The 263,264-nt window shown below is 39.8% G+C and overlaps 6 protein-coding genes and 1 long non-coding RNA gene across 11 annotated transcripts; 3 read left to right on the top strand and 4 right to left on the bottom strand.

Moving 5' to 3' along the window:
* The first annotated feature begins 5,668 nt into the window (after positions 1 to 5,668).
* LOC308406277 (uncharacterized protein) lies at positions 5,669 to 10,450 on the top strand. 2 transcript variants are annotated; one of them, XM_080897185.1, is made up of 13 exons: positions 5,670 to 5,799; positions 6,313 to 6,338; positions 6,648 to 6,732; positions 6,881 to 6,913; positions 7,008 to 7,097; positions 7,509 to 7,580; positions 7,689 to 7,777; positions 7,890 to 7,992; positions 8,269 to 8,371; positions 8,451 to 8,503; positions 8,610 to 8,688; positions 9,582 to 9,775; positions 9,884 to 10,450. In XM_080897185.1, the coding sequence occupies exons 6-12, from the start codon at positions 7,524 to 7,526 to the stop codon at positions 9,587 to 9,589; spliced, it is 492 nt and encodes a 163-aa protein (XP_080753311.1). In that variant the 5' UTR covers positions 5,670 to 5,799; positions 6,313 to 6,338; positions 6,648 to 6,732; positions 6,881 to 6,913; positions 7,008 to 7,097; positions 7,509 to 7,523; the 3' UTR covers positions 9,590 to 9,775; positions 9,884 to 10,450. The 2 variants fall into 2 exon arrangements, with proteins under 2 accessions (XP_080753310.1, XP_080753311.1); XM_080897184.1 differs by lacking the exons at positions 9,582 to 9,775; positions 9,884 to 10,450 and having other exon boundaries at positions 5,669 to 5,799; positions 8,610 to 9,574.
* A 1,367-nt stretch (positions 10,451 to 11,817) lies between these two features.
* Positions 11,818 to 16,644, bottom strand: LOC308405788 (uncharacterized protein). The gene is made up of 6 exons (XM_080896533.1): positions 16,522 to 16,644; positions 14,931 to 15,840; positions 14,566 to 14,662; positions 14,082 to 14,192; positions 13,466 to 13,632; positions 11,818 to 13,133 (listed from the first exon to the last, which is right to left on the bottom strand). The coding sequence occupies exons 2-6, from the start codon at positions 15,836 to 15,838 to the stop codon at positions 12,479 to 12,481; spliced, it is 1,938 nt and encodes a 645-aa protein (XP_080752659.1). The 5' UTR covers positions 15,839 to 15,840; positions 16,522 to 16,644; the 3' UTR covers positions 11,818 to 12,478.
* A 45-nt stretch (positions 16,645 to 16,689) lies between these two features.
* On the top strand, positions 16,690 to 18,841 carry LOC308405789 (uncharacterized protein). Its single transcript, XM_080896534.1, has 2 exons — positions 16,690 to 17,410; positions 17,921 to 18,841. The coding sequence occupies exons 1-2, from the start codon at positions 16,817 to 16,819 to the stop codon at positions 18,254 to 18,256; spliced, it is 930 nt and encodes a 309-aa protein (XP_080752660.1). The 5' UTR covers positions 16,690 to 16,816; the 3' UTR covers positions 18,257 to 18,841.
* A 1,962-nt stretch (positions 18,842 to 20,803) lies between these two features.
* LOC308406058 (uncharacterized protein) lies at positions 20,804 to 23,438 on the bottom strand (the record flags this gene model as incomplete). Its single annotated transcript, XM_080896860.1, has 3 exons — positions 23,280 to 23,438; positions 22,754 to 22,829; positions 20,804 to 22,630 (listed from the first exon to the last, which is right to left on the bottom strand). Exons 2-3 carry the CDS (start codon positions 22,826 to 22,828, stop codon positions 20,804 to 20,806), a joined length of 1,902 nt encoding a protein of 633 aa, XP_080752986.1. The 5' UTR covers position 22,829; positions 23,280 to 23,438.
* Positions 23,439 to 32,393: 8,955 nt separating this feature from the next.
* On the bottom strand, positions 32,394 to 48,738 carry LOC308405132 (neurexophilin-1). Its single transcript, XM_080895570.1, has 2 exons — positions 48,432 to 48,738; positions 32,394 to 33,969 (listed from the first exon to the last, which is right to left on the bottom strand). The coding sequence occupies exons 1-2, from the start codon at positions 48,510 to 48,512 to the stop codon at positions 33,187 to 33,189; spliced, it is 864 nt and encodes a 287-aa protein (XP_080751696.1). The 5' UTR covers positions 48,513 to 48,738; the 3' UTR covers positions 32,394 to 33,186.
* Positions 48,739 to 55,142: 6,404 nt separating this feature from the next.
* Positions 55,143 to 260,647, bottom strand: thsd7ab (thrombospondin, type I, domain containing 7Ab; the record flags this gene model as incomplete). 4 transcript variants are annotated; one of them, XM_080895569.1, is made up of 28 exons in its annotated part: positions 55,143 to 56,100; positions 60,932 to 61,019; positions 64,202 to 64,415; positions 74,298 to 74,380; positions 76,034 to 76,132; positions 79,670 to 79,843; positions 92,245 to 92,419; positions 94,081 to 94,226; positions 98,544 to 98,661; positions 99,225 to 99,340; positions 105,999 to 106,140; positions 107,466 to 107,619; positions 108,492 to 108,631; positions 109,703 to 109,881; positions 119,339 to 119,605; positions 120,814 to 121,008; positions 124,659 to 124,762; positions 130,109 to 130,244; positions 132,131 to 132,246; positions 149,643 to 149,889; positions 154,295 to 154,489; positions 159,608 to 159,811; positions 162,421 to 162,576; positions 166,691 to 166,759; positions 176,661 to 176,845; positions 178,036 to 178,284; positions 185,418 to 186,252; positions 260,497 to 260,647. In XM_080895569.1, the coding sequence occupies 28 exons, from the start codon at positions 260,645 to 260,647 to the stop codon at positions 56,010 to 56,012; spliced, it is 5,028 nt and encodes a 1,675-aa protein (XP_080751695.1). In that variant the 3' UTR covers positions 55,143 to 56,009. The 4 variants fall into 4 exon arrangements, 3 of the variants coding, with proteins under 3 accessions (XP_080751695.1, XP_080751694.1, XP_080751693.1); XM_080895568.1 differs by lacking the exons at positions 55,143 to 56,100; positions 60,932 to 61,019; positions 74,298 to 74,380; ... (22 more) ...; positions 185,418 to 186,252; positions 260,497 to 260,647 and adding an exon at positions 67,548 to 73,936 and having other exon boundaries at positions 64,328 to 64,415; XR_013973277.1 differs by lacking the exons at positions 55,143 to 56,100; positions 60,932 to 61,019; positions 64,202 to 64,415; ... (23 more) ...; positions 185,418 to 186,252; positions 260,497 to 260,647 and adding exons at positions 66,865 to 66,999; positions 67,247 to 73,936.
* LOC308405133 lies at positions 78,778 to 82,052 on the top strand. Its single transcript, XR_013973278.1, has 3 exons — positions 78,778 to 78,953; positions 79,678 to 79,832; positions 81,878 to 82,052. It is a non-coding gene; the product is annotated as an uncharacterized lncRNA (long non-coding RNA).
* Positions 260,648 to 263,264: the final 2,617 nt, after the last annotated feature.

Genomic DNA, 263,264 nt, shown 5'->3' with positions numbered 1-263,264 from the left:
TACCTCCATTAATTACACTTGTGGAATTAAACCTGTGCGCTGCCTTTGGAGCATTCTTCGTTGAATTACCTGACAAATAATACGGCCTGCAGCACTCATGGTTCAAGAGGTCTTTGCTTTAGTTTTGGTGAGTAAAACGTTACTGTTTTTTAGTGTGTTAGCTTTAATTAGCTAATATGTGTGCTTTGCCCCTATACAGTCTATGGATGGAGCTGTTAATCACCTGATAACTCGGCACTAAACCCATTTACACATGGTAGTCTTAAGTCTGGCTCCGGAAAACCAATGTTAGATGAAATGCTAACACAGAGGCTTCCAAATTCAGAATCCAAAACCAGGGTGTGACGTCAGTGTGCCCGTGCAGTCTTTTGTCAACAGCAGGCGTGTGAAACAATGCCCGGGGGCCACAATCGGCTGGCAAAGAAGCCAATTTGTCCCCAACAGATGTGAAGGAAGGCGTAATTTTGGACCTTTTTCTGTATTTTCATAAGTTTTACCGCTTTATCTTTAATGATAAATATCTCCCATGTGGCCATTCATGCAACACTACAGTAATTAGGTAATAGATAAAAAAAAAAGTGAAATGACAGGAAAGTTCCTGTTTTGTTTTGAGGTTTTTCTCTTTTGGTTCTGCTATAGAAAATTCTGTGAATTAACTTTGTGTTTTATAATTACAGGACAGTCAATAAGCTGCAGCTAACAGATCTTTCTTTCATTTATTACAGCAGCATTTCTTTATCATGTATAGATGTCCTGTTGAAGTTGAACTTCTTATATTAAGATATCTCTTCGATTAAAGGTGCAAACGTCTTTAGCCTGGGCTTCACTGATCCAGCCCACAGCACGTGGTGATGATAGTTAGTTGAACATCATGTAGCAAGCTGGTTTCTAAGTCTGCACTGCAGGTGTAGTTTTTGTTTAAGGATTAGAGGAAAGCAAAAAAACCGAAAAGACAAATCCTCACCCAGGAAACTTTGAGCATCATTTATTTCATTACTGGAATCTGTTAAATCTTTCTGCACCAGTTTTATTATTTATGTAGAAGAAAATGCATCACATAACAGTTCAAAGCATGCTGGAGTACAATGCAGCGAGGCTCTCGAACATTCTGTGCCACTTTCAAATAATTAATCTCAGCTTTTCTCATTAGCATTATCACTGCTAAGTCAACACACATATAGACATAGTTTACTGTTCTGTTCTCTCCTGTGTTTGCCTGGTTTCAGAGGTGAGAATCAGACTATAACAAGCTGACAGGTTTGTCTGATATCATCCTGCTTTTGTGGGTTTTCTTTTGAGAAGTAACCTGCACAAATGTGCATGAAACATCTTTTCATCTCGCTGAAAATGACACTGATATGCTTTAATTTATCAGCTCCTGCACTTTATTAGCTCAGGCGTGTTTCAGCAAGATTTCAGTCTATGTACGAATATAAAATCTATCACACGTCCTTTTTTTGGGGAAGGATTTTAAAAGTCTCGCCCATCTTTACTGTGTTTTTGATATTTTTAGAAAACCAAAGGCAACATAATAATTAATATCTAGTGTAATCTCACATCACAACTTGAAATAATGGAAAGAAATCTCTGTTTACATTCATGGACAGGAATTGTCTTGTTGTTTCGTGTCAGTCAGCTGTATGTTATCAACAGTCTTCAGCAGAGACTTGCCACCCTGGCAACCGAGAAAACAAGCCTTGAAAAAAGTGGCCACTGTTTTATTTTAACCATAGACAATTGAAAATATGGACAAAGTCACTGAGACAGCGGCGACTGGTTTGTGAAGTACAGTTAAGTGGTGTTACCACAAGCCACTGACTGTGAACGCTCATTGGCTAAAAGCTTGTCAATTTCAAGTACTGGAAAATTCCAGATAATCCTCCTTTTTGATGCTTAGAATGACCATAATTTACAGAATGAACTTCATATTTTATTCTGTGTGATTCGAAATTAGCGACTGAGTTCAGAAACTTATCAGAAAAGTGTTTAGTGAGGTTCAAGATCAGGGGAATGAGGGGCTGCTTTCTCACAAATATCTAGATAATCAAAATCACAAGGGTCTGTGTAATGGCCCTCTGCTGGCCATTACACAGAATGTATATTTATGGCACTATAGTGTTGGCTTTACTTTTAAAGATGAGATACTTCATCAGTCTTATACAGGCTATGATTTTAACCCTAACTAAGATCATTATCTAAACCTAACTAAGTTGGTTTTAGTCCCTAAACCTTTTTTAAAAAAAGTGTTTTTAAATGCTTAAACCACATTGAGTAGTTTCTAATAAAACACAGTTGAAGTGTAAAAACCTTCCATTTGTTGGATTCAAACCATGCTAAATATGTTCTTCCATTGCTAACCCACCCAGGACTTTTTTTCTTGCTTTTAAAAAATATTCGGTTTCTGTTCGTGGACACAAATCAGCACGTGAAACCAGTTAGATGAAAATTTGTGTCCGGGAACACAAATTGATGGATTAAAAGGTGCAAGTGTTTCATGAAGTGGCATAAGACAGCGAAGCAATTTTGGACCTCATCTTCTTTCTTCCTTCCGGCTCCTCCATGCATCATAACCTGCCTGTGTGCTAGAGGAGAGGAGGAGATGCTGTGCAGCTGCTGAGTGAGATGCGTGTGTGTTTGACTGTGTTGGGGATTATTAAATTTAGCAGAAAAGATTCAGTGGCTGTAAGAAGCCTAAGGAATAATTCATATTTCAAGAGTGAAAAGGTCAATTTTTGGACATCGGCTGCTGAGGAATGTGGGCGTTCTTACTTCATATAGCGGGGTGGGCGTTTAATCGATTAATTGATGTTATTTATTTTCAGTCAACCTTTTGAAGGCAGTTTGCAAGGACATGCTTCAGACTCATTCGTTTTCCCATAACAGGTTGCTCCAACTTGGACAAAATGCCTGTGTAAATGCCCTTGGTCAGCAACCAGCCGGACTGCTACCCAGCACTACAGGCCTAACCTGTATCAGAGCGCTGCAGCCCTCTCTCTCTCTCTCTCTCTCCTCTCCCCGCTGTTTGGCATGCTCCGTGGCACGGCGTGCTGAGGGCAGATCGTGTCACCGAGCTGGCACCGGCCTGAACTCGTTCAAGGTTACTCTTTGATTTAATGGTGATGCATTTTTTAAAACAGCATCATCCCTCTCTCTCTTGCCACAGCTCCTAGTCCATCTCTGTCACAAACACTGGCTGTGCATCTCACCTTTAGCAGTGGAAGCACCGGGAGAGGTTGTTTAAGATATAAATCAATGGCAAACGAAGCCCGAGCTCCAGAGCAAGCTGGCCCCGGTTGTTGTACCTGCCAGCCTGTTTTAAAGACAGGACGGTGAAGGAAAATTCTTCTATATATTTAGTCTATGACATGGGAAAATGGTCACTCATCATGCAGACAGCTTTCTGTATGAGAACTTAAAATTAATGCTGTCTGCAAAGCCTTGACGGTTTGATACATAACCAGATGCTGTGTAATACCTTTATGGTTTTCTCTTCCCTTCTGGAGATGTAAATGATGGAGAAAATGATCGGTTTGTTCTTTTCATTGTGTCTTGCCTATTATAAATAGCGTTACCTATCTCTGTTCTTCAGTGATGTTTTTGACAGGGTGATATTCACCAATCATCACGTCTTCTTGCTGTTGTTTCAGTAAACGTTGTGTATCATAAAAATAGATTTTCAACCAGTTGCTCGTTTCCTCTGAGGGGTAGCTGTTTGTGAATTGTTGGGGGCACAGTCGTCACACAGACACACGCGAAAACGTTGACAAGATCAAATACACTTTTAACTTTTCTTCTCTTCTTAACTGAAATTGAATCTAAACTATTCAGGCACGAGAGCATCGGCCTTTGTGTGGTGTGGCAGGCTGTTATGGATGGAGATGAGCATTTCTGATAAAGAGAAAAAAGTGATAAATCAGAGGATAGAAACGGGGCATATTCATGAGCTCTGTAATCCTCTTATATCTTGTGTCATTTTGAAAAGCAAACACATCTTTGAGATCGGTACTTGACTGTGTCAGGTTCGATAAACCTCACCTCCACCATCTGAAAAATGTTAACATGATAAGAAACCTGATGAGCAGTAATGTCTGGAGCTCTAATAACTTCACTATAAGACTCTGTAGTCAGAGGAGCACTAATGCAATGCTTTTTAAAAATTTTGTAAATCAGTTTTTGATGTATTCCTACAAAGTTTTGCCCCATCAGTCACACTTGCCTACAGACTAGTTGGTGACCCCCTGTCAACCACTGGAGAAAATATTTTTTCCCTGAGTGGTTGCTGCCAAAGATGGCTACTGCACCATCCTTGCGGAGGTAATCTGCTACTGGCTCGTTCCCTGTAGCTTGCACAAAAGATGTGAAGTTGCCTGCCAACTTGAGCAGCAGTAAAACTGTGAAAAATGCGAGCGAAATCAGAAAGAGGAGACCATTCCCTTCAGGAAGACTTAACAGTGGTTGGTTGATAACTCTTAACACTGCAACCAGAACATTTCAAAAGAAGCAACTTTTATTATTAAGGTGATGGTTTTTCCTTTCCCAGTTTGCGTCACGCTTGCACATAATCACTACTGCTCGAGAAGCTGGCGAATGTCTGCAGACAAGTCAGTCTTTCATAAAAAATACGAGTAACCATCCCGATCTGCTGGTGAACAAAGTAATTGGTTTTCAGTTCTGTATATACCTTTGTGACCTTTTTCAGCTGTCAGCAATATTCAGCATTTACTCGCCAAACAGTTTTTGCATACACATTTTTCCTTAGTGGTCTATGTGTTACCAGGAGGTGCCAGCTGGTCTCCAGACCTGTGTGACTGGGCCCTAATAAAATAAATGGAGAAAGGGGAAAAAAATGAAACGCGTAAAATTTAGGTAAACGTATTAATTCATGCTAGTTTTACCTATTTATACTGAGTTATCTCTAAATTTGGGTGTTAGCCATAGACTGTATATAAAAGATAGACTTAGCTTTTGGCTCTGAAAATTGAAGCCAACACAGAAAAGCTTTGAACCTGCATTTCTTTTTTCTAATGGCCAGCAGAGGGCATCTTCTCTGGTTGCAAAAAGAAGTTAGATTTTGCAGAGGTCATTAGAAAAATGTTTGGAAGCCCGTTTCCGCCACTAAAAAAAAAAAAAAGGATACTTAACTCGAAATTTCGAGTTATCTTTCTCGAAATTTCGACTTATTTTCTCGAAATTTCAACTTAGCAACTCGAAATTTCGACTTAGCAACTCGAAATTTCGACTTAATAACTCGAAATTATGAGAAAAATAACTCGAAATTTTGAGTTATTTTCTCATAATTTCGAGTTAGCTCTGCCAATCAGTAATCTATGTGAATGACGTCATTTCCGTGTTACCCGGAAGCTGAAGCCCTCAGCTACAAATGCTACAGAAATGCTAATTATAGATACGGATCATGAATTCACAAATTGCTGAGTATTTTAAGCGTGGCTTCACAAATGAGGAGATTCTTGCGTTATTAGCTGAATCACATGGCATTACTATCAGCCTCCGTACACTTGAAAGGATTTTACACAACAACCGACTTTGGCGCAGAAAGAACAAAACAGAGGTGGGAGGGACGATCTGATTTCCTCGTGTCAGCATTGTTCCCACATCATCATAATTAATGTTGTTCCAGGTTCAACATTGCAAGTGACCAATCACCTTCTTGTGACGTCATTCCTTTGCGACTTCGAAATACCCGCCTTCGATTATTTCGAAATACAAGTGAAGAAGCGAAAAACCGCCGCCTGTCCGCCGAATTTGAAGTCAATTTAGGATACTTTCCTTTAATAAACGGTAAGCATTATACATATGTTCCTCACTTGGCTTGCTGTTTGTTTGCTAGCGATAGGCTACTTGACGACAGCATTAGCTAACCAGTGTTCTCTAGACCAGCGTTCCCCAACTTTTTGGGTGTTTCGTGGCCCGGGGGTTGGGTCAGGCAAAATTGCAGTAGCTTCTCTGATCATTTTACAAACATAAGTGAAGAGAATCTGGACTAAAAGGCCTAGACTTATGGTTGTGTGCTGAATCTATGAATCAAACTATCACCTGGAAACATAATTAACTGGTCCATAGCTGTGAAACTGGACATGAGTTCTTGATTCTATGGAGATTAACAGTAATCCAGAAATTTACAAATTTGTCCTGGTACATCGCGTAAATGTTGTCCCAGGGACATCGCGTAGATGTTGTCCCTGGGACATCGTGTGATAGCTTGTAAATAATGGAATGAAAATTATTGATTGTTATTAACTTGTGAAAAAGAAGTGTAACAAATCCACATGTTATGTTCTTACACCCTTACAGAAACTGTGACTCCTTCACAATGTCAGGTAAATGTCAACTCATGTTGAATAATCAACCAATCAAGCCTTTTATTGTCACATGCAATGTTACACGTACAACTGCAATGAAAATTTCACCCCCTTCTGACCATACATATATTGCTTAAACATCACATTGGGAAGACAGGTCGGAAACAGTTAGGAAGGTCAGAAAACAATTTAATTAATAGATGAGGGGAGAGGAGGAGAAAAAAGAACTACAACCAGACAAAGCTCCTAGAAGACTGAAATGGATGATGGTTGCAGCATGCAAAAAGAAAATGATATCTGTTGACTACAGCATATGCTTTCTCACAGATTACCTTGTGGGAGTAGCTGGACCAAACTCTATTGTATTTCAAGTTTGAAATCCCTGTTTGACCAGACTAACATTTCAGATGAGGTACCTCTTGACATAAAAATCCTTTTATGTTGTCATAAAACTAATGTTAAATTCTGCTTTAAATACACTTTATTGTACAATTTACTTAATGAATCGTATTCCTTAGTTCTGTTTTTATTTATATGTATTTATTTATTTGTTTTATAAGGTAATAGATGGCCTAATCTATTTGCAGTGTGAGGTATGTTGAAAAGCTTGTTTGATCATAATGACATAGCATGTTTACGTTTTTTGTAATGTATTTGAAAACATAGGTGTATTTGTTATTTTTATAGAATTTCCCTCACATTTATCCAATACCAAGTCAAATCACTGGAAAAATTTTGGATGGGTCCACAAGAGCACAAAGTGCATACTTTTTGAAGGTATGACTTGGACTGTGGTAACTATGTTCTTATCACAAAGGGTTTATAAGTTGCCACTATAAACAAACAGCATTTTCCAAAATTGAAGCCTTGTCAGAAGAACCTGAAAAATACCTTTCTGAAACCTTTTCTGTGTAAAGACTTGTTCAAAAGCAATGCACACAGATTAAAACATTTCTGTCTTGGCCAACTGATAAAGAACACCAAAAATTGAGTGGTGCGTGTTGAGTCTGTGGTCTTGATTTGTTTTGTACACACTATAGAAATTAATTAATGTAAACAAAAAATGACACTTTCTATATGTTTGTGTATCTGCAGAATTAATTACAAGTCTCACCTGACAAGCTTTTGCAGTTTTGCAGTGTCATTCTTGACAGAAAAACATACTTGTCACATTCTTTTTATTTCCAGAAAAACATCTTTCAGATGTATGAGAAATTGATTGGAGCCTGTCTGGAAAACGGCAGCCACTGGACCTTGTTTGTAAGTTGCAAAGATTTTGCACTCTCTCTAGTGCATGATACTTTTCAGTGTCCCTCATTAGGAAAGCTCAAGGCCCAAGCCTACCATATCCATCTTTTTACAAAACAGTTTTGTGACATACCCAAGAGGACCATAGTCTATATGAATTCATTTGGCGAGTCGGAGGTCAGAAAAAGTGCGGTGTTGAAAAACTGGAGGTAATTAATTAACATATTTAACATAACATATTTAATTTAATTGAAATCATTACCGAACGTGGTTATTGATTTCTCTATATGCTTTTTATTTGTAATAACTGCGATCTCTCAGCTCATTTGCTTCAGCAAGAGGCTGCGCTGGAGAGTGGACCTTGTCACATGTGAGCCACCCACATCAACAGGATGGGAACTCATGTGGAGTGCATGTCATAATGGTACTGAAAACTATAGCTTTAACCTATATAAGTAATGTTTACATTGTTGCCTATTCAGTTTTTAAAGCCTTAGAGGCAGGATGGTAAAATCTCAATTTTTTTTTGTAGATTGAACCATTTCAGCAGTAATGCTTTGCTTTGGTTGCTCTGTTTTTTTTTTTTTTTTTGTTTGTTTTTTTTCTCGGGGGGGTTAAAAACAAACAAACATTTCTTTGTTAATCTAATTCTTTTTGTTCTTTTTTTTTTTTTTTTTTTGTCTTCTTCGTCAATTATTAGTTTGCCCAATCTCTCATTGACGGTAAAACACAAGTGGAGGAGTACAACACTGAAATCACAAAGCTCAGGTCCCGACTTTGCCACTACTTATTTTCCTCAATAGGTAAAGATAAAATTAGCTGCCTTCTTTTTCTCTAACATTGGAAAATGTAACTTGTACTTAAACAAATTATATTTTGCAGATCGAACTAGGAAGTGCAGTCAGTGCTGGTGTGTGATTGCAGCCAAAGACCGGGTACACTATGACATGTCCTTAGCCATATAGATTGTTTATTTAATGGACTTTGTTCATTTGTTTTTTGTTTGTTTATTTCTTCTTCTTTTTTTTTTTTAATTCACAGGTGCAGTGCCAGAAATGTGGTGCATACAAGCACATGCGTTGTTCAAAGTCTGTTTGTGGCATCTGTATCTTCTGTGAGAGTAAGTCACAATATAACTAAACAATGTCCAAAAATGTTTAAAGTGAAATTTTTTTTCGTAATTTTGCCTTTGCACACCAGGACTGTGTAATTAAAGTGGACGTTTCAAGATCCAGTTTTTACACAAAACTATTTTAGACATAACTGTGTCGTATTGTGGGGATTTCTCTTCACAATAAAATTGATATAGTGCTGTTTATATCATTCTTCTTTATGTAACAGCACAGTGCAGCACAGCAGAGGGAAAGGAGTTGTGCAGCATAGTGGGTGGCTATACAGGAGGAGCAATAGAAGTAGCCAGTGAAGAATGTCATCAGGGAAAGCATCAGGCAGCGAATGACAAAGGAAAAGTTCCTAAGGGAGAGAACATCTGCAGTAAATCGACAAGTAACAGTGAGATAGGAAGACTGACAGTCAGAGATGAAGGTACACAGACTGAAGACAACGAAAAAGAAGCAGAAGTATACGGCACAAGTCTGAGTACAGATAATGCTGCTGCTGATGATGTTGACAGGATCGATGCAGATACAGAATTCCAAACTGATTCAGAAGGAACTAGTACAGTTTACAGAGTGCATGGTCGCTTATCTGTACCAAGCTCAAAAAAGAAAACCTACACAATAACAGAAGACGAGATCAAGCGCAGAATCAACGCAGAGAACATGTCAGTTCATGTTTTCAGAGGTTTGATTGGGGTAGGTATACATTTCGTGATTTTGATGTCACCTGAAATAAATCCGGGTTACTCGTATCAATGAAGTGACAATGTGGCTGGAAATTGTGCATTTGCTGCAACATATACACAATTACACCATGTAAAAAAAAGCATTTAACTTTGTGCGCGTGTGTGTGTCTCTCTCTGCTCTTTTGGTGTTTGCACTTTTTCTTTTTTAGGGCCGTAAAGCCAAACTGCCCGCAATTATTCTTGACAGGCCTAAGAAGGCCAAAACTAAAGTAACAGTGTTTAGTGTTCTGAGTGAAGAGGAGGCTGGGGAGCTAGCCCTCGGGTTTGCCGGAAGATTGGCCTGCGATGTCACAACAGACATGGTCTGTAAAGGCATCGACCATTCAAGTGCTGATATGACAAAGTAAGTTAGTAAAACAATATGAAAGTTGTATCTTTTTTGGTATTATTTGTCATTTCCCCGTATTTGGGTTATTGGTGTAACATTGTTAATCTTACTTTCTAATAACAGACAGACTCTTCTCAAAATCCAACACAATCTTAAACATGAGCTGACTGATTCCTCAACCTTCAGTTTGCTGACACACACCTTTGGCCCCGCTGCACTGGATTCTGTCATTTCATTCCTGTGTGAAAAACTTGATCTTGTCTCTTAAATAATGAAACCTTTTGTGACTTTTGTTTGTTCTGTAAATCAGAATCTTGAAAATTGTTCATTGTTGTTCTAAGTTTGTGTTAACTATTTGGCAAAAATGATTGGTTCCTAATCCAAACAGCATAATGACTGTTCTAACACATATCTTAAAAATGCTACAAAGAAAGAAAATTATCACATATGTTTCAATATGAATGTAATTGTGTCACACTCGGTTTGTAGTAGCTTTCCTGTTTTATTTTGAGTTTTGGTATGTTTACACTGTTATTTTTATTTCCCGTGTGTTCGTCTTCCCTTATTAGTTTTACTGTATTTAATTAGTCTGATTTAATAACTTATAATTATTTACTTTCCAGTGTGTATATATGCTCCTCGTTTGGATTATTGTTTGTTTGAGTTCTGCCTGTCTTTTCTATTAAAGATTTGGACTATTAGTGGACCTCGTAGGTTTTTATTCTGTTCAATTGGTAATTGACTGGGTTTAATTTAGTGGCCTGGAAAACAGGCCGGAGGGGTCTGGTCATTTTAACCCCCTAAGACCCGAAATCTTCCATGGCATGCATTTTTAATTTCTCTTTGATATTTGGGCCGATTGGAACCCGATGAATGTAAAAAGAAAGAATTACCAGGTTTTGTTTTTTTACCTAATTTTTGTTTCTGAGACAAATGAGAGCCACATATGAGGACATTAATTTGAAATTTCGATAGAACAGTTGCAGTATAATGTCCTCGTAACTGTATATCAGGCACTTGTTGATCAAGATTTAGTATTTTGGTCTAAATAACCCAAAATGTGATGTCCACATGTGTGGACGCCAGGCTGGAGTAAAGTGTTAGAGCTATTTATACCTATGTAAACTTTTATACACTGGTTTTTACCTGTCTTGTTTCAGAAAGGTTTAAAAGGGTAATGTCCACAGTTTATTTGTTTGTTTATTTGTTTTAATTCAACATATTTTATTAAAGTAATTGAGCTTGAACACAGAAAAAACTGAATCAAATAATCATAAAATCAAATCACTTGCACTATACTGAAGTCTAATCTACTCTGAGCTAATGCCGGTTTCCAACACTAATGATCGGGTGAAGGAGAGAGATGAGGGTGTGCACGGCCACTGGTGCTCTTATCCCTGTTCTTTGTGATACAATCCAACAGGAAAGCAGTCAAACCCTTGGACATTAGCCAAGTTAACGTTCACAAATATATACACACAGAGGAACTCTGAGCCCCAATGTCAGCATTAGCACAAACATGCCACTTCATACCAAATCTCAGTGTGAGGTCAGGTGTTAGTCTCATTCCATTATTCTGGCTATATTTTCTTACTCATTACTATTAAACTTATACTTAAGACTAACTATTAACAAAATCACACCCCAATAACTCTGTTATTACACTTTGTATTTAATCATAAAAAGGCTGGATGTTGAAACCTTTTACTTCTATTTTGTATGAGCCAGGATTCTCAACAGCTGATACTCTGTCTGTATCAGCTGGTGGTGGTCAGAGGGCCCGGTGGCGCCTGTGTCCGGCAGCCTCGCCTCTGTCAGTGCGCCCCAGGGCAGCTGTGGCTACAGTGTAGCTTGCTATCGCCAGTGTGTGAATGTGTGTGTGAATGGGTGAATGACTGAATGTAGTGTAAAGCACTTTGGGGTCCTATGGACTAGAAAAGCGCTATACAAATGCAGGCCATTTACCATGTCCAAAAAGTGACAGGTATCGTTTTATGGAGCAAAAAACTTAAGAGCGCATATTTTATAAATAATACCAACAATTACAAATGCAGACCTTTAATAGTAATAAGTAATCCTTTATTTATAATGCATAGCAATATAAAAATAGTAACATGTGAAAATATTACAATGGGCACAGATGAATTTGTATCAAAAACAGCAACCAAGCCAAAGTAATGAATAACACACATAAATAACAACTGCTTGAGAGAGCAAACAATTTCTTTTCATCTGTTCCTTGGCAGAAAGTTAAGACAGCTATTCAGCTTTAGGTTTCAATAAACAGAAGTAATGGATGCAGTCCCTTTGAAATGTCACACAAAAGTCTACTTGTGCATATACTTAGCTTTAACTCTTCTCTTTTTTGTTTTGTATTCCAAAAGGTTTTCATTTTCTCCAGAGGATGTCTCTCTTTCAGTGGTTATCGACTGTTCACATTCATTTTCACAGACTGTTGGAATGTCGATGCTGGCCGAATGTTTCTTGCTAGAATACAATGGCCTAATTTTGCGTGCATTATCTGTCGTCTTTATTTCGTACTGGCATATACTTTTGCCTACTTGTTTTGTTTTTAAGACATTTGTATGCAGTTCATCTATCATTGCAGTAATACCCTCTGGAATGAATGCCCACTGTTTAACTGTGTCTAAAACAGCATTTAGTTTTCCAACCGCATCTTCTGTGCATTTTTTGTCTGTGCTTTCAACTACAGGAGTGTCATTCAAAGTTGATAGAGGACTTTTCAGAGTTTTTCATTTGTTTAAAATGGCTACAAGCCACCTTCAGGCAAGCACATGTGTTATAGTGAGAGAACGTACAACAAGTGCACTGAAGTGTTTCAGCCGATGCAAAAAAACACAGATTTCCAAACAAACTTGGCATTTTTATCACTTTCAAGTCCTCACAGTGTACAAAGTAATGCCTTTCTTTCACTGCAATTCTTGCCAAGGTAGAAATGTCTGTTTCCATGTTTGGATAGATGTCATTGTCAGCCTCTGCTAATTTTGCAAGTAACACTAGATGCTTGCAAAGAAGTCCTCGTAAGCCATATGTACAGTTGCAGTAGGACTCAACAGGGCAGACATCATACACCATGTCTTCTCTTGACTCAGATGGGACTTGATATGCATTAACTCCATGGCTGTTCTTGACTGTAATTTTAAGAGCCCAACCACTTTCCATCAGTCTTGAAGCAGAGTCTGAAACTTGAGACAAGGTGTCAGCAAACCTGTTTTTCATGCGGCCCACATCTTGCAGGGTTTTTATGACTGAGAAGTAGTCGTCGGCCTTCCCTAGGAGCACTTCAATCAGATCATCCAGACGCCTATTCTTGTAGCCAGATAAAAACTGGTATTTCAGGCGGTGGAAAAATCTGAAAAACAGTTATTTGAAATGATTAGTAACTGTAATTGAAGGAATTTAAAGTTTTAATCAAGACTGTATTATTTTTTTAAAAATTGGAATACCTATTGCACACGTCTTTTATAAAGGAATGCTCTGTGCCGGTTTAGCTGATTTAGGCAAATCCACCTACTCTGTTTTTTGTTGTGATAACATAAAAAACGCTGCTAGAATTTAAAGGATTTGCCTAAAACCTGTTCTGGCAATGACATGAAGAACCTACTCAGTTTAGCCTCTTGGATTAAAGCATAATATCTTTTTTTCAGCAATACAATTGAATGAGGTCAAAATAATAAATCATACCTTTCAATCACATTGTTTGTTTCAGAACGAGCGTGACTGAAGCGACGGCCGTAGTCACACCACATGTGGCCAATGCCTTCCCAGTGCTTCTGAAAATACTGGCACACCAAAGGGTATTGCTTAAATGTCTGGCAGAACTCTGCTGATGTGGCTTTAAAGTCGTCCTCCTAAGAGAATTGGATGCAACAGAATATATTTCAATCCATTTAACAGACCTATTGAAATCTTTAATATTATGTATTGAAGCCCTTTTCCTTTTATTGAATAACATTAAGAATTTTAAGTTATTAATAATATGTCGTGTTTTTGTATTAAGAAGCAATTATTTCTTCCCTTACAATGGCTATGAAGGAACACTAAACCTATAAGCATATTTGGTTTCAGCATCTGTCTGTGAAAGAATCCCACTCACAAGTTCTACTGCACAGTGGGTGACACAATGATGTTCTGCACAGCTTAAGTACTTGTTTTGATAAGCAAGATAAGAAGCCAGTTTTAGAAATTGTTTCAAAAATCTATTTTGTATCTCTCTGTAACTTTTTTTTAGCAACTGAAAGTTATTATGCTCTTAGTGTAATCAAGAAATCAAAATGTGAAATAGACAAATTACACTTACAGATGTGCAAGCTTTCAGCTTACAAAAGAAAGAAATGATTTCATTTCTCTTTTGGGTGTTAGAAAGCCCATGGACCCCGGACTCTGATTTTGAAAGCCATCGATTAACAGCCTGTGAATGTAAGAGAAAAAAAGTTAATCTGGAGAGAGAGACAGAGGAGCAGCTGTACAAAAAGCATAAAAGAAAGCTGACGTCCAAAAATAACTTTGTCACTCACTGGACAAGAGGACCTGTGCATTACAGAAATCAACCAGGCAAACATATTTTTAAATGTCAAAAAGAGCTTTGGGAAGCAGCCACCAGAAGATGAGTGCACTGTGGTCTTAAATGGATGGACATAGTCACTCAACATTTTATCCCTTTATATTCATTAACCTGAGTAGGTGAATATCACAATGAGGCAAATCATGACAACAGGACCCTGTTGTAAAAATGTGTTTCAGGTGCATCTTAGACAACGTGAAAAGAAAACAATGTGGTTTACCTGCAAGACATGGTACCAGCATAGAAGGATAGCTGACTCTGGAAAAACCTTCTGCAAAGCATTTATTTCCGCAAAGTCTTTGTCAACCATAAATGCTCTACAGAAAAAAAGAAAACACTAAATGAGATTAAACAGTATGAAAATGTTTTTGCTATCTCAAAGCACCACTTCAATGCCAAATTAAACATTTCAACTCACAAGTAGATGTATAAAATACTGCATACAGCCTATAGGAATAACTTTAACAACTGGAAAGGAAAGTTTTTTGCAGCCCATGCTGCAGCTATAGCATTAGATTCTGGCATGTTATAACTTTTTTGAAAAGGAATTATTTCAAAATTAATAGCTGTCAATGTATTATTTACCTCAGGGAAGTTGGGAAATGCTCACAAACTATTCCAAGAACAGTTTCCAGGGTTTTCTGACTTTCGTTGCTGACAATAGCATAGGCCACAGGGACTCCATGCCCATGATCATCTCTTACAACAAGTGTGAATAAGGGAAATGAATACTGGTTAACGCAGTGCGTGGTGTCAACAAATACTAACTGTTTTGCATAGTTCTCCATGTTTGATTTCATTACAGGTGTCTGCAAAACAATCATTAGTTCTTGGTCAGATGTGTATGGTTGATAGAAGAGAACATGTTCTTGATGTTTTCCATTAAGTAAGGTATGTACACATTGACTGTCTCCACAGTTAAAGTGCTTCTTCCTCATCATGCAGGTTCTAACACTGTCAATGTCACGTGGTGTGACAAAATGCTCTCTGTTGTGAAGATCTCTGTGTCCATGTTCTTTGGCCCATTTATGACATTCGGTTAGTATGATGGCTGGCTTAGTTCCAAGGGAAAGCAGTTCCTCAATCTTCCTCCTCAAATCACTGGAAATATTGTTGAAATGTGCGTCTTTTGGGTCCGAAGGATCATGCCCATCATGCTTATCATATGTACGCTGCACGATGACTGTGTGGTCTTTCCAACATTTGAGTACTTTAAATGAAACATAGGCCTTACAGCCCACTGCTCTGTAGCTGTTTCGACTTTTTTTCCCAGCTCTGATGCAGTTGAATTTGTAATAGTCTCTTTTCCTGTCTTTACCTGAGGCAACATTTAAACATTTATAATGTCCATGAAGGGTTAATGAGTTCAATTTTTCTAACACAACACTGAATGGGTCCTCCTGGCATTGTGACACATGCACACAAAGTTGTGTGTCTTTTCCAGTTCTTTTTTTTTCGTCATTCAGAACACTTCTTCTAATTATATCGTCCATTTCTGGTGGAAAAATAACGAAGGTTTAATTAGTCAATATTCATTAATTCATTTTAACTTGTTTTGGGGTTTTTTGCAATACAATGTAAATATTAAATATAATATTAAAAAATATATATATATATAAAATAATATAAAACAAACAGGGGCTAAAAGAAGCTAAACTTTCATATGGTATGTCTCTGGCAACTTTAACATGATGTCCCAGGGACAACATCTACGTGATGTCCCAGGGACAACATTTACGCGATGTCCCAGGGACAACATTTACGCGATGTCCCAGGGACAACATTTACGCGATGTCTCAGGGACAACATTTACGCGATGTACCAGGACAAATTTGTAAATTTCTGGATTACTGTTAATCTCCATAGAATCAAGAACTCATGTCCAGTTTCACAGCTATGGACCAGTTAATTATGTTTCCAGGTGATAGTTTGATTCATAGATTCAGCACACAACCATAAGTCTAGGCCTTTTAGTCCAGATTCTCTTCACTTATGTTTGTAAAATGATCAGGGAAGCTACTGCAATTTTGCCTGACCCAACCCCCGGGCCACGAAACACCCAAAAAGTTGGGGAACGCTGGTCTAGAGAACACTGGTTAGCTAATGCTGTCGTCAAGTAGCCTATCGCTAGCAAACAAACAGCAAGCCAAGTGAGGAACATATGTATAATGCTTACCGTTTATTAAAGGAAAGTATCCTAAATTGACTTCAAATTCGGCGGACAGGCGGCGGTTTCTCGCTTCTTCACTTGTATTTCGAAATACTCGAAGGCGGGTATTTCGAAGTCGCAAAGGAATGACGTCACAAGAAGGTGATTGGTCACTTGCAATGTTGAACCTGGAACAACATTAATTATGATGATGTGGGAACAATGCTGACACGAGGAAATCAGATCGTCCGAGGTGGGAGAGGTGGCAGCTTTTATACAAGCACAATTGGCAACCTCAGGACAGTGTCATGGGTATCGTTGGATGCACCAGAAGTGTTGGATGAATGGCATTGTTACTGACAGAGAAACCGTTCGTCTTCTGCTCCGTTTATTCGATGGAGAAGGTGTGGATTTGAGGTCACGTAGACGACTGCGGAGGCGAGTGTATCATAGCAGAGGCCCCAACTATGTGTGGCATATCGACGGCTACGATAAACTGAAGCCATTTGGGATTGCAATCAGTGGATGCATTGACGGATTTTCAAGGAGTATAATATGGCTAGACGCTTACAAGACAAATAATGACCCGAGAGTAATTGCTGGCTACTTCATGGATGCCGTGATTCAACAAGGTGGTTGCCCTGATCGAGTGAGATTAGATCTAGGAACAGAAAACGTCCATGTGGCTCACATGCAACGATTTTTGCACTTTACAGACAATGAACCAGAAAGAGAGCACGTCATATTTGGAGCAAGTACAGGAAATCAACGCATTGAAAGATGGTGGCTAATCTTACGAAGCCAGTGTATCCAGTACTGGATTGAACTATTTGACAAACTAAGAGAGGATGGCCACTTCTCAGACTCTTTCTTGGACAAATCATTGGTCCAGTTCTGTTTTCTTCACATTATACAGGTGAGTTTACATAGGTGATTGTGTAAACGACATGTATTGTAACTGTTTAATTTGTAACAACTCACACGGCCTTTGTATATTATAGAAACATCAGATATATTAAAGTACACGTGAAAAGTAGTGCTTTTTTTTTTTTTTTTTTAAACTGTTTTGTTAAAAAAAAAATTCCACATATATATCAAGGAACACAATTATACATTATAACACATTGATTATTTATGTGTTTAGGCCTCTCTCTGTACTCGGTTAGCATTTTTGGTGGGTCAAAACTAAGTAAATAAGTATCTGTCTGTTCATGATGTGTGTGTGTGTGTGTGTGTGTGTGTGTGTGTGTGTATAGGTATGTGTGTGTATATATATACGGATATATATCATTAATGTAGCTCAAAGCTAAATTAATGGTGTGTAAGCTAAGAAAATCAATGTAGAAGTTAGTTGTGCTTTTGTACATTAACATTTTCATATTGTATGCCTGAAAATGTTTCTTTTGTTCATTTTGTTTTCATCTAGGAAGAATTAAGTGAAGTTGCTTTGGCCTGGAATGACCACAGAATGCGCCCAGTCCACAACTCCCGAAGTCCTCATGGCCGACCATCTTTTATGTATGCCCTCCCAGACATTTATGGCGCGAGGGACTGTCTCAAACATGTCAATATGGACAAAGTTGAAGCCTGCCTTGAAGAATGCGTGTTCAAAGACTTTCCATGTGAAGAGGATGTCTTTCATCTCTGTGTAGAACTCATGTCAGAACATAACCTGGACTTCTCAGATGATGTGTTTCATACAGTGGATCTGTATGTAAAGCTAAGGCAGTTGATGCTTACTGAGTTGGAGCTTTTGCCTTAAAGGTTAGACATCGTTATGCATTTTTAATTCTGTATTTTCATATTTAAATTGTAAACTTTTATGAGTTATTAATTTTTGGATGGTTGTCGTTTTTGGGGCACACATACATGGGTTTTGAGGGCCTGAAAATGTATTTCACGAACAGGGCCAATTGAAAAAGGCTATAAAAATTGTATTTAATTTTTGGAGGGTTGTTTTTTTTTTGGATGGTTTATTTCAATTAACAAACCAATTTTTTTTTTAAAAGCCTTATTATTAAAACATATGTAAACATAATGTCTGTTAGACCTGCTATTTGGAGGATATGCAGCGCATGTCACCTTGGAATTATGATTTCAACTTTTTGTAAATATGCTTTTTCATATTTCTTTTTATTTGAGTAATTATTGATGTTTTGAAATATCTGGTTATGTAGCAGTAAAAAAAATTTTCACTGTCATTTTTTTCACTGCTGAGACTTTTTATATATACTGACTGTTTTCCTGATTATGGGCAGTATAATTATATATTTTTTAGCATATGGATAACCTAACTGAGTGAGATTTATGGACCTTTTTTTTTTTTCGGATTGCGCCTCAGAATAATAAAAACCCAGAAATTACCAAAATTAAAGATGTAATTTGTCTCATTGAACACTTTATTATAAAACACAGATCTTTTGCCATCATCTTGTCTTAAAACAAAATAACTGTACTGTATTTACAGTAACACAAAAAACCTTAAAGTATTCTTATAAAAAGCTAATTGCAAGCACAAGACTTGGAAAAAGTACGATAATACACTCAACAAAAATATGCAATATGTTTTGCAAAAGTTCAATTATTATTAAAAATACAAAAAGAATGGGACAATAAAAAGAGATTGAGGATAATATGGCAAGATCTGATAACAATATCCTACAATTAAAGAATAAGAACGTGTGGTCTAAAACCACTATGAAGCAAATACATTAGGCTCAAACATGAAAACAGAAATATAGGAAAATATCTTTTAAATAACTACCCCATCGGCTATGTAGTTTTGAAAAAGGGGGCTATGATACACAGGGGTTTTTTTCCATTACAAAAATCAGGAAAAGCCAACCAAAAATCAACCTTCAGCTAAGCAATTGCTGATTTCACAGAAATCCAAAATAAAAGCATATAGGTGTGCCTTATGGCCATTCAATTTAGCAAAAGTCACCATAACCCAGATGGCTAAACAGAACTGTACAAACATAACTGTAATAAAATACAATGATAAAGTAAAACCTGACTTGTAAACTGTAAAATGTGTGCACGATGATAAAACATGTAGGAGATATTGCATATATCTCCTACATGTACTATACACTACATATTGCAGGGGTCTCAATCTCTAATTTTCTGGTGAACCACTACAATACATGTCATCTTTTGACATTACATTAACCCTCCTGCCATCCTTTAAAAAACTCACACCCATCACCCTAGGGACCATTCTCAGCCACGCCATAAAAAGACCATATATCCATATTTTATTCCACTTTAAATTAGCCAACCTTGTAAAACTACTTCTCCCTGAAATATTCATGTAAAGTTTTAATTATATTTTCGTTGTTTTAACCCTTCAAATCCCAGTGTTATTACATGAGCGCCCTGTGTTATAAGCCCCAAAAACCAAAAAACGAAACTAAATATTTCCACAAAAAACCAGTTGAAGTAATATGTGATTGTCATTATAAGTAGGCCTTTAGATGGACCAAAGATTGGCACCAACATACATTTTGACCTGCCATTATTTTTTTTGCATTTTTTTTGCAATTTAAAAATTAAAACTTCAAGGCCCTGAGTCTTCATTGACATCCAAGAAAAGAAGAAAAAATAAAATCATATGATGATAATTTGGGGTTGAAAAATAGCGTTTATAATGGAAGTCAATGGGCAGAAAATGGTCCCCAGGGTGATGGGTGTGGGGATTTCTGCTGCTCAGCCATTTTAGGCTGATTTAAGGAATTCACACTGGAATATTAACATTGCCAGGTAAAAACTATCCTGTGGCAAGTTTGGTTATATTCCACTGAACACAGTGGAAATGGCAGCCATTTAACACATAGCAGTGGCACAAAAAGGTCCCAAGAAGGCAGGAGGGTTAATAAAATTTGACAAATTAAAATTAACCTAATGCATTTTTTAAAGTTGATTTTGGATTCAAATAATAGAAAAAATGAATAAAAGGTGGAAAAACTGCTTTCATTGTTCACATGCACACATGCTGACTGAGGAAATGGGAATGCTTATAAATGGTCTCCAGACTGCCACTCTGAGACCTCTGCAGAAATGCATTTCACAAGTGTTTAGAAAAATATTGCCTCAGTTGTAATAGGAAAACACAGAAACACAAAGAAGTACCTCAAATTGCATTACAGTGGTATTTCACCAAATACTTTTTCTTGGAACTCAGTTTTTAAACACCTGAAACCTTTGCTGTGACATTCACATGGGAACACTTTAGTCTTAGTTCACAACTCAAATATAATCTGTTGTAAAACAACAATGGCTTTTAAGCCATTGTCCGTGAATCAAACCTTTAGATAATGTCCATAACCCACACATTTGATTCCAACACACTGTTCATCTCCGATCTGAAGTCAGGATAGCTGTCATAATTTATCGACAGCTCCAGTACACACCCACATGTGTGTGCCACAGGTCGTCTCTGGAAACCTTTCAGTTCGTTAAACCCAATGATGATGTTCTTTCCCAGATGTAAATCTGAACCTGTGCAAAACCTGAGGAACAAACACAAATGTTCCTTCTCAGCATTCTTCACATATGTAGTTAGATATTTCTGAATCAGCTTCTGGTGAGCCGTCATTGTTTCAGGGAAAGTGAGACACTTGAGAACTTTTCTCACAGTTGGTTGGAGGGTTTCATAAACTGAAGATAGATCACAAAGGCTTTCCCATGCAGTGCTGAGTGTTCTTGCCCACTGTTCAGTAACATAGGCAGGCTCTTGGACAAGTGTTTTGTGTGCAAGCTCCAATAGGACTTCAGTGGCATTGCAGGCTGTTGGTATCTTTCTGCAGCTGTGGTTATCAAGTATGTCTATAAGTTCTTCTTGGTCCACGGTGCTAAAGTCTGATCGCCACGCCTCTAACACTGTACGCTCAGAGTCAGGCATGAACTTAAGGAAATTCTCCACAATATCACTCTTTACATATCCAAAGGCAGCTTGTTCCAGAATGGCAGGTGCAATTTTCACAGGCAGATATTTCTCTCTAACCCATCCAAATGCAATGATTCTGCCCACACTCTCCCACTCCGGTTGCCCAAGATCATGCCTTAAGAAGGGCACTTTGTAAACGTTTCCAGTGGTGCACTGGTCATAGAATTCTTTCCAGAATTCTGAAAGACAGTCTCTCACAACTCCATCAGGCAGTAAGACCTGGATTTTGATGTCGACATCTTCAAGGTCCTTATCACTAAAATGTGAAATGAGCTCTGACATTACCTGCCCTCTGTGGACCACCACTACTCTCCTCACTCTCTCACTGGATGGACCAGGTTGTGGAGAAAAAATCAGGGTGTCATCCAAATTTATTGGCTCACTGTCAGAAAAGGGGCCAACAAAAATAATGTCACTGCTGTGAGAAGTGTTAGCGCTTAGAGACTGCGTGGAAGATTGTGGAAGGTTATCGTTTGGAGTGTCTTCAATGTATGTCACATCATGGCTGATTGTTTCAAATGGAGCAGATGTTTGGACTGTAGTGACAGTAAAAGAAGAGGTTTGGTTTTGAGGACTCGCTTCAATTTCTGAAGATGGATGCAAACCTGGGTTGGAGCTCTGAAGGCTGTCATTTTGTTTTTTCTTTGTGGTGAGGTAGAACCTGAGGATATTAAGTTTTGTGACATGATAAAGTTCTCCTACTGTCAATGCATCATCGACTATCATCTCTTGATAATCCTTCAGATCACAGTCAAAATCTGTTAAGGGCCCCTGAATGTTTCCTCCATCTGGAAAGAACAGGCCTGTTGCAACCTGTAATATGTCCCTTTTCTTGGCATCCTTGCAGATGTCTATTTTTCTTGTTCCTCCTCCTCGTCTAGCTCTAACCTGCTTGAAAACCTCAGTGTCTTCATCATAATGCATCCATCCTATTTCTATTTTTCTATTTCTCTTCAGAGCATTTCTTTTATGGGTTGTTTGGGAATGTTCTTCTTGCCGTGTGCTACTGCCATCCTCTTCAGATAATTTTCTTTTGGACAGTTTGGATTTCAGCCGTTCAAAAAGCGCTGACTTGCGGCTGCTGCCCCTCCGTCTGCAAAATCCAAATACTGCTAGACGATCACCGTATGATGGCAAATAAGTCTTCAGCTCCTCATCTGTCATTAGACTTATGACACTGGCATCAATCTAAAGATGGAAAAATAATTTAATTTATTGAAACAACCAGCCTTGAAAATACAATTCTGTTTTTAACTTAAGAACAATGAGGAAAAGTTGCATTTCAACCAGTATCTTGTTGGAATTAAGTACCTTCTCATTCTCCAAGGTCTGTATAATTTCCTCAGAGACTTCTCTTTGTTTCAAGAATTCAGTCAAGTCTCCCATGCTGTAAGGAAGGATGTAAATTAAAATTACAAAATTAAAATAAAGCCACCATATTATCGTCAAAGTATCTGTGCCTACCTACATTATGAGCTCTGACTATGGTGGAGAAGTGGGAACTGCATTTTTAAGTGTCCATTTGCACTGTAACTACAATCAGCATCACAATACAGTCAATCCCACATTTTCTCAGTTGTCTGGTTACAGTTTTATTGGTTTTGTTCCTTATTTATATAGTTGTCAGTCATATTCCCTGTTTTGGGTGATTTGTGATTTTGTTTTATACAGTGCTGTATACTTATTACGCATGCTTTCAGCAAAACGTCTGTTTCATCAGACGTAACAGGTGTCATTAGCGTGTAACAGAAACCTTATAGGTACCTTTGGTTAACCCTGATGTTGCATTCTATTCAACTTTGTATGTAACAATCGCTGTCACACTGTTTTTATATACCTTTTATCCAGTTATCATTTGTAGGAAGGCATTCAAAACTGAAGAACCTGGCGCCATTTGTTGTTAATACAGCAGCTCACGACACGATCCAGTTTTGAGTGCGCACCCCTTTGCGCCATATCCTTCCGGGTAACAAGGAAATGACATCAGCCACGTAGATTTCTTATTGGCAGCGCTAACTCGAAATTTCGAGTTATTTTCTCAAAATTTCGAGTTAATAAGTCCGAATTTTGAGAAAATAACTCGAAATTTCAAGAAAATAAGTCGAAATTTCGAGAAAGATAACTCGAAATTTCGAGTTATGGATCTTTTTTTTTTTTTTTTAGTGGCGGAAACGGGCTTCCATAAAAATGACATCTGGTGAGTTAAAATAACTTGGGAGTCTTATTTGAACACAAAATGAAACTCACTTTGTGAGGCCTAATTGACAGACAGACGAGAGAAGAGGGCAAGATTTAGGATTGGTGATAGGATTGACAAGTTACAAGTTTTAAAAATAATGCTAATTAAATTATTAATTTTGGACACAAAGCTCAATTTTACCTTGAAAGTGTCACAAAATTATTGTAATTTGAGAAGTGTTTAGAGTCTGACAGATCAAATCCTACTAACCTACTGTATGTTTTTTTTTTTTTTTTTTGTTTGTTTGTTTTTTTAAATGACCCGACAGTAAAATAATGAAATGGCAAAACCAACACTGTTGCCTTTGTTGGTAATCTGAGAAGTATAGTTGTGTGTACTTGTTTCATTTAATAAGCTATTGTTGACAAGCTGAAATGGGAAGTGTAAATATTCATGGGACTTTTAATATTTAACCTCAGAGCCTTCAGACAGTGTTGTGATAATTATTTCACTTATTTTGTGCTTAGACTTGGATTAGACTTTGATTATCGTGTCTGTAGTTTGTAATGTAAAGGTTTAGCTAGGTCAAAAAATGAACAATCACCGGGTTTGTGTTAATGTTAACATATTAATAAAATCAGCGTTTCTGTTATTGGAAGGTGCACAAGTAACAGGAAGGAGACTCGAACTGAGAGCTCTGTTTCTAAAGTACACAGATCATAAAATTGCATGAAATATATGGGCATAAAGTGCATGCCTTCGGTTGTGTTAATTACATTTTATCCTTTGCGTTGTTATACAATACTGAGTTCATGTAACTTATTCTCCTTACAGCATGCTTAAGATAAAAAAGTCCAACTTGTCACTCTTAATTAGACATTTTAAGTAAAACCAGCTAATCAAATTTCAGTCACCTTTAAAGGTTAAATGGGGAGAATAAGTCTTTTTTTTGTTTGTTTTTTTGTTTTTGTTTAATTAATCTACGTTTAAATAATTATTTTATGAATTGTGGATCTGTTTATAAAGCACGAAGCCCTTTTCTGCATATTTGATTGCACATATTTAAATAAATAAAATCTTGATTTTAGTCGCATCTGAACACTTACAGAAAGAGAATCAAGATTTCTGATTACCAAATCTTTTCTTCAGTGTTATAAATGTGTCAAAACGAGCACCTTGTAGACGCTGTTATCAGCTACAACATGGTATTTTATGCCCTGATTTTTCAGCTGAAACGAAATGAATATTTGGTTAATTAAATGTAACCCCCCAAAATAATTGCTACTTTCTGTCCTGCACGCAGATGAAATGATTAATTGATCCGATTCCTGCTCTCTCAGTTCAGAGGGTCGCTTGACTTGGTGTTGAAGTCAATAAGCACTAAAGGAAAACTGCTGCTCAGCTGATCTCAATAAACACTTTCTTAATGAGTCAACTTACTCGAAAGCTATTTTGAAGTCCTTTTAGTGCAGTATGATGTTCATTTTGTAAATTATGGCCTCGTTTAGACTCAAACAGACAATAAAACGATATTCTTTGTGACAAGCTCGTGCTTGAGTCACTTTCATATGAGTATGCAGCGCGCTTCTCAGTCTAATCCATCCCCTCTCTGTGATTTTCACTTTAAAAGGGAAAAAATTACTAACAGAAGAAATGTTATATATGGTTTCTGGCACACGTATAGAAATCTTTGGGACCCCAGTGGAGTGTTTTGATCCAGCTTTTTAATGTTACCATTCAAGCTGGTTATTTTCAATATATTTCATATGCATTAAACTCATACTGGCATTCACCATCCTATAATTTTAATATTAATAATAAAAAAAAAACCCTAATACTGGGCAAAACAGCTAGTTGTCTTTGATGCTAGTTGATTTTCAAACACAGGTAAACTAAACCCCACAGTGACTGAATCCAATATAAAGATTCATCAGGTGTTGTAATTCTGTAACTGATTTTATGTATCTTTTTGCATCCACTGTAACATAATGAGAACTTTCCCATCACTCTTTGTGCATGCGAGTGTGAAAATCATGACAATACATGAAAGGAGGGCTTAGCGTTCTGGTTAAGTGTGAAAATGACTCTTGTCTTATCTAATGGGATAAAAGGTTGGAGACTTGGGAGACATTTGGTGTTGAAAGCAGACACCCAGCAGACAGACATTTGAAAGCAGCCTAATTTCTTTCAGATTCATGATGAGCTCAGCGGCATTAGATTATAGATGCGCAAAGAGCAAAATGGGAGAATTAGACAGTCGCGGCTGCTGCTGCTGCTGTCAGCCATTATCCACTGAGGTAAGAACTGACAGGGCTATGATGCTAACATCCATTAGAGCAATTAACTGCGGCACATAGGTGTCCTACATTTTAGGTGTGTGAGGTGGTCTATTAAAAGTATTCTAAATTTTTATTCCTTTTCAAAGGAAAAAAAAAGAAACAATACAGCAAATGTATTATAAGCAGTGGGACAGAATTAAATAGAGCGTAAACTTAATTTCATGTTGCCACAATTCATTCGATTCATATGGGCTTAATAGTATTGTTCATTTTCCTGCATATTTAGGGGTGAAGTGTTCGTACCTGGTTATGTCTGGGGGGCATTAATTCTGACTAATGAAATGACTCTATCCTCTGTGGCGTTTTAATCTATTCACTGTGAAAATAATTGACAAGCCCACAGTATGTGCATTAGGATAGCTCCGGCACCAAAGGACAGCTGTTACTAAAGCAATTAAAATGACAAAGGTTAATTAATTCTCTGCAGTTTTTTACCTGATATGAGACATTCACAATGAGTGAGTTTTCATTTTCAGAGGAGTAATAGTGTTTTGAGGAGGGTAATTTATTTGTGGTTTAAAAAAGAAAAACACCAGTCATTGTCTGATGGAGCCTTTAATATGTCAATACCTCACACAAAACTGTGCCCCCAGGACAGCTTCAGCCCCAGATTTGAAATGCATTCTGCAGAAGGACATGATCTGAAATGACAATTGCTTGTTTTTGCCTCTTTTTTTTTTCAAAGCAAGCTCCTTATTCTTTGTCCTGTAGCAACGCAAACAGAATGTGATTTGTTTTTAAATGAGGCGCATGAGGATGTTTTACGCTTTAATTTGAGCAAACGTCTGTAAGTAAGTGGAAGCTCTACATTTTCGCTGCGGTTGGGGGTCAAGCGGAAGAAAAACCGAGACGCAAATAATTACTATGCCAACCACCTCTGACACCACGAGAGCAGAACCCAAGAACTTTCTAATCCACCTAAATGTCAAAGCAACGTTCACAGCCCTCCCTCCATGTGAATCTCCACAGGCTGCCAAAAGGCCAGTGGTTAGTCATCTGTTTACTCCTGCAGCTGCTGGGTGTCATTGGGACTCTGAAGGAGAAATCCCATGATTCTCTCTGCCATTTCTGACAGCTCCCGCCCAGACCACATTAATCAGGGATTGTGGGCGAGCTAGGGGATAGAAGGCAGGCATGGATGGCTCCGGCCCAGCATAGCTGAACCGAGGGAGAAGATCTGGGCCCAAAGATAACTTAGACGTCCAAACACTGCCGCTCTGCAACGCTGTCGGTTTCATTCATACGCACGGAATTCGTTAAATGGACAAAAGAAATGGCCAGATTTGCATTTCTTATAAAACAGAGCTTGGAAAAGGACTCAAACATCTCCTAGTTGTGCATATTGGTGTCTACAAGAGATTAATTCCTGAAAAGCTGCGTTCCTTACATTTTAATTATTTAACTCCGCTTTCTCCATCTTCTCTGTTAAATTATTTTTTCACTAAGCTGTAATGAAGGTGTAATCTGTGATCTGAAAATGTTTTTTTTAAAGCTGAAATACAAAGCAGGAAACGGCTTTCATTTCCAAAATGAGGAACATTTGTTACAAATATATATTTATTTAAATCTAAGGACCATTTTAAATCATTAATGTTCTTATATAAATGAGTAACACAACTCCCTATTTGCAATTACAGATAAGAAATCATCGACTGGTATATAAAAGAAGAATGTAGTCACCAGTACTGTACTAACACTGTTTTTTCTGTAATGCAACACACTGCTGGATGGAATTCAGTAATCAAATTACATTTAAAACTATACCATTACTTACATTACAAAGGTTCTTCATTTACCTGCACGATGGGCACAGAAAGGAAAAAACTCAAACATGCCCTCTTTCAGTCCTGAACAATTATACCACAATCAGCTGATTTCAGTTAGTATGCAGGGAAAACAGTGGAATGGTCTACAGCTAAAAAGTGGATACGTGGACATTACTTTTGCTTTTACTACATCCATGGACAGTAACGTGAAGGTACAGTGCAAACTGCATCCAGGACAGAAAACTGAAGCTATAAAATCTGCACAGACAGCATAGTGGCACAAAGGTAGTGTGGAAGAACCCAGAGTGATGTTAAAGCCGAGTATATGCCAAACCCAGCTAAGCAGACAGCCTGATCTTCTGCTGAAGCAGTGATGAGCAGTCAGGCTCGTAGCATTTCAGCCTCCATTTCTCCAGCCTGCACCTGTTAGTAGAATTACTGTGAAATGCCTTTTGAGCTAGTTTTTAGTTCAAACATTCTTTGCTGTTGTGTTGTTCATACTTGAACACTAAAAGGAAGATCTCGCATGTGTCCTCTTCAGAGGAGGGGATCTGTGTCAGTGTGCAGGATTGTAGTCTGGTAATTATGTACTTGCATTTATATAGCTCTCCATTCATCCATCCATCCATCGCCTGCAATCTCTCCAATGTGTCCTGGGTCTGCTCTGGGCCCTCCTTCAGGTAGTACATGTCTCAAATGCCTTACCCAGGAGCTGTACTCTAAACTCCACCTGAATGATTGAACTCCTCACCTTACTGCTAGGGTGATGACCTTTTGGAGGAAACTCATTTCTGCTCATTTGCTCAGCTTTCTGTCACTACCCCCAGCTTGTGGCCATAGATGATTGACAAATTTGCGCTCATACTTAATTCTTTCTTCACCACAACAGATTTGTGAAGCATCCAAAGCCCTGAGAATGCCTCCCCCAGTTGGTCTGTGAATCTCCTGGTCCACTCTCCCCTCACTCAAGAAATGGGACACTGAGATACTCCTCCTTTGACTCCAATAGGAACCTAGTAGGAGGAACTACAAACTGAGACCAGGAATGTGTTTACTGAGTTTATAAACTGAGTGAGCAGTAAGGTAATTAGATGTGAAACCAGAGGATTTGCCCCCTGCTGGCCATGAGAAAAAATGCAGGTTTATGCACTTTGCATTGCAGGGTTTGTTCGGTAAGAAAAATACAAAATGGAAATTTTTCATCAAATACTTAAACTTGCAATAATGAATTTGTTTTGGTAATTTTGGGGCAACAAAATAATTTGTAGGCAGAAGACTGAAAAAAAATCATCTCGTTGTGTTGATCTGGACTAATTTCTAAATAGAAGAAAATTAGTTTTCATTTGAATCCATTAGGGGTTTAATGGTTCCAAAACAGAGACGGAATTTGTCTTCCTGTCCCCCCAGCTCCTCCATCCGACCCACTGCTCATTAACTTACTAATAGAGGAGTTAATAGAACATAAAGTTCCTATAAAAGTTAAGTGCAGCAACTCAGTGCTTGAATGTAATCTCAAACAAACCAGGATGATTATGTGAAAGTTGTCAGAGAAATTTAAGGATCGCTGGTTAAAGCTGCAATGTTTAAAGGTATAACACATGAGCTTCTTTAAATGAAATAAGTTTAAAATAGTCATAAGCGATGATGTTATGTCCCACACCTATTGCAAAGATATCAGCAGATGTTATGAGCTATTGCTGGCACATCCCATCATGTCATGATCACTGAGTCAATACGGCATCTAGTTTGCCCGAAAGGAAATTTGTAGATGTTTTTGCACATATCAGTGGTGAAAACGTCTTTTGGAGGAAATAGCAGAAAATGGAAAGTCTGTTTGGATTGGTTATAACAACGAAATTCCAAAATAACCCGTTGTTAAAGGTTCTACACCTGCTTTGTTCTAGTGTGTGCTACTTTTGCTTTATTGGTGTGCATTCAAACACAAATCTGTGTGCTGCAACAGCCATGTGTCGTCTTGTTCCTTACTCTAGGTCTAGTCAATAAAACCTTCCTGTGAATCTCTTTATTCAAATGGTGAGAGGCTTGGTTATTTACTAAAAAACAGGCTAGGTAACTACCAGTTAAAACTAGGGACTGCAACATTGTCTATACAAATAGCTCCTGAGACCTGAACTCTTGTTAGGGATTCATCACGTCTGTGTTGAGCAGAATGAAATGTAAGGTTGTGATGTCTGCTTATGAAGATTTAGGGTCTCTGGAGGTTAAGAACCATTTAAACACTGTTTCGATTCTGATTTTTGTGGAACTTGTACCATGACTGACTTTTTTTTTGCCTTCTTTCTTTGGGACCTTCATTCTGTGACGCAGCAGCGCTAACCACTGCTTCACCATGCTCCCCTGGTTTGGAGAAACCAAATTAAATTTGTAATCTGTGCTCTATCAAAGCATAATTCTTTCAGACGGAAGCCCACTGTAGGATGGAAAGCTACAGGTGATTGTGTGCAACCTGGCCAATCACCTACGTTGTGTATGGTCACTCTGGTGCTTGTTGCGCTCGCCAGCTGAGAAGTCATCACAGTCTATTAATACTGGTTAAAACCATTGATCATTTATAGCGGTTTATGAATAGCACAGGAGTCACTGAAGTCTTCTTCTCAGCATGTGTTGTCTGTCTGTAGCCCTATCCAGTGGCATGTAGCATATGCACATTGCCCATAAATCATAATTTTAACCAACTAGGTTAGTTTTGCCTTCCTTTCATCTTTCCTGCTCACCCTGTAACGCCTGTGTTCTTCTCCCTGTTGAGGTTCTCCTTCTAATGTTGTTGGCACTTGTAGTATAGTGTAGTATAGAGTGTCATCACTAATAAATATTTCACCTGTATGTTGATGCTCGAACCTGCTTTAAAAAATACTTGAGCGAGCTGTGACTGTAAAGATGGGGGCAGTAAATTAAGAACAATACGATGAAAAAGCTAGAATGCTCCACGGAGCTGAACGGAAACTGTAGAGAAGAGCTGTCTCAAACACCATTTTATGGGCCATGAGCTTTGGGAGTAATCAACGGCAAATGATCACTGAAAGGAGTTTGGGAAGGAAGTTAGGCGGATAATGTGAGAAGGGGGAAAAAAACAGCCCAACACTTCCAAAGCAGCTGAATCCTAAACCCAAAAAACCAAGTACCTACCCAGTATGTCTCCAGTAGTGTTTGACCCCTTTCACATCGGGCACTTGACCGATGTCAAGTTTAGTTACTGATAAATACTAAATGGAGGATAAATTATAATACACGTGTAATTGAGGCTGAAACGGTAATTTCTTCAAAACAGTCAGCATCACAATACGTTGCATTTAGCCTCAGATGACATTAGTCAGGGAACAGATCCATCTCTCAGCAGCTCTCACACCGAACACTTTTGTGCCAGACTGTTTACACTTGTAAGATTATATGCATAATGAGGCTGCATTGTCTCGGGAAAGTGCTGCTTTAATTCCCTGAAGCTGAACAAACTGTCCCTGGCACATTTGGGTAGGGGTGGAGAGATATCAAAGTCACTTTATTGAGATGAAAGAACTGGCCCAAACAGCAATCTGACACATTAGTCATTCCTTCTTCTTAGTGACAGAAACATGCTCTCAATTTACGAGTCAGGTGCTTCCAGTGATTTCTGCCAGCCTTGTTCCTCCGCATCATAAATTCCTCTTTATGCTCACTCATCCCACAGGCAGACCCCTATTCTTCGACCTGCCTTGTCAGAAAATTCGCCCCATGTTGGCATATTGGATGTCATCCAGGCTGCCATTAGCAGTTACTGCGTTGCGTATACCATGGCATACACTGTGAAAGAGCACTGAATTTAAATAGACAGCAGTGATTGTGCCCCTAGGTGCACATTCATACTTTTTTACAGGTTTTCTATCGGCTCTTTAATTCATTCTTTCTGTGGTGTTGACTCTGCAGAGCTCCCACTTATACTGTGTTCATTTTCTCTAAATGCTTCACGTGGAGCCACTGGCTTCCAATCTATGTAATGAAGGTTTAATAGCCAATTGGAACATCCAATATCATTAGCAGCCAGCGTTAGGCTCATCTGAAATTTTTTTCTTTTTTTTTTTTTGATAACCAGAAGTGCGAGCGTTTGACACGCAGGATGTGTGATTAGCACCTGCTGTTTAATGTATGTCCTGCCTCTTCTGGAGCTGGAAAGCTCTTTTTACCAGTTCTCGCATTTTAATAGCGTTTTTGTTCTGCTTAAGCCTCAAATGCACTTCAGGAAATCTTCCTCTCAACAATTTCCATGTTCTCTTGCATTCTTGTTCTATGATCTATTTTTAAACAAACTTTTGACCTACCTTTTTTCCGATTATCAATCACTTTTCGATACAAATGATTATTCCAGTGTTTACAAATGGTTATTTTTGGTTTCTGCAGGGGCACTATGGCTCTAATTCTGTGGCTCACTACTGGCTGCTTGTCATGTCAGTGATGCAAAGAGTCACCAGAAATAAAAGCAATGCTTAAATGTCTAAAATGGATATGCAGTTCTGAGAAAAAAGAGCAGAGTAATGTTTGATTATTTTTAAAGAAAAGCACAAAAAATGATCTTCTGTTTCTCTGTCATCTTGTGCAACTTTTATTTATTCATTGTGACATTTACTTGCTTATGTTTGATCTGATGAGAGCCCTCAATTTGGTGTCATTTACCGAGCGCCGTCCATGGCCTTAAAACTGCTAAACACACAACACAGAATTAAAATAGAACATACTTTTTTTTTCCCTCTTTGTGTCGTGACTTGGTGAAGATTATTTTTGACAGCTGCAATAACAGGAAAATATAGATGGACGTTATTAAGTTGTTTACCACATTCGGGTTCATGCATGGGACATGGACGAGATTCCAACAACAATATCAGAGAGGTACATTCACTCTAACAATCACACTGCAGAAAACAACACCACTCAAAATATGTTTGATTTTTCCATTATGCCCTCTAATGCATACTGACAGATTCTTCTTATTTGCATTGACATTTACGTGTTCGCAGTGATTACCAGAGACTGATTGGAGGAGACAGAAAGCATGATTGAGACGGAAATACACCATCAACATAAACAACTAAATTAGCAGGAGAAAACACTGATAAAATTGTTCTCTGGTCTTTGTGTGGAATCCACGATATTTACATAAATACAATCAGCATATTTTTATGGTTGGCTTGAGAATTTCCTTTCGATGTAAGCAGCTATGCATATAAGATGAGTATTGCAAGCCTATAAATGCTTCCCTAAATGCTCTCTTAATGACCTCAGGCTAGGCTTGTTCATTGGAGCAAGATCAGTCTTGTGACAAGGATAGGTTATTTGTAATAATGCCTGTCAACATCTCAAGTTGGAAATGTCTTGACTCCATTTTCTTTCATATAATCTGAAATTGCTCAGGACCCTGTAGCCTATCTCTGTCTTTTTTTTTTCTTTCCCCCCCTTCGTCTGGTCTTGTGATCAACCCGTAGGGAGGTAGGGGGTGTCACTGTGGTAGTTGTAGTCTGGGCACACCTTCTGCACCAGCTTGTAGTCAGTGCTGTAGAAGGTGATGAAGATGCAGATCACTTTGAAGGGTTTGGAGCACAGCCAGGACACGTGGCTCTGGGTCTGCTCCTGAGGGCAGCTCTGCGAGGGGTCGTGGGCACACAGTGAGTTCCTGGTGCCTTTCTCCACCTTTTCGTACTCCACCCTACAGTTGAACAGCTTGGTTTCTTTGGTCTCCAGGGCCGTCTGCTGCTGCTGGTGATGGTGGTGGTACTGCTGGTGCGGCTGGTGGACCTGGAACTCCACAGCCTTGGTGGGAGGAACAAGTCCCACGGAAACGTTGCCCTGACCGGTTGAATTGTGTCGAAAGTAGACGCTGAAGGTGCCGTTACCGTGATCCACAATTTTGCCGGTGATGAGGAGGTTCAGCTTCACCGTCTTGATGTTAGAATGGAAATCACCCCAGCCGAACATCTTCTTAAACTTTCCAGTCTTGACGATGGGGCGTCTTTTCGTCCTTGATCGAGGGTCACGGGAGGCTGAGGTGTTGTAAAGCCATTTCCAATGCTCTTGCTTAGAGTAAGACTCTCCTTCGTCGTAGTTCAGATCCATAGAGGTGAAGTTCTCTTTGCCGTAGAGGCTTTGAGACAGCAGACGGCTAATGGACACGTCCTTGCTGCTTTCATCCCAGTAGGTCTTCACTTTGGATTTTGAGTTATATCTCAAGTCGGAACTTGGAGAGTCAGCACTCGCAACCTGGAAGATTAAATAAAATGAGTATTAGTTAAAATTTTACTCAATGTTACAAACATACTCTAAAGTATGTGAAGTTTTGCCTCATAATACTTTTGATGAATCATGTAGCTCTGCCTGCAAATGCCAACAATAGATTTGTTCTCCATATCAGATTTTCAGTGGCATCAGGTGAATCTACAGCCTGAGAAAACTCCCACCTGATAGGCTTTTGCGACACAGCATTAAGCAATTTTTTTTGCTGAAGTTAAAGTATGTATAACTTGCATGGATGCATATTAAGTTCTTGTAATGGGCCCTTGAGGCTGGCTCCAAAAGCAACTTATTTGCCATAGACTGTAAACCCAACATTAAAAAATTTAAAGCAGGTTTACAGTCTGGTCTAAAAGAAAGTTGTTTTCTATGGATAGTTTCCCCCTTTGTATGGATAATATAATAAAAGGTACTTTCGGCTGCTCTTATTTCCCAAGGGGTTGCTTCAGTGGATGGATCTGCATATTTGATTTGACACAGATTTTAGCTCTTCCTGACCACCCCTCCCATTTATTCGGGACTGGAATTCTGCTCTAGGAATACACCAGTTTGTATCCCTCTCAATATTGCACATGCAGGTGGATTAACCAAAAAATGATCTTGATAATTACCAAAACTGGTAATTTAAGGCAGATGTGGCATAAACCTTACACTGGATGGTGGTCTGATAAACTTGTATTTGTATGATTGTGTATACATGCTCTGAAACTGCACAGTTCTCTACATGTGTTTGTCTTTTAAACAACAGAAAATGACAGAAAACATCTGAATCTATATATCAGTGGGAATGTGATGAGTGGAGACTGGCCCATCTTAATTTTTCTGAGCATGCATTTTCCTGTGAATGAAAGGAAATGTGCAAAATTTCAAGCGAGTCAGACTCAGCCCATAGAGATATGTCCATTTAAATTAGACTTTCCTCCCAAAAAGGCACCAGTCATTTTCTGCAAATCCCCCAAAACAACATATTTTACATTCTAGAGACAAATCCCTCCAGTGGTGGTTGGAGTTATGAATTTCGTCTGTGAGGAGCAAGAGGGAAAATAGTTTGTTGCTATTTTAACCATGACGGCAAAAGTCTGAGACAGTCCCCACTTTAAACAAACCCAATCGAAATTGCAATTTTAATACAAATTAGAATGTTTTCCTAATCTTTCCAAAGCTGACTCTGTCCCTAAACCTTGAAAGATTTATTTTCTGCAGTGACTTGTCAAAGAGTTTTGAAAGGCACCACAAAAAGCATTTATGCATCTTGTTGGAGGGCATGAACAAATGTCAGGTTCGAGGGCTTGTTTAATTACAACTGTCATGTAGGTATAGCACCAGCTGAAGGTAAAATGCCATCTAATTTTACAGAACTGCTGTTGAAATGTGCATGTGTTAGTAAATCGTGTAAATATCAGGAATGGAATTTGTTAATAGGTGGGATATTTTGGGGGAGGTTATCTGACATTTTTATATTCAGAAGTTGGAGAAACCGGTGGAGAAATGATGAAAAAACTTGGTCAGGATGTAGATAAAAAGATTTTTTTTGTAATTATGTCTCTCTATAACCTGAATTGATACTCTGAGGGAGACATCTGCAGTTATGGTGGACCAGACCAACATCCCTCTACATATTACATTCATTGCCAGTGTTCAGTTGGAATACAGCAATCAGTCGCTGCTGCATATGCACATTTCTTTTAATTATGATTGAAGATTTGTGGTCAGCTGTTTATATAGGCTGCTATTTAATATGGTCTGGTATTTGCACAAGCAGTGATGCAGTTATGCAGTGGTGTGGAATTGATTATTGTAATTATTTATCACTGAATTGACTGCATTTCTATGTTACTGCAGCCAAAAGGACAAACACAATTACTAAGAAAATAAAAATAATAAAGGTAGAGTAGGAAAAAAATAATATAAACAGAAAACTGTGTAGTAGCAAAGAAATTAATTTAACGAGATAAAATAAACCTCTAAAATGAAATAAAATGCACTTAAAAAACATATGAAATAAAAAGCTAACTATAATATAAGAAATTGGCTCTATCAAATAAAATATCTCACTAAAAGAAAAGAAAATGACGCAGTACGCTTGTGTTGCATTGTACAGCGTTAAATATATCCTGCTTTCACCTGCTTTGGGCTCATGTTTGATCAGCTCCTGGAAGATTGATATCTACTGTTTGTTCAGCACAGCAGTTGTTATTGTGTTGCTCTAAATTCTTTAACAGTTTGTATTGAAAACAAACGCTCCGAATCAGCCTGGAAGCAGAGTCTTCTGATCACTTTGTGCTTCTTCACTTTGAGATGTTTATTTGGAGAGTTTTTATTCTGCTTTGACTGTTTCTAATTTATTATTTGAATATTAGAGAATAGCCTCTGTGCTTCTATTATATGAAGTAAGTGGACATTCGGTGGTGGTGGAGTTAGATTTTTATGGTAGAAATCACAGATGCTGGGATTAATTGGATTTTAATTTCAGTCCCTAACTTGTCTTTCAACACTTCTGGAGATAATCACAACACAGTGATTACTACTTCTTTTTTTTTCACTTGTTTTCGAGTCTTTGTTTTGTCTTGTGTTATAAATCAAGCACAATGCTTTCACCTCTCTCTAAAAGCCAAAACTCGCTCTTAGTTAACTTCAACCTCAGCCAAGATGGCAAAAAGAGTCTTTGGTTCAGATGATCGCACCATATCCAGGTTTCTGTAGATGAACCTGTGGAAGGATCATTAATGGTTTCCTCCAGCTGCCTTTGTTGGGCTTGTACACCTCTGCCAAAAACACCTGCTAGTCTGGACTCACCACTGATTACTGACTGTTAACGTTTAACTTCAGCTCATTACTTCAATACGGCTGCGATTATTTTGTTTATGTGGTGTTTAGACTTTGTTCGTCGTGGATGTGTGATGTACACAGTGTCTAAGGCTGCGTTCACACTGCAGGCAAAAGCGCATCAAATCAGTTGTTTTTTTTTTGTTTGTTTTTTTGACCCTATGCGTCCCATATCCGATCATGCTATGACAATGTGAACGGCACAAATCCGATATTTTCAAATCTGATCTGGGTCACTTTCGTATGTGGTACTGAATCCGATACATATCCAATGTTTTAGAAAGCGACTGCTGCTGTTTGAATGGTCATGTCGCATTAAATCAGTCTTTTACATCACTGACACAAGACAGACGCCAATTATCAGCGCCGGAGAAAGAATCGCGAACGCTTCCTGGCCATCCAGTGTAGATGTTAGTGAAACTGTTGGGAAGACAACGTTGGAGAAACGTGAACATTTTATTTGTACTGTATAATCTGCAGATTCTGACAGAAATCTGTAACTATCCTTTGAAGCACCGCTCCTCTAAAACAGCAATAAGGATAATTCAGAATCAGAATCAGAATCAGAATACTTTATTGATCCCTGGGGGAAATTATTTTTTGTTACAGTGCTCCATTTTAAACCAACATTAAGACAAGACAGACAATATGCTAACTAAGAATAGTACAATATATACATATATATACATACATACATACATAAGTCACTTATAAATAAATATTTGGAAAAGAAACATGTGTAGTTGTAGCAGCAAACAGTGTGTTAAGTGGATGCGTTGTACAGGGAGATGGCCACAGGCAGGAATGATTTCCTGTGTCGTTCAGTGGTGCTTTTCGGTAATCTCAGTCTCTCACTGAACGAGCTCCTGTGACTGACCAACATGTCATGGAGTGGGTGGGAGGTGTTATCCAACATTGTCTTTATCTTGGACAGCATCCGCCTCTCCGACACCACCTTGAGGGAGTCCAGCTCCATCCCCACAACATTGCTGGCCTTACGGATCAGTTTATTAAGTCTGTTGGCAATTATTAGGTTATCTACATTATTATGTAAATAACAAAATAACTTAAAGCAAAAATTAGGAAACGTAAAGTCCGAAGTCTTTATATTAAGGGCCATCAGTCAAACAATATTGTTTGGTCTGGGTCTAAACAGAGCGCGTTGTGTGTGACGTCTTCTTTTGCGCATGCGGGCCGCTTTGAGGGTTCACACTAGATCACGTTTGCTGTCGCATTTTATTTGTAGTGTGAACAAGCAGTCAAAAAAATCGGATTTGATCAAAAAATCGGAATTGAGCTTTAAGACCTGCAGTGTGAACGTAGCCTAAGTGCGGCATAGAGAAGTGTTGAGGTGTAACTGGCAAAAGGCCACCATGGCTAAAACTTCTGCAGTGATTAATGAATCCCATTCAGTGTTCACATTCAGAGCAGTTATTCAAATGTGCTCCTGTAACTGTGCAGTGTACGGACCACAGTATTGTAAAAAACAAATAAACAGCTGACGTATCTATCTTTTAGCGTATAAACTGCAAATATTATGTACAATTATTCCTAAATAAAAGACAAATGGCCACATTTAGGCCATTTGTTTTGATTAGTTTCTTTTCTATAATATTTGCAAAACCAATACTGCATAAACTTTCTCTAACTCGTAATTTTTGAGCTCTTTATCCACTTAGTTCATGTGACTTATGTTCTGTGTTAGTTGGCCCATATTTAGCTTTAAAAATATGCTTTAAAAAAAAGTTTGATAAATGGTAGGTTCATGAAAAATGAACAATTATGATTTCATCCTTAATCAAGTATCCTTACTGTAGCTATTATGAAAATATTTTATTAAAGGAATATATTAAAATGTTTTTATTAAGTATAATCCAGGTTCTCGTAGAGTCGTCCAATATCAGCAGTCTGCCTAGCAACAGCTTCGAGTAGACGTGTTCGTGCTGAGTGCTTGCTAACAAGATCAAAATGAATATCCTTTGCAAATGCAGGAAAACATCAACAAATCTATGCACATTATCCATGTACAAATACGTCTGTCAAAAACGGTTTTAACGCTGTGAGAAAGTCTTACAGTGTGTGAAATGTCCTTATCAAGATTAAGGCTATTCCTGTCATACATCGAGACGAATGAAGCGCTTCTCAGGAGCAGACGTGATGCAACAGCAGACTATTACCTGCTGAATGTACCCTGAATGGATGATTGATGATTCATTCTGTCTCTCTCCTCTAACAATCACACAGATGAGAGAGCAAAGATTTCCCGCGCACCCCACAGAGGCTTGTGACAGTGATGTCCAAGCCCCGTCCGAGGAACGTGACAGCAGATCTATCTGGTCGAAGCGTTTACATTTTGTACCTTCACCCACGATCAATATGCTGAAAATAAGGTCTTCTCTCATTCAGAAAGTTCACTGAATGACATTGTTGTAGTGTAAGCTGGAGTTTGTACGGCACTCTCTGAGTAAACTGCAAGTGCTGAGATCTTTCTCTGAAGCTCCTGCTCATTTTATGCACTTGGATTGAGAATGGAGGAGTTTGGAAGGATGGCCTCCAGTTGTTTTGAAGAGGCCTTGTTGATGAATGACCTGATGTGAACGAAGCGTTACTGGCATTGTGATCTTTCTGCCTCTCTGAATAAAGGAATGTAGCCAGAGAATTTTTTAAAAGCAACATGATACTCCAGAGTCAAATCAATACCTTTATATTGAGCAGAGGTTCAAAGGTAGCTAGACCTTTGCTTCTAGTTAGTTTTAATAAGTATAAAGGGAAAAATGCAAGAACCTCGCAGCAAGATGTTTAGCGTGACAAGGTGAAGAGAAAAATTTGAATTTCAGCAGTTTCCCTGCGCAGTGGGGCAGTTAAACCACATTAATGAACAGCCCTTTTTGTCTTTCATTGCTGGAAACAAAAGTCTGTCAGTGGTGATGCATTGTGAAAAGATAAAGTGAGTGTGAGGATGAGGGAGACTTCCTTTCCAGGATTTATTGGCACCATTATAGTCAAACATAAAGCTCCTTAGGATGTAAAAGTTCAGTGAAATAGTATCTTACAGACTGTCAGCCAGGGAGCTGTAAAGTCTATTATGCCATTATAGTTCAGTCCTTTTTCTTTGGTTTAAGAATATTCTAGGTTTGCTCTTGTTTCAGTTGTTAAGTTTAAAAGCACTAATGTTTTTTATTCAAGACTTTCATACTTATTGTTACAAAGGTGGGTTTTCATATTAAGCATGACCAAAGTTTCAGTTGATGAGGTCAGAATATGTCCAGCTAACCCTAGTGAGCCAAAACCTCAGTCTTCACACTGCTCTGAACACCAGTGTTACATTTGTTAACCAAAAACTTGTCATCATAGTTTTCAGCAACAAGTTGTTGTTGTTTTTTTTTTCTGACAAAAACATAAATTAAATAAAAACTGATGCATGAGGACAAAAACTATATTGGCACTTTTGCCGACAAATGCAAATAAGATGAAAATATTCTGGAGAGACGGGATCCAATCTGAACTAAAATTAAGCCGGATAGAAAGGCGGGACCAGTTTGGAAGTGATCTGCTTGTGCAGTGAGGTTGATCCGCACATTTGATCTGCCCCAGGGAAACGGTACAGCCTCTTCTTTTTTCTGTCTTTGTAATCGTACAGGTAGCTCTCATTCTTCCTGTTTTTCATGAAAATGGGACAAAATGTCAACGCTTGGGAAGAAGCGAACAGTAGACATATGACACATTTCCCATTTAGAAAATAAGACTCTTTGTAAGCCGTGTGGAGAAGCTCTCACGGGTAAAAATATGACAAACTGTCAACTGAATCAACTTTGGAAGTAATCGTCTGATAGTTGGTCGACTAAAACTAAATGAATTCAGATGCCTAAATTATGAATAAAACTTAATGAGATGTTAGTCAAAAGAATTATTAAAACTAGATCAAAATTTGCTGTCAAAATGAGCACTGCAAAACACTCAGTTAAAGGCAGTTTTTCTACTTAAACCTCTGCATGATGTCATTGAGAGTGGATTTCTTATACAGCGCAACAGTGACTGTCCACTTTTTCTCCACTGTCAGGAGACTTTTATGTTATGAGGTAAATCATGACCATAAAAACATAATTCTGATTTTAGCAAAAGTCAAAAGTGCACGATATAATTACATAATTACAAAGATACATGATTACTTCTAACGATTTAGGAACTACTCATCCCAATGCCCACTGCAAATCCCAGATTCCACAGTGAATGACTGTCAGCCTTTTTAAGTTTAATCCTTTACTATAGCGTCGGTATGGTTAATAACAGTGTAAGTTTGAATATATATCTACAGTTTGCGGTGCATGTGTGGGGGGTTACAGTGCTTTGTTCCTCACTGCAACCACTGCTCTTGCAGTTTCAGAAGTTTTGCGCTCACTTAGCAACCCGACTTTCATGGGTTGAACATTTCCATGGTAACAGCGACCTCCACCAATCTGAGACATCACTGTCTGAATTTAAGATTGCAGGTAGGGTAGTTCTTTTTCCATAAAATAATAAAATACATTTTTATTAAAACAAGGTTCTTATCATATAGACTTGTGATTTCTACAGAAGCACATATTATTATTTCACAATGTTGCACCTCGTAACAGGTCTGCTTTGGATGGTTATAACCTTATGGCTCATAATCAAACTCCCTATGGAGAATGTCTTTTGTTTTTTTCCCTGGAACCTCAGTGTTGAGCTCTATTTGGTCATTCTATGTGCACAGAGGTGCTGCCGTTCACATCTAATGTTCAGCAGAGAAAACCAATCAAAATAAAACTGCCTGTAAGGGAAAGGTGCTAAATCAGCTTGTTTTCGACTATGAATGAACTGGGAGTAAATTATTATTTTCAGCTGAGAAGCACGCAAAGATACTTTAGCAGAGTCCAAGAATAGTAGCGTGTATCAGAAATGAGCATAGTAGGTCTGCTTCAAGCTATGCAAGCAGTGTGTAAATTTTTACCAGTTCTATGTGGATATGCAGCCTCAGCCATAACAATTAGGGGAACACTGATTGTTAAGTGGCCAGTAATCATTGGCCGATTGGCTCAGTATGTTTTGATGTTATATTTATCTCCCTTTAGAAACATAAAATATATACTGTATATACAATTTTAAACCATTTCAAAGTCTTTTAGCTGGTCCAACTGTGGAAAAACACCACTGAGCTACATGAGAAATCAACACCTTATTTGCAGATACTCTGATATCAAGGCTGAGATGTTTAGAGAGTCGTGTATGATTGTCATCACATGTTTTGTTCCCCTTATTTAGCCAGTAGCTTGTTTCAGACAGTGAATTAAATGAGGGGCTGCTCCATAAATGAGCAAAAATAAACAGGAAGTAAATAAGGATTACATTAGTGCAAGACTAAAATCATTGGAGCTTTCCCCTCTAAGGAAAACCAGTGACTTGGTTAGACTTGAACCAAGGCCAGTTTAAACATACATTTATTTGAAGATGCTTCCAGTAGTAAAGAAAAAGAATTAATTGAGTCTAAATGACCTTTGGCCAGTAATCCAAACTGTAAAGCCCATTAATTTTTCTATTCTGAGTTGTTAAAAGACTGTAGTCTCTAATGATCAAATGAAATATCATTTTCAGAGTGCAGTAATTACTGGTGCTTCTCAGTTACTCAGTTTCAGTCTCAGTGGAATCCCAAAACCAGATCAAGGGATATTAGCAAACTGCTTGGTTAAATGCCTGTCTAGCTAATAACTCAAAGTGAGTGTGTGTGTGTGTGTGTGCGCGTGTGTGTGCGCGTGTGTGTGCGTGTGTGTGTGTGCGCGTGTGTGTGTGCGTGCGCTTGTGCAGCTGCTGCTGCAGAATTTTGAGGAGTAAATGTAAAGAATATTTTCCAAACAATGAAAATCCAAGCGGGTTTAGGATCTTTATCGTTTCTTCAACCAGGAAATTAAATTGCACTCAGTGAGTTTTGAAAAGCTTCATGATTTCCTGCAACTTCGTGTTATGAATAATTTTCTAAGAGGATGTGTCACTGGAATCAGATTTTTTTTTGAGGGATTTCTTTACTATTTTCTTCCAAGATTATCAAAATTACACAGCGCATCTGAAGTGCGTGCCCAGTCATCGTCAGACCTAATTCCTTGTTGTGGAAACTCTGCTCTGTTGTCACCAGCGTTATGTCTGGTCCCCAAACTGTGACATGCAATTAGCTTTCATCTAAAGCACCTGACAGTCTCTGGATTAGAGCACTCGGAGGCACATTCACAGAGACCCCACTTCACGGATTAGAACCCAACCTGTAATCCAGCCTGGGGAGATTAGGCAGATCAGAGGCAGTCCTGACTAAAGCAACGTTTATATCCAGAACCCCCCGACTGACTGCACCAACACTCGGAGGGCCAAGATTTACCTCTCCTTGGCTTTAAAAACATGCAAGTGAGGCACAAAGGGAGTGTGTGCTAGATGCATGAATGTGCCTGAAAGAGATAGTACAGAGAATAAAGCGCGAAACTAGAAGAAAGAGACAAACAAACATGGCAGCGTAAAGGTCAACAGTCACACTTTGATGGCTTTGGCTTTACCAGATATTGGTTTGTCACTACTGTGTACTGTGAAATATCAAAATGACAAATAACATTGCTCATGACTAAAGATGGAGTTTATTTTGCACTTAACTTGTGTTTATTATTAGCAAAGCAGTGGCTCACAACCCTAAAACGAAGAGGCAGCCACTTGAGACGCTTGTTTCCAAGTGTGGCTTCAATCAACAGAAGGAACTGATTATCATTTAAATGCAGGACTATCAGATATTACGTGAATGAAAAACAAAATTAAATCCAAATCTGAAAAAAATCAACACATTTGTCTTCCTTTGTTTAATTTCAGATGTATGCTGTCACCCATTTAGAAGGTCATCACCCCCAATGTGGAAACGACTGCTGCAAAGGACTGTGCCAAAGGTTTTGCAAATCTTAAAGTCTGACATAAAGTTAAAGACGTTCATTAGACTGACTTGCAACCAAAATAAGCTTTTATAGAGAAATTATATTAAAGATTAGTTGAATAATAAAATAGTTGAACATAAAATTAGTTCAGCTATTTAAAATCAATTTGTAAATACAACATTTTTAAGAAAAGTAATTTGAAAATCTCACATCAATTTTGTGAAATGCCTTTTTAAAATGCCAAAAAACCAAGAAAATATATGTGAATGACAATACTGGGTAGTTATCATAAAGATACCCATAACTAATGTTTACAATCTATGAGACCATTGCTCCCAGTAGTGCTGAGTAACACCATCTACTACTCCTCAAGAAGACAAAGAGCAGTATTATTTCAAATTAAATAATAATAATATTGGAACATTTTGGATAAAAGTATGTTAAATTTACTAAAAACAAATCTTAGACAATCTATAATTTACAAATATCACCAGAATATATACAATAAATTATTCTGCCTTTAAAAACAAGTTTTCATAATGAAAAATAAAAACAACTGAGACAGAAATATTACATAACTGTAAAGTATGTAAAAAAAAAAAATATGTTCACATAATTTAGCATTTATTTATTTTAGATATTTTAATATGTGACTATTGACTGTCTGTTATATGACATATATTATAATACTATCTGTTAGCAAACACTTGTATAGAGTGGGTCCCATATTTTACATTGTCCTCCTCGTCAACATCCTGCAAAAACACCAAAGCCAACAATGAACCGATCCCACTGACAAGTCCTCTGTCCACAAACTATTAAAATCCATCCTGCCTCACTGGCTCATTTCTCTCTTCCTTACTACAGGTTTATTTTGGGCAAACCCCACATACACCATCCCGCTGCTGGAAACAAACACTACATCACCAAATGTGTCAACTTTCAGTTTTTTGAGTGATTCTTTGCGTGGGATTTCTTAATGATAAAAATAATTCAGGATATCAGACGTAATCGTTTAAAGCTCAGTGTTAGTTAGTTAGTTAGTTAGTTATATAATAATAATTAGTAATGGACTATGATGAACAATTGAATAAATTAGGTTTTAAGGTTTTGCTGATACATTTTCCAGCAGCACACAAATAAGGGAAGTCGATGGCTAAAAATCTAAAACTGTAGCTGAAAATGGTTGGAAAAGATGTTGATAATTTTGAAAAAGTTATTAAAATATTTTAGTCAAATCTAAAAATAGCTAAAACTAAAAATAAGAGATATTGCCTATCAGCAGATTTAACTGTGTACTACAATTTCATAAAGTCTGAGGACTCAGGAGAGTGAAGCTTTGTCTGCAATATCTGTGTAGCGTCTGTGTTTCCCATAATTTAAACCAGTTAAACCCCCCTTGCTTTTCTTCCAAACCCCCTTGATGGAGGCTAAAAAAATATTTTAAATATATAAAGGGAAGTCAGTCAAAGCCTTGAGGAAAATCTGCAGTAAAAAAAAAAATCTTTGTGAAATATATAATAAATGCAGTGTTTCCATTCAGAGATACTGTATCTTTCAGTCACGTTCAGATGCTTTTATTTCATAGCCCAACTTTTCGTTTTACAGTTTGTCATGCAGGAGCCTCCCACCCCCTCCCCCCCAAACCCCATTTAACTGTCTGTTAATATAATTCCCAGATTCGGCATATGAGGCAGAATCCCTCAACAAGATAACGCTAACAGCATCGCTATGCACAAGTCCTTTAGGAAACGACTCTGATTGCCAGATGCAGCATATAGGCAGGCTGTTGGACAACTTAAATGCTATCTACTCTTGGCGAGGCTGTGATAAGGCGCAGGCGTCCGCTCTTTGAAACAGGAAGATAAACAACCCCCCCGTTCCCTCGGGAGCTCGGAGGATATTCTATGGGACTGGACCCCGAACAGCCAACAAATTCCACCTTTAATAGAACTACCGGAGGAGCCAGATGACTCTGCGGTGGGCTGTACACAAAACCTTGTGAGGAAGAATGAAAGTGTGTGTCAGTTTTCATTTACCTGAATGCTGCGGCTGCTGCTGCGACTGCTGTGCGGGGAGGATTTGTGGGTACGACAGTTCTGGTTTAACAGAGGGAGAATGGAGAGCGGCCGGCCTGATGGCAGATGTGGGTTTCCACTTTTAAATCTTGCTTAGGTGCTGTGAGTTCAGCCGCAACATTAGAGCTGCTGCTTAACAGATAGCGATTTATCATTATTCTATTTTAATAAACAACAAAAAGATGGAATTTATTTTGCACTCATTTGCCTTTTTTATCAAAGGTGTGGTTGTTGTGGTTCACCCTGCCTTAAAAGACTAGTTCCTAACCTTAAAACAAACCGGTCCCTACTTGTGATGCATATTTGAATTGTGAGCAGTTCAAGTCATCTCAGATTTAAATATTTTCTGTGATAAAAGGTAAAAGTATTGAGCATCAGAGAAAAGAAAAGCAAAGACCTGTTGGCTGGGTCACCAACCCAAGATTGGGGGGGGGGAAAAGAAGATCAGGACTGTGATGTAATAATGTTAAAGTCCAGCAGAAAATTACAAGATGATCATGAGTGTTTTATATAAAGTTGTATTAGAGAACGTCCTTTTTAAAAAAGTTTGGAAAAGGGAGCCCTGCAGCTTTATTTTTATTTTTTTAAATTTAAGGTATTAAAGTGATGCTCTTATGGAGAGAAGCTTAAAATATGAGCAGCTATTAAAGGGTTAGGGTTTGGCTGAAGGACATGTGGATGTTGTAGGATCAGACCTGTGACTTTTCAGGTGTGAGACTAGTCTCTATAAAAGCTTATTTTTAATCTAATTTACAACTTTTAGACGCCATGAATCACAGACAATTCTAACATAAGACTCCCACCAGTTGGTTTATGAAATATCATCTTCCATTTAGAACCACTTCTCTGTGTTTGACAGTAGACGGGAGAGTACTTTAAGAGTCCTTAGAGTGCTGATGCTGTCTTTGGATTATTTTCCAACTGGGCGCTTGTCGTCATAGTCATTTACAGTGAATTTAACTTGTCTCGTCTTGTGAGGTCCCCGCGCAGTTGAGCTGATGGACCAGCTGAGGGCATTTGACGCCCACTAAGAGTTTAGATCTGTTTTCTCTCAGTGATATCAAAGTGTTACCTGAGGGGGGTCAGAGATGATGACAAATCACAAAGTGTGTCAAGACATCACAGGCAGCTGTGGATGGAGCTGAGTCCTATCACTGCAGCACCGCTTTGAGAGGCCAGGGCACAATTATTACCATGACTTCTGAGGAGGATAAATACTGTACGCGGACAGACTGCGGGATTTTGTGGGAAGGGGGGGATGGGGTGGGGTGGGGGGCAGTTTGAAGAAGAAGGAGGGGGGGATCTAGCCACCAGTTTTCCAACTTACCCAGAGGAAAAATGCATAATCATATTATTTCACACACGACTTGGTTCAAAGGCGGCCAAAATAAGTTTGTGAGGTTCCCATGGGTCTGTCAATCTGTTGAAGGAGCTGCAGGCAAAAGCTTAGGATGCACCAAGTACGAAACAATTATGATCATCCCATTAAAGCATAGCGAAGCAATTTGGCAGCTCAGTCTGGAAAAAAACACACTCCTGTCAAGTGATGCTATGAGATCAACTCGCACTACCATGATGCTGTTGTACATATATCTCGCATAGTTAATGATTGTTTGTCTTTACATCATGACAGGGTGGTGGGAATCCGTGTTTGTTAATGTTGTTGCTTCTGAAATCGATGAATTGTTTTCCTTTAAAGCAGGAAGGGCTCCATAAAGCCAAAAAAAGTGGGAGGGGTGAAATGATTAGTGCGCTTAGTCAGCTGTGAAATTGAGTTTATGGTTTTCAAGACGGTGAATTCAATTCGATAATGGGTATTAAGTTGTAGAGAATAATTAATAGTAATTGACTTCTTTCCATCACTATGCAAATTAAACACAGATAACACCACGGGAGCTTTTTAAGGCCAGTCAAGTTTGTGGGGATTAAGTTTATGGAATTTTTGTTAGAGAGAGGAGTGGCTCCTGTTCTGCTTTGATTGCTTTGTTGACAGATTTATCAGCGGGTGAGGGGTTACTGTCTCTTCAAGGATTAAAGGAATTGGGTTGTCACAAACTGTCAAGGCATTGAGTTGGGAGCATTCTGGTATGTTTGCCATAATGGGCTCAGGCTGTTCCCCGCCGTACTGCCAAATATATTCTTATTGGACCACATCTGTAAATGGGAGGAAAAAAAAAAAGGGGGGGAAATGCAAAGCAAGGATTGAATGAATAGTGCTGAGGGAGAAATATCCAGCGGGACTGTGTGCGGGTGGATTTGTCAAGATGCAGATTTGGATTTGCATAGTTTGTGTTTATGCTGAGATTGGTTAATTCATCTTGATGTTAATGAGTTAATGCATAGATATGTTAGAAAACTGATCATCCTGGGACTTAAAAACTGTACTATAAGGCAGATCACATGTGTCTGAAATGACTATATTATTAGATTGGCCACACTATGAGACAGCAACGTGACCTCAAAATGATCAATTCCAGCTTGTTTGATGATTTAATTGAAACTCACTTGTAGAACTGTCTTTTTATGAAAACTGCAAACATTAATCACAGAGATATTACACAATGTGAGAATTTTAAAAAAGGTCAAATCAAAATAATATTTAACTCACCAGAGAGATGACTGACAGCAGCACGGTGGCAGTCCACAGACATGTGGTCTTCATGACTCTTTGTGGAACGTCTCTCCTCATGTCAAACAGTCCTTGATTTTCTCAGCTGCTGCAAACAAACAAACAAATCTCCTTCTGATTGAGCCGTTATCAGCTGCCAAACTTGAGGAGAAATAAAGAGCGAAGAAGACGGTCCAGAGATGCGGGAGAAGAAAGGAGTCTTCTCCAGCTCATTCAGGAAGGGTCAGGTGTCTGCTGTTCAAACGCTTCAAGTGAGTACTGGGGTTTTTTCTGACGCAGGGTTCGGAGGCGCTGTGGTGGGAACGGAGGTGTTTGTATATCTGAGTGTGGAGGAATGTTTTATATAGCGCGCTCTGAGGTTCAGAGAGAGAGAGAGAGTGGGGGGAGTGGATGGGAAGGGACAGAGAGAAAAAAGATGGAATGAAGAAGGGGGAGGGAGAGAGGAGACTGGGGGAGAAGAGAAGGAGGTTCACACTTCTGAGAAACAACTTTTAACATCATCAAGGGCTGACATCTAGTGGCAGTCAGCTGCACTGGATTTTTCTTCCTTTCACTGTGAGCAGCAAGCCCAGTGAGATTCAAGAACATAATCCCTCCTCTTGATGTGTTAATGTTGTGCATCCTCTACTCTGACCTGGAATCAAGCATGAAAAACTGCATTTTAACCCTTTGACGCCCAGCGTATTGTATTTGATACAAGTGTTTTTGTGAGTTTTTGAGACTTCTACATCATCAGTGTGACATTATTTTTTTTACCCTCGTAAAATCATGACACATTTTTAATGACTAAACTGCAGATTAAAATTTGATATATTTTTATATATTTTCTCTTACAGTTTTTTCTGATTGCTTAAGCACATTTTTTGTAACTATTGGCTAATTTTGCAAAACTCTTCACACAAATAAGAAAACCTGTCACCCAATAATCAAAACATTGTAGTTCTCTTGCAAAAGCAAACACAGCTAGATTAACCCTTCACACCTTCGTAAAAATGGTGTTTCCGTATCAAACAGTACACACAAGCCATCATCTACTAAGCACACAATGCGCCAACTGCACACTGATGGTATGAATACAAAACACATCTGGCTTTTGCTTTCTCTGCGCACAAGGTAGGCTATGTCAGTTTGAGCTCATACTTCTGTCATAGATCCATAAGCATAGAGGGATCCAAACTTCAAGTACTGGTGTTTATTCAAACACATCAAAACAAACACAAGTGTTTATTTCCAAGTATAGGATTATTTGCAATCGCCATAATGACTATATGGGTTACTTGGTCTGCAGTGAACATGCTTCCTCTGCCCCCAGCATCTGGTCATCTAGCAATTCTGTAAAGTAACAATTTCAGTATTTTTACATCAATGGTATTGGTGTGTTTCTCATTGGCATATGGCAGTGCTACAAATCTTTGTGCGAAGTGACTGTACTAACCGATTCTCATTTCAAGATGTCCTTATGGTACTTGCTACAGTGTAGCGGCTCGAGTTAGGCTGGACCCGTTGGCCAGCTACCCTCAGGGTCATTCCACGGTTGATTACATGGTCCACTATTGTAGCTCTGATGTCATCAGCAATTCTATTTCTTACTCTTCCTACCCTTCCTCTCCCCCCTCCTCATCTTCCTCTCCCCCCTCCTCGTCTTCCTCTTGCTCCTCCTTGTCCTTGTCGTCCTCTTCATCCTACTTCTTCACCTCCACGTCCTCTTCCTCGGCCTCCTCTACTTCTCACTCTTTCTGCTCCCTCCATTGTACTCCGCACACACAGCTTACCTGTATTATAGTGCTTAGGCTGATTGCAAAGTGAACTAATTATCTAAAAAAGTTTTCACATGTGAAAGTGTGCCAGACAGTTGGCAAATTAGTGTTAATGATAGCCATACATGTGTATACTTTTGCTAGGAGTGTGTTGGAAATTTGGTAATTGAGTGTTGTGCAGTGAATTGTGCCTACCGTTTTGCAAAGTGTGTGTTACAAAATTGCAAACTGAGTGCAAAGCAGTTTTTGTGCTTTTAGTTTTGCAAACTCAGTGAGTGGTTTTGCTATAAGTCTTAATAGTTTTAGAGATTGTGCTACAGGAATCACAGTTAGGGTTTAAGCATTCAGAAAAAACTGTAAGGTTCAACAAATACTCCATTATCAAAAAATTAAAGATTTCTGGCAGTTATTTCATGATTCGGGTTTTAAAGGGTTAACACTGTTGGCGCTCCATAATGGTCAAAATACCAGCCACCTTTATGAACCAGGCATCCCTATGATCATGAAGAAATTGTTTTGTTAAATTACGCCTAGGTACTAAATAATGGTTTCCACACACAGTCATTGTAAATGTGCTGAGAATAAAACTAATAATATTAATCATTTAGTCTGAACTTGGAGAAAGTTTTGGACTTCAGATTAAAAAAAAAAGACAAAAGCAGTTGAGATTGAAGCTGGAGAGGCTGAGATATCCTAAGTTTTAATCAGCAGGATGGGTCAGACTCTAAAATAATTAGATCCAGTAAAGCAGCTTGATACAATCTACAGCAGACGCTCTCTGTCCGGGAAATGCCAATATCTTTTAAACTCCACCCCCCCAGTTTGTAGGACAGGCTATCGGTCAAAAAGTCTTTCTTGCAGCCACAGATGACATCTGTTTGGACCCACACTGAAACCTTATAGTTATTCCTACTACACAAGTTACGTTTAAACATTAACATGCTTGGATTGGAAATGTTTCCACTGGAAGTGGAGTGAAACAAACCCACAGTGCTCATTCTGAAGTTGGTAAGAGGCTTCAGTCGGCAGACTTAAACCAAAATCATGCAGATATTTACAGAGTGCTGCAGAGGGCAGATAGGAATACAAAGGGAATTTCATACAATAATGCTAAAACTTTATTTAATTAAAAGCTTCTTAGCTTCTTGTTAAACCTAACCAAATTCTGTCCCCTGTTACTTACATTAAGATGAAGTGAAACCTTTCCCTCTGTTCACATGGGCACCTGAAAACTTACTGTAAGAGCACACAGAGCTATATTTGAATTTACATGATGGCCAAGCTGTCTGTATTGTGTCAAAGAGGTATCAGCTGAAGTTTGAGGCTTGGCTGTACTTTTGAGTAATACCACGTTTGACCTCAAGATGGTGCAGTGAGTCAGAGACTAAAGCATAACTAGTCAGGGTAGCTCCCAGTCTGAGACATACACTGCATTAGCTCAACATTTGTACAGAATTCCCGTCACTATTATACCTAGAAGATGATCAGAAACTGGTAAGTTAAAAATAAAATGAGCAAATACACATCGAAATACTAGAATAGTTGGAAGTAATTCGTAACTAAGTTAAATAAAGAAATAATTCAGATGTAAATAGGAGGAAAAATCTGCCATCTCGTGGTCAAAATCTTTCAGTTAATTTAGCAATTATAAAAAAACAAAATAAAAAAACAGCTGTTTCAATAATTTAAGCTACTTTTATAAAGACTGCACTTGTGGCTTGTGATGGTGTCATTTGTTGGAATTAATACGTGTAAAGAAAACAGCAAATACAGCACTGTTGTTATTCAAAACTGTTAAAATGATGGGTAACGTTTTCCTTTAATATTTTGAGCAAATGCAGGACACTCTGTATTGCACCAAAAATGTATTAATACGCAAAGAAAAGCCCAATTTACTCCCACTTGATTAATGTTTGCAATTAGCTTAACATCCAGCTGTTAAAAAGAGTTACTGAGAGTTTTACACTAACAAATCATTTATGTGTCACCTGTTATTTCAGATTTATGTCGTCACTGAGTATGAACAGGGCTCAGTCTCATCTGACTGCAGCGGAGAAACAGGAAACTTGATTTAACCCGTCTCTGCAGTTGTTGATTTGGACCAGTTTTCTGCCTGATTGCACATTTTCTCCATTTAATGCTTCGTAACTAATATAATGTAGTTTCTCAGAGAACCATGGGAAATGAAAGAGGACGGCTATTAAATTTACAAGCGTAATTTCCATAATTACTTATCTCCATGAAAACATAACACACTGAATGCACATTTTAATTTAAATAAAAGTCTTAGGAACAAAGTAATAGATTTGAAATTGTAAAACTCTTTATTTACTTTTTTTATTTCTGGGTTCTGACAGACCTAAGCTTGTGTTTGAGAAATTTCTGTAAGTGTTCATGCTGCAGAAAAACACTGTAATTTAGAAAGTGTGCACTTCTATCAAAAAAATGCTCAGTTTAATATTAATCTTGTCAGAATCCAAAAATTACAAACTAATTAGACTGACTGCTAAGAATTTAACTAAAACGCACAAACATATTTTGTTTCTTGTTCAAGCCTCAGTTTCGTCCTTTTTTTCTACAGTTTTTACAGTCTGAACACAATGCACTATATACCATTGTTATTATCTATCTATTATCTTGGTTTACTCAAGCATCACTTTTGATCATGAAATTGTCAAGAAAAACAGTAAAATGTAGCTATTTGTCAAATAATACAAAATACTTATTGCTTTTAATGGACACAATCCCAGTGAGCTAGTTATGTGTAGTTCGGCCGCTCTGCATATACACAACTATTTGTTATATAAGATCTGATGGAGTACAGAGAGTCATACCTCCTCTAAGTGTATTGTAATCCGACTGTCAAAAACAGATTACTGAGTGTTTTAATGTCTTGAGAGGGTAAAATATTTACCTACTTTATGTGCCCCCGTTTCCTTTCAGCTCAGTGTAAAGGTCTGTTGTGGTCTCTCTGCTCTCCTCTGTTCTCTGTTTTGTTACATTTATGTTCCTGCAACCTACATTCTAGCCACCAGGGGGCGGAATAAAGACATTGGTCCTATAGGAAAATGGCTCAGACCCCAGTTAACAATTCCCTGATGGGTTTATTGTCTCAGTCACTCATTTGAGGTCATGTTCAATAAAACCACAGGTAATCTAAAAGGTCAATGTAGTTGCCATGAAGTCTCTGCCATGAAGGTTTGTGAAGTCCCTGGATAAGATTTATACGGGCGTCATGTTTTGGTCAGTATGACTACAGATATCTGTGTTTAAGGCCCTAATGCGTAGGCTTCACCTTCCAGACTCTGAAACATCCAGGGACTGTAGGGAAATTAGCCTGTATGGCTAAATCTGACACATGAATTTAAGAAGTTTTGTTAATTAATATGCATTATCCCTCTTAAATAAGTATAAACATAAACATACATTCATCTTTTACGCACACAAAGAGGAGCAGAGGAAAGGGGATAGGGTGAGATGACCCACTGTGGTGAGCCCTAACACAGCGACAGAGATCAAATCTGAGTGTTTTCCTATAGATTTCTATTGGACCTGAAGGCATTTTGCAAAACAGGTATCGCCCCCCAGTGGCCATTAAAAAGAATGCTGGTTTGAGGTACTTGTGGAGTTTTCAGATCTAGAAGCTATGCCCGACTGAAACTAGAGTCTATAACAGCTGTTGAAACCAGTGAGTAAGTTTAAGGTGGCTACATCCATCTCTTTTGTACAGTTTATGCACTGAAGTGTGTTATTGCCATTAGAGTGCTAGCAAACAGGGGATGGCTATGATGATGGCTCTCTAATACAAAATCCAGCCTCCAACTCCTTTAACGCCAGTTTTAAGTATTTTTATTTGAAGGTTTTCTTCCTTAATGAACATATAAAGAAAGTAATAAAAAAAAGACTCCATAACTTTTCTCTTTGTGTGTTTACAACCGTGTCCGCATTTATTTTTAGTATTTCTTCCCATACATATAAACAACCTGTACAAAATGGCCGACTCTTCATCTTTTTCCGCTTCTTTTTGCTTTCCTTTTTTGTTTGTCACAACATACAACTTGCATCATGGTAACAACAATCAGCAATATCATACACCCACTTTGTAATATTCAAACTAAACATTTTCTGTGCAATACAAAATAAATGTACACATACTTTGATGTTTTTTTCTCCAAAAAATAAAAAAATTGCTGTTATTTACAAATCCAACAAAAAGAAGTAAACATTCTCCACACCAGTTTTGCTTTTACGTTGAACTCAGAAGCGTGTTCTCTTATTATTAACATATTGTATACTTGTTTGTACAGATTGTTTTCTTTTTAATATTTCATCTTCGTTTCGTGTGACTGAAAACAATAGAGCACCTAAAATACTTACTACATGAAAAAGTTTAAAAACTGGTTCGATCCATCTACCTAACCTCGAAAGAAAATTTCGTTGTTTTTTTTTTTTTTTGTCTAAACATACTGTAGTGTCGACGTTTGCCCCATTCAAGTATTAAACTGTATTAGAGGACTGTTAGTATTCAGTTATCGTCAGTAAGGCAGAAACGACATTTGCATGACATGAATGATTAAAACTTTGCAGTGTCCATTTTTTTATTACTTACTGCAAAATTTGAGTGTTTGCACATGATCTGTTGTATGTAAAGAGTTAAAAAAAAGTATTTAAAAAAGAACTTGTAAAGCAGGCGATCAGTTAATACCTGCTGATATCGTAGTTGCATCTGGGCAGAAATAAAGTGATGACACCAGACGAAATCTACAAACCACAAAAGCGACTTTACTACAACCAAAAAGTCCGATGTTTGTGAGAAATAAAATCTATACATATATTTACTTGAGATTCACACCTGTTTTATCGAACGTGACACGTCTAAACGTCCCTTCCTGTCGCTGTTGCTTCCCTTGTAATGTTCTCGTGTTGACTGCTTTATGTTTTTGTTTTTTTGTCTGTGGAAGAGGCAGTGTTTTATGGCAATAGAAAGTAGAAGTCACATGTGCATATCATGCTGCACTAATATAGTGCAATGTAGTGCCTGAAACAAAGCAAGGGTGGAGGCAAGCAGGCAGGCAGGCAGTAGTTTCCATGAACAACTGATTGCAGGCTACTCCTCCATCAGCATCATACAGATCGGTTTATCCCACAAACACAGGCCTGTGTGCCTCTGAATCAAGCCGAAAAAAAAAGAGAGGGAGAAGTAATGCCTCCCTTTTGTTCAAGACCGTAAAAGAGATTTGAGTCAAAACCCAGTTGAGGATTGAGAAAAAGGAATACAAACCTTTTTATGGAGATTTTCCTCTCCCTCCTCCTCTTCCCTGCGGTGACTTTTGGCAACGTGCGAAGCGTCAGAGCATCCTAAGCCCCCAGCTACTCAGCATTTTTAGGGACAAGCAGAAAAAGCGCGGGGGAAGAGCTGGAGCCTGCGCTACCATGTTCAAAGACAGCAGGAGGGCTGGTTCTGTCTTCTGCGCCCAGCATTTCCAGTGTCTCAAACAAGTCTTTCAATATAGAAATACTGGTGTGTAGGGGGCAAAAAAAAAGGCATTTCCTTGAACACGCTGGAGGTCATAAAAGCTCTGCAAAAAGAAAATAGTCGAGAAAACAAAAGAGGAGTGAATGAAGCTCTACTTGAAATGGTTAAACCCCACCAGTGTCTCTGCTAAGAGGATTTCCCGTCATTTCTGCGCTCCGTGACGTGTCCATTCACGCTGCAAACATCCATGTCGCTCACTGTAATGGCGTGATGAAGTGGGTCTCTGTGACAGGTGAAGTGCTGGGTGAAGCAGCTCGTGGAGGACTACATGTCCGTGTCCCCGTCGTAGGCGAGAGTCAGAGGTTTTAGTCGGTTATTCTGCTGTCTCTGTCTCTGAGGTCTCTTTGGCTTTTTGCTGTATGGAAAGATGAAAACGGGGTCAGAGTGGCACTTGAAAGATTCTCCAAACACAACTCTGCTTTCACTCTAATCATGAAGTGTTTGGGTAAATGCGATGGCAGTTATGAGAGACACAATGCAGGTGAGGCGATGTCACAAACAGGGGAGGGAAAGTGTTTTGAAAAATGCAAAAGATGTCCATATGAATTGTGTTTTGCTTCCTAATTTTGATTTGTAGTTTCAGGGTTTTTTTGATAATCTAAAAAATACCTGTTCCCAGTTTTAAGCTGATAGTGAACCTTCTCAAGTATCTCTAGTCCACAAATAAATTATCAATACTTAATGTAACGATAGCCTTGATTGTTCTGAATCCCATGAAAATGACAAAACCAACGAGACTTCCTAAAAACCATTAAATTATTATTTAAGTCTCAATAAAAACATTAGCAATTGTTCAAAAGTAGTTCTTCACTTCTGTTTTTGACCTTAAAAAAGGATGCAGATATTACATCACATCATAAACTGTGTGTGTGCTTTTTTTTTTTTTTTTTAGACAATCATGGTGACATCTGGCATAAGTAATGACAAAAGTTCTGCAACACAATCAATAAAGAAAAAAAGACCCATACCTGATTAAATGTGGCTAATTTACCCATATAGACAATTTCCTTGGGAACGGCCATGCCTTGTTTTGATGACTCCCTGGATGTCCCACTCTGACCATTAAACTGGGCACTCAAATCACATTTTACTACAAGCCTCATTCACCCAATGGAGTAGCCTGATCTTTTTGGTAGAACAGCTCATCTGGCAGATGAGCCGTTCAACCTGCTGAGCTACCTCTGCTAGTGTTGTGATTTCCTTAATTTTTGGAGAAAGAGCACTGAGTGGCCGGGAGCCAAATCATAAGATTAAAGCAGTTGGTGAATGTTTGTGGCTAAAATACTCAGTATGCTGGCCCAGGATAGCATGTATCACGGCTCAGGTGGTTTGCTTGAATGCTTTCATGCTTTTTTTTTTTTGGGGGGGGGGGTGTAATAATGTGACACTCTGGGTCATGTCTGGATACCAGGATCAGATTACTACTGATGATCCTTGAAATGAAATTTAGGTCAGTTTGAAAAAAGCTAGTGAAAAATCGCAGAAGAGCAATTTAAGTTGTCAAAACAGGACTGGCCGATGATGATTTAAAAATGGTCCAGAGTTTAAATCAGGTATGGTTTTATTTATATAATATGGTTCTACTCACTCAGTATTTGATTGCACCTTATTTTAGGCTTCTGTATTTCAACCATGTCATCATTGGTTCTGAAATTTCATGGGATTCAAAATCTGACAGCTACAAAAAACCTCCTAACAAAATAAAAAAACTACAAATCAGGTTACCTTAAAAACTAAAAAGCTGTAGAGCCCAGACTACAGTCACTGTACTGGTTAACAGGTTTTAAACAAACAGTTTTTTTTTGTTTGTTTGTTTTTGTGAGAAATGAGACTCATACATCTCAGTTTAAAAGGATGAAGAGCTATTAGTGAGTTAATATGCAGAGAGACGATCACATGCCCGACCTCTTCTACCAGAGAGGAAAAAATCTTCTAGATGAAGCAAAGACACAAAGCTTTTCTCTGAGCTCTCAGTGCTGCTTAAACATCAGGGTGTGTCAAAGTAATGAGGTGTGTAATATTAGACATTTTCAGAAGCATCTGATATCCCATAGAGAACGGCTTTTGAAATCATTAAAGCCAATATTTAGTTCTGCTGTGTATTCTATCATTTAACTTCTATTGTTAAGATTTTTTTTTTATCTAGTTTTAACTAGAAAAAAAAAGTCTAATTAATATTTCCTCCCACAGCCAGAGTACGAGAAATGTACCGAAATGCTTTTTGAAGCACTGGATTTGGTGAGCACAATCAGAGGAACACTCTAGGGAATTTCCTGTGAATAGTTTTTCTGATGAAGAGCTGATAAAATCGCTGCAGAGTAAACGACAGCAAACGTTCAAGCAAGCAGCAAAAACGTGTTCATCAAACACCTCATCTGTAGTGATGCGTGATCACACTACAGCTGTAGCTGTGTTTGTTCTTAATAACAAAGAATCTTTTTCAGTTAAACGATTATTTAAAATAAAAGAAGAAATTAAATAAGGTTAAAAAAATGGTCATTAAAATTTCCTGATGTTAAAAGTGACACAGAGCGTGTTTTAGGCCAAATCGAAGCTGAGTATATAAGCCAAAGAAAAGCACCAAAGGTTGATATTAAATTTATTTAACAAAATACTGATTGCTATTTGAACTTCTTATCTTCTTATCCTACTTTATAGATTATGGTCTTTTAAAGTAAAGGAACACAGAGGAACAAAGAGTGTTTATCTTGTAACAATATTGATTGGGAAGGAAATAAAGGGCATGTGTTGCTATGGTTCCATCTTTGTCCACAAGAGGGCAGCGTGACATCGTTTTATTAAAGCACTTCAGCCTCGTGGAGATCTAAACCTGATTTAAACCTTGCCTGGAGTTAATACTTAAATGTCTCTTTAATGTCATCTCAGTCTGCTCATATTCTGCTTGGAGTTTAAACAAGACGATTATTCCCACACATTAGTATTAACCCTCGTTTAAAAAAAATTAAATGAGAGAAAAATAATTTTACACGAGCTCTGAGAAGTATGATGAAAGTATATGATGGTGAAGAACATGTCCACTGTAGCAATGTTATTTTTAATGTCATTTTTTAAACATTTGAAGTGTAACTTTTGTCTTTTTACCTTTTTTCCGCTCTGCTAACAAGTATTCACACATAAAAAGGTTTTTTTTTTTTTTTTAATACATCACAGTTTTGTGATTAACACAATCTCTCTAAGTTGAGTTTATGATATTCATGGATAACTTTGTTTGATAACCTAAAACAAATAAGCTGTAAAATAACTGCATTTATTCAGCAGTGCAGAGACTCTAGCATTTCTAATTTCCTGTATTTCTGTGAGGAATCAAATATTTTTACTAGTTGAACTGTTCAGTTTTTCATACAAACATGTAACAAGCTTATGAAACAGTTATTGATTTAAACCTAACTGTGTATTAAGAAAATTATCATTATTTTTGTCCATGTCTTTATTTGAAGTTGGGTTTTGTTTTTTTTTACTTTTTGAGCCCTTATTTTGGTTTTTTAAAATATGAGCTATAATGCATGGGTATATAATGTAACTTTATTGTCTGGGTCAGATTTAAAAGGAGTTCAGAAAAGCACAATACAGCCATATGGACATCCCAGTCTCATAAAAATAGCATTAATGCAGATGTTATTATTTATTTAAGCTGAGTAAAATGTTTTTCATGACTACTTTCAGTTTAGTTTTGTAACAATGGTGATTGTAACAATCGTGGCTTACGTTGCGTGAATGTAGCCGCTGTACCTTTCTTCTTTATTGAAATCCTGATGGGAACAGTTGAGCTGAGTGTTTTTAATGTTGCCATCTTGGTGTTTTAAAACTTTATTTTTGACTTTCCAAAATAAGCATCGTATTGTATTCACTAAGACTTGAATCTGGAGCCTTAGAACAAAAAACGAGTGTTTTCCAAGGTCATATAAGAACAGAGCGAAAGGTTTTTCTCCCAGAAAGTTTCAGTTTGTCTCTTTGTACAATCAGAGGAGTCGCCTCCTGCTAGCTGTTAAAAAAGAACGCAGGCTTAAGGCACTTACACCATCACTTCACTCTTTTGACCTACAAGCTACGTCCGTCTACACCAAGTCTGTGGGTGGTAGCTGTACTTTTGAACTTTGGCCAGAGCTGACCTTTTCTCTGCAGTTTTTCAGTGTAAGCTGACCGCCTCCTGGCTCTTACTTTTTGTTGAGTGTACAGACACAGAAGTGGTTTCAAGTTCTTATTCAACCTCTTTACTCTCGAGCTGTCTTCTGGGATTCATGTTTAATATCTCCTCGCTATTTGTGATTAGCTGGACCTGATAAGTATAAACGTCATCATTTAACAGGAAGTCATCATGTTGTTACAGATGTTACATTCTTTGTTACTAAAAAAGTGATGTCATATAGCGATAGTAAGCTTACTTTACAGCATACAACAGGGTAACCTGTCTTTAAACACCAATGTTTCGTGGACTCTTTCTTGTCCTAAACAAATGGTTGACATCACGGGGGCTCTGTCATATATCTTTTAGAGAAACACTATGGTTTGCAATCAGCTGTAATTATAAATTGGCTTTGTGATGTGTGTAGATTTACTTGGAGTGCGTGATTATAATTAAAATAAGGCAGTGGGTAGAGAAAAGGTCAGGGTGACTTAACATCAGTGTGTCTAAGAGCGCTAAAAGATCTCTACGAGAACTGAGAGAAACATATTCTGGGTGGTTTGCCCTCACCTGGACCAGCACCTTCACTGAGCCAGTCAGGCAGGACATGTGACAACTTGACAAAGGTCACAGGGAAAGCTCAGGGACTTGCAGGTACTTATACTGAAGGGTGTGTCGGGGTGGGGGTGAACCCTCCACATCCTCTTTAGCTGCTGCTGCTTTGAGCTAGGTCTTGGCAATCAGGGCAGGTGTAAGTCATCTCGTGTGCATTTTGGCCCATCCACACTGCCGTCCCATTGGCATCAGACTCTTGGGCCTTAAGTGAGCGATGCACCTTAGCACAGTAGCTGCTGCTCTCACATGGGAAGGGCATGAAGCAAGCAAAATAAGTAAAGACAAAAAAAATCCAAAACCAAAAACAGGAATGATGTGAGGGAGGGGACGCTTGAACTCAGAGTGGGTGGGGGGTAAAAAATGTTAATAGTTTCATGAATGAGGATGAGGAGGATGATTATAGGGGAGATTAAACTCATCAACTCACCAAGCTAGGTATATCATAGACACTATGAATATGAGGAGCACAAAGGCTCCAGCTGCTACACCATACACCCACATCTTCAGCTTCCCATCTGTGGAGGAGGAAGCTCGTCAGTTTGTCTGTTTACACTTTGACATGGAACCAGAAGCCATTAAAAGGACTCTGTGAAGATTTCTGCAGTACTTTATAACAGTTAGGGACACACTGATCCAACTTTTTCCAGTTCCAATATGATAGAGAGACACTGGCTCAGAGTATCTGCCAAAACTGTATTGATCCTGTGACAAATTAATAAGCTATATTCCTCACTCTAAGGAAGAGACTTGGACTCATTCTTTTATGCGTAAGGAAATTTAATTAAATTTAATAGCCTAAATAAAATAATAATATATTTTTATTCATCAGTCTCCCTTCAGCTCACTGTGAGAGTCATTACTGTATATTGCTGTGATTTACAGCTGCACCAGCTTCTGCTTTCCAGCTCTGATGTGAGTGCATCACCTCTCATACAAACATGAGCATCCTGAGTGGAGTAAAGCTGACAACTACTACTTCTTTTTGCTGTTTCCTTTAGAGGTCTCCACAGCGGATCATCTGTCTCCATCTCACCCTCTCCTTCGCATCCTTTTCTGTCACAGCAGCCCTGCGTCTCCTCTCACACTACATCCATGAATCTTCTCTATGTTCTTCCTTTTCTCCTCCTGCCTGGCAGCTCTATCTTCAAAATCTTTTGTCCAGTATATCAACTATCCCTCCTCTGCACATGTCCAAACCTTCTCAGCCTTTCCTCCTTAACAAGTGAAATAATAATAATCTGCTTTACCACACTGTGTTAGATTATTTTATTAATAATAAAAGGCTGCCAATGAGAAGGTAATACATAAAGCACTGTCGATGTTGGAGCTTTTCAGTCGTGTCAAATCACTCAACCACAGTTTGAGGTGAAATATGTCTAAACTGGTGATGCTTTGCTGTTACTGTTGTAGCTCTCCTGTTAACAGCTGCTGATGTGTGGTGTAGTAATCGCAGACAAACATAGAATTATTGAACAGACTGACCCACTGTCAACAATACCTGATCCTGCTTTGTGAATTAGGATTGGACTGATATAACATCCGATTCAAGTATTGGATCAGTGCATCCCTCTAATATCAATAAATAAATAAATCACATAGCTTGTGGTTTACAGTGTAATATCCTGAGAGTCAGGTACTTATCTGGGGGCATAGTGGAAGAAAACAAGGCAAAAAATACCGGGAATGAGAAACCAGCGGAGCACGTTGTTATCCATAAATGGTGCTCTGTGTATTTTCTCAGGGTGCAGCAGCTTTTGTCAGATGGGCAGCGAGGAGCCAGAGCCTGACGGTTAAATGGGCCAGGGGCTGACTTCACACAAGTGATCTGTGATCATTGCTTACAGACTGCAAAGTGTACTAGTGTCCATTTCCCAAACTACTGTCACTCGCAGTCATGTAAACATGTTGTCTCTTATTTTTTTTATAATTAGTAGAATGTGTCAGAAATAATGGAGTGATAATTTATTAACTCTGCAGGGGGTAGAAATAGACTCAAATAGACTGAAATATTAAATGAAATCTGAATTTTTCCTTTATAGAGACCATGTCTCAAACAGAGCTGGAGCCAAAATAAATCTCGGCACTGTAAGAAAATATTTTTAGCCAATTTAGTCATTTAATTTAGAATAATAGATATTTTGTCAGATTACGTTTTGTTAAAACTTAAAGAACCCCAGTCGTTTTCTTTCCAAGCTCCTTAGACGAGCACAACTCTGACGTCAGACCAGAAAACCGAAGCTGGCACATACAGGACAAATCAGTGACGCAGTGGGGCATTATAACTGTCAAACACGCACCCATCATCTTTTTTTCTTTTTCCAGCTTACAGTCGTGTTTATGCAATTAGTACCCTGTAAGTACTCTGTGTGTACTCAGTAAGTATGCGGCACTTGCAAAAAATATTGAAGTGTCGATTTCTTAAACATGCCCAATTGCTTTTCTCTTGTTCCTAAAGTTGACCTGATCACAGTGCAAATCACAAGCTATATAATCTAGTTGCATCTTTATTTATATCTTACTGTAGTGAAGTATAACAGCAAGCATTGTATTGCAAAACAAGCAAGCATATGGAAGATAAACAATGCAAAGGTTACTGTAAGTGATGGTTTGTGGATGTGGAAGTGTTTGCTCCTGAGACACTTTAACTCAATCTGTTCTGTGCTCTCGCATGCATCATCAGTCACAACGCTCCGTGCAGACGCCGCTCTCAAACGTTAATGTAGCGGAAGTCAAGAGCAGGTAGGAAAGCTTCATCAGTGCATCCAAAAGGACTCGTGTGATATTACATGTTGGTTTTATTTCATACAGAGCTGCAAGTACAAGCTAACATTAATTCAGCACTGTCAACACTAAATCCGCCCAAACACACTGAAAGTAAAGCACGTCCTGCTGTTGTCATGTGAAAACCTCTCAGCTTTATGTCTTAACTTCACTTCAAGGATTATGTGGAGCTCTGTAGGTTGGAAAAAGTCAGACGCTGGACTCGGAAATCTTTTCCCTTCAGCCACACTAACAGAAACTTGAAATGGAGGAGTTTTTATTATTCTCTGCACATTCTTTACTTTACAGATACATGTTTACCATCACTGTAAGCAAAGGCTTGCTTTGGAAAGGATGCAATAGTTGTGCCTACATTCATTTTTCTATAGAAAGAAAAGCTTGTAAAGCAGCACTTTAAGTAGTTCCCCAACACATGGCATTTTAAAGATTAAATGGGGGTGCTGTTATGGTTTTTCTTATTTTCTGTCATATCACTGCATGTCAAAGATGGGGGGAGTTTTTATTTTTAAAACCAGCTCTGGCTGTTAGCACAGCAGCCTCATACATCTGCTGTTTGTGAGAAGCCGTCAATCAGAGGAAAACTGGCTGAAAGTGCAGGTGGCCTAAAAACAGGAACCAAAAAGGTTGTTTTAAGATGGCGGATGAACTGAGGGGCTAGACAGAGGCCATGTATAAGATAAATACGGATCATTTTGACCTGTGAAACATACAAAATTACTCTAGTAGAGTCCAAGAAATACAGTATAGAGGTGCAAATGAGCATTGGAGAGGTCTTTTAAAGGTTTTCACTTGACAGCAGCAAAACAATTGTATTCTCCTTGCATTTGTGATGTTTGTTAACACTGACGATAACCTGTAGTTTGGTAAACAGTGCTATGAATCTGCATAAGGTGTGATGAGTGTGTGATGGTCTGACCTGGTCCATAGGGCTGCAGGTACCAAGTTCGCCCGTTGCGTCCGGGCTGGATGGTGGTGGGCAGTGTGGGGTTAATGGCACGACTGGTCTTCACATCCCCTTTCTTGTCCCCTGCTGTGGGGATCTCCAGGATGGGGATGGGGGCACACTGGTCCAGCTGCCCAGTGGATGACAGCACTTCTGTGAAGCCTTCCTCGCACATGCAAATACCAGCCTGCAGGGGGCAGCGCAGATTCATATATGATTTAAGCTGGAGCGACAGTACAGTGCTTGGAGGGATGTTAAACAAGCTAATCTCAAAGTGAATTAATTCATGAGGAGTGTTCAGAAGAGTCCTGGCTGGTATGGCAGCATGGCCGACCTGTTACTGTTCGAAGACGGGTTTAACTGCTGCACTGAGGCCACCACGTGTTGACATTTCTCATTCATTTACAGTCAATCAAGATAAAAGCACAAGCTTCCAGACAAATCGAACCATTTCAGAGCTGTTTGTGACCTGCTGTAGCCTCATTCCCATATACCGTATTTTCTGCTAATGCCTGTTTCCAGTTCAGCAGGAACAATAATAGTCTGTGCTGCAGATGGAGGGCCATTTAAGCATTGCTTTGCACCCAGAGTCACCTGCTGTATGTTCACCGAAACAGTTACAGTCACAAGTATGACCCCAGGTTGGGCATTAACCCCTTAAATCAAAGTGTGTCATATTTGATGCATTACTTTTTGAGAACTTCTACATCATCAGTGCTAATCCCCCTCCCCTGAAAAACCTCAATAAATTGCACAATTCATTTTTAAGCAATAATTTATAAAAAGCCAGATGTAGCAAATATGACAACAATTAAGAATCTCATATGCAAATTAATATTTAATTCAAAATGTCAGAAGGTTCAATAAAACCTATTTTAATGCCTTGCTCAAAGGTATTTTAAATGTGGTAAATAGCGAGGGCTCCTAACTGATTTCTCCAGCTGTCACCAACTTATTAACAAGATTTAAACTTGTACTGTGGATGTGGATGATTCGCCAACTAGACAATTAAATGTTGCTGCCCTCACTTGTCAGCAACAGAAATACTACTCTGTTAATCTACTGTAATTATTCGTGTTTTTTATTAATGCACACAAAGTAGAGAAAGAGAATACCTGCAGAGCTCTATGGTATTATAATGTCAAAAATGAGCATTTGTATATGAGCTGTGCTGACTAAACTGGCAATGCATAATGCATTGTGCATAGACGTGCGGAAGGAAAGAAGGCTGCTGTCGTCACTGCTAATGTTAGGTTACGTTGCCAGGTGTAGCTAACGTCATGCATGTGCAGTGTTATGCACAGTGGCATTTGAAATAAGCTGTGATTAATTCCTCTTAAATATACATGTGATTTGTGTACAGACAAAGTTTAACTGCCATTAGATTTTGCTTAAACTGGACTGTTTTCTGATATTTATGGTGCCAAACTGGGTAACGCTTGACTATGTTTGACCCTCAAAGTCCAGTTTATTTGACTGGTGTAACTAATAATGGATTGCATTTATATAGCGCTTTTCTAGGCACCCAAAGCACTTTACAATTCCGTTATTCATTCACTCTCGCATTCACACACTGGTGGAGGGAAGCTACAGTTGTAGCCACAGCTGCCCTGGTGCAGACTGACAGAAGCGAGGCTGCCATGTCGTGCCATCGGCCCCTCTGGCCAACAGGCGGTAGGGTAAAGTGTCTTGCCCAAGGACACAACGACCAGGACAGAGAGAGCTGGGGATCGAACCGGCAACCTGTAACCGAGCTTCAACCCCCTGGACCACGGTCGCCCCCGTAACTGGTGCGTACGGTACTTTAGCCTAGCCGATTTGAAGAGGTGGGCCAGGTCACAGTGAGGTCAGACACTTGCACACCTAGTGCGGTCAGCCAAGTGTGGAAGTCCGATGATTTCTCAACAACTGCTGGCTCTGTGAAATTCGCCTTAAGTAATAATGTATGTGAGAGGACAGTTTCTCACCAATTCCAGAGCAGCTCCAGTGTGGCCACATAAAAATCAAAGTTTGAGATGCTTAGACAGACTGAAGTGTACTCAGGACTCGGATCGTTAAGCGCAGTGTGAGCGCAGGCCAGCAGGAAAGTGGGGACGGGGTGCAATGCAACCAAGCCTAGTGTGAACACAGTCTTTCACTTGGCTAGTCAGATATTTTGTCGAGGTGTAATTTCATCGTCGTCTTGGACGCTGCAGTTTGTGACACCACTGAACTGCCTTCTCCACACACAGAGGTGTTTTTGGTATTTAGTATGCCCTCACTCATATTAACAGGGTTACAAAAATATATGAAACACCCATCAGTGTTATGTAATCCAATCCCACAGCACAACAAACCTTCAGAGTGACCATAAACACCTGTCTGCAAAACTGAACATTACTACCACGATGAAGAGAGGATTTACTGTACGACTGTTGTCTTACACTGCATTAGGTTTTAGCTGAGTGTACCTAATAAACTGTGTGAGTGCAGTTTTTTCATCCTCGTCTGGGGATTGAATGGGTGACCTCAGAAGTCCTGACCCTGCTTCTCATCCGATCGTTTTGACCCGATTATTCAGCGGTTACGTAAGGCGGCTGGCTGTACGAGCTACTACAGCTGGTAACCTGCCTTCATTGCTAGGTCAAGAGTTGTTCTGTCCTTATTGTGCGTCCCTTTGCCCAACTTGACAGACAGCTAACGGTTTCAATGAACATTGGAGGCGGAAGTAAGTTTAAGGCTTTTTACTTCGTCAGTAGTTCAATGATTGACATCCTTTTCTTCCCGTAAAACTAAAAACAAACACAAAGTAAATGTCACAAGATGTCTTTTCCTCTTTACACACACTTCTAGGATATGAACTATACTGTTATATAGTATGTGTAATCAACAGCGACTCAGTATTGATCACAATACAACTTAGAGAGTTTAGCTTCCTCAAAGATAAACATAGCACATGAAATAACTGGTTCCTAAACAAATCTATGTAATAGAAATGCACCAAATAAACTTGTAAACATGTTGTACATTAATACTCACAAGCAATAACTCTCCAAGGCAGAAACGTTTTAAAGAGCAACAACATATCCTGCAGGCTAACAAGTGACCAGCTTCCTGTTTCCTCTACCCACAGGAACACAGAAAAACCCCACCAAAATAAAAGCAGGTGAGAATTCCCATTACGACCAGCAGAGGGTGCTGAAGAGAAAGAACCTATGCATGCCATAACACTCCCCGTCTGGTATTGTAAAATACCATTATGAACCAACTGAAACATCATAAACTGCAAGATTTTACAGATTATATCTGAATACAATGTTTACCATCATGACACACATACTTCTCAGTCCTTTGGGGACATCAATAACACTGTCTCTGACACAGGTCTCAGGTAAGTATTAATAGTTCCATTTCTTGAGACCCTCATTTCAATCTTCCTGACCCTGCCATCCTTATCCGGGAAGATCTGGTTGACAAGTCCCATTGGCCATTCATTGCGCCTCGCTTGTGCATCTTTGATGAGCACCAAATCTCCCACCTTGAGGTTTGCATGGTTACGTTGCCACTTGTTCCGGCTTTGCAGTGTCCCTAAGTACTCCCGTCTCCATCTGGTCCAAAATGTGTTTGCAAGGTGTTGAACTTGCCTCCACTGCTGTCGATGGAGATCCTTCTCAATAAAACTTCCCGGAGGGGGAAGAGGAGTGCACACCTTCTGAGTGAGAAGCATGGAAAGTGTCAACAGGAAGGGTGTGTCAGGATCTGTTGTGATAGGAGACAAAGGTCTAGCATTAATGATGGCTGTTACCTCTGCCATTAGAGTAGAAAGCACCTCATGTGTCAAGTGAGAGTGCGGGGTTTGGAGAAGCATTGCATCCAGGATACGTCGGGACAATCCTATCATACGTTCCCAGCTTCCTCCCATATGAGAAGAGTGAGGTGGATTAAAGATCCAGGTGCATCCCTCTTCTCCCAGGTATGTTTTAATGCTTGACACGTCGGGATCTGTCAGTGTGAAACCTAGCTCCCGGCAAGCACCAACGAAATTAGTCCCACAATTGGATCGAATCTGCTTAACAGGCCCTCTCAAACTGAAGAATCGACGCAGGGAATTGATGAAACTTGATGCGTCCATCGACTCAATCAGTTCAATGTGCACAGCACGTGTGCTAAGACACGTAAAAAGAACAGCCCACCTTCTGCTATTTGCCTGGCCTCCTCTTGTGCGCCTTGTGACCACAGACCAAGGGCCAAATACATCCAAACCCACGAAGGTGAAAGGAGGTTCGGTGCTGATACGATCAGAAGGCAGATCTGCCATTCTTTGCTCAGTTGCTTTCTTCCTAAGTCTGTTGCAGGTGATACAGTTGTGGATAATCTGTTTGATTAGCCTCCTTGCTCCTGTAATCCAATATCCAGCAGTACGGACTGCACCTTCTGTGAACACCCGTCCCTGATGCATTACTCGCTGGTGATGGTGTTCTACTATCAACTTGGCAACATGGCTACCACCTGGAATAATGAGAGGATGTTTCTCCTTGTAGTCGATGTTGGCGTGTTTGAGCCTTCCACCTATCCTCAAGAGTCCTTGATCATCACAGTAGGGACTGAGTTTTTGTAAAGAGCTGTGTTTTGGTATGTCTTTACCATTAGCAATACAGGCAAGTTCCTCCTCAAACATTTCCTTCTGCACACTTTTGATGACGACAATCTCAGCCTTTGTCAGTTCCTCTGCTGTGCGAGACTGTTTGCAATGATGCCATGAACTGCAAGAGGGACCTTCATCTTTGCTCTTGAAGACCTTTGCAATATGAATGAGCAAACTAAGGGCCTTGAGGAGTTTCTTCAAAGAGGAAAAACGTCTGAACCTTTGCGATCCAAGCAGAGACCCATCATTACTCGTGTGAGTGACAAAGCTGCGTATTTCATCATCCAACTCGGGGTCCACAAGGTCATAGGTTTCAGCTTCTCTTGTAACACTAGCTTGTAACAAGAAGGCAGGTCCTTTAAGCCAGGCACTGTCACCAAGCATGGCGGCAGGCACCGAGCGTGTGCCTATGTCAGCAGGGTTAGAGCTCGTAGGGACATAGTGCCATTGTTTTGGTTCTGAAATCCTCCTGATTCGCTGCACCCTGTTGCCAACATATACATAGAACCTCTTCGTCTGGTTGCTTATATAGCCTAAAACCACACGACTGTCTGTGTAGAATTCAACTGCCTCAAGATTTAGGTCCAGTTCACTTGTGATGACTTCAGCAAGCTCTGCAGCTAAAACAGCAGCTCCCAATTCCAGTCTTGGAATTGTATGAGCAGATTGTGGGGCCAATTTTGCTTTCCCTAGAACGAAGCCCACCTGATGGTTCTGATTTTCGCCAGTGGTCTTTAGGAAAGCAACTGCTGCAATGGCTTTAGTGGAGGCATCTGAAAAGATGTGTAACTCTTTTCTGATTGCTGTTGACATCGTAGCAGAAGCGTAGGTCCTTGGAATATGTACATTCTTGAGATCGACAAGAGATTCTTTCCATGTATCCCACTCGGCCTCCCTTTCTCTAGGCAGTGGAGTGTCCCAGTCTAGGGCCTCACTTGAAAGTTCTCTCAGCAGCATCTTTCCCTGGATTGTAACCGGTGAAGCAAATCCTAAGGGATCAAAAAGACCATTGATTGTAGCTAAGACACCTCTCTTTGTAAAGGGCTTCACTGTCTCTGCTACTCGAAAGGTAAAGGCGTCTTTCTTTAGGTCCCATATCAGACCAAGGCTTCGCTGTGTAGGTGTCACATCAGTCTCCAGATTTAGCTCTTTAAGCCCCTTTGCACGGTCATCTGGAGAAAATGCATCAAGAACCTCAGAGCTGTTTGATGCTATTTTATGCAGGCGAAGGTTAGATGTGGCAAGCATTTCCTGTGCTCTCTTCATTAGATCAATAGATTCACTGGCTGTGGGCCTTGACATAAGCGCATCATCAACGTAGAACTCCCTCTCAATGAAGCGTCGTGCATCTGATCCGAATTCCTCTTCACCATGAGCTGCTGCACATCGAAGGCCGTATATAGCTACGGATGGTGAGGGGCTGTTGCCAAACACGTGAACCTTCATTTGATACTCACAGATGTCATTGGCAGGATTGTTGTCTTCATGCCAGAGGAAGCGCAAATAGTTTCGATGGTCCTCTCTTACAATGAAACTGTGAAACATCTGTTCAATGTCAGCAGTTACTGCAACAGTTTCACGTCTGAACCTCATCAATACTCCCAATAAGCTATTATTGAGGTCAGGTCCAGAGAGGAGAACATCATTGAGAGAGACGCCATGGCACTTTGCACTTGAGTCAAACACAACCCTGATCTGATCCGGCTTCTGAGGATGGTACACCCCAAACGTAGGTAAGTACCAGCACTCCTTGTCCACCTCAAGTGGAGTAGCCAGTTCAGCATGGTCACGATCAAATATGTTCTGCATGAAAGCAAAGAAATGCTTCTTCATTTCAGGCCTTTTTTCAAGGGTGCGCTGAAGAGAGGATAAGCGTTTGACGGCCTGGTCGCGATTGTTGGGCAGCCACTGGCGAGGTCCCTTAAATGGAAGTGGCGCCACCCAGCTGTTGCTGTCATCTATGAACATCTCTCTCTTCATGACCTCTAGGAACAGTTTGTCTTCAATAGAAAGGCCGATTTTGTTATCGTCCTCGGATGTATCAAAGATGGTGCTTCCAAGAGTGCATGCCTTAACTATAGGTGTTTTGGTGGTAGGGAAGGCTTTACGCTCAGACTTGGACCCATAATTCTCTTTGATATGAACCATATTTGGACATGGTCTGAAATAGGATGGGCGATTGTTCTCAAGCACATTAGTGTGATAGGCATCCACAGCTGCAGGCTTATGAGCATCACCTAAACAGACGTCACCAATGATGACCCATCCCAGGTCCAGTTTCTGTGCATATGGGGCATTGTGAGGACCGTTTCTATGCTGCCTCGCTTTGTGGACACTAAGTAGGTCACGTCCAAGTAAAAGGAGGATCTCTGCTTTGTGATCGAGTGGTGGGATGAGATGGGCTATTGGCCTTAGATGAGCATGTTCTGCTGCCACCTCAGGGGTAGGTATCTCAGCTCTGTTACTCGGAATGTTATTACATTCAATTATTGTCGGCAGCGTGACTGATGTGGCTCCGTCTAGTGACTCCACTACAAAGCCTGTAGCTCTTCTACCCATCATTTCTGTTGTTCCCGCACATGTACGAAGTGTGAATGGAGACTCTGACCCCTCTATGCCATAAACATCAAAAAACTCTGACCTGGCAAGTGACCGATTACTCTGATCATCGAGCACGACATAAGCCTTTGTCACTCGCTCTGGCTGCGCTTTTGGGAAAACCTTTACCAAGCAGATCTTAGAACAGGATCTTCCTCTCTGAGCTTCTCCACATACTTCGGTACAAGTCGATGTTATAGCAGGCTGAGTTGTCTCTTCTGTGCCCTCCCCGCCATGACCAAAGAGAGTTGCAGGAGGTGGTCCTGGATGAAGGGCAGAGATATGATTCCTGCTTTCACATTCTGTACACTTGATTGTTGTGTTACAGTTCTTGGCCATGTGACTAGTGGAAGAACAGCATCTAAAACAGATACCATTGTCCTTGAGGAAGGTCTTACGCTCCTCAATGGGTTTATTGCGAAACCCTCTGCAGCGCTTGAGGGGATGTGGCTTTTTATGAATAGGGCACTGCCTTTCCACATCACAGGTTTGCTCTCTCACGCTGTCTTGGCCAGCTTTCCCCTGTGATATTTCCGTCTTGTGAGCAGAGACCAAACCCTTATAGGTCTTCCTCACTGTAGTATCTGATCTAAAGTGGTCTGTTGTAGATGCTAAGAGCCTGAAGCCTGGATCATTGCGGGCTTGTGCCTCTCTGCAGACAAAGTCACAGAGAAAGGAAAATGGCGGAAAAATGACACTATGGTCAACTTTATACCTAAAACCCTGAGAGAGCCACTTTTCCTGGATATTGTGTGGTAACTTGTCCACAATTGGAGCGACACCACGTGCAGTGTCAAGATAGCTTAGCCCTGGGAGATAACCCTCTGATTTTGCTGCCTCAACCTCCTGCAGCAGGTCACTAAGCTCTCTCAGCTTAACAGGATCTTTGCTACTGACCTTTGGGAAGTTTGTAAGCCTGTCGAACAGTGTTTTTTCAATTATCTCTGGAGAGCCAAAACATTCCTCCAAGCGCTCCCAGGCTTTGTCCAGTCCAACTTCAGGACGACAGACATGCACCGTCTTTATTCTTTTCACATGCCGTGCTGAGTCGTGCCCTAGCCACTTAATAAGGAGGTCCAACTCTTCACTGGGGCTGAGTTTTAGTCCACTGATTGCATTCAGAAAGGAGGATTTCCACGCCCAGTAATTTTCAGGGCAGTCATCAAACTTTGTGAGACCAGCATTAATAAGATCCCTCCGTGCCAAGTACCTTGCTATATCACCCACCTGAGCACTGCCATCTGGTAGGAGTTGAGGTGTGACTCGATCAGGCGACCTTTCCCTTGTGCTCTCTGGTGGGTGCGGTGTTGAGTGGGGATAAATACCAGACTTTGGTTCCTGAGATAGCCCTGATGTTGGAATGGCTTTGTTTCTCATTTTGAACAAGTGAGATTCAACATATGGAGTACCAAAGCTTTGCCTGGGTTGAATCGTGGGCTTCAGCTCATGAACAGTTGACTCTCTATGCTCTTCCTCTGGTTTAGCACTCTCGGTTGGCTGTAGATGCTGCTCCACATACTGCCGTGTCCTTTCAGCAGTCTCTTCAAAGGCTGGTTTCCTTTCAGTTTTGACAGACTCCTCTGCTGCAACCTCAAGGATGCTGGCTTCAGCCATAGCTGCTGCTACCTCCTTTTCATACTGTAAAGTGTTCAATTTGGCTTCTATGCGAGCCTTTTCAATCATCATTTCTGACTCTATTTTGGCATAGTCAGCTCGTGCGCGAGCTGCCTCCAGTTTAGCACGAGCTGCAGCAGCGGCTCGACTGGCTGATGATCCACTCGATGCTATAGAGGCCACTGACCTGGTCTCTAGAGCCGACAGCTGCGTTATTTCTTTTGTGACTTGTGTGTCCTCCATCCCACAATGCTGCTGTGTGGCAAGCGTAAGCAGTAGTAGAGATGAGACGTGCTGGCAGACGAAGTTGCTGTTTTTGATTATCTCTGCCTGCTGAGAAGCTGCTTTTTTACTGTTCTGTCCTTATTGTGCGTCCCTTTGCCCAACTTGACAGACAGCTAACGGTTTCAATGAACATTGGAGGCAGAAGTAAGTTTAAGGCTTTTTACTTCGTCAGTAGTTCAATGATTGACATCCTTTTCTTCCCGTAAAACTAAAAACAAACACAAAGTAAATGTCACAAGATGTCTTTTCCTCTTTACACACACTTCTAGGATATGAACTATACTGTTATATAGTATGTGTAATCAACAGCGACTCAGTATTGATCACAATACAACTTAGAGAGTTTAGCTTCCTCAAAGATAAACATAGCACATGAAATAACTGGTTCCTAAACAAATCTATGTAATAGAAATGCACCAAATAAACTTGTAAACATGTTGTACATTAATACTCACAAGCAATAACTCTCCAAGGCAGAAACGTTTTAAAGAGCAACAACATATCCTGCAGGCTAACAAGTGACCAGCTTCCTGTTTCCTCTACCCACAGGAACACAGAAAAACCCCACCAAAATAAAAGCAGGTGAGAATTCCCATTACGACCAGCAGAGGGTGCTGAAGAGAAAGAACCTATGCATGCCATAACAAGAGTTGTTTCTAAAAGCTATTCAAGCCTGGAAAATAGATCACTCTGTGGTTTGCCAGCTGCCGTGTCTGTGAGACAAAAACTTATTTACATGATTTTGATGAAGTGCAGTTGAATGACACTGTGGAGCAATGGGTTTTACATCTTCCTGCTGCTATCATTTTATTCCCTGCTGCATTCAAATTCAATTCAGTGTGTCAGTGTTTGCACAGACATTCATCCAGGAAAGCTGTGCTTTAGGGTTTAGGAAAATTGCTCTTTTATTTTTGAGTTTATTGTGATATGAGGACAAAATCCACTCACCTCGCTGCAGAAAGACTTTGGCATGAGGCAGGGCGGGTCACAGGAGCTGTTGTCCTCTGGAGGGTTCATTGGAGGACAACCTCCTGTGAAAGAGACAACAGCATCAGATTGAGTACATTTTAATACGATCACACGAGCACAATCGGTTCGTCTCCACGTTTAAAACGTAACACTTGGGGTTATTTCACAGCATGTACTTTCATCTGCAATAATAACTCAGTAAATCCAATGTTTCCAGGTTTATTTTAAAAACAATTTTATGTGTTGATGTGTTAAACGGAGATGAAAAGCTGTACCGGCTTGCCATCGCCCACCACCTTAGATCAATATAGAAATAAGCGCCTAGTTTTTTTTTTTTTCTTCAGTTATATTTCTGACATTTTGTGTAAATTTTACCTCCTACATAAAATTGCCACCAATGGTTTAGGCTTACAGTTGAGCTTAAGAGCGGCTGCAACCTCCAGTTTCTCACTTTAAAGAAAAATTCAGCTGCTCTATTTATTATGCACACTACTGTAGGACAGTGTTTTCTGATCTCTTCTAGCTCGAGACCCCTTTAAAGACGACTAAAGCGTACTTGCAAGTCCTTGACAACAGTTTGATTTCTTAAGCTCAAACATAATGTAATTTTAATGTTTTTTTTTTTCATTTTATTTATAGATGTGAAGTTGAAACAATTCTAATCAGTTGTGTCATTTAATAAGAACACATCCAGGAAGTTATAATCAAAAAATGTAAATATAACAACATGGGCATTGAGAAGTTGCAGTTAGTTTTTTTATTTTATTTTATTTTTTAGGTTTTTTGGGATAAAAAAAACACTTGATAATAAAATCATCAGAACAAATAATTATAAATGTGATCATTAGTTGCAGAGACTCCAAAAACTAAAGTCAAATGGTTAAAAAAATTGACAAAAAAAAAAAGAAGCAATTGAACCTTCAGCAACTCTGCTGCAGACCTCCAGACTCAAAGTAGAGCAATTATGCTTTTTCTCCCCCATCCATCCATATTTTTATTTTATACTAGAACATTTTTTTTACAAGACTGTCTGTATAATGGTCATAATAATGCTTATTTCTCCCATACTGCTTCAAAGAGCTTCAAAGCCATCTACTTGTCACTGCTACGCTGATGATACACAGATGCGCTTCTCTGTTGAGACTAACAACCTCAGCAGCCTCGTCTACCTCAGTGAAAGATTTGATGCTCGTACTTAATAAAAAAATACTAATATTTACTAATGTTTCAAAATTCCTCCACCTCAGTCCTAGCATAACTGAGCTTGTTGAATGAGGTCAATCATGTGATCGGTCTGCTCATCAGAAATGTCAAATCTTCTGCTAAAACAAAACAAACCTTTGTATTATTTTGGCCATTTGAATTTTGCATTCGCTCTTTTTTTTTTTCTTTGATCTTAAGCAAAAATCAAACCTTTAATGTTCTCATTTAATCCAAAGGTGAGCACACTTTTGAGGTTGCAACTCCTAAACAGTCCTCCAAAGCCCACCAGCTCAGCTAATCTGTGCGGTTTGTTATTTTCTTTTTACTTTTTAAGTTATTTCTAAAACAAGCTGTTTTCGCTCCTCTCCCTCAGTCAGCTTTCTTCTGATTGTCTGCCCTCTTTAAAAAATGGGGTTCAAACAGCGGGTGGGGGTCATTGCTGCTGTGCTCACAGACAGCAGAAGCAACTGTGTGAAACAAATGTTTGGAGCAGCTTTTTTGGAGTTCCTTACCAGTGACATTGAGTCCATCTGAGCGCTGACACCAGATCAAAGGCCGAGTGGAATTTGGGCCAATGCTGCTGAACCATTTGTACTCGAAACATTCACCTCCTGAAAGCAAAACACAAAAACAGTCAACAACTGTGAAGGCTGTACTGAGTCAGGCAGTGGTGACCATTAATCATATGAGAGACACCAGATTAATAAAGCAGCTGCTAAGTTGTGGTTGTATAATAGGCTGCTGACACATAATATGACCGTGTCGTCTCAAAAGGGTCCAGTTCAATGTTTTAATCTTCAGTAAGAGCTTTTGCTTAATGACTTTTTATCAGTGCTATTATGACTTTATCAATATCTCCATCAGTGCAGTAAATGACTGTATTTCCCTGCGGAGTCCTGTGTCATCAATCATCAGTCCAGCCAATTCAGCCAGAGTAAATGAACAATTTAACCTTGAACAAAAGACAGAGCTATTCTCCACAGACGTGGGTACAGTATCGCTGCTCCCGTCAGTGGTACGCCTCTATCTGCCGCCGTACGGGATGAATCCTCTGCGGCTGAGAGGACTTCACCTTTTATGTACTTTACTCTTCTCATTTCTCTCTTTCTTCCTTGCTCCGCTAGAGCTGAAGTCGTTTTTCAAACGTGTTAAGTTATCATTGAATCACTCACTTCGGCTGGCACTTCCCACCATCTTTTATGAGCAGACTGGAGTTGTACTACCACAGAAACATTTCTCAGGAGAAGCGCAGAAGTTTTTTTTTTCTCCTTTTTTTCTGGAGGCAGAAATAATGTCAGTAGTAGTCCCAGATATGAGAATATCTGTAAGAACTGAGAAAGGCGATGGATGATTTTCAGCCATATTAACTGAAAAGAAGAGTAATTATATTCAAGCTTTTTAAACTGACTGCATTTTCAATCACTTTCATATCAAACTGTGCCAATTGCACACATTCACTCTACAGTGGCTGCTAAGCCGCTAAGCGAGGTGCTGTCTGTACCTGGCAAAATCACGGCACCATGGTCACTAATAAGAGGGGAAGTTAATGTCATTCAGGTTTGCTGGGGCGTGCTTTTGGCTGCTCCCTTAATTCCCAGCAGGTCACTAAAGCAGATAGATCCACATATTTGATTTGGCACAGATTTACACCCTCCCACTTATTCAGGGTTGGGGACATCACTTGGAGTACCTTCTTGTGACATCCTGAAACTGGGTTTGTAGTCTCCTCCCACTCTTGAATCAGGCTCTTTGGTGTGCAGTGCAAATGTCTTAACCACAAAACCATCTTTCAAGCTTGCTGGTTGTGGGCCGTATAAAATCTAGTAACACTTTTAAACCACCATTCATTTTTAATAAATGGATTTTCGTGTTCATAAAACCTTTTTTTTTTTTTTACTTCTAATAATGAAATGATAGGCTCCTGCACACCTCTGCTACCCTGAATTGGACAAGCAGAACAAAAAAAAAATGGATGAATATTTTACACTAATTATTGCTAATGGTAGAATTTGTTACTTTTTTTTTATCTTTAGTGATATAATTATAGCTTTGCAAATAACACATTTTATAATGAGATAACATTTAGGTGTGCAGGATTAACTTTGGCACATGTGAGGATATTTGAACCCAAATGTTCCCTTAATGGACCTGAGCAGTTTTTGATGTACAAACTGAACCAATCAGCTGGTGGTGATAGAGCACTATAGCACTGAAATAAAGTCTAACGTGTCTTAAACCCATTATGTACTCTATTTACTTACTGAGATTTTAAACTTGTCCAAAGTTAAATTTGTAATGAGGACTTTGTGGGATTTAACAAACATAAAAAATGTTTATGTTTGAATGCTTAAGCAGAAAAATGTTGCAAATATGGATGTTTCTGCAAATAAGCTGCAATGGCCACAAAATCCCTTATATATGTGTTCAATCAGGCAGCACAAAACAAATCTATATCACCACAGTGTGCACAGTGAGCACCCAACATTATTGTTGCCTATTTATCCATCCATAACCACTTATCCAGCTAGGATCACAGTGAGCCTGAGTCCATCCCTGCGACTTTGGAAGAAGGTTGCACTCTGGACAGGTCGCTGGTCCAGCGTGGATACGGATACTTTCTATCTCTGGTACACTAAGAATACCAGAGATATAAAGCCAGGCATTGGCATTGCAGCCAATTTAGAATCACCTATTAAACTAACATGCCCAAAATGAACAAACGATCTCTTTATTGCAAAATTTTACCAGCTTAATGAGATGATGAATTCTTGAGCTACAGCCAAAAGTGAATTTTGCGAGATGAGAATGACCTTTGATGAGTGATCAATAAATCTACTGAAGAAAATCCTTCTAATAGTTTTGAACATAATGAACGTGTCGATGAGTCTCACATGTTTCTGGTTTCCTGGAGAATAAATGTAACTCCAACTCTGATTTTTACCTTGTTATAAATTCAGATTCAAGTTGCAAATTTCAAATTTAAATGCCTACAAATGGAGGGACTAGTGTTTCATTAAGGTTTTGCTTTTACGTCTCTGGAGCTGCTGAAAAGCAGTGAGCAGCTTTGTTGTTTTTGTTCTTCAAATTATTGTGATTATTGCATTGAAGTAAAAGTGCTGGCCATTCTGTCAATCTGCGTATACTGGAGACACAAAGCACAGTAAGAATCACTATACTGTAAAACAGAACGACTTTAACAGCAGAACAACAGTGTTGTTTTTGTTTTTCTCAAGCCTGGAGCCTCACATCAAACCTTCCCGTCCCTCCATCCCCAGCCTCTCTTTCTCCATCACCGCCTTCTCCTTCCCTGCCTCCACTCTCTCATCCTCCTCCGCCTCCACTAGTCTTGGCTCCCCCCATGCCTTGAGTGAAGCTGTGAAACCAGGTCATGCTAGCGAAGACTGCTGTGGGCTGTGTACAGTAACAAGGGAGGTAAGGGGGAATTACAGTACACTGTGTGTTGAGTTTTGTCGTAGTGATTCACAATGCTGCATCTAATGGGTGATTAATGCAGCAGAGGGAATTGCAGAGATCACTACTGTAAACGAGCATCTGGGTTTCAAACGTTTGAAAATCTGACTCGAGAAATCCCATCTGGGAGAGCACCAATTGACCCGGCATAACGGGAAAGACAAACAGTAGCAGTTAGTATCTTTTTCTTCTCGATTGTGTATCGGGCATGATAGGGAAGCAGCCCACTGGTTAGCACTGATGCCTCCCAGGGAGGAAAATCTATGCGACTCCTGTGTCAGATCTGTCTTTCCCACAATGTCAGCATGTTGTTGTTCAGTAGGTTTCTTTCCTCTGACAGTCCAAATGCAGAGAGATAGAGGCCTAAACAGCCTGCGGGTATGACTCTGAAAGTAAGTGTCTTTTTGCGTTAACCCTCTGATGCACTGACGTGCTCTCCACTGCCTTCAACCTTTCACACCCCGAGACTGACTTCAGTTTACCCTCGCCGTAAATATTACGAATATGCGGATAAATAGAAGGAATAAATGCATCAAAGTTTGGAGCTGCTGGGCTGCAGCAAGCTAATTTGTATTCATAGAAAGTTCACTGTTCAAATAGACTTTGCTTCTGTTAATTTGTCAAACTTTCTGGCCAGGAGAGGTTGAAGCCGTCATGTTTTTCAAAGTGTTCTCCACCTGTGCAGGGCTGAGACTCCCACTCCTGGTCAGGACAGAGCAGCAGGTTTTCAGGCTCCTGGGCGAGCACGGCTCGTGAGCGGACCTGAACCGAGGCAAAGTCGACGCCGGCCTCTTTGGCGCAGATGTTGACGCACGAGCTCCAGTCTGACCACTCCATCAGGTAGCATTCACCTGCAGCAAAGAACAGACAACACGTGTCGCTTTCCTGTGACTGCTTCACTTTAAAAGGAATTCACCTTAGACTCCATTTAATTAACAGATTATTAAAACAAGCAATGATTCATCAAAAATAAAAATAATTCCCACTTCCCTTAAAAAACAATGAACTTGTACTGCTTATGTTTTTATTCTCTGATGTACATTTCTGGCACATTTTAGAGTTAGAAAACTACCTAAACACACAGAGTAATATCATCATTACATCATTCTTCATCTGTGAAAATAAATTCAGATTAACAGATAAAAATCTGAATTACAAGGTTACATTTATTTACTGCTGACCAGTCAAGTGGTAATTTGCATCCATGGCATTTTATGACTCTGGAGAACGACCTGGGGCTACCTTTACCATCTCAGTGTCTAACCAAATGTAAATGATGTCACAGTCTATGACATCATTCGTTTTTGGCAAGAAAGTAGATTTTTTGTGCTTTTATGATAAATTGAACTTTTCGCGACCACAAGAGGCGCCCCCTGCTGGCCATTAAAGGTAATGCTGGTTTAATGCTGGATGCACTTCTTTGATCTGGAAACCATCCCCATCCTTTATGCACAGTCCAAAAAATTAAACCAGTGCAGAGAAACTACTTCCATCTGGCAGCTCATCTCTGTTATGTGGATTTTTTTAAAGTAACTGCCAAATGACCTGTGCAGTATTGCAAGTTATGACCTTGAGCCAAATCTCGAATTGTTTTTTTTTCCTGTAAGGCCACGTGCAGGATCACATCCTCAGGCAGATGGCCCTTTTGGTATATTTTGAGTGAAGAGACTAAAAGGTTACTATGTTTTTGCTATCTGGGCCCTCGACCTGCCTCAGGCTGAGGCGGACAGGATCAGTAATATCTCAAACTTCAGCTCCAGACTTCACTCCTCACTCCAGTGTTTTGTCTTTCATTAAATGTTTACTATTACTTTAGTTTTATTTTCACTCTCTTATTGAACCTCGACTCATTTTGACTGTAAAAGCTATAGAAAAATATCTGCATTGCAGCTTAAGTGTGGGTGTCTGCAGCAGAAATCTGATCTTTCTCTTTGGCAGCACAGAAGTGACGCTTTACCTGTTTATCTCTGGATGATCTGGGTGAGATGTGTGCTGCAGAGATGCATATAGAATATGTATGTATATTTAAATATATCATAGTCAAGATGCTTTGAAGAGTTTAGTGAGAAGGAAGGCGCGAGTTTGAGATGCAGGGTGGCTTGGTTTTGATCATAGTTGACAACTGCAGCTTATCAAACAGTGGGGGGAAACAGAACGTGGGTCAAAGGTTGCAGTGCATGAAAGTGTGTGTATTTGTGACTGTGGAGATGCAACCTGCTTAGATTCCCATGCCAGTCTGGGTCTTGCACAAGCAACTCCTTGAATTTCCTCCCAAATCACACTACAGTACCTCCCTGAACAGAAAACAGGCTGTGCTTTTGATTGCTGTTTGATACTTCAGTGCTCCTGCAGTTTGGCAAAAGAGGCTGGACTGACTTGTTATCTAGGGCACCGTTTCTCAGTGTTTTCCATCTCAGGGACCAGCAGCCATCTGATGAGCGCTTTTTTTCCCTTCCCAAACGGAAAAAAAATCCCACTAGCGAGAAACACACACCACACTTAGAGTATAAAATTAATTCAAACTGAGATACTTTAAAATTAGTCGTGGGTTGAAACAAGGGCTGCATGTTTCTTCCACTGTATTGTAGAGATATTGAATGATGAATGATCAACGACGAGCCAAAATAGACACACAGCACTTTGGAAATGAACTCCACATTTGTATTTTGTCTCTTGGCAGACATGAGGAACAATAATCCCCCCTTCAGGGACTGCTGACACTGAAAATAACAGATTTATGTTTAAGCTGCACCATGTGAGAATACACTCCTGTTATCTGGCTCAATCGTAAATTGGGGCTTCGGTTTCTCATCTCTTCTTATTGAAATGTTGTAGATTTGCCCTATTTAACCAAAAGAAATGCTCCTGTTCACTTCTGTGTGCAGCACAATATGAAGACTGCCGCTTCACAAAATGAAGAGCACTGCTGTGGACGTGGGAGGGACAGTAAACTGTTGAACCTGCAGACCTGATGGACAGATGGAGTCCAGCAGCTGCTGGGCAGAGCACACCTGTCTGCTATGCTCCACGTTGCAAAGCTACATCAAACCCAGCATCTGACAAGCCTCCATCACCAAACCTGAAAACAACTCATCAGACGCAAGCTTTTGAAGTGATAATCCCATCTGTGAGATTTTTTTTGCTACAGTGAGGGGTGACATCTTTGGCCCTAAGCTGACATTCTGCTGTTTTTGCGCTGCGGTGCCGAGACATCAGCTGTCAGTCAAAGAGTGGTCAACAGGCTCCTGTGAAGGCTTTTCTCCTCAGAGGTCAAAATATCCAGCAACACGCGCTTTATATAGAACGGTTTTATTGATCAAAAAATACGTTTCAGCTCGTAACCTTCACAAAAATATTACAGAAAACTATTTAAAAGGTAGAAAAACTATAAGAAACCCGCCCCCTTTTTAAAATTTTATTGGTATACAGAATTTTTTTTTTAACTGTAATGACAGACATAACTGTTTGAAGATGTAGAGACAGATTTGGTTACATCTCAATCCTCGTGCTCAAATTAGAAACAATAACCATGTGACTAGAAAGGATTAGCATTTCATCTGAGTTGGTGTTTTTTTTCCTTTTGTGCCTCCTCATCTCCTCCGTCCTTCTGCCCTGACCTGGAAATCTATCTCAGTCTCAGTGAGAAGACTGAGGAGACAGGGGGGCTTGCCGGAGGAGCTATAACCAGGTGTTTTTTTTCTTTTGTTGCTGTGCTTTCACCTGTGACGCATGAAACAGAAGTGCCACAAAACTGAAATGTGCAAATCACGTCAAAGGGGGGGGGAGTTCCTCGTTTATTTAAGATGTTGAGCGATGTGATCAAACTTTCTAACCTTCAGTTCTTTGTGTAAATGTAATAAATAGTAGCACTAAATTTAAGTTTTCGTGACATTGCTATGGTGTGGCTGCTGACATTGTAAATTACAGCAGAAGCACAAAAGGCAGCCGAAGCAGCCGGCTCACACATTACATTTACTTGCCGTTGCTTTAAAATGCAAAGCGAGAAATGGAGGACGTACCGATAGGTATACTCGAAATATTACACTTTTATTTATGGTGCAATAAATAAGCTTGTGCCCTGCAGTGTGTGAGCTGTTGATTTCCCCCCCTATTGTTTTCAACCCAGCACCTTCGCTTTGTTGTTGTGGTTTTGTCTGCATTTTTCTCGTTTCTGTAGTAGAAAAAAATACCTCTTCAGACTTTTATTTAGTTCCTGCACCTTGGAAGTAAGTGAAGTTTTGCCAGAAACTATTTGTCTGTTGTCTTATACTTTGTTTTGATGACTCCTTTTGTAGACAAATGGTTACTGCTGCTTATGTTAAATACCCACTTCTATTTACTTCCAGGAAAAGTGCTTCTAGTGCAGCAGGAAAGGACCCACCACTGGTGAGGCCTGGGATACCCAATCTTGGCTTTTAAAACAACACTCTGCAGAAGTGTTTATGAGCTGTATACATCCTACAGCTGTGTTCTCAGACTGCTCGCAAGGCTATTAGGCGGCCCACGTGTTTAGAATTTATCAGTTTATTTCCATACTGCAAAAATTAGATCACATATTTGGGACAAAGTTTTGTTTCCTAACATAGCAAAATGTGTACGAGACTGGATTTATTGCTGATTAATAATGTAACCATTAACACCAACACACCTAAATGTTAATAAAGGTTGACCTCTATTAAGAGACATGGGCAACTTTTCCCTTTTATGGATAGTTTATTGTGACAAGTGTGTCACAACAGCAAAGCTCCTAGTTTATGGGTATTTAAGCCCAATGATAAAATACTTTAAACATGCAGAGTGGTGTATAAGTTATAAAGGAGAGGGAAGGGAAAGCAAGCTACTCAACTTCAAAATACCCAGTGTGTCTTTTCTGTGCTCTATAAGAACAACTTTGGCACTGGACCTAATTTAAATCAAATGTAAACAAAGGGATTTTAAATTAACCGGTACTGTACACATACAGTAAGAATAAACAAAATTCTCCCCCAGTTTTTGATTGCTGCTAAGCTCTACGACTTTGCAGATATTTCATTTTAAAAGCCATCCAAGAGAGGAAATGGCAGACCGTGCCCTTTCAACAGCTGGGAAACATTTATGAGAACATCTGTCCAAAAAGTACTAAAGTTCATTGACAGTCACAGTGAACAAAAAAGGGCAAAATGCATCAGGCTATAAATACTTAATCAGTGTTTTATGATATAAATAAAAGTGTCAGTGTGATAGGGCATGGCTCTATTGTTACAAGGAAACCTTTAAAAGCTGAGCTCTACATTAGCAGCAACAATCATCAACTATTTATTAAAATGATCAAATCAACAGGAAAATATACTAAATATACATTCACTGGCCACTTTGTTAGGTACACGTGTTCAGCTGCTCATTAACACAAATGTTTAATCTACTAGTCACATGGCAGAAGCTCAGTGCATTTGGGCTTGTAGATGTGGCTAAGACGACTTGCTGAAGTTAAAACTGAACATCAATTTGAAGTGACTTTGAATGTGGTATGGTGTATCTGAGAAACTGTTGATCTGCTGGGGTATTGCTGCACAACCACTGGAAAATGGTCTGAAAAGGTCAAGGTAGGTCAAGGTAACTTTATTTATACCCATAGGCAAGGTAAATTTGCTTTACAGAAAAAATGACAGCATTTGGCATCCCTTTAAAAACACACATACCTAGTAAAGATATAAACCTCACTGTGGCACATATATAGTAATTTTAATATTTCGAATCAAAAACAGTTCTTATTTAATTCAGTGACAGCAACGGGGACAAATCTATTTTTATAACGCTTTGTCCTGCATCTCGGAAATAGAAACCTCCGTCGTGAGGGAAGAAGCTGAAATTCACCCCTTAGAGGATGGGAACCATTTTTAAGGATTGATAAAGCCATCCTCTGTACCAGCTTAGAGTACAGGGACGCTAAACAAGACTGTGGCTCACCTATCAGACGGCTGGACCATCTCACTATCTGATTTAGAGAGTTTTTCTCTGTGACAGAGGTCTGACCAAACCATGCCACCAAACAAAAGGATAAAACAGACTCAATAAAAAAAAAAGAAATTAACTAGCGAGCTTCAGTTCTCTGGGTGTGAATGGCTTGTTCACATCAGGGGTAAAGACCAGACTAAACACACAGAAGGGCAACAGTAACTCAAACACTTGTCAAAACCAAGGTATGAAGAAGAACATCTCTGAACAAACAACACGCCGAAGCTTGAAGCAGGTCAGCTACAGCAGCAGAGAGTTGTTGTTAACCATGTCCAACCCTTTATGAAGGATTATGTCCAGTGTTACAAAGGGCACTGTACTCTGCAGCAACTGTGTGATGCTTGCTGAATATATGTCATAAAGAATTAAGGCAGCTCTAAAGGCAAAAAGGAGCAGAACGTGTACCCAATGAAGTGGCCGGTAAGTGTATATTCCCAGTTCCTTCTTCAGCTAAAGGAAATAAAGCATTATAACTATGAAAAACCATTGTTTTGTCACTTTAATTAGGCAAACACCGCAGAAAAATCAATTTTAATGACTATGCTATGGATTGTGACTTTAAAGCTGGTTGGGCTGAGTCTTTTTTTTTTTTTTTTAAAGGTGGCTAAATCACACCCTGACTGCTGGACTCTGTGCACTAACCAGACAGGAATAAAACATTCAAGGTCCTATAGTAATTATACAAAACCTTGCATCTGTGTATAGTTTAACATTTCACAGGTTTTGCTTTGTTTGGTCATATATCACATAAATCACAACAGATGTCCAGCACAGCATAAAGACTGTGCAGAGACCTAATCAGTCACCGAAATTAAACAAGTCATCCTGTGCGGGTCGACTGTGGGCTGACACTGCCAGATTTGTGGGGTTGTTACTCGCTGAGGCTACCCATGCTGAAAATGCATGTGCACATGGCACACTAACGAGCGTAGTGTGTAAGCATCCTCCAAAGCTTCAGAGCCTCGGTCTTATTTTTGGTACACTTGGTCTCGCTCTGCTTGATAACTATTATGTTAGGTATGGCTGTCGCAATATCACATTTTCATTACATAATTATCATGGCCAAAAACATAAAATCCAATTTTGGTTACATGTTTAACATGTGGGATAAAACCAAGCTCAGAGTCAAAAATAACACCCAGGTTTTTCACTTGTAGCAAAGGACATAGTGAAAATGCCTCTAATTTAGACAAGAGTTTCTCTCTCTGAGCCTCAGGACCGATGATTAAAACTTCAGTCTTGTCCTGGTTAAGCTGTAAAAAGTTTTCTGCCATCCAAGATCTTATAGGTTGTGGAATGATCTACCCTTGCATGTTAGGCAGGCCTCTTCTCTTTCTGAATTTAAAAGTCTTCTTAAAACATATTTATTCGCTGAAGCCTTTGGCATTGATTAGAGGGGTTGACTCAATTTGTTTTAACATGTTTCAATTTATTTTAGTTTTTTAGTTATTTATTTTATCTTATCTTATCCTCATTTTAATTTTCTTTACTTATGCTATTAGCATGTACAGCACTTTGTGAACTCTGGTTTTATGTTAAAGTGCTTTATAAATAAAGGTGGTATGTATGGTATCCAAGATCTTATATCTAAAATACAGTTAAAAAGGACATCCATTGGTCTGGTGTCATCAGGAGACACGGAGATGTACAGCTGCGTGTCATCAGCGTAACTGTGGAAGTTCACTCCATGCCTCCTGATGACACTGCCGAGAGGGAGCATATACAAATTAAAAAGTACAGGGCCTAAAACTGACCCTTGGGGCACACCACATGTCATTTTATGGATCTTAGAGGAGCATGTATCCATACTCACCATAAAAGTTCTGTCTGAGAGATAGGAAGTGAACCAGTTATGTACAGCACCAGAGAGGCCCACCATGTGTTTCAGTCTGTTTAAAAGAATAGCGTGGTCTACTGTATCAAAGACTGCGCTTAGATCCAGTAGCACCAGGACTGAGAGCTTTTGGGAGTCCCAGTTACATCTAAGATCATTTAGAACCTTTAGGAGAGCAGTCTCTGTGCTGTGGTTCACCCTAAATCCAGACTGAAATATCTCCAGGATCTGTCTATCATTTAAAAAAAAAAAACATTAATCTGAGTAAAAAAAAAAAAAAAGTTTTTCTAAAATTTTACTTAAAAATGGTAAGTTGGATACAGGTCTGTAGTTATTAAAATCATTACAATCCAAATTGCTCTTCTTCAGAAGGGGCCTCACCACCGCCGTTTTAAAGGCAGCAGGGAAGACACCCAACGAAGAGAGCAATTCATCATGTATCATATCCATAAAGTGTTTTAAAAAGTGAAGAGGGGATTGGATCTAAAAGACATGTGGTGGGTCTCACTGTGGAGAAAACTTTCTTAACCCTTGTGTGGTGTTCGTATTTTTGTTACTCAGCCAGTGTTCATGGGTCTGGTGGACCCGCTAGAGTTTTGGCTTTCCAAATTAACACTATCAAACAATTTTATGTTAAATTACTCAACAGATGTTTACTTCATCCCAATTACAAGACATATGAACAGCAAACATGGTTAATTTTTTCCCTTTACCTTTGTTAGATCACATTTATGAATTAATGTGCTTCTTGTTTTTCTTTTATATAAAATGTTATAAATAAATCAGTTATAATCAAGTGGAGTGAGTGGAAAGACACAACACATTTACACGTGAAAAAATAATTAATTGTTTAATTTTTCTTTTGAAAAAAACTGAACACGGGTCTCACAGACCCGAACACCATACAAGGGTTAAGGTTCTCAGCATTAACCAGGACAAAGCTGTCCAGTGTCTCCTCAGGTACAATCGAGCCCTCAGATGTGTTTAAAATCATATCGCGAGAAGATAAAATATCAGATCTGATGGCGCTGATCTTTCCCCTGAAGTGGTCTGCAAACTGCTCACAGAGCGAGTCTGTGGGGGTTCTTTGGGAGCTGTTAAAATCAGGGTTAAATAAATGATATATGGTGGAAAAGAGGACCTTGGGATTATTTTTGTTATTACTGATTATTTTGGCGAAGTATGAATTTCTTGAATTCCTTAATGTATTATTGTACATTGTTGCTCGCAAAGTATTTCATGGTTGATTGCATTTTTATTTTTCCTCAATCTCCTTTCTGCGGCCCTGCAATTTCTTTTGAGTTTTTTGACTCCTTTGTTTCTCCAGGGTGATGCATGTTTTACGTTAATCTTTTTAGTGGTGAATTGAGCAACGGAGTCAAGGCTTTTCTTCAGTTGGCTGTTAAAATGATTAAAAATAAAATCATAGGGTGCAGGTAAAATCACAGGGGGGCATTCGTCTAAAACCTTGGTAAAATTTGCAGCCACTTCAGAGGTTAGATAGCGAAAGTGGTAAAATGGTCAAATAAAATTTGTTTGGTGGTGAGTGTGTTGTTGGTTAAAGATGCAGTCCCACCACCTCTCTTACCACTTCTAATAGAAAAAGAGAAATTAAAATTTGGTGGGAGGCCTTAGTGAGAACAACTTGTGCATCTGAACCCAGCCATGTTTCAGTTAAAAATAAACAATCAAGTTTATTATCTAAAATTAAATCATTAATAATAAAAGACTTGTTCAACAGAGAGCGGATATTTAAAAGTGCCATACTGATTGAGACTGGTGGATTTTTGACAGTAGAGTTCAATGGATGTTGACATTTTTGAAGGGGTCGGAGGTTATTAATGTTTTTGGAGTTACTGGATCCGAGTTCACATCAGGGGTAAAGACCAGACTAAACAGAGTTTTGTGTATTACTGTTAAAAGTGGAACAAATATAGATGCTGGGACCAGAGGGACATCAGTCAGTGGCGGACAGATCAGCAGGTAATGTCGGTTTGGTCTAATGTTTATAAGCTAAACTGTAAGCCATCTTTGAAAACAGCTGTGACCAGCAAAGCTTTGGACTCTTTCACATGCTCGAGTTACATTGGAAGGATTTAGTGGGGTTTGCCATTTTGAATTCTTTCCTGAACTAAAACCTTAACAGAATAAGGAGTAAGAATAAACAGTACTGCACTTCGAACTCTTTGCCGTGTACATCTAATTAGCTTACGGCCTTAAATAGGAGCCACTTGTCACTTCCAAATCATTATTCAGCTAAGTCCATTGTGAGATCAGAGGTTATATTAAAAAAAGGCCTGTTGGTCCTGGATGCAATCGAGGTCATGGTATGATTAGTTCCTCTCTCCTGCTCTTTATTGGATTTGGCTAAGTTTACAGCTCCAACCAACATAATCAGGGATAACAATACACTTGGCAAACTCATTTATTTATCATCCCAGAGTGCTGCCTTCAAGTAATCAGGGTGTCTACAGGTATAAGCAAGCAATGTAAGACTTTTTAATGCCACTTTAAATGAAATTTAAGACCAAAAGGGCAGTTCGATCGTTAAGCGTTTCCAGGCACCCGCTTTAACCACCAAGAGTAATTGCGGATTTCCAGCTATTTCCCGTTAAACTTGATCTTTCCATTTTTGTAGGCTAATGAACAGGCTGCCTAAGAAGGCATTCGTCTTTATCAAGAGGATGCTTTTTGCCTCAGATCTGTTCTCTCACAATGCCCCACCCTGTATCTAGTGTGTATTTAAGTGTGTACAAAGCCACTTTTGTCAGTTGGAGGAGGAGATTTGAGCCCACTAGTGAAGCTCGTGTTGCCCTTAATGCCTCAATAAAGGCCTTATTTGTTTCTCTCTTTTTACTCATGGGTTGAATTTTCCTGACCTTTTATTGTCTGGACTTATTTAACAATTTTAAACGGCGTACATAAATCAATTCGAGCAGCCTTTGTGTATGAGATGCACCATTTTAGCTGGCTCATGCCTCTGCTGCTGCGCCACGTTTCACCCAAGCCTTTCTTACAATCAAAACACAAATACATCTTCAATCTATTCTCCTCTTAATCAGCATCTCCATTCATACGTGAGGTGAATAAATGAATAAAATCTACACGTCTCCGTACAGCAGATTGTGCAGTCGTATCTTGGCTTGCCATTTTGTCTTTTTATTTCAAGCCCTGAGGATCTTTTGTTATCTCGCCCACACAGATTATTGATTGCACCTTTTTTTTTTTTTTTACTATTATTTTATCTCTCTCACTGTATGTGTGAGTGTGTTCAAATAATTTTTACTTCTAGGTTTCTTTGCTGTACAAATGGAATCAATTGAATTGTAGGGGTCACAGCTTTCATTTAGATTCTCCTCTCTGTCTATTTCACTGGAAGAGCAGGTGGTCCAAATATTTTGTGCGTTCCACATGAACCAGTTCCTGACGGCTGTGCCTCTGGCTTGGCCGGACACTTCAACATACTAGCAGGGCTTTGCTCTGGGGAGGACTGTGAGCGATCGCCCTTTGACTGTTGTTCTAACGATAACCTCAGCGTGTTTTACTCTTCTCGTGTGCTGCGAGAGGTGAAAAGAAGCAGCTGTGACTTACAGCTGGAGATAGATACCTTGTGAAATTGGAGAAAATGATAGAAACTATGAAGTGAATCGAAAACCCACACATATGCAGAGTACAGCTGTCATGATTTGAAAAAGCAGAGAAGACAAGAGTGCTCTCTAAGCTGATGCAGGCGATGAAGTAGAGAACCCAAAAGTAAATGAAACTCCCATAAAAAAACACAGTTAGACAAAGCTTTGGTCATAATGTAGTCCATTTATTCTGACTTGAGCTATGCTGCTGCTTCTCATTTTAGAGGTCATGATAGATAGTGAGCTCTGTTAGAGTTTCGAGGTAATGCTGAGACCAAACCCACACGCAAAAGACCAACTTTCAGCACCTCAAATAACAACTGCCAAACACATTTAGGCATTTCAATTCACTTGGCTTTTAAACGTTACAACAAAGCTTGTTTTAATGTGTATTTAAATGCTCATAATGGCTTCCCTGTAGTATACATCAGACTGCTGAGAAGTGTCGACTGTGCTGTGTATGGAGAGTGACTTGTTGAAGCTGAGAGCAGCGACACAAAACAGTTTCAGTGTCCACATGCGCCACTTTTAAACACTCTGTGCACCGTCTTACAAGCACAGCTCCTCTACCATTTTTTTTTTTAAAATGCTGATGTCATAATTCCCACCCCTTCTTGACTCTGATTGGTTTGTGAGGAAGAAGTGACGTTACATAAATTGTAAAAGCTGAACGATGAGGGTGTTTTTACACTCGGAGCAATAAGCATTGATCACATTGAGCTTCATAGGATTTGCATAGAAAACTGCTCTGTGGATTAAAGCCTTAAATCACTGCTTTAATAGACAGGTAATGAAGACAGATAATTAGTAAACACTAGTCTCAAACACCTTCTACAGATATGATGATGTATGAGCATGTATTTACCTGAACGCTAGATTAACTGACACATCTGTATCAGCATCTTCAGCGCATGACAACCGATCCAAGTACTCAAGTGATGTTGATGTTAGCAACTATTGCTATTTCTAACTTTGTCTCCTGCTAGCAGCATCTGGGGTTGAAGTGCTGAAAACTGCAGCTCCTCTGGTGGCCACTTGAGGCTGACGCCAAAAGTGTAGAGTCCCCGTAGGCTCCTATGTCAAAATGCCCAATTTCACAGATATGAAATTAACATGTTCACAGCACACCCCTTCATATCAACTGTCCAGGTAAAGTTTGGCCTCTAACTGACAGATGTGTTATTGCTGTCTGCTCGGTCTCACAGCTAGACTAATTCCAGTCATTGAACTGGACCTCCTGTTTGCAGTGTTAGTGCTTTTGGGAGTTATTTTAATGAAACTATCTGAAAAATATTGCAGATTGCTGTGCGGTATAGCCCTTCCAGCACTAATTAGCACTGATAACCGTCTGGTTTAAAGTTGATTACTCCTGGATCCAAAAGAACAACCTAGCAACAATCTAAATGCTAATAAAAAATAAACCCAAAAATCAAGGGGCTCTTTTACATAAAGTCTATAGACTCCTTGTGGGTACTTCATGCCTGATCAGTTTTACTGACAGAGACTGAGGTTAATAGTATCCAGCATATTGCTGCCATAGCTTACTATTACTTTGTGTGGCAAAAAGCTGATTTGGAGGAGCTATTTCAGTCACAGAATATTAAAGAAAATTAAAGTAAAGTAAAGTAAGAGTAAAGTCATAATTGATTAAATTTTTTTCATTAGAGAACTTTTTTTTAATAACAGTGGACTGTGCTTCTAATTGCTTCTATTCAGTGTTTGGACTTTCCAAGGTTGCTCATGCAGCCCAAACAACAAATAATTACCACTGAAACCTTGAAGTCAGCATTATTACCTGGACATGGGAGGACACAGCTCTCTTTCAGTCTGATCTGCTTGTCTCCATCGACAGCCACCTCCAGGCTGCTGCACAGCTCCTCGTCCACCAGGCTGCCCTCGCCATCGCTGGAGCCGTTCGACACGAAGCAGGACAGGTTCCTGAAGCGCATGCCGTGTCCACAAACCACATTCTGACAGGACATAAACACCACAGAAGAAGACAGAAGGTGATGAGTTAACACAGTGAGGGAAGGGGGTGTCACACAAACCTGCAGCAATCTGATGGCAGTTTAATAATCCTAGTAAATTCAACTTCTGCCATTTGAATTGATGGAAAGATCAACTAAAGTCAAACAAATACAAAAAGTGTTTATGCGTCTCAAACATTTTAAGAGAAGAGTAAAAAGCATCGCTGAGCTGAGCTGTAGGATGAAAAGCTGCAGGCATTAAGCTGCACACCTCCAGCTTCTCAGCAAGGCAGCATACCTGACCTGGAAATGTATTGTTGCTTAGAACAGAATATGTTCTATATATTTGCAATATGTACAGCGGTTTGTATTTTTACAGAAACAAAAGAGCACAAATACAAACATGGATGAGTTAAACCTCTACTTTTTAAGCTGTCATTCGTCTGGAAATTGTGTGAACTGTAACAAATGATTAAAGGGGACCATTTTCCACACTCGGATAAAGGCAGAAAATTAAGGTCAGGGATAGCATCTCATGCAGGACTGCACATGTAGACCACTTGTTAAAGTGCCCTTGTGGATTTTATTATGTGGGTAAGACTGGTAGGGCGTTGAAAACACAAAAGCAGTATTGGAAATAACCTTCTATTGGCAGGCGGGCAGTACAGAGTGTCTGCTGTTCTTGTTTTGACGTTATTGGAACACTAAAGAGTGGAAGGGATGGAGAAAAAATCCTGGTGGATTAAATGAAGAATTGTTATTGTCCTGTTTTGTTTTATGAGTAGAGATCTATTAAAATGTATTTTAATAGATAAAAGTATAAGGAAGATAAGCTTCCCCATATATTTTCAGTCTCTTTCCCGTGTGGGAGTTAAATTGTCCTTTATATTTGTTCATGAAAGAACAAAATATCTCACAGGATCATTCTATCTGATACATTTTCTGCTAATATTTGCATTTGCTTAGTTAGATAATATCATTTGGGAGTCCTCCAGGCTGGGTCCTGATTGGAGTTTGATAAGAGGTTACCACCCACAGGATGGTTTGCCTTTTTCTGAAGTGAATGCAGAGTGCATTTAATAAAATGTCGACTGTCTCTGCCTCTCACTCTCACACAGCCGAGGAAGGCAGTGGTTATAAGCACTTCCTTTTTGATCAACTTAAGTGAGGGGCAGCAAAGGATGTTAGTAACAGATGACATTACCTGTCTCTGTGTGTCCCCATAAAACCACATTTACTCTTGAAAAGTTTTGCTTTATGTCATAAAGTATTGCACTGGATGCTTTTAATAATCTGACCCGGTGCCACACGATGCAAAATTGAGTGTACAGGCTGCCAAATTTCTTGGCAAAGGTATTGGTTTACAGTAATGCATCAGCATTAAAGATGCATTAGATTGATTTTTTTTTTTTACTGTCCATCTCTCAAAATAACCGTATGAGTGGGGAAATGATGAGCTTGTTCATCAATACTAAAGACTCCATTATTTTTTATCAGGTTCTTAGACTTCACCCTCCTGAAATCCACCTTCTGGCTCAAACTGTTTTAGAGTATTGATCTCAGCTGTGCCTGAGCTCCATTTCTTGTAGCTGACAGAGGTCGATACAATTATTAATGTTTAATGTACCTGGATTATGGTATAACTTTTATATGTATTGACATACCTCTACCCGACACTCAGACCAGGGGCTGTACTGCCAACGGTAGCAGGGTCGGACAGGACAGGGTTTCCACTGCTCCATCTGAGAAGGGCACGGTCGGCCATCGCCCTGAGAAGCCTGAACCACCGACCGCTGTCGCCACATCTTACCTGGAGAGTAAAAAAGAAAAAAAAAAGGTTAAATTTATCTCTGGTTTTCTGTGGATCTCTCATTAGACTTTTATATAAGCAGGATTTTGTTACTTGTTGATCTAGTGGAAATAGGTTAGTGTCGCAGAACTGTCTTTATTGAGTGAATGTCTGTCTTTTTGTTCCGTCATTTTTTCCTAGAGCATCTCCACACCCATAAGCACGTTCAATTCATGATTTTTTTAAGACTTTCTCCACTTCAAAATGTGTTCCCTACTGTGAAAGGAAACAAGATTATCATTAGCAACTTAAAGAAGTCCAGACGCTTTTCTTTGCAAGCTCCTTTGACTACGATGACCTGGATGACTGAGAACCTTCACAGCCGAGATTATCATTGTTATCCTGAATGGAAAATGAAACCCCTACGGCATACAGTGCAGTTTTTCCTTCTAAAGATGTCCAAGTAATGAGCTTAAATCACCAGGAGTAACGATATTGTTCCAGCCATTTGGTGTTAATGTTGTGCGCTGACGTTATGCAGAGTTTTGCAGACCATTGTCTAAATGTTGCTGCTGTGTACTGTCAGCAGGGGGCAGTCCCAAAATTATATGGAACCACCTTTAATGTGGGTTACTCTTGCTTGTGTTTGTGCTGTTGTCGTTCCTTTAGCGCAGAAAACTATTCACTCTTGATTTTTGGAAGACTTGACAAAGTCAGTGCAGTAGCATAATCTTCTCAGTTTTACAACTGTCATGAACCAATGTTTGTGTTCTGGTTTGCATCACTGAAGGCAGGTATGTTTGACCGTGCGTCCACTAATGGTGCACATTGCAAACACTGCTGTCACATTCTCCTATTTCTCTAAGCAGCCCAGGGCCTACTACACATGCTGCAGTGGTGGGCTAACTGGGGTTGGGGTGGCAGTCAGCCTGATTGGGGCAGGACATCCACTGGACCCTTTCCTTCTGGGAAAAACAAAGTTCCTGTCCCTTTACTGTTTTGCTTGACATTGTTTCCCCCTTGAAATGTTTTCAGCAGCAGACAGTATAGGGAAAGTGAGGCTTATAGGGAACCAATCCAAAGTTTAACAATGTCAATAGTATAAAGACGCTACATTGTGAAGTAAAGATTTACTTCATATGAGAAGTTGAAGCAAAGAAAGTCACTTTTACTTGTTTAAGTAGAACTGAAGTAGAACAACAGGTTCCTGTGTTGAAAACTCTCCACCCCAGCACTGAAATCTGAGCATTTTGTTTTACCAGCATGAGAGAAAATTAATATCAGGAGGGGTTTTTTTTTTCTTCAAAGCCTCTGGAGCTCTTGGTTTCTTGATAAAATAATACAATTAATGCAAAGTTCAAAGAGACTTTTTCCCCCCTGAACAATAAGCTAAACACAGAAACACATGCAGTGACCATTGTGGTGTGCCACACAGCAGTCATCCATTCCTTCTATAAACAGCTCATTTAAATTCATGTGTATGCGTTTGTTTTGAATGTATTCAATTAATCCTACGGCGCACAATAGCACTTCACTTAACAGAGCAGGAGTTTCTAAATGGCATGAAATACTGCACCTTTTTTCCCTTTACCATCTTGATTGGTTCTTGGTCAACTTGAGTAAAAAGGCTTTTATTCCACATCAATCAGAAAAACCTCTTTAAATAAATCCAATTCATCGCAGAACCCCGGAGACCATTTGATTTAAGTGCAGAATTGATGCTATGAATTAACTGAAAGACTCGACATAGAAGCCCTTCACACACGTTTCTAAAAGCAACCTTCCTGTCTACCTGCTTTAAACTGCCCACTCTCAACTCTCACAGCCCTCCATTTGTTGCATATTCCACTTACATTTTCACACTGACAATCCAGCAAAGTGCTCACCTCAAAATCCACCTTTACCAACCTACATTGGCTTTCAACACATAAAACAACCAGCGTTCCCACACATTGACACGCAAACTGTACAATTTCATATCCCACTCCAATAAAAAAAAAAAACTTCCCCCACACATACACAGAAAAAACGCACATCAAATAAGGTCCCCGCCTTTGCCCTTTTTTATTTTTTGTAAAAAAAACCTTTTTTTTATCTTATTCCTTTTGATTTACCAACTATTGCTGTAGCGCCCTTTCTTCAAAGGGCTCCCTCGGCCCTGAGGAGCAGGAACATATAATGGGACAGAATCAATTGTGTGAACTCCTGGAACAACAACTAGGCAACAGGACGACAAATTTTCTATGGTCATTTGGAAAGACTATAACACAGTAACTTTGACTTAAATAAAGACTCCCTCTGCTTTGTTTGTGGGAGTTTTTCTAGCTAGCTACATTTGGAAATGTCTGAGATGCGTGTCTCCCAAATACACGCTTTGGTACCATGTGTACATAACATGTATGTAGCCCACAGTAAGAAACAGAAGTAGAAACTTTTTGTAGGAATTAGTAATTTGGTTTTTGTTATTTATTTATCATTAGTTTCTGACCTGGATGGATAATTTAATTTTTAATCAATAGAATTTTTTGTCCCGCCTTTAACTGTTCCCATTTTGGTTACACTGGTAAGGCTGCTTAGTCCCACATCAGCATGCATGTGAAATAACTCTGACCTTGCTCCTAGGTCAGGTTTCTTTTGTAGTTGGAGATTAAAAAAAAAAACCCAAATTAAACAAACTGAGAGTCCACAGACCTTCTGGAAATCCATAGAAGTACGCTGATCTTTTATTAAAATGGGTGTCGAGCCACAGCTCATATGGAACTCAATCTAATTCCCTAAATTGTGGTAGGACAGACTGTGCAAAACATCCATCCTTTGTTTGGCTAATTTCACACTAATAAACTGCCCAGATAAGCCAGCAGGCGTGAACTGGATAGCACTGACATTTAAAAGACCCTGGTCTGACTTTATTTTACTTTCTTGGTCTCTGTGCATGCACATCATTTTGATTATTGTTGTTGGTTGTGATACAAAGCACAACATTTTAATACAACCAGAACATTGTTCCATCATTTCTGCAGATGTGTCTTCATTGTGGTTACCCATCCTCCTTTTGCAGTTTGGCATCCTCTAGTATTTTTGTTACACACTGGTTACATATAGTTACACTTGGGGACATTAAACATGGCCAGTTTCAAAGGTCAGTGTTTCTACAAGTAATTCCCTGTTTCAGACAGTTTATTCCTCCTGACTCTGTACATCAGTGAGCATACATTTCCTTCACATGGTCATCTCATAAACACTTCTTCTCTTCTGTTTGTGGGAGCCAGTAAATCATAAGAAAGGGAGGAGGAGAAGCTTAAATGGCTTGTTTCAGATGACGTGTGAGGGCCTAGTATCAGATAAATAAGGAATATCTCAAACTCTGCAAGAAAAAAAAATCCTCTCCTACAGTTACATTTTTTTAAATGCACCACACACATGTACACAATTGACCACACTCCAATATGTGGTCACACCAGCTGTGGGAACAATGGGTTTTTAGACTACACCTATCAATAAACTTGGCCCACGTTTTGATTTCAAATGCACACCTGTAAAGTTTGGTAAAGCTGCCAAGAGTTTACATAAAACTGCATCCTGCACAGACAGACACACAGATGGATGGGTAGACATAGTACTAAGTACTAAAAACTGCTTGTTTGGCAGTTCTTGCTACAGTAAAGACGGACTAAGGAGGTAAAAACAATAATAGCTCTGTTATCACAGTTGGATCTTGTTTTTTCAACAGATAAATGGTAAATATAGATAAAGCAACAGGAATGTAAGGTGGTTGGAAATGGTCATTATTTTTTATTTGATAGGACAGTGTAGCACAGACAGAAAAGTGAGGGGAGAGAGCATGAGTGACAGACAGCAAATGGGATACATGGTACCTGGGCCACCTGCTCTACCAGGTGAATTACAAGTGTGCGTCAGGAGCCTGTGTTTCACCTGTTTTAGCTTTAGTCGTCTGTTGCAAATTCAAGAATCTATGTTTGGCCATTTGCCATTAAGACTGAAGTGCAACTTTACAATCTGGCATCCTCTTTTATAACACGTCTTAAAACATTTATAGACCATCTTAAACGTATATGTGCTTCATTATTTTGCCTGAACTTATTTATCTCGTTTACTTGTTTATGTTGGCATTTGCCTTTACTCCAGTGTAATCTCATTATTGCACTTGAAAAGAGCAACGGAAGTAAATCAGTAAGATTAATGTGCAATTAATGATGAAAAGGAGGCGCAGTGTTTAGAAAAGTTGTCTTGTTCGTGAAAGGTTACCGATTTCATACTCCTGGATTTTGATGGCACTGGAAGCTGCTCGGGACAAAAACGTGTGTGTGAAATTCTCACCTTCTAGACCGCAGGTCTGTGAACACTCTGACCAGGCCGACCACTCCAACAGCTGACAGTTGACAGGACACTCGACCACACAGGAGATGTTCATCTGCCACTTCTTCTCCAAATTCATCTGCAGCACATGTTTCAAACAGCACATCATCAAATCATTCACATAACAGACAACCAATCATTACGCTGCAAACTCAATCTGCTATGGTCAGACATTGACTTGACCTCTCAGTACTGCAACTCCCAGAAGTCTCTGTTCTGGCAAAGGGCAGGTTTCCGGCCAGCTGAATTGGATTATAAAGGCTGCTGTGAAAACCATCCCGACACAGTGTGTTTTTGTGAATGAGCCAGATGATGAAGTGGGCCAAGGGTTAAATAGCTGTGGGGAAGGCTCTGCCACAGCCCGCCGGCTACAATTACATGGAGTTGACACATTATGAATGAATAAAACGCCCAGCCAGAAGCAACGACAACAATCTCTGCATGGGAATATTCTTAAATATTTCATGTTGCTTCGGGCTGAATAGTACTGGAACGGTGCGATAATATATTTTAATGAGTTATGTGATCACGTCATTAAGAAAAGAAATTAGAGTGTCAAACAAAGAAAGTAAAATTGGATTCTTCCAAGAAACAAAAAGGGAAGGTCCAAAAGCAAACACCTGAAGGATTTTCCAGTCTCACCTCTTCACAGAATTTTATATCCACCGATTTGCCATCGCTGCGAACGCAGTCAAGCATCCGGGTTTTGATGCCGCCGCCACAGACAGCGTTTGGACTCAGCTGACACGTACTCCAGTCTGAAGAGAAACAAAACATATTCACAATTTTACTAGTTTTAACATTAAAATTATTAACACAAATATTGAGAATCACCGCTGAAGACGGCACTGCTGTTTGTGCCTACGAACAGCAATTTGCCATGACCCCCTTTGAAGAAGTCACCTTATACCCAGTGGCATACCTCTTCCTAGTGTTTGGAATGCCCAGTGGCAGTCCTGTTATATAAATACCACCTGCAACGTAAGCTGGATTTTTTTGCATTGTCAAAAGGAGGATCTTCAACTTGAAATTCAGAAGTTAAATCTGCCAAGAAAGGCAGGCGAGAAGAAGCCAAAAGCCAAAAAACTTGCTTGTAAAGACAAGCTGTGAGCTGCCATGTTGGTTCATGTCAAGAAGTTGGCTCCAAAGGGTCCTCTTTAGACAGTTCAGGGTGTTAGGAGTGAAGCTCGAAAATGACAGTCTAGTCCTGGAAGAGAAATTTGTATGTGCAACAGTGAGAATGCAGAAGTGCTACAGGATACTCCTGATCTGATGGCTGTTGATGGTTTGTTCATGGTGAACGGTTACATTTGGGCCAGCTGAATAGCATGCTTGGAGTATTCGACACAATGCAGATTCTAAGGATGGTAGTGATTCTAACACAGGTCCTGATGTTTGTTTGTACAACTTCATTTTCAATGCTGACTCCAGGCACATTTTTTTCTGTGCTGCAGCAACAGCCTGGGAACTTCTTGTACTTTGTAGTGATGCCCAGCACGATGTTTTTTTTAATACTACGAGGATTTATTTTTACACAGTACATGTAGCCTGAAACATAATCGGAAAGGTCGTATAGAGAAACAATCTCGCTTTGTTCCTTTTTCTTTATCACACTCACAAAATGGAAAATGTCAAGCTTTCGGAGCAACAATGGCTCTCTCACAGAAAATATAAATAACACCAGATAATAAGTTGAATAAATATGCAAAGACTTGGCATCTGCTGTGGTTTAAATAACTAATTTCAGTTTGTTTTCTGCAAATAACTGAAAATAAACACTGTTGAATAATCCAGCACAAAGACAGCACTGCAACGTTGCCCTGAACTTTATGAGTGCAACTCTACAAAAGGCTTACCAATAGCACTGGCAGTAAAACAAAGAGCTGTTCTAAAGCTTCAACAAACAAATCAAGCATGGCATCCAGATCTTTAAGGAAACTGTAAATAAGTTCTGAAATATGATCTGAATAGATATGATTTGCACTGAAAGCATTAAATGTGCTATTTAATTGAACTGAGACTGTGTTCTCCCAAATGTGTCAAAGTTGGATTATTCCATTATGCAAATTCTTTCTAAAGTTGATTACTTTTATTATAGCGTACCACATCAACTTGAATAGTTCTTCTTTGATTCTCAAATGAATTCTTGAGAAAGTCTTCATTTAAGACAAGTCCTCAATTTGTAATTTTCGCAACTTGGAGGCAGAAACAATCACAGATGCTGCGAATCAACAGTAGCATTTATTTGGAGTTATATTTGTTGACAAAACCACAATTTCTACAAATCATTTCAGCACAGTTTCATTTTACAAATGACTTAAAGAAAATTCTGGCTGTTTAGTTACTATACAGCTTTGGTACATTTGCCTGCTAGGTGCTAGCTCTGTGGTTCTGCAGCTTTTCAAAGGCTTTTTTGGCACCAAAAACAGCTGCTCAGTCTGCAAATAAAACCTTGATGTGAGTTCTCTGAGTGCACAAACACAGTTGGATGCTGGATACCAAAATAATGAGCTGAAAGATGCTAAATGCTCCGAATAACTGAGAGGAACTGCTAAGCTGGGTGATAAGGATCTGCGGGTTTGTGACAGAACACAGCGCTTACTTGATTAATGATTATTTAATATAGTTAATTCTATCTGTTCTAGATGAACACAGCATTCTGGATAAATTCCAGTCTGGTTTTCGTAGAGCACACTCTACTGAAACGGCACTTATTAGAGTCTCTCCAGTGACATCCTGATGAATTATGCAGGAGAATGCTCTGCCTTGCTGATGTTGGACTTGACGCCTGCCTTTGATACTGTTGACCATCACATTTTGCTAGATAGGCTGAGACATTGGGTGGGTATATCAGGGTCTGCTTTGGACTGGTTGACATTTGCCAAACCTTCTATCAGGAACCTTGGTGTAACTTTTGACTCAGCTCTGACTTTGGACACTCATGCTAATTTATTGGTTCGCTCCTGTTTTTATCCTTTAAAAAATATTGCTAAGCTGAGTCCCATTGTTTCACACTCAGAACTAGAAATGGTCATCCATGCATTTGTCTCATCTCATTTGGATTATTGCAATTCTTTGTTCACTTGTTTAAGTAAAGCCTCTGTAGATCATTTGCAAGTTGTTTAGAACGCTGCCGCAAAGCTTCTGACCAAATCTTCTAAATACTCCCACGTTACACCCCTGCTGATCCAGTTGCACTGGCTCCCCATAAAATTCAGAACCAACTTCAAGATTTTGACTTTGACATTCAGGGCTCTGCATGGACAAGCACCAACCTATATCAGAGATCTTTTACATCATTACATCCCCAGCAGGTCCCTGAGGTCATGTGATCAGGGCTTGCTGGTCGTCTAGCATACGGGCTGAAAACGAAAGGTGATAGGGCGTTTGTAACTGTGGCCCCCAGACTCTGGAACTCCCTTCCTTTAAGCCTGAGATCTGTGGACTCAGGTTTTTAGCTGTTTTTTAAATGAAACCACTATCTTTTTAAACTTGCTTTTGGTTGATTTCTGTTTTTATGTTTTACCTTTTCTGTGAAGCACTTTGTGATTTCTGTCTTGAAAGGTGCTATACAAATAAAATTTTACTTAATTTACTTACTTAATTAATATAGTTATTAAATAGCAGCGTTCACTAATAAGCTATCACGTAAAAGGTAATCCTGGCATCAAGTGCACTGTGTTTTACAGCATTAAATGACCCTTACAATACAACTGTTATCTGCCTGCTTTGAGAGCACATAACTTTACCACATATCAAATATTTGCCAGCGTTCAGCAGGTTGCAGCTGTTGATTTTACCACCCTGAGTGCGAGCAGAGCTGGAAGGCAGGTGAGAGGGTGTCATGATTTAGATGAGAGCAAGAAGCGAAAAGAAGAGGAGGAAGCATTGAAGTCACAAGAAACCAGCCTTTCACAAGTGTTCTGCCTCTGTACTTGGATGTATTTTCAGTTCAAGCGGGATGATGTGGAGGGGACAAAACACAAGGAGACGCTGTTTAGAAGTGTTCGAATGCCTCAGCTGTCACAAAGTCTTTACACTTCAGAGAGAATAAATCCCAAACAGTGAGAAACAACCGTAGTCTGTCTTCGGCTTTTTATGGGGGAGCACACAAAAATGCATTGTCGCTTTATGTTGTCTCATTCCTCTCTGAAAGTTGCTTACCTTAAGCTTTTATACAGTACGCTCATACACAGAGTCTCCCAGCAAGGACAAGAACAAGGATTTTTATATAAAACATCAATTAATTGGTAGAGTTTTTGATATGACGTATTGACACAATGCGACACGATCAAGTTAATTACTAACTCCACTGCTGACACACTAAAATTTCCCAGCCATCAGAGAGCAGAAACTACATAGACCTTTTAGGATACACATGCCAAGCATATAAATGAACCATTTTAAGCTGCCAGATGACTCAGCAGAGCAGTGCGCATGCCTTGTACTTGCCACACTGTAACTTTGACTTCAGCTCATTACCTTTGTGGCATTACATTCTTCGTCTCCTTCTGCCACCTCTTTAAAAATAATCAGTGTGGCTTTGTTGTATTTCTGGAGTCTTTATAGCTTCTGGCTGTTGAAGATGACTTTTAAAAACAGATGCCTGCAAAGAGGTCATTTAAGATTTCTAACATCTCACTTATATCCAATAAATATGGACCCCCTGGGCGACCGTGGCTCAGGGGGTTGGGAATCGCATCTGTAACCAGAAGGTCGCCGGTTCGATCCCTGGGCTCTCTGTCCTGGTCGTTGTGTCCTTGGGCAAGACACTTTACCCTACTTGCCTACTGGTGTTGGCCAGAGGGGCCGATGGCGCGATATGGCAGCCTCGCTTCTGTCAGTCTGCCCCAGGGCAGCTGTGGCTACAACTGTAGCTGCCTCCACCAGTGAATGAATAGTGGTATTGTAAAGCGCTTTGGGTGCCTTGAAAAGCGCTGTATAAATCCAATCCATTATTATTAAATCTGGCTGCCATTAGTGTCTTTTTATGGCGGAATTGCGTTGTGTGGCCATTTGGTCTGATTTGAGTCGCCTCCTTTGAAAAATAAGCAGAATTTAAAAGCTGAATATGAACAGAAAAATCCAAAGATTTAGGAAGCAGAACTTGGCACCCTGAGAAAATTATTTCTGTGAAGGGAAAAAGCAGCATTTTATTCCAGACTTGGGGTTTCACTGCCTTTAAACAACCACAGTGCTGCTTAAAAAAAAGAAGAAGTAAAAGAAAAAAACTTGCAACAACGGGGAGGCTGAGGTATCACTCACGAAGAGCGCCGTGCGATGAGCGGCTGTTTTTAGCTGCAGTGAGCTCGTTTGCAAGCTCAACTCGGGAAATTGTGTCTCCTTCTGCTGAGGAGCTTTGTGGCACTCTGGGGACTGGAAATAGGGAGATCGCAACAAGAAAGACTGACAGTAAGAGACAGAGAGAAAGGCAGCAAGGAAAGGAGAGAAACGTTGCAGGAAGGAGCAGCTTGGATGATCTCTGCATCAACAATGAAAAAAGAATACCCAATAATAATTTCTGCTCATATATTAAGTACATATACCCCAGGATACCTGCATGCCACTGTGAACTCAGCAGTTGGGATAATGTGTCACCTCTTCCAAAGAGCAGAGGGAGCAGGAGGGTGGGCTTCCAAACTAAGTGAGTGCCAAACTCTGCTTTTATTCGCTTCTATTGAAATTGTTTCTTACAGTTTCCAAAATGAAACATTAATGCATAACCTCAGTGACATGTGAGGTGGAGCTGTGATGTCCCGAGGATTCGAGGGGGAGGCTCGGGTAGGCTGCCAGCTCAAATCTATTTTGGAAATCTTTCTGTTTACAGTTAATCAGAAATGTTTTCTGTTCTAAGCAGTCACACACAGAGGTGCCACTGAGCAAGGCATTTAACCACAGTGGCCTGCAGCCAACTGGTTTACTTGTACTCTTCCAGGCTTTAATGGTTGTAGCTGCAGAGAAATCAAACTTAATGTGTGCCTATTCAACCTCCCTGTGCAAACCGGCGCTAAAGAGATAAACAACCAACCAATAAATAGCCGGCTTTTAGAGACGAGCATTGTGAAGACCAGCTGTGAGCTGGACTCAAAACAGTCCTATTAACGTTACATTGCCATTATACAAGGTTTTGATAACACCCCGCATGGTCTGCAATTATCCTACTAGAATGAAACAAAAGCGACAAGGATAATGAAAAAAAGAAAATAGATGAGCTGTTTATTGATCGCTCATCCCGTGAGGGGCTCAATCTGAAATGGATGCTGCATTTTAAGGCTTACATTTAAGGGGCTGATTTTCATGTCACTGATTTGGTTCAGATTTGGTTCACATCACTGACAGCAGCCCAGAAATCACACAAGCAGCAGCAATGCTGCCATTTTCAGGAAATACGTGATGATGCAGACTGCCAGGGGGCCACAATCCCCGTGTTAATCATCCTCATCCACTCGGAAATGTAGTGAAATAACACAGACAAACCTAAAAAGTCCAGAATACTTCTTTTTACTTCTCACAGTAAGGACTTGATGATTAATAGCACATCTCTACTATTTTAAGGAACTCCTGCGTCACCATGCCACCACGCAGTTACATCACCATGGCGTTGTTAAACATTCACATATTAACTGAACATTAACACTGGTTAGATGTATCATCGCCACAGCAACTTCTGGTGTGAGACACCCAGGCCAAAATCCTGAACATGCATGAACATGAATTTTATTTATACAGCGCCAAATGACAACAACAGTTGCCTCTCAGCGCTTTATATTCTAAGGTAAAGACGCTAAAATAATACTAAGAAAACAGGGTAAACCCCAACAATCAGATGATCCCCTATGAGCAAATGTTTTGGCAACAGTGGGAAAAAAGAACATCAGGCTCAGGGAGGGGCAGCCATCTGCGTGAGGGGAGGAAGACACAGGAATTCACAAACCTGCTCTTTGTATGTGGCTTGGAAGGAGTCTAAATAAAAGATACGAAAAAAAACAGCTATTAGCAGTTTGTCTGGGCTAGCTTTTATAGTCTGGAAGGCTCAAGTGAGCCAGGACCTTCTCCAAGACAATGTGTGGAGCGTCCTGCTGTTCTGAGCCATAAAAACATATTGTACAATCACAATACTCAAGGAGCAAACACAACATGACTGCAGTAACTACAACAGACCATTAATAGTCCCAAGAGTCTGTGCCTTTCCTGCCATGAACTGTCTGTAAGACGCTTTTCTTTCTCCACCTGATTATTGTTAAAAAAAACAGCTGCTATTAGCTGATGATTGTTTCTCTATTAATAACCAGCAAAAAAGCCCTTTGACTTTTATATCAGTACATCCTTTTTGGGGAGATTCAGTGTGCCATTTTAAACCAACCAATGAGTGTGGGTTAGGCTATAAACCTGGGCTTCTTCAACATTTCCTTTTACCTGTGATGTTGTAGAAGTAGTTGAAACAGTTGAGGTTAAGGCTGCAGGGCTCCTTTTCGGTCGTGTCTGGACACTCTCTTCCTACGCTGGGGGGTCGAATGGTGTATGCTGTCCGCACTCGATAGTTACTTCTGGTACAGGGCTGAAACAGAGACTTCCCATTAAAAACCTGAGCCATTAGAATGCATAAATGATTAAACAGGCCATATTGTAGCGAGTGATAAGAAGTGAATGGAGGCATATCCTTGACCCGGAACAAAGTCATAGCGTTCCTGCAGCCATGGTGTTCATGTGTTTTGATGATTGAAGGCACTAAATGTGTTAGAATTATTTATGAAGTTATTGGGCCGCGATTCATTTAAAATGTTAATGTCAAGATGTTCTCCGATGGCTTTCCCAAAATGTGGAATTCGATGTTTTTGTTCCAGCAGGAGTTGACAGGAGGGCTGAAACAGATATTCTACTGGAATGGTAAATCACCAGACTCTACACGGTCATTGCTCGCAGAGAAGAGAGTTGGGGGAGAAAATGACAGCCTTTTGAATAACTCCATTGCTGGCATGATGAATAAAACATGTGAGAGGCCCTGCTGGTGCCACTGCAGACTCCACGTCGAGACTGGAATTGTGGGAAGATGGTGCGTCAAGCACTTTGGGAGAGAATGGGGTGTGATTAACAATGGCCAGGGTGCTGCTGTGAGAACAGCGGGTGAAACCAGAGCAGTTAAAGCGGCTTTTTACCATCAAACGGAGGTGTCGGGCGGAGGAGTTGAACAGGATGTTCTGACACCTTTGGAAGTTTTTGCAAAAAGAATGAACATTGCGTGTGTGCTGCAGCCTGTAGGTGTGTGCTGATTGCAGGGGCTGCTGTCTTTTTACAAATATGAAGTCACCATGGAATAGGAAACTGTCTCAGCTGTAGACCAATATCAGTTATATTTAATTTACCATAACTTTTTTACAGTGAAGTAATTTTTTACAAACTGAATTTGTGGTCTTGTGTAAGACTATTTTTGGTTGTCTGCCAAATCATGTTCACAAATTAGCTGCAATATTTTTAGCCTCAGCTTTTATGTTTGCTGCTACATTACTGCTGAAATATATCCAGGTGTGTGTGTGTGTGTGGCTCTACATGCTCCTGAATCTTTATCATAAATCATGTTCCCTCCCTGCTGAATGCACAGTGAGTACAGTGTAATATAGGTGATATATAAGCCATTTTTCTCCTTCTTCCCAGTTCATATATCTCTTTTATTCCTCCTTGGTGGATGAGAAATAACCTGTTGACAAAGATTCACACACTGCTCACAATGATACAGTACAGCCACGCTTTGAATTCCTGAACCTCAGAAAATTTTTTCCAACAAGAAAATCATATCAGTGGACTTTTACAGAAATCTGACCCTGCCATATCTGCTCTGTGCCAGACAGCTGAGCTGCTGCTTTCTGATGTGGGTTCAGCTCTCACCAGGGTGCAGCGACTCCAGGGTCCCCAGTCGCTGAGGACACAGTCCTCAGGGCAGGGCAGCCGGCTTTCCCTGGCCCCCAAGGGCATCTCCTCCGGGTCGCACAGGTAGTCCTCGACGGGCTCAGATGGGCCGTCAATTGTGTTGAGCATGCACCTGTGGGATCGGGCAAGAAACACCCAGAGTTTGACCTTGTTTTAGCAATTCTGCTGTTGTGGTGCAAAGAAAGAAATAGTCAGACAGTGTGTTTTAACTGGACAGGGAGCTGACAGGTACATGAAGTACCTGACAACCTATGTGCTTCTCACACGGCAGGGTGGATCCCCCAGAGTAGGTGAGGTCAGGTCTATAAAAAAAGTCTAGTTTCACCTTTATTTTAACTTTTATTGTAAGTTTTAACAAAAACATTTTTTACAATAAGTAAAAAGTAAATTGTTTTTTTCAATTAAACCAGAACCTGGATTTCCTCAACGACCTCAGTCAGAATATTTTATTTAAATTGCAGCTCGTTACACCCCAGTCGGCCATTTACAATATTAATTTCCCCTGCTCTAAGGAGGGACAACTCAGCTGAGGTCATTAGCATTTTTACTCACTCTGACTCTGGCAGGACAGTAGCTCTCGAGGACTGGAGTTGGACACCCCTGCATTAAGCTTTGCATAAGTAATGAGAGCCTCATATGGAACAGAGCATCAGTGACAACATATAACACACTGAATAAGTCAGGCATAGAATGAAAGGAGGAGCTGGAAAGTTTGTGGGCTGCAAAGTGGCTTGCATAGCAACTGTAGCCACCCCAGTGTGGCTTAAATAAAAAACCCTGTATGAGATTTGCTGTGAAGCACAAACAGCTGAGTCATCAGTTAATGCTGGCTGCAGCTGATATCTGCTGATCTGCCAGGATTGAGGCTGAGCTTAACTTTGTGGCCTGCCTGAATAAATGCCATGCTCAATTACAATAAAATTTTTTTGGTAAACACTGAAAACAAATAAGCAAAGCCACAATGGCAGGCAATCTGACAAATACCTGACTCTTCTGGTCTGGACACCTTCTCCACAGTTTTCTTTCAAATCCACGTTGCTGACTTTCCACACACTCCACGGCTCGGCCACCCACACGTACTGTTTGCAGTCACTCTGACACGGCACCACCTCATACACCTGAGAAAAATAACAAACACTCTGAAGTTGATAGAGCAGCAAATCAAATGTAGCAGATTGCAGTTTCTTTTCTAAACTTTTTTGCTGCAGGCAAAGTCTCAGAGGCTTGCTTAGCTAACAAATATGATCCTCGTGGTCAAAATGAAAAAAGTCGCCTCTACAAATATATTTATTTTTTAATATTTCATCTTAGCCATGCAAGTTTGTCAGTTAAGGTTTGCCTAATACACTGTGATTCTTTAGCTCAGCTCTCTGAGGTTTAACTCAGCCAACGAGATTATTTCTGCCCCCAGAGAAGCTTTGCCACTGAGAAATGTCTGCATAAATAAAACTCAAGTCTCCTATAGGACCTTGTTTAGCTACATTCATGACATTGTGAGTGTGTACATTTATCTGTCAGTGACCTACTGACACTGGTGACACTGTGAGTACATTGCAATTATCTGAGGAGAGCAACTCTTACCTGGGCCTGTAGCAATGAGTCACATCCAGCGAGCATCGGGTTGGATTAAAAGGAGACAGATGGATTAATGAGCAGATGCCAACTGTTCATACAGTGCAAAACCTATGATTAATGCAACATTCAAGAGTTCATAATCAGAAAAGCCTGTGGCATAAACACCTGTGTGAACTTAGCAGATTCACACACACTGCCAGGCGTACTTGCTGATACTCTAAGGCCTGGAAAGCATTTCATTTGAGCAAATCAGAGAACCTTAAGGAATCAACTGGCACATTTGGGGGCATTAATTCAGTGGATGGGATCCATTTATAGCACCCGTTGCTTTTTGCAGTGTCGCTGCTCAGAAAAAAATGACTGCAGCAATAATGAGTGGAAGGTAAGAGAAAGCTCTGCAGACTCAAGTTTATTGTCATAAATAATTAATTTATTTCTTTCTCTCTAGTGCTGGATATGTATAATGTGCAGCATACTTGTAATAACTACAGACATATTGTAGCTCAGCTCATAAATATTAAACAATGGTGAGCTGAAAAGAGCTTCAGTTTTGACTTTAATCTCCTGCTCAGCCACCAGCTCGCATGTCTTAGCACGTAGATTAGTTTGGCTGTCAGTACCTGGTTGATGTGGTCCAGTTTAGGACACGGCCGACCTCCGTTGTAAGGCTTCTCCCGAAGCCATTTGGAGCGAACTTTGACTCCGCTCCCACAGGACTTGCTGCAGCGTGACCAGTTGGACCATTCACTGAGTTTACAGTCTGAAGGGCAGGGGATGATGCACGCCTCTTCAATATAACCTGAAAGGAGGTGAAAAACAGGCGTTTTTGTTGTATTTTTTATAGCGCAGATTCTACTCTAAGGTTTGTGACCTGTAAACTTAAATGGATGAACACTGTGACCTTAGAGTTAGCTACAGACATCAGAAGAAAATCCAAAACACCGCTGTGCTGCTTTTTCATGCATTTTCAATAAATTACTGAAGCGCACAGTATCATCTCTTACTAATTATTTCATGAGGAAAAAGCATTCACCAGAAAATTGATTCACAAGAAATTTGCTTTGAAATAAAAACCTTTGTTCTTTCTGCCTCCCACCAGCAGGATCTAAGCCTCACAGGTTGGAAATGACTGCTTTAGAGAAAAATACCCAGCGTCCTGGTTGTTGAACCCGTTGTTTTCTTCATCTAGTGCAGTTCCATTTTTTTTTCTGTCTAACATTTCAATTTTATTTAAAAGGTGTAAAAGCCCTGTAAACTATTAACCAATACTTTACAAACTAATCTAAATGCATTTATTGATTTTCAGCCAAGTGGAATAAAAACAGGGTCCATATTCAAAGGCCTCATTTTTTGCTCTATTACTGACAAGTGGAAAAAATATCTCCCAAAGCAGAGGTACAGTAGGGCCTGGCAGGACGCTTCGTTATTTCAGTCCATCTTCCCACAGCTCACAGAGTCTTGACACCATCAGCAGGGTGGTGCTTTTTTGGATTTTTCTACATCTCAGTTGTGATCTCCTCTGTCTTGACCTCTACACAGAGGTCAAGTTTCAGTCAAATATGATGAAATATTTCTACACTCCTGGCTTTGTGTATTGAAACTTTCTCTACAGATTTCTTTTCCTTGATCAGAAACAGTCTGTTTAGTGCATCAAGTACATTTTGTAGGCTTATGCAACAGCACTGGTCTGCAAATCAGTTTACCCTTTGATTAAGAAAATCAATGAGGTGAATGAGCTGGTAAAGTGGACTGTCTCACCAGCTGCTTAAGCCCTTCCTGTTTCTAATGTGAGCTTCTCCAGGCTGCTTTTATTTTCAGTGAGACATGTGGTGCTACGCTGATGATGGGCTTGCTGAGAACACACTTCCCACGATTCAAGAGGAATCCCACACAGGCCAGTCACTCCTCACAAATCAATGTTGTCAAGTGGAGTCGTTTTCTCACTTTTTCTAACCTGGGAAAAGTCTTGCTGTTCCCTTCGCGCTTCACACTGACATACTGAGCTGCCGGGTACAACAACACCTGACCACTGAGCTCTGTGGGATCTCTGTGCTGTTAGTAATTCTCCATTCTGTCAGATTTTCTGTATTGGTCCAACAACTGAGCAAACAATGTCTCAGTCTCAAAGCTCAAGCTAAAGTTTAGGCTAACACAGCTCAGCTCAGGCAGAGCGGTCTGGTGGTGTGACCATGTGCTGGTAAGAAGACTGAGCCTAGTCTGAGTAATACATTTATATGTTTAGGGCACCAAAACACTGCAGAGGTTTATATTTAAGTTTATCTCTGATGGGCAGAGCCATAGTTAAAAGGACAATCACAACCATCACCTCTGAAATTTGACTGGCCTACACCCTCAAAGACTGCTGTGATATCAGTGAAACCATGGGCAGAAATTACAGAGGGAACAAAAGGGAACAGATGCCCTTTTTTCAGGGAAAACAGTTTTGTCCTCTTAAATGCATCGTTATAAATATATGATATTGATTATAGTATAATAATATGTATTGAAAGCTCTTGAATGGTTGGGTGGGTCTCACTAGTAGCACCAGGAGAACAATCTGGAATAAAAGTTGAATTAATATGATTTTTGTTGATTGATAAATATTGTAGGATTTATGAGGTTATATTTCCAGTGGTGCATGCTAGAAAAATGTTATTAAATAATTAGCTGCAAGTGCTAAAAATGGACCTGAAACAAAGCTTGTGTGGACGGGAGAAATCTGGGTATGGCATTATTTGGTTTTTGATGCGATGCAAATGCTGGCATAAATACAGACTTAGTATTGCTTAAAACAGCTAAGGAACATCCAGACCAGTGCCGCCACAGGCAGTAGCCAAATGGATTGTTAGACTTTAATCATGGGGTTTTAAACTTGGCTCAACTGGAGAGGACAGTTGAAGGGTGATCGTGCCACCCAGTCTGCTGGACCAGAGCAGTACGTTTTCTTAAAGCTAATAAGATTAGAAAATAAAAGTCTTTTTAATCCAGTCAGAGCTAGAGTTCTGGCAGCACTCTGGCAACAACTACGGTAAATACACAGTGATCTCGTCCATACACATACACACAGTCGTGTCTCCATGGAGCTGCATTCGTTTAATAAAGCTCATTCATTTCTAAACGTAACCATAACTATTACTTGCATAATCTGCACTTAGCCTTACCCAAACACTAACGCCAATCTTTCCTAAAAATTAAATGATTTATGTAACAGGAACCTGCTTTTAGTCTCCATATGCGACTGTGCAAACAGATTTAGGTCCCCACAACATGAGTAATACCTGCACACACACACACACACACACACACACACGCACGCACGCACGCACGCACGCACGCACGCACGCACGCACGCACACACACACACACACACACACGCACGCACGCACGCACGCACGCACGCACACACACACACACACACACGCACGCACGCACACAGACACAGGCCTCCTTTCCCTTTGGTGTCTCTGAGCCCAGATCAGCATCTCTACATCCACACCTTGCTGAGTAAAGCCTGGCCTCTAAAACAGCTCCATTACCTTCGACCTCCACTTCAGTCTAGTCAGGTCATTCGAAAATCACTCACACTATCACTTGGAGGTTCACCCTGTATAAAAGCCACAGCACCTGTGCCTGCAGTTCACTTGTAATTCAACTGATATAAACTTGTTAGGTGTCTCGTCTCCTCTGTGAAGCCTTTGGGCTGAGGCCAGGAAGGAGATCACTCCTGCTGCCTTTGCAAGACACATGCTCTCACTGCAGTCTCCAAAGCAGCCGGAGCTGTAGAAAGCTTCCTTAGCTGGTAAAAACCAAATGATACGGTCTTACTAATCATATGCTTAAATCTCCTTATAATAATTTGTATATGCACCAAACTATCTAAAAGATTAGTCAAGCTTTGTAGAAAGATAAAAAAATATTTTGTAGCCTGCAAGAATGTAACAATTAAATTAAAATGACATTAAACTGTACTTTGCCAGTTCAAGAGATTATTTTGCTGAGAGCATGTCTCGTTATTTTGTAAGGTCTCAAATTTCACAATGCCTTCTGAGATTAGTGTCTTCATCTGGTCCTGAGTCTAGTGGCATTTTGCATATATAACCACCTGACTGTTTTTTTAAAAACTTATCTGGATAGGTAGGTGGATGTTTGCAAATTACTGATGCGCAGAATGGAACTGACAACACAGCTCCACCCCCCCAATCCAATGACTTCCCTCTATGCACAACTACTATCATCACTGTGCAATACTTAATTTACATGCAATAACCCACACTGTAAATATATAACACTATTTATTTATTTTTCTGATTTGTCTTTTTGTACATTTTATATTTTTGAATACTGTTCATATGTATATAGTGTATATAGCGATGCTCTGTATCCCATTGTACATGTATATAGTGACAATAAAGGCATTCTATTCTATTCTATTCTTAAAGCTTCAGAATCCCACTAAAGTTGTTTTCACATTGGTCTGTGACAAATGACAAATGCTAAATTAAAAAGTATATGTAGCGGCTCAATTAGAAGACAACCATATATGTCTAGATTTACTGAAAGGGCCAATTAGAGTGTTGACACAATTATAAAAAGGTGCAGATGTGAGTGGAAAGTGGTTTAACAGCAACACACTTGTTCTTTTAAACAGATGTAGTCTTTGTTTCGATAATTGCCAACACAATCAACCAAGAACAGCACAAATGAGCAGAAGTGACGTGGGTGGGAATACTTCACACGTGCATAGTGTGTTATATTTAACCTAAAAAAGATAATATAGTATAAGCATAGCTTTTATATGTTAATAAAGTTAACGCAGCTGTGCCATGTGGGCAAATATGCACATTGATCTTACTTTTCCAGCATGTAGTGTGATGCTGAAAGCATTTACTACAGTCAAAGGGAAGAATCTGACAAACAGCCAGCTGTGACAACAAGAAGGACAGTCGATAAATTTAAAGCTTCTGCAAAATCCTGAATAAGTGACAGGTGACACATACATCCATAGTTGTCATGCATTTTATAAACCCCACCTGCATTGCTCTAGGTTAAACTCCACCCTGTTGTGTTATGATTTTGGACGGGAATGCTTTAGCACCCAGCTCACGGCTGTGAACTGTCCCCCAAGCTCATTCTAATAACAGCTATCACATTCGTTGTAAGTGTGGACGAGGTAGGATATTGGTTTTCTTCTCATTGTGTAAGTAAAAGATTCATTAAAACATTTACAACATTCTCCTCTCCAAATTCTGCAGTGTGAAAGGAAAACTGCGGCACATACATATGCAATGAGGACAGCCACAAGAGTAACAGAGTCCACATGTTTCCTTTGCTAAATTTTTACTGTGCCTTTTTAATGAGTCACAGCAGTAGCCTTTGCACCAGTGCACACCCTCCCAGGGTGTGCTAACAACTGCAAAGTTAATGAAACTTTTTTGTAAATTTAACAATTTTTTTGGTTGTTTTGACAAATATTATAATAATCAATTGCAATGAAAACAACAAAAAGAGGAAACTGTTCTATTGTAAATATAGCACAGATAGAAAGATACATTAAGTTAAATACTGCTGGGCTAAAGTGAACACAACGGATAATAACGAGACTTTATCAAAAGATGATTTTCTGTTTGCAACACTTATTTTGTCCATCTGGTCGGGAATAAAGTCCAGGTTATTCATCAGCTAGGCATTTGAAAGCAAATTTCATCTCCCTGATGGCTGTCCTGCGAGACTTTAGATGCCCGTTTTGGCTCTAGGGACCACCCAACATTACTGCCTGTTATGCCCCTCTGCTCCACAATCCTCCTCAAGGTAATAGAGACAGCCTAATCCCTAGATGCTCTGAAAAACAACTGTATACCCTTTAGGCTCAGGTTGGGGCTCAGAGGGGAACAACAGCAGTGGCCATTAGGCCAGAAGGACTCGCTGATGTTTTTAACTAAAATGATTAAACATTGACCTTTGTCCTCAAACCTTCAGGAGAAGGTTTTGCCTTTATGACTTCCCCCAATGATTGCATCCCCTCCCCCTTTACCACAGTGCTACAGTGCTGAGCCATCCTGTAATATGATGAGGCCAAGGCCCCATGAGCCATCCCGTAATATTATGAGGTTAAGGCTCCCTGAGCCACCCTGTAATATTAAGTCACAGTGAAGGTCAAAGCATCATGGGTTGTTGATAGCAGCAGAGATAAGAAATAAGACTAACGCCGAGCACATCAGAGATGAGAGATTTTCCCCTTCTGTATCATCATCTTTGGCATAGTTTAATGTTACTTACCTACACAGCTTTGTGTGTATGGTTTGAGAAGGCTGTTGCTTTTTTGTTTTGTTTTGTTTAAGTTACACCAAACAGATGATCTGCTGTTGAGAAAATGAGAAATTCATACACACAAACACAGTTTGCAATAATTTTCCATCAAAGTGAAGAGTTTAAAGACATGAGTGGTGGCTGAAATTCTAAAACAGGAATGGTCGATTTCTTGACAGGACATAAGAGTGGACAGGAGAGATGAGAAAAATACACAATACACAATATTGTGTATTGTGTATTTTGTTGTACAGTTATTTTATTTTCAACTTTAATTTATATATTTTATCTTATTCTTCCCAGTTAAATTTACCCTTCATTCTAATTTGTGTTGTACAGTTATTTCATTTTTAACCTTAATTTATATTCTATTCCTTCCTAGTTAAATTTACCCTTTTTAATTTTTCATATTTATTTCCTATCTTATTCATAGCCTTTCCTTTTTTTGTTTTCTTTAGGTCACGAGCAGTTGTCCAAGCATTTCACTACATATCGTACTGTGTATGACTGTGTACGTGACAAATAAAATTTGAATTTGAATTTGAATTTGAATTTGAAAGGACGTGCAGGAAATGGCCTGGGGTAGACTCGCCAAAACCAGTAAGTTATGTTGGTGCATGAGAAAAGCCAGGCCTAAAGATCTAGGCCTAAAGTTCAGTCAGCGAGCCCCTTAAAAATCACAGGTCTGCATTCCCCAACTGGTTGGTGAGTGGCTGCTAGAGGTTGCTGGCAGTTGCTTGCAAAGAAGCGTATGGAGCTGCACCAGAATGCTCCATGCAATTACTCTTTCCTAGCAGATTGCTGTGGTCGTGTGTAGTTTGCCTGGAAGATGTCAACTTGTCTGCCAATATTCATCAACTGCTTGGTGAGCTGCAGTGAAAAGTGTGTCTTTTCTGTGTTGGTTGTGGTGGTAAGGCACAAGTGCCACCTGAAATATCAAAATCTCATAGCAACCAAAGCGGTCAGGATTTCGGTGCAGCATCCCCTTTGTGATATATTTCACCTAGAAACATTAAGCAAACACTCGCCAACATTTTACCCTAACAACCTGTTGTTTCCAGGTGGTGCCAACTGGTCGCTAAGTCTGCGTGACTGAGGCCTTAATATAGTGTTCACTCTCACTGACTTTTGCTGTTATTTATGGCTGTGTTATTCATTTTTCCCTCTTTCATCACATGTGTGCTTCAAGTGTGAGAATTGGTCATTTAAACGACTTGAAGCTTCATTTATTCAGGTCATCAACAATATACCTGCCAGGTATGGCGAAGATCAGATGAACGGTTGTTGAAAAAAATGCAAGAAAACACAAATGCCTACAGCATTTGAAAAGATGAAAAGTTTCCAACAGAACAAATAAGCAGAGTGAGTGGTTTAACTTTTGACCCCCTCAGATAAAAGATGAATCTCCGACCTCCAAAGAGAGGATCAAAGCAGTCAGTCGACGGGAAACACCGATGCAATGAAACAAGCCAAAGGATGAATACTGTATTTCCGAGATTCCCAACAATTCACTTGCCAATTGTGTCCTCTTTTTATTAGAGAACTCCTTTTGTGGTTGACTGGATTATTGCTGAACACTACGAGAATCATGAATCTTTCATTTGGATGTTTCTTTTGCTGCTGATTGCTCCATCCCTGCTGTCAAGGTTGACTTTTTAATTGGCTAAAAAAATAAGCCTATATAATAAGATATAATATATATATAATCCTTATAGGGTTGCTTGCTGTGCCTGTGTCAAAACCTCAGAATAACAGCTTATTGAAAACAAGTGGTGCTAAAGCAGAGTGAGTGTTATCTTCTCTTATGCAAAATTATTTTCACAGAGGAATAAGACAATCTGAAAAGTGTGCAGAACCACAAAGCTTGAAATAACGTCCACATTTAATGATAACCCCCTTTTTTCTGGTGATGTCTGTGTAATAAAAAGATAAAGGGAGCACAGTTTGCCTGATCGACATCATAGCCGGGGGCATTGTGTCAGCTGCGGAGTCGTGGAAGGACCATGTCTCCTCCTCCATCAAGATTAAAAGTGATGATGGTAAAGATGGAGAGAATGGCTGAGAAATTGGGAGAGGGAGTTGCAAGGAGAACAGAGGAAGACGGCTGAATGAGGGGAATAAAAGAGATTTAATGATCTCTTTGAGCTTCACATGCACTAATGCCAAGCTTCATGAATGTGTTGTTGTTTTTCTGTGCACCTCAAGGAATATTCCTTTTTTCTTAGCTCAACAACGCTTAAAGATGAATGCATGGGTGCACACGTATGCACTCACAAACATTCACATAGGTGTAAAAATACACAGAATCTGACAAAAGCACACAAACACACAGAGCCCCAGCCTTACGATGCGCTCGTCACACCCACACTCAGATTAACTGACGCATATCTGAATCTGTGACTCACACAAGGAGAATAAAACCATGTTTATATATGCACAACACTGATGTATTCATTTGAACATCTCCTGCATTCGATTCCACAGCAATTTCACAACGAGTTTCTGAGCTGGGATTCTTTGCTTGAAGTATTTTGGATCTAAGATAAGACCTTACAATGAGGGGACAACTGATTCTGACAGGAGTGTGCCAGAAAAAGGCCTCCTTATGTGAAATTCAGTATTCAGAATGAGTCTTTAGCAGCCATGGGAGGGGTTTTCATATGTGCACAAACAAAATCTTTTGCTTCAGATGAATATTTAACAGAACAAAGTTATTCCTGCATCTGCTACATTCCAGTGCACTACAGTAAACTTCTCACCTGAAACCAAGAAGTAAAGTACAAGAAAGGGGAGAAAAGTCTGATTTTCTACACATTGTGCTCCAACTCAAGACTGAAATCCAGATTTCTGAGAGCTGCCACCAAATTTTAAATGGTAGTAAACTGAACTTAACTCCTAAAAAAAACTACAAAATATCCCAGAAAGGTTTCTGTTGCATTGTGTAGACATAAATGGTAGTTGTGGTCAACTTGTCTAATTCTACAGCAGCACCACTTTTGGCAAACAGCATCTCTGCATGGCTGGATAACCCACAGAAAACAGTGTCTTCGTTATAAATTAGTTTCAATAAAACTAGCCAGAGGAAATCTTCAGGAATTATGAGACATGGCCTGTGTGCACACATCTGAAATTAACCACAGTTGAGGGAGTAGATGCCGTGGCTCCGTCTGGCATAGCATCACCCACAGCTTGTCACCATTACTGTTAGAGATACATTGAGCCAAAACCCCCAATTTATGAGTTCTACCCTGGTTTTAAAGCAAATTAGATAACTAAAGCCATGTAGAACACAACCATTTAATGCTGCACTTCCACCCACTATAATGCACACTCTGTGGAATAAACAGAAAGGTCTTCAGTGCAGCCACACATCGCTGCTACAGGTACAGTATACAAATGTTCAGACTTTTAAAAAAAATACCCATTTAAAGGAGATTTAGGACGAAACTCACAAAATAAACACCTGAAAATGAACAACGTGGTAAAATGAAAGTATATGGTTGAGTTTATGAACATTGCCCAAAGGTGCTACAACCATAAAAAAGCAGTTTATCAGCCTAGTGCTACTGCTAACTACTTTTAAATATATAAAGACATCCTAAAAATTGTCAGTTCAACTATAGAGCCAGTTTTACCCTCGGTAGTTCAGCTGATATTCATATACTCATATATGATATGTGATCCAAGTGAAATTTGGGACTCATCCAAATATTTTGAAAGGGTTGTAGCTTATGTCTAAAAACATACTGAGATACATGTAAAATTAACATCCTCCAATTCTTAGGTCTGCCTGGTGAGTGTGTAACACACTGTCCAGCAGCTAATGAGGATATGTGCCAACAAACTATTATTTATGTAATCTGTACCGCACATTTTTCGAGGTTTTCCTTTACAAAAGGAACAAGCTCTGGGACTACACTCCTGACAAACGCACATGCAAGCATACTCACCATGACTGTTGCAGCGTGACGTCTCCACCAGCCTGTTGTCCTGATCGTAGCACACCATGGCCTGGTAGCGGTAGCCCTGTCCACATTCCTTGATGTCTCCTTGCACCTTCATTCCTAGGATGCTCTCCACTCTGCCTCCCTCAGGCAGGATGCAGTCTGACCAGTTCCCCACTGGCTGTGCGTTGTACTTATCACAGGGGCAGTACTGCGTCTCACTCAGAGGGTACATTTGTGTGTTCTTGCACTTGTCTTTCTTCTTGCTTCTCCCTGCGGAGTGGAGCAGGATATAGATTAAGAGAATCCAGAGACCTATGTGTCTGCTGGCATTGACGGATTTCAGCATGATACTGAGGCTGCTTTCAAGGTCTTGTTTACCCGCTAAAAAAAAAGACTAGACAACACAGGAGCTGCTGTGCCCCTATGCATGTGGGATACATGATGATAGATTAGGCTTGCCAAATAGTTTCCAGCAGAGTGGGCTCTTACTGAAACAGCTTGATATTTTTTATCCTCACACATGCCAAGCATCGTTAATCACAGATCACTGTGCAAAGAAATACTCTTTTCCTTACAGCAGCTCTCATTAGTAGCTGTTTCCAATGTAAATAAGGAGATGATGTGTGGATGACTGTCCCTCTGATGATCCGAGGCTTTACCTGCAGTTTTTTGCCATCAAATTTTCGAACTGTGGATTCTCAAATTTGTCTTGTGACAGGCGCACAGCTTTGTGTTGTTGATACTGTCCACAAACATCACAGTGACCAACAGGCAGAAGAAATGAATGCTTCTTCCACCCTGGGATCCAAATGTTACACCAACCACAATTATTTTAGATTTGGTAAAAAGAAAAACTTACTAAGGCTAAAAAGAAATGAACTAGGAGGTAGTGGGCAGTCATGGTATTAATAAAAATGCTTTTGAACCACAGGATAGTGGCTAAACCACAAAATCCACACTTTCCCCTTCCTAAAAAACTAAAAACAATGAAAGCATGTCTCTAAAAGAGTAATTACCTGACTTATGACTTACTAATGATCCGTCTGCTCTCTTACACATAGGTGGTTGGGTCTAAAGGTACTTAAAATTCACATCACTGGATAACAAAAGCTTTTCAAATCCACTTTCTCACAGTTTCGGGTTGACTTTGTAACCTCTGTGCACAGTTGTGGAGGTACCTTAATTCTTTACACTATTACACATGACTGCAATGCACGACGTACCCCCTGGTGACACTGACACTGATCACAAAGGCAGACGTCTTCTCCTAGACTTGTTGCTTTAATTCCACCAGAACATTTAGCTGTCAAAAACTAAACGCAGAGATTTTTTACCTTGTGTTTCATTTTAAAACTCCTCTGTTGGAGCGCTGCTCAAATCTTCTTGCACTCCTCAAATGTTAAACTCCAATGCAAATAAGTCTGCCTGAAAACGGTTCACAGCAGTGCATTGTTTGTGCTATGCCGCTCTGTCCTCACCTATCAATGACCTCTTTCTGGTGCGGACCCCCACACAGTCAGCTGTGCAAGATGAGAACTTGGACCAGTTGGTCAGCTGGCAGTCATCCTGGCAGGGGAGCTGACAGCGCTGAGTGATGGCAGGCATGGCCTTGGCAAATTTCAGACACTCACTGATATCGGCCTGCGTCCCGTCCAGCTGGCGGCAGGACACGGCTGGAAGAATGAGAGGAAGTCGGGTCAGAAGACCCCATTAGAACATTAAACATTGTGATTTAATGACTGATTGTTTCAACAGATTGATTGGAAGTCGTAACATGAATGGAAAGTTAAAGACATTGTTGAAAGGTAATCAAAAGTTGAATGTTTATAGGAACACTAGTGTAAAAAAACAACATTCAAGTTGAGATGACTAAATACCATTTTTCACGACTGTTACTGTTACAGTTTACTTTACTTTTTTGATGCATTTTCCATTTGCAGGACTTCCTCTGAATCTTACTTCATCACAGCATATTTTGATTTTGTAGACAAAACAAAATGTCCTAAAAAGTAGTAAAATATAAAGTATTTAGCTCTACATTCAGCAATTCCAAAATGAGAAACAAACTTATATGTTGTATTTGTGCACAATAAAAATATAAACGCAAGGGTCATTCATATTTCATATAGGGTGGTTGCTTCCAGTTCAACCACAGTAGATTTCCCTGCAATGAAGCATGGAAATCTCACTTACGTTAAATGTCTAAATTTTACAGGAAGGAAAAGTTCAGCAAGGTACTCTCAGCTAATCCCTTATTTCCCAAGAGCCTACCACGGCACACGGATCTGCATCTTTGATTTGGTACAGATTTTACGCCTTTCCTGACACATTCCTCCCATTTATTGAGGCTTGGGACCAACACTCGGAGTACACTAGCTTGTGACTTTCTGAGGCTGGGTTTGTATCTCCTCCCAGTCTCAGACCTGCTCAGTATTTAGGTCAGAAAGCTTGACTCTAATAGTTCAATAATTTAACAACCAGTGTTCCAGTTATTTGTGCATTATGCACACAATATATAAAGTTAAGGTGAGGTGAGTTGAGTTGCAGACGGGCTTATAGGCACATTTGGTTTCCTATGGAAAGAAATATCTGCTGTCTGTAGTTTGATGTTATATTTTTACTGCACAGATAAAAACTAGACAGCAAAAGTGATATTTTTGCCTCATGATATTGCTGTGTTTTAAAAAAGCAATATAGTATATTATACATTTAGCACTTGCAGAAGTCATTTAATAGAGGTAAAGCTTGACTAATAAAAGATTTTTGTCAGCCAAGAAAAATTTAAGGGAGTGAAAACTTCAGATATCACTAACTATGCTAATAGGATTTATATAGATTTATAAATACATATCTTTATATGTATTTATAAACTCTCTCTATATATGTAAACACTATTGGGTTCATTAAATCACCTGAATAACCTTTCAGTTATGTAAGTCACAAGAGCATGCTAGTAACACGGGCACTGCTTGGTTTCTATTTATGGCCACAACCAGAAAACAAAATGAAACTTAACATTACTCTAAGGTTACAATTCATAAAGAAGATGCCACATTGAAGATTCGCTTAACCAACAAATGATGTTACTTATAAACAAAGATAAATAAACCATTTGGGTCTTGGCCCGGTACACAATATACTATAGGAGCCAGGACTTTCCCCTCTAAACTAATTTAATAGTAAATGAAATAAGCTAAATACCCCCCCCCACACACACACACAAACACACAAAGAAGAAAGGAACTGAGGGGACTGGAGAGCTGTTCACTCCTCAGTCCCAATCCTTTGCTCAATAAGGGCCAGGAAGACCAATAATTAACTTCTGTTCAGCTATGATGCTACTCTGCTACATGTGCTGTCAGAGTCAAAGCTACTATAGAGCTATACCCAATTTATTTTTTCTGCATTATAAATTTTTTTTCATCATGTCAATATAAAATCTGTAAAAATGATCACCTAATTAAATCAGATATTATTGCTAGTGCACTAACATTGTCAATTGGCTAGATAGATAGATCGATCGATTGATAGATCTTTATTAATCCCACGGGTAGGTTCCTCCGGAAAATTTAGTGTCCAGCAGCAGAACACAGACAAAATTTTTCTTAGTAAGAAAAAATAAAGGGGAAAAAAAGAATATGAATACAAGTATAAAAATAACATATAGAAGCCAAAATGTCTATTGCTATAGATAAAGCTCTTTCAGAACTACACAACACATCCTACAACCTCTGACAGGCCAAGTAGTTCTTGTGACAAGTGAAATAACTTTGATATGTGAAATCACTGAAGTGCCCCTTTAATTAGGAGTTCTTAACCCACTCGTGAGCATGATGACTTGAAATATAGATTTAAAGGGAGCGGATGAAAAATAGATCAGAACTTTACGATTCAGATTAGCTCTCAGGGGGGTTTAATAACAATTAAGAAAAGAGCAGACACAAAAGCATCTCTCCCTCAATTGGTTTAAAGCCCAGAAGTCAATTTGTCTTTGACTGCATCATCCTTTCCTTTGTTCTTTCAATAAAGGGTAGTACTTGTGTTGCTGCAATATTTCATTTTCTTGTGATGCAGACATTCTGCAGGGCTGTACCTTCATAGAGAAATCAATCTCTAAGCACATTTTGCTGAACCCCCGTGGGCACCGCTATTGGTTTGGAAAGCCTCCGTCGGCTGGTGTGTTAGGTCAGGTCTTATATTGTTGTGTGTGTGTATGTGTGTGACAGAGTGGCTGTGTTCAAGAAAGAGAAAGAGAACAGCACAAGCCCTCTGTTCTGTGTGTTTAATAATGCCACTATAGGGTTTTTCCACCCTCTAAGGAAAGCCTCTTTCCAGGTAAACAACACAATACGCTGTCAGGAAACACGGACCAGAAAGGACAGCGTGTCTCATTTGGTCTGAGTCGATGACAAAATGATTTCTGCCATTTGGAAGTGACAGAAGTGTGAAAACCAGTGCAGGAGAGTCTGAACTTCAAGTGTCACATGGCATCAAGTCACAGAGAAGCTGCACAGAATCTGGAAAAATAAGGTCTATAATGGACCTTAAAGCATTTTCATAAACCGATTCTTCTGTCCATTAATGCAAGCTAGCAAAGGCGAGACAGAAAAATAAGCACTAATAATGGCTTTCCATAGGAGCTGGAAATGAAATTGATCATTCTGCGTGACCCCCCTGAAATTGGATTTTTATGAAAGCCTCCTAGGACTCTATAGTGTACCCATTCTCTATAAAATGGCGAGAGGAAATATGCTTTTAAAGAGAGAGAGCCACAACTCTTAAAGTACTTGTCACTTGTGCGTGAAGTCGATATGAACAGGGGTCTGGGCTGTTGTGTGCTATAGGCACGGTGAAGCATCTTCTTCTAAATTTGAGCAAGAGATATTCGATTAAAATTGCATGACAAGAGCCCGAGGTGGAAAAAAAAAGCCAGCAGTGAAACAAGCCAAGCTGTCAAACAAGTCTCAAGAGGAGGATGATAAGGTGTGAGCACATTTCCTTCCCAAACTCTAGAGGATTACAAATAAATAAAAAAATAAAATAAAAACAACTGGAGGAAAAAAGTAAAAAGAAGAAAAATATCTTTTACTGCTGATGTTTATAGGAGTGTCATCTTCAGTTTGGGCCACGTTGTGTGAGTGGGAGGATTTGATGCGTACTCTAACTAAATTGGCCTATTCTCCAAACCTTGGCACATCCATCTGCTGCTTCATGGCTGGGCTCCAGATGCTCCGCAATGAGCAAAAATTAAATTTAGGGTGATTAGGAATGGCTCAGGGACGGTGCAGGGGGAAACAGGGGACGGAGAGATTTGTTTCTATACCTCGTGTTTGAATCCCTGGTCCACAGGTCTCTTGTGCACCCGGAGTGTCCTGTCTGAGAAACCAGGTGACCAGCTGGCACTTCCTCCATTTGTGGGTTTTCCACCTAGAATAAATAAAATAAGTACATACATATAATTGCTACAATAATATTCATTAACACAGCAACATCTTGCAAAGCACCAGGTCAGAGTCTGAATAGAATAAATTCATTTACAGCACAGTAATGCTGTGTTCTGCCCACACAGTATCAGCCCAGTTAAGGCCACATCTGGATGAGGTATTACATTGGAAATAGAAAGCATGTCCCACTTGACAGCTAACGGTTTTGTCCTGCATGACATGTCACCATGAATGAAAACCAACTCTGCATCTGGAAAACCTCATGACTTTCCAACAGAAAGACAAGCATGCTAGATGATTTTTAAGTCTTCCACGGATGTTCTATCGTTTCTCTGAGGTTGACCAAAAGGAGCAATAAGTGCTGCACCAGCTGTCTCATTGTACAGGCGTAAACATGATAAAATACAACTGAAGCGATGCAGTGTAGCTAGGCAGAACTGTGAAAAGCAAAACAGCCTTTATGATACGCACTGCTTTGGTTGGTTTACATAATTTTCCTGGATTATAACCTACTTCTTAATGATTAGCACACTGTGAAAGCACACAGGACTGATCTGGAAACATCACTTGTCGTGTCTCTCAGCACTGAAAAGAAAAATTTGCACATCTAGGAAATTTAGGAAAAATGCACTGTGTTGCGAAAATAAGAGAAAAGGTCTGCCTGACCAGACAGGTAACAGTGATTTGTGCTGAAAAAACAATTACACTAATGAAAAGGCACGATTATGACTCACACAGCCACAGCAGCTGTTTTACAGGTACAAATCTAATCAAGTCTGAGCACAATGAGGCTGAGTGATTTTAGAAAAATATGCCATTTCCAACTTTTCAGATATAGTGCACACATCATTAAATGTTATCTGGTCACTATTTCAAACAAGGAAAATGTACATAACCGATTTTTATTTATTTACTTTTTAAATCTGAACATTTAAATGTATTGAAAATAATCCGTTTTGGTCGAAAATAACCATTACATCCGAATGTGGGCCTTGAGGCAACATTTTGGCACTTATATTGGCACCATATAAATGAATCTGAACTGAAAGCCTTACACACAGTGTGCCTGCACAAATAAAAGTGAAATTCATAGACGGATGCAGAGTGGCTGCAGAATAACCAACTTAGAATAACATAGGATTGCTGGATAGCAATTGGCAGTAAAATAAACACTGGTGTTGCTGACTGTGCCGTATGAAAAGAGAAAGTCTAAATAAAGAGTAAAGTATAAAGGGGTCTGTGCTGTTGTTTGAATTTGTATTCTTCACACAGTATCAGGGAAGGGTCTCATTAAACAACCATGCACATACATCCAGAGTCTTGCAACAGGTATGTCTGCTGCCACCACCTAACCATGATGTCACCATCAGAGAGTTAATCTGGAATTAGAAAGAAGACAAAGACAGTCTAAACCCACAGAAGACCTGCGGTGCTGCTTCAAAGGAAAAAGGATAGATGCTGATCTTTTGGGGTCTTTTTTGTCTTTATATGATGTTTATTCATCAATAACAGCTACTTGCAGCAGCACTTTTGAACTACTTTTAATCCTGCCTTTGTTTTTTGTCTTTTTTGTGTAATACATTCTTGTATTGACCATGAAATAATGCTTCATCATCACTGTAATATGAACATGCAAAACAAAAAAGCACATTGCTATTAAATATGAACAAGCTTAAAATATGTTATTGTATTTTGCATTTTTCAGTGTTTGGGCTCTGTATAGGTCCTGTTTTACTCGACTATGTTATCACAAGTGTCAGCTTTTCCGCATATTGTGCAGGCCAATACACAGGAGTGCCCAAACCTACTTTCTTTGTAAGACTTTAAAAGTTTGGTAGTGATCAAACATTTATTTTGCAAAATTAGAAATTTTTGGGCAGCACAGATGGAGGACATTTTTCTAAAAAGTGCACCCCTTTTGTCCTCAGACACAGCAATCCAAAAATTACTGTCCGTTTCAATTTTACTTAGTACACGCAACAAATAAAAAATGCCTCTCCTCCTCTGATATTGTGTGTCTTTTGGGCTAATGGTTCCTGAACATACGTTTGCACACAGGGATCTTTGTGTTTTGTTAAAATTGCACTTGACATGACATTTTCAATCTGTGACAGCTGAGATAGGCTCCCCCCCCGTGACCTTGATGTGGATAACCAGAAGAATTCAAATGGATGAGGTTCTATAATGAAAGTCTTCTTTTTGCTTCACAATTTTTCTTTATATCTATATGCAGGTGATAAATTGCTTCTAATCTCCTCAGTATCACAAAGTAATCTGTTCTGGAGAATGAATGACAAGCTGCTTGAATAAAATAACAATTTTAACTCATGACCCCAGAGATGTCAATGTGCAATGTCCCGTTATCTTCTAAGTAAGTCTCTGATCTGGCTAATTCTGCTCTGAAGCATTCGACGCTTCCCTTTGCACACACTTGCCTTTATTCACTGCAGAGCCCAATGCTCTAACCAGTGATTGGACTAGAAAACTGACACTTTCTTTAAATGTCATGTGCTCATCCAGCCTTAAGACAACATATTTTTACTTCTAATCAGTATATGACAGCTCCATTGATCCAAGATTACAATGTACTCGCTTCTCTCCAACTATTTATTTTTTAGAATCTAAAACATACTATTTGTTTTTTTAACTTCTATTTCCAGCACATTCCACAAAAATGTTCAGCATGAGCTGTCAGGTGCATCTAAGCCATTTGTTATGTCACACTCACATCCTGAGTAAGCACAATGTTGCTCATGTCAGCCCATGTTTTTTATAGATATGCCCATAAAAGTCTTTATAATAATATATATTTTACAAAGAAACACCTTAAAGTCAGATATGATAATAAAAACTATGTTAATGATGTTGGCTAATAGTGCTAACATTAGCTTTACAAGCTAAAAAGATGAACAACTTAAAAGCCATAAAAATCTGAAGGTTTGTTTGTTTTTAGGGCTTAAAACATTAAAATGAAGTGGGAATGAAGTCTAATCAACGACTTTACCAACCCCTTTCTAACTGGATCTGATCCAAACACCTTGATACAGTCGATGTATATTCATTGACTGTACTCAAGCCAGTAAAAATCAATTATGGGTTAAATAAATCAATAAATGATAAAAAAAAAGTAAATAAAATAATTTATGTTCCAGATATGGGGGTACAATGAGAAACAAACAAAAAAAATAAAAATGCAAAAATCAAGTAAAAAAAAAAAAGAAAGTTCACAAACTGTCCTTTGATTACAGTAAAAACATGAAAAACTAACATTTGTGGATAAACAAACATTTGTGGTTGCACAACAGCTGACAAGAAGAGACTACAGAGGGTCATCAGAACTGCAGAGAAGGTGATCGGCTGTCCACTCCCCTACCTGGACTTAATTGCCAGCTCAAGATGTCTCTCCAGAGCCAGGGCAATTATAAAGGACCACCTCCATCCTAACCACCACCTCTTCAACATCCTGCCCTCTGGAAAAAGGCTCAGATCCATCAGGTGCAAAACCAACAGACTAAAGAACAGCTTCTTCCCGTGGGCTGTCAGAACTCTTAATGCAAACTAAGAGTGTGTAAAGACTTCCCCAACACATCCACCCTGACACTGCTGTTGATCATCTATGTGCAATATCTCAGTCTTTCCATGTTCTGTGCAATATTTTTGGCTCATGTGCAATTATTTTGGTCCCAGTCTGTTTCAATGTTTCCTACACATACACCACGTATATAGTTCCACTCACATATGTATACATATACACTGTTTTTTATTTTATTCTCTTTATTTAATTATTTATTTATTTTTCGCCTTCGTTGTATATTGGTTTCTCTTCTTCTTACTTTAGCACCTTTGTGGTTCAGCTACCCAATTTCGCTGTGCAAGAAACTGCACAATGACAATAAAAAGCTCTCTAAGTCTCTAAACAGGTGAAGTTCAGGTTGGACCTGTAAGCAAACTAACACTTGGGAGTTTTCAAGAGCTGCATATTAAATCATATAAAAGTTACATCATCGTGAAATAAAACATCAGGTTGTCATAGCTAGAGCAGTTACATGTCTAGTCAAGCATCATAGTCCCTCTTCAGTTAAATGAATTATTCTCATTTTAACATTTATGTTATACATGATGCAAAGTGCTGCATATTTCAATGGCATTTTAAACATGATTTGACTGATGACTTATTAAACACAGAACATGTGTTATAGTTTGTTTTTTTTTTGTTTTTTTTAGCTTTTTAAAAGCTCTTAAACTACACACAAACTATTTGTTTGGCCAGTATTTACAGTCATCCATTACAGTGTGCTCAGTTTAGAAACGTTTTTTTCTGTGGTTTAATCAACGAGTCACCAGGAAGATACCTGCTCACCACAAAGATAGAATCAAGTTGGTTGCAGCACCTTGTCACCATAAGAAAGGATAGCACAGCTACATGGCACAGCTTGGTTTATATAACCAGAATATCCAGGTTTCTTTATCACAGAGTAAAACCCCGCTACCACTTATTGCTTTTTTGTCATATTTAATCAAACTGTGTAGACTTTCACCTTTATTTTCACACTTTTTTGAATAACATTTATTAGAAAAAAGTAAAGGAAAAAAGTTAAATTGCGGTGGAAAAAAGATTTCAATTTATATTCTAAGATAAACTCTCGACACCACGGAAATGTCACAGTCTGAAATTAATAAACTGGATTATTGGATTTCCCCCCGTAATTTTTCCTGATAAAACAACCTCGTTTCCAGTTTTCATCACTAAACTATTCATTTCTGACCAAAGGCTTTGATTTGAACACAAATTAAAGCCAAAGAGACTGATGAGACTGGCATAGATATCCAATAAGACAAAACGCTGACATTATTTTTACTTTATCTCATTAGTTAGTCCATAACTTACATCTATTTTGTCTCTCATGGTGGCAAACAAGGAGTTAACAAGAAAGTGTGCACCTATAAATAAACACATGCAGCTGGTATTTTGAGAGGTGGGAACAGAAAGTCAGACTGACAGAGTTTGCAGGTGTAGAGAAAATCTGTATCTTTATATCATAGTTGAATCTTTTGATGTTTGTTAAATATTCTAATAAATTATTAAATTAAAACTTGGCTGTTTGGGATATGCTGTTGGTTTGTATTTTGGCTTTTTAGGGCTGCAAGTGAAAACCATTTAAACACAAAAGTAGAGCATAGAACAAAAAACAACAACAACAAAAATCTGTGCAATGAGCCTCAAGGTTTAAACATTTTAAAACCCACGGGTACATTGTCCATGTGACAAAACATTCAAACAGCAACAACAGTGTTTGTCGACACCTGAAGGTGGCTGTCGTGCGCTTACCTGAAACCGGGACAGATTTTGGGGACCTCACAGTCCCTCTCTTCTTCGAGCACCTCTGGACATTCCTGCCCTCCGTTGGATGGCATCTGGATGATAAGACGTTTCCTTGATTGCTTTTTCTTCACAGCAATACCAGCTGAAGGGACGCAGACAATTAATGAATTAAATTAAGAAATATGATGGAAAAGTGATGAGAAAAATGTCAAAATGATAAGCTGACTACTCTGTTAATAATCCTTGAAGAATGGACTTGGAGACTGCAACTGCCAATTCTAATTGGACAGCCAGCGTCAAAAGCGCACACTTGTGATTACTGGGGATATCAAGCCAACAACGATGATGCGGAAAAATCCCATTAGACCTTGGAACTGACTCAGATTAAATTTATGGTATTTACATGTGTGGCGATGCCCTCGAGTAGTTCATTAAGTTGAAACAAGCCTCTGGATAGCCCTATACTCTGCTTCAAACCTTTCTACGTGGGTGGTGTGTAATTCTCTGCACAAGGTTAAGATATCAACAGCATCAAATTAAAATGCACTACCACCAGTAAAGCATGCTTAGACCGAAGAGATTTATGCCACCGTGTCACAGGAGGAGGTCATCAAAATACGGATGATAATGATTTTCACTCGTAAATCAACTTAATGTTTTTGCCACCACTCAACAGCTTGGGCAATGGCCGCCTGACGAAGGTGACCTCATCTGAAAACGTCTTCCTTTCACCGCTTGAAAACAACAACACCGACCACTTGCTGGCCGGAGCAAGCAGACTTGCCAGGCCCACTAACGGAGGTCAGCCCAAATGTTGTCCTACATGCCAGTCTATCAAATTAATGATCTGTAACGAGGCATGAGAGCATGTGTTTATGTGACAGTCATTGTCTTCAGCTCAGTGTAGGCCAGTGGTTCTTAACCTGGGTTCGATCGAACCCTAGGGGTTCGGTGAGTCGGTCTCAGGGGTTCGGCAGAGCCTTCGCCATGACATGCATGGCTCATTTTGTGCACCAGTAAAAAAATCACATTTTATTTTTCACTAAAGAGGGGTTCAGTGAATGCGCATATGAAGCTGGTGGGGTTCGGTACCTCCAACAAGGTTAAGAACCACTGGTGTAGGCCAACCCAACTCTAGAGTTGTTGCACTTAGTCAATTAAAATTAGCTTCTGTGTTTTCCATTTTGTTATCTTTTATTATTATGTTATTACCAGCATATTATTGTCACCTCTGTCAACTATGATTGGAAATATTGTGACTATCCTGAAACCACCAAGGCCTGACTGACTGAATAAAGTACTTTTTACAACATAGAGGAGTTTGGCACAACTTCACCCAATTCCAAGAAAGTCTAAAGAGGCCCAGCAACATTTTCAGTATAAAGAACAATTTAATGATTTGACCAGTTTATTTCGGCTTGCAGCCTTTATCAGGGCAAAACATGTTACAGGCCACATTTTAAAAAGCAAAAAAATTAAACAACCAATCACATATGTTCAATGTGCTCATCCACCAACCAGACACCAGCAAGGAGGCTAGGCCATGTGGTCATGTGGTATAAAGCCAGTCTTGGAGAGTGTCCACTATAAAAAATAAAACCTGGTACACACCCTGTTTAGCATTTAAACAGGACAAATCTAAATGAAGGGCAGTGTTTTAAGTTTTCCCCATCAATGTCATATACAACCAGTACAAGTGACACAAAAACAAAAAATAGAATGAAGAAAAGTAACATGTATGTAGATGCTTATTATTTAAAAGTACAAGCTAAGAAAATAAAAAATAAGAGATAAAAACATGAGAATGAAATTAAAGATGCATGATGAAAATACAATACCATAAATAAGCTGGTTTAATGGGAAAGTTGTCGGAGAGGACTTTACTTATTTAGACTTTATGTTCTTCTGTGTGTGCAAAGAAGCAGGGGAAGTTGTGCTGGAAACTTTGTTTCTTCAATACTCTTGAATTTTTTAACAGCAGCAACAACAGTTATCTATGAGCATGAATCGTTGTTTTTTCCTTCATACCTGCATCACATGTAATTGGACACGTTGCCCAGTCACTGAATGGGGTCATGATACAGTCCTTCTTGCAGGGCAGCTGGCATGGTCTCATTGTGCTTGGGCGAGGACCGTCTGGACACCTAAGCAAAAACAAAATCTCTTTATACATTCATCAAAACACAAGAGCATGAAGTCTAAACCTAAAAAGATTTACTCCTAAGAAAATAGTAATTTTGATAAAGCCAATGTATCTGACTAAATCTTTAATCTGTGGGTGCTGAGCAAGAACACTTCTTATGGGCTCTTTCTCTGCACTGGTTGTGTTACGTTGCCACAGCTCTGTACCAAACGGGCAGAGAAGCAGATGTCCATGTGGACCCTCACGCTCACCATTCAATGAAATTTATATCACTCAAACCTAAGCACACTCACAGACACAAAGAGTATAATCAAGGGCAGAATTTTTTTTATCATTTTAAACCATTGTTTTTCATTATTATCAAAAATCACAACATTTTATAGCAGAGGAATCCTTTAAATTCACTTAATGTGAATCCCCGTGAATAAAAGAAAAGAATTCATTTGCAGTAAGCATAGCAGAGCAGTGGTTCTCAAAGAAGGGTCTGGAAGCTTCTGGGAGACAACAGCCACAAGGTCCATAAAAATCATTTAGCTATAAATTATAAAATTGTACTCTATTATTTAAAAAGGGTCACAAAGAATAAAGGAAGCACTCTTCAGTGAGGCAAATTTTAGTGTTCAAAAAGCTAAATCCAGGAAATATTGCTAAATGTCTCAAGTGTCAGCATAACCCAAGACAAACAACTAAGGCACTCTGTCTTCAAGTGGAATTGTATTTTTAGTTTGCTCTTTGATCATAGTAGAGAAAAAACACAAGACAGATGACAGGTGCAAATCTACAGATGGGAGCAATTTATACCAAAACAAGCATACTGTGTCCTTTACTCCCACCCACGTTATCTTTGAGCCAACAGAAACTCTGCTTACACAAATCACATTAATGTGTCTCATTGTATTTAGAATGAAAAACTTCAGAATATCAATAGTTTCTGTGGTATCTTGCATTAAAAATTGTATCAGAAATAATATTTATAATTTTGAGAGATCTCTGGAAAATTGGATCCCCTGCAAAAAGTCATTGGCTACAGATAATTGAGTATGCCTACTGTAGACATAAAGAGAACCGCAGGATGAAGATAAAACAATATACGAATGTTGATGAAGTCATCACACGATGGTCCCATAAAAATAAAAAAAAGAATATTTCATTAGCACTGATATAAACATCATACTTTTGTCCAGTGTTTCATTTCGCTTTCTAATAAGGTTTATTTTCAAAATAAAAGATCTTTAAAATATATTTTTATTGACTGCGTGCGTGATCACTGCTGCAAAACATGATGGTTTATTTAAGATATCAGAACTTGTAATGAGGGAAAAATTGAACTGAGTAACATTTAGATCTTCATGGCTCTTTTAATCTTTTGGCGAAGCATTTTACAGATATCAAAGGAGTTGCCAAACATGTGTTTTTGTGATTTCTGGAATTGAATTTAACATATTTGCAGCCCTATAACCAAAAAAATATAGTGTGTAGATTTAGCTGTATTTTTCCCCCCAACTTAAACCCACCCCCTATAGATTTTGGCATTTGTACCTAAAAAGACCAAGCTGACACTTAACCATGACAGTTAAAAATATAAACCATGCACTCACGCTTTAATAAATATCAACTGAGAGGCTTGATGCAGCAACCATCTGGGTAGTGCTTGAATACACAATGTAATTATTCTCGCCTCAATCTAGGGCAATAAAAACCTCTGTAATTACTTTCACTTTATGACTGATGTATGCCATCTGGATGACACATAGGAAAGGGATGGTTGTGTAACCCACCAGAGCATTGTTAGCATCACAGGAAATGTCTAAAAGCACTGTGTTTGTTTTACAGTAATATATCTCTGTGAGGAAACTTTAACTCACTGAGCTAAAGTCAGCCAACAGGCCTGAGGATAAAATTTCCAGTTTAAATGGATTCAGCTATCAGTGAGTAATAATCCTCGTGGTCAAGCCGAGGTTTTTCAAAACAGAGGTTATGTTTAATCTTCAGGTCCCCTGTGCATAAACGAGACAAAGATAAATAGGTCACGACAAACCTGCTGGAAGACATCTTATCTGATCCCTCGCTGCTCTTGCAGTTGGACGTTACGACTATGTTTCCTCATCCCACTGCTGACTTCTGATCATCTGGGTCAGGTTTAACGCTCTTTTGAATTAGTGTTCTCCACTGGGTGTTTCATACTCGTTAGCATGGTGTTATCAGAGAAATGATAGGGAGCCTCCCTGGCAAAATGTAATATTGCAACAGCAACACAAGGAGAGATTTATTTTTAATACCAATAGACAGAGCTAAATCCCTCTTGAGCGGAACAAATCCTCGGTTGTCTTCATAAAAGTGAATGGTCCCCAGGAAAAAAACAGCTGTGGGGAGGATACATTTATGTCTTCTGCTTTTAACTGATGGCTGGGTCCATAAAGAAGGGAATAAACAGGTGTCTCTCTTGAGAACACTTCAACACGATGGGAAGCTGTTAAGAACTAGTGAACCTGCTACCGCAAAACAATCTCCACACTCGACCCCAGCATGAAAAAGGGTTTTTATCATTTTCTCAAGAGCCTGTAGGGATCAACACGTTCTCCATCAAGGGAGACCTGGCACAGAGAAGACAGACAGCATGAAGATATCTTCAAGATCTAAATAAAATCAAAGTGTATATAGAAACCAACACCAGCTTAATAACCAAGTACTAGATCTCAAACATGTACCAACCCAAATTAATCAATAAAATAAGTACTTCTTATTTGGTTAGGAGGAACTCACCAAAATAAAGTGCTGATTATGACACCATTAAACAAGTACTTAATGTGAAGGTGTGGAAACATTTCTCAAAAAGAAACAGGATGAGGAGCTGGGAAGGAAGAGGGCTGCAAAGAGGTGCTATGGAAGTTGCACCAACATCCTCCTTGCAGTTGATTTGGCAGCTAGCACTTTGTTGTGGATGGTCATAGTTTGCATGAAAGATGCTGACTTGTCTGCAAACACTGTTCAAAAGGTGCAACTTTTACTCTAGAATTACTCTAGAAACAGTCCCCATTTCTGGTTTGTGTTGTACTTTTTACAGTTTCTGTACTGCATGGTGAGTACAGACAGATAAGTGGATGTCTTCCATTCAAAGTGTGAGAAGCTGTGGCAAGTTTTTGCTAATTACCAAAGCAATTTCAAGGAGGTAGCCCAAAAACTTCCTGCAACCATTTCCCAACTAACTGCTAGGGAAACATTATTCCTTACCAGAGGTAGAGGGTCGTTATTTGGGCTTGTGTGACTGCAGTCTTAAGTAGCAATCCTCATTATGAAATTTGCCAATAGAAAGGTTATGGAACTGATCAGTTGATCAGCTATTGGTTAGCTTGACTTTTGTGGCCTTCCTGAATTCAAGCTATGTTCAAACTAGACGCAATTTGCAGAAACATAGAGACCATAGAACAGCAATGATATTTTATGAGTTCAAGCGACTATGGGAAAAATAACCACTGGCAATGGGAAGGGGGCGGGGGGGGCGGGGGGGGGGGGGGGGGGGGAGCAAGAAAATATTTTTCTCAATTTCCAGGCGAGTGGCTAAAGTGATTACCAATTAGAGAGAAGAATACTGTTGATTGATATGTGACCTGGGAGTAACTACATTACAGGGTCACCTAGGCAACTGGGGCCAGGGATGTTTGCAAGCAACCACCCGTCTTTTTCTAAGCAATGGATGATGAGTGTACCACTTCCAGTGTGTATGCAGCTCAACAGTATGCATGAATCATTGGACTTCTTCTGTTTACTTATTGATTCCTTGAATATGTGTCAAAGACAACCCTTTCTCTTTCTCATTTGGGATTTCTTTAATACTGTGACACAAACGAGTCTTAAACAGACGAGATTAAACCTCTGACCTTGTTAAATTCTTCTCATACTCAAAAATGGTAAAAGTCAGAGCATGAATTATAGTTTAACCCTTTTGGGATTGTGAAATCTGAAAAAGCCATGATAGTTCTGTTTAGGTTAAATACTACAACTTAAATACAACTTCAGTTTTGCCTTCGATCGAGGAGAAACACACTGTGAATACTAAGAGAGACCTTAGAGGACGAAACAACTCCTTTCTGAATTGCAGACTGCTTGCCTTTTCGATTTCACCTTTTCAGTGTTCCCTTTGGGTCTGAACACACAAACAAGCGAGCGTATGTTCTGGTGAAGGCGGCCTTCTTGATTGGTGTTTCAAATGCCTCAAACAACTCGTGTTTACATTTTCCTGTAAGAATGAACTATGGCTGTTGTTTCTCAGAAGCAGGTGGAGTCTGTGATTAAAAAAACGTGCGTTCACATCACATTTTGAGTCAACACTGAAGGCTTTTTCCAACCAAAACTATGATCTTTTCTAAACTATAACAAAGATGCTCTGCTTCCCCCAGCAAACAAAACCTAAACAAGCAATCACTGCTTCTTGTCAAAACTTGGACAGCACTGCAAATACAACACTCGCATAGAGTACCAGATCAATTTATAGGACAAATCAGTAAATGTTACTTTAATCGTGTAAAGGCGTATATATGAATATTGTGGGACACATTTTTAGACCATTAGGTGGCTACAAAAGGCACATTGGAACATATAGGACGGACTTTTATCCTGCAGTTACACTTAACTTTTACAATAGTACCCAACTCCAGGTTGAAGTTAGTTCAGGAGATTTAGGCTCTAACTGTAGTTACTTACAAGGTATTACACAATCTTGTCTTCTTAAGTCTTAATCTTAAGGTAAGGTAGGTCCACTCGGCATTGCATTTGCATAAATAAGGATTCATCCTTAAGATAGAGAGAGGATGTGTATATAAATGAATTCAGGGAATGGGATTTAAGTTTGAATTTGGTTCATCTGGTTCTGCCAGATGTTTCCTTCTATTGAAAGCAAGTTTTTTCACCTAACGCTTGCTCCTAGTGGATTGTGTGATTGTTGTGGTTTTCTCTCTAATATTGTAGATTCCTTGACTCTCTAGTTTACATTACATGCATTTTTGTGAGCTCTTGTCAGCAAACAGAACTGGTTTGCTTTCCATCTGTGAATAAAATGTTGAGCTCTATTATTTTTCAATTCAGTTTATCAATGTAGTAATCACAAGTGGCCTCACTGTGATGCAACGTGAACTCCTAGACTGGTATAAAAGTGGGACTGTGTTTAGGTGTTTGGAGAATCTTAATAAGAATAGGTGGAAACAAATGTCAGTGAAAGGTCACTTCTGATAGCCTCCATGTTTGAGATTTCAATTTGTGAATTTAGAATGACTGGGAGAACACAGTAACATTTGCTCTACATATAGGGCAATGAGTGGACTCATAGCATGTCTCTGTCTGCAGAGAAAACAAACCTGTGTGCCACCCACTCCCAATCCCCTCACTTATGTCTAATTATATTGTAGCCTCGCTAATGGCGGATATTATCCAAATTTAGACAATTAAAATTCAATTAAAATCCAGTTTCCAGAAAGAAAGAACGGGCAATGTTTGTTGGCAAAGCGCAACACCAGCCAGAATACTTACAGCACTATGCCTGTCTGGGAGATTCACTCTGTGTGAGTGTGAAATCAAGCTATAATATTGTTATTTATGCATTTTTCTATCATGTATACATTTTATCATTCCAGTGTGTTTTCTTTCTTTTTTCTCCTGGTGTCATTGTTGTCTTTAATATTCAATTTATTTATCCTTGCTTGTCACGTTGATTTTATTGTTTGTTCGAGGAATAAAATTCTTATTTACTAGGTGCTTGGGGTATAATATCCCAGCCGCACAATTTCCTATTCTAGTCTTTCCTTTTTCTGTGTCTTCACTTGCGTATATCACTGGGGAAATGCTCTTCACTGAAATGAATCCAATAATAGCATCTGGTTTAAACTGACTTGCTGGTTCCAGTCAGTGTCACAAACTCATTATGATGTTTAAACGTAATGATTTGTAGTGAGCCGAAGACATGGCACTGGGAGCTTGTCCCAAAGCACGACATCAAGATGAGCAGCCAGGCTAATGCTCATGTTTTGCTTGCTGCTATTAACGCGATGAGTAATCTGTTCAGCGAGAGGCTGTTTTCAAAAAACGAGCAGATGGTTGAACAGGATGAAGATTCGAAGCAAAGAAATGTCAGTAGTTTTAAGTGTACGCACACAAAAACATGGTCTGGTGGGAAAAGATAAGGCCTAATTAATTTCATTATCAAAACGATGGACAACAAAACAAGAACATCATTAGTTTAATTTAGCATAAAAGTATTGCAGTTCTTCAAGGACCCTTTCACTAGCATCTTATGGCCCTCCGTCTCAAGGGCTTTTAGCTATCTATCATAGTCAAAACCAGAGTAAACACAACCTCCGTTAGAAAACATGGCAGGAAGATGATTGACTGGGCTTAATACAGCTACTGTCCAACATCATAATCATGAATCATTCATTTTCACAAATTCCACAGCATCAATGTGATTATACAAACGCACAGTCGGTGTGTGTCAGCACACACTGTCAGAATCAATAAGCAGATGTTATTGTTTTTTTCCCCCCTCACATCACAACAGCTTTCTCAATAGGGATGATCGCAGCCCAAGCCCGAGACACTGACATATTTGTCTCTGTTGTGTCTTTGGGCTTTGACAGTCAGTGTTTGTGTATGGGTTGCTTGCGCATGTGCGACTGTGTGTACGAGGGTGACATGCACTCTGTGAGGTTCACTGCCTGAGACTGTGGGAGGAAGACAGCACAGATCTATCTGTGAATGAGACGGGGCACATCTGCATATGGAGGGTTCGGGCGGCCATGTTTGTTTGTTTTGCTGGGATCCCACGGGTGCACTGATCAAGAGTACCTGCCAGTTAGATTGTGCCAGATGAAGACATGTAGAGCAGGAAAAAACACAAACAACAACAAAAAAAACAAACAAACATCTGTGTCTACTCACTCCTAGGAAAAAATGCCAGTGATGAAAACAAGGCCTGGAAACCAGAGCCGTCACAACATTCTGGACAAGGAAAAAGTGGTGTAAAATAACGTGCTTTTATAAAACAGTAAATTTAATCTCGAGGGGTTATTATACAATAACAAGGGCAGACTACAACCACGTGACAAGTTAAGGGAAAAATTGGATAAATAATTGGAAAAAAAAGGAATGCAAATGGCTAAAGGCATGAGGGATAAAAAAAATCTTATGATCTTTGAAATTTCATCACATCACAACTAGGGATGGGTACCGGTATCGTTCTGACATAAACTGTAGTAACCAGACTGAAAAGCAGCGCACCTTTCGGTGCTTTATTTCGGTGCGTTTTTTTCCTGAGATGTCATACACTTTGGATTCTAGCCAATCATTTTACCTTTCCGAGGATAGTAGGCGGGCCCAGGTACGTACGTTCCTTTAGAGCAGAGCTACTGATTAAAAATGCCCAAGGTGAAGCGGTCAAATTCTGGCTGTACTTCACAGCAAAAGATGCAAACTCAGCAGCCTGCAACAAGTGCTTTAAGGTGATACTGTGATACTGTGCAAAGGAGGTAACACCTCGAATCTGATGAAACACCTGGCGACGTATAGCATTTTGTTAAAAGCCGAGAAATGCGCCGTATTTGATAGCTTGCTGTGAGACCTCACACCGAGCACATCTACTGCGGGTGTGGTGCCTGTTATCGGACCCGGAGTTAGCAACATCCCCCCAAAAACCCGAAGAGTAGAGTCCTTGCCCCTAGCCCTGCCAGTGTAGCAGAAATGATGACGGATGATGATGGCAGCAGCAGCCGTTCTTCTCTGCGTGAGTAGCTTAATGTTGTTCATGTGTAATTTACGTTGATTAGGCTAACCACGTTATGACATTATTGCATGTAAGGTGAACTAGCAAACACCGTCGTAGTTACATGCGGCTTTCTTCTTGTTTGATGGCAGATACTCCCTTCACCCTGGCCAAAAAGGTTAAAATGACCAAAGAAAAAGTGGAAAACAGTTAAACATGAGAGGTTTTTGGATAAAGTTTGTGTTTTTTCCATTGATTAAGCACTGCTTCCAGCCAAGAGTGATACCATAAATCCCCTATAGCTGCAGAAAAGGCTAACATTGTTATCTTTTCACAAAAAAACAGCTGAACATGAGAGGTTTTTGGACCAATTTTGTGTTCTCCATTCTTTAAGCACCGGTTCGAGCACCGTTTATGCACCGGCACCGTTTCAAAAGTACCGGTTTGGTACTGGCATTGGATAAAACCTAAACGATACCCATCCCTAATCACAACATAAATGAACATATAAGGGAAAATGATGGAGCAATTATTTTTAATTATTAAACAGAATTTCCACCATTGTAAATCAGGCATTCTCTCCAACTGTTTGACTGGCGTGTAGGCTCTATAAAGGGTCACCTTGTAGGCCTTGTAGTGAGTAAATTCCCACTGTACACACTGCTATTGCGCGTCTCATGATTCATCAGTTATTGCAGGACACACTATCACTTATATGTGAAGGGAAATAGAGTTGTGGCTTGGTTTGTATCTATGATTATATGGGAGAGAAAATGGTGTCACCTCCCTATCAGAGGGGATTAAATCAGATAAATTAATTATTTTCAAAGTCAAAAGAAGATTGTTATTTCCACCTGCAGTTACTTAAATTTGTAAGTACGGCTCTGGTATTGCCGTTATTTTGAGTTGTAGAATCTATAACAAGCGTCACTGAAGCTTTTTCTCAGTCCATGTGGTGGGTAAATCACACACTGCTACTAATATGTGTTTTACTAAAAGTAGACCTGATGAATCTTCTCTCGCTGAACTAATCGCTTGATTTATAGAACAAAAAGGTCAGAATTCTTTAAGCAGTGAATGGGAGGCTGTAAGGTGCTTGTACAAGTCCAAGAAAGAATCAGCATATTAGAAAACCATAATTTGAAACAACTGGGAACAAGAAAGAAGGAACTCGTGACAATAGATACTATACTGATAGAATAAAGAACTGAGGTGGGTTGCGGGTTGCCAAGTGGCAGAAGCAAAGTAGCTGTGAGCAGGCTAAAGCAGCTTAAATAATGCATCCAGCAGTATATCAGCATTTGATATTCGGATGCACTAAAGTACTTTAGCCAGGATTGTAGCTGCGCTTGACTTTTTGGCCTGTCTGAACTGACACTAGGCTTATTTTCTGCACCCCCCCACAGTAATGGATTAAAGGATTGTCCAACTAACAGAACAGCAACTGCTCGATTTTCAGTCCACACACTAATGAATGAATCTAACTTTCTCAACTCTAGTAACAAGCTGTCTCACTTTAGTCTTTTCCTGTTGTTATCTCAGGGTGGTAAATATTACATAAAGTGTGGAACCATTATAAAAGATCAATTAAGTTATTTTATCTTTGTTTCATTTTTCATCTTTGTCGGAGCACATTTGATGTTTGGATTAGGAGCAGGGTCCTATAAGGTTTGACTGAGAAAAAACAGTCTCCAGAACATTAACAGAAAAAAAGGTGGTGGTGATGGTGGTGGAGGGTGGGGGCATTTCTCTGTGTGTACTGTAAGTCGTTTTCAGTAAAATACATTGCAAATAAATAAATGAAAACCAGTGAAACTTCATCTCTCATCATCTCTCTATGCTGTATGTGTCATATCCTTTTTGATTACTGCTGACGTCTGACTAGTGCTCGTTCCAGCTGACTCTGATTGTCTTTGTTAGGTACTTGTCACTCTTCATACAGTTTCTCTTCAAATCTGCAGTGTACAAGTCTGAGTGTAACACTTTTGGAGAAGCATTTGATTGTTTCTAAGTTCATACTGGATGATAACAACACCCCACATAAAGAGATAGTCTCTGAAAAACAATACAACAAGGAACCATGAAAGGCACGGAAGCTGATTACTAAACACATGATTTCTGATAAGATCTTAACGAACGTCTCCTGCCTAAATCTGTCCTTAGCAAAGCTAATTAGTGATGACCCAGAGAATAAGACAATCCATTACTGTATATCACATGTATGGGGTTGGAAGAAAGAAAGTCTAATGCATTACGTTAGCATTAAGCTGCTGCTCAACCTGGTTTAACCTGGATTCAGGCACTAATGTCACCAAATTTCTTAACTTCCTTATTTGTGCTACTGATCACCTTTGTGATTGTAACTGTGATATGTGATCAGTGGAAGTTCCTATTATATCTGTGCTCTTCCTGAAATATTGAAAAAGTTTCATATGCTTTGCCTCTTCTTTCTGTTTTGACCAAAAACTCCTGATGCCTTTCCACCCTGTTAATTTTCTTGTGCTTCTTTAGAAACTTGCTTCAGTTAAAGTGTTGATTGCCAGTCTTTATGGCAGAGAATGTGCTGGTTGGTATATGTTAATTGGCAATTGCATTAGAAGAAGCCATCTCGGTGGCAGTGTTTGCCGCAGTAAAGTGCAAAGTCAAAGTAATTTCCGAGTGAAGAGTGAAAGTTGAGGGCAGCATCCAAAACTTTTAAGTGTTCAAGGCTAAGAAAAAGGGCAAAGTTGTGCAGTCGGAGAGCCTTTTTCTGCAGTGCAATAAAGCTTGGACCCCTTCCAGTGACTGTGGCATGAGATAAATCAAACTCAAGACTTTGAACAAGATACCGGTTTAATTATTATAATGTAACAAAAAATGTACAATGAAATTACAGATGAAATCTCATTATGTTACTCACAAAAAAATTATAATTGAATGAATAAATAACCAAGTCGTAAAACTATTTTTGTGGGGGAGTGTGGAGGATGAATTTAATAATTTCATAGCCCAATAAAAGAAACTGCTCTGAAGTCTGGTGCTAGAGCACTGAACACATCTGCATTGCTTGCCAGATGGCAGCTGAGTGAACAGACTGCGCGGCTGTGGTGGGTATTGTCTTCTTGTATCCTTTGGGCTCTGCAGAGAAACCGCACCTCGCAGATATCACTGATGTGGCTGAATGATTTTAATCACCCGTTGCAAATCCTTCATATACTGGGCCATCCGTATCCCATTCTTTGTGTCTGTGATGGTTCCAGTTAGGATGCGTTCTACTGTTCCTCTGTAAAAGTTGACAAAAACTACTTCCTAAATTTCCTGGAGTAGTTCTCTTCCACTGAAGCTTTCTTCACCAGAGTGGAAATCTGTGAGGAGTATGGCTTTTTAGTTGTCTTTGCATCCTCTTTACTAAACGAAACAACTGTTTTGTTTTTTTTTAACATTACTCTGCTCTGTTCATTACGGAGCCCCGCAGGGGACATGGGAGAAAAAAATAATTAAGACGGACTTTTGCGAGATCTCGCAAAACAAACTCGGGATCTCGCAATACTTTTGCGAGATCTCGCAAAAGTTTTAGCTGCATTCTTCGCAGCTCGAAGCCGACCGGAAGGTCGAGGCACGATGTGCCGGGAAAGCGGTGTTCCTCCCGGCTGTAGTAGGTCTCGACCTCCCGTTAGCTTCGAGCTAAAAAAACGTCGGAGCACTTTTGCAAATATGTGATGTCTTGTAAACCGAGCAGGTATCTGACGTTTACACAACTATATTCACACCTCAAAATATCTTAAAAGTGTATTTGTAAGTGACCCAGAAAGAGTAATATTACAACTAAGTAGCTGCCGCCATTGTTGGAATTCAACTTTTGCGAGATCTCGCAAAAGTTTTGCGAGATCCCGAGTGTGTTTTGCGAGATCTCGCAAAAGTCCGTCTTAATTTTTTTTTCTCCCATGTCCCCTGCGGTGCTCCGTAGTTCATGACTGTGCACTAGTTTTGATTCAACTTCCTGATTTTAACTCACATTATTGTTTGTAATATGGTGGACGATGCTGGTGTTATTTCACCTTAAAGTTCTCTTCATGCCTGCAAGTGCAGTCATGACTGTACAGCATGAACTGGAAGGAACTGAGCACACTGTTAAGGAATAGAGTGGAGGAGGTGTGACTGCCAATTCAAACTGTCTGGATTCTGTTTGGGAGGAAGTTCAATATCCAGTTGCAAAGCAAACTGAGCTGAAATTGACAAACAGAATTGTTATGTAGGTGTTTTCATTTTCAAGGTTTTTGAAGACAAGTGGACACAGCACCTTCTGTGGTTCTGTTGGTTCTGAATGTAATCTAGTGAGGGGCGAGGCTGGCACAGAAGAACTACCCTCTCAAAGCACTACTTCAGAATGGGGATCAGTGCTGGAGGGCATTCAGACTACACACTACGCACCTTTGGATAATTGTGCCTGTCTTGAAACAGTGACAAAATGATATGCTAAAAATGTTAGTAATAGCGTGTTTTAGTGTATGGCCAGGTTATCAGGCCAAACAGCTTTACTCATATTCATCCACAGGAGGATTCTTCTCACAGCCTCTGTGGATACTGATAGTGGCAGGTCCTCTGGAGGTAGAGTCGACTTTACAGCTGACTCTTTGTTGAGGAGATCAAAGCGAGGGTAATATGCAGCCCATCTGGCAACGTGGGCTCACACATGGTGGGGGCGCTCCTGCTTTTGTAGCCTGTGATGCTCTGAATCGCCTGCCACGTATCCTCGGTGTTGCTGGTGTTGAGATCTCTCTCCAGTGTCTGCTTTGCCTCCTCGCCCATCAAGTACAAAAGCTTGATCCAGGCTGTTGTGATGAAGCTCAGTCTCTGTGAAGATGTGGGCGCAAAAATCTCTTGTATCCTATTGCTAAGCACACCTGAGACTTATTTCATTTTATTTTCCTAGACGTGAGCTGGCAGGAAGTTGGGTAGAGGAATAGCCTTAGGTCAAGCTTTTCTCTTTTTATTGCACTGCTTGACGTAATCTTTGCTTTGGCTGATCTGACTGGCTGCCCTGAGAATACCAAGGGCAGAGATCATCTTAAGGTCTGCTAAACTTAATCCAATCCATGCATTTACTCTGCCATCAGTGTATTTCTGTCAAAACTAATCATGAACGTTTTTCGATGAGCGTCTTTTAGAATTTGTTGATTTTTTTGTGCAATAACTTGAGTGTATTTATTTACCTCATGTAAAATTCTATCTTCACTATGAAAACTCTCTGAGTTGCAAGTCCTTGACATACATAGGAGTGGGTCTAAATTTGGCACAGAGAAATAGAAAAACATATATACAGACTCTTAAAAGCTCAAATCAAATAAGCATTTTGGCTCAGAACCATTTTTCTATACCTAACTTTGAGGATCAATAACATTTGATATACTTAATATTATTTTTTCAGTATTAAAACTGCACCAATGCACCAAAAACGAGAGAGAATAAAACAAAAATGTGGTCAAATTCAGGGGAGCTACTTTGCATCACACATATATACAGGAGATCAGAAAATGTCTTCAGCACCATGGACAGCATGACACTTCAATGATGAGAGGTGGAAACAGCTAGCGGGGAAAATGGGAAAGGCACAACGACTTTTCAGAGCTAGTATGTGGAAAGATTTATACACGGGACTGGGGTTCATGTTATGTGTATTATTAATTGAATTATTTTCACTTATTTTCCACCAAATATCCTGCCACACATTTGTAAGGTTAACAAAAGTCACCAAGGCTTACGCATGTGCGTTTCCTGTGTTTCTAGTACGAACCAAGAAGACGTTTTCCAAGAATGCTTTCTAGCAGGAAAGGTTTCTGCCAGCCCTGAAGGCTAACTTCTTCCATAACCGTGAAAAGCCCTCTCACAATCTGTGGAGAGACTTCTGTTTGAAAGCACTCTCAGTATCTGTCACTCTGTTTTTGCCCCCAGGCAGACAGAAACTCAAGCAGTGATGATGCACACACTTTTTCCGAGGTACAACCCATTAAACACAACTGCAAGTCACATCCCTTTTAAGAGGCTGTGAGTTGGAGATGGATGCCAGAAAAGTTTCATCCAATAATCCCATTATCTAATGGAAAATCTGGTCTTTCTGATAAATTAAAAACAACAACAACAAAGACAACAACAATTGTGTTTGTATGCACTTTTAAGTCCACACAGTACAGGCCATTTACAAATGTTTATTCTGGCTCTAGATTTCAGGTCTCCTTTTTAGTGTTGTTTGTTATGTTGACAAAACACAGCCTCTGTTCTGCAGCAGGGGCTGTGTTTTGTCAGCTGCGAATACATTTCGATCAGATCCACTATGGTCAAAATATGATTATTTCCATCTTCAGTCATTTACAAAAAGTTCTGCACAGTCTGAGATTTCTCACTGCTGAGTAATCCTGACACTCTTTTCATCCATCTGATTTTCTTGCAACCAGACATTAGCCTGAAGTAGGTCGGGTACAGAAGTAAAAAATTTTTATACCCACCATATTTTCTCTTTGCCTAACTGGCTGGTCTGAGAAGAATAGGGACAGCTGGCTGCTATACATATTCCAGTTCCCGCCTTTCCTTTTCAGTTTGAATGTATTTCATCAAATTAATCATAAAAATGCTCTTCAAGAAAAGACAAACAAAAATGAAAAAAACCCTTGGAAAATACAATATTTCTGTTTTGTCCACACTCTTATTCTGGTTTTGTAATTTCTTTTTACATAAATGGTTTATGTCTGACAAACATTAACCACCCTCATTCTGTAAGAGACGCCTGTCAATCAGGTCGCTGCTTACTTGATTTAACATTCAACGTATTTTTCTCCTGCATTGTTTTTGGCACAGCTGATATTTTCAGATTTCTCAGTCTGGTCCCATTACAGTATTCCTTTTTACTTTGGCCTCTGAAATAGTTACTGGAACAACGCCAGTGTATCAAAGACTGTTCTTTAGTACCCAAAAAGATCTTCCTGCATTTCCAGAAACCTCAGGTTTGTACAGCCAAAAAAACCCCAAAGCAAAACAAAGAAACAGTGAGAATTCTCCCAGCCTCGCTCCTCACCTGCCATGCTGCTGTACGGCTTGAAAAACATGTACTCTTCAACTTGAAACTGTTGAAAAGAAGCATGCTGCTGTAGCTGGAGTTCCAATTCATTACCAGTGATGATCCTCCACATAAAATTCAGAACAGTTTGAAAGAAACTTTCATTTTTGCTCACTGTCAAGTTCAAATGGTCTGACGTGGACTTCCAGGAAGTCAAAAACAAGTAAAACAAGTATTCTGGAAGCCCTGTGAGACGACACTGAACTTGAGATCAGGTTGAATCAAGTAAAGATTTCTGATTTTTATAGACCTGTTCTCACCACAACAGATGGTACAGCTTCCACCTCTCGACAGGTGCTACCTGAATCGGTCTCTCAATCTCCCACTCAAAAATAGAAAAGACCCCGATATAGGCTACTTGAGTTCCACCACTTGATGTAGCAACTCCTCTCCAGCTGAGATTAGGCACTCCACCCCTGATCCAACTGAGAATCATGGCCTCAAACTTGATGAGTACTCATTTTCATCCCAGCTGCTTTATAAACAGTTGAAATGTCTTGTCATTGTTCTCCATAATAAAATAAAATGAAATAAAAAAGGAATTACAGCAACAATAATCCTTTGAGTATATAAAGACTATGAGCATGACAGACCTCCTGTTACATGGGTGTGGATGTGCTTTACTACCTGAAGGGCGACTCTTGTTTTAAAGCTTGTTACCACACAGAACTCAGCATCACCAAAATAATTCAATTACTAAGTCACAGAAAAACCAATCTCCATTGAAGGTTGAAAATGTCAAACAACTCTTTGGACCTATTTAAGGTGCCTGTGTGACTTTCATTATTCAAAACCTCAAACAGGCTCAGCTGAGGTTAGCAGCAATAACCTCCTTCTAAGAGGGACAGTAGGAGTCCCCTTTCAATATCTTCTTTTCAGTTTCTGCTAGTGACACTATTACATGCTGCTCTTTTGCCCTTGTTGCAAATTACAGTTGATTATACAAAGTTATTGAGCAGTAAAAACAAAGATAATGGAAACAAATTGACTGAAACCTCTTTCTGTCAGAGACTCAGAGCCATTACCCTTGACACATTTGCACCTCCCACTCTCCAAGCCACTGAGCCTGTGTTTATCTGTTGCTCCAGCTTTGCCAGGAGTGTAGATTTAAACTACACACGATAAAAGACTTCCAGGATCTTGACCCCTGTTCTGCAGCTTCACTGACTGGGTCAGCTGCTCCAGCAGCCACCGCTGAACTGGACATTAATCTTCATTTCATCCTGTGTTGTTCTCCATGAATCACATTTCCCTTGTAACATGTTCAACACGCGCCGACCCTTTAAATAATTGATGTTGCCATCCTCTCCTCAGTGATAACTACGCTTGGGGATTTTCTGGTCCTGAATTATAGCGAGAAACAAAAGGAACTAATTTAACATAAGAGAACACACATTAGGAGACCTTTTGTTTTTATTTTTGCAGGGCCGAAATCAATTTGCCTTGGATTTATTTTCTGCAAAACGCAACAAACGCAGATCAACTCCTTTATCTTTTGTTGTCATGTGAATCAGCCAAGCACAACTGACACCAGACTAGAGATGAACTTTTTGGCGGATGTTAAAGTAAACGCTTCTGTGTTTTGAATTCGCCTCATGTGGTGTGGTCTTCAGAGCTAACCACAAACATCTTGTCTCTCATCTCCCCCATGATTAAATTGCCTTAAAGTATCAATCCCATTTAATTACTGTCATTATCATCAATGAGAAATTACCAGCGCCCAAAACGGCAGGGTTAATTAGACTTTCAGGGACAGAGATTATTTATTTATCTGTGGATGCCTGCAAAGGGGAGATAGGAATTGGGAGTTAACTTCACGTAGAGTCTGCTCAGCATCTCGTTATTTCACTTTGCTCCCCACCCACTGCTGTCTCTCTCGTTCATCTCTTGCTTTCTGACTTCTCCTTTGTGTTTTTAATGTCATCGACTTTCAGTCTCTGTTTTGCAATGTACAGTTAACCGTTGACGTCCTTTAAAATAAACAGATACAAATAATTTACTCAATGTCCTGGATACTCCATTACACACCAAAACAAATGCTCGTACATCACTGTTTGACCGAGCATGTAAGATGGGCTTTTTAAAATTTCATTTTCACTGTATTTCTGTGTTCATTAAGCAACAACCCAAAACACAAGGGGTTCTTTAACACATCATTTCACTCATCAAAAGACAAGCAGAGCTCTCGCTGTCGTCTTTTCCTCAAAGCTGCTACAGATTTCACTGATTAGTTTCTTCCTTTTGAATGTGAAAAGTGTCCAAATCAGTCAAATCAGCTGCCATACAGATCCGTTTGAAATGGAAACACACACCTCCTCTTCTATCTTCGATAGCACATGATTGTGAAATACTGTTCAAAGCAAGTGGATTTTAGGTCTGAGAACTTAGCAATTTTCATCACAACACAGCACTCCAGGAGTTGATTTCACAGTTATATACAGCTACAAATCAGAGAGGCAGGAAATAAGCAATCAGTGTTCTGTAGCAGGATTTAAATGGCTATACGCTGGTTAAAAGCCAACATAAACAAGTGCTCAAAGAAAGCAGAAACATAGCTTACTTCTTGGGTGGCACCTGGCCCACATTCACTCGGACACAGATGACCTTGCGAGTCTGCATTCCCATGGAGCAGGGAACCTCGCCGTCACTGTTGGGCGGGACCCCCACAGAAGTGTTGAAGGAGGAGGTGGAGGGGTCTTCAGTGCAAGGGCCCCAGGGCCCCGTCTGCCAGTGGTAAACTGTGCAGGGGTGTTCGTTACAGTTCCGAACCTCCTGAAGGGCGCTGCTGTTCGGGCAGAGGGCGCCACCTGAGAATACCAAAACACAGTGAGGACAGCAATTCTAAAAGTGTTCTCATGTGAGGAGGTAAAACAGGAGTAGTCATTCCTGTACTCTGTTTTCACAGCTGATTAAAACACATCATGTAATGCTAATTAAGAGAATCACCCAGCACTACTATAGTCACTGTTTTCAGTGTAAAAGTTCAGGTAAAACTACTTTACACGGATTAGGCTGCACAGCACCAAATAGCAGACTGACAATGTTTAAAATTAGAATTACCAGCCTCAGATCGTTATTTGCATACACTCTCAAGCATGAGACAGTCATGGAGCTGTTTCCTCTCTGTAGGTATTTTCTAGGATAAATCTGGTCGGGTGATGATGGAGTAAAAAAAAAAAAAGGATCAGTTTGGTTAAAAAATGAAAGGTGAAAAGTTCTTTTTTAAGCCTGTTACAAAACACTTTACACCTCACATGTAACCGCTGACAGTAAAAAAAAAAAAAAGGTTTTGTTAGTGAAGGAAAGTTTTATTCTTGTGGGACCAAACAATATAAAACTTCTAACCCAGTCTCTCATTCAATGTCAGTTTAATATTTAGATATCTAGATATCTAAACAGCCTCTAATACCTTGTGACAACCTAATAATCAAAAATCTTTTTCTTGCACCTCGGAGGTGAGAATTGCTGAATAAAAAGCTAGAAGAGAAACTGTAAATGAGCCAGTTTCAAGTCTCAAGAAAGGTGCAAGAATTTGTTTCCCCCGAGGCTAAACGCTGAGGCTTATGTTGGTTGATTTATATGCATCTGCCTTATTTCAGGCACTGCACTTATGGCTCAAAATATCACTGCATCTTTTTTTTGCTTGCTTTTCCACCCAATTTTCATTAAAACAGAATAATGCATAATATAGATGTATCTGGCATTTTGTTTTTACTGACAGCATGATCAGTTCTCTTCTCTTGCTGCCTTTGGGTATCAGGGGTTTCCTTTAAAGAGGGAGCCTAAACTTTTTATTTTGATTTTACTTTTTCCAAAAAGCCTCCAAAGATAGCCCTGGAAAATCTCTAATGTTTGAATGAGACGTGTGTGATTTTTATGTAGATGACCAGAAATGAATAATAGTCCTTAAAAACATCTGTTTAGTTATGAGCAACATCTTACAAAACGTGCTTTGGTGAAAGCTACAAGGCTGAAAAGTTACCATGTTTGCTGGCATGTCGTGGAAAAATAGTGATTTTTAAAAAAAAACATGTCTTTAAATTATGTCTGTGAAGGTTCTCAGTCATCCAGGTCATCGTAGTCAAAGGAGCTTGCAAAGAAAAACGTCTGGACTTCTTTAAGTTGCTTGAAGACGTTTCACCTCTCATCCGAGAAGCTTCTTCAGTTCTAAGGTCAAATGGTGGAGAGTCTTTAAATTACTACTACATATCTTGGGTTGCCAATGTTAAAAACAACCATTATTTACCAAAAAAAATACTTGCAGGTCCTACCCTGTTGAATGTTAATGTTACAAATGCTGTTTTGGTCTGGCTTTATCAGGGTTTATTCAGGATTTAGGTTTTAACCTTTGGCAATTTATTATGTCTACAAGAGGAGTTTAGATGTTTGTGTATACTACTGCAAGACATAAGTCCAGCTTTAATGCACTACTTAAGAGCCACCTCCACGGGACAAGACTCAGCAGTTCATCTGTATCTAAAGGACAAAGGTCACTCTTTCGAGGATGCCAACGTTCACATTTTGGACAGAGATGACAGATGGTTTGAAAAAGGAGTGAAAGAAGCCACTGTGAGCGACCATCTTTAAACAGAAGCGGTGGTTTACGACACCAACTGTCTGCCATCTATAATCCAGTTCTGAGATCCCTTCCCAGACGTCTTAACGCCCACTCACATCCTGGGTCATCTGACCTCAGGAATTTGCATGATAAGGTGGGGCCAGGTTTCACAATGAACTCACCCGAAACCCTGGCTGATTGGGACCCACACCCACTTTCACACCTTGGCTCATGTGATTAGGTAGATGATCATCAGGGGGTCCTTTGTCCCCCTTTGGGGTGAAACTCCCACTAGGCTTAAATCTGGGACTCCCCACCAATTAACCTTAGAACTGAAGAAGCTTCTTGGATGAGAGGTGAAACGTCTTCAAGCAACTCAAAGTCCAGATGCTTTTCTTTCCAAGCTCCTTAGTCCACTACTTTAGTGTTTAATACCTTTAACTATTGCCATCGCTATGCCCCCTCTTTGCCCATGTCCCTTTCCTTTCTCTTGTAAGGCAGCAGTCAGTCAGTTGTTGGATCGATGGGCTGAGAGAGCCATCTCTGTTTCAGAGTAATTGCAGACACTTAGGGCTTTCAGGAAAGATTGAGGGGCATTGCAGCACTGCGAATTCTTCACACCTGTATTTCTCTGCCGGAGTTGAAAGAAAGCCAGCTCCTAAATGAGTAGCGGTGTACACACAGTCGGGTCTGAATCACAGACTGCCAACTCTGACAAATCCCAGCCTAATAGCCCCTGAGCATGACTTCCTTTCTGCTGACTGCGCCATGCCACCTTAGCTGACTAACAATGGGGCAATGCTAAACTCGACACTGGCCTGACATGGTATTGCAAATGAGCCTCAGCTGTGGCTGAACAGTGACCTAGAAAATGTTGTTTTGCTGGACAACGGGGGAAATGTGAGGCAGTTTAAAGGAAACACATCTCACATGATGCAGTGACAAATAATGGTGCATATACAGTTTGGTCCATAAATTGCTAGACAAAGACAAAGTTTTGGCTCTGCACACCAACACAGCGGTTTATAATTCAAGTAATATGTGATTTAAGTGCAGTCTTTTAGCTTTAATTCAAGGGATTTAGCAAAAACATTGCTGTTAATTGTTTACAGAATCACCACATATGTACAATCAGACTATGTAGAACAATGTCTGTAATCCATGTAATACTTGTGATTTAATCACATATTGATTAATTTAAAATCCAGTATTGTGGTGTAGAGAGGCAAAATCATGTCTTTTCCCAAAGATTTATGAACCTAACTGAATGTGGGACATGTCGTTACTGGGTATTTATTAGACAGGTAGAGTCAAATGTTGTTTTTTCATCATTTTTTGCGTATTTTCTGACACCTTTCCATCAGTTATTTAAATGCACTCATGTTTGCAAGACAAACTATAATTTGCTGGAGAAACTGCCACTTAGCATGCACCTTGAATGTGATTCAACTGATGACTATAAAACAGTAAGAGCCACTTGGGCTTTCCACAGTCCCACCATAATCACCACAGAATTAAATGTAAGCAGTTATGCTAAATAGGTCATTAATTAAGCTTATTAAAATTAGCACAGAATTCTATGCAAACATTGGTGGATGCATATTATTAGAGCCCTGTGTCCTAAGGTTTGAGCAGTTCTTTAGTTCCAACCATTTTTTTCCTCAATATTTCATTAATATGTAACACATGGGTTAAGAAAAAAAATCTGCCAAGGAGCAAATTCTAATCAGATAATCTGCTCCGGGGGGGAAACTTGTGATGGAGAGAAAGCGTCCAGATTTCTGGTATTGTTGTGTGTTCATAAAACTGTGTCACAGTACAGTAGGGGTTTAAAGCTAATCTAAACTACAACTCTACAACTACAGTTTATCCAGTCTGCCTAGAGTCAAATATTTACCATAAAGTTCTGGAAACTTCGGCACCTGTGAAAGACCTTTGATAAATACAGACGTCAGAAATGTTAATGTGGCAGGTGAGGTCTGCACTAGATGAGCTAATACTACAGCAGAACAACTGAAAACTGCTAACAGAGTTCACCCATTTCACACATGGCTAACAAGGCTTGACTGAATTACAACTGGCTGAATAAATTCAAAATCAATTATAAGCTACCCTAAAGCTGTTATGGTAATGTACACATTTTTTAAAGCTCAAAACAAACTAACAATTTTAATTTTTCTGCATGTAGACACATAGCTAGAGGGATACAAGAGCTACCATCAAAATGTGTTTTCAAATGTTACCCTCCATCACAGTGATCCACGCCACAACCATTGCAGTGACTGTGAGGAAAACACACACCCAGATAAAACATTCAGAGACGTGACAAAAAGGACGACAAACAAACACGGAGGACGCTCTTAGAAATTTAAAACCAGAGAGAGAATAAGCATATGCAGAGAAATGATCTTAGATCGAGATAAAAAAGTGAGTGTCAGGCGAGGAGACAGACCAACAGAAATAATCACCAGGACAGATAAGCAGACTGTTTGAGATAAGGACAAATGCACATGCAAAGAACTGTGAAATCCAGACATTCGAAGAGTGACAGCAAAGGACGACTTGAAAGGCTGTGACTAAGCCAATATTCAGGCCTCATCTCCATATATTTCCATATACCATGAACAGTCGACTGTTGGCGGGTCCAGACTCACCTTCCCCAGCATTGTAGGCCAGAATAGAGCGGGTCCTCATTTGCTTGCCCTCAATGGTCTTGCTTGAGCATGTCTGAGAGCAAGTGGACCAGGACGTCCAGTCACTGAGCACACAGTCTCTTGAGCAAGGCACCTCACAGGGCACAGGTTCTGGAGTTGGGTTAGACGTGCAGAGATTTCTTTCCACCTTCTCTCCTGAAGCAAAACAGAACATACAACAGGGTCAAAAGCCCATAAATGGCCGCTTGTCGAGAGGCTGGGGTGATCACTTGGTAATCCCAAAAAATAGGATAATAGTGTTTTAATCTGCTTATGATAATCACTGATCATAAAATTACGCAACTCTTCTTATAAAGTTACAGAGTTATACTTGGCTGATCTTTCCTTCAAGGCTTTTTGCTTGTGCACATCTGGACCACTTTCAGCGTTACAGGTCAATTCAGAGTATATGCACTTCTGCAGTGGGTATCTATCTAACTATACACACAGGCTGAGTCACCTTGATTGCACCTAGTAGGGGTATTCTGTAATAAGAATCACAAGACATTTCTATTTGCCAGATCTGATCTATGATTTGATCTATTTGATCATACAGAAACCAGCTGAACAAGTGCTTTAAATAAATTCCAGATGTTATTGGCAATTACAATACATTCAAAACTCCCATTTGTGTGTTTCTAAGTCCCAATGGTCATTTTGTATTGCGAGAGGTCCCGGGTTCAAATCCCGGACGAGCCCCCACTTGTAACGTTCCCCTAAAAGGGGTCTAGGCGATGAGGGGGAAGTAACAAAATGTGTCCGGGTCAGAAAAAGGAGACAGAGGCAAGATGGTTAAATTAAAGAGTTTTATTAAAGTTTCTATTAGTACTAACTAAAAGAGACGGACAAGCCGCTATCACCATTTAAAGAAACAAAACTCAAACGTTGGTCAATTAAACTGAGAAGTAAGCCAGAGAAGGATAAATTGCCAAACACACTCCTCTCCACCAAGTAGGAGCCGAACACACACAGCTCAGTAGCTGCAACCATTCACATGGCACTGGCCCAGAGCTCACCTTTCTCTGCCCTTAAATACCTTTAATTGCTGATGTGAGTCAGCTGTACAAAAGAAAAAGGTGGTTACCTAAGGCAGGACAGCTGGTAGGACATGCCCACACAGGCAACTTCAGGAGGAGGCCCTGCTAGGGCCGTAACAGTATTCATTTCAACAAAAGTTGTCTGCTGAAAGGTGCAACAGGTGGTTCAGTTTATTCGATATGTCTTTCTCAGTATAGTGGAATACTCAGAATCTACCATCTGAAAATTTCAACAGGTTCTGCGTGCAAACAGTTGTTCACTCATTATTTCACCTCCATATTACACATGAAACCATAACATTACAGCTATAGCCCCATTAGTATTACCTATGTTTAATTTCAGTTCTCAAGCAGCACATATGACCATCAACATCCCAATTAAATCCTGTTGCTTTGCAGTATATGCAGTAATTAAACACTTGTGTTGGCCATTTTATCAAAGAAAATGTCTAAAAGTGAATATATAAAGTGACTCAAAACAAGAACATTAAAAACTGATTAAAGTTTAAATAGAGAAATATAAACCAGCTAAAGACCTGAAACACAAACACAAGTAATTTTCTGATTTTGCTCTAAAAGTCTGATTATCATTGTTGAAAAAAATCAGAAAACATTCATTGCAAGAATTTCATTGTTACCCGTCACATTTCAGCACAGAGGCGGAGGGAAGTGCTGAGAAAGTGAACAGATGTGTGTCTTAATTGATGGCACAATGTCAAGCACACGGCCCACTTTAGATTTTTGAGTCACGCTTGTTCTCTCAAGTGGCAGCATAAACTTGGTTTTGTTTAATTGTTTTTGTGTAATGCGAAGACAAGAAAAGACAAAAGATTTTAAACAGGAAAAGCCCGGAGAGCAGATTGAATCAAATACTGTACATAAGTAGCTTAAAATGTCACAGTTACTGTACTTTACTCATACATTCAAGTCTTATGCATGATCTATTTTGCTGTATGTCTATTCATACATACAGTAAATTCTACTGAGCCCCAAATAAGATATGCTTATTAAACACAATGTATTATTAACAATCACATTTTTGGTTTCAAAAATTTGTGGCTTGTCCCACATATAAGGTCTGTCGTTTTTGGGGCCCAATGTCAGCCTTCAGAGGGATAACTGTGTAAAATTTTACTTTTGTTTTACCTCATAATAATCTAATCTTGCAATCTAACCTATGCAAAAAGACAACTTTGTATTGTAAAACTATGTTAAGTATTAGACTGCGCTGGTTGTGGACACACTCTGTACTACTGCAGTTAGAAAGATAAATAGAGGAGCTCTCCCAGCTCTCTCACTGAATGCTGCTGAGGCTGATTGAGACAGGCAGTAGCTGAGATTATGATTGCAGCCATGCGGTGACATAGCGATCACTGTGGCTGCAGCCACAGCTTTGCTTTGGGTGTTATGATTATGGTTATGAAACATTAGTTTATAATGGTTGGGCGTGCGCAAATTATTAATATGACTGTGCTGCTTGAGAACTGAAATTAAACTTTTTTTTTCTAAAGTCCTGTGAACTAATGGCAATAAATCTGTCATATCTGATAAAAAGCACACAGGTTGCAACAGTTAAAGAGGGACTATTATTCTTTTCACTGTTTCATCTAATGGATAAAATATTACTAATGTGGATTCTTAAATTAAACTTAGCCAAAGGTCAAATAATAAATGGACGCATCTGCAACTACTGTGATCGACTTGTTCAAGGCCAATGTTTATACTCAGTTTTTGAATTTATCAGTGAGAGAAGCATCACATCATCTCATCGACTCATTATCGGGAATAATAGTCACAATATCAATATAAAAACTCACAAATGCCAACAAATTCCTGTAGGGAGATTGTTGAAGCTATCAACATGAATGATGGAAAATGTATAAAGACCTCAAAAAAGTTGAGCAATAAATATAGTTGCATAAAGTTACACTGCAGAAGTCTAAACCACCAAACAGACTGCATATAACAGATGGACTAAGCTTGAAGCTACAATGTTATCACTTTGGTAACCGGTATAAATGGAGCCAGAAGTAATCATGTTCGTACAAGAGGGTGAAGTTAGAAGCAAATTCTAGTAAGCTTGAATCTGTAGTGTACGGGTGCAATCCATAAGTCCAAAAATTTCCCTCACCAAAAATTAAAAACATTTTAAAACAATGGCAAAATAATTTAAATGCTGTGTAACATGAGAGTCATCGGGGTGTATGCTGTTCAAACCTTCTATTAACGAGGGGCTGCTTATCAGAAGACAGATGACCCAAAGAGAGGGAGGGGGAAATGTGCTAAAATGGTTGTTATAGCAATTCTTATAATAATGACACTAATAGTAACAACAACATTTTAAATGTAGATGTGTCACATCAGAATATCTTCTTTCTGCAGAGAATTTCCCTAATGTGGCAGTGGATTATAACTAAACTAATGTTCCTTATACTGACATGACAGATGATTATGACTCTTTTAAATTGATTAGCTGTAAAATATTCATACTGATGCACTCTTGACTGTGGCTCGTCTCCAAACAAAGTGGCACTGAACATGGAAACTGCAAATTCACATGGAATTCCCACATTTTTACACAACTATTCATGGTTTATTGATGAGCTGCTGGTATCACGCTTAAGTGGATTAAAATAACCCACACATTTGTCTGGTTTGCTTCATGTGTTGCCATGAACCAGGCGGAGAATATTTTCCTCTTTCGGCAGCACACACACACAAGCAAATGTAAACCTTTCAATGAGTGAATTGAAAATTCAAGCAAAAGAGAGGCTTCACAAGTCAGACTGGGCCTGACTCTGCATTAAGATGTCACTTTGACAGATACGCAGTGAACCAATCATGACTGAACTAAGAAGGCATGAAAATAAGAAGTGACAAGGGACCCCAGCAGTTTTCAGACTCGCACAGAGGAAACATGAATGAACAGAACACCCACTATGAGAGGAACACCTCCATGCTCAGTATGCAGAGAAGAAACAGCTCCCTGTCTAAGTGGGCAGGCAGTCAGCATGGGGAATATCAATAGCCAGTTTCAATAACATTTGTATCGACCTTCGTCTGTTGTCTGGGGCCTGGCTGTGTGGCCTTTTCTTTTATGGCTGGGACACACCCCGAGAAAAAATACAGCCAGCATTGCAGTGAAAAATCTCTGAGGCGAAAAGCAGAGCAAAAAATCCAAACAGAACAAATCAATTTTCATCAGATGAGGGAGTGAATGTGAGCGGGGATCAATCAACCAAAGTCATGGTGTGAAAGAACAGTGCAGAGTTTCTGCTGTACTCCGGCCGTACAGGGGAGAGTTTCCAGTAGCCCAGCTTCACTGAGCACCTGCAGCTGATGCATGAAGTGAGATTTGTGGGAGACGTTAGAAGGACAAATCAACTTCTCTAGTGTGGAAAACATGAACAAAGTCACTGCACTGCATCATAAATTCAAGATTTACTGAGTAGATTTGCAACTGAATGAGATTCCCAGAACAACATCACAGTATAACTTTACGTGCTGATTAAATAAACATGCCATGTCATTTGATGCACAGCTCACAGCAGCTCAACCCCCCCAACTCAATAGTGTGTTGTGACTTATTTTGTCATACATATGTCTGATAGCTGAAGGCAAGAGGAACTCAACAAAGTATCTCTGCTCGGTCACCCTTAATATTAAAGATTTACAGTAATAAAGAGAAGCAGTAAAAATCATGGAGTAGCAAAGGGCACGAGATACTCTAAGACTTGGGGCTCGAGGATTGATTTGATTTAAAGCGAGTAAGGTTTAATTGTGCGTGCAGAGAGGAAACTGTAATGAGAGAGACGGCAGGAGAGAGGTAGCAACGCTGAACCGAGGAAGCGTTAAAGTAGAGAAGTAGAGGAGCTTTAACAGGGAGAGGGGGGAAGGGGAGCCAAGGGAGAGCATTCCTCACAAAGACGAATGGCAACTGGGAGTCATGTTGTGGAAATCTCCTCACGTACAGCGCTGTGCTGCAAGAGTTGCAGGGTCAGTGGACAGGTGACCTTGAAAATATAGGATTTTTCATGCAAGGTCAGACCAGCAATTTCTTTTTATTGCAAATCAAGGTGGGTCGAAAACGCAGCAAAATGCAAGGATGCGCAGGGAGCAAGCATCAATGTCAGCCAACAAACACTGTCTGTAAGCAAGAGTATGGTTAGTTTTTAACAAATGACTCAGCTCATTTTGAAAATGTGGGGCACATTAGGATTAAACATTCCTCGCTCACCGTTGCTGTTGACACATTGGACCTGCACAATCTGGGTGCCGGAGCCACACTGCTTCCCATCATCAGGAATGCACGGACTCAGACTGATCAGCTGCCAGTCGTAACAAGTGGGCTCGTCACATGGCACCGCCTCCACAAGGTGTGGACAGTTTCCAGGACCTCCCGTTGGCTCGTTTGTAATCTGTCGTTTCCTCAGTTTGAAACCTGCAGTGCAAAGACAGTTATCACAACTGACAAACTTTTGTGTGTGTAGCAGGCTTTAGTTTTTTCACACAACCACATACATAAGGGGAAAATAGTCCTCATCTTACTCCACTACATGTTAAAAGTTATATTTTATTGCATTGTATTTATTTATATCATGTGATAATTTTTTCTAATCATACACATTGTATATTTTTTTAAAAATTGTCTAGTTTCATCTGTCACAGGTGGGTTTGATAGCAGTTGGTTAGCACATGCAATACATGTATGTAATTTCCCCTCTAGAGGTTTTCTCTATCTTTTTTAAACTACACTATAAATAATATCACAACCGCTCAGATTTATCTTTAAATCCTTGCATAAATAAGCCTCCTTTTAGGTTGGAGACAAATGAATTAAATAGGCTCCACGCTGACCAGCTACACCCCTAAAACAATCGTATATACAGCAAGTATTTCTCTGTAGACCAACTACTTCTCTGTTTAAACTGGGCCTTTCATGTTTTCCCTTACTTTCTGTCTCATAAAAACTGTTACAGTGATGGATATTCTAACAAAACATGGTGAACAGTTGAATAAATTACATTTGTGCATATGCAAGTAATCCCTGTAAGCCAAAAGGTCAGGTTTCAGAGTTCTTTGAGCACTCAGTCTTCTTCCTACATCAGTGAGACAAGATATTACTTATATGGTCATCTCTGACTCCCAACCAAATACTGTTAAAACCTTCTGTTCACTGGAGTCTGAGAGTGTGCACCAAGTTCCAGTATAACATAAGTAAGCATCTTTTTGAACCATTAATCCACTTAAAAATAAATAAAGCCACTTGAAAATAGTGCAAAAATAAAATGATTTATGCTATTAATTAATTTAATATTATTAATGTAGGATTTTACAAATAGTGAGATCTTACATTACATTTTACTTTACTAAAGTCTGAGCACTTAAATGTTTGTTTGATGGTTCGTTTCTTGATATGGCTCATCAATAAGAAACCTTTATGATTTCACTTCATTGCTTAAGTTTATACTTATGTGCAATATTTGCATAAACATTGTTATTCACTCACACTATGAACAAAGACTGCCATATTCTGATGCAACAAAGGGACATTTTAGACTGAAAATGTAATTAGGCTGCTGTAGTTTCCTTAGAAATTGTATGCTTTTTACCTATTCTGTAACAAGATGACCTGCTACTACTGGAGACAATCAGTCATTAAAAATTCAGCAATATTCTCTGAAGCTATGTGGTAAGGTGAAAACCAATATAAGAATATTTTTTAATGTAAAACGATATAAAGACTGCATATTCATTAAGCACATTCAGGCTCAATCATATTATTCTACAGCATTCTAATTATAACGGCCTCGTACAAAAAGATAACAAACGTGATGGATGGTGTACAAGCAGCATTTAATACACAGCAGCCACTTTTTTCATTGTTTTTGAGCAATAATTATTAGAAACAATAACAAGGAATAATTTAAGAGGTTCTTGTATTTTCAGCACAAAATATTGAATCGGGTGAGAATTTATCTCGGTGCCAGGAGCACAAGAGGCTGACAGATGACTGACAAATTATTTTCGGCTTGTTTATCTCCTATAATGAAGACTACATGGAGGCGAGAAGGGGGAGTATTTAGGAAAAAACACTGAACAGCCGGTCTTAGATAGTGTCTGTAATTATTTTAAACCAGTGTAATACAACAGCTTCGATAAAGCATAATAATGCTTAAAACGTGACACACTGAGTATAGTACTTAGAGCAGACAGAGACAGTTTAGTTGATAATGGCAGCTCATATTAGCTGAAGGCTCAGCTGATACCCTATTTGAGGCCTCAGTCACGCAGGCTTAGAGACCGCTCGGAGACTCCCTGGCAACTGTTGGTCACCAGGGAAAAATGTGACTGGCGAATCTGCAACCTGCTTTGAAACCCACCTCCATCCCAACTCCTGACTAAATTAACTGACTGGAGTCATTATCTTGCCCTCCAATAACACTGTGAGGAGTCATTTTTGACCAGGACATGTCCTTCAATGCACATATTAAACAAATATGTAGGACTGCTTTCTTCCATTTGCAGTATGGAATCGAGAGACAGCGACTATCTCTATTTTTAAGATTAGGCTTAAAACTGTCCTTTTTGATAAAGCACATAGTTAAGGTTGGATCGGGTGATCCTAAGTCCTCACTCAGTTACTCTGAAATGGGTCTAGGCTGCAGGGTGATTGAAATCCCACTATCAAAGCGCTTGCTCATAGATGCTCATATAATTGTTGGGGTTTTTCCTCTGTTTTACTTGTATTAATGTTGGGTCTTTACCTTACAATATAAGGCATTGAGGCAACTGTTGTTTTGATTTGGCACTCTATAAATGGAACTGAATTGAATGTCATAGTGCCAATCTGTTCTGTGCACGCCATGGAGTCTTGCTGCTACTCCCCCAGCTTATGCATTACATGTATGCAGATCCACAAACGTAGAGCAATTGAGAGGTGCAAAACAGAGCCACAGTGCCAAACGTAATAGAGTGCAGTTAGAAATAGCAATCACCTTTTGACTATAATAGTTTGGACTGAATTACATATTTCAACCATTCAGGTACCTTTCTTTCCAGCCTGATCATCACAGTTTTCAAAGGTGCAGGGCCCCCATGCACCCCATGGTGATACCTCACAGTCGATGGGACAGGGGATTTGGCACAGCTGGGATCTGTTGGGGATTGGACCTTCGCACAGCTTGTTTTCCACTGGGCGGGAGGCTGTGCAGATAAACAAAAGGGAAACACACAATAAGCAGCAGATAAAATGAGCCTAATTCTGAGGAATTTTTCTTCTTTAGCAGCATTGAAAGGAGCAGGAACAAGGGACGCAAAAATGCTTATTTGCTTTTATTCCTGGCATAAAATCCCTGCAGAGGGTAGATGAGAGCCACAGTGAAAAAACAAAACATGCCTGTGAAGTAGACACTATTATCCCTTTGTTTTGTTTATCGTCTCCCTGTTAGCATGTCAGAATGATAAATTAGCAATGATTATCTCGTACAACGCCTTGCTAGCAGCATAAAACATTATGGAGCCCTGCCCACGGACTCTCAACGGAGACATAGGAAGAGGAGGCAACAATACAACACTAAAGGTGTAAGAGAACACGGACAATATCTTGGCTCATGTTTATTCCATGAGGTGTAATTTGGCATCTACTTCTCCTAGTCATGCCATGCTGGATTCTAAAAAAGCTCTTTCCACGAAACCACTGGTAAATGCATGCCAGTCTGAACTCTGGGGGGAAGAAAAGAGGAGATGCTATCACCGTGCAAGAAACAGCTCTGTGACAACTGTGCAGAATACATTTCTACACATCTGCATCATGATAAATAAATCTGATGTGTGGAGTTCCTGAAGATACAAAGTTAATGCATTTATTCATGCACAAAATCATGCAAGTGTCATTTCAAAGTGGATGTTTCTGCTTTCAGAGACATTTTTCTTTTTTTCCCTTCACCCTTTTGAGCCTCGTGAGACTAGAGGCTGACAGGAAATGAACAAAGAGACTAGGAGAAAGGGGACTTTTGATACAAGCCTGACCACACGCAGAATTTAAGGTTTTTCAGCTTAATTGCATATTTTCCATTTGTATTGTTTACACAGTTTTAGCAGAAAGTAATACATTTAATCTGATGCAAAAAGGGAATGGAGAGGTTTTTTTTCCAGGAAAGTGAAACCAACTGCTGACTGTATTTTCCAAAGAATGACACCATCAGCATTTAGATTGGTTGCCTTTAAGGTCTGCTTTTATCTTTACAGTTCCCGCTCCCTCAGAAAATAAAAGCAAACTGGCAAAACTGGGAGAAAAAAAAATCACTTTTTTTGCCTGTGGACAAACCGGAGTAACTACATTACGTGAAGAAGAACAGAGAAGATGGTGCGAAAAATGGATCCCTTTTTTTTCTGTGTCCATAGAAACTATTGCAAATGACCTCAGTCGGAACAGGGGTGTCAACAGCCCTCACACTGTGTTGGGAGAATTGACTGATGCTTACGTGGTGCCAAACAAGCTGAAGAGGCACTTGGGAACCCAAAGTCCCTTCTCTGAGAGAAAATTTAAAAGAATGTTGCATGTAAGTTGAGACACCATTCACTGGACTGTGGAAAATAAAAAAAGATGCTTGCAGGTGGCATGCCAGCTGCAAATGTGCTGTCAACAGAGCTTTCAGCTGACTGCACAACCAAAACAATAGTTCATTCCTGACATGTCAAATGGCAAAGCATACAGGTGTTGTATGTTTGAAAGACAGATAGTCACTACACTGATATCTACTTTGTTTATGGAACAACTATGTAATCAAAACAGAAAATAGAGATCAAAGGTGATCCTACTAAAGCCCTGACTCATGTTGCAGTTAACTTATCTTAGCATGAAGCCTGAAACCAGAGGTAAACAAACTGCTTGGCTCCGTAACAGAACATTTTAAGTTTGCTAATTAACCCGTTACACCTTGTTGACTGATTGATTGTTGGTTTGCTGAACCAATCAAGTGTTAAAATGGCAATTTGTCTTGATGACATGAGACATAAGCTTTGGAGGTAATGGAGAGAAGCAGGCTAGCTGTTTTTCCCCGTCTCCAACCAGCTGCTGCCTGTAGTTTCATATTTACCAGACAGATATGAGATTGGCCTTCATCTTTTCATGTAACTTTTAAAGAAAGAAAATAAGTGTGTTGCCTACAATTTTAAATCATCCCTTTAAAGCATGAAGCCAGCAGCACACCAGCTTCATGCTTCCAGGTTTTCCTGATTAGAAGAAGTCTGGCTCACTGAGCAGACGAGTCCAACCCTCTGCCTGAAGCTCCCCACATTGACGGACACTTCTGAACCTCTCTTCCTGCAGCTACACTCAGAAAACCTGCAAAGCTGAGCCTGTAAATCAGATTTCATTCTGCGCAAAATTCTGACTTCACCATTTTTTGAGCTATATAGCTTTAATAAAGATAACTATAAAACACTGATTCCCAGGAATAATGACAAGTACTGTAGAAGGTACTTCTTCACTACTTGGAAAGATTAACTATTACAGTTATTTTTGTTTAATTTAATAATTGAAACGTGGCCTATACAGGGGGAGATATTTGAATAGTAGCTAAAGGTACTGAATGAATGTTTAAAATAGTGAGCCGACCATTATGAATGGTTAAAACATAAATATGAAAATATGAGCTAAAAGTTGACCAGGTCTGATTTAAGATTTCCTACTTATTGCAATTAAATGTTTTGAGGTGAACTGTGGGGATACAACAGACGAAACTATAAAAACCCTGTTTAACTACATGTTGTTATACACAATACAATATCATAAATATAAATGATTATACATGAACTTAAATTAACTGTAACAATGTGGGCGGACTTTGGCTGGTTTTAATGTGAAGCTGTAGGAGAATAAATTGGCACCATCTGTCGTAATAGGAAGTACAGCTATAGTAGATTTTGCCCCTATAAGAAAATCCGCTCTCTGTGAAAACTGATTCTTGGTTGAAAACAAGATGATGAAAAATACATATCAGAAGCTTTTTCTCTACAAAGTCTGAGTATGGATTGATCTCTACTTTTGAAATATTGTAATTAATACTGGAGTGTGTTTTTTAAAAGAAGATATTTAACGATTCATACAACAAAAAAACCCCTCTTCTTCATGTTCAACCTGAAGCACTTTATTTCCTGTATCCCAACTGTTCCTACAAGACATCTAAAGCTTAAAGTCTCTCATAGGCAGGACAGCCAAATCATAAATCCCTCAGAACTGTACAGGGAAAGGCAGAAGGGCCTTTTGAAATGCAAAATGTCTAATTCCTTTTACAAATACACTGAAAGTCAAATACTGAGTTTGCTGAGCCACTGTTAATCCACATCTTATTGGAGAACTACACTCTCTTCAATCTTTTAACATCAGTCCATTTGTGAATACTAAATTGGGGGCTGACAGTGTATCAGCCTCTCTATAAAAGGGAGAAAATATCCTGGAGAATATCCTGACTCTCTGTTAGTCCATTTTGTGGTGTACTCTCCAATGAGTTCATTTCTCTATTGTGCAAAAATGACAACGGTAGAAAAAAAATCCCTCTTGCAAGTGCGGCTTACTGTCTGCAGCGGTGGAAAACGTCTTGCTATCCGTATTCCGTTTGTAGTGGGACGAAGTTTGTCTTACAGTTCCTTCAAAGCTTTAATTCTTCTATCCAGTAGAAAACAGAACTTTGGTGTAAAACTAGTCATCCTTTGTTTTACTTGAAAACAACACTAAGAACTGGCAAGAGAGCAAAAGTTTGGGATTGTAACTGCACAACTGGCTCGTGTATACTGAACGGGATTATGATTATCTAAATTATCTAAAGCATTACAGCAGCTGGGGCAAAGTCTACTGTAAAAAGAACAAGGAAGAAGAAAAGCGGAAAAGGAAACAGAAAAAAGAAGAGCCAGAGAAAGAATAAAAACCAAATGAAACAACAAAAAAAGGCAAATAAAGGAGGTGAGGAGTGAAGGTAGATGAGGGTAGGATGATGGGAAAGGAAACAAGTGCAAAAAGAGAAGAAACAAAAGATTGACAAGAAAGAAGACAAGAAGAGTTGGTGCAATGAGAAGGGAGAGGAATGGAGGAGAAGTTACAAACTAACCAAGAGGTTAGGACAGGAAATGCATGAGGAAAAGCAAAGGAAATATGGCAAAAGGAAATGGAAATGGAAAAAACAACCAAAAGGAAAGATGAAAAGGATGAAAGCAATTGGAGGAGGGGAGAAGACAGAAGGGAGGGAGGGGTGAGGCAGGCGGGGGACGCATAAATCAGGGAGACGGGCTTTGTGACAGCATGACTAAAAACACCTACCTGTAATCTGGAAGGTGATGGAGAGAAGAGGGGGGACACTAGGCTTCTGCTGTTTTTGGGTCTGACCCGCTGCAATTACAAGGGAGATAGCGCTATTAGCTACGCACACACAGGGGAGACAGAGGCACTATCAAAGAAACAGAGGGAGGGAAACGGCACAACAGAGACAGGCAGAAACTAATGCAACAACAACAGCAGACCTGAGCCTCATAACCCAAACATGTTCAATTAAATGCAGATCAAATCTTTGGTTTGAGTGGAAAGCATAAAATAATTGCTGTGCATGGTTCATTTCTTCCGACAAGGCCAAATCAGAGGGAAAGCCACGTGGACCCTAGGAGCATGCCATTTTATCAGCTTAGATAAGAAAGTTGACACATGAAAAGAAATTACTTTTTTTAACACTTTTCTTTTTTTCAAACTTAACGGCAGCAGACTAGGTAATGAAAGTGAAAATAAACATTAGCTGTGATTATGCACTGCGACTTTTTAGCCTGTCTGTGTATTTAAAGGAGCAGTTAAGCAATTGCTGAAATGCTCTTGGCTGTATTTGAAAACAGCAGCAGATCGATTTCACGAGCTACAGAGCTAATTGATGCCTGTTTGCTCACTGCAGACAGGAAAAAAGTTCATTTAAGCTTAATTTATGAGCAAAAGATCACAACAATAGTTCTTTCAAGGCACTTTATATTGAAGGGTAAAGAACAACATTCTAGAAAGAGCTTAGTGATCAAATCCCCTATAAGCAGGCACTTAATGATCTTATATACATGCATGCTAAGGTATTTCAACCTGACACATAAATATAAACAACACATTGTTTATTGTGTACAAAACAGAAATTAGTCCCTTTAGCACAAACTGAACAGCAGTTATGCGTTTGAGAAACTCAGCCAGATGCAGTGACTCTGCCCAGCTTCCGAGAGTCTTGTCGTCACAGCAGGGTTGCCAGTTTCTGACGCTACACTGTCTGTATAAAGACCAAACCCAAAACCTGTCGTTTGATACGATCACCGCAGGTTGCTGACTGCATCTGCCAGCCCACGCTATAACTGAAAATGCTGCACAGAATTGCTCTGTGAATGCATAAAATGGTGTTTGTCTAGAAATATTTTCAGCAGCTTTCCTTTTCTCCTCTCTGCACTTTTTATGAGAAATTGCGTGGCAGAAGTCGTGTATATTCATCACTTTCTTGGGATTCAGATTGATCATTTCTGTCACTTATTTTGGCCTAAATACTTGTTCAGTAAAAAGAAGAACAAATCAATTTAACATGCAAGTCTCTATAAATTTACAAAATTCTGTTTTTACATTCTTATATTGTGAATAAAAAAAGACATTTGTGTACTGCAACACGATTCTGGAAAAATGTCTTTTTGGCACAGATTCAACGAGGTGCTGGAAACATTCTCAGAGATTTTAATCCATTCTGACATGATGGCATTGTGCAGTTGCTATAGATTTGTTATGCAGCCAACAAATCTACAATCAAACTTCCATTCACAACATCCCAAAGGTGCTCTATTAGACTGAGATCAGGTTCCTGTAAAGCACATTCTTGAGTACAATTAGCCTTTACATTAAAGAAACCAGTTTGAGATGACTTGAGTTTTGTGACATGATGTGTTATCCTGGTGGAAGCAGCCATCACAAAATGGATACACTGTGGTCATAAAAGGATGATTAAGGTCAGCAACAATACCCAGGTAATCTTGACTGTTTAAAAGATGCTCAGTTGATACTAAGGGGCCCAAAGTGTGCCAGGTTCTGACCTTTCTTGTTCTTCGTTGACAGGTGTGGCATCCAGTGTGGTCTTCTGCTGCTTCAAGGTTCAATGTGTTGTGCATTTAGAGATGTTTATGTTGCTTTGGAAGACCTCGTCTGTAATGACTTCCCTGGCCTCTGACATCAACAAGGCATTTTCTTCCACACAGCTGTGGCTCCCTGGATATTTTCTCTTTTTCAGACCATTGTCACCATTGTCTTTAAACTCTAAAGATGGCTATAGTGGGAAATCCCAGTAGATCAGCAGTGTCTGAAATACTCGGACCAGGCCATCTGGCGCCAACAACCATGCCATATTCAGAGTCACTTAATTATTGCATTTGCTTTACTGTCCATTTGAGTGGCTGATTAGAGTGATTAAGTGCAAGTACATGTATATAATGTATTTATATTTACAGTTGTAAATGATTTAAACAGCATATAGTAGAAACACTGTAATGTTTATGATTTATAGCCCTTAGAATTATAATTGTATTCTCAGTGTAAAAAACTTCTACTGTAGATTACTGTAGGCACACTGTAAAATAACTGTCTTTTCATCATACCCTTGTAAAGACAGTGAGAAGCATGGTCTTTCGAGGAAAAACTGCTTTTATATCTTCTGCCAATCTAATCCCCAGTTGCGATTTTATTACCACCTTCAAAATATCTCCATATGCTTCAGCATACCAACACCCAGAGTTACTCATGCTCAGCTGATATTACTTACTTCTGACCCCAGATACTGATCTGGGGTCAGGTCGATGCTTCTCCCCCATAAAGATTACTGTTAAGATTTAGGAGGTAGTAAGCTCATTTCAGATCAGGGCTTGAGGGCATCTTCAGCCCTTTAGCACAGTGATATTTATGCATGAGACGGTAGAGAAAGAGAGCTCTGTCATGGTCTGCGGTGGGTGGCTGGAATTTCCATAAGGCTCCTGAACTGACCTGGGATCCGCCCCTGGGCAGGGCCAACTCCAGCTCCTGCACACCTGGAGCCTATTGCAGGCAATCAAGCCAGAGGGATTTAAACCACACGTTGATGTTCATTCACTGCCAGTTTGTCATCAACACATTTGCTGTATTCACCTTGGCTCACGCTCCACCTCCGGACTCAGGATACCAAGCAATCATTCTGAAAATCTCTCTGTGCCTCACCTGCCTGCCCTCCTGCCATCACACTCCATCTGAAGCCCCAGATCTCAGGCCAGCCTTTCCACGCCACTCAGCCTCCCCTGGATTCTCATCACCCCCCTCTCAACACTCCATGTCCCCTACTGCAAGTAAGAATTGCTACTCTTACAACTGGCCACTTCAGAGCTGCCTCCACTACCTCCCTAACTCCTCTATCTTCTCTCTTCAGTGTGACTGTTCCCTGCTCAGCTCCACTCCGCATCTCAGGCCTCATTCCCTCGCCCTAGCCACGTTCCCCAGGCCACGCCTCGTCAAACTCCACGTCTTATTGTTTTTTTTGTCTTTGCTACGTTTTCTTTTTTGCACTTAAACCTAATAAATTGTTACATCATCTGCTGTCTCTGCTATGGGTTTCTGCACCTGAGTCCTGTTCAGTACAGGCCACTCGGCCCCGTGACAAGCTCTGGTTGTAGCAAACATCGCTGAGCTGCTGTCTGCCTCTCTGTCTCAGTGGTGTGCTGTGAGGTTACCCCCCAAAAGAGGGAGAAGAAATCCTGCACCAAGAAGATAAGAACTTTGTACATGTTTGTCTGTGTTCACACTTTCTCACATACAAGTCACGCACGTCTCTCTCGCAGCACTCTCAACATGCTTGTGCAGCGTAATCTTTAACAGAGTTTATGAACACCTCAGATGTATCATCGTGTACCTCACAGCCTCTCAATAGACCTAACAGAACTTCATCTGGAAGGTTATACATTATTTCTGTCATCACAGGTTATATTTTGAACAGTTTCTGTCGATGGATTTAATCTTGGCTACCTGACTCATTATTCTTTAATTACAGCTGACACACAGAGAGCCAAAGGACCACCGATCAATTCGACCACTGAAAAATAAAAAGTGCTAAAGCATCTGTGCTGCTATCGCTTCCTTTACAAGTAATTTCCCTTTACTTAATTTAGCATTACCTAAAATAAATTTGACTAATATTGGAACCATAATGAAATATTGCAAAGCATACATCAGTGTTAGCACAATCTATCACTGACAAATGAAACAGAACAATGATTTGGTTCAGAATAGTTTTTTAAAGCTTTCCAGCTGCAGGTCTGAAAACAGGAATGGGCTCATAAATTATTCTGAAATTTCAACATAACAGTTTTTCTTTGAGTTTTTAATACAGCTTATTTCATTTATTATTATATATTCCAATCAAATTGATAAAAATGGACTGACTATATATATCTAACTTTAGTTGGCTTGCTATTGGGCTAGTAACAACATGCTAATGATACAGTTCTCCAATAACAAACTAGGTCTATTTAAAAATAGTATTTGTGGTACGACCTCTTTTAGTTTATTGGGGTATAAATCTAATAGAAAATGTATAAATCACTCCTACTCACTTCCTCAGGAACTTAGTGAATCAAGTGTTTTAGGCTAGCATCTGGGGTATACTCAGCTGTTTCACAGGGCTATGCAGTCCTGTGATACTACCAAAATACTACCACAATTAAAAGCGGTCAGTACTAGCACCTGAAAAACAGTGCCTAGACTTGGTTGTTTCATCCCATTTTTTAAATCATAATCTTTCCATTTTTCTTTTCATCACTGCTTCTCTTCCATGTGAGCCAGTAGTTTGAGAGATACGAGTAATGCTCATATTATTTCCTCTTAACTTCCTCCAGCTGGTTGCAAGAGAAGATCATCTCTCCCTTTTTGACACCAGTTGCAATTGAGCACCTCACTTCCTCCTAAACTTTGTCACTTGCTCTCATGTGATCAGTATGGTTGAGCTCCATAAGCTTAGTTTCAACTAATGTCTTTAACACCTTCCTTAAGAGGGCAGCTTTGACTCTAAGCTGGCTTGACGAGTGTCAGAAATCGAGGCCTTTACACTTGTGTCCACTGACAAGTCAAAGCAGGTCACAGGACCAGACAAATCCCTGATATAAAGGGAGAGGCAGCCAGTAAAAGGCTGTATAAAATGTTTACGTGACGAGCTGATGAAAAGAAAATACTACAACAGGTATTAATAAAAATAAAACATTGTGGCATAATATTGGACGTGAACCGAGTCAACATGTTGGCTGCTGCAAGCACATGATATGCAATTATCTGCTACCAACCCACCAAGGGCCTGCAGCTCTTATACACTGTGTGTGGGGATTGGAGGATGCAAGAGTGTCACGTAACAGTGCTTGATCAAATCTATTTGAGTTACCCTTGAGACTGATTTGTTTCAGGCTGTGTGATGGTGTAGTATCTGATGTATGCAGCTGTGGCTACGCTATAGAGGAAAGATGGTCGACAGCCTCCCGAGATCAATATGCGCTCTTGACAAAATTAGATTTCTTTGACAAATTAACTATATAAGGTTTGTATAATTGAAGAGCAGGCCACAAAAACAACACAACAAAATAAAAACACTTGAAAAAGGTAGCGAGAGACAGAGTAGTGGGTTATTGCTAAAGAGTTAATTTAACTTTAATGCACACAGATTAAACATGCAGTGTAATAAAACTTGCAAATGTACACCAAGTCTACACCTCAGCTTGGTGCATAAAAGAGTGAGCATGTTTCTAATGATCAATTTTTCTAACTGGTTTCAAGTAGATAAACTTAAAAGCCTGGCAGCCTTTACAAATCATTCAAAAACCTGCAGAAAATCTGGATTTTGAAACTGAGCAACAAGTTGGAAGTTTCTGCATGACAGCCACAGTATATGCAGAGTGTACTTATGTTCTCATCCAGTGATCAGATACCACAACAGAACTGTCATGATACTGTGTGGCATAGAGTACAAGCTTTACAACATCATACTTTTCATGGAAATTGAGAGTAATTTACATACAGTAGCACTTCTCTCATCCCACTTATCACTCAAAGTGCTTTACACAACAGGACACATTTACCTTCACATAGTGCTTTATGCTATACACTCTAAGCACTTTATTGATCCAACACCCACAACTACAGCCAATTTGAAAACAGCCATTAATTAAAAAGGATGTTCTTGAACTGTGGGATGAAATCTCACCAGGCACACCGAAAACATGTAAATTCCAGCCTGAACCTTCTTGCTTACAGTGCCAACCACTGTGTGGTGGTGCAAGGCATTACGCTGCTGTTTCAGTATTCCTCTTGTAGTATCCTTAGACTTAAATTGTACTATGAACTATACTCATATTACACTAAAGTACTGTAGACTTTATCTATAAAAACAACCTCTTCAAGCTTCAATGAAATGTTAGGACTTCAAGCAACATGATTTTGCTGAGATGAGTTATGGAAGGACTCAAGCTACAAAATGAAACGGAGCTTTAACTGAAATGAAAAAGAAAATTAGAACATCAGTGATGTAATAACTCACCCACCTCATGGTCCATCACAATTCACAGATTCTTGTAATGTTTGAAGCACAGAAAGTAAGTTATGCTTTGCTGTCATTTGTTAAACTAATGAGAATTAAAATCCACTGAGAAGGCTCCGTTTTATCCAGGGGAATTAATGCTGTTTCATTCAAATCTGGCCGGTCTTCTAGAAGGAAAAGTCCCTATTAAAATGACAAATATGACCTTGACCCTGAGGACAGTTTGGTGAAGACCCATGAGGTTAATGTTGTATGCATATTTCACTAACATTTGACCAGTGCTAGAGTGCTGTGTTTGAGTAATCGCAATTCTTTGGATTTTTTGAGGGAATGAAGGATGATGGACATCACACCTTTGCATAAGCTCGTAACACTACACAAAAATACAGCATTTTTAGCATTCTGCTGTATTCACAAATAACAATAAATTACAGTACTGTTTAAGATGTTGTATATTTTGTATTCCCATAATTAATGTAGAATAACAAGTTCTGAAGTCATGTTTGCAACATTTTAACAGTATGCAGAGAAAAGCTATGTTACTTGCTATGACTACACATCACGTCAATGTAGATTTTTAAAAAATGCTTTTAAGAGCATGAAAATGAAGTGAAGGTCCAAATTCACAAGATAAAACCTACAGAATCTTGAAGAAAAGAGGACCTGATTCTATTAATAAACATACAGAGATGCAGCAAGAAAGATATATATTTTTTACCTCCCATTCTGTGTGAAAGTGACAGAGAAAAATGGAGAAAAATTGAGTTGCTGCTCTGTCAGATGAGTCAGAGGCTGAGCCGTGACACAGACAAACTCTGTGCACCGTCATGGGTTGCTGATTCCAGTATATGTCCGTTCGGTTGATTCAGACAACAGACAAAAAAAAGGTTGAAAACTGAATGACTCACTGGCCTCAAAGAGGAAACCTTACACATTAATACAAAAACTGGACTTTGACAAGAACATAAAATATGATAAAGAGCATATTTTATTAACAATTTGACTTTTTCTCTGCAGTTCCGAGAGTCCTAATCCAATGTTAGTGATGTCTTCTTTTTCTAAATCCAAAAGCTCACTCTTTGAAAGTCACTGGGACTGTCTTTAAGTAATATAGGGGCACGTCCCCCTTCAGAGCCCAAAACAGTCAATCCATCACATCCCACATTATTCAGTAAATCAGTAAGAGTCTTGAGGTTAACACATTCCAGAGTAACTCCTTAGTGCATTCAGGTTCGTATACTTAGATTTGCGTTATTTACCCCTTTTCAGTTACTGTTACATTTTACTGTATTTGTTGTGAAAAAAATCTCCTCCATATTTGTTTTGCATTCTGTCGTTTATGAGTCGCTACATACTAGCATCAAGTGCAGCTCAGCTGGCAGGATTGCAGAGAAGAAAGCTTTTAGTCTGTGGAGGTGTGCACAATTTTGAATTTGTGGGTGAAGAGGACATGAACAACATCACAGTCAAATCATGTTGTAGCTGGATGATAGTAAGTATCTGACACTTGTAAAGAGATCTACTTCATATTTTAAGAAGCACTTGTTAGGTGAGAAGGTCTGCAACACTGGTGGCCCATTAAGGTGGAGAATCATAGAAGTGCTACAGCTCCAACTTTTATTTCAGCTTAAAAAAAAGCTGTGCTGAGAGACATGCTAAAATGCTTGTTGCTGGTTGTATGTGAAGAAAAGGTTACCAGTATTAACAAGCTGTGAAATGAGGTAAAGTCACTACATCAGGGGTAGGCAACCTTTCTGATGGCGAGTGCCATTTAAAATTTCCTCAAAGTCAGTGTGCCATATGATTGTATTAGCAATAAATTTAATAACACTCTATATGAACAGTTACACACTATATAGAACCACTTTATAGAATTATATTTGTTTGCAGATGTTGGCAGCTATCAGCGAATAGTTATCAGCTATTTTGAAACAAAAAAAGACACTTTTTATCCATAACAGCAAATGAGCCGTACAACAGAAAATACAAATGCTATTTATGGTCTCCTCACAACAATGATAAGAAAAATAAACTAAGCCAATATGGCATGTTTGTTAATACAGAGACACACATGTTAATGTGATCTCTAGTCTCCCACTCAGAGACACAGGTCTCCGAGCGTCCAACATTCAGACGGCTACCCGAGGACACTCATGTGAGAGAAAATCTGCTCACGCAGACATGTAGAGCCAAATACTGTCAATAAGGCCTCTGCAATGTTCTGAAGACAGTTAAACTTGTCAGGTAGTGATGTCCAGCAGGTGAACATGCAGCTCCGTGAACACGCACAGCTGTGGATTCCAGCTGCTTTGATGTCGCATTAACTGGCATTAAGACAAATCTAGCTGCTCATTAAAGATTTCTGGTTTGATCAGAAAATAAAACATTGTTCCATACACCTGAAAGTCCCGAAAACGCATTGTGTCTCAAGTCTACGGATGTATCCGTGTATTTCCATGGTGCTGATGCTGTGCTGAGCGGACAGCTCCTGAAGCTTTTGAAGTGTCGGAATGTGGAAAGCTAACAACGTCCCTCTCACCAGTAGGCTAAGTTATTTTTAGCCAATTACAAGTTGAATCTGGTAGTTGGGGTTGTTAGCTAAGATACCGTCATTAAGAAGAGGCACAACTAATGTGTCTATGTGAGCTGATTTGCGATGTGCACCGCTGGCGCGGCCATTTATTTTTTGATGCACCTTCTCAAATTAATTCACCGCGTGTCGTGCCCAGGGCTGGACTGGGACAAAAGAAAACAGCCCGGGCATTTTGACTAAAGACCGGCCCCCCAGGTATTAAAGCCATAAAGCCTTTGAATGAAAACAAACGCTGTTGTGACAGTGATGTACAGTCTTGTTGGTAAATGTATGATTTCTATACGTTTAGATGACAGCTTTGGTTGTAAGATTCAGATAATTATTTAATAACAGCCAGACATTTTAAATGAAAATAAGAAAGTATTTCTTTGTGCCCCCCTTTCCCTGTTACATTCTGAAGTGGATGAAGCAGACTACACAAACTCTATAAAATATAACCAACAAGCACAAGTGGTAACACTTTAACTTTAACTGTAACTGTAACTTTTAATGGCAACAATCATGGTCTCCGTCACTAGGATGAGTCTTTTTGAATGCACTATGAGGACAATTTCGTAAGACGTGGTCCCAATAGACGGTAAGGCTCAGCTCAAGGCTTCACGCTGGGACTTCAGTAATCAGTGTGTGAGGTCACAGTGACCAAGCCCATCTCTTATACCCCACATTTCGAGAGCCACTGAGGTAAGGGAACATTAACATCTCAAAAAACTGTCAGTAGCCCACTGTGACTGAATGAACATAACAAAGAACAGAAATTCTTCATAATTTTACTGAAAATTGGGATCTTTCACGCAAACTATGGGCAAGCACAGTAATCTGCTAGCAACTATGGCAAGTAACTGGGTGAAATTATGACTAATTTCACTTCCAGCAATCATTTTCTAAATGGCCAGTACCTGATCAATTACAATTAACTCTAGGCTAGCAATGATACAAATCGGGCCCGGAATCAGGTACTGAAGGATGCAACCATCAGCCATCAAATTAGATTACACATTTTAAAATTTCTAAATCATACAGTATATGACATCTTGATATCAGGTACTAACTCAAAAGTTAATATACATACACAACAGGGTCTTTAGGAACACTCTTAACTTTACCTTTGTCCTTTTCTCGAAGGTCGTTGAGGTATTTTAGAAGCTCAGCGTTGGCTTGAACACAGTACACTTCTCTCGTCTGTAAGCCTCCTCCACAAAGCCCTGTCAGGTTGCTACGTCGACGGTCTTGTTGGCTCAGCAATGTGTCAACCCGACAGTCGCTCCACTCTGTGGTTCTCCAGGTGTAACTACAACGTGAACATAGAACATGGAACGATGGGCAACAGTGAGAGAACCAACCATGCGAGTAATGCATGTAATGTAATGCAAGATAAGCATATTTACAATCTTGCAGACATCACTTTACAACATAAATATGCACTTGATGTTTATAACCAATGTTGTCTACACTCCTCAGTTTATGCAGCCTTTACAAGGATGTGAAGCATCATTTTATAGCTGTGTCTCTGAAAACCTACTAGATTTTCAGACACATCAGTGTTGGACAACGATAAGTTGCTTAATAAACTGTTGAAATAATGTAAATACATTTTTTGAATGTGGCTAACACAAACATTGCTTGCACTAGCAGCTTTCTTTCTTGTGGTCCTGTATTGATCAAGTCAAGAGATTAAACTTTGATACAGCCTGTTTGATAAAGCCTGCTTGTTTACAACTTGTCAGAGAAAGAAAAGAGTGTTGTCCTCTGCAGTCCTCTTTAAAACAAGAGTTAACAGGCATGTATATTTGTAAATTAATAAGGAATAAAAAGTTTGTCTAGCTGACCACTGTATCTGGGGTCAACTCGCAGATGAAGCCACCATTTAATTGTCTAGTCCGCTAGTTGTACATATCCCCAACAGAAACATTCAGGATGGGATTAGGATCACACACAATTATAAGTTGATATATGCTGAACCATCTGTGAGAATGCTTTTAATGTTTTAATGTATGGGTGTGTGTAATTTTCTGGAATTATAATATCCTTACAGTCTCCATCCATTTGTCTTTACTTTGTGTCTGGCACCAGCCCAAGCACTTAAACTAATCTATCTCAATATGCTGTCTCACTTACACACATATACGCAAATAAACACACAGGCCACCCAGAAGAGCAAATTAGCTGGGTGGTGTGTGTAAAGGGAACTCAGCAGGAAGCGTGTGTTGTCTCAGTCAGGTTGAATACCAAACACTTTGGGTTCGCTGTATTTGTGCCTGAGCCTTATATGAATCCCTGCAATCTTTCTTAACCATGCTATAAATAAGAGGTGGGTATCATCACAACATCACATGCAGTTCTATCCCTGTGAAACATGAGCTCCTGTTGTGTACCATGCTATGAATTCCACATCTACACTTTACTCAATGTTTTTTTAAGTCCCTGCTCACTCCCACCTGTGCTCCCTGCATCTCTTCCCTATCATCAGGAGTGACTCACGTGGCACAGGGTGGTATGGATTCACCCTGAGGTTCACAAGATTCAAACTCCTCCAGGAGTGGGCACTCCGCCCCCTCGCCCACGGGGAACTGGAGCACCTGTCTGGTCCGAGTCCGATTGCCTCTGGGAGATTCAGGGTTCATGCAGGTTTTGGTGCAGGGGCTCCAAATGGTCCAGTCGGTAAGCTTGCAGTCCGTGGGGAGAACGCATGACTGGATGGTCAGTGGAAGGTCCCTTGTTAAGCACATGCTGGGAAAAGATAAAAAGGAATGACATGAAATCTTAGTGATATCATAAGAACATTAATGCAATATAAATTTGGACTGTTGGTTGAAAAGAAAAGAAAATATTTATAGCTCTAACAAAACTACAAATAAAATAGAGAATATGCTACACTTGTAATTGAGCCCTTGAGCCCCAGTCAACCAGCCAACCAACCGACCCCTGATCCAATTATGCTTTCATAGGATGAATGACAGGGTAAACTATCACCCAGACTCTTAATCCAAATGTTCAAAATAACTACAAAAATTAGTAATCTAAGTAACATAAATTCATGTTTTTATTTCAGAATTGTAACTCAATAGTTTTAATAACCTGAACTAGTCAAAGGTCCAAAAGTATACAATGTCTATCTATAGTTTACACTATTATTCCCATTATTTCTTTCACGACATGAAAATCATGGAACTGAAATAGCAAATAAACTCATCTCAAATGTGTTCTGGCCTACAGGGTTGTTCAGTTTAGATCAGTTGCTCAGGTTGTGTTTTGTTTATCTTTTTGTTAGTTTGCTGATGCTGTGACACCATGAGTGCAGAGGGTTACTGTGTCCATAACTGTCAGTGATTACCACAGACAGAGGTTATAAAATTGTAACTGTCTAAAGTGATAGCATTACAAAAAAATGACGTTAAATTAAATAATAACTGAATTTTCAGAACAAAGACTTCCAGATATTTTTCTTTTTATCACTTAAAAGAAAAAATAGTTAAATTCATGTAATACTTTAAGTAAAATAGCATGTGATCCAAATGTTTAAATCTGAAAACATTTGGAACCTCTGCATATAAATGTGGTTGCTGGTCAAATGGCCATGAACACGTGAGCACATGCAACCAAATGCTCAGGCCACTGACTGCTCTAAATGCTCAGTTTGAGACAGTTTTTTTCCCCTACTTTTGGCTCTGTGTGATGCTAATGAGAGACGATAACCTTAATCTCTGACTGTGCGTGAAGAAGCCCACCCACCTGCTATTCAAGCCTTTTTTTGCAAGGGGCAACAGCTTGTTTCAGAGAGAGGTTGAACTGAGAGGATGTAGGAAGTATAAGATCGAGAATGATTACTTTGAATTCTACTTCTTCATCCAAGTCATGCGGTGTACAGCTTGCTGATGCCTCATTACAATGGCACTGAAGTTTTCAGCAAGCTCTCAATTCTATTTTAATGTCAATGTGCTAAGTTGCCTATTGGCGTAAGACTTTGCATCAACATGTGTGATACCACACATGAAGCTTTGAACCCTTCGCCCTTAACTGTCGTTAGCTTCTCATTAGCATACACACTGCATAATCAGTTTCACATTAAGAGTAAAAAAGGAATGGTATGGCACGGTGTGTGTCATGTGTTAAGACAGCCAAAACAACTTCTGATCAATCGCTCACAAACATCTTTTGATCATCTAAACAGTATTTAGACGTAATGAATAACCCGTCCTCTTTGGGTCCCTTCCGAATCATTAGAAATTTGCTCTAACTAAAGCCGACTGCTTTCTGGTACTCGTTCTCGATGTCTCTCCCCTTGAGGCAAAGCAGCTGATGAGCTATTAGTGCTAATTACAGCTCTGCTTCATTTAGAAACCTCTCATTTAGACGTTGCCACCACACTTCACCTCCAGCAACTCAGACTTTTGGTATAAATCAGGAAATGTATGAGCTCAGTTGTGCTGTCTTTTTTTCTTTTAACTCCTGTGTCTTCACTGATTAAAACACCTCTGCAGTCTTTGAAGTGCTACTGGAGCGACACTGTGAAAAATCTTAGTTCTGTTTTTCTGCCAAACATGCTTGGTGTGCCGGCTCATCTTGCTTGGGAAGAAAACAATGAGGAATTTAAACAGTGAATGTGGCGCACAGAGGGTGATGGCTCGATTTCCTGTCTCAGATGGAACTTCTTGTGTTTTTAAAAAGCCCCCTAATGCAGCCAGTGACCCATTTTCTCAGCAGCTGGATCCTTTGAGTCGTTGCCGTTTGTTGTGTGCATGCCCAAGCATTTTTGTGGAGATTTCAAAGTTGCGAAAAGAAGTCATTATTTCTTCATCTCAGTCATTCAGACAGAATGAGGACACAATCAGATTCTATTTAAATAAGTAGATGACATCTGAAAAGTGCTCATTCTTAAGCATGTAGGTTTAATACATATACTTTCAGCAATGGACTCCAACAGACAAGATGCAGACAGCCAGAAAGTCTGCATACTGTAATTCAACACCTGTACACACTTGTTACTTGAATGTCAAATGACCAAAAAACGAAATTGATGTGGGTCAAAATGATTAAAGCAGCCTTTTTTTAATAAAAGAAAAATATCTGAGGGATAGATGTGGTCTCAAAAAATAAAATTAGTCGATCCCTGTACGACCTTCCCCATATGGAAAAGAAATAGAAAAAACTTATTAAAGACTTGCATAAGATGTGGCCTACTTCACATAGTGAATCATATAAGACTTATATGATTTACTCATGAAAGTGGCCACTTCCTCGTTACTCTCATATATTGTTTTAGTAAGTATCCAAAACATACAAGTTTCATTTATATAATTTTTCAAGGGATCTTATATCTTTTTTCACTCTTGTATGCTTTTCATACAAGTTTCACACAAGACAGATAGAAACTTTATAAGATTTATATATATCTTTTCCATATGGGTCTGCATCAAATTAAGTAAGAAACAAGCCCAATCAACAGGACAGCAGCTCAAGTTATAAGGAAACTGGCCTGTTTAGGATGAGTTGTCGGCAACAGAGTAAGAAGCGACTCACTGACAGATGTTCATCAAACGAAATTGGAAATGAAGTGAGCAAGATGTTTGGAGAGCACCCGGTCCGCAGATGACTGTTTTTTCTTTTTTTGCTGCACTGGGAAGTTTGTTCCACTTTTTTTTTCCTTTTTTTTCCGCAAGTGGCAAAAACAACTATGAATATTTTAGAACAAGAAATAAACAAGTCAAGGATTAATATTTATGTTCCTAAGGGCATGTGAGTTGTTTTCACGGCTCCTTTGAAATATTTGATCCCAGTTAGTGCTGAGAGCTTGGCGCAAACAAAGCATTAATGAATAGATTTAGTACATAATTGATTAAATCTTAGAATACAAGTGGTGTGTGACTGAAATGTGATATGAATAGAGGCGTGCTCTATTGGCACTGTCACCAAATCCTTCTAAGAGATCAGAGCCGTCGCAAAAGCACAAGTTTGAAGGGAGCAGAGACGACATTTTAACTTAATGTTAGTCAAGGAACAGAAAGCGAGAGGATGGATCCAAAGAAGCAGCTCTTTAAAAGAATAGTTGATTACTTTACATTCACTTAGTAAAGACATCAAAGGTTTACACCAATACATGTTACAGAGACTTATTGACACCTGTTTGGCGTTTTACAAGTCTCACAGGTGTAATTTGCAATTTAAACTAAACTGTCCAGACTGCATGCACCACATCCTCGGATCTGTAAGATCTTAGTGAGCACAACCTTTGAAGAGTCAATAAAATATACCCTGTTTATAAAATACCAAAGTTAGTACACGAGCAATGAAACTTTGGTTTTTGCTTTCATGCTGACCTTACGCTGAACAACTTCTATATGTAATTTTTGTGTGGCTGATAATGACAGTAAAGTTGTTTTTTGTCATCTGTATTAAGTTAGTCTGTATATTTTCGTCTTGGCTATGCAAATAGTGATGGTCAAGCACTTGAATATTGTCAGCAGCTATTTCAGCAAGAAACATTCGGGCAAATAATGGCAGCTGTGGTGAAAGGGTTGTTCCTTTTACACTCTGTTTTTTTTTTTGTATGTTTTCACCATGGGCGGCTAGGAAGAAGGTAGAGGTTGGTTGAGCACCAATTTGAAGGTGGTTCGATCCTCTACTCTTCATGTCAAATTATCCTTGGGCAAGATACTAAATCCACAGCTGCCCCCATTGGAGTGTGAGCGGCAAATGTTAGGTTCAAAGTGCTTAGGCATAGAGAAAAAATGTTATTTCATAAGAGAAAAGTAAAACTGTGTGTTACTATTTCCACGCGTTCTTATACGTTTAAAAAATGTCGTGGAAAGATGAAAAGTATTCAAAGGTAGGAAGGCATTACGACCACAGTCAGACAGCAGGCTTTCAATAGCCTCTTGGTGGTATTTACATTCGGTGAATGGGCTGTGGTTATGGGCTGTACTTTACTTTGCATCCATTCACACATACATTTATGCAGCACTTTTCATACTATACAAACAACCAGTCTGCAATTTGTGAAAAAGATCAGGAGCCTCAGTAGAACATGTAGACTATGAAGGCTACTAGTGTGTTGTTAGTCATTGCTGCTGTCAATCTAAAGTTTCCAGAGTAATTACATTTTTTTAACTAGAAGTTAAAGTTTGGAACTTGAACTTAACTGTTAGATTGGAAAAATCATAAAACAAAATTGTGTAACAATCTAAGTAATTTACCTTTTTAATAATAATTTCCTATTATTCTATCCCACATGGGATGCAAGAAAATGACAATACAAAAGGTTAAATGCTATTATAACATGCCAGAAATAACTTACCCTTTCACATAAATGGTAAAATGGCCTGTATTTATATAGCGCTTTACTAGTCCCTAAGGACCCCAAAGCGCTTTACATATCCAGTCATCCACCCATTCACACACTGGTGATGGCAAGCTACATTGTAGCCACAGCTGCCCTGGGGCGCACTGACAGAGGTGAGGCTGCCAGACACTGGCGCCACCGGGCCCTCTGACCACCACCAGTAGGCAACGGGTGAAGTGTCTTGCCCAAGGACACAACGACCAAGACTGTCCAAGCCGGGGCTCGAACCGGCAACCTTCCGATTACAAGGCAAACTCCCAACTCTTGAGCCACGATCGCCCCACATATTCTAGCAACATTTAGTCCTTCAATATCTAATATAAAATAACCTCCAAATGCAACTAAATTAACTGAAAAACATAATATAGTATATTCCAGTCTGCTTTGATGATAGTCTTCTTTTTACCACTATTTCCAGGATTTTTTTTCTTTTGTGAGGGTGCTTCATAATATGATAATCTGCTGAATCCATTTCCTTTTTCTCTTACTTAGCTAGCTGCAGTTCTCACTAAAATAGCCCATTGTGCTTGGTAGCATATTGAAAGCTATCCATGGATGATTGTAGATCTATAGCCATGGTAAAAAGAAAGCAGTAAGGTTTTAGATATCAGAACATAATAGAAATAATCAGATTCTTAACGGGCCTTAACAAATTCAACCACAGATAACAACATATTACTCCATGTCATTATTTATTCACCAAAAATCGAGCCAACAGGCAGAAGCAGTGTAAAAGTATATTGAAAGTATTGAAATATAATAACAATATAAGTTTTGGCAGTCTGAATCATAACACCATGCCACGAAGGAAAGACATCGCCAATGATTGTGAATGATCTTCAGCAATGATTTTGTTGCTGCCCATCAATCTGGCAAGGATTATAAAACCATTTCTCAGTCTTCAATGAGAAAGATTATTCATAAATTCAAAAAATTAAAGGCTGTTTCCAATTTTGGCTGGATTGGATGACCTAGGAAAATTTAACCCAAGGTCGGAGTAGCAATGCTAAGAGAAATAGCGGAAAACCCAAGAGCCACATCTCAGACCTCACATAGCATGTTATTCATGATAGTGCAACTATCTCGAGAAAGGTGTGTGTCTTATTTGGAAGAGTTGCCAGGAGAAAACCTCGTCTCTCTAAAAATAACATGGCAGCCTGGCTTAGATTTGTAAAATTGCATCTGAACCAACCACAAGACTTTGCCAACAATGTCTTTGGACTGATCAGACCAATGTGGACATGTTTGGCCATAATGCAGAGTACCATGTGTGAAGAAAATTCACAGAATTCACCTGCTTGCTGCTACTACTGCACATTCACCTAATGTATATACTATTTATATAATGTTCTTCTTCTACCCCCCCCCCCCATTTTTGCACATGTCGAGGAGCATTTCAGGTTACATCGTGGCTCAAGAGTTGGGAGTTTGCCTTGTAATCGGAAGGTTGCCGGTTCGAGCCCCGGCTTGGACAGTCTTGGTCGTTGTGTCCTTGGGCAAGACACGACACAAGACACTTCACCCATTGCCTACTGGTGGTGGTCAGAGGGCCCGGTGGCGCCAGTGTCCGACAGCCTCGCCTCTGTCAGTGCGCCCCAGGGCAGCTGTGGCTACAATGTAGCTTGTCATCACCAGTGTGTGAATGGGTGGATGACTGAATGTAGTGTAAAGAGCTATATAAATACAGGCCATTTACCTTTTTTTTTTTACATTTCACTGTGTGTTATACTTGTATAACTATGCTTGTGACAAATAAAGAACCTTGAACCTTGAAAACTAAACACTGCATATTAGCGCAACCACCTCACACCAACTGTCAAACACTGTGGTGGACGGGTAATGATTTTAATGATTTTATATCAGTTAAAACCTTGTTCCTTCGTTTTTTTTTGCAAGAAAAACATCCTTTTGGTGGCATTTTGAGCAACGCTTGATTTGTTCAATTTTTCTTAAAACATCTGATTCGAAACCACAGGGCAAAACACTGAAAATTGCCATATTTCGAAGTACCACACAGATTCATAGTTCAGATTGATCTCATGTCACAAAAGGAGTTTTTCTTTTCCACTTCCATCCTCAGAAGTTGACATGAAATACAATGTACGGGGAGTTGTGCCTCATTGCTCTGACAGCACAGCAGTGACAAAGACACAGCGGATAAACATCCTCCCCTGCATGTCACTTCATGACAGGGTGAAGAAAAACTTTCAGGAGGACAAATTTGGCTTCATGTTCAGAAATTCACCAGATGAACCTTCTGACAACAATAAATGGACAAACATACAAATACCTAGAGTAATCAATAGTCAGCAACACAAAGAAAATATGAAAACAGAGATATTGATTACATTAGGCAAAAAGCCTGAAAGGCAGGGGAAACATGCTTTAGTTTAAAAATTCAGCAAAAGCATTTGCAGTAATACCTATGAAAGGAAGCTTAAATTTATGCTGAGGGGGAATAAAAGCACACATACAAACAAAAAACCAACAACATACACATTACTACAAAAATATTGCCACTCACTTGCGTCCCACAGTGCTCCCATTCCTATGGATGCAAGTCACCTCCCGATTCTGGTAGCCCACCTGAATGTCCCAGAAGGGACTCTCTTGCCGGTTGAGGCGGTTCCTGGTACGCTTCTTCTGGATAAGCTCCCTAGTCTCGGGATCTTTTACTCCTACCCTCTCCCGGAGCCCTTGCCCTTTGCCTTTCCTGCGTTTAACTTGGCGAGCTGTCCGAGTCTGCGGGAGGGCACAAGAGTTCCACGGTCCAACCCTGAGACTGTACATGCCCTCTGGACCTGTGCAAGGCCCTGGTTTGCAAGACTGGAACTCAGTCAGGTTGGGACAGGCAGCGCCTCCAAAAAGCGGAGGGACTAGGACACTGCGCACTCTGTTCCTGAGGCCTGTTCCACACGTTTTGGAGCAGGATGTCCATGGCGAGTACTCAGAAACCACACAATCCTGAGGGCAAGGGATCAAACATGCCTGCTCTAGACGAGGCTTGGGTTCAAAGTACTCACAGATGGCATCCTCTGCTGGAGATTCGTCTGACTTGAGTATGCAGCCCACCTCCCGGATCTGAATGCCCTCTTCGCCTCCACTGCACGTGAACTGCCGTGGGGCCCCAAAGGTCCTTGCTGATACTGGCACGCACTCATTCCAGGCACCCAGTTTCCAGTCATAAAGGTCCTTGTGCCAGTCGCACACACGGAAACAGTTTCTCTGGTTTGAGGGACGCTGTGCCTGGTCACAGTTGGTGTGAAGTGTTGTCCAGCCATCCACATGGGCACACCAGACTGCCCGGCTTTGGCTGCCACCCAGGCCGCAGTCGCTGCCCATACATCTTCCCCATGGACCTGGGAAACAAATGAACAACCTCAAATCACAATGAAGAAACATAAAACAATAATCCTTTCAGCTTTAAATGACAAGAAAAGCACTCAGGAGCATTGTAAGAAAACTTGTAAGGAAATTCTAAACACAACACATCACAATACGGCTTTGAAGAAGCAGGAAATTATATTAGCAGGAATAAAAGATGCTAGTCAGATTGGAGGAAGTGAAACAAAACAGCATAATGCCACAGGCTGGACTCGATTGAAAGTGTAGAATAAACAAATAAGCCATATTTATCCTAATAATGATGAATGGAAGGCACTAATGCCACTTCATGTGTACCTTTAAAACAGAAATCCATATGGAAGCATCAGTTAATCAAATGCTTGAAACCTAATTCTAAACCAAGACTATTTCATTTTCTTTTTCTCAGCTAAGAAAAAGGCACATAATACATCTTCAAGGATGACACAGTAAATTCACAGACTCCTTTAATATGGCCCTTGATGTAAATGTGCTGAAAAGCTGTCAGCAGCTGAAGTGAGTGCAAAAATGTGTCATATTAAATAAAAATAATCCGCCGCCTTGTTTTTGCACGACACTTCGGTCAGACACAGTGATTCTTTCTGCATGGTAAAAACTGGGTGGCTGCCATTGAGGCGGGGAGGGATGATTAGGCAATGCAAACACAATGTGCAACAGTAGAGATTATAGGTGATCAAATGCAAGTGTCTGAAAGTTAATTTACAGGGGCAATGAGTTATCTGTGGCGTTTATCAAAGTCTATTGGCAACCAGCAGAAATTGCCACAAACATCAATAAACGTATATTTCTTGGTACACAAGAGTTTGGCAAAGTCTTCCCTTGTCCCCATTTACTTAACCCTCTCAAGGCAAGCGTTGCCGATTTGCAACAGTTAAAAACTAACAACCTTTATGAGGTTCTTTTTACTCAGAAGTACCACTGCAGGACTTGGTTGTGCATTAGCAACAAAAAGTTTAATTTGAGCCTGAGAGCGTTAATGACAGCACAGACTGAACAGACAGTACATAACAGGACTAGAGGAGGGGAGAGGTTGCTGTATATGTGGTTTAATAATTAAATATACTGCTGGTACTGACTCAGGAATACCGACATGTAACCTCAAATAAAAAGATGTTCTATATTTTTCTTATTGTCTGAAAGTTCAATTACAATGTCAAAATCATGACATGATCTTGTTAAATGATTTGTTGCAGCCTGTTTAGATTAGCCTCCTACCATTCATCAGACCCCTCTTTAAAGTTAACATAACACGCTTGGCTGCTCAAAGGTATCTTTTACAAAGAAAAGCCATTATGACAAAATATGTAAAAGTCTTTATTTGGCAGCTACAGTTACTTCTAGTTTTCTAAAAATAAGCATTTTTTCTTAAGCATGTGGCTACAATACAACCGGACCTTATCGCTAAGTGGTTTGCTGGCATGTGGTGAATAACACTGGCCTACAGTCAAACTGCTTTTGATATAAATGTAGTCAGACATTACTAATTTAGTGTTACAGCAACTGAAAATTATGCTTAAAATTTTCAGTCATTATCTGCTATTCTCTTAGTTTAAAGATCAAAAGTTATCAATCAAAACTAAAAAATGACTTAAATACATTTTGACTGTTGAATGTTGGAGAAAAAAAGGCCCAAATGGGGATATGTGTTGATTTTCAGGTGACCATTCGTCCTATAATATGCATCCAATTTTCCATTTTATATCACAATGTACTGTTCTCTTGTGATTGTTAGTGATGAAACCAACATTTTTTGGATTCTAGATCCAATCTAATCCAAAATGCTGCAGCAAGAATACTGACAGGGACTAGAAAGAGAGAGCAGATATCTCCTGTTTTGGCTTCCCTTCATTGGCTTCCTGTTAAATCCAGAATTGAATTCAAAATCCTGCTCCTCACATACAAGGTCTTAAATAATCAGGCCCCATCTTAACTTAATGACCTTGTAGTACCATATCACCCTATTAGAGCACTTCGCTCTCGCTCTGCAGGCCTACTTGTTGTTTCTAGAGTATTTAAAAGTAGAATGGGAGGGAGAGCCTTCAGTTTTCAGGCCCCTCTTCTGTGGAACCAGCTTCCAGTTTGGATTCAGGAGACAGACACTATCTCTACTTTCAAGATTAGGCTTAAAGCTTTCCTTTTTGCTAAAGCATATAGTTAGGGCTGGACCAGGTGACCCTGAATCCTCCCTTAGTTATGCTGCAATAGACATAGGCTGCCGGGGGATTCCCATGATGCATTGAGTTTTTCCTTTCCAGTCACCTTTCTCACTCACTATGTATTAATAGACCTCTCTGCATTGAATCATATCTGTTATTAATCTCTGTCTCTCTTCCACAGCATGTCTTTTATCCTGTCTTCCTTCTCTCACCCCAACCGGTCGCAGCAGATGGCCGCCCCTCCCTGAGCCTGGTTCTGCCGGAGGTTTCTTCCTGTTAAAAGGGAGTTTTTCCTTCCCACTGTTGCCAAAGTGCTTGCTCATAGGGGGTCATATGATTGTTGGGTTTTTCTCTGTATCTATGAAGCGCCTTGAGGCGACTTATGTTGTGATTTGGCGCTATATAAATAAAATTGAATTGAATTGAATTGAATAGATAATTGATGAAACTGACATTTTGCAATGCCACAACATCCCACCTAGGCTCAACACCCTGACCTGGCTTGGACAGCTCTAATTAAATTCGGAGCAGCTGTTATTTATTTTAACTGATATAAAATAATGCTTTATTTTCTAATGTGATGTTTCATATTAAGTCTGTTCTATACCGACTGTTTCCCAATTTTTAAGATGTTGCGATTTAAAAAACTTGTTGGTAACCATAAATAGACACAAGTTTGACAATTTAGTCAAATTGAAATTGAAACACCTTGGTATTTTAATTGTCATATCTGGATTCAGCACATTTTAATCTGCATGCTTAGAGGTTAAATTGATACTGCTGATTCCTTTGCAGAGCATCTGTTAGTGTAATGCTTCAAATCCACAAGGAGCAGAAGTATCCGTCAGCATACCGAAGGTCTAGTAATGTGCTGCTTAAAACAGTCTCCAACAAAAGCACTATTTATTTCTGTTTCAAAGGTGTTGCTAAAACCTTTGAGCATTTTAAGTTTTAGCAATCAGCCCCTTTCTACTTATGGATAGTTTAATCGCATCCTTTGTCTGATCCTAAGTACTTTTGACCTTAATGGAAAACATCGTGATGAGATGGAAAGGTAAAGGACAACTGAAGGACAATTTATAGGGACTTAGGTAAAGTAGTGAAATGACGTGCTCAGAGAATCCGGCTGCACTTATAGTAAGTGGATTAATGATATGGTTGATGACACACCATTTTATTGTAGTAAGACTTTACCTAAGATCTTTGTTTGTCTTGTATAACAATAGAGACCTTAAAGGGGCTTCATAAAATGGATTTCCTGGACTCTACTAAATTAAACTGTTTAGGAACAGCATGTGCGGGTGGGTATCTCTGTCTGAGATGATCATATTAGGAATATGCCCTCTGAATATACCTGAAACGGAGTATTTAAAGCAGTTTGAAGGCTGAGCTTTTGTCTCATGGCCTAAACTCATTATTTCAACCTTTGCCATGTTTAAATTAAATACAAGCATGCACTATTGTAATACAGGGTGGGCCATTTATATGGATACACCGTAATAACATGGGAATGGTTGGTGATATTAAAGTCCTGTTTGTGGCACATTAGTATATGTGAGGGGGCAAACTCCTCAAGATGGGTGGTGACCATGGTGGCCATTTAGAAGTCGGCCATCTTGGATACAACTTTTGTTTTTTCAATAGGAAGAGGGCCATGTGACACATCAAACTTATTGGTAATGTCACAAGAAAAACAATGGTGTGCTTGGTTTCAACGTAACTTTATTTTTTCATGAGTTATTTACAAGTTTCTCTTAGTTCACAGCCATTGACATGTCAAAGAGATTAACATGAGAGGAGTGGATCGAAATTGTGTTGATGTCTGGTGAACGCAGTAACCGGGTCATTGCAGCAGATTTCAATGCAAGACACCCTACGAGACCACCCATCTCCCATGCTACAGTTAGCAAACTGCTTGCTAAGTTTCGTGAAACTGGTTCAGTGTAGATTTGCCAAAATGTGGACGCAAGAAAACTGTCACTAATGAAGAAACATCAGTGGCTGTCCTAGCTTCACTCAGCAAGAGCCCACAGCATAGCACTCGCCGCATGTCACTGGAGAGTGGCATTAGTCGAACATCCCTTCGGCAGATATTAGCTAAATGGCACCCTTACAAACTCCAGCTACTGCAGCATCTCAACAAGGATGACCCAGATCGGCGCACAGAATTTGCAGAATGAGCAAAACAAAAATTGGAACAGGACCCTCAGTTCACGCAGAAGATTTTGGGGCGACTGTGGCTCAGGGGGTTGGGAATCGCATCTGTAACCGGAAGGTCGCCGCTTCGATCCCTGGGCTCTCTGTCCTGGTCGTTGTGTCCTTGGGCAAGACACTTTACCCTACCGCCTACTGGTGTTAGCCAGAGGGGCCGATGGCGCGATATGGCAGCCTCGCCTCTGTCAGTCTGCCCCAGGGCAGCTGTGGCTACAACTGTAGCTTGCCTCCACCAGTGTGTGAATGTGAGAGTGAATGAATAGTGGAATTGTAAAGCGCTTTGGGTGCCTTGAAAAGTGCTATATAAATCCAATCCATTATTATTTGTTCAGTGATGAGGCAAACTTTTATGTGAATGGTGAAGTTAACAAAGAAAACCACCGCTATTGGTCTGACACTAACCCACATTGGATGGATCCCTCCAAGACTGTTGGAACATCAAAAGTGATGGTTTGGTGTGGTATATGGGGTACAACGATAGTGGGTCCATTCTTCATCAATGGAAACCTCAAGGCCACTGGATATTTGAAATTGCTACATGATGATGTGTTTCCCTCTTTATGCACTGAAGCTGGCACGTTCCCTGAGTTTTTCCAGCAAGATGGTGCACCACCACATTATGGGTGCCAGGTCCAAGCATTCCTAGATGAACAGTTTCCTGGAAAGTGGATTGGTCATCGTTGGCCAGTTGAATGGCCCCCAAGGTCTCCCGATCTGACCCCCTTAGACTTTTATCTTTAGGGTCATATGAAGGCAATTATCTATGGTGTGAAGATACGAGATGTGCAGCACCTGAAACTACGGATACTGGATGCCTGTGCTGGCATTTCTCTGCAGTGTTGCTATCAGTGTGTGAAGAGTGGGAGGAGAGGGTTGCATTGACAATCCAACACAATGGGCAGCACATTGAACACATTTTATAAGTGGTCAGAAACTTGTAAATAACTCATAAAAGAATAAAGTTACGTTGAAACCAAGCACACCATTGTTTTTCTTGTGACAATACCAATAAGTTTGATGTGTCACATGGCCCTCTTCCTATTGAAAAAATAAAAGTTCTATCCAAGATGGCCGACTTCTAAATGGCCACCATGGTCCCCACCCATCTTGAGGAGTTTGCCCCCTCACATATACTAATGTGCCACAAACAGGACTTTAATATCACCAACCACTCCCATTTTATTACGGTGTATCCATATAAATGGCCCACCCTGTAGTATAAATATGACAGAAAATAAGGGAAAGTATACATTTAACTACAACTTGGAAAAAAAACTGAATAAAGAACACAGGGTCTAATTTATGTTTCACCACAAAAAAAGCTGACATTACTAAAACCGTCTTAACCCTGTCAGCCCAACTCAGCCGGCACACCAAGGAGGCTGCAGAACACTCATCAACACAGGGTGGCTGCACTCTGACTGTGTTATCCAAAGGCTATTGATACTACAAAGGAAAAGAAATCACACTAATTGGGAAACTTCAGTTCAATCCCACATTAACCTCTCAGCTAATTGATTACTATCCGGAGCTGAGCCCGGAGCTGGACTCTTTGCAGGAGACGGGCGGTAAAGGTAAGGGCACCTCTTGCTGACCCAGATCCAGATAAAAATCCTGGCAAGCAATCAGGAGCACAGTTCCAAAAATGGAAGCCTATCATGAAGCTGCCTTGTAGTCTGGTCTTCAGTGTCAGCAGCCAATGTGCCAGACAGGAGTCATCGTGATGAAGCATACACAGGAGCCTCTAAGCATATTTGAAATGGCTGGTTTACCTCACATTGTATCAACACGCCATTTGATCAAGTGATCTCTGCCTACTGGGAATCTACAGACTCAGCTCACAACTCATTTGTAGAACTTGTGGATTTGAGAAGAAGAAGTGAAATATATTTAGGATGCCCAGTGATGAATTCTCAGTTCAATTTAATTCAATTTATATAGCACCAAATTACAACTGTTGCATCAAGGTGCTTTACACGGTAATACATGATAAAGACCATACAATATACAGGAAAAAAAAATGGACAAGCATTTGGTGACAGTGGGAAGGAAAAACTCCCCTTTAACAGGAAGAAAGCTTCGGCAGAATCAGGCCCAGGGAGCAGCAGCCAACTGGTGTGACTGGTTGGGGTTGATGGGAGGAGAGCGAGAAAACAATAATAACTAATGATGAAATGCAGAGTGGTGCATAAACACAAAAGAAGCAGTGCATTATGGGAATCCCCCAGCACCCCAGGCCTATTTGAGTGGTTGAATTTTGACGTGATGTACATTTTTAATCGAATCCAATAATTGAAAAATGTGTACTAGAGGTTTTTGTCTTCACAATACAAACTGACAAAGACAGAGAATATTATCTTGAGAGCTGATATTCAGTTCCAAGCAGAAGAAATAAAATGTATCCAAAACCAAAAATGCAGCAGAATCAGACACATCCCACTCATATCTAATCTATCCCAGACAGAAGTTATCTCCTCTAAGACTGCTCTCTGGCACTGCCCTTCAGCACTCCTCGGGCTTAGTAATGTGGAGTTAAAGAGTGGTTAAAGGTCAAAATGCTTGGCCCTATTCAACATGATCTAAGTAGAACAGTGGCAGCCTGTAGTCTTATGTATCTTCTCAGAAGAGAAAGTTTGCTATGTCTGATCTTTACAGTTGCTTCCATGTTATGTCGCTCTGTTCAGACACAAAGCTGGAGCAAGGCCTTTTCTCCAAATGTAAATCAATGTGAAAGTCGTGTAGCTTACAGCTAACCTTTCAATATTGCTGCAGTCTGACAGGTTCATTTAACATTCTGAAAACAAAGTGTGTCTCGCCTCCATTTATCACAAAGTATTCAAAGAATTATCCATTACTGTCACTCGGCTGCACATCACACATTTGACACATGTCTGATTAGTAATCTTTTGACACAAAAAAACAGGTGTCATACAGAAAAATACAACCCACATTTGGGCAAGTCATTCAATTGTGTTACATTTATATTAATTTTCTTCTGGATTTTACTTGATATCAGAAGACAAATACACAAACACAAGCCCACATATTGATGAAACTTAACAGACGACTATGTTATAAAAGTGCATGTACAGAAGTCCCAGTTTTAGCCAAATATTCTTTTGGCTGCACATTATTGTAGATAATAGTAATGTTATTGATAACCTCATTATGTAAAATTATTCAACTTTAAGTGCTCATGTCATTAATGTGATATTTTGACTTGTGATACATCAAACAATTTTACCACTGAAAATTGTGAGATACATTTGCCACATGCAATAAACTACTGGAACAGCTACTAATGCATAATTTTGACACTTGTTGGTAGTTGTTGGATATTTATATAGGCTTAACCACCCATCCCTCATTTATAATATTTGCTTCAGAAAGCAAATTAAAAATTAATGCATGTTTGGGGTAGTGACCTCTGTCAGAGCACTAGTGTTTGAACTACATTGGCTGTCACCACTCCATAGTAAGACATGACCAACACTTTGAGAAGGTATGAATGTTGACAGAAGGGTTTTTCAGATGACCTGCAAGATTAATGTATGAGGGGAAGTGCGGTAAGAGCATAATACAGTATAACACAGGAAAATTAATTTAAGCATCATAGGAATGCTCTATGAGGTAAATGTGCTGATGCTGCGAGTCCATTAAAAAAGGACCCAAAGGCAGACTAAACAGGAAAAGTGGAAGCTAACAAAAATAAAGGACGAGTTCAAGCTAATAAATACTTACAGGAATCCCAGAAACACGAATTTTTGCACTGAGGTTAAAAAGTCCAAAACAAACACACAGTAGGGGTGTGAATACCTTTAATAAATCTGAAGATGAACTTGAGGTGGACACAGCCAGGAAAGACAGACTTACAAATATTGGAAGGGAACAAATGGACACAGGGTACGCAAAAAGACAAAGATGGGAAGTAAAACAACCAATAGTGGTAGCACATCTGTCAATCTCCCACTTCACTTTTTCTATACTGATAAACAGGATGCTGAGATACTTAAACTCAACTTGGGGCAGCAACTTGTCCCTTTTCTAGTTGTGAACCATGGCCTCAGATTTGGAGGCGCTGATTCTCATTCCCACCACTTCACACTCGGCTGTGAACATTTTAGTGCAAGCTGGAGGCCACCAACCGAATCACCTTCCAAAACGAACCAATACTGATGATTCAATGCGTGGGAAGGCAAATCAGAGTCTGCTCTATTGTGGTATTGTCTTTATGGTATGCCTGTTTATGTGTTATTACATTTAAGCCCATTCTCATTCCTGGGACATCACTTAATGTTGTTTTATCAGAGCTGCTGGAATGGATCTTTTATGGAAAAGGTGTCCTTTGTAAGCAGATTTTGATGCCTATGGTTATTGCATTGTCACATGCTACTCATCATTTTTCAGTGTGCAGTTACTGTTGTGAAGGGGGTATTTTACCTCAAACCACAATCGTTCCATAAGCCTAACCAAGAAGTTTTTATTTTTTAAGACTGAGCAGAAGAACAAAAAACAAAAAGAAACATACAAAACACAAAATGCAAACCAGAGTTTAACACACCTGTGATTTAATCCACTGCAACCCTGCTATAACCATTTATTACAGGCACTGTAGGACTCTAAACAGTGACAATTAATATTGTAACAGCTGGTGTGTAAAGCTACACCTGGTAAGTAATAAGACGACACAGGTGTTATCTAACTGACTGCATTATAGCACGTCATAGGTTGAATTACTCTCGTTTCCGCTTCTGCTTCTTTTTTCATAATTCATGACTGAATTGACCATAGAAATTAAATTACTTCTTTTCAGAGCAACGCAGAAGCCAAGAGCACATTAATATGCAGAGAAATCAGGTACTTTGAAGATGAAAAAAAAAATCTGAAAGTCACCAAAAAGAAGGGAAATGATCTAAAGGCACTTTTACCTAGCTTCAATCATAATGAAATTATCTATTCCCTGTAATACTCAGGGCCCCAGCAGGTCCCCCGGGAGTCCTCGGGCCTCATAATGGGATCTTTCCTCCGAGCACTATATGTGAAGTGTAATATCCTCACTGTTGGGGTGAGAGTCTGATCTCTGACTGGGCCTCGAGTGTCTATTTAATGAACAGCTTCTTTGTCCCTGCAGGGTTAGCTTCACTAATGAATGGGTCACTGTAACACTCGCTCTCTTTCTCGCTGCTTGTGTTTGTTTGTTATTTCTCAAATCCACAACTGGGTCCGGCACTCAAAGACAGGACCTTTCTCTCGGCCAGGGTCGAGGTTCATCTCAGGATCATCGCCGCTGACTGGCTGCCGCTTCACTGCGATGTTACAGCCAGTGGATGTGTCTTGACTTCAGAGCTGTCAGTTCTGCTGTCATGTCCAACTATATAAAAAAGGTCAAATAAAATACGAGTTGCTTTGCCACAATCAGCAAAAATTTGGTGTTCTTGAGACATTCAGGGTCAGTGCAGTGTTATATATGTGGAAATTTAGCCACAGCTGAACAATGTCAGACTCCTACAGCAGCAGGAAAGTGTCAGTATGTTGTAGAGTAATAAGAAACAACAGTCTGAAGAGTAAAAGTGAGGTTATGTATCTAAGGGCTGGCTCTCCCACACAATTTCAGTGAAAGAGAATGAATTCAGTCAAATTGTCAGATTAAATCAAATCTCAGAAATATGATTTCACACAGGTCTGATTTTATGGATGACTATATTTATTATATGGCAGGTCATAAATAACCCTTCTTTTAGCATTTTCATAATATTCTAAGGTTTGTTAAAGCGTGGAAGCAAAGTGCTTTTTTCACGATGAAGAGATGGTGTTTTAAGTTTCATCCTCGGAAATTGATTCATCAGTTCCACAGCAGTACTGCAAGATGTCAGTTTGATTATGTAAGCTCAATTTTTTATTCAAAGCTCCAACGCTGTACATGAAACTACTGTTGTTTGAGTAGCTGAAAAGCTCCTTTCTAAGAGTTCAGCTCTCCATGTAGCATCACAGTTTAGACAGAATTAACCGTATGAACTACAATGGGATAATTGCATGTTTGCATAGCCTTTGGAAGAACTAAGCATTACCACATTGGACTTGCCATGTTGAGTCACATTAGGCTCTGCACTGCATTTGTTTGCCGAGAGCTACAGAACAAATCTGCACAAGGCAAAGGCCAACTGTGCATTGTTATTGTGTTTAAAGAGCACAGCCAGCTATAAATACTGCCATTTCTTGTTGGGCATGGTCACAAAGTCATTATTTAGCACCAGATGGATACCAGCCCTTTAGGTCCAAATGGGCAACAATGTGCCTGAAAGGTTATTGTGGAAAAGAGCAAAAGTTAAAGGAGAAAAGAAGAGAACCAAAGGCTAGCCCTTAACATCTGAAGGAATACTTTGAGCAGCTTAGCATTCATGGATGATTGTTAACCGTAGCCTGCCTTCAGTGTGATTGGTGCCCAGGGCTGTGCAGCGTTAAGCCACATTGACTAAAGCTCTCTGCTCACACTTGATCTAAATTTCATTAACTGTAATACCATGATTGTGCTTGCACAGCTTGAAGGAGCTCCTCTGACTCTTTTATTCATTGCGTCCAACAGACGCAGACGTTTCAACAAGTCACACAATATGAAATAAGTCCTCTCAATTTTTATCTGGGCTCCTTTCTGCATGCAGTATCTGCATACTCCATATTACAGCTTAATAAGAGCAACAGGGTGCTACAGTCATTTAATGTGTATATTAATTTTCATTGGTGTTTTGAATTGAAGCTTAAGAATCATGCTAATTTATTTTTATCCTAACACTCAGCCATTATATTTATCTTAATTTTACTTCATATTCACCATCATCAGTTCTGCCAAACAGACATAGATAAATTAGATAAATGGCTTGATGGTCATCCAAGGTACTGATATTCCAACATTTTCTGTCAAATGGCAAAAACTTCAGTGCATTACTGCATTTGTGTAGAACAGCTATTATGTCATGCTACTATGATATGTCGGCAGTTTCTTTAGGACTGCATAGTCAGACTGAGGCACTTTTGACAGCCAATGTGTGGAATCTGGACCTACAATGACTCCTCCTTTTTTATTACTTTATTACTTGTGCAAAAGTGTCACCACTCCACTAGCATTTAACTTGATTCCAACGTTTTAAATAATGTCCACATGTATATAGTGCTGCAGAAACTGTGTACTGTGTATTGCTGCTCTTCTTTAGGTGGTGAGCCCTTTTCATTAAATGATATATGGTCCTATATCACACTTTTATTCTTCTTCTTTTCTACCTGAGCACTCAAAGCCCTTTATAGAACATGCCTCATTCACCAAATCATACTCATTCATACAAGCACATTTTCCACACCTAGGTGCTTTCTGTCTAACGTTCACACACATTCACACCTTGGAGAGCAACTTGGGGTTCGGTATCTTGCCCAGTAATAATTTGGCATTCAGACTGAAGGAGCAATGGATGAAACCAACAACGTTCCAGTTAATAGATGACTTGCTCTATCTCCTGAGCAACAGCCACCCACTACAGCAGTTAGTTGTGGTGTGCGCCACACAAGAGGAGATTATCCACCTGTCTGTTTATCGCGAGCAGTACCTACATAGAAAATGGACAGTATAGGAAAGAACTTCTTTATCTCAACAAAAGCAAAATGATTTTGTTGCTTAGTTCGGAAATACTGTAGATGGGAAGGCTTTGTGCCTGGGAGGCACTGACCAACCAACCAACCAACCAACCAACCCCCCCCCCCACAAAAGAAAGTAAAAATAAAAAATAAATTTAAAAAAAATTGCTGACCCCCCTCGGCAAGACTTTCTCATGTTGGTAATAATTTCAGCAAGAGGGAGGAAGACACCCTTCAGTTGAAACATTAACTTGTTATTTAAGACAGATTATTATTGATTTTAAAAACTTATTTGATCTTTATATGCATCTCCTTGAAGTATCAATTGCATCAGCAGAAAAATAACGAGGCATATAATTATTTTCTTTCTCTTTTTTTTCCATATTTTTTTTTTAAGTAACCTATATTTAAAAACAGAATAATAAAACTAGAAATTCTGTTTTTGGTGTGCCACCCTGATATTTTTTAGTGGCCCCCGGATTGCCACCCATATTAAAAACTTCTGGAGACGCCCCTGATTTCAGGCAGTTCACTTTAATAATTGTTTATGCTGTAAATTCTATCATCTGGATATTGCACAGATGAATGCAATTTGTTTTTTAGGGCACAGGATGTGTCCATATATGAGTGAGTACAAAGCTAGGGCTCAATAAATAAACATTTACAGCCTTTTGTGTAATTCATTAATAATTCATGGTTTATACTCGGTCCAGTTAAATGCTTCATGATAACAATCGTTAATTATCAGTTGTTTAGTTCTTATTATCACTGCATCTTATAGGTGAAAAGGGCTTTTGTTCACTCAAAGATGTGGTAAGCATAAGTTACTGTTTATCTATAAGTCTCTCATTGCCAGGCTGCCATTTTACATCACTGCTACCTGGAGTGGTGCTCGGGGCCATAACTAACTCCTGGCTGCCTGCACGTCTTGCAGGTTTAGAAGAACTGCTTTGAGTTTTTATGCTCCAACCACCTGGAATTGTTGCACCCCACAATGCACATTAAAAATAAACTCTCTGGCAATGTTTGATCAGTTTAAATTTATGATCACAAGCCATTTAGCTTTTGTCTGCACTTCTTTTTAAGCGATTTACCTCTAAATCCCACATCCTATATATTCTTTTCTTTTACTGAGTTCTTTGCTTAACACACATCTTTGTTGTTGTGCCTTTACATGACAGCAATGTAAATGTAGCCTGGTTCTCAATATTTTTTCATTAAAAAAAAATTAATGATCTTTATGTTGTTTTTAATTTATAGTAAAATATGTAGGACGAGAACAACAGCCAAATAATTTCCAGATTCACTCAAATACAAGTTTCAGCAGGCAAATCAAGTATCTTTTTAATTGCAACATTTACATTCATGCCAGCAAAGAGCATAATCATGTTTCTAAACATCTGGAGTTTAGCCGCAGCAAAAAAAAAAAAGACATGACAAACAGCATAAGCAGCCAAAACTGAGAACTGGATGACTATGTTCTGTTGTTTACAGAGAGTTTGTGTTTTCCTGTTAGCTCATAAACACCCTCAGAGGATGGAAGAGTGACAAGATAAATTAGAGAGAACACGCTCCAATCCTAAAAACACCCACATGCTTGGTGGTGACGATAACGCTACTGGCAACAACAAAGAAATTCTCCGAATTCTTTGAGTCAAAGGGTCAGGGCCGGGCACAGAGCCAGAGTGAAACACCTGCAGCTTGTAACACTGTACCACCGTTTGTCACCACAACAACAGCGACAAGAAAGTGTCTGACTTCAAATGAGCCTTTCTTGCTTCATGATTTAGACTGTCAGTGTGTTACACAAACAGTTTCCCACAGCTCTAAGGCAATGGTCTGTGTATGAATCTGTCAGAGAAAATGTCAACACTGTCAGAAGCCAAACTAAAATTAACTCCATGACTTGCCATTATTACACACTTTCTTATTCAGGAACCAACATCAACAAAATACTTGCATTTTCAAGACAAGTAGGGTGAGATAAAAAGAATTACTTTTGCTTTGATGGCAATACGGCCGATGTAAGGAAAATCAAGTGAAAAAAAAAAAGCATGCGCAACATAATTTTGTTCTAATTAAATCTTTACACAAGGCAATCTCAAAACATTAAAAGCATGCTAATTAAAAACTGATTGAAAAAATGCAATGACTGACTAAGCTTTTTAAATTTAATTTGCTTTTATGAGTTGATTAATCATTTCCAAAGCAAAAATACCAAAAACAAACTGGCGCTAGCTTTTCAGACTTGCTTTTTCCTGGGTTATATTAAAGTAATGTGTACTGTTTGGGGGTTTTGAACCATTTCGCAGGGTTCTCTGACTTTCTGCGACTAGGCACCACTTACCAGGAGAAAATGAGAGACCCTCATACACCTAATTTTCTCAGTACTGAATAATCACATGCTTTCCACCATTTGTTCCTTGTATGACACTGGAGTTAATTGTTAATTGTAATTTTGAAAATTTTCAGCTGAGGTACAGTGGCTAGCACTGCTGTCCCTCAGAGATGGCCCTGGATTCGCTCCTGCTGGCTTCTTCCTGGTATTCCTCCAGGTACTCTGGTTTACTCCCACAGTTCAAAAGACATGTTTGTTAGATTAATTGGTGATTCTTTAATTTGCTGTAAGTGTGAATGTGGGCTCGAGTGGTTATATGTCCCTTTGTATTAGGTTTAGTTACACCTGAATTAAATAAATGGTCAAGAAAATGAATGAATACTTCAGACAGATCAGTTTTAGTGTTTCACAATCATACTAGAGATAAAGTCCGTTGGAGCAAAAGACACATGTGTGCTTGTTTTGTGACACAAATGCCTCACTCGAAGATGCTAAAAAGAATAAATCATTGCATGAAGACTAGGTGCCTTGACTGTTTTCTTTTTCTCCATGTAATGCCTTTATCAAGATTTCATGGAGTTTATTTTTGAGATTTCTATTTTCCTCACTTCCCTATTTATCTCTGCATCTTTTCAATACTGAGGCACTTTTAGACTCACTCAGTGTCTGGTGAAGCACATTTTAATGTTGTGGCACAATATTATGATCTTACCCACTGGCCATGGGTCGTGGATCACTGTGACACTTATTGTTCAATAAGCTTAGTCGTAACATATAAAGAAATTATTTTAAGTTAAGTGAAGCGGAGTGTTAATAAAAACCAAAACTCTCCAGTGCAGCACAATGGCTGCACTGGAGAGTTTTGGTTTTTATTATTTTTCTTTACTCTTTTTTTTTTTTTTTTTCATTTTTAAAATTTGATCACTAAACAGCATCCGGCAACATGATGCTGGCCTTTTGGAGGATACCACACAAATGTTTCTCCACAGTGTTATTAAAATTCGGCATTCCCTTTTACAATTCTTTTTTTGTAGATGGTTTGCTGATATTCTACAGACTGAAAATCTAATTACCATTGGTCCTTCAGTGGTGTTAGTTTCAGTCATTATGCAAATGTACTGTTTATAAGGTTGGGGAAACCTGCAGTCAGCTGAGACTGAAGAAGTCACTTGGATGAGTGACGAAACGTTTCTCCCACTGAAAACGTTACGTCCGAATGAACAGAATCAACTTTTGGAGATTTACTTACCTGGATGACTGAGCATGCATCAAGACTTTCCTAGTCTCACTCATCACTCGAAGGGATTTTAAAAAACAAGTCACATTTAAAAGTTTAAGCACCTTGCCTACCTCACATCCATGTCCAATTTAGAATAACCAATAAACCTAACATTTCTGCTGTTATGACTATTGTCGAGTGTGCAGGTACCTCTCCGTGATTGGTGGATCCAGGGGACGGACCTTACGGATTGGCTAATGACCTGGAGGCAACGTATAAGATGACACCACCATGGACGGCCAGTCATTCATCCTCGGCCCATCCCAACCGGCAGACTTTGCAATCCCTCTCTAGCCATATTTGTTTGATACAGGAGCATGTCGGGGTGGACTGCCTTTTTGTTTGATTACAGTTTTCTCATGTTTTTGTTAGTTAGGGAGTTAAGTTGCTGTCGTTTGGTTTAAGTCTTTTGAGTAGGTACGCTTATTTATCCTTGAGATAGGCTCCTTTTGTTTGTTATTTTGGCATTAGGTCAACCCCGAACTTATAGTCCGCTCCTTTCCTTTGTTTTAAATCCACTCATTGTAAATAAATCACCGTCAAACAGTGTTAATTGTGTGATGTGCTGCTTGGGGTCATGGTCATGGTCTGGCCACCCCTAGACAGGCCATAAGTGTGGGAGCAAGACGGACACCTGGAGGAAACCCACACATAGACAGAGGGAGTTCACAGATAAAGGGTTTGAACTGGGAAGGTTCTCGGAAAAGACAAAGGTAATCAAATTTAATAACTACTCATACTAAGTGTATAAGTGTATTTTTAAATGTCTCTGTTAGACGTCTCTGTAAAAGCCTCTCGTGTAATGATCAACTATTTTTAAATCCATACATGCAAAGTCATCCATCTTCCATCTGAGAAACTTTGTTAAATGTTCATGTTCACTTATACAGACTCCATCACACATGCTTTTGCTTCCACTCAACTCGATTTACTGCAATAGCCTCTTGACCATCTTAACGCTCTCAGGCTCAAATTAAACTTTTTGTTGCTAATGCACAACCAAGTCCTGCAGTGGTACTTCTGAGTGAAAAAAACTCATAAAATATGTATGTGGGGTAATCAGGTTGTTCGTTTTTAACTGTTGCCTTGAGAGGGTTAATCAGAAATCATTACCTAAACTTCACATTGTAAGATATTTAACACCGGCCAAGAAAAGAGATCACTTTTAAAGTCCTTCTACTGGCTGCAAATTGGTTTAGAATTGATTTTAAGAGCCTACTCATCACATTTAAAGCACTTCATGGCTTGGACCCAGATTACTTATCAAACATAGTCTGAAGTCCTTAGCACTACAACATCACGGATATTCAAATAGCTCAGGTTGTTTTAAAAATTCTGTACTTGGTTGTGTTTTGTAGCAGTGTCTAAATCAGATTTTTATACAGTCAAAAGAAAACTGACCGAGACCCCAGAGGGTTAAGCTGCTCTTTGCAACATTTGTATTGCAGGGCTTTTATATACAACCTTATATCATTTTCATCTGGAAATTCTCATACAGCATTAGTTAGAGCAGTAGTTTTTATCCATGCTCCTTTTTCTTTCATTGAATCTTGCCACTTTCCCTGTCTTTTCAGGAGTATTTTGATTGCCTATTTTCAGAAATGCCTCACAAATAAAAAAAACCCCACCAACTTAACCTTCACACACAGACATAGTTATTTCCCACCTGCTAAAGGATCGACTCAGCACTGAACAATGACTGTGAATGATGAGGCGAGGAACCACTCAATATGAGCATAAATGTAGAAAAATAGACTGGATGATGACAGCAGGGGTGTGTCATGATTTAGCTTTAAAAAATAGTTTTCAGTTTGTTTCCATTTATTTGGCATGTTTTGAAGCTGCTGCTTCTTCCTTTGTGTTGACTCGGCCATTTCATTTTTAATTTGATCATTTTGTTTCTTTTTTTAATTCACATTTTACTGTTGCTTTGTAAGATATCAATGGACAAAACTGTGTACTGTGTGTATGGGAGCAAAATTAGTCACTGCTAATGCTGAATCTAATGGTGGATGGAAATAATGCAGTGGTCTTTAGTAAATATTCAGACATGGGTAGCATCTCATGCTGTGCGTCTGTTGTAAGTATGCAAACTTTGTTTAAAGAAAATGATGTCAAACCAACCTCAACAGAAACAGAGCTGAGGTCTGTCACAGTGTACAGTAATGAGTCTCACTAATGAGGGAGTAGTTTTTCTTTTTAAAAAGTCTTTTACTATACAGGAGATTACTGATGCTATTATGACAGCAGCCTCACTGGCATGTGTCTTCCTGTTCCTTTTATTGTGTATATTTGTATCGCTATTAATACTTCAGATACTTAGATATCCATAGAGCTCTGAGCTGATCTTCCTTGCGTACATCTTTTTATAAGCAGCAGCTGAATGCCAAAAAAGGAAAATAGAGACACACAAGCAGTAACAATAAAGTCCCCAGAATATTCTTAAAGGTTGTGGCAGGTGAAAGAACACACCCTGCATTTTAAGCAGACACACTGAAGGGAAAACAAAAATAAACAACAATGGTCATAGTACTGTCACTAGCAGTGGTAACAGTAAATAAGGCGTTCACTGCGGCGCAGTGTTTTATCTTTACTTACCAAATGAATCCTCTTGGTCTGTACTGAGGTGATACAAATTTTACAAATACTTTTACAACAAACAGACGTCGACTACAACTTTAGTCCCTACCACTGGCACTGAGCAGCATCCCAGGTCTGCTCTTGTTTACTCGTTGACTCAAATATGAGCTGACAGGCCCACGAATGTCTCCCCTAAAGGGGTGTGATGGTTTGGCAAAGGGTACAGGTTAGGGGGGGGGGGGGGTGAAGGAAGTTTCAGTGCTGCACCAGGAGTGTCAGAGGCTCAGCGAATGTGGCCCATGGATTTAAGCCTCTGGTGTGTGAGATGCTACACTGGCGGGTTTTACAAGAGCAGCAGTGACACACACTGTTCAAGGCATTTAACTAAGAGCAAGAAAGCCAGAGAAAGAACGATGAGTACACACAGCAGGGGTGCTTGTTTTCCCAGTGCATGGTATTCTTCTTGCCAGGGTGTGGTATTTCATCTCCTTCTCAACCCCACAAACATGCAATATGTATGTGACTGTTTGCAGCTATTCAAGGACACCCACAACAACAAAAGCATGATGACAAGTTTGTACCACTGAGCCCAAACTAGCTGTCAGCCAGACACCCTCCCTAAACCAAGCTCGCTCCCAATCCGATGACCATTTTACTGTAGTTTGCCCAACCCTGGTGTGCAGGGAGTGGACACAGCATCATAAACACCTGAACCCTTTAATGGGATCAAAAACAAAAACCCTGGAAAAAACCTCTGTGCAAATCTTGTAATGTTCGATTTTTGTCGAGGTGGAGAAGGAGAAGCAGGTGCATCCATAATTCATGGAGTGAGTCAAGATTGGATTACAGTGTATGGAGTTGGTTCCAACACCTGTCATCTATAAGGAATAGAGCTTTAACTGAATGGCCTATCATGGAGAAATTGGTATTGATGTATACTTTGTCCCATATGACTGAATATAAATAAATTTTGATTTTTTTTTTTTTTTAATAATAGAAAAGATGCGTGGAGTACTTTTGCACCTTTTGTCCAGAAGAGTGACCCAAACTATTTCCACCATGGCCTCAGTGTTTTTGACAGCTGTAGCACCGTCTGCAGCACATGTAGCAGAGTAGCATCAGTGCTGGGCCCAACATTGGTATAAAGTCAAGCATTGAGAAAGATTAAGATATAACATATCTTTAACAATAACACAAAATACAAGCATGGAAAGTTTCCCTTCTAGTGTTTTAGAGTTAACAAACTATCCTGCAAACCAACCCACTAAGCTAGGAACATTTTGCTGGCACCAAGCTCACTGATGATGCAGAGCAGAACAAGGACTAGCAGCTGCAGTCCACAGTGGTGGAGTTGTTTTGTATCTCCTGAACAAGAGATTAATTATAGAAGTAGTTGATTATATTGCTCAGTAATACATTTGTAAAATTGCTATTTGTTATTTGCAGAGCATAAACGCATAATCAGTATTACTTATTAACTAATTTACAATGGCCTATGCACCTCCTTTGCACACGTTTTGGCTATGGGTGAAGAAATAATCTAGATAGTCGTCAAGAATCTCTTTTTTGTGCCAGAATCCTCAGGCATGTATGCATTAACAACTAGTGGTATGTATCCTATAATAAAATATATATAATATTTTTGGTACATTGGAATATGAGAGGTTTGCTTTCATCTCAAGCTCTGAAATATTACATTTAAAAAATTCAACAGAAATCTGTCTTTCCAGGCACAATGTTCCTGTTTCTCTGGATTATCCACAGACCTCACTCCCAACAGATTCTTAGTGGAAAAACTGCTGACGGAGAAACTGTGGCACTGTTATTGCAAAGTGATGCTGTTGGGAGTTTAATTTATAATTCTTCACTACTGGAAAGGGGAAATCAAATCTTTTATACAGAAGGTAAGGTTATGCAAAGCCCATTCGAGACAAGCAAGAAATTCTATGTGTAAGGTAAACTGACCTTTCAACAATAACATTAATTTAAATAACAGAGGTACCACAGAAAGCTGCAGGATTACTGAATTATACTCATGCAGGTGTTGATCTTAGTGTGTCAATCTGCAGTATTTAAGACTCCCCGGAACATGTATCTACATTTTTTCATCTGGTAGCCCAAATCCGCTTTTGACAAAAATATCCAGCCCTGAGCTTGTAGTAGTTGAATAATCTTTTGTATTTTTGTGGATTAAGCTCGTGCTGTGTGGATTTTCTTGATGGTGATGCAAAAGAAGAGAATGAATCTGTGAATGAATTTACTCGAGGGTAAAGTGCAAGCAACGTGGAACGAGGCTTTGTGGTTGGGTATTAAGAGCGTGCAGTGCACCTGTTAGGAGGTCAGAGGTGTGTCTTTCAGTGTATCTGTGCACTGCACTGGCTCTGTGCATGCGTTTGTTCTGAGCAGGTGCTCAGAGGAGTGGTGGCTTTGTGACGTTGCTGTCACTTTATTAAGACAAATTGTTCAATCACATGGCGAGATCTCTCGCCCTCAGGAGTGCCAGCATTGGGGATTAGATTACCACCTCCCACAATGCATCACACTTTACATCACAATCCAATAGAAGAGTGATGCTAGAGGGGGGCTACTCTGTAGCCCTGCCTCTTTAAACAAGGGGATTAAAATTAGCTAGAGGGATGTGCACTGAATCACAACAATGAGAATCTTTGAGATAACACTGTTAGGTATCACCTAATTTAAAAACACTGCATGTAGTGTGCTCTTCAACGATACATCACTGTGAAATTAGTGGCATTTGTGAACTTAAATGCTAGTAAACAGCAAGGCAAATAAAGGCGTTACAGACAGTTGTTCTATGCTTTATGCTTTGATTTAGATTTTATCGCATCCCTGCTAATAACAGAGAAAAACTGTTCTGTCAGACGGGTAAGGTAGCGTGTAAAGCACATGATGAGAAAATAATGAATCATGACAATAAGAATAAGCTCACATGGGATATGCGGTGGAACATGACACCAGTGGTAATTATTACTGTTCACTCAAGACTGATATTATGAATGAAAAGCTAACACAAGCTGCTTTAAGTATACCGGCAATTCCATTATTTCAGTGCTATGCTAAACTACAATGCGATTCAAGTATTCCCAGACAAGCAGTTCATATCAAGCCATGTGTTGGGACTGGAACATTTTCATTTTTCTGCTTCAACAAAGCTTGGAATTACTGAACAATACAATTACAGTCATCCCATAATCCCATTTCAACCACCTATAGTACTATGAAAGACTGTTAGAGTCCAAAGCAGAGAGCTCCGTATAAATAACATAACCCAGAATAAGAGAATAGAAACTTACTGTGGTTTATCAATAATAAAGGTAAAATATCTATTGGTAATATAGATATTTTATTTCTTATTGCTCAAGTAAAGCCATGAGCTAAGGTGTCTCGATTTTCCTGTGCAGTATAGTCATAAAGATCCACCTACTTTGCTTTTAAAATGGCACCAGTTCTTTCACTTGCACATTTTTTTTTTTTTTTTTTTTTTGAGGTACTTGGCAGGAACGTTGCTCTGAGCACCTTGGAGAGTTTGCCATAGTTCTACTGTGGATTTATGCTGTCTCAATGCCTTCTTTCTCTTCATGTAATCCCAGACTGACTCCATGTGGAGATCAAAACTCTCTAGGGGCCACACTATCTTTGCAGGGCTCCTTGATCGTCTTGCCTCTGATGATAGTACTTTATGTTTCTGGCTGCATGATTGGGGTTACTGTCATATTGCAAAATCAATCTGGGACCTATCAGATGCTTCTCCGATGGTACTGTGTTATGGAAAAGAATCTAAACATCTATCATGCTTAAAATCAAATGTGCTAGATGTCTGTGCTAGATATCTGAGAGAAGCTGCACCTGTTTCATTGTTTCAGTGTCAACGGTTCAGCTCGACTCCTTACATAAGGAGAAAATCTGCAGGTAACCAATATTCCACTGAGGCAGCGTCAGTACTGGTGCAGAGCCAGTTTGGATTTGGTGGCTTTTGAGAACCAGCTCACATTTAGGCAATACAGAGTAGCAAACATTTTGCATTATTATGTAGTGGAAGTAAGGGTAATTTCAGCAGAAGGAAAATAGCAAACTGAATCAGTGGGCTGCATCTAAAAAAAATTGTTGAATTATTTGGTGGTTCAACTTATATGGGGCTGTGATTGCCATTTTGAGACCAATATTTTTATAGTGGAACTGTCTGGCCTGGCTCTATATTATGCACGAACACCTGCATTGTACTGGCGGGGGGAAATTAAAAAACTATAAAGAAAAATGAGGATTTCATTATACAAAACCTGTTTAAAACAATGCCGACGCTTCAGTTAAAAATGGAAAGCTAAACTGGAAAAAACAAAAAACATCGATCAGATAAGTAACTGTATGTTGAATTTTAGTGAAGTTAAGCATAATAGCATCAGCCAGCTTGTTACCAACATGAATCACATTCAGTGAAGCGAGTTTTCCTCCATATTTTCCCTCACATCTTCCACCTGAAGTGGCTCTACCGCCTCTAAAAACTCTCACCTTCCAAACTGACTTTCGGTTGTCTTGCCATTTCTATCCAAATGCACACCCTTTTCAAAAAGTCCAAAAAAGAGCTTATTTTAAAAAAAAATGAAGAAACACTATCTATCACAGGAGTCATCAGATACATTTTAGAAGTTCAGAACAAAGAACTAGAACTAGGCCACTGGAACTATACGGGAAAAAACAAGGTGCTCCATCTGTGAACCTGTATGCATTTTGACCAACAACACAATGGCAGCACAATCAGCTCTCAGCCACATTTGAAATCATCTACAGAGCCAGTTTTCAAAGCCAGTTAAAAGTAGATCATCCTCCAGCCTGTGAAACACCAGTCCAGATGTTCCTCACAGCAGTAACACATTGGTTTATTTCTGTGCATGAGTGATGTTGTGATTCAAGCAGACAGTGTTTTACTTGCACAGCACATACTTGCATGAGCATAAACAAACTGTTGAGTTTTGAAAAACAGTTCATTGTTGCAGAATATGCATCCAGTGAATTTTAGAGTTGGTTCAACGCAGAATACTGAGCTTTCTTTTAGCCAGTCAAGGAATCTGACGATGTGTTTATTCATTAAAGATACTAAAGAGAGAAAATGTCCATATTTAACGTACTAAAGGGGATATTAGGGCTTAGAAAATGTTCATGCTATTATGTGAATATTCTTTTTTTTTTTTTTTTTTTTTGGCCTGTCCCGTTTGGCTCTTTTGCCATCAGAATTGTTGTCTAAAGGCAAAGAAAGATGCCCAACGGATTTACTTTACCAAACTGACCATCCCAGCCTTGCCGTAATGGTCCATTTGATTCACCTTTTATTGTTTATTTTATTTTCACTTACTGAATACGGGACAGACTTGACTGGGGGAAAGAAGGGGAGAAAGAAAGAGGGAAAGAGAAACAGCTGAGAAGAGGGACGGGGGAGAAGGGCAAAAGACAAAAACCAACAGAACGGGCAGAGAAAAAAAAATGCATATATCAATCACCTGGATCACCTGCTGAGAAAGAAAAAAGAAAGCAAGCAGAAGAGAACAAGAGTAATAGAATAAACAACATCACAATGATATATGGGAATATGACAGTAAATACTAAATGTTAAACATTATTGTGCAGCACATAAGATCAACAGAACACAGTGTGCTTTGAGGTAGGAGCCAAAAAGGGTGTAGTTTGTGGGTGTGATCACCCGTGTGTACACCTGTGAGCATGGACGCGCTTGTTTTTTGTTTTTTTAAAAGGTTCCTTCATGTAATAATCTGCTAGAGGGTGTGGGGGGGCCACAGCCCCGTCCTCCAGGGCGTGAAGCAGGTGTGGAGGAGATCAAAACTCCAGACATCCAGAGGCCCCCAGAACACAAGAGACCAAGGAAGACCAACAGAGGGGCAGCCGCGCCACTGTCCCGGAAAGAGCTGAGGAGAGTCCCAGATGAGGGCTCACTCAGCAGCCGTGGAGCAGAAGCCAGGGGGAGTTGCAGTGACGCGCCCGTGAGCTCCGCCGGCAGCCAGCTGCGCCTGAGTGACCGAGCCCCAGGCCGAGAGGCCGGGGGCACCCCACCTCCGAAGTGGCCCGAGCGAGCCCCAGGCTCCAGGCCCCGATAAGCGGCCGCCAAGGAGTGAGCCGGTGTGTACCTGGACGCCCATCCCCGGACACAAAGAACCACCAACGCACCGATGTCTGAGGGGGTCCGCCACTGGCAGGGGAAGTGGTGGTAGGGGGAGATAGGCCTCCAAACCTTGGAGGGCCTGAGATGTCCCCAGAGAGGTGGCGCCTGACACCCAACCTGACATATAGACACAGACATACAGGCACACACAGATACAAACATCCATTCCCACCCTCATGCTCTCATATGCACTTACTCCACACTCAACCAACGTGGAGACAGACATAAAGAGACGCTGTACACACGATCACACTCCCCAAGCGTACTCTACAAACCGGGTCTAGGTGCCCCCGCCCCTGGAGGGGAGAACTGCACCCAGACCCAGGTGGTGTTTCCCTTTTCCCTGCGGTGGGGGGAGGCAGACCGCCCCGACTCCGCAGCAGCAGGAAGGCTCCACACTCCAGACCGCAGTCGGACGGCCAACTCCTCCTCCTAGTCCTAGCCCCCCTGCTCCAGCAGGTCGCAGAGAACGGGGGTGAGAGAAGACTCCGAACCTCCCTCCACCCGCTCATTGTAATGTTGATGCATGTGTGTTCTAAGGTGCATTTAAAACCCAGGAGGGCATGGAGCTACCTGCCAGAGAGCAGCAGGTAAGCGCATGGTCCCTCCTGCTAGCCCTCAATGTCTACGTGTATTTAAAATTGAGAGGTGGGCAACGATGCCAGGGGTGGGGTGTACACCCTGATGGTACTTTGGACTCCGTGTATCGTGCCCACCCCCAAGATCCTATATGTATGTGTAATGAGAGTGTGAGTAATGTGAATGTCTAAGTTGTGGGATAAAATTGAGGCAGAGGCAGCCAGAAGGGGACAGAGGGGGGGGGTAGCCTCCTCTGCACCCTGGTGACATACCCCTACTCCAAGGCCCTGCATGTGTGGGTGGTTGTGGTGGAGCGGGAAGAGGGAGGCAGCTGGAGATGGGGAGGGAAGGAAGGGAGGGGCAAGTGAATTATGTGAATATTCTACACAAGACTTATTTGTAGTCTATTGTTTTTTTCAAAATAGTGTGGGCTTAGGAGTGGGAAGGCGACAAAAACATGTTTGAGGCTGAATTTAGACAGAATTGAGAAAAAATGCAGCGCTGTCAGTGAGAGAAAGGCTTTGAAATTTTGTAATTTATTAAAATTCAGAAAATGAACTCAGCTACATGCTTTTGTTTCTGCTAATCAAAGCCCTGGTGATGCAACATAGATGGAAAATTACCGCTTGTCAGTTTGCTAATTCAAGTGAACAGTGGGGCTTCGTGTTTTACGAATCACCTAAACATACTGGATTTAAGAAAGTAACACTTCTAGCCCAGTTGCTGAAAAACTTATTGAGGTGCAGGCCCACTTTCTGGGGCCTACGGGAGATCCTTCTTGGACTCGGATTGAGCAGCAGTGGGGAGGTGGGAGGTGTTGGACGGAGAACGTAGATATTGAAGCCAAGCTCCGTTCAAGACATGCACACATATGCACACATGCGCACACTCTGACATTCAAACAAACACACGCATGCATGCACAAACACAAGCACACAGCAGGCCAAAGCAGACAGGCTGTGATTGTACCACCACATCGACCCACCGCCTTCTGTTAGCTCTTTTCATGCTTGCCTTTATTTCATGTCACACTGGAGTGTATGATGAAAATACAGAATAAGAAGGTGAAATCAGGCTGAAACCTTTGAATTTCTTAATCATGCCTCCAATTTGCAATCAGAAACATTTCACTTTGTTTCATCTCGGTTGCTTTTGATTATCTTTATTTTTCATTTACTTTGCAAAAACCTTCCAGCCCAACTAACTCCGAATGCAATGGCTTGAATCCCTCACATGGGTAAAATAGGTCACATGTAGCTGACAGCTGCTTTAGATATTAAAAGACAGCTCTGTAATCTTACACACCATGCATACCTCTAGATTTTTTATTAAATCAAGCCAGTGGACAGATGTCTTCTGTCTGCAGAAAGGAAGTGCAATGACTGGACCGGAGGTGGCAAAAGTACAGAATTTCTTTAGTTAAGTAAGAGTATAGATACTTGTGTTAAAACATACTCCAATAAAAGCTGAATCACTAAACACTGAACTTCACAGGTTCTTAAATGTACTTAATGTAAGAAAGTAAAAAAGAAGCTCCTTGAAAGACGATTCAAACATCTATTTTTATGCAAAGGTAACTGCACCTTGTGCTATATTGATATGATAATAAAATAATATTAGTATATAAGAATACAAATGAGATTTAAATTCAGCAACTTAATCTAAGCATCATTATCTTAAATGCAAATGAATCTACTGTACTTTATGTACCCTAACACTGACCACAAGCACCACAACCACTGTTCAACAGTCCAGCAGAGTGCTTTACCACAGGACTGCAAGCTAACCTGTTTTTTCCTGTCAAAAATCTATTTTGATGCAACATTTTTTTTTAAATGTTGAAGTTTGTATACTTATTGTGTTTTGTAGAATGTTCAACAATATGAAAATGCATTATCTTGAACACGTCCTATAATGGAAAGTGTCACTGAGCAGTCCTTACCTTTAAATATAACCTGTCCTGTCTTTCTTACATCTCTCTCCACCTCTGACTGAAGCTAACGTCATTCTTAGTAGCTGAACCTTTGGCTAGCAAACCCTTGTGCCACAAAATGCACATGCAAACAGTTTGGTGTTTGTTGAGAATCTAGCTAGTGTAGGAATGTTTAGCTTATTTTAGAGTTTAGAAATGTGTTAACATAGAATGTAGAATTATTGTAGAGACACTGACACTGCCCTTAATGTAATAAAGGCCTGACTGTGTCGTGAACTTAGGAGTAGATTGTAGGAGACCCTCCCCCACTTGAACTATGAAAGTAAGACAAAGAGGAGTTAATGTTGAATGGAAATTCCCCAGAGGATACCTGGGTGGGGGTCTCAACATTTGTTTTTGTTTTGTTTTTTAAAAACATTTGTAACTGGAGAACTGTGGTCTGGAAGGGAGATGGGTTTTATGACCTCTAGGGAGTCACCTACACCCACAGTGTTTTAACTGTCACGCACACACATCCACACGCATACTCACTCATGTGCACACACACTCATGTGCACACACATACACACAGGTATGCATACACAGTCACTCACAAGCACTCACATAGACACGCGGGAATGCGCACATGTAGGCATTCATGTGCTCGTGCACATAGACACAGACAGAGTTTGCAGCACACCGTGGGGGGTTTTATGATAGGGTCGCCCCTACAAAACTGTGTTTCATGGACAAAGGAGTGTAGATTTTGCAGAGGGGCACCGGCCTGGCAAGTCTTCCCTTCTAGAAGATGCATGAGGATAAATGAAGAAGAGTAAAGATAAATGAAGATGAGTGAAGATGAGTAAAGATGAATAAAGTTTTGTGAAAATGACTACTGAGTCCGGTGTCATCTCTGGATGCTCGAGGAATAAAAAGAACCGGGCTAAAACTGATTACGTAACACTAGCTACACAAGAGCATCTCAGCAATATGCAATATACTGTCTGTTACCATTTCATGAATTTAAAAATGATACCATTGAAGCTAAAGTAATGAGCTCGAGTAGAAAGTACAAAAAATGTTTCTCAAATGTAGGCAGTAAAAGTAAAACATCCGAAGAAAAAAAAAATCTAGCTAAGTACAGTAACAAAGTACTTGGCTACTTCTGGAGAGGACTGGACCTTCGCTGACTCTCATCACCTTTTTCTTCCTTCTAAAACACAGTATGATTTATTCATTGTGTGGCCTACCGTTAGGCGCAGGTAGCTGCTGATTTCTGGGGTTATTCTTTTATAATGACTTTCTGGGGGAAGTTCACAAAGAGTTAAAGCTGGTGCTTCTGCTCAGCAAAGTAATGAGACATTTCCAGCCATCTCAGCTACCAAATTGACAGCATCACTGACTGGTGGTCCACTGGGAGTTCTTGTTAGGATGTTGAGCTATAATTGCAAGATATGCTGGCCGGGGGAGGGGGCACATAAAGAGCAAGGGCAGAAGGCATACATATTAGCATCATGAGGCTCAATTGCCAATACCTGTAGTATCTCCTGTGAATGGCTGACCATTTGACTATTCATATGTTGCCATGTCATGTGCATTTATTTCTTTTACTCATTTGGAAAAGACAACACAGCTTGCCCTTGATACCAGTGAATAACATGTTCCCTTTATCTCTCTTTGTTGATGCTGATATTAAATTGTGGAACAGCCATGGGACAAATGATTGATTACTATAAAACCTGTCAAGGCTCCTTCACTCCCCCAGCTGAGTGAAGACTCCCAGAGCCAAGAATAGATCTAAAGACTGACAGCTGCCTTTCCCATAGGACACCAGCCTCTTGCTTGTGCTAATTTGTGCCCATGCCTACGCATGTGGAGGTGTGAGCATATAATACCAGAGAGGTTTGGGCACACTTGTCAGAATCAGTCTGTCCTGATTGAGTGAAAAGAATAGGTTTCTGGTATACCTATTCAGTGTTATGTTTACTATGCAGCATGTGTTTGAGAACGCTAACGGTATAGATGTCCTTGTTCTGATACTCATTTTTACCTATAGGAAATCAGTATGAGATGTGGTCCCGCTATCTTACGGAATGGATTTTCTGTGTGGGATCCCGTAGATAAAGAAATGGCACACAAACAGCTCAATGTCAAGTATGCAACTATAAGAACAAAACCTTTGAATAATTCATAAGAACTGCTGCATGCATTTAGTGTGCCAAGGAACCGGAGTGATACCCACATCATGGCATCTCTGCAAGATAAAAGGAGCACAGAGTATAGCGTATAGACGGTATTGTCTGCCTTTCACAGAAGAGGTGAATAACTGTCAAACTGTGGATGCACATGAAGGCCTTCTCAAAGATGGGATGAATTTGATGCAGCAGCACCTGAACAATTTTGCCAGATGAAGGTGGATCCAGCAATCCTACTGGGAGCATTAGTGATCAGCAGGAAGCCCTCTCTCAGTCAACTCGATTTACCTCATTTAAAGAAAATCAAGCTGTGCCCTTGCTCACTACATCACAAGTGGATGTAGTGGTTAACCTTTCCAGAGAGGCTATTTCTGTTTTTGAATCTAAGACTGAAACAGCTTAACAGCAGGCAGCAGGCCAGAGCTCCATTTCACATGACACCAGCATGACAAGTGGCATTATACCTAATCAAATCAAGAGGCAGAAATGAACAGGAAGATGCCACCTGGGCTCTGCTGAAATATCCAGAGTGATGACTGGAAGTGATGAAGCTGTGATCACAAGCTTTTCCATCCGGAGAACAGCGCCTGGATACCAACTATCCGCTCCTCTGACCCCCCTCCCTCACATCCTTCCCACTTGTAGAGGCTAGATGGGGGAGATTATAGAGCCTCTGAGAGGCGGTTGCTAGGATATTGATGGCAGCCACAGGATAGTCATGGTTCTGGTTATTTCTCACCTCTTTGTATAAAGGTCTCCCCATTCAATTTTCTGGAAAACATTAATGATTTCTCTTATTTTCCTGCCAGCAGCTTAAAATTGTTAAACTGACGCTCACCATGTTGTGATGCATTATAAAATGTGTGTTTATAAGTCACAATGAGTTTGCAAATATACTGCACACCTGAGCACACCTCAGCAAATAGCCAAGAAAGTTATCTTTGAAAGTATAATGCCATGCCAGTTGGGTAGCTGGCTATGAACTGTCTTTTGTTGGCTATTATTGTAGAAAGTACCATCATCTTATTTATTGTTGCCTTACGAAATACCTCATTAGCCAATCACATGGCAGAAACCCACTGCATTTAGGCATGTAGACACAGTTTAAACTGTGCACTCAAAATGAGTAAGAAAGTGATTTAGGTGACTTTGAATGTGTCATCGCTGTTGGTGTATTTAAGCAACTGACGATCTACTGAAATGTTTTCACACAGTTAAATGGTAAATGACCTGTATTTGTATAGCGCTTAACACTACATTCAGTCATTCACCCATTCACACACACACTGGTGATGGCAAGCTACATTGTAGCCACAGCTGCCCTGGGGCGTACTGACAGAGGCGAGGCTGCCGGACACTGGTGCCACCAGGCCCTCTGACCACCACCAGTAGGCAAACTGCAGTTATTGATAGGGTTAACAGAAAATGGTCCAACAAAGAGAGAATATCCAGTGAGCACTGACATTAGAGGGCAAAGAAGAATGACAAGATTCCATAGTAACACAAACGGCCACTTTTTACAAGTAAGGTGTAAGAAAGACACACAACACATCAAACTCTGAAGCAGATAGGCTACAGCAGTAGAAGACACTATCGGGTGCTGCTCCTGTCAGCTAAGTACAGGAAAGCAAAGCTACAATTCACCAAAATTGGAGATTAGAAGGTTTGAAAGTTATCTGGTCTAATGCATCATTATTCATGCAGCTGAGTAACTGCATAAATAACTGCATGTCAGTATTTGTTGTTAACTACTTTTGGCTTCTTAAACCCCCACAGCCCGACTGAGTATTGTTAGTGACCATGTTCATACTTTATGCCAGCAGGACAATACAGCATGTCACAAAGCTGGTCACAAACCATTTTCTTAAACATTACAGTGACATCTCTGTACTCAAAGTTCTCCAGATCTGAATTCAAAACACCTTTGTGGATGTGGAGAGTAACATCATAGATGTGTATTAACTGTGTGATGCTATTTTTTCAATGTGGAACAAAATCTCTGAGGAATGTTTCCAGCATCTTGTTAAATCTAACCAACAAAAAAAATTAAGGTGTACTTAATAAATTGGTTGGTGATTTTATTGGTATAAATTTCTAACACTTATGACAGTTTTGAATTGGATTTCATCTCTAAAGCCAAATAAAGATCTCTACATGAGTCTGTGAAGGTTCTCAGTCATCCAGGTCATCGTAGTCAAAGGAGCTTGCAAAGAAAAGCGTCTGGACTTCTTTAAGTTGCTTGAAGACGTTTCACCTCTCATCCAAGAAGCTTCTTCAGTTCTAAGGTCAAATGGTGGGGGGTTACTCCCACTAGGTTATATCTGGGACTCTCCACCATTTGACCTTAGAACTGAAGAAGAACTGAAGAAGCTTCTCGGATGAGAGGTGAAACGTCTTCAAGCAACTTAAAGAAGTCCAGACGCTTTTCTTTGCAAGCTCCTTTGATCTCTACATGACTCAAATCCTCTGGTGTTCATTTGCAGTTTTCTCCTGATGGTCACATTTTTGTTTGGTCTAAAGAAACTGTCTTTTTTAAACATTCACTGACATCAGCTTTCCTGCTACCACACAAAAATGACATGAAATCTATTGTAGCTGCCAGATACCTGATGTCATCTTGCTCCAGCTTGGTTTTGCTATCCTGTGTTGAAATCGATGTCTTTTGTTGATATTAGTGAAGAGTGGGCTCAACTTTTATTCTAGCAACACAAACAGGCAATGGGACACAACACTCCAGCGTAACCATCACATCCTTTGGATTTTCACAGAAGATCACATAAAAATCAGTAAACAGGCTTTCAGACAACTTAGAGATTCCACAAAAGTCACATTTTTCACATTGTGTTCACAGAAAAGTTAAATATAAGAAGAGATGCATGAGCATTTAAAACCATAATTAACTCAACATTGTTTTTTAATGTTTTAAAAAAATCGATGGCCATAATTAACCTTTTAAAAACATCAGGCTGTGGCTTGTGGAAAACTGGGAATTATCATATTACTTTAAAGAGCAGATCTTCTAAAAAGCTCCCCGAAGACATAATTTACTGGAGGTAACGGATTGACCAGGGGGCAAATCAATAACAGCAAGAGACTGTTTGTACACTTGAGCAGAAGCATACATTTCTGTCCAACAACATAAGGTGCCAATGCGGTGTTACTCAGTAGCGGGATTTAGTGTGCTTTCAGAGTTACTCAGCTGCATGAATAATGGGGAAGCTGCCATCACTTCCATATGGCAGCTCCAGCCATGTGCTTGGACACATATGCTTACTGTAAGCCATGGTGAAATGGATTGGCTGCAAACATGCTCTAATCATTAATGTTTACTGTCAGTGTGAAAGAAAATAACAAACACTGCCAATGTAAAAAAGGTCAATGCAGCAATAAAGGGGAGCTCAGGAAATGAGTAGACACTTTGCAAAAAAAGGCAACGTAATTTAAGACTAAAACCCATCCTCGAGTATTATGTTGTTGCATCATGAATCTGTGTGTTTAATTTCTGCAGTTATGAACCTTTAAGTTTTCCATTTACGCAACTTTAAATCTGTTGATACTGAGAGACACATCCCCACTGTGGATAAATGGTGCAATATTTATGATTTTGCTGTCGCCTAAGCTGACAAACTGTAATATACTCTACTGTACTGTATATACTCAGGTTGCAGCGTGACATGTACTGTGGCAAGTACTGAGATTTCTGCCTTTCAAAACTCACTTTCCAGCAAGAACTTTTCATGAAATATTGGGACTTTTGAGTCACTTTTAAACATTTTTCCTGCTCAAACTGTCAACAATTCCGTGCTGGAGGACGGCGCCATGAACGCGCTTCCAGCACTGAGAGACGTTTCATTCTCAAACACGCACATCAACAGAGAAATATGTATTTTAGCCTTTCAATGATAATATTTTGACATATTCTGTTTCTCTGCGCTATGATGACCCATTTATATATACTGTTTCTTTAAATTGCATGCTATTAATAAGGTCAGAAGAGCTTTACATTTTACCAGTGTTAATACTGAAAAACAGGTCATGCAGATGAGAACGTGTTTTTTTTTATCTCTGAGGACTTGTCACACCGTCATCTGCTCCCTTTGAAGTGTCTTAGAATCCATTAGAATGCAATAGAAAAGGACAATGTGCTTTTTGTTGAGAGTGAGTTAGCTGTTTTATTAAAAATAGTACATGTTAAATTAATGCCACGAAGCATTAAAAAAAAAGCAAATGCATGGTTTATTTCCATATTTAACAAATGCCTGAAAGTATGGTTTATAAAAGCATGGCGGGCATAGAAGTTATGGTAAATAACTGAAAAACAAAACAAAACTAACTAAAACAGCTTAAACTAGTTCAGCTGCATAGATAGTTAAGCAACTAATTAAAAAAGGTTGAAGTTGCAGGTTAATGAAAAGTCAAAGGCAACAGCCTCTGTCTGATTTACATGCCCATCAACCCCCATCAACGGAAGTGACCTCCAAATCTTAATTTTCTGTATCACTGCACAAAGGGGACATTGCTTCCTGTATTGGCACTGAACATTGGCGTAGAATAGTTGAAAACGGATGTAACCCCTCAGGATACTGAGCAAAAAAAGATAAGATACACACTGTACAGAAATTCTACGAGAGGAAGGTCTGTTCTGAAAAACAAACCTCATGCAAAAATTCAACAAGTATATCTTAAACATAAGCTGATGCTAGGGATGAGCAAAATCTGACCCATCACCATTAGTCCAACAATCAGTGATTCATTACAGACATACAGGGAGTGCAGAATTATTAGGCAAATGAGTATTTTGTCCACATCATCCTCTTCATGCATGTTGTCTTACTCCAAGCTGTATAGGCTCAAAAGCCTACTACCAATTAAGCATATTAGGTGATGTGCATCTCTGTAATGAGAAGGGGTGTGGTCTAATGACATCAACACCATATATCAGGTGTGCACAATTATTAGGCAACGTCCTTTCCTTTGGCAAAATGGGTAAAAAGAAGGACTTGACAGGCTCAGAAAAGTCAAAAATAGTGAGATATCTTGCAGAGGGATGCAGCAGTCTCAAAATTGCAAAGCTTCTGAAGCGTGATCATCGAACAATCAAGCGTTTCATTCAAAATAGTCAACAGGGTCGCAAGAAGCGTGTGGAAAAACCAAGGCGCAAAATAACTGCCCATGAACTGAGAAAAGTCAAGCGTGCAGCCGCCAAGATGCCACTTGCCACCAGTTTGGCCATATTTCAGAGCTGCAACATCACTGGAGTGCCCAAAAGCACAAGGTGTGCAATACTCAGAGACATGGCCAAGGTAAGAAAGGCTGAAAGACGACCACCACTGAACAAGACACACAAGCTGAAACGTCAAGACTGGGCCAAGAAACATCTCAAGACTGATTTTTCTAAGGTTTTATGGACTGATGAAATGAGAGTGAATCTTGATGGGCCAGATGGATGGGCCCATGGCTGGATTGGTAAAGGGCAGAGAGCTCCAGTCCGACTCAGACGCCAGCAAGGTGGAGGTGGAGTACTGGTTTGGGCTGGTATCATCAAAGATGAGCTTATGGGGCCTTTTCGGGTTGAGGATGGAGTCAAGCTCAACTCCCAGTCCTACTGCCAGTTTCTGGAAGACACCTTCTTCAAGCAGTGGCACAGGAAGAAGTCTGCATCCTTCAAGAAAACATGATTTCCATGCAGGACAATGCTCCATCACACACGTCCAAGTACTCCACAGCGTGGCTGGCAAGAAAGGGTATAAAAGAAGAAAAACTAATGACATGGCCACCTTGTTCACCTGATCTGAACCCCATTGAGAACCTGTGGTCCATCATCAAATGTGAGATTTACAAGGAGGGAAAACAGTACACCTCTCTGAACAGTGTCTGGGAGGCTGTGGTTGCTGCTGCACGCAATGTTGATGGTGAACAGATCAAAACACTGACAGAATCCATGGATGGCAGGCTTTTGAGTGTCCTTGCAAAGAAAGGTGGCTATATTGGTCGCTGATTTGTTTTTGTTTTGTTTTTGAATGTCAGAAATGTATATTTGTGAATGTGGAGATGTTATATTGGTTTCACTGGTAAAAATAAATAACTGAAATGGGTATATATTTGTTTTTTGTTAAGTTGCCTAATAATTATGCACAGTAATAGTCACCTGCACACACAGATATCCCCCTAAAATAGCTAAAACTAAAAACAAACTAAAAACTACTTCCAAAAACATTCAGCTTTGATGTTAATGAGTTTTTTGGGTTCATTGAGAACATGGTTGTTGTTCAATAATAAAATTATTCCTCAAAAATACAACTTGCCTAATAATTCTGCACTCCCTGTATTCACAGTGGGGGGGGAGAGCAAAGGCATTGCCATCAGCCTATGCAATCAATAAAAGAGCTCACTGAGGAAAAAGGACTCTACTTGGAATAATTCTGCTTTTAAACTAGAAAAAAAAACTGCAGGTCAACTTAAAGCCCATCTGGAAGCAGTGAGGAAAACTATGCCGACAAGGACCACGAAATAGGTAAGGTCCATAAAACAATACAAATGATCAAAAGAACAGGATACACAAGACAATTAATTAATTAGCAAGCACAGAAAAATTAGCAAAGGCAGTAAAGCTAACAGCAACTGAAAAGCATCACTGTAAATAAAACAGGAAGTAACCAACCATAATGCTCCAAAACCACAAATATTAGTAATCCACTGCAGCTAACAACTAAACGGGAACAACATATAATAACAAGGCCACAGGCACAGTTTTTGGTGCTCTTTTCAAATGTGATCGAAAAATTCAGAGTGCATTTCAGTACCAGTCAATTAGAAAGTAACTAGAACTTAGCACGGCATATTGATTGTTACATCTGCACTGTCTGGTTTAAAAATCCCCCAATAAATGGCTGAGAAGTGCAGTTCAGTGATGTAAATTTACAAAGATTAGGCAAAAAATGATGCTATTGGCTATAATAACCTACATGTGCACACCAATCAAGGCAGTTAACACCCCTAACTCTAGGCCTCAAAATTATCTAAATAGGTGAAATAATAAAAAGAAATATGCCCTCCAAAATTTGAAATTAGCTAGAGGGACTAAAGCTACTTTGTATCCATCCATTTCATGGCACTTGACTCGCTTTTTGAACCATCCTTAGCTGGTCAAGAGAAACTGGAACTTTATGGCACTTCCCTGTTGGCTTCATCATTCATTATTCAGGACCACAACATGAACAGAGGGTTTGGGAACAAATTAGGAAAGATAAAAATGAAACAGTAAGGTGCTAATTAATTTAGTTTTAATTATATAGCACCAGTTTACATGTACAGCTGTTTAAAGGCACTTTATGTTGCAAATACCCAACAGTGTTTTGAGTAGCATGTCTACAGAAAAATATATGAAGCTTAACTGTTTGGTATGTTTTGGTCCAACAAGGTCACTCTTGAGAAGCAGATTTTCTCTGGGAAAAGCTACCTGTACAGTGCATGCATTCATCATGTAGCTCATTTGATTTTTCTTGCTAATACCCTGTCTGCTCAGTCTGTGAAATAACAAGAAGTGACATCACAAGGAATATCATTATGTATAAATGAGCCACCCACGGCCTCAGTTTCCTCCATAAATTAGCAGAGAAAAGAGAACAAAGCTTTCAAAGAACAGCAAGAAGATATTAAAATCCTTCCTTTTTACTGCAGTGCGAGAGGAGCTAATGGATGGCTCACAGTAAGCTGCGAAAAGAATATCACTGTCGGAAAGATCAGGTAGAGCAGGAGGTCCAAGGTGAGGGAGAACACACACACACAGACGTACACATACACTGCACACATGCCGACTGCTGTGAACGCATCAGGGGGTGTGAGCTGTAAAAACTGCCACCCTCCATCTGAAGGCGCTGAGATAAATGAGCACACAACTCTCCGTTTCTGCCCTTTGATTTCACTGCTGCACTGCTCCAGGTAAACATCAAAGGAGAGTGAGAGGAGATGGGGCCACTGAGCATGTGATTGCACACAAACACACAATAAATTGTGCCCATACACACTCGCAAAACAAGAACAGAAGGGAGAGAGAGAGAGAGAGCTTTCGCTTGCATAATTTCCACATGCGTGCACATACTTTGTTTCACACACAAATGTACGCACACCTCCAACATCCATCTGAAGATGAATTGTTTTGTGTGAGCCTCTGATATTTCTTTTCCTAACATGGATCAAAATCCAGAGAAAACAATCAAGGAAGAACACTTGAACTTCTCTTCTATTTGCAGCTTGACATATAATCATCATTAATAAACACAAAAAAATGTTTTTTCCTGGTCCCTGTTTGTCCTTGGAGGAGCGATCAAACAGTTTTCTGTGTAAGCGAAGACAACACAATCGTATTAAACACATACACAGATAATAGCTTCTCTGTAACTGTGAGCGAACAAGCTGCCTGGGGAGCCAATCGATTTTCTCAACTCGAACCGGAAAAGTCTGCGCTTCGACTCATCTAGTGTACACACCTTTTGCTCTACTGCAACCCAGTTGTAACATCTGGATCATAACACAGTGGAGGTTTAATCAGGGGCCAAGCATCGGGACAGGAGGAGAGAGTGCGCTGAATCCATTAAATATGGATTAGAGTGGTAATCGCAGGAGAGTGGGACAGGAGGGCAGAAGGGCATGGGAGTACTGCCAGGTGGGTGAACCGGTGTGACATGAAACACAAGAGGGGAAACAGAGAGAGAGAACATGGGTGTGGCAGCAGTGCCTCATCATGCAGGCTCAGTATTAGCAGTGAGCTAGCTATATGCTAACTTATTGCTCCATCTGTTCGACAGCAAACAAAAGAGCAAAGGAGCAGGCACATAGGCACATGCGAATGAATGCAGCATCTGAGCGCCCACAGCACCAGGAAAGAGTGGGTGTCTGGGATTTGTTTGTTTGTGTCTGCCTGTACATGTAGCCCACGGAGGGCATCCACTGCGACGACACTTTGCAATCTGTGAATAAATGTAGGTTAATGATGCTGCAGACCAGATGTGTCTCACTCACATGTTGGACACTGTGCAGATGCTGCTGGAAAGCGAATGGCTGCGTGTTTTTACACAAGGAGCTCATTGTGTAATGCCTACGAGTGATAACACAGGACTACTGAGTGTTCAGATGAGTCTGAAATTGGGGGTCAGTTGGCTGACTTTTAAGACTGAATTACATCACATTCATAGTTTGCAGAAGATGTGAAAATCTATGAATAGATTTACATGAAGTTACCAAGAAATTGATTTGGATTTCGGGATGCTTCAGGATAGTAATGGATGGAAATACTACAGGACTTTTCCCAATGAAATCCATCCAGGATATAAATAAGTCTGTGGTGAAAACAAACAAAGAAGCTGCTTTGGTGTGTGTTAAGAAAATGAAAAATTGTTTTAATTACAGCTGAAACAATTACCAAATTGACCGAAAATTAATAGGAATGCGTTTTGATAATAAATCATTAGTTCAGTAGAACTTGTGGCTTTTTTATTATGAGGCTTTGGTTCTTTTCTCTGATGCAGAATGTTTAGCTTGAAAACAAATCAGACAAATTATTGACACTTCAATTAATCATTTATTTCAGATACTAAGTCTCAGATTGATAATAATTAACTGCACATCCACGTAGAGCAGCACGCCAAAGCAGACAGATCCAGATCTACTGACAAAATACGTAGCAACACTTTGTCATATTAACCCCTTTTCAAATGTTACATTTAATTCTACGTGACAAATAGGTTATCTATAAATATTTATCGTCATAGTTTTCTTTCAAAAAATGAACACTGGTCCACATGTAAGCTTTGCTGCTCTATAGTCATACTGGCAACACCTCTAGGTAGTTATTTTGAAGCTCCCATTTAAATAAATGGGAACATGGATAAACACAGTTCCAGTGGTTAATGGGGCATGAAACTGCATGTGCTGTATCACTAGTCAAACCATATTGTTGTATGTCAGGGGGTTTACTGTAACTGTCGTCATATTTACATGTTCAAATAGTTTCACCGGTTCCCACCACTCTTTATACATTTTTTAGCCTTTACAGCAGGGCCTGTTTTTCATCAATAAAAATATGATTTTCAACCAATGCATTTTTAGTGTGACATCATGAAAAGCAGAGTGTCAGTGAGGCAGGAGCTGTTACGGCTCATGATCCATCACGATCCACAGGTTACTCTAATGCGTGAAGCACAGAAAGAAGAAAATTAGGTTTTGCTGTCATTGCATGGTCGATTTGAAAAAAGAAATGAGAAGTCAAAAAGGCTCGCAAACAATGCAAGGCAATTTATTTTTTGTTTCTCTAGAATCTGACCAGAGGAGTAGTGAGTCATGTGAAAATAGACAGCTTGAATGAAGGAGACCACTGTGTGTACTTTTCACTACAATCTGATTCTAGAATGAGGAGCTATTTATGAGGATTGTGAACACACGGGTGGATGACCAAAGTCTTGCCAGAACGAATCCTACAAGTATACAAATGCCAAAAATCAACAGCATAATGAAAAAGTGGAATTATAGTAAAGAGAACCTATTATGCTTTTTTAATTTGAAGTTTCCTATATATGTATTATTAATGCACTTGGCTTATTTACAGGGGATTACTGCAGTCCAGAAACTCAGGCTTCAAACTGCTCTAAATGTTCTCTTTTAAATTAAGTTTTTTTCCTACTCTTGGCTCGGTAGGTTGTCAAAGATATCCTTAATATGGCCGTCTCAGACATAAAGCTGTGGCTCTGATGAAAGCTGGCTTAAAGAGAAGCGTGCTAAAATGGCTTGTTTCAGTCAGTGGATGAGCAAAAATGCGGCACCATAGCACACTGCAAGATAAATCTGGAGTATTTTGAACAGTAAATAATCCAAAGCCACTCTAAAAGAATAATATCGAGTTGGAAATGAGCAGCACAAGTCGCCTTTAACACTCATACTTCATCTGTAACTTTAAATCTATAGCTGACCTGTTTTTCAGTTGGCAAGTTTAACTGTCAAGAAACCTACTTCATTTGAAATGTGTCTTCGGGTATAGAAGCCAACTCGTATGAAATTTTCCATATCTGAGAGGTTTCCATATTGGTTTCTGTTGGCTTTGGCGTAGACTATCCTCGTTTGGCCACCAGTGTGTTATGCTTCAAGCAGTGTGCTCGGCAGAGTTGTGTTTTGTAGATGAGACCCTTGACAGAATGTTCTTCACTCCAAAGAGTCACTTTCAAAGACACCCCAGTAGGTGGAGGATCAAAGCAGCTCAATAGCTGCCCTGGACCACCATCTTAAACAACATGTTTTTTTGGGTTTTTTTGGAGAATCAAAAACTGCTCTGCAATACTTTCTCCATACTCAGCAACAAGACCGAGAAGAGAAATTTGAAGGAATGACTGGGGAATGTGAGGGTCCGCTTTGATATAGGATTTGGAGAAAACATAAAGTGAAACTATTTTTTTGTCAAGATGAGAGGGAAATAACCCTTTGAACTGCCGTTGCTTGTACTCTTTGGTTGATGTTGCTGTATTTACTTTTCTTGATATCTACAGTGGAAATAAAATCCTAGACAATCTAAACTGAAGTGACAGTGAAACGATCAAACTTGCATGAAACTGTTTTGCCTCAAAGGGCAACATGGCGTCTTTTTAAAGATGTTTGATGGTGGCAGCTTAAAAGTCAGCCCGTCCTTTTGACGAACAGACTTTGACAGACATATCGGGCAATATCGGGGCTAAATCGAACCCGACAGATGGAAATACATTTCAGATGAAATTGAAAAGTGCTCTTCCCTCTTATCCCTAAAGCCGGGTAGGAAAATGCTGCTCGTGGCAATATATGATCAGTGTTAATAAAGAGCGGCGCTCTGACTTGATCAATCATAGCATTTGGCAGCACGGCACACCAAGGGAGGGCTTATTACTTTTCTCCCTTGCTGCTCCATCCTGAGAGGCTGCATTCATTTTCGCAGTGGGTCTCTTTAGTCTGTGCTGCTCTCTTCCTCTTTCACACCCATTCCATCATTGCTATTCTCTCAGGCATTTTTTCTCACTCTTGCCCTATCATATTTCCCTCCTTCCCCTTCATAAACAACAGCATCCCAGAAGAGGTCAGCTCATATGTGAGAGGCCTTAGGGATCCATTCTGTCAAGTGAGCATTATAGTGTCAAGCACCACTAAAGGTTAATACTGTAAATTTCCTTGCTGTAGACTAAAACCTGTTTAATTTTAGAGGGATGATCATGCAGTTTAGAGAAGGAGATGGCAGCAGGAGAGGCATGGCTAGTCTGAATCTTTGTCCTTCCCATCCTCACACATTGTCAGCTCCTTGGTTCTTAACACCTTCCTTCCATAGACCCTATATCCAAATGGGGAAAAAAATCCTTTAACAGGTGGGAGAAGAAGAAATGCTAATGTTGCTATCCCTGAAGAAATTTCAGGGATAGCAACCGATGATAGATGCTTCTTTAATGCTGAGGGAGAGCCAAGGCGTGGCCATGGCCACTGAAGATTACTGCAGGAGTCACATGGACACGTTTCAGGCTTCAACAAGCTCACCTATCAGTCAGATTCAAGTACCAGCCAATCAACATACCACTAGCCAACCAAGTCTTAACCTATCATGGTTTCTTCTTTAGTTCAGAATTAAAATGAAGGAGAAGTAGACAGAGGAGGTTGGAAGAGCTGCATGGCTCTGAAGGCATACACCACATGGTCAAAAGGACTGACCACCTACACATTACACCTACAGGAGCTGTTCAGCCATGGAAACCTGTGCAACGAAGTCCCTGGTGCACAGTTTTTGTGCTGATGTTAATGTCAAAGGAGGATTGGAACTTTGCAGTTTCAGGGTCATCAGGGTGTTGGCAACGGCACCCTGCTCTGTAACTTTATGTGGTCTGACAATGCTGTGGCTCCTAAACACACTAACAGTTTATTGTGGAAAATATAGAAGTGAAAAAATTTCACAAACCATCTTGTTTCAGTTGTGACATCCCATTACAGCGCCACACTCCAATTAAGTAAGCTCCTTAGAAACCCATTCTTCCAGAAATGTTTGTAAAGGCAGACTGTGTGGCTAGATGGATGATTTCATACACCTGTAGAAATGGGATTGAAAACGCTTGTATTCAAAGATTTAGAAGTTTGGTCTAAAACTCCTGATCGTTCCATATAGTGTCTTTTAAGTTTATTATTTAAAAAAAAAAACAACACACCACAAATCAACTTAATCTTCATCAGGGTCTGACAGACACAATTGCCACATGTACAGAAGACTAAAGCTATAGCGTTATGGCACAGGACATCAAGAACACCTAATTAAAGACTATAAATATATGAATATATCAGAAAATCAAGAAATGCCCCTGTGTTGCAATACTAACAGGAGTATAACCACCACATCAGCCAGACTGAACATCTGTGGGTTCTTTTGAGGTATGAGGTACAAGCTGGAATACAGAGATCACAAATTAGCATGTTCAGATTTTTTTTTTAAAGTGTAAATTGAGTTGTCAGAGATGACAGGGCTGTCCTTTTGTTATTTTCTCTTTTCTTTCCCTAACAACTGGACTTCCATAGTATTTATAATTTGATCTTATCATTATTAATTCAAGTCACCCAGAGTCAGTCCTGTACCAGCAGAGACAGAAGCATGCTATTCTATACTTTTTGGATAATGAAAATACACACAAACTAATAAAACCATTTTCTCTGGATTTTGTTGGAAACAATATAAAATATTAAGGTCAGGGTGCACTTGCTGAGCACAGGAAGGTTAGCGATTGTCTTCATGGCTGTCCACACCGTAATCCACCAAAACATTAAGTTGTAGAGTTTGCAGAAAATCAGTTTCATGCATGTAAACAAACTGGCATGAGCAGATAAATTTGAGGAGTAATTAGGTTAGACAGTCGAAGAAAGGATGGAGATCTGTAATGCTTTTAGCGAAATGGCTTTTCCACTCAGCTAATTTGTGTGTTTACTCTCAGTCAGAGTTGAAAAGAAATGTTTAAAATGAGTCATGTAAAAAGCATGTCTTTTTGAAAAGAGACTGCACCTGTTTCTATGAATCTCTACAACAGAAGTGTAAAGGGCAAAGTTAAAGAGCTGCAGTCAGAATGTCCCGTTTGACATGATTTCCAGGTCCACATAATCTTTCTTCTCCAAAGAGGAAATACATTGAGATACCACTAATAGCTAAAACAGTCCAAAACCTTTTACAAAGAAGCTGATGAGAATGACTGTTCTCCAAGTGCTTAAATCACACATTCAGACATCAGTGAAAAGATGTTTATGAGTTAGACATCAGCAGTAAACTAACTAGCTGACATCTTAAGAGAACATCCCACTTTCTGGCTGAGATACTTTTGCACAAACAAAAGTTATAGAGCAATGCCATAACTTTGGGCTTAAAAAAATGAGATGCTAACCATGCATGAGGAGGGTTGGTGGGTTAGTGAAGTTGAACTAGTTGACTTTAATATGCCACCCTGTTGCCAGGTACCCTTGTGGTATCTTAGCGCAAAGGTAAAACTGTATTCAGAAAAGTCCTGAGCATCCCTAACGTACATCACCTCCACCGTCTGATCAGCAGAGATAGGTGTCACTATGTGGGAAAAAATATAATAGTAGCAAAAATAAATAACCAAACTGCTCTCGATGACTGAAGGGACAGCATCTACAACACAAGATAGGCTACAAGGATGCATGCGAGAGACCAGTCAGCAATCCCTTGGCAACCTCTAGTGACTTGGAAAAATGTGTATTTCCCAACCAACTGCTGAGTGATTGCTGAAGGCTGCTGGGTACTTGGTAAAAACATTCGCAAAGAAGGCGCTGAACCAAAAATATCCGTGTAATTGCTTTGGTTGTTAGCAGGTTGCTGCAATTTTTGTTAGTTTGCATGACTTTGTACTGAAACGTGAAAAAGTGCAACACAAACCAGAAACCAGAGAACATTTATTACAATCAGCACATTTCAAAAGTCTAAACTTTTACTTCGAAGGCCAGTGGTCTCTGTTTCTTGTTTGTGTCACCGTAGTTTAACTACCACTCTCTAAATAGTTGGCGAGTGTTTGCAGACAAGTTTGCAGGACCTTGGTGACCATGGCAGCAATCACAATTGCAGTGACTAATTTCAACTAGCAACTGCCACCAACCACTCGCCAACAATATGGTGAATACACAGTTTCCCCTAGCAACGTATGACTGCCACAAGGTCAATGACTAGTCTCTAGGCCTGTGTGACCAGTGCCTTATAAATGAATATGCTGCATGCAGGGTTTGAAAAAGGTGCCATCAGGTCGTGAAATGTTAATTGGCTTTGGCTCTGATTCAACTTTTCTAAAGCACTTGAATATTGGTGTCGAGGATATGATGAGCTTTCAGCCTCAGTAACGGCGTGCTGTAAATTAATACTCCTAATAAAAGACTGTAGAGGCTTAAAAATACACTGTGTTTTAAAGCTGAATATAAGACTTAGATGTAGTATTATCAAAAGTAACAAACTGTCACATTAATAGTAAATTTACCTAATCTAAGTAAACCAGTTTGAAAACAAGATAACGATGTGATTCAACTGAACATATACAGTAACCATAAAAGAGTTGTAGAACATACATTTAAGTACATAAATTATATTATGAACTGAAACTCCAATTACTCATGCATAAATATGCTCGTTTTAACAAACAAACATGTTTACATGAGTGTTGGCATCTTCATCGCCCTCTGCTACAGCATATTCTACAGTCATAACGGAACACATCTGCTCATATCTTGCCTGAGTTAGTGCTGCTGACAGCTTTCTCTCCAACATTATTCTGAGCTGTAAAATTCTTTCAACATTAAACTCTCTTTCATCAGGAGAAGACAGCCTAGAAACCTCACACAACCTTCACTGTCAATGCAAGAAAAAGTGTGACATATTCATGGAGCTCCGTGAAACATAAAGAGTGGAGGCGTGGTGATGGACTGGAGATGGTGATTTTGTCTTTGAGTCTGGCAGGCCTGGTTTGTGTCCTGTCACTGGTAGCACAAACCTTAGATGATTATAAATTAGCATCATCATCAGCTTCTCCTAATTTCAACAAACCAGTCCAAAAAATTCAGTCTTCTTTTATCTGTAAATATAAAAGCCAGTATGAGCACTGTCTCTCAGACTGCTTCCTCCTTCAATTGTGAGGAGCAACACAATAGCTTGTATTCCTAATTTGTGATAAATTATTGAAAGTGTGGAAAAGGCTCACTTCATTTAGCTAATTCAGACCCCCAAATCCCCATAAAAGCTTTGAGTGTGTAGCCCATCTTTTATAGTTGCTCTTGTGATGACTTTATGCTCAATATGGATCGGTGGAATTAAAGTGACCAACGCTTGTAATGCATACAAAATAGCAACACCACAAGAACACATTTTGTGCCAATCCAAACTCTGGTAATATCTTCTGTCTGTGTCATATTGCTCAGTTGTTTTCTAACCACTAATAAAAACGTATCTATGAGCCACACTGTTGCACTGGATGACAGATTTCTCCATTATGATGAAATATGGCCCTGCATCTTTCACATTGCAGTCCTGCTGTCAAAACTAGAGCAAAAAATAGTAACTAACAAATAGTCAAAGGAGCTTGCAAAGAAAAGCGTCTGGACTTCTTTAAGTTGCTTGAAGACGTTTCACCTCTCATCCGAGAAGCTTCTTCAGTTCTAAGGTCAAATGGTGGAGAGTCCCAGATTTAAACCTAGTGGGAGTTTCCCCCCAAAGAGGGACAAAAGGACCCCCTGATGATCCTCTAATTGCCTGAGCCAAGGTGTGAAACTGGGTGTGGGTCCCAATCAGCCAGGGTTTTGGGTGAGTTCATTGTGAAACCTGGCCCCACCTTATCATGCGAATTCCTGAGGTCAGATGGCCCAGGATGTGAGTGGGCGTTAAGGCGTCTGGGGAGGGATCTCAGAACTGGATTATAGATGGCAGACAGTTGGTGTCGTAAACCCCCGCCTCTGTTCAAAGATGGTCGCTCACAGTGCACATAGATGGCTTCTTTCACTCCTCTTTCAAACCATCTGTCCTCTCTGTCCAAAATGTGAACATTGGCATCCTCGAAAGAGTGTCCTTTATCCTTAAGATGCAGATGGACTGCTGAGTCTTGTCCTGTGGAGGTGGCTCTTCTAAGTTGTGCCATGCGCTTGTGAAGTGGCTGTTTGGTCTCTCCAATGTAGAGGTCTGGGCATTCCTCGCTACACTGTACAGCATACACCACATTGTTAAGTTTGTGTTTAGGAGTTTTGTCTTTCGGGTGAACCAGTTTCATCAGGGGGTCCTTTTGTCCCTCTTTGGGGGGATACTCCCACTAGGTTTATATCTGGGACTCCCCACCATTTGACCTTAGAACTGAAGAAGCTTCTTGGATGAGAGGTGAAATGTCTTCAAGCAACTTAAAGAAGTCCAGACGCTTTTCTTTGCAAGCTCCTTTGACTACGATGACCTGGATGACTGAGAACCTTCACAGACATAACTAACAAATACTCTCTTTACTATTGTTTGAGTATTTGCCAAAACCTACCATGGCCAGGAAATTATTTAGCTTTTTTTAAAACACATAGTGTTATATGCGTAAAAATGCTAAGTGCCAGGAAACGTCCACAAAACTCCTCAAAGACTGAAATCCCGCTAAGAAAAACCAAGGAGGTTTAACCTATAAAGGGACAGTTTACCCCAAAATTTCATTGGTGCCATTTCTCCATCTAAATTGTTTTGAAGTGAGTTTCTTGTTGTAGAGTCAATTAAATATAATGGTAGTAGACTGCACTTGCCTCGTGGTACTGAAAGCCAGAAGCAAGTAAACAAACAAATAAATAAAAACAAAGCAAGACAAAAGAAAACCACAGCAGCAATAACTGTCCAAAAACCATTCCTCAAAAATAACCCATTAACCTTGATGCAAGCATGCATGTCTTTGAATAACTGGTGATTCTAAATTCGCCATAGGCGTGTATTTGAGTGATGTCTGTCTGCCTGTGATGTACCCAAGCCCTCCACATGTCACACTTTTAAGTTGATCAATCTTAACCCTTTTTTGAGTTCTGTAAACGCCAACAAGAAGAATTTTTCCTGATAAATCACAGGACAATTCTCAAGTTTGATTTTGGGGTGACCTGTCCCTTCAAGATGGGAAAAAATTACCACTGGTGACATTATGCATTTCTTGAATTTCCACTGCAGCAAATTTACATTGTGCAGCATAGGATGAGAATTGCAGACAATAAGGCTGCTCTTGCCAGCAGCCGGTATCACAGAAAAAGAGAAGCTGAAGAATTTTTCTGAGAGTCAAAGTGCAGCAGCAGCCGTTTAGCGAGCTGGACGTCTATAATGGTACATATTTGATAACTGCAGACAATCTGTGAAAAACTGAGGAGAAAAAGTAATCTTCCTTCTCTCCCACTGCTTCGCTCAATTTAATTCATCCGTGAATCAAACCAACACTACCTCTCCTCCCTCACCGTCTCTCTCCTCCTTCGTTTGCTCCTCATCTGCAGTCTCAAATCGTGTAAACAGCAAAGTGCTGCAGGGTCTTCCGGCTACAGTTTTACTCACTGGGGACCAGTCAACGAGAAAGGCCGTGCAGCATGGACGGGCAGGCTTTAAAGATATTAATCCTCCGTAAATTAACAGTGGACTGAGGGAAGATTTCATCAGAAATGAGCCTCTTTTAAATGGTGCTCATGAAGCGTGAAGACCCATTGCTGCCAGTGATACTTACACTGCTCCCACGCTGGCACTTCCTACTGTGATTTAGATGTCTCACTGGTGGGCTACAGTGTTTTTTTTTTTTTTTGTGACAGAAGGTTTTGTGAAAAATAAAAGAAGCAGATGTGGAGGATCAATGGAGGGGCGGTTCCACCGGAAAACCGCGTGCCCATTTACGAGAGCACGCATGCCAGTTTAGATTGTCCACAGTCTGACTGGAGGGTTCACCAGCGGGCTACAACAGCAGGACTGACCTACATTTCACTCACACACAGACACACTGGGAGGCACACACACAATTGCCAGTGTTTCTGCTACATTTTTGTGTGGAGTGGAAAAGGCTCTGAAACAACATCTGGATCAACAGAGGACACTAAAAATTCCAAGTGAAACCCAGAAATTTGTTCAGGTGTGTCAACTCTTCAGGGCAGAGAGAGCAATTTCACCAATTTAATGGGAAACTCTGGGATACCCACTTCCACACACTTAACAGCAAAGTGAAGACAGGTTCAGACACACAATTTAAACCAAAACCAGGACACTGCTGTGTATATTGTAACAGCGATGGCAGGCTTAGTGAGATACTATGATAAAGGCCATCGTGAGGTATGGTTTTTCCTTGAATTTGTCTATATTTTATGGTAAACATTTCACCCTTTTATCTGATTTGGTAGCTGCAATTATTTACTCTATGGGTTCAATATGAGATAAAGGCATTGTTTTTTCACAGTAAACTGTATATATCCAAAATGTTTCCCATGTTAAAACTGTACAATATAATTTCATTTTTAAAACAAGATTGGATATTTTGCACAAACAACAAGTCACTGTAGCTTTAACAGACATAACCAACACTGGAGTTTCTGCAGTTTTTGAGAGCATTCCAAGTCAGGGATGAACAAGCTTTACAGGATTTTACCAGAAGCATTTAGAGCAGCAGTGCTGACTCAAAATATGCTAAAATATATGCATAAAGTGTTACAAACTATCTGTGCATTTTTTTTTTCATTTTTGAAAATTTGCAAGTGACAACAAAGAAGGATAAAAGGATACTAAACAATGGCAAGGGTAAAAAAGATTCTTCTTTCTAGAAGGTCATGGAAGGCTGTACCAAACTGACATTAATGATGGAGATCACAGTCGTCACAACGTTTTAAATATTCTTTTGTTTTAAAAATAATTTTAAATGTTATGTCTACCCAAACTACAGCCAATATGGTTTAACCACTGATTTTGATAAGTTATTACAGGAACTTAAAAAATAGAATGATTTAAATCATAAAAACATTTGTTTTAAATGCGACTTTGTGCTTTTTTTGTTTGCTCTTGGTTACACTCTTTTTGAGACCTTTTTTTTCACCCGTGGTTTTGGATGATGTCAACAAGAGGAGTTTTCCTAATATGGTCATCTCAGGATCACACCTCACCAACCTCCTATGTACGAAGGGCAGCCAATCAGAAGGAAGATAGCTTACAGGGACATGAAAGGCGAGATGAATATCTTTGACTACACTGAGGGCCAGTATATACTAAGAAGACGATTATTTTTCAACTTTTAATCAAGCAAAGGTACTTTAGCAGAGTTCAATAAATCTGGAGTTATAATAGAGCATAAAGGTTCCTTTAAAGAGTCAGCTAAAAGCCAAAATGGAGTCTTTCAAGTTCTAAATTTCTGAAATAAGCTTTGCTTATGAGACGTCAGAAAGCACATGAAGGATGAAATACTGTTACTTCTTCTTAGAAAATGTCAGTGCACATAAAAGACAGTGACACGTAAACGCTGCAGGATGCTCCTAAGAGATTCCTTTGTTTTTTGGGGCTTTTTATTTCTTTGTTTTTATTCGGTATAGCCGCTTTCACGTAAACCAAAAATATAATTTAGTCTGCCATCAATGCCGAAAACTCTGTTTTTCTATCTGCCATATAAAACAATTTAGATTTCAATGAAAATGTTGTTATTCCCATACACACACATTCTAAAAATCTCTCCCACATCAAATAACTGCAAAATAACCACATAATTAACTGTGTGACAGTTTAACATTTTCCCAATAAAGAGATGTCAAGACAGGTATGGTCACAGGTAGCAGGGCAGAGGCTTTGACATATACACATACTCATCATATTATCTCTGTTGCTATGACTACAACTGTCAGCAGCTCACAATTGGGGGTAGGGGAGGTCTGTATTTGTGCATGTGTGTGAGTGTGTGTGTGTGTAGTGTTGGAGGGGGCAGCTCAAGACCTGACTGACAGCTGTGACAGCTAAATAATCCTCTAGGTCGTGCTTTCAGAGCGAGAACCACACACACACACAATATTCAGTGAGGCAGGTGAAGGAGGGCTGGGTTGCTGTGTTTGCTCGGCGGTCGCTGACAGCTGACGAGAACTTCTAATGACACACTGTGCCAGAGAGCTGAAGGTCCTTGTGCATACGGACTGTGTTATTTCTTTATTCATATTTCTCTTGCTGCCCAAGCATAAGACAGAAGCCTGATAACTGCTTGATGTATGGTCCACTAAACTGCATGGGAGCCACTAAATTCTAACTGGCTAACGAAGAGACGGAGACTGTGCTTAATACACCGGGGAGATAAGATATATGCTCTAACAGTCCCAGAGGGAATGTTTAGCCACACTACTCTTTATTGCTCCATCACTGCTAGCTTCATCTTTCTCTTTTCTGCAGGTTAATGGGAAAAGAAATCCATCTGGTAAAGTGATAGCAACGTGTTTATCTCATAACTTTCAATAACAGCTCCAAACTGCAAGAATAAAGAACTCCTGGAGACTCAAATGAAATGCATACTGACAGGGCTGCTAATGAATTAGCAATGTCATTCAAACAGAAGTTGTACTTCCACAGCTGCTACTCATGTGCAGCAGTTATACAGGGAGAAAAACATCAAAGAGGCAATGACACCAATTTATCAACTGAGTAAAATCACTAAAAAAATTCAGCTGTGTGACAGCTTGGCTTTTGTCAACTATAAAACTTAATGTTGTGTTTTTCTCTCTTTCACCACCAGCTCATTTGCAGCACAAAGATCCTCGTTCTCCTGGGCTTGCTGAAAGTCATTCAAGTTAAGCAGAAGGAAAGCAGGTAACCCAGAAAAAATATATTACAATGCTCACTCACAAAACTGAAAAAATAAAAACTCCACTGATTGATGATACCTAAGAGTGAGATCATCAAAGGTTGGTTTTTTCATTTAACAGTAAGGTAGCCTGTGTGCCCTACAAAACCTTCTGGCGTGGCTGTAATTTTGACATTTTTTAGCTCTCACCCAGAGAGCATACCTAAAAGTGAGTGAACACCTGTAGCAAACTGGCAATTTTTCACTACTTCCAGGAGGAAGCGACCCTATTCTTCCCCTTAGTCTGGGTTTTCAATAAGAGCCTGTTCGGAAAAATGAAGTGGGAGAATGTAAACACAAAGGTGATGGATGACATTTTCTGTAGATTTGTCTTGCAATTAGTTGAGGTTCAAGTGCTCCAAGGCCCTTGAACTACTTCCAGGCACATTTTTTCCTTTGATGACATCACAAAGATTGCCTTCTGTGGACTTTTGGGATTGGTTTTTGTTCAGCAATACACAGGTAAGAAAAGATTTTTCAAAAATGATTTGTGTAACTTCCATTCTTCCCTTTGAGTGCCAAAAACAAACAAAGAAAAGGTTTAATTAACTTCTTAACTTCTACCAGGTTACCATCAACCTGTCTAGTCATAGGGTCATCTTTGATTTAGCCACACAGGCTAACTAAAAAAGTCTAATTTTCAGAAACTAAAGAATGTTGCCCTTCAAAAGAAGTCCAATACACTGATTTTAAATATTACATTTTTCTGTTAATAGTTTTAGTTAAGTGAAAAAGCCATACAAAGCAGTGAATACTACCCAAGCCTAAGCACAGATGTGTCACCGGTGACCGGAGATGCTTGCAATTGCTGCAACTATCAACCATATTTTGGATTTTGGTTGTATTGGTTGGTGAGTGGTATCTGGAATACAAGAGAGGAAATACAAGGAGGACAATAACGGTCCTCTTTGTGATTGAGTTGGTTGCCCTGTAGTTTGCATAGCAGATGCCTAATTGTCTGCAGGAACTTGCCAACTGCTCGCCAAGCGGTAGTAAAACTGTAAAAAGTGAATGTTTGCCTTCATGCAGCAAAGGACAGCTGTTACTTTGAAGTTTTTGCTTTTACTGATTCACTCCACTCGCTGATCATCTGGCGAGTGTTAACAGATAATTTGGTGTCTTCCATGTAACCCACTGGCAACCACAGAAATCTGCTAGTGGCCAAGACAATTATAAGATTTTTGTTTTTTTCCACTCTTTGCCCTTCATGATGTCACTGAGAGCAGTTAGCCCTAACAGGATCAGGGCTCTGTTTATAAGGAGTAGCCAATAAGGAGTAAAGCTGGCTAAAAGACAGCAGAATGGAAGCTAAAACAACTGAGGAGCTACACCGAGGCTTAATGTAAAATAAATAAGGATTAGTTTAAAAGGGTACTCATACAAAGCTACTCTAGTGGAGACCAAAAGTAAAAATGTGCAGTTGGAAATTAGCATAGTAAGTTACTGGTAATGATTCAGCTTAAAGCCAACATGGAATCTTTCAAGTTGTAATTTGCAAAATAAGCTTTACTTATGAGATGTAAGCAAGCGGATTAGGGATGAAATACTTCTGCTTAGAAAATGTCAGAGAGCACATAAAAAGCTGTGACATGCAAACACTGCAGGATGCTCCTAAGAGACGTATAAGCCTGCAGTAAAGTCAGAGGTCGAAGTGAACATGTGCCTTGTCGGATCACAGGAGTCTCTAAAGTCTTACAACTGTGTCGTTATTGCAATAGCTGTTTGGCTGCAAGCCATGAGTCATATATGATGCATTCAAGGAGCAAAATGTTTGTATTATTTATTTAATATTTTTATTTGTATTGCTGGAAAAACCAAAATGAAGAAGGTGGGGAAATAACCAGTTTACACATTAAAAACATGGTCAACATTTAAGCAATCAGGAGCATTTTGTGTATCTACGGAGGATGATGAAGGGCACCGTGAAGAACAGCCAGTGGCACTGAGGAGAGAGGTCACACGTGCCGAGGTTGTCTTGGCTGCTTGTTCATTAATGACTCCTCTTCGGGGAGTACAGCACAAAAGGACACATCAACGCTACATCAATTCTCATCTGCTCTTTGCAGTGCCTCTGTAGCCTGCTGCGGGTTTCGGATCTAATTGTGCGCTCCCATAATCGAGTACAGCTCGCCTAATCTTAAAATGACAAATGCTAATTTGCATATTTTATGGTTGCACTCTAATTTGATCAGAGCACTTAAGAGTGGAGAATGACAGATACGGATTACAAGCATTATCAAAGACTGCATTACTTTAGTATGAAAATGAGACTTGACTATTAAAATTCACACTCAAGTACTCTACAAACAGCATGTGAATACTTCACTCCTCTTTATCCGTTTCTGGGCCATATTTGTAGCATACTGATGGCTTATAATGCGCAGCCCAAACAGAGACTCCCCACCAATGCAATATTGGACTGCAAGTGTCTCTGCAAATATCCGATTGGATTCACAACAGTTAGATATAGTTGCAGAATATACCTGTCCAAGTTGCATTAACTTTCATAAATATTTAAGGAATTCATGCAAAATAATTCAGAAGAGCGTGCACATCATCCACCCACTACCCACCAACCTGACCATGATAAATACTACAGAAACTGCAGGTTGGCTCATGGTAACAAAAACGGACACCTCGCTGCACACTATCTGTTGTCTATATTTCAAATTAAAGGTCAGTTTGGGGTCCATTTAATGCACATTGTTGCAAATAAATACTGTGTGATTTATGTGCACCAGTTCTAGTTGACAGTTTACCTACACTTGTAGTCTCTGTTGCTCAAAAAGAGTAACGCACTGCACATCGCTCTTTACTTTTTTTTATTTGAAAGAAACACATTACACCACATTACATTACATCGGTGATTGCATTCATCTAAAATGTCACCATTGTAATAATCAGTTAGCAAACATTTCACACACCAACGTATTTGCTCAGATCCTTATAAAGACTACTAAAAGAAATATCGTCTTGAAATTATCCCTATTAGATTATAAGTATTATCACAAAGCTGACAGCAAAGGCTGTGAAATACAGCCCATTCACAGAAAATAACAACTAAGCATGGGCAGAAATGTTTCCTGTTGAAAGTCAACATTTGTTTTTTTGATTGATGCCCAACATACAATCTGCAACAATATCATTCTCATGGCTACTTTTTGTAGTGTCAGGCTTTTTGGTTTGGAGGTGATGTGTCACTGATGTCATGTTAGAAGAGGTGGTTTGTTGTTTCTACAGTTTTTTTCTTTACCATCATCACATTCTTATCCCCACTTCTCAAAAGTCATTGTGACATTTTTATTCAAGCTCCTGCAGGAACTCATATTAAAGGATTGTTGTCAAGTATGCATATAATAGATATCACATGAGTGCAAATAACTGAGAAACTTACACAGTGCAAGCAGCAACATTAGTAACTATAATGTCACTAGTGAATTTGATTGCAGTAATGTGTTAATTTGGAACACGTTACACCAAACACCGCTCATTATGGACATGATTGTTTTAGCAATACGACACTTTACATTTTGGGTTTTATCCATAGAAAATTCTTTAATATACAGCACATATCTTTTGAGTTTTCATAATTACGACCCTCTATTTATTTAAGGAAAGCTAACCAAATCCATATGCTCCATTTACTTTTAATGTATATGCTGAACAGTTATTCTCCTGAAGGAAAAAAGGTCAAAGGAATACCTAAAAGCCAGTATTGTGTTGAAATTCCTACACATTAAGTGTTTTTAAACATTTGGCCAAAACTTTGTGTTTTTGTTTTAACTTTCCTTCATTTATATTCATAGTCCATAACTACACTGTTAAAAATGTAATGACAGTTTCAGCCACAGCAGGCGTGGAGAATAGAAATATGATGCATGTACAGTAAATTGCTAGTCAGGCAACATTTCTTTGTTTATTCATTTAGTCTTCAAAATCCATCATGAAGTAAGTACATAGAAGTACATAGAAAATGCCACATTTGAACATTTTGAGTAGCAGGAAGTTCTGGATGTAAGGACAGTCCGAGTACATTTATAATCTGGCTTTAAAGGCATAGGAGGGCAGGTCTCCAGTCTTCTGGGTTTGTTATGAAGCGTGTCCCCATGACTTCAGATGGCATGTGAGTTCATATAGTGAAAGGGAGTTAGGGAAGGTATTTTGGTCCTAAAGCCCAGAGAGATTTAAATACGAACAGGAGTAGACTATTTTAAACTCCATTCTGTAACACACTGAGAGGCCTGAAACTTGAACTGACCTGATGTTTTCAGGTGACTTTTCTGACGGCACAGATAAAATCATTATTAAAATCATCCAGTCTTCAAGAAATAAAATGTCTTAATACACACAGATAATTGTGGATGTTATCCATATCAGTTGAAGATTTGAGTGTTTTAAAAGACTCTGAATGATTGAACTTCAGTGAGACAGTACCAGGAGGTCTCTGCCAGTCCATGCAGGGTACTGTAGTGAGAATAAAGATGAATGAAGTACCATCTAATAGGACTATCACAATATCATATTTTATCAAAAATGAGCACTTTGCTGTCAGATTGCACATTTTCTTGTGGTTCCTGAAGTTTATGAAAGTAGATTCGGTGGCATACCCTTCAGCTATTGGCCCCTCAAGTTTGGGTTAAGTACAGATACCCTCTTTTAAAACCAATGGGGCTGCATCAAATGACCCTGAACTCCACTATATCTTCAGGCTGCTGGGGAACTTCTCCATTCAGCTGTAGTTTTGTCTTTTTCTGCCAGAGGTTTCTTTCTCTCCACTGTTGCCAAATGCTGCTCATAGGGGAATGTCTGATTGTTTACTGTAGTGTCTTTACCTTACAATGTAAAGCACCTTCATGTAGCAAAGACTGTTTATGTGAATTGATGTAAACTGATGTCTGTGTAGCATGTGGGAATTAGCAATGCAAGAAGTGCAACTGAACCTGGCAATATCTGCTCACACAAAGAAACAATCTTTGATTACTGGTAGTGTCAATGTCCATAAGCAGTTATTGATGACGGAAATTGTGTTTTATTGCTAATCAGTTAAAAAAAAACAACAATGTAAATTAAACAGAAAAATAACCAATCCCCATTGACAACATTTAGACTCTAAGACTCTAGATGTTATTCATTGCTCTAGCCTTTTAAGACAGGTGGTCACTGTCTGCAGATAAAATATTGCCCAGTGCAGCTTTTAGTTTGAGTTGATGCAGGGAAAGTTTCTCTAAACGTACTCTCAATTATTCACCAAGTGACTAACTTGACTAACTTCCACACACGTAGGACACGGGATAAAAACTGAAGGGAGACAGCCTCTCTCACAATCTGTCATATGTTCGCTCCGAGCTACATATAACTGGAGGTGTGACCACTAAAGAATTCTGTTCCCAAGTGCAACTGCTAAAACTCGTAAAAAGCTGCCTCGTTCCGCATTGTGCTAAAGAGAAATGCCAACTTTGTCTCTGTGGATTACAAGTGTGGCATTACTGTGCATGTGTGTGTAATGCTTTAAGTGTCTGCCAGAGATCTAGTGCTTGAAGTGACACCCATGAGTGCAGGCCCACGCTATACACCCACCACACAATGAGAGGAAAAAGCTAATGGACAAACAGATGAATAGAGATTTAAATCAATACACGGATGAAGAGCTGGGTGATGTTCAAGGGTGTAGTTTTAGTTATGCAACCCTTTAAAAGCAGATAACCTAGTTCATTGAGTTTTTTAGTGTATCTGTACATACAGGCATAAGCTAACTTTGAGAAAATAATGATATTAAAGAAGTTTTAGAAGACACATGCGAGATAAACTTTAAGATAAACATTTGCCTTATCAAACTTAGCAGGGCACCAAGGTCACTCTAGAGTTAAAGTAGGACTGTAGGACTGTAACCTACTTGTAAGATGTGACTGCACTGAAATTTTTCCCATTTGGCGATCTATTGGTTTGAGTGTGCAACTCTCCCAACCTCTGAGCAATCACATTTGATCACAAGGCAAATGCACAGGTTGCCTGGTGATGGGAAACCTTTCTCCAAATAATCACAGTCTGATTGCCATCTAATTTAAAATGCAGACATATTGCCATGATGGCTCTGCAATCAAACAGAATCAGCCTGCTCTGATCAGCACCTAGTTATAATGGGGACTCAGCTGGTTGCTAACTGGTTGTATTCTAGTTATTTCCCATATAAAAGCAAGGCTGCCAAGCAGCTATGTCATTTTGCAGTTATATCGTCATCTAGCAGCAACTGTATCAGTTTCAGATTTATGAGGTTCAGTCTTGACTCCGAATGCAAGTAGTTAATGAGAATTTCTGTTCAATATGAATTTTTAAACTCTAGTGCGACAGCAGCATAATTGGTTCCATTTAAATAACAACAACAAAAAAAAAAAACACAAAATAAATAAAAGTTCTTATTTAAAGTGGCTATACAGCTGCTGAATAAATCCACTGGTGCTTAATGATGTTTGCTGAATATACAGTATCTCCTCAACTCGTCCGAACGACCAGTAACGCTTCTGGTGCACTTTGGGGAAAGTAGCAGATGAGATGTTGTGCTGCCCTTTGTGGTTGCTGCACGTGTGGTTTTATTGGCCACAATGCAACATAGCTGACACCTGGGATGGTGATTTGGGTGTATTATGCGGGTAGCAGCAGGTAGCCTCGAGCACAAATAAGAAATAAGCCACAGAGGTCCAGTGAAGTCCCTTTTTCCCAATTTTTACATTTGCAGGCATCAGCATTATTTGTTGACAGCTGGAGTGACGTCACTTGAGGCGATTTATCACACAATTCCTTCACAACATTTTTTTTTTTTTTACAGTGCAGTAATGCTTCCAAAAACTGTCAACTTTGATGTGTGAAAGTCTCTTTTTAAGGATCAAACATCGATCCATTCTCTTCCACTTATCCAACTGAAAATCAAACAATTTTTTTGGTTCATAGTATATTTAAAAACCTTATTAATTTTAATAGGCTAATAATTGGCTATGGAGAGCAAAACTATTTAGTGCATCAGGCTGTAAGCATGTCGTTTTATGGCATTTACTTTTTAAACCCAAAAGGTGGTGCTATTTAATTCTGTACTTTAGACTTAGTTTATCTCTTTTAATTTAGCTAGCTTAATTGCGAAACATAAATAATTATCCTTTGGTGCCCTGAATGGTAAAACATGTGACATCTATGTCACCATACATTAAGGCTACCTAATATAGAAAGATGTTGCTTTTCTCAGATTTGCTATGCGGCAGATCTTCTCTGTACACACTGTACATGTCTAAGTGGGTGGGGGGGTTGGTAGTGACCACCACCACCAACACAGTGACAAATATTCTGTGTACACAATGTATGTCTGCTCAAGGCACGAGGAGGTAGAGAGCCCGTTCAGCCTCCTGGGATATTCATATGTGCTCGGCCTTGCCCTGCCTCAGGCCATCTGCTCCCCTCCCTCTAATCCAGGGGCTTGTCACTGGTGATTAGCCGGCCACTCTATCACTCTCTCTGCCCCTTTACCATTATACATTTCTGGCTTATTGTGTTGATACTAATGTTAAAGCACTGTTAGGTGTGCTCTCTCCAGCTAAATTCCTTTCTATGGATATTTGATGCCTACAAATCCTCTACACTTCCTGTCAGCCTCTCCCTCTTGCTCCTTCATTACAAATGCCAGGCCTATAATGCTGATGTTAGGGTTTAAATGTGCTTAAGTGATCTCTTACTCTATTTTCTCCTTATGCATTTTAACCACCTTTTCCAATTTCTCTCTACATGTACACTTTTGTCAGCACTACGTATTCCCTGGCATTAAAGGGCTGTAAATGCAGATCAATTTCAGGAGCAGTTTCAAGAGAGAAAAAGGCAAACGAGATCAATACAATCAATCAAATGTATTGACAGGTTTACTTCCATCTTGACTTTTAATATCTAGCTGAATTTGTTCTTGAACTGTGCATGTGAGACTAATGAGACCTGCCTACTGAAGGTGTAAAGAGCAGTAATCAATAGGAATGCAAAGTGAAAAGGACAGGTTTATTAAACATGATGCAGTTTAAAGTAAACCTTCACTATCATTGTCCCCTTGAGTTTACATTGTCAAATTAGTATTTTATTTCATTCCGATGCTTTAAAGCCAAGCTTGTAACACGTCTCCATGGGTGGTAATGTCAGCCGGTCAACCAGGGCTCTCTGCTGGGAAAAAAATTAACTGTTTGATTGAGTGGAATAAAAAGTGATATCCCCCTCAAGATAATTTGTAATAACTTTGGTAAACTTTTTATCTACCACTGGTGTAAAGTTGGATTTTGTAGCAATAATATTTTGTACACGCATTCAACATGACTTTCACAACTCCTCAGGCTGTACCATGAAGCAAGAGAGCCAGCCAAACATGGGAATTTCCTATCTATAATAGTTCCTAGACAGCCTGTACTACAAAAAAAATGATAGGTGATAAATTAAGACACCAATATTTATAATTACGCCACCATTAATACATTTGATCAATTTTTTCTAAAATACACCAATACCAGATCAGATCTCTGTGCTCAGATGGTGAAGGGTCTCCTTAGGTGTTTTCTAAGCAACATTGGCTTTTCCTGATGAGCATCAGTGAGAGATGCAGCAGGGTCCTTTTTAAACTTTCAAAAAGACATTCATAATGAAATTAATTTTAACAAATTTAATGAAATATATCATCATCTACTCAATACGTAGTGTCATTGTACTATTGCACTATGTATGACTGTGCAATAACAACAAAGAATTATCTTATGTTATCTTAATAGATGTGATTCAGTCATTTTTATTTACTGAACGCAAACATGCTTTTTCTTTCAGTTGAAATGTTGGAAACACTGAAATGTTTCTAATAAGCTGGTGACAAAATTTGTGTCTCAATTTTAAAAACTTTTAGTACCTTATTATGAAATACAGCCTTCTGGTGAATATGTGTTGTAAATTTCTGGAGAAAAAAATCCAGAAGAGTTATTTTTTGGAGGTTTTGGTTTCTATTTATTTCATGGCACATAAGTGTTTCTCTACTTCTGCTGTTTCTCCCATTGCTTGTAAATTCTCTTTTTCCCAGTAATTGCTCGTGTTGTGTTGTTTTACTTACCGTCTTTGTCTGGTTCTCCATAATTTCTTAATTGCTTCCACTAGTTTCTCTTATTTATCAGCACAGAGTCTAAATATAATCTTGTCTCTCTCTTTATCACATTTTTGCGCTCTTTTGTTTGTCCCTTGCACTCCTTACTAGAATTTCTTGTGCTTTTCTTTTAGGATTTTGTTAGATTTTTTTTTTATCCCATCAGTATTGTGCAATTCTTTTTCTTTAACACCCTTTCAGTTAATTAAAGTTACTCTGGTTATTTGCAGGCTGGAGAGTCTCATTTATCTACAAACATCTAAAAAAAAAACCATCATCTCCCTCTGCTGTGAACACAGTTAGTGCTTTAATGTGAGCATGCTATTGAAAAGCTATGGTACATTATACCTGCTCATCATCTGCACTAGTTTTGTTACTGTGAACGCATTTTATATCCAAGCACTGCTGTGTCTAATTACATCCTCACAGAGCTGCTAACATGGACTGCTCTTGCGTTAATTAATATGGTTTAATCATGGTTTAATCACCCCTCAGCCACAACATTAAACCAGCTGGAAGGTGTAGTGAACAGCGCTGATCATCTCATTACAATAGAACGTTCTGCCAAGACCCCTTGTCCTGATAGTCACGTGGATCTTACTTGAGATCCACCTAAACACAAAGACCAAACAAAACCCCAACAGAAGCCTCCAACTAAAGAAGAATGGCTCAAGAAACATGACAAAGAGCCCAAAGGTTTTGAACAAGCCATCAAATAGCCCTGACCCTAATTCAGTTAAGCATCCATGGGCTCCTATGTCTTCAGTATGTTGCATGTTGGTTGGTGAATCTGTCTTAATTTCACGAGCTGAGAATTTTTGCTTCTATGTCAGTGTAGTAAGTCCAGATCTGATGAGCAAGTGGCAAATCCAATTGAGGGACTGCACATGCATATGGCAGCAACCTGTCAGTCATATGACATGCCTGCTTTATTGCTGTTTTGGACCAGGATTTACAAAGTAAACTTCAAATTTTGTAATACTTTAAGCAACAACATGGGAAAACTCTTTCCCCAAACTAAAAACCTAAAAAAAAACAACTCCAAATTCAAACATCTGCCCTGTGCTGGCGACCACAGAATATTTCTACATGTCCAATATATGTACTGTACATGACTAAGAGCTGTTTCAGCAGCACGACGAACTTTACACAATATTTGGGAGGCAGTTTTAATGTTGTGGCTGACTGATTACTCCTTCAGCTTATCACACTAAATGAAAACAAACTAAAACAGACGAGAACGCAGGATTTCCAGATTTCAACAGACAAACAACATCAAAAGCGGGATTGAAGAACACCCTCACAAACAATTACCTGAAGCCATTTTTCTGTCGCTGTTGCTTAATGCACTCTGAGGAATTACTGCACCATTTTTACTCGATAAACCAAGAACACATGGTCCAGAAACAAATGGCAAAGCATTCATAAATGTGGTCAAAACTGCACAAGTACAGCATGGCGTTCAAATGCAGTATGGTTTTCAAACCAACAACAGAAGCTCAATACACTAATGTAATGTTCTCATTATATTCCGATTTAGTAGCTTTGATATATGACTCTAAACTGCACTGCATATTAAAGCAGTCTGTGTACAGTTCATTACGTGATCTACAGATGAATTATAATCTTTCTGCGGTGCAACAGTGAGTGCTTCTCAGACCATCTATGACAGTTAGATATCAGCTTTTTCCACTGGAGAGCAAAACACCCAAACCGCCATGGAAAAGAAAGCTTTTATCTTCAAAAAAATATGGGGACATGACTACCTCATGGCTGAGCAAAAAATAAATAAATAAAAAACAATAAAAATGGATGGCCAGTGGGGGAGATGAAGGATTAATGACAGAGCTGCTGGATAGACAGGAGGATATTTACTTCCAAGCCACCTACATATCTTCAGCTTTATTAGAATAGCATCGGGGGAGGCAGCACAGGCTCCTTTCAGGTAAATGTCACTGCTTTCTTCGATGATACCGCAATTCCTCTCAGCCCACTGAAGCTGCCTCGTTGCCTCTTGGGAAGTCAAGGGCCTGTTTTGAATGCCACTCTCTGACCACGAGAGTGCTTGGTTTCCTCAATATGGGTCCGGTTATTTGTTTGTGTTTCAACTTGTGGCTGAGTGGAGATTTAAGTCCTTGTTTGGGAAGAGACACCAAAGGGACACGACCCCATTGTACGAGAAAAACACAAACCCACAAACTCAGGAGAAAAACAAGTGGGACGGAAAAAGAAGGGAATATGTTTCTGCTTTGCTGCTCTGTTTAAGTTTACCTGTATTTCACTCAGAATCATTATAATCAAAGAAACAAACTAGTTATGGTTGAATTATAGATATGATTTCGATGTTGGCTCGGCATACTTCTTAACTCATCTGGGCTGCACACTCTTATTAGACTTTTGAGATAGAAAAGGTTTGTGTTGACGATTGATTACAAGCAAATCATTCCCAATCGAGAGAAGAATGTCAAGCAAAAAAAAAAAAAAAAAAAACGTGCTGGGTATATGATTGGGTGGGGACAAGAGCAGAACGACCCCTGTACTGACCGGAGCAAGCATCAGCAAGATCAGACATTAACAGTGATTAAGTCCGACACAGCATGAGAGGGAGGAGCAGGGGTGGAGATGGGTTGTGAATCAGTGTGCAGCTTAAATGCCCTGAGTGAGATTTGCCAGTAGGATGCGTGCAAGTGCATCAGCTAAGCCTGCACTGTCAGCCTGTTCTGGGGTCAGCTCATCTGCCAAGACTATGTTCAATTTATAGAGAACATTTTGTTACTTCTTTATAATATGGGGGGGTTTGATTGGATTATGTGAACGAATGAAATTGCCAACATGATTTTAGCTTAAAATATTTCCTCTGAGCAGTCTGACATGGGACTTTGAGTGAATCACCTGCCAAAAAGATGTGTAAACAATCAGAGACCACAGAGCCAGGATGTTAGCATGTTTGTTGACATGCTCAGAATAAAATGTGACATTGTCACCTTTTTCCTGACGTTTGGATCAAGTGGTTTATCTGAGGATATTACAAAACTGGAACTATGATTTTGGTTTTCTATGATTTCTGGTTATGATACTACCATGGTACAACCAAAATTATTACAACTTTTTGCAAGGAACTTGTAATATTCTTGTTTTTCAAATGGATGTCTTGAAGACGGAGACCAATTTTCTGCCACCATTTGCAATTGGTGGCTGCTGTCAGGCACCAGCTTTGAAGACAGCAACTGATTGCAAGATAGGATGGAGTCAGTCTTCTATTAGTCTGTTTGTGATTGAAGGGGGTCAACTTGACAATTACATGCAATATTTTGTGACAATACAGCAATTAATAGTGATAAAGAAAATTGTAATTGCCATCTGTTTCAAATCTGTTGCTGTAAAATACACAGAAATTCACATTAACTGAATCATACGAAGTCCAGGCTCTGTAAACAGTGATGTTGTCTCTGCAGTTTTACCACAAACTGTTTGGCAATCTTGCTTTTATATCGAAATATAACTAGAATGCAGCAACTTGAGTTGGTTGCATTCTCAACTGCAATGAGATGCACTGCACTGATCACTGCAGACTGACTCTGATTGAGTGCAGCGTGTTAAATCTGTCTGCATGAATAAATTAGTCGGTAACTATTTGCAAACATTTGTCAATCCCACCATGTATCCACAGGTTGAGGGCGTTGCATACTCAAACTCTAGTGTGACTGAGCTATTAGCGCCTCACATGAGTATACAGGGAAACCACATTTTTTCAGAGACTGAACTAATATCCATACGCCTTCGACCTCTAGCCTTTGATCCTGTCGCTCCCCATCACATTCCTTCCAAAAGTCAGTACATCACTGGTTGTTCCTGCATATGAACTGGGACTAGAATGAGTGTTTATTGATGGATACTGTAATATGTTATATGTACTTTGCAACAGTGAGGACATAATAGTTAATAATTTCACTGCAAAAACTGAGAATGCACACAAGAAAATGTACCAATTTTTTAAAAAAGGTCTTCATTTTTTTATCTCACTTTCTAATCTTTTCATAGCAGCACGTACCACTTTGATATACCAGGTCAAGGCAGATAATCAGAAAGATAACAGTCCTACGCAACATAAATCTATCACTGATCTGCTTACTCAGGACCATGCAAAAAGTACTCTGGTGGTTGAATGACAAAGCACTGCATCTAAAATATGCTGCGAGCCATTTCAATAGGGTGGAATAAAGCAGTGGGAATCCTCTTATCTTACTCTAAATAAAGTTTTTTGGATGAAGTGTAATCTCTAATCCTGCCGTGCCTCCTATATCAGTAATAGCCAAGCCAGTTCTTAGTGTAAGCTCTGCCATTTAGATTAAACAAACTCTGGCATCTCTTTGGCATCTTTCTCCACTGGATGGATTGGCAATTTCTAAAAGCACAGCAGTCTGGAGCGGAGAGTAGTAGGGTAATATCTCTAAAGCCACAAAACAGATCAATGTGGGTCAAACGTGACACATTTTGCTGCAAATGCTTTGAAAAAAAAAAAATCAGGTACAATGTCATGGAGTGCTGTTGCTGAGCTCTGTGTCATTTCAATGACAGTAAAGTGCCGATCATTTGAGCCCGAGCTGTGTTCAGTCTTTTTCCACTGAGACTAAACGTAACTTTGAAAAATAGCTTCCATCCTCTTTCAGGCATAAAGATGCTGAGGCCACATGGCTGTTGTTGTTTCCACAAGCTGCTGAGTGCTCATTTTCTGATGGTTGCAGGGCGAGATGCACAACAGACACAATTACCCTCCATTTTCACTCTCACCCAACTGAAAAGGAAAACAAAAACAGGGGCATACTGAATTAAAATAAACCCCACTGGCACACTCTGTAATGAAAAATGAAATTCCCAAGGAAATTATCTTAATTTATATGCGTGGCCTAAATTTGTTGCCTGTTGCTAAGGAATTTTAACACTGGCTGGCCAATTATGGACCAGATCCTTGTCTGCCGTCAGGTGCTATGCTAATTAGGGTCATTGAGGGTCACGTTGTAATGCACTCGCTAAAATGAGGTGGGAGTCTCCAAGGGATATTCTCATTTGGGATGATGCCAGTCACTTTCCTGCTGCTATCACAGCTACAGCTATTTACTCAGACATTTGTTTGTTTCCGGCTTAATGAAAAGAAAACTAGTAGATATCATACAGGTACACAGGTATTAGCACATAGCTATTTGAGGCAAAGGATTTCCATGGCAGTACAGACACAACAGGCTCTAATTTAGATGTTGGAAAGGTTGTGGGGTTGATGCTGAGGTGATTTGAGGACATGAATCAATCAAGTATGCCAGTAAAACAGAATAAGAAGTTTAAAATGGGAAAATGTAGCCAAATCCATTGCACATGAATATAAATATAACCTTCCTAAGATGTCAGATGTGTTGCTTTAACAGACGATAAGGCTAGAGGGGAACTGTCTGCTTTTTTAGTGCAAACAGCCTGAAGAAGATCACTGTTCTTTTGTTTCCATTTATCTCAAGGGGTTCCCCTTAAACTAATCTTGTCTTGTCTTTGGTTACCACTATCAGTTTGGCTAAAGGATTTTTTTTTTGTTCTCCATGTAACGCCCTTGACATGCTGTAGTGAACTTGAGAACCTGTCACACCCGCTCTCCCTCAATTTCCTGGATGGCCTCTTCAGTGGGTCCACCATAATAGCAGGTGATTGTGGGAGAGCCAGTAACAACCCTGAGCGAGGATGACATCCTTCACTGCTGGCGGCTCTGTAAAAGGAGGAATGTATTCAGCTAACAATGGCCTGTCAGCAATAGTTGCCCTGCACCTGTGTCCTGAACAGTGACATGGGCGAGATGTGTTGACACACTGCAGCACGTCACAGAGCAGAAAACCAGAATAATCCCTATTGGATGATACCTTGTAGGACTAAACCTGCATTGGTTCTGGAAACTGACAGGTCATTAGAGAAGCAGGTCCAACAAATGTACAGGCCGATAGATGCTAGCATTCTCAAGAAAGGTACCTTGTATCAAGTAACTAAAGTAAAAAGCGAAATTAATATCCATGTATTAAAAGGCACTTTGTGTAAGAGAAATAAAAAAGAACAACTTGACTTTAGAAAAGATAATCGATAATCTGTCTGTGTTTCTTTCTACAAATTCCTCCTAGACCATCAGGGAATGAGCAACCAAACTTGGCACACAGGTACATCTTAGGCCCCTGAAGGTTCTTACCTGACATTACAACATCATGTTGCCTAGCAAACAGCTCGCAAGTAGCTAGTGCCCAAGAGATTTATGCACATTTTATATGTATAACACCTTATAAAAGGCATCATAGCATTTCTTTTTAACCACATTTAACATTTACTTTAGATCCACAAAATACTGAATTGTATATGATGCAATCACACCTAACAATGGGCTAAAACGGCCTAGTGTTAGCAATTTGTAGCACCCACAATACCTCATAAAAGTACTGTGTCATTTTAATTTCACAATAACATCTTATTTATATTTGCAAAAGCTGAATTATACATGTCTAGCAACCACTTAGAAATGTGCTATATTATCAGTTTTTAGTAATGAACATTTACAACACCCACTTTGTTTTTAACTTTGTTAAATGTCATTAAATCTACTAGTTCCCCCCCCTGCACAAACAATGCATCAAGATGGACATGTAGTTGTTTTATTATGTACGAAGAGTTCAAAGGTGTTACCAGGTCACTGGTCAATAGATGGGGATGCAGACCTATCCCCCCCCCCCCCCCCCCCCACTTTGAAGGGAAATTGTAAATGAGTGAAGGGGAAAGCAAAGAGATGACAGTTGTGTTAACTGGCGTGGTTGATATAAAAATACTGGATCTGGCCAGTGGTGTCCACCCAGCCTCCAAGTAGACACCCCTATGGTATCAATATCAAAATCCTTGTCTTTCAAGCATCTGTTTTATGAGGGTGGTTAGTTAACAGCTCAGGAAACTTTTTAACTGTTGATGCTCTTTGAGGAGCATGTAGAGTAACAGGTGCCAAATCAGTATCCTGAAGAAGACCTACTGCTGCGCTTTTATGTGTATAAACTTTGTCCAGGCATAAGGTCTCAAAAGAAGCGATCTGTTGCTTAAAATGCAAATTTGAACAAGATTTTTCATTTTCTGATTGACTGTATTCACAAACACAAATGGCAAACAACATATAAGAGCAGCTAGTTGAGAGCTTGTGCATGTCTCAGTTGAGTTAACAGGCCTGTGACTGAGAGGCACATGCTGTGAAGTGTGACTTAACTTGATGAGGTAAGACGGCAGGTAATTGCGGATTGGCTTGATCAGGATCCAGAGGTGACGTAATCTGGATTCCGGGAAAGATTACGAGCGGCCAATCAGGAAAGGTAGAAGGTTGATCAAGAGTGATAAGATCAGGCTGTCAGATCAGACTGATAAATGAATTAACACCTGCTGGTGTACATTTTAAAGGTAAGCTTCACTTCTTTTTTTGTGCTTTTTATGAAACCGAAGCATTAAAAGCACTAACAAGTCATGATTATCTTGTTACAATGTGATGTCCTTCTGCTAAACTTTGGGTCCTACTGTAGCATTCGTATGGACATTACATTATGAGATGTACCACACCAAACCACTAAGGGCAAAGATACTCTGACCATGGCTACCTCTCCAAACAGGACAATGCACCCTGCTACAGCTAACACCACTTAGGAATACATAAAGATCCCAAAAGCATTGACTCCAAACATTCCAGATCCTAATCAAACTGAGCATCCATGGGACTCATAGACCTCTATATAAACGACTGCTGTAGCTACAGTGTCAGCACCAGTGTTGGTCAAGTTACTTGAAAAAAGTAATCAGTAACTAATTACTGATTACTTCCCCCCAAAAGTAATCCCGTTACTTTACTGATTACTTATCTTCAAAAGTAATTAGTTACTTAGTTACTTAGTTACTTTTTAAAAAATGATTTACAACCTGAATAGGTAATAAAGCAATAGATCTTTCAGCCCAATTCTATTTTTTCTGCATAATCCATCATATAAAATGTAATCAAATGAAAAAGTCTCTTTTTGAAACTAGTTTTATTAGTTTTAATCTTTTAACTTTACGCATGAAGCAAACATTAAATTATATGCAACATTCTCTGACTGGAAGAAATTTGATTAAACCTATTTTCTGCACATTCCAGCACAGAAAATGAAATAGTTTTTTGTGTTTACAGTCACTCTTTCAAATAAATGCATGTAAATCACAGCAGAAAATAAATAAAATCAAAGACTCAGCGGTCCTGTTGCTCTATTTTCACCTGTATAGCAGGAGTGGGGCAGGCGGAGGTTTGCCCTGGTGCACATGTGTCGTAGTGGTCAGTGGAAGGATCTGGGAGTTTCACATTCCCGTGGCAGCGTACTGTCGGTGCTTGCTCAGAAGTTTAGGGGTTTTTTTCGTTGTAAAAAGAAGTTTTCTTCCCACGCAGTGAACAGCGGACACTAATGTTTTTGTCACTTTTTACAGATTCAAACTCAAAGTAAGGTCAGTACTTCCACGCTTTAAACGCTGCACGGTCATACTCTCTGCCGCACTTGTTATATTATCCATTGTTGATCTGCACACAGCTGTTGCCACGAACATCACACTCGCTTACGTCATTGTCATGAGAGACTCTCGCAAAAAAAAAAAAAATCACGGTTTTAGTAACGCAGTAAAGCGGCGTGCTTACGGGAGAGTAACAGTCATCTAATTACCTTTTCTGCAATAGTAATACCTTACTTTACTCGTTACTTGAAAAAAGTAATTGGATTACAGTAGCACGTTACTTGTAACTGGTCAGCACCCATTGGTGTGTGAATTCCCACCTTTCCTCATCTTACACTTTGCTTTATCATCTTTTTTGCCATAATTTACAAAATGGGGATCATGTTGTACTGAGGTTTATTTTCCTGTTGACGTCCATACAAGTGGATTTCTTTTGCGACCGCTTTTGCAAACACTTTTGTCGACCAACTGCTTCTCTGATGGCGGCATCCAGCCATGCCACAAAACTGCTCAGGAACAGCTCAAGAAACATGACAATGAGCCACAAAAGCATTATCCCATCTTTCAAACAGCTCAATTCAATTGAGCATCTGTGGGATACGCCAGAGGCGGTGAAAGAGGCGAAGCAGCGCTACGGGAGGAAACTAGAGTCACAACTCCAACAGAGTGACTCTAGGAGCCTGTGGCGGGGACTAAGGACAATAACGGACTATAAAACACCAACAACCGGTATGACGAACGCGGCCGTGACTTTGGCAGACGAGCTGAACACTTTCTATGCTCGCTTCGAGGCTGCAGCTAAGGTCTCCAACAATGCTAGTGTTAGCGGCGCTAACGGCTGCAGACAGGAAGATACTGCCAGCACCGGAAACGTGCCCGTCATCTCCGAGCATGAAGTAAGGAGAGCCTTCAAGAGAGTAAACACCAGGAAAGCAGCAGGACCAGACGGCATCCCAGGTCGTATCCTAAGAGACTGCGCATACCAGCTAGCTCCTGTGTTCACTGAGATATTCAACATCTCTTTATCTCAGTCGGTGATCCCCACATGCTTCAAAGAGTCCATCATTGTTCCTGTCCCGAAGAAACCCCACCCTGCTTCTCTCAATGACTATCGCCCTGTAGCCCTCACCTCAGTAGTGATGAAGTGCTTTGAACGCCTGGTCAGAGACTTCATCATTTCTTCACTACCAGACACACTGGACCCACTACAGTTCGCTTACCGTCCAAATCGTTCCACAGACGATGCCATCTCTCATCTCCTCCACACATCACTCACTCACTTGGACACTAGAAGGGGGAATTATGTTAAAATGCTCTTCATAGACTACAGCTCTGCATTTAATACCATAATTCCCTCCACACTCACCACCAAGCTGGAGCATCTGGGACTCAGCTCATCTATGTGTCAGTGGATCTCCAACTTCCTAACTGGCAGACCACAGGCAGTAAGGATGGGCGGACATGTCTCAGCCTCCACCACTCTCAGCACTGGAGCCCCCCAGGGGTGTGTTCTGAGCCCCCTGCTGTACTCTCTGTACACATATGACTGCGTGGCCACTACCAGCTCCACCACCATCATCAAGTTTGCTGACGACACCGTCGTGGTGGGCCTGATCTCTGATAACAACGAGACGGCCTACGTGAAGGAGATTAGGAATCTGGAGAACTGGTGCCAGAGGAACAACCTCCTTCTAAACGTCAGTAAGACAAAGGAGCTGATAGTGGACTTCAGCACTAAGCAGGAGAGGAACTACCAGACCCCCGTCATCAACGAGTGCCCAGTGGAGAGAGTGGACAGCTTCAAATACCTCGGAGTTCACATCACGCAGGACCTGTCATGGTCCTGTCACATCAACACCGTGGTGAAAAAGGCCCGACAGCGTCTCTACCACCTCAGACGCTTGAGAGACTTCCAACTGCCCTCCAAGGTGCTCAGGAACTTTTACTCGTGCACCATAGAGAGCATCCTGGTGGGAAACATCTTAACCTGGTTCGGGAACAGCACCATGCAGGACAGACGAGCTCTACAGAGGGTTGTGCGATCAGCTGAGCGCACCATCCGCTCCGAGCTCCCTGACCTGCACTCAATCTACAGCAGGCGGTGCTGGACCAAGGCCAGGAAGATCGTGAAGGACCTCAGCCATCCCAACAACAGACTGTTCTCTCTGTTGAGGTCAGGAAAGCGATTCCGCTCCCTGAAGACCAACACAGAGAGACTGAGGAGGAGCTTCTTCCCGCAGGCGATACGGTCTCTCAATCACACCACCACACAGTACTGACCCACACATACAGTTCTTACACACACACTGGACTTTCTGGACATTGTTTTTTTGCACAACACTGGTCACTATATTCTTCATTTCCAGTTAATACTTGTACAGCTGCTGTTATTGTGTATATATTTATTTATATTTAGATTTCTTCATACATTCTTATATAGTTCTATATTGTGTATTGTGTATTTTGTTGTACAGTTATTTTATTTTCAACTTTAATTTATATATTTTATCTTATTCTTCCCAGTTAAATTTACCCTTCATTCTAATTTGTGTTGTACAGTTATTTCATTTTTAACCTTAATTTATATTTTATTCCTTCCTAGTTAAATTTACCCTTTTTAATTTTTCATATTTATTTCCTATCTTATTCATAGCCTTTTCCTTTTTTGTTTTCTTTAGGTCACGAGCAGTTGTCCAAGCATTTCACTACATATCGTACTGTGTATGACTGTGTACGTGACAAATAAAATTTGAATTTGAATTTGAATTTGAATTTGAATAATCCCAATCCCTGGGGGCCCCACATCAAAACCTACAAGATCCAAAAATTCACCATGCCAAGCGCCACAGGACACCCCAGATGTCCCATATCCATACACTGATGCATCAGAGCTGTTTGCCGGGTTGAGACAGATCACACAATATTAGGCAGGTGGTTTTAATGTTGTGGATAATTGATGCATTTAAGGATCCACTGGAACATTAACATGCATCAGTATCAAACCTCAAAGCCCTGTTTAAGGAGCACTTACAGTGAGGCAGATGCTCAAGATATCGAAATACTACAGTACATAATACTCCACCACCTGTAATTGCCTTGTCCTCAGGCAAACATGGGAGGTCTTGACAGTACAAACCTGGCAACCTTGTTGCTTCAACAACTGAGTATAATGAAGCACACACACTGTAACTGAATCGGGAAGATGCACCTGCTGCGGTGCGTGTTTGTGGAGGCAAGGATGGGTTGGGGGGGTTTATAATAGATAGATTGACATCCTGGTGTTGCCTCGTGACAATAAGTTTCTCTGAGATTTCATCATATTTCATTGTTTTATTGTTTGGGCTGTGGCTCTTAAAAAAGCAATGCAAAATATGGTCTGAGTGCTAGACAGGGAAACAAAGTGATAAAGATGCAGAGGAAGAAGTGTAGAAGGAGTGCACAGTTGTGAGAAAGTGACAGGGAGAAAATGGCGTGAAAACAGGATCTGAGACGAAGGCAAACTCCCAGCAAACACTCAGAGGCCCCAGAAAATCTGTGGTATGCCATTATCACCATCACCATCATCACTACCATCATCCTCATGGTGGCTATAATCATTTTCTTTTTTCCTTCAGCTATCCTAACGCCACCTGCAGAAATATCACTTTCAATTGCTGGAGGATCCTGTTGTCTCCATCTGCTTCATTTGAATAGTATTCTCCATGAAAAAAGAAAAAAAAAATCACCAATGAACTGTCTCACCTTCCAAAAGAGATACATCATATTTCCACAGAAGGCAATAAAAGCAATGCAGGCCCAATTCCCCACAGTTTTGAAGACAGGGGCTGTATTTCAGCTAGACTCATCAATATGCAAAACATCAGAGCATTGCTTGCCACAAGAATATTCCCTCCACTGCACACTCTGCAAGTGTGCACAAACATCATCGTATTTTGCGTTTCTTTTCTTAAAAAAATAAATAAATAACGGGAAAAACAACTTCCATTGGAAAGAAAAAGTATGCAAATCTTGCACAAACATAATCACATTTTGATGAAAAGCACCAGGATCCAAAGCGGTAAATTGCCCTATGTGATTTTAATACTCTGCAGGCAATTGTCAAACCAAAGAGACTCAGAAGAAAGAACACTCCAGGGCTGAAATCAATGCACTACCTTTTATTTGGGAAGAAGTGAACAAACTCCCAACACTGGATTACATTTCAAAGCGCAGAGCCTAGAGCTTTCCAGTTGAGGAGCTTGTATAGTGTGGGAGAAAGGTGCTGTAGCGTGGGAGAGAGGCATAATCATTATGACCTACAGTAGGGTAGATGTAGGTTAAGTTAGTCCCTCTCTCTGCCTGCAGTGCTCACTCTGCCTTTCTCTTTCTCAAGTCTCTTCCCTGGGCTGTCTTTCCTGGGTTGTTAAATCCCTGCTCCTTTAATCTCCTTACTCAGCTACATCCTCTTTAAAGATGCAGAACCACGGGAGAGACGTGGGATACGTCAACTGGGGACTGGTGCTGAGCAAGGCGGGGCAGGACATGCAGAGTGGCGCCGTTTGAGTTTGAGAGAGATGACAAAGTTGTACCGGCATTGAGAAAATAAAAACTTTTCCAAACGTTGAATGAGAAGAGCACACCTTAAATCTCCTGAGCATCAAACTGGGAAATGAAGCGATCGTTATTTAATTTGTGCCTTAAAGGACGTCCTAGATGTTTTTAAAAATGACTGCAAAGGTTAATTTTTGCATCTGTTAGTAGTTATCGGTGTTAATCTGAACCTAGTGCACGATATGTACTCTAAAACCTTAGAGTAGTGCTCAGCATCAAGTATGGGGATCTAATTCACCACAGCACTCAATATTTAGATGTGTCTCTGATAGACATTTCAGTGCAGCTAGATTCAGTGTAGAGAACAAGCACGTGTAAAGATAAGAACTACTGTACCCACTCAATCTACAATCTTCTACACGCGTGAGCCTCAAAAACACACAACACCCTCATATTCAGAGCTGATTTTGTATCAGCAGCATCAAACCCGTTGCCAACCGCAATAGTGATGCAGTGCCTATCAATCATCTGCATGCTGTAAAACACAACAGCAACATTTCAATAACAGTGCATCACCTGAGACTCAGGGAGATGAAACTAATCTATTGAAAAATGGATCATAGTTGTCCTGCGTGCCACATGCAATTCAGTACGAAGAAGCGAGATTCTACTGTAGATTTCTGGGTCATTTTTCAAGTGTATGCATCTTTGAAGTTCAGCGGCGTAAACCTCAACGAAAAAAAAAAATTGAGACAGCCAAAGTGTGTCATCTGGAAGCCTTTTAGATCTCTGAAACCCAATAAGTCATGAGAACATTTCTGCACTAGATCTAAGAAGCTTTTATTTCCACCGATGCATGCATAGATTTAAAACGTGCCATAAAACGGTTATCACCCTGTTCATGCCACATTATCCACATATAATGAGATAGAAAACATTTACGATAAGATCTGACTGATTGTGCTGTTGGCGCAGCTACGGTATGTGACCTCCCACACTCAGAAGCAACACACTAATACATCAGCAGCTATCATAAACACTCCATATGTAAAGCAAAGGATCACATTTAATCTCTAATTAGTGGTTTAGCAGTACCTGTTTCCCAGAAGTAGACAGACTTCCCATCATCTGTCTGCGTGTGAGCCTCCCAGAAACCACACAACAGCAGCAATGCCACCAAATGGTACCAGCTCTCCTCTGTCCTTTTTTGGATGGCCCCTCCTGTACCCCTCCACCCCAGCCCCATGGTCCTCCACAGGATAAAAGTAAATCCACTCAGCTCGGAAGGCAGCAATGATGGAAAACAACAAAAAACTCGCTAGTCCAATAGGCAGAGTGAAGTGTGCTTCAGTTTGAGAGAAGGTGTGTGAGTAAGTGTGCGGGAGTGCAAGAGCGGGAAAAATAATGATGATCTTGTGCACAGTGTTCCTGCAGGAGTTGAGGGTCCAGTACTTGGTGTTGTGAAGGACAGGAGTGTAGTTTTGTTCCCAACTTGGCAGGATGGTCCCAGAGGGAGGCTGTCAGTGACGGGGACTGAGCTGCAGATGGATGGTACAGTCGTCCTCCTCCATCGTATCCGCTTCCTCTGCTGCCGCTGCTGCCTCTGTCCTCTGGCTGTGGAGCAGTGACAGTGGGCGAGTGTCTGCAGTGTTGTACGCCTCCCTCCCTCTCACTTGCTCTCGCTCACTCTCTCTCTTCCACTCCTATTCGCTCACTCATTTGCTCTTCTCCCTCCGCCACCCTGCGCTCGCTCTCTCCTTTTCTACTTCTGGCTTTTTCCTATTTTTCTCCCCTGCCCTCATCTTTTCTCATCTCGCTGCATTACTTTCCCTTTATTTTTACATTCTGCATCTCTAACAAGCTCATTCCTTGTTTTCTCTGCCTCAGTTTCTCCTTTTTCTCCCCTTATTTTCTTTCTCCTGCCTAGGGCACAAGGACAAATACTCCCTCCTCCACCTCCTCTTCCACGTGCAGTGCTGCAAGGCGACTGGAAACCAGCAGGGCTCACACTGGTCCGAGGAGCTCCCATAAGCAGTCCTCCCGGGATCAGAGAGACAAGCTGGGTTTAATGCAGAGCAAGAGTAAGTGGAAGGGGGGGGGGGGGGGGGGGGGGGGGGGGGAGCAAGGAGGAGCAAAACACTAAAGGAGAGTGGAAGCGAGCGCGTGAAAGATGAGGGCGAGGTGATAACTGTGGCCGTGTGAAAGGGCTGTGAAAGTGAAATTATAGAACAGATAAGTGGAATTACAGACTTTTATTACCCATTTTGTCAACAAAAATTAATGGAAATTACTGGATATATAAACATATTGGCTTTTTTAAATATACTCAATGTTAAAAATGTTTCGAGCAAGAGGAGCAATTATTATTTCCTTTTTCAAATTCATGTAGCGGCCAGGATATGAAGTTTTATTTATTTGTTTTCTGAAGATGGGACATGTAAGTGGGTATTTACAATGAGCAGTTTTATCAGCCATGGCTGAATAGACAAAGAAAAGAGCACCACCATGAGGAATTTCATCAGCAAAAAAAAAATCCAGGAAACATCACCTGAAGATACTGTTTGATTCATTTTAAAGGCACCATCCTCTGCTATGTCAGTGGAAGTTAAGGCTGCAATTATAAGTCGCTAACCTCCTGGTTCATAAAGACAAGTCTCACATACAATGTGGTGAGGTTTTACCTTTACAGAGAGGCGGTAGTGTTCATTTCCAGATCCATTCACTTTTTTCACTGTTCAAAATAATCCGTTTATCGTACAGTATCTTGGTGCAACCTCTTACTTTGTCCTCTCTACAGAATAAGCTGTTTTAACGTATCTTTAGGGCCACCCTCTGTTTTAATCCAAATCTCATCTGATTGGCTGTCACTGACAAAAATCAGGTTTCAACAGCAGGTTGGTGGGGCCTCTGTGCCCAAAGCCAGAGCTGTATTAAAGATATCCTCTCTGCCCAAGATCAAACAGAGCCAAGACTAAAAAAAAGCTGTCTTTAATCGAGCATGTAGAGCAGTCTGAAACCTGAGCGTTTGACTTACAGAGACTACATTTACATAACACTGACCTCATTACTGTGAACTTTGGCCCTGTTTAATACGAGTACCCAGTACCCACTGTACCCAGAGTTGGTTGTAATTTTTTTAGTACATTACTGTACTGCCATGAATTCAATACTTATTACAGTTACAATTATGCCATTTGTCACATTACAAAGGTTCTTCCGTTATACAGAAATAACTGTGGCAGAAGGAAAGCGGTGAAGCAGCTTTTGAGGAGCGGACATTACTTTTATTTTTATTGCATAAGAGCACAATAGTAAAGTCCAAGCTGAAGCTAACCAAGAACCCAGAGTGATGTTAAAGCTGAGCACATGCAGACCCCAGCCCAGCAGCCAGAGCTGGATCTTTATCAGGTAACAAAGGCCCCAATGAGCAGTCAGGCTGCAGCCTCCATTTCTACCTGTTCATGTTTCTACAGTAGAATCACTGCAGCGATTGCTTTGAAGTCTTTGTGCTTTGCGTTGGTGTTGGTGTTGCTGTGTGACACTGTAGCTTAAGGTTTATAATGTTATCTGGTGATTATAAGACATTGCATTTCAGGTCATTTTATGCAGTAACGAGGAAGCGATGTAACAAATTACTTTCACCGCATTACTTGTAAGAAAAGCAATGACCCCAACACTGGTTGTATCATTGTATATAACAGCATAACACACACCTTGAGCACAACTGAGCTCTAAAAATTTGAGCCAGAAAGAACAAGACAAAAAACAACAGCAGCCTGCATGTACAAACCAAACATTACATTAATGTACCAAATTTGTGTTTTTAATTTTGTCTTCAAACAAAAAGATCATCTAAGTCAAGA

Source organism: Rhamphochromis sp. 'chilingali' (assembly GCF_963969265.1).
Source record: "Rhamphochromis sp. 'chilingali' genome assembly, chromosome: 11".
In the NCBI taxonomy this organism is placed as follows: domain Eukaryota; kingdom Metazoa; phylum Chordata; class Actinopteri; order Cichliformes; family Cichlidae; genus Rhamphochromis; species Rhamphochromis sp. 'chilingali'.
Note: the sequence above shows the minus strand (reverse complement) of the source record. Positions and strands in the feature narration are given on the sequence as shown.

Bases quoted from the DNA above. Each gene is read 5' to 3' on its own strand.
- LOC308406277 (XM_080897184.1), top strand. From the start codon at position 7,524: ATGTATGAGAAATTGATTGGAGCCTGTCTGGAAAACGGCAGCCACTGG. The intron at 8,372-8,450 runs GTAAAGATAAAA...TATATTTTGCAG, and splicing joins CTACTTATTTTCCTCAATAG to ATCGAACTAGGAAGTGCAGT. The intron at 8,504-8,609 runs GTACACTATGAC...TTTAATTCACAG, and splicing joins TGATTGCAGCCAAAGACCGG to GTGCAGTGCCAGAAATGTGG.
- LOC308405788 (XM_080896533.1), bottom strand. From the start codon at position 15,838: ATGGACGATATAATTAGAAGAAGTGTTCTGAATGACGAAAAAAAAAGA. The intron at 14,663-14,930 runs GTAAATAATACA...TTTTTTCTGTAG, and splicing joins CATTTCCCAACTTCCCTGAG to AGCATTTATGGTTGACAAAG. The intron at 14,193-14,565 runs GTAAACCACATT...TTACATTCACAG, and splicing joins GCTGGTACCATGTCTTGCAG to GCTGTTAATCGATGGCTTTC.
- LOC308405789 (XM_080896534.1), top strand. From the start codon at position 16,817: ATGCACCAGAAGTGTTGGATGAATGGCATTGTTACTGACAGAGAAACC. The intron at 17,411-17,920 runs GTGAGTTTACAT...GTTTTCATCTAG, and splicing joins GTTTTCTTCACATTATACAG to GAAGAATTAAGTGAAGTTGC.
- LOC308405132 (XM_080895570.1), bottom strand. From the start codon at position 48,512: ATGAGGAGAGACGTTCCACAAAGAGTCATGAAGACCACATGTCTGTGG. The intron at 33,970-48,431 runs GTGAGTTAAATA...TTAATCTTCCAG, and splicing joins TGCTGTCAGTCATCTCTCTG to GTTGCGAGTGCTGACTCTCC.